The sequence below is a fragment of the Ostrinia nubilalis genome, chromosome 8 (assembly GCF_963855985.1).
Source record: "Ostrinia nubilalis chromosome 8, ilOstNubi1.1, whole genome shotgun sequence".
Taxonomy (NCBI): domain Eukaryota; kingdom Metazoa; phylum Arthropoda; class Insecta; order Lepidoptera; family Crambidae; genus Ostrinia; species Ostrinia nubilalis.
In genome coordinates, this window is record NC_087095.1 from 2,193,559 (window position 1) to 2,481,916 (window position 288,358).

At 36.1% G+C, this 288,358-nt stretch overlaps 5 protein-coding genes and 2 long non-coding RNA genes across 7 annotated transcripts; 4 read left to right on the plus strand and 3 right to left on the minus strand.

The window, feature by feature from the left end:
- Positions 1–3,342: 3,342 nt before the first annotated feature.
- On the minus strand, positions 3,343–61,631 carry LOC135074112 (uncharacterized). Its single transcript, XM_063968418.1, has 6 exons — positions 61,446–61,631; positions 26,276–26,390; positions 20,522–20,641; positions 7,517–7,631; positions 3,857–4,019; positions 3,343–3,475 (listed from the first exon to the last, which is right to left on the minus strand). The coding sequence occupies exons 2-6, from the start codon at positions 26,339–26,341 to the stop codon at positions 3,343–3,345; spliced, it is 597 nt and encodes a 198-aa protein (XP_063824488.1). The 5' UTR covers positions 26,342–26,390; positions 61,446–61,631.
- LOC135074081 (dynein axonemal intermediate chain 3) lies at positions 22,128–25,536 on the plus strand. The gene has a single exon (XM_063968386.1). The coding sequence runs from the start codon at positions 22,210–22,212 to the stop codon at positions 25,483–25,485; it is 3,276 nt and encodes a 1,091-aa protein (XP_063824456.1). The 5' UTR covers positions 22,128–22,209; the 3' UTR covers positions 25,486–25,536.
- An 8,934-nt stretch (positions 61,632–70,565) lies between the features above and the next one.
- LOC135073728 (alkylglycerol monooxygenase-like) lies at positions 70,566–122,017 on the minus strand. The gene is made up of 10 exons (XM_063967888.1): positions 121,754–122,017; positions 101,499–101,670; positions 96,710–96,837; positions 95,332–95,483; positions 90,168–90,271; positions 86,691–86,853; positions 84,428–84,579; positions 75,421–75,555; positions 73,934–74,047; positions 70,566–72,209 (listed from the first exon to the last, which is right to left on the minus strand). The coding sequence occupies exons 2-10, from the start codon at positions 101,655–101,657 to the stop codon at positions 71,946–71,948; spliced, it is 1,371 nt and encodes a 456-aa protein (XP_063823958.1). The 5' UTR covers positions 101,658–101,670; positions 121,754–122,017; the 3' UTR covers positions 70,566–71,945.
- On the plus strand, positions 92,922–93,781 carry LOC135073737 (uncharacterized). The gene is made up of 2 exons (XR_010257700.1): positions 92,922–93,261; positions 93,539–93,781. It is a non-coding gene; the product is annotated as an uncharacterized LOC135073737 (long non-coding RNA).
- Positions 122,018–139,782: 17,765 nt separating the features above from the next.
- On the minus strand, positions 139,783–156,671 carry LOC135073729 (alkylglycerol monooxygenase-like). The gene is made up of 9 exons (XM_063967889.1): positions 156,251–156,671; positions 155,766–155,893; positions 149,393–149,544; positions 148,567–148,670; positions 146,435–146,597; positions 143,866–144,017; positions 143,408–143,539; positions 142,396–142,515; positions 139,783–140,358 (listed from the first exon to the last, which is right to left on the minus strand). The coding sequence occupies exons 1-9, from the start codon at positions 156,392–156,394 to the stop codon at positions 140,098–140,100; spliced, it is 1,356 nt and encodes a 451-aa protein (XP_063823959.1). The 5' UTR covers positions 156,395–156,671; the 3' UTR covers positions 139,783–140,097.
- A 4,096-nt stretch (positions 156,672–160,767) lies between these two features.
- On the plus strand, positions 160,768–213,526 carry LOC135073738 (uncharacterized). The gene is made up of 3 exons (XR_010257701.1): positions 160,768–161,073; positions 166,813–167,095; positions 213,440–213,526. It is a non-coding gene; the product is annotated as an uncharacterized LOC135073738 (long non-coding RNA).
- A 1,424-nt stretch (positions 213,527–214,950) lies between these two features.
- On the plus strand, positions 214,951–234,625 carry LOC135074117 (uncharacterized). The gene is made up of 8 exons (XM_063968425.1): positions 214,951–215,050; positions 225,035–225,178; positions 227,858–227,995; positions 228,675–228,789; positions 229,627–229,723; positions 231,290–231,374; positions 231,889–231,930; positions 233,071–234,625. Exons 1-8 carry the CDS (start codon positions 214,951–214,953, stop codon positions 233,196–233,198), a joined length of 849 nt encoding a protein of 282 aa, XP_063824495.1. The 3' UTR covers positions 233,199–234,625.
- The last annotated feature ends 53,733 nt before the right edge of the window (positions 234,626–288,358 follow it).

The following is a 288,358-nucleotide window of genomic DNA, read 5'->3' on the forward strand; positions in this document are numbered from 1 at the left end:
AATAAGTTGGTATTACTACCACACATATTATTCTTAATTAATTCGAAAGAGAGCCATTTTTTCCTCAACATTTTCAAGTGTTGTTTTTAATTAAAGTCTCTTAAGTCTCAATTGCCTCTTACTATGCTAATTGGAGAGCTTTAAAGCTGCGCTAAATGCAAATTTCGTGCTTTTTCTGTCTCTAGATACTAGCTAATTCCACTTCATAACGAGCTTCAGCTAAGCCTCGGTTAAAGTAAATGCTTGCTGGGAAGTAGTGTAATATGCTTTCAAAAGTTACGGTAACTCAGTCTTTTGAAATAGAGCACTTTTGAAATAAAAGACATTAAAACTTAATCTTCTTAAATAGCAAGAGATTTCTTAATCACAAGAAACTAAGGCGGAGTTGCAACATCTTATTTTAACTTTAACAAACGTCCAAAATCTGTCACGTTCCATACAAAAAAACACCGTTATTGTTATAGTTCCGGTTAAAGTAAGTTGCTGGAACTCAGCCTAAGACGCTATCGCTAACGCGCGATCATACGACACTTTTTAATAAATAATTGAAATGACAAAAGAAAGGGCTGATAAATAACTCTCATTGCGTGATTGTTTTCCCATTTGAGCTTAATTGCCAGTGCAGTACCTATTTAATTAGTAGACACCCGTGAAAGAATGCGTGATAGAAAGTGACACACGGAGGGGAAAAAGCGTGATAAAACCATGCTTCTCTCACGCAACACTTGCAAACTCACGCATGCTCAGTGTGTCAGTGGTAGAGATTTCAAAACGGGCCCGGATTAGAGACGAATGCAACCGGGCCCGGCCGGGTTGAAAAACATACCAGGTTGCAATCTCTAATAGGAATTCCCGGGCCCGGTGGGTAAAAGGGGACCGGGCCTGGTTTGCAATCTTTAGTCACTGATTTAAAACATTGTTTTCCGTAGTAAGGAAGACAGCGACAAAGCAAACACCAGCATCTTAAATAGTCATTCCAACAAAAATATACGTGATGTTGATAAAAGACCGGTAATCCCATTGTACTCCCGGTCACATAAGATGCTTACGGCTAATTAACAAAGCAAACGGAGCTCAAAGGATTGAGCCATAGCGGCTTTGGCCCTTTCAAAATAGAGACGGTTTTTGAATCTACATAATGGTTTTAATTATCTTTGTTTTGAAGTTCTTGGAATAAACTTGAGTTTTACTGGATATAGGTCATAGTACACAACCCGGGAAGGATCAACACCGTATCGTCTTTCACCGCGCTGTTAACTGCGGGGCGAGGCGTTTATGTTACAGTGCGGTACCTCTAGCATGAACAACTTTTGTCTTCGAATCGTTTGCGTATTCGACAAAATTCGATACTCAACCTTCGCATTAAACGATTACGCGACAATTTAGATTATCAAAATAAGTTTCGTGCAACCATTTCTCATACTAAGGCGCTGTTGTAGTTTTCGTACTAAATCTTTTGATGGCGATACGAATACACAAACGATTCGAACTCGAAAGTTTTTCGTGCTAGCCGTACCGATATGCGTGCGTTACAGTACGAAGTTTTATACAAAGAATAAGGACCGCCTCGACTTGATACGGTTACGATCCATTTCCGGTTTGATAAGACAAGTGTGCTTCGTCCTTAATATAAAAGACTTATAAGTATTACAAGACAAATTCTTCAGAATCAAAATTATATCACACCAGGCGTGCCTACAGTACATAATTTTAAATTACGCAAACAAATTGGGCCTAACAGCTATTTTGATCAATACCTCTTAATAAGTATTCTTATTAATAGAATCATAGATTTAATTTTATGAATCAGGATACGTTTAATTGGTGTGTCAATGAAAACAACTTTGTCCGGTTTTAGATATTTAATTTACTGATATTTATCTTTAGAATTTTACAAATCATCTCTAAGAAAAGTATATTTATCTATTTATACAATTAATTTCAAGATATACAGTAAAAATCTTGTACTTACATAGCTAACTCGACTGTTATTCACAAAATAAATTACTCAATATCATTAGACATAATATTTATGTTTATTTACAAAATTATTATAATATAAGATGACAATTCTAATTATGAATATTTACAACAAAATAAATTACCTACTAATTCTTGTGACTTTAGCTCCGAACTTAATTTCTTTGTGATCCTAACTCTTTAGTAGACTAGAATAACGTTAACCAAAATAGTATTTTGAATATAAAAGATGTTTAGATACATGAAACTTGAGTTGACTTGTTTGTTTTTAGTTGAATTTGACATCAAAAGAAGCTAAATAATCAAACTTGGTAGAGTAATGTAATGCTCACAACTAAGGCACTCTACACACTGAAGCCACGTTTTTTACTAAAAGTATTAATAGTATAAAGTATAGGTAGAGTTAAGGTATAAAGTTTGTACGTAAAAAAGACTATTCACACAATTTGAGACAACATTCACAGAGTTGATGCTGACTTCAGCATGTAGAGTTATCTTTTAGAGGTATGTATTATTCTATCGGTTTTTTGCACATATTTAAGTTACAGACTCTAGATTTTACCGAAAATTAGACAGTTCATCCTCATTCAACAAACCACTATTACTGTTTTGATTAAGAGATCACTTTGACGGTTCGACCTTCGCGTCAGTAAGATTAAAGGGTTAAAGGGGTCGTGCTAGAATAGGCGTCTTTCGGAACTATGCTGATGTGTCAGCAAACACTAAGGCGATTATCACACTGCGCCGCACTCCGCCGCGGTACGCGGGACGACAGATTTAATCATTGTATGCAAATACCTTAGTTTGTATAGAAAACACGCGCAGCACAACACACTGACAACGCGTCTGCGCGCGGGATTTTTTTATATGAAATCACGCGGACCGCGGCGGAGCGCGGCGCAGTGTGATAATCGCCTAAGGCCTTGTCCAGGAGGACGAATTCGTCGCGAATCCTACGCGCGTTGGCGTGATACTAGCAGCCAATACATTGCGTCCACAAGACACGCGCGAGGTGAAAATTCGCACGTAAATCGCGTCATACATACGCTCGTGTTCGCGCGAAGATATTCGCGGCGAATTCACCCACCTGGACTAGGCCTAAGGCTCGCCTTTAGCGTAATAGCTGCCATCGACTCAAATTATCGACCGTAAGATTTACTCATAGTTCACTTTTGAATATAAATTGCGTAAAATCACTCACGATCACACAACAGTATTTTATATCAGCCAAGCGACTCTGCCGCCTTTCTCCCTCTCGATAGTGACATTGGAAGGTACTATATTATCGGCGGGAGCGGACGAGGTAGCGTTTGGGGGCACTTCGCTGACGCGGCGGCGTGTCAGCGAGCGCTGCGGCTCGCGTCAAGCGCCGCAGTCGATGCGAGCGCAGACAGCTGCGCTTAGAAGCGTGGCTGCAGCGAGCGCTATTTGCACGCACGCGATGACAACGAGATCTCTGGAGGCGGGCCGCGAGTCGTCGATTGTGGGGCCGTCGCTGTAGACAAAAGATTTTAATAGTAAAACAAATTCTAATCACGTGATTAAGGCTTAAGATTCTGATAAAGTTATAAATCAAAAGGGTCAAGATACAAGCAAATTTTGAAGGGTCAATCATTCTGAAAGGTCTAATTCCTTTTAATTCTTCTGTCTTCCGCTTTGCAATGTAGCAAAATAGGTCATTGCAGGCTTGTAATAGTCGCATCCAACTCCTCGTAAATATTTTGATGAAGATCGTTGCGGGTATCTAGCTATTTCTCGAGAATTTAACTGGTTAGGCTTTGAAGTTGACCAAGTTGTAGATTCTTAATCTATCCAGTAGTGAGAATGAGAGATGGGATTAGTCCAGTATCGAAATAAATAAGCCATATTAGATTACCTGTAATTAAGCCCAGGAGGGTCCAGTATCGTCCTACAGCACTGCACGACCAGCGCCAGCAGTAAGCAAGCCGCGGCCGCCCACAGCACACTAGCAACGCCCGCGCCCGCTCCCGCTCCGCTCGCTACGGCGCTCCAACCCCGCGACGTGTGTATTGATACAGCTGTGCAAATATTATTAGGTACCATAGAATGTTGCAGTCAAAACTCATAATCACTCAAAACCACTTTTGACTGGAAAATCAGTCAAAAGTAGTTTTGACTTATGTCCTCGGTCAATATCACTTTCGACTGATTTGTCCAGTCAAAAGTTGTTTTGACCAAGCGCGTTAGTCAAAACCACTTTTAGCTGCGAAAAGTCAGTCTAAATTCATACAAAGTGTTATTATTAGTGAAGATCATCTTTGTTATAAAACCATTTTAAAGTCTAATTTTGATATGATTTGTGCATACAACGTGATCACACTTTGATGTCTTATCATATTTTTATGAAATCTAGGTATTTGTCAGGCAAAAAATAAGTAAAATCATTACTTTGTATGAAGTTTGGACTGATTGGTAAAATTTTAAATTTGGACTGTTTTTTGCAGTCAAAAGTGGTTTGACTGATTTTTGACCGATTATGAGTTTTGACTGCAACAGATACATAGAACTTCTAGATTAATATGGATGCTAGGCAGAGGTGCCATTTTGTTAGTAAATATTTATATGTAATCTTACGAATGTCTGATCCGATCTGAGAATTTGTTTCCCAATATACTCATTTCGAGACATACCCTACTTTGGTCGGGATTAGACGTCTCCCGTGGGATCTCGACGAGATTTTCATGAACTACCCACGCGATCGTAGATGTAGGTAAAGTATTTTGGGATACTTGAATATTTAATGTGGGATTAAGCTTAATCTACACTAATACTCGTATTATAAAGAGGAAAGATTTGGTTGTTTGTATTGAAAAGGCTTTGAAACTACTGGACTGATTTGAATAATTATTTTACCATTAGAATCTTAGCGAGAAGCCACACGGTGCGGTGCGGCGCCACACCGCAAACATTTTGCCGCATCACTGTACACATGTGGTATGCCGCATAACGGCACCGTCTCGCTCAATCGAAGTGCGGTGTGCCTGCGGTGCGGCGCCGGAACGCACCGTCTGGCATATCATTGATTTTTATATGCAGGACGCCGCAGCGACATCGCTCCGGCGCCGCGCCGCGACCGCACCGAACCGTGTGGCTTCTCCCTTACATTATTTCTGATGTACGAGTGTTCCCCAGTCACTTAGTTTTCTGATAAACAGTAATATTCAGTCCCAGAAGATGATTATCTTGTTAACTATGAACATCTCAGAAGAAAATGGGCGATGTTTTCTGCAGCCATTCGTTGGCTAATCAGAACCATTGATTTTTATTGCTTTGTTCAGTGACTGTAGAGCAGGCGTAATTTAAATCTTAAATCAATTCGTTCACAATCTTTTTCAGTTTGAATCGTTAGAATTTTAAAAGCAAATTCAAATGTGCAGAGTCTGCACTGCAGACAGACATTTTAAGTTATTTATTTAGTTCTCTTAAGAATACACTTTTGCAATTTGAATTTGCTTTGACAAATCTAAAATTACGTAGAAACGTATGAACACGAAAATCACGAGAGATGTTTCAATTTAGTTCCTTTTAAAGCGGTACAGGGTATTTACGTAAAAACACGCCTTTCAAACGATTAAATAACCTAGATTTTTTTTCAAGAAGTTTTTGTAACAAATCACGTCGAATTTATTCAAGGAATTAGGCTCGAGAGAGTAAAGTAGGCCGTGTTTATTTTATATTTTTGGTTAATGGTAGCTTGATAAATTAGTATGACACTAATTACTCTCGTGATGAATCACAGGATATTACTGTCAATATGAATAATTTGTAAACTCAAAAAGTATCGAAAACCTTGAGAAAATATATCGCAGCATAGATGGTTGAAAAAAGATTGAGATCATAATAATTTGGCATTCTTTGGGAGTTTAAATCTAACAGTAAAAAACTGATGATGATAATGATGAGTTTTTCATATACTTAGGACTAGGTACTTAGTCAATTGCGCGTGATATAATACACTTTTTCCCACAGTTACTGTGAGTTTTCTTGAAGCTCTATGTTTTTCTTGGCTACAAGTATGTTAATCAACTACTACGTACCTACGCCCACTTAATCAAAATAAACGCTTTCACACCCATATACAGGGTGACCGGTTTCCCACAGCCGATGTTGAGAACAGCATTTAATGGAAAATGTCCTCTCAAGTTGCAGATTACTAATAAATAAGCTTACACAAAGAAAACTTTGATAATGTGGTACAAAATGTAAATGAAACAAACTATTTTAAGACTGGGTTGTACCATTATAATTTAACTTTGACAAACGATCTGTCAAAGTCCATACAAAAAGCACCGGTTATCGTTATAGTTACCGTTAAAGTTAGGTGATGCAACTCAGCCTTAGAGAGCTAGACCTGGTTTGGTTATAGGTTAAAACTCAGTTCGCACGTCACTTTTTAGTACATAACCAAATTCTGAAAACCAGCGTCGTGGCCTTCCCCACCGTAGGCCACGGCATATGCTGAGTGGAGTCCCATTGCGATGGGCATCGCTGTTGCGACAGGATAACACTGCTCAGTTCACTTTTTATTTCCTTGTAATATTTATGTGCTATTTCTGTCTTTTTTTCTGTATACGTTCTCTGTCATGTATAAGTGATGTTCATCGTAATAAATGTTTCTTTCTTTAATTTTTTTTTAATGTAAACAATAACTTGCAAATGTCAAAAAAAATCGGCAACAAACCCAAACACCCTGTACTGTTTGCGAATGTCTCGAAATCCCAGAATCTCGGTAACGTTGTTAGTTTCCAGTTGTGAGTTAGTCTTGGCTTAATTGGATCTAAACACTCATTAGTCGGCACGCTCTTTGCCTACGATATTAGTGTTGCTAAGCATTTCCTTTGAGGTCTAATTGTTATTTTGATTGAAGTTAAAATGTCGATTTACTTCCTTCTACCGCTAGTTTATAGTCTGTTGAAACTGTGAGTGAAAGATATAATGAATTTATAATATAAATATGTGTTGGTAAGCGCATAACTCAACAACACCTGGACCAATATTACCAATTCTTTTTTTTCAATGTTTGTTGAAGTCCAAGGATGGTTTTTACGGCGAGATTTACAAAAATCAATCCCTAAAGGGGTAAAACGGGGTCCACACGTATGAAGTCGCGGGCGGCCGCTAGTTTATTATAAAAGTAGGTACGAGTATACCTTACTTCTACTGCTCTATTATAATTTGTCCCCCTTAGTAGTCCACTGCTAAATGGTAGTATTTCCTGAAGAATACCATTCTCTTACTTTTTTCATTTAACCTCTGCAAGATTTACTTTTGTAGGCCTAAGATGCGCGTCGTGATAACTTTTATCGACGTCAAAATGTATGGGCATAATCGATAAAATAGCGTGATAACCGCTTATCGAGGCGCGCATCTTAGGCCTATTGGTCGTCGGCGCCGTTTATCAAGCGTCCTACACCACGTTTACTTAAACATGTTGACGATTCGACAACAGGTTTATACCACCTTTCCTCAGTTATTCGATAGATATGGCCAAGCCAATAATATTATATGTATTTACCTGCTGCAACTACACTGATCCCTCCCGCCGGGATGCCGAGCCCCATGTTGAACTTCTGCCTCTCTTCTATGAAAGCCACGCTTCCCATCACCATAGCTGATATGCCGCATACAATCTGCGACAAAAGGATACAATTAGGTCATAGCAGACTTATCAACTTTCGCGAGCTGTCATCGCTATTCGCGCGCTGTCAACCGCAAGGCGAGGCGTTTACGTTACAGTATGGAGTAAGTGAGCGTTGCAGTATGGAGTTTCATTATAGGAAGAATACTGACCGCCTCGAGTTGATACGGTTACGATCCTTTTCCTTTATTAAACGGGATTTTCCTAAAAATTATAGAAGTTTCAGAAGTGAGAAGTGTTTTGTATGTGTAGGTATTATTAATTCAGCTCACGAAGTCTGAGATTAAACCAAATGTGTTTCATATCAGAGCCTATTTACTGTTTTCAAAATGACTTATGAAAAACCATTATTAGGTATTCGTCGTTACCGAAAATATAAATGTAAAGTCCTTTTCCTGTTTTAAATAAACCGTAAGTAATAAAAACGCCTCGCAATAGGCAAATCGAAAAAGTTTTGAACTTTTACCGATATTCTCAAATTGCTACCAAACCACGTAAACAGACTCGAGTCAGTAACTTATGTGTGATGTAAAAATCTACGAATTCCCGGTCATTATCCATACTAAATATCAATTAAATTATTTTTCATCTGAAACTAGCCGTTACCTTAGTTTATCTTGATTTTTATACCTAGACTCAAATTACTCTTAAATCTATTTATAGTAAACAAGCAGTTCAGTTTTCTCTTTTAAATTATTCTAGGTGGATGAGCCTCACTCGCTTACAGTAATTCAGAAATAACTGTATTTTGGTTGGTTAAGCAGCAATATAAAATTGAATGGAAAAAATTTGCTTCCAGTTCTTTGTGAAATTGTTGAGATAGGCAATTTCATCTGCCCTAAAAGAACTTGACAATTTGTGTATGTTCCATAACGTTTAATAAAAAGGTTTTCCTCATAGGTGCGCCTAGGCCACACACATCGCGATAACATTAGGTCGACAGCAGAGCGAAGTCCTTGCGGCTACGGTACTGTTCCCACCTCTTGTTCCCACCACTGTAACTCCTGTGTAGCCAGGATCTACAGCTTGAGCGCCAATAAAAACCCAACAAAGGTCAAGACGTTTGTCCCCGGGGAAAGTTATACTGTAATTAGACCCGTAAGGAAATTAATCAGAAGAACAGGAGGAATTCGATGATAAGGTTAAGAAAAGATATACACCACGGACAATAAGCATCAATTATTGGGACCTATCTTGTGAGCTATTAGTTACCTGCCAATAATATTTTTCACAAAATCGATTAAAAGCAATCTGTATCCCTGCGACTTTGTAAAAAAGTAGTACAGAAGTAGTAGTAAAGAAGTACACGCGAACACTTGGCTACACTACACACATCGCCATAGCGCAAATCTTCGGGTTATCGCGATGTGTGTGGTCTAGGGGTTATGGAAATTCTTTCAGGTTATGAGTCACGTTTTATTGTTGACATACGCCATTCACTCACGCGTTAGCGATCATACATTATGTATGTTCTTTCAGTGTGTATTCTAGCGTTATTATTCATGCTTTGAATGCTTGATACGACGTTGAATGAGAAGAGGGCTGTAATAACAAAATTAATGTGTGAAATATTTCCAACCTCTCGTTTCCATAATTACTACTCCTGTAGAACCATTATAATATACAGGCAATTAATGAAACTCAACAAGTGACAGTTGCGTAGTCCTGGGAGTTAACAAAACTAGCTAGAAAATAGGAATGTAGATATTTAGAGACTTCCCTCTATTGCAAAACGGAAGTCAACGTGAGAATTTCAAGTTCTATTCCAGAATAATGAGGGTATAATGTTTGTAATGTTCTGTGACCAGTGTGTGTTGCCAGTGATGGTATACGGATCTGAGACGTGGTCGCTTACTATGGGCCTCATAAGAAGGCTCAAGGTCACCCAAAGGGCGATGGAGCATGCTATGCTCGGAGTCTCCCTGCGTGATCGAATCAGAAATGAGGAGATCCGTAGGAGAACCAGAGTGACTGACATAGCCCGCAGAATCGCTAAAATTAAGTGGCAGTGGGCGGGGCACATAGCTCGAAGAGCTGATGGCCGCTGGGGCAGGAAAGTTCTTGAGTGGCGACCACAAGCCGGAAGACGTAGCGTGGGCAGGCCTCCCACTAGGTGGACCGACGATCTGGTGAAGGTCGCGGGAGGTGCCTGGATGCGAGCGGCGCAGGACTGGTCTTTATGGAAATCCTTGGGGGAGGCCTTTGTCCAGCAGTGGACGTCTTTCGGCTGAAACAACAACAACAATGTTTGTAGCTAAGCCATTAACGCTTCAAACAAAGATCCCTGTTGAAAATAATGTTACTCGATAGAGGTGTCTTATTTATATTCTCTTTGGTAAGGGCTTGAATTGGTTCTGCTTCTTTTGTGATGATGTTCAGCACTTAGTATATGTACGCAGACAGATTTTTTGTTTGCACCGTATACCAAAACACAACGATCCAATGATTTATTAAAACTTGACTTAATTAATATAAACATTTTAACAATTTAATCAGATTAGCTTCCGGGATAAATTTTAATAAACTTCTTGGGTATTAAGGATTCATTAAACAGTTAATTAATCACTCACTATAAATTGAAATGTCAGACCTTAAAATACGACGTTTATAATAAATTAAGTATCGAGTTAATAGGCTGGTTACAATAGTCAGTTTTGGATTAAGAAAAAGTAAAAAAAAAACAGAAATAATCCATATCCCAACTTAATATTATAAATGCGAAAGTAACTCTGTCTGTCTGTCTGTCTGTTACGCTTTCCCGCTTAAACCTCGCAACCGATTTTGATGAAATTTGGCATAGAGATAGTTTGAGTCCCGGGAAAGAACATAGGATAGTTTTTATCCCGGTTTTTGAAACAGGGACGCGCGCGATAAAGTTTTTCTGTGACAGACAAAATTCCACGCGGGCAAAGCCGCGGGCGGAAAGCTAGTAATATTATAAATGCGAAAGTAACTCTGTCTGTCTGTGTCGCTTTCACGCCTTAAACACTAAACCGATTTTGATGAAATTTGGCATAGAGATAGTTTCAGTCCCGAGAAAGGACATAGGATAGTTTTTATCCCGGTTTTTGAAACAGGGACGCGCGCGATAAAGTATTTCTGTCACAAACAAAATTCGATAAAGTATTTCTGTCACAGACAAAATTCGATAAAGTATTTCTGTCACAGTCAAAATTAAACGCGGGTGGAAAACTAGTGTTTTATATTTCAGAGTAGGTAAGAAGTAACAGTTTGTGTTCTTTAGCTATTATGGTACTAAATTGTGGGTTGGCCGTCACTACCCACGCTGGCCAGACGGTTAAGAAAGGCTTGACGTTTGCACATTAGTCCCCTAGTCGCTTTTTACGACGTCCACGTAAAAAGAGGGAGTGGCCCTATACTATACCGAACTGTACAGTTCACAAAACCAAAAAAAAAATTTGAAGAGGTCATACGTGTTTACAAATGCTCCCGAGTTTTAAATTCAAATATGGTGAAAATATTAGTTCCCTAGTGTTTAAAGTGAAAGATTTCGTTAGTTAAAAACTAAATCTCAGTGACCACCTAAAAAGTTTATAAACAGAAAGCTTAAATACAGTGAAATGATCAACGTAAAACTGCTAATTCACGGTTGCCGGTGTACCATAAACAACTGTCAGTGACAAAATTGACGGAGGAAGATAGTACCAACATAACATTTTGAAGACTCCGTTCGGAAACGCATTAACGCAAAAGCCTAAGACTTTGTAAAGAACGTTTCGTTTCACTGAATAAAAATTTATAAGCAAAATGACATTTACGTGCTCAAGATGCAAAAAAGACATCGTGAAAAGAGATTTTATTACATGTGCAGAATGTCACAAGTTTTATCATATAGATTGCACCAGTATTGGAGATAAGTTATTTTACTTAATGTCATCAGAAAACAGGAAAAAATGTTTATGTGATACATGTAGATTTGGAAAAAATGATGTTCCAGCTCGGATAAATATCCCAACGAGTAATTCTTTTGACTCACTGCTGAACATTGAAAGTACATCTGACACAGAGATAAATCAGGAGCAAAACTTTGTAACGATTCGAAAAAAAGTGCTTTCGATGTCTGATTTGACATCATCTTATTTATCCACAAATGATACTCCACCAAGTACAACAAGTTTTATTAGAAACTCGAATAGTTTACCAGAAGGCGCTGTGTGTAATAACTTGTTTGTTGACGAACTGAAGTCAGAAATCGAGAGATTACGGATGGAATTACAGATTGCAAACAATGAAATTGAAAACCTAAATAATATAAACTACAAATTAATTAATAAAAACCAAGAGCAAGATAAAATAATCAAACTATATAAATCGATAAGTATTGATGACATAAATACTAGTATAAGATTGAATGCCCCATCTATGTCTACTCCGATGAGACATTGCCAGCATATCAGGAAGCAGATATTGAGAAAAGAATCTCAAAAAAAAACCTCAAAAATTACGTATGAGAGTTCCATGGAGCCAAACAAACGTAGCCGTAACAATGTGTCAAAACTCGTCGATGATCAATCTAGTGGACTAAGACAGGACAAACAAAGAATATGCTTAATTAGTAGTATCAACAGGAATAAAATGTCGTCATTAGTGAGAAACCACTTTCCAGCTCAATATGATTGCTGCCATTACCGTATGCCTGGAGGAGGTATAGAACAACTGTCAAGCGGATTGGACAAAAAACTCGAAAACTTTACCTTAAAGGACTATTGTATAATTTTAATTGGTGACACAGACTTTAACGTTTCAAAGGATTATAGGCAAATGATTAATTTGCTAAATCAGAGAATCTTATCTGTACAGCACACAAATGTGATCTTATGTTTGCCTACCTTTAAATATTGTTATAAAGCAAATATTTTTAACAAAAGAATTGAATTGTTTAATGAACTTTTGTATGAGGATAACAGGCTTAGCGAGTATTGTTTTATTTTGGATTCAAACAAAAAATTGGAATATTCTTACAGTATGTTTTCTCATTTTTCTGGTAAAATTAACAAATATGGTGCTCAGACTATATTAAGTGAAATTGATAATTTATTGTTAAATATTGAAAAGTATGATAATGATTGTATATTGTCAATTAGTATGCTGAGTAAACAAAAACCTCATAAAAAAGACTCGTGTACCTTAAGCCCTATAAAACAAAAATACTCTTCCTTTCGAGCCAATAGTGAATAATCATAATATTGAGAAAATTGCTAAAAATACTAGTTTAAATATACTTCATCATAATATACAGGGTATTAGATCAAAATTGAGTCAGATTGAGATATTTTTGAGTAAGGAGGATTTCATGTTTTGTGCTTTAGCGAAACGTTCCTTAGACATCATGATGTAAAAGTTTTGCAGATACCGGGTTATAAAATAGCTTCATCTTATTGTAGACATAAATCAAGAGGAGGGGTTTGTATTTATGTTAAAAGCAATATACATTTTAAAATGTTGGAATGTGTAAATTCACTCAGTATGGATATTAATTTTGAGTCTTGTGGTATTTTGTTGCCAGATTTAAATTACATTATAATTTGTTTGTATAGAACTCCGGACTCTAACTTTGATGTTTTTATTAAGTCACTTGATAGATTGTTACATAAAGTTACAATTCGTCCTCAGCACGCAAAAAAGAAAGTAATAATTGCTGGAGACTTTAATGTAAATATTCTAGAAAACAGTAAAAAATGTCTATTATTTCAAAACACTATATCAAAGTATAACTTGAAATTTACTATACATGAACCGACTAGAATCACTTTGAAATCGGAAACATGCATAGATAACATAATAACAAATGTAAAAAAATATCGTTCTAAAGTCATGCATCTTGGTTTATCAGATCACTCTGGCCAAATGATTGAAGTACCTGGTAATATTAAGCAAACTGAAAAATATTGGTATGTCTACAAAAGAAATTTTAATAAATATAAAGATATTTTCCTAGAGTACTTGTCACAGTTTAGCTTCGCGGAAATCAATTTACATAATGATATCAATACAGCTTACAACACATTTGTTAATTTATTTAAATTGTTGTACGATTTATGTATACCATTGGAAAAAATCAGAGTTTCTCAGAAAGTTCGAGCAAATTGGCAAACAAAGGGTATATATCGAGCAAGCAAGGTAAAAAGAAATTTATACAATAAAATACTACATAAAAAAGATAAGACTTTAATACCATATTATAAAAAGTATTGTAAAGTACTGAAATCGGTAATACGTAAAGCTAAACAGAAATTCAATATCTCTTTTATGACAAAAAGCTCCAATAAAAACAAAGCCACGTGGAATCTAATTAAAAGGCAAACCACTCCACATAATACATTGAAAAAATCAATTAATAAAATAAATGTTAAGGGTGAAGAAATCACCGATGTGAATGTTATTGTTGAATTGTTTAGCAAGCACTTCATTGCGGCCGATGATACCTCCCCTAAGTCAAAGAGTAATTACCGCCCCACAAATCCCCACCCTTACAGCATCTATCTTGCACCTGTTGATGCAAACGAACTTAAAAAAATTGTAATTAACTTTAAGAATAAAAAAAGTTGTGGTTTCGACAACATACCCATTGAAGTCATAAAATATTCTTTGACATTTATAAGTGAACCTCTTGTGTATTTATTGAATTTGATGATAGAAACTGCTGTTTTTCCTGACGAATTAAAGAAAGCCAAAATAAAACCATTGTATAAAAAGGGGAGTAAAGAAAATGTCGAAAACTATAGGCCCATAGCGTTACTGTCTTCTTTCTCAAAAATTTTCGAAAAAGTTATTTACAATAGATTGATACAATATTTAAACAAATTTAGCTTGCTCAGTAAAAATCAATTTGGATTTCAAAAAAATAAATCTCCTATAATGGCTATTTTTAAGGTTTTAAATCAAATATGGAATTCATTGGATAACAAGATCCCATGTGTGGGACTGTTCCTTGACATGTCGAGGGCTTTTGACTGTGTTGCACATGATTTACTTATACGCAAACTAGATAGCATAGGTATCCGTGGTGTGGCGTTAAAGCTCTTTGAAAGTTACTTGAGGGACAGAGAACAGTCGACCGTTGTGGATTCATTTGACAGTGTAAATAAGAACTTCTATGAAGTAAAGTCTACATCTGTCAAGATGACAGTTGGCTTGCCACAGGGAAGTATTCTGGGACCCATTTTGTTCTTAATATATGTAAATGAACTTCCTAACATCATAAACCACTTATGTGTTTTGTTTGCTGACGATGCAACAATATTTATCCCAGATACTCAAAAGAATGGTCATCTCTTTGAAAGTTGTATAAATGATGTTTTAGAGAGGTGTATCGATTGGCTTAACTCATTGAATCTAAATGTTAATCTCACTAAAACAAAGTTCATACAATTCAGAAATTATAAAACAGTTCCTTATAGCTTAAACATTGCTGAACACGAAACAAAAATAAATTCAGTAGACGAAATAAACTTCCTAGGAGTAACACTCGATGCTCATCTAAACTGGAAGGCGCATATTTCTAATATAAATAAAAGAATATCCGCCTCTTGCTATGCTCTTTCTATACTTGCGGAAACAACTTCTACCTATAGAAGTGACTAGGGCTGCATATTACGGACAAGTTTACCCATTGTTAACATATGGAATAATTTTCTGGGGCAACTCTGTTAACGTCCAGTCTACTTTTATTCTTCAAAAAAAGTGCTTACGAATTATATACAACATGTATGTACGCAGACGAAACAGTAAGAAATATTTTTAAGGATAAGGGTTTTTTAACTTTGACTAACATATATATATTGGAAATAGCAATTTTTGTAAAGGTCAATAAAGAATATTCTACAAAAAAGGCTGCCACTCGTACAAATATTCGTGATAGATATAAATATGACATATGTGTACCAAATATAAATAGTAACATTTACCATAAGAGTGCCATAGCTACGGGCATAAAAATTTACAATAATCTGCCTACAGAAATCAAAGCTATGGAATTGCCTAAATTTAAATCAAAGTTGAAGTCTTGGCTGATGAAAAATGTGTTCTATAACCTAAGTGAATATTTTAGTATAAAGCATGTATAATTTATAAAAAGTTATTGTATAATTTATATTCTAAGTTACATACTAAGAAAATTATTATAAGTGCGGTCGGTAGCACATCGGACTATACGTGTTTGTTGCAAAGTCACCAGTACTACGTCGAAATAAGTTTTGTCTCGATGTGGCATCGTCTGTACAATTTAATATTGCATGCTCAATATGAGCAATCTGTTGTAACGAATTTTATGCCTTAACAACTGCAAACTGTACACAGAAAAAGCAATAAATACATTCTATTCTATTCTATTCTATTCTAATCTTTTACTTGCATTGGACTTGAAATCAAATTAATTATACGGCCACTGAAGCAAAGCCAATTGTTTTTGCTAGGCATTGGACCTAGCTGGATCGATTGCGTATCGCCTGAAAAACATTTTGCGCTTGTGGGTTAGCTTTTAAAAAACAATTGAACCCAAAACATAATAAAACGGGTTGAAAAACAGCCTGGCTTTTGTTATAGTTCAATGTTCTTTGTTCATATTTTTACAATTAGCGAAACTAAAGTTTATTTGACTTGCGAATAAGTTGATTGGTGTGGAATTATGACACTGGGGTAATGTAGAAACAACTCCCAGCTTTTAAAAGAACAATCACATTTCATTTACGAATAGAAACTTAAAGGCACATACAGCACATCAAGCTGCATTTTATGTGGCATCTATTTGGTTGTAATAGAGACGAGTTTGGGACAAAAATATATTCTAGTGTGATTGGCATGACAATCAGACTGGATTGCACTGGACTGGTCCTTTCATGTATTATCTTGTATGTCAGATGCATACTAATCTCAGAACTACGAGTACTGTATGGGTTTTGTATGGCTATAAGTTCCAGTAGTTGATAGGGACAGGCTTTATAAAGGTAGAGTATGAAAGACTGTTATTTAAACTACCAGCAAGATGATATGCTGCTTTTAAACCATAATTCAGTAAATAAATTCATACTTTTTACACACATTTTATATAAATTACCGATTATGTAATGTAATATCTAATGTATTTATTTAAATAATATGAGTACAAATACACCATGTAAAAATGTACAGTCGCTAATTTTATCGAAGTGTAATTTCTCTAAAATAACTGCTCTAAGTGCTTATCTATAAAAGTTTGAACTAATTATATTAATTGCGGTCTTTGATCATAAATTATTACACAGTTGACTGTACTTAGTAGGAATGAAAACTAAATTTATCCGCCCGTAAATAAAAGGTCTGAGAATTAATTTAGTTGAAACTAGAGCGTGAATAAGCAGGTAGAAATATTTCACAGTTAAATTAGTAAATGTGAACTGGAACTTTACGTGCGGACATTTTAATTAATTTGGGTTACAAATAAGATTCGTTTTAACTTATTATATTAATAAAGGTTAGTTTACTATATTTAGAACTGTATTTCGTCTGATTGGAAACTAAATATTTTATTTTATTTATTTAGAACAACAAACAAGACAGAAACAAATACAAGCAAAGGGGTTTACATACATTTATTTTGACTAGGTACTGCTATCCTAATTATAGGCTGCCACATAAGTATATTTGATAAATACGTCGGTAAAGCTAGCTGAAATAGGACGAGCGTTTCTATATTTGAAATGGAAGGCTTTTAGGGTTTTAGCATTAATGCGTACGTACACGATGGCCTTAATTTGAAATTGTGTATCTATATTTGAAATAGAGCCTTTTGGGAATTTAATAATAATACGAGCGTACTGATGGGCCATAGCTCAATGTTATTAATAAAGCTAATATTTTATTTTAACCGTTTGCTTTGAACCATTTTTCAGAACTTGACTCAATGTTATTAGTTATATTGTTCTTTAATAATAGCTTAAGCACAAAAAATACCCACAGGAACTTTATAAATATTCAGAAAGCAATATTTTTAATTTAGTAACTTATTTTGATCTAAGAAAATATTTCGCTTTCTTCTTGCTTTATTAGCCTTGTTTCTTGGAAGCGTATTAGATAAATCATTTTTATTTATTATTACGTCCTTCTACCAGAAAACGCTTTAAAAAGCAACGCCAAAAATGTAGTGTAGCATAGCAACATAATATCTATTGGGAACAAATCGTTCCTTTAACTTATACTCTGCACCAATACAATAAGGAAATCTTACTAACCAAACGGGTAGCCTAACATTGACGTTTAACCACAGAATAATAACTCTCAACTTTTCAAACTTTATGTGATTATAGCGAGTAGCTACTCCGATAGCCCGCTACAAAATTGCCTACGTCATGTGATATCATGATAAATTGCATTAGGACACGGTTGGAAAAGTTGTTCTTAGCGTTGATCAGAAAATTAATGCACACATTTCATAAATAAATTCTATCAAAAACATGTTCATATAAAATGTTGCGAAGACGAGTCCATAATGGTTCCAATTGTGAAAAAGTTATCAGATCTCATGTAGAGCCAAGTTTCTAACACGACACACTCTAAGGCTGGGTCAGATGAGATGGTGCACCATCTGACTTTAACTTTGACAAACGTCAAAAATATGCCAAACATAATACTTTTTCATAGTTACTGTCAAAGTTAGGTGGTGCAACTCAGCCTAACTCTACAAGACCTAACTTTAATTTTATACCTAAGTCAAAATACGTGCACGTGTCACGACCGTTTCATTACACATGAAGTAAAATATGACCTTAGCATGTTGACCAGTAGAGAAGGATTTTCGAAGACTTGAAAATTTTATGTGCGATAATCTTCAGATCGTCGCTCAGTAGATTTTGTCGTGACGTCATAAAGTCGTAGGCAATTTTGGAGCGGGCTCACGGACTAAACTGATCGCTTTTGTTCCAACTGTTTACATTCCAATAATGCTGATTCCGTATTCGACCCCTGAAGGGTAACGGTTATTCGCTTAAACAGTTGAGACACACTTGGCTTCTAAGGTTGTAACACACATAAGCGGGCCGGCATTGTAGTTTCGGCAGTATTTGTTGAACAGCAAAGCCGACCCGAAGAAACTACACATTTTCAGATACATTGGCTAATGTATATAACATTGAATAAGTTTTTTTTTTTAATAATTGTGCATTAAAAATCACTAATAGTCCCGTTAACCCCTCGGACTAAGCTAAATGATGCTTATGGTACGAGGGGGTTCACTATAATAGTCCAGCAACGGCAGGGTTTGAAACAGTGGAGCAGCGTTTTTATCTACCTCTCTCGAGTCGGACATCTTCATTGTTTGGTTACTGTCGTTTACAACATAATGTAGATAATGATGAACGCGTACGCACACACTGACAAAATTCGCCGCAACTCCCCGCTAATCCACGCAAAATTTTGTCAGTGTGTGCGTGCGCGCCGCATACGTATTGGCGCGCTCACATACAAACCGCGCTCGGGCGTTTCTATGAAGATGACCTACTCATTTGTATTTACTCTGATGATAGTGTGCATGTGGCAAAGCGCCATTTTCCCGAACATTATACTTTTAATGCTTACTATTAATCATGATTACTGTGTAATTTACAAGTGCCTATATTAAAATGATTTCTGTTATGATTTATGTCATTAATCTACTTATGACTTAAACGCCCGTCTGTGTCGTTTAATGCTGTCCCACTTATGTTGGTACCAACCCTTAGCTTTATTGTGGTAATATTGGGGATCGTAACCGCGGATCTCAGTTCTCAACTTCGCCCTACGGATTAATTTCATGTCGATAGCAACGACATAATTCCGTATTTCGTAGGCGTATAAGCACAGGTATAAGCTTGTACTTTGAAGCTTTGAAGATGTTATATTAAAGTGAATTTAATAATATCAAGTACTATTAATAACAAAGTTATGTGAAGATTTTAATATTGTGTGTTGTGATAGCCTTAGATGTGATTGACTGATTTTTGTTTTATGTTTACATTGAAACTCATGATTTACCTTTTTATTTATGAGTCTGTGATATTAATAAAAGGTCTCGCATTAAGCACACAGGATAAAATAAGGATAGAAATAGGAAAGTAAATCCAAATCAAGATTGTTTTTTTTATATTTAAACCGATATAATGACGGTCATTTTAAATTATTGATTTTACTAGTATTTTGGGACTATGGACTAAAACTATACTTTTTTAAAGTACTTACTCGTATACATTACCCGATAATTTTGTACAAGCAAATTACATTTTATCAACGGGATGAGATAACGTGTTGTCTGTTATACTGTTTCCATTTATGATTATGAACCGGAAAGTTATTTCCAACTTCCACGTTTATGATAATGAGAAAACTTTTTAACTGTTTGTGTATCGTTATTCCTAATAACGCTTCAGGAACGGTTCGTTGCGCATCTTTCCAGTTAAAAGAGTAAAACGTTTTGGGTCAAAGTTGTTACAGCGTTAATAATGTTTTCGGGTTTTGTGTTATTTTATTGCTTGTGGCCAGTTTTTGTTAGGTAAAGAATAACATAATGTTTTTATTTTTTCATTATTGACAAAAACTTCAATTAATAATCATGTAAATCATGGTTTTAAATAATATTACTGGAAAATTTCAGCATTTTCCAATGTAATTTAAATCTTTGCCGTGTATCATATTTTTATTCATTCTTACGCTCATATCACTTATAGAATAAAATAATAATTTATTTTACATAGTTAAGCAATTTGACATACCCTGATTACTTTTAATTGATTTATGAGATTTACTTAAGTAGATACAAGAAGAAGGGAGAATAATTAAGTGGATTGAGGCTAGAGTTGACCGTTTCTATATCCTGTATCATTTATTATACCTAAGCAAGTAAAAAATTCTAACCTGTAAAACCCTTAACCGTAGTACCAGAGCCAGTGGATAAGAAAAAACGTGATGGAAGATGGTTGTCTCTCTCTCTCCCGTCAGCGGCGCTGCCGACTCCTTTCTCCGGGATAGAGCTGCCTGAAAAAGAAATAGTTATGTTAAAAATAACATTCCAGGAATAAACACTTCTAAATTAGGTCTAAATTCACTGTGTAGGTGTTACAGCTAATGTAAATTAACTAATTAATCAGTAATTATTTCGTATTAAACTAACTCCAGTATAAACTAGAAACTGAAGAAAAGTTACTTTCCTTTTTTTATGATTCAGATAAGTATACACTTTAATTTTTGTGTTACTTTAATACTTTAAAAGTTCGATAAGTTAACCGTATCTATAAAAACATTGGTATCAACTCCATTCACAGTACCATGCTGTACCAGGCTCCCATAAGTTAACGCACGCGCGGCTAACAAAAACAGTTGCAAGGCAACGTAATGATTTGTTTTCAAAACATCGACCTTTCGTTACTAACCACATCTAACTCAAAAACTATTCCGACTGTTTATCAAATACTACAGAATTGAAGATAGAAATAGGGCAACTTTATCAACTTTCCAAAAATAATTTCTTTCTTGTTCCAACGATATTGAGCGAGATTAATAAACTTGAAAGCTCTTTTCATTGAGTCTTCGCAACAATGTTGCAGCCCTTAGAAAAGTGGTCTTGTGGAAGTGATGATAGTAGTGATGATGATGATGAAGAAGAAAAACCACCAGAAGAGGTTAAACCGAAATCTGATTCTAGCTCAGATGATGAGGTTGAGGAAATCAAGGAAAAGTCTGAAGAGAAAGATGGTGAAGTTGTCGGTGAGTTTTAATAACAAGTTATTAAAGGTAGAAAGAGGTGAATAGACTTTTCAAAGTTCACGTGTAGATTTTCACCGACTGCGCCAGAAGGAGTGTTATGTTTTTTCTTTGAAATATAGGCTTTATACCCTTGATGTACTTATAAGATAATGTTTTTTACTATTTCAATTACCAAAATCAACTAAGGTCCGTTTATGTTACGAGCTTTCATATAGTATTCATTATTATTTAATCTCTTAAATAACTAACTATTACATACTCGTGTTATATTCAAGTGGATTAATCTATGAATTACACCAACCTATTTATTTTCAATCAAGCTTGTATGTGTGCCCAACTGTACAAAGATAATAATTTACCTAGTTCAATGTTCATGATTGAGTACAAACTTATTTGCATATTTCAAAGGGGAATTGCTCGGAAATTAATGTATTGACAATGATTCCGTAATACGAATATTCCGTTTTCATCGATATGATATTTGCATATAAATACAAGCTCTAAGTATTAATGTTTTAGTATTGGATTATGTTTAAATTACATGTACATTTTGGTCCTACATATTAAGTATAATGGGTGTGTTTTTATGTTGAAACTGCTGAACATATTAGTGGTAGAAGGGTAAGGAGAGTCTTCAGAATTTATTTTATTGAAATAAGTATTTAACAAAACCTTTTTTCCTTCATGCAAGTCACACGTCTTGTCTTTTTAAAAAATAAAACTTTGTTATGACAAACGTCAGTCATCGGCAAAATGTTTTGATGTATTGTTGATGAATTTATTTAATTGGTAAATAAAACAAAGTAAATTGAATTTCAGCTGAAAAAGAACCAGACATCATGGCAGCGCAGCAACCAAAACCTCGTAGGAAGAGGTTCATCCCAAAATATGAAGTGGAAGGGGTATACAAAGTCATATTGGGGGAGGAAACACAAATACAAATAGAAATGGTTATTGGGACCCACGTGAACGCTCAATACCCTTGGAAAAATATCAGCAAGGCCAAAATTATGGAGACCATTGATATTGGTGGTGAGCTATCCGAGTTTTTCCCTTTGAAAGCTCAAATTGAATCCTACACCGGCGATGAGATATTGATGGGATACATGGTAGATGAATCTAAGGACGTAGATGAATTTTACGTCTGTTGCACAACTGAGGCTCGAGACCACTGCAAGCAACAGTCTGATAGATTCATAAAAAGACAAGAAAAGAAACTAGAAAAGGCCGTCCAGAAAAAACCTAGACCTTGGAAGAGTTTGGGCAGTGAAGTTGAGATCACAGAACTGATTCCAGTTAATACAAGACCTCTTATGGAAATGGAGATAAAGGCCAAGTTTCCAACGGTTTATCAGCCGCAGAAGTTCAAAGTGAGAGATAGCAATGCAGCTCGAGATGGTTATATTGAGTTAACCCCATATAGACAGAAGTTCAATAACGTTTTCCGTAGGAGAGTGGATTGCGGATCGCAAATAGCTCCGGCTAAAGTCAGTAGACATGCTCAGACAGTTTTGAAGTATCCACAGAATATGTGGACGCAGTCCATAGCCGATGCTCTTGGTACAGTTGATGATGCTGAAGGCGGCGGTGATACCGGCGCTGGTGGTGGAGGCGATGAAGAAGGAGGAGAAAAGGAGCAAAAGAGCTCTGACGAAGATGAAGAAGAAGTGAAAGAGCCTCCGGATGAAGTCGGCCTTATTGCGTACAGAGCTGCTATGAAAAGAATGAGGCGGCCATCTTACATCAAAATGATAAATGGTTTCATGTCATCTAAAAGAGATGAGATGAGTTCCATCATCGAACTCAACACTGTAATGGATATGTACTGTAACGATTACCCTAACTTAGTAGCAGAAAAAACTGTTGATATCTACGATTCTATGGCTTTTGAAGAGTACGTCTGTTTCACCGATGTGAGGGCAAAAGATAAGTATGTGTCTTGCGCGGAATTTCATCCAATGTGGTCTGGAATAGTCGCTATTTGTTATGCTGATGGTTCACCAACAGTTATGAAGTCACTGAGCACTAGACCTGACCCAATTCAAAGGGCAGTCTATGGATTAAATCCAGTATTGATCTGGAGTCACATTGATAGCTTGATTCCAAAATTATATTTAGAATCTCCTCGAGAAGTAAAAGTTCTATCATTTTGTCCATTTGACGAGAACATATTAATAGGCGGCTGTATAAATGGTCAAATTGTTGTTTGGGATATCACAAATAAGTTAGATAATGTCGAAAAGATTGAAGTTTTGAGTGAGACGAGAGAAAAATATCGTATTGCCATGAATGCTCATATGGGATGGATGAAATCTGTTCAAGATAATGCAGTAGTTCAGTCGACAGCCTTGAGCAGCTTAATGACCAGTCACTATGGTCCTGTAACTGCCATTAGGTGGCTATCTCCGAATTTTCTAGTTACACCAACTGGCAAACCTGAAATGATGCCACCCAAAAAAAAGTCTCTCATGTTTTTCACTGGCTCTGAAGATGGTAACATTTTAATTTGGAATCTGTCTGTGGAAAATGTAACCTTATTTGAAGGTAAAAAAGTGAAAAAATCTAAAAGAGTTCCGAGGAGGCCCTCTGGTTTATTAGTTGATGTTTCTCCTTATAAGATATTAGACCGTAATTTGCTGCCTTCTTATAAAATTATATTAGGCGTGGCGGGGCAGCCGCAAACATTAAACTTGCAAGCTTTTGCTTTAAATCCTCCAACGTTACGGTACGTTTATACACCTAAGAATACTGGTTCCGGGAGAAAATACTTTATTTGTGAAATAATACCGCAAACCGAGGACGATATATCCACGACTTTATATTGCGGCTCTCAGCATGGGGAGTTAAGACGCGTTTCATGGGAAGGTCATAAATTTAACACTGGAGAAGTCGTTAATTCGGAGTATTGCGAGATAAAATTCAGTTGTTCTATCCACGACGGCATTGTATCTTGCACGGAGAGAAACCCCTTCATAAATCATATAACATTGACAGTTGGTGGTAAAATATTCGCAATTTGGTCTGACAAATTGTTGGATCGTCCATTGATTTGGAAAAAGCGGCCGTATCGTTTGACGGCTGGCGCTTGGTCCTTGTATAAGCCAAGTCTGATATTTATATCAACTTCTGAAGGTGATCTTGAAACATGGGACCTATTGTTAAGGAGTGACAAGCCAATATCCGTGCAAACGTTATCTGGCACAATGCTAACAGGTGTCAGTCTGCACACATTGCCTTTGGCTAAAAATATAACTGGCGTGAGTGACGTTAATGGTTCTTTCAGAATGTTCTTGAACCCACTTATTTTTATGATAGAAAATCCTACTTACGTCGGCCGAATGCAGTCAATGGTAGCTAGGGAGTTGAAAGTTATGCAGTCCTTTATATTCTGGCAAGAAGAATGGATGAGAAATAATCCACAGATTTTACTAGAAATGAAACGAAAGGAAGGAGCTCTTTTAGCGGAAAAAGAAGAAGAAAAGCGTAGACTGAGAGAAGAAGAGGAAAAAAGATTGGAAGAAGAAGCAGAAGCTAGAAGATTACAAAAGTTGAAAGTCATAGGTCCAGAAGAACGATGGCAAAAAATAATACAGAAGCTGATTGAAAGAACTATTGCTGTCAAGAAAAGAATTAACAGAGCCGAGTTGATTGAACACGAGAAACCTTTACGAGAGTTGGAAGCTCAGCGTTTGGAGAAAGAAAAGAGAATGCTTGAGATTATGAAGAACCAGAAAACCATATTTAATGATACTGTAGCTATACTATTCCCAGAAGCTATAAAGAAGAAAGCTAAAATTAAGAAGAGTCTTCTATCTGATGATAGACCTGGGTTGAAGAGAGAGTACTTGGAAGACTATCAGTACTTAAAAAGTACTGCAATCAGGACAGTGAAAGACAACCCATATAAGGTTGCGTTTTCTTGGGACGCAACTCTGGCAGAGGGGAAAGAGAGAAGACAGGCCTTGAATCCTTATGACGACTATATAAAGATACATAAGACAAGGATAGATGATGAGTTGGCAGGTCCGACTACAAAGCCATCTGAAAGAATAGTCCCAAAATACTCTCGTTCGGTAGCAATTGAGGAAGAAGAGACTGAGGAGGATGCTGCTTAAATGCTTATTTTAATTAACTTTCCTTTTAATTTAGCTTTAACATTTTTTTAATAAAACAAGTACCAGAAATGGATTTTTTATTTCTCTGACACTTAGTTGATTTTCAAGGTAACCTGCTTCTAAAACAGACTTTGTTTAAGCCTTGTTTTATGATAGATCTTGTAACCGCGATAAACATTATTTGTAATTAAATAAACACGGATTTCTTGGTAGATGATTTAGTTTGAAGTTTCCTAGTCTGTTTAGGACAGTCGCCGTCAGAATAATTTGATATTAATTTCAATGCTCAAATAAGTCTTTAGATCTTAGGTTTTGTTGGCTTAATGAATCCAGGTTGTTAATTGCTATTAACTAATTGGTAGGCAAAACAGAACTCATTGTTTCACAGTTAGGGTTAGGCTAAGAACTCATGGCGCGATTTTCACTCGCTCCCGCGGTGGTTGTCGAATTGCGGTTTTATTTCAAAACTCAAAACCGCGTCGAGAGTTGTGCATTAATTTTTACATAAGTATCTGCATTCTACAGAAGTTGCGGGACCGCAACCGCCGCGGGCGCGGGTGAAAATAGCGCCGTGAGTTCTTAGCCTTAGTATCTAGGTTTTTGTAAGACCATGCACATAATAATTGTATGTTCAAAAGAGTCTAGAAAGAGTTGTAGAGTTGCTCGATATAAACTGATTGAATAGAAGCTTTTATGGTTCATACAAGTGCACACACATTTTTGTTACATTAACCTTTATATTTTGTTTGACGAATACTAAATCTACGTTGTATTTAGGGTAGGTACTTACTACATTCAGCTCCTCCATATCGTCTTCACAGTTGAATGAAGGGGCAACGCATAATTTTCGCTTCATAGGTGCTATTTTCGTCGTCAGGCTATTAGGACTACATTTGACGTGGAATCTGAAACAAAAACAGAAATATGTTAGAACAAGGTGTATTTGTAATAAAAACTTGAATCTTGAATTTACACAATACACATTCTTGAGACCCTTTCCAAAAAGGGTTTTATTTTTAACGTCAGAAGCACGACAATAGCGTGGCAGCGGCGTGGCGTTTTTGTAATGTGATGGCAGGCATCCGCTGTCATATACATGTATAGATGACCTAAACTGAACTGTCCCACCAAACTCATTGACAGAGGGGCGCCACCATCATTCAACTATAATATAGTTTCCAACATGGCAAAAATCGGAATCAGCGATCCGGTATTGACGGTGGCGCCCCGCTGTCAATGTCACGGATAGGACAGTTCAGTAGTTATATTGGATCTATAGCTATAGTATGAAATTGTCAGCAGCGCGCTTGTCGCGTGTTTGTTGCGTTGCTAAAGTCGCTTAAAAATAAAGTCGCCTAATATAGAAAGCGCTCTAACAGTGGCAAAAAGACCAGCATTTTCCCTAAAAAATGCCCAAGCACTCCTTTGAGTTTTATTAAACGCAACGATGCCCTCACGCACACCTCGCTCATCATTTAAACTCTCAAAGCCCTCCCTATAAGTCACTCGGCCGGCAATTTCTCCCTCCAGATACTAAGAGGTCAATTCTGCGCAAAATGGAATAAATATTACAAGCTATCCGTTATCGAGGTTAGAATGGGAAATACGTGTTCTGGTCTTCAATAAGGCCTGGAAAATGTACTGTGATCAGTGGAAAATGAGATAAATGACCATAGGTTTAAGGCTCTTCAAAAAGTAATTGCTATAGATGAGGGTCTTTTTTTGTTTCTTGGCTTTTAGGGTTTATATTTAGTTGTACATATAGGAGATAGAGATAAACAGGGTGTCCCTAAAATAATGTCAAGCCGAAGCCTAGAGGTGGAGCATCACAGGGCTTCGGCTTGACCATATCATAACTTCAAAATAATTGTCGAGTAGGACTTTTACGAGCTTTTTTAACAGCTTACAATTTTTTGTGATTTCAGGGTCAAAATGATGTTATATTTTAGAGAAGTCTTGTTTTAGAATTTTTGATATGAATTACCCAAATGAGAAAAAGAAAAATGTGAACTTAGCCTTACAGAACAATAGCTTTTTCTGGCTGTCGCTCCATTACTGAAGGTTTAGCAACAGTTTTGTAAAACCCCATAAATAGCATTATTAATAATAAAAATACAGCAAGCACTGCAATCTGTATGATAATTTCATGACCACCATAAACTCCATATAAAATACAGACCGTAATTTCAAAATATGGCTGAAAATACTCGAGTATGCAACATTACTTCCAGACTTTCTGCTCTCATTTTTTATTCATGACTCTAGCACGTCGCCAGGGGCAGTGTTTCTAGGTATATCAAAGTCAAGTCCTTTATGTTATCTTTTATTCAAATTAGTATTATATCCCCTAGGAGCCCTTATCGCGTAAAACATGGCCCGAGCATGTAAATTTCTAAACCAATGCCGATACTGCGAAAATAATCTGGATTAAAGGGCTTAGCTGAGCTTATCTTTGGTGGAGGAATTAGGGATCCTTTATGAATTTCCTGAGCTATTTTCAGTTTATTTATTTAGTGTTATTTATCGGTTTAATAATATTAATATTGTGTAGTTACAGTAAAGCTTTTTTTTACATTAAAAAGTCGATAGCGAATGCGTACTTTGACGTAAACTCACACTACATACGCCCCCAACGAGTTACTACGAGTTTACGTTAGGTGTGCTCGCTAGCGACTGCGTAAAAAAAAATCATTAAAATATGCATGACAGATTATACAGCACCCCTAGCGGCTACTTACTTTCAACAAATAAAATCTTCGTAGATTTTTTTGACGAGCACACCCAACGTAAACTCATGGCAAGCACACTGTTGACACAGTATAATGTTTTAAAAGACTAAAATCACAACTACATTCAGGATACATTAGGCTGTAAGCTTTCCTTGATGTGCCGTTGAGCGTACAAACAAATTGTGGATAAACCCGGCTTATCTGGCTAATTGAGATACATAGTTAACCTAAAACGATTAGGCTTATTTCTAGAAACACTATCTACTAAAATTTGAATATCAAAGCGATGAGCGAGTTACGGAACTATGTACCTTAATGATTTGATTTTTCTGCTTCATGATCCATTAATTAAGGTATGAATTTAATTAAAGAGTAGGTACCTCTTTAATTTAGAAACGAACCTTTCTACCATGCGACTTTGTTTAATAAATTAACGGTTATACTTTTTTATGCATTTTATGCTTATTTTAGAAAAAGGCAGGTATTTGACTGCAATCGCACCTGACGTTAAGTAAGATGCAGTCTATGATGATACATTATATGCCCTGTAAGTGCCTAAGTGTACTCTCGCTTTTAAAAGGCCCGGATTATAATTAACATTAGTATGATGCTATAATTTGTTCCAAATTTAATAACTAGGTAAGTTACAAAGTTACGAAATTAATCTCCAAATTCAAGGTCATAATTTTCCCCACTTCGGCTCTTATTAAACCCTGCCCTGTTTCTTATGATTGGCTTTCTAGCCCCAGGCCTTGTTATTAAGATATCCTTTTAGAGCTACTCAATTTTATGGAAATTCTAGCGACGACACTTTTAACGAACGAGTTTTTTAATTAAAAGATATCGATGGCTCTGTTGGAGCAGTCTTTACACCTTTCTTTCCTGTTAAAACAAGCTCTTTTTCTATTAGACTCTTCATTATCGAAGAGAAACTCTGAGAACAGTATCGATTTCAGCGTTAATACCTACATAGTATAGGTTAGTACATATTGGATTCTCAGTGATGTTTGTTAAGCTAATCACGCTCATTCACGGTTCAGTGAGAAGCAGCCTCATATTATTAACACAGTTGGTAGGTATTAGGTTTACTATGTAGAGGTACTTAATGTATAGACGACAGCACATAAAGGTAAACACTGTGAATCTTAATAAGTACGCATCATAGGGGCGATTTTGGGGCAAAATGTAATAGTTTTATGTACTGCCGACGCGTAATGTTACATCTTTTACCACTACAATAGATAAAATGAGTAAAAAAGCCATTTTTTAAGCGTCTACAGTGAATGATTCGATTTAGTTCACTGGAGTAGTGTGGTGAACCCTTTCCTATATCCCTTAACTTAGCTGGAAGGATCAACGGGACTTCTTTAAAATCTCAGCTACATTCTTACAAGAGTTGTTACATAAAATTGAATGCCACTTCACTCCAACAAGAATCAAAATTATTTTCCTACCTGTTGAGTTACGTTTGTGGAATCCGAATCTTGAATGAAAATTCATAAGAAAATCCTTTGATAATCCTTGGAAATAGCGAAAATCTGTCTTTGGGATTTTGATTCATCTTCATAATTAAAACAAGAAGCACTCATCAAAGAATTCATTAAAAATTGCATATCTGATCTTAGTTCGTTTTCCGTAGGGGCTTATTCATCATCATCATTTCAGCCACAGGACGTCCACTGCTGAACATAGGCTTCTGCCAATGATTTTCACTAGTCGGTTGGTAGCGGCCTGCATCCAGCGTCTGCCTTTATGAGGTCATCTGTCCATCTTTAGGGTGGATGTGCCACATTGCGATTGCCGACTTATTACAGAGGTCCTTTTCCATGCATTAAGAATACTAGTTTACGATACAAAAGAAGAATAAGTTTTTGTAGAAAAAAATATAACAATATGTTCTAATGGGGCCTTCACAAAGCTCTTTATTTTTGCATCAACTCCGAAGTAACTTAAAACAATAACTCTGTATTAAGAAGAGCAAAATAAGAACTGGACCTTTTTGCCGCACTAAGAAGCACTATTGTGCGGGCGTCATAATAAGGTATAATAATGAGGTATATACAGTCACAATACAGTAATAGTCCTCATTTGCCGCAAGATAAGTTCTCTTTCCCACAATCCGATTAAGTGGGAATATACTTGCCGTTTTGTAGGCACATTAAGAGAATGAGGCTAGAAAAAACCTTTTGATAAGGATAAATGAATGTTCTAACTGAGCTTCTAAGTAATGAAATGAAAAGAAAATTTTGATATTATTCTGAATCTTTCTAATCAAGAAAGAGGTTTATTTTTAGCTTATTACGGCTAGTAATATCAGAAGAAGCTCCAACAGATTTTAAATTCAAGGTTGCGTTCAAGCCTGCCGGGGCGTTTCATTGAATTAGAATATTCTGATTATTATAATACCTACAAATCACTGCTGACATAGGCCTCCCCCAATGATTTCCACAAGGTAGGTACTTTATTATGCTTGACACTAAAATATTGGCACAGAAAATACGGTTTCCTGTAATGTGTTTGTTAGCAAAATATTTCCGTTTGCGTACCGCTTTAATTCTCAACTTTAACTCGACCCCAGAAGACGGGGAAATGTTTTTTTGTTGCAACAACTCTCGAGATTAAATCTCCGTATACTTTTATTCGCTACCTGTTGAGTCCCATTTATTTTAATGAGCATTCTCTTATAAATCCTTTGAGAAGTCAGCCGGAGGTCGCGATTGCTTTGCAACTTTGCCTTTGAGCTTTACATTGATCGGGATACTAATTAAAATAATCTTCATTAGCAATAAGTAAACCGATGGAAATGAGATTCAAATCAGGTGTAATTATACCTACTTGGTGACTTTGTGTATTGTGTTAACGCTTAAAATAATATGCCTTCATACCTAGATCAAAAATATAAAAATATTATTGAGCTTTGTATTTTTATCCACATTTCTACTTCATTATTCACAAGTTCAGGTGTGTTCTATGTTTGTATTATGTTGCCGGTTTTTTCATATTTTCCGTTGCACAGTGTCAATTACTATGAATTTTGTGCCACATCATTTATGACACTGCAGGTTTAAAAAATATTTCGAGCTTGAGTAATGTTTAAGGCCGAGCTGATTGACGCATATTGAGCATATAGAATTCATATTTCGAATTTGTACTTCTCTTCTATCTATCTATTAGTTTAAAAGAAAACCCCAATCGAAACCCTGTTTTTTCAAACCTGATTCTGAATAAACAATTTTGTATTTGTATTTGTATATGTCTATAACAGCCTTTAGGGGGTCCGCCTTTTTTTTAAACATTATTAATTTGTTATTACACAAATTACTAAAACTCCCGTTAGCCCCTCGTACTAAGCTAAATATGCTTGTATCACGAGTGAGCTCACCATAATAGTCGAGCGGCGGCGGGGACCGAACCCGCGTTCCCCGGATCACGAGTCGGCCAGTCCGACCCCTACACCGTTCGGCTATCGTGCCTTCGAACATAGGCCTCCTCTTCAACCCTCCACCGACTTCTGTCCCTGGCTACTCGCATCCAGTTCATTCCAGCCTGCTGCCGGATGTAGTCTGTCCACCGTTTAGGCGGTCTTCCCCTGCCGCAGTAGGTACTTCTCTTACGAATTACAAGTCGAGAATGTCTGTTTTATGAAGTGTACAATAAACCTTATCTATAGATTCTTGTATACAAGTATCTCTACTTATCAAATAATCTATTGGCTATGTTGGCTTGTGCTTTGCCGAAATTGATAATTGATCATCAAATCCAGCGCAGTCATATTCCACTAAAAACTTGATAAATGCTTTAATAATGACTGGTAGATATGAAACCCAGATAAAGCTCTTAATACTTTGGCAATAGGGATCAAAAAGTTTCGTTAATGGACTCGCCGGGATTATCAACGGTATGAATAGGTATCTGCAGCATTAATAAAAGCTGGGTTATCCAAAGTTTTGAAGAAAGATTTATGAAAAATATTGGTTATTGGACTTTGAAACGTTTTGGAATTACCTACTCGTATCCCACAAGGTGGACCGATGACCTCATAAAGGCGCTGGATGCAGGCTGCCACCAACCGGCCATTGTGGAAATCATTGGGGGAGGCCTATGTTCAGCAGTGGACGTCCTATAGTGGAAGATGATGATGATAATGTGCAAAATTTGCAAAAATATTGGTGGTTTCAAGAGTTGTGTTTTCATTGATTTCAAAGCAGTTTCAGTTAAAATGAATTTTGTATTATTTAATAGAGCGTTTTTATAGCATTTTTAGCACGTCCCAAGAATAACTTGACTCTACCATTTACCTAGTCATTAAATACGCTGTGTTAATGTATTCAGGGCTTGTATATTTAGTTGTATTTTTATTTATTGTTCAAATAAGACACAAAAGAATTCTTTGCATAATATAAATTGATCGAAAATTCAAGCAAAAGTTGAGAATGAAAAATGATGGCGTCTTACGGAAAATTATCCATAGCACAAAATGAAAAGAATACAAATCGCTTTAAGTTTGTTCTCCGTCCATTGTTTAGGATTATGTCGAGGTATTAAGGATTGAAAATTATTCTACAGCTGACATTAAGGCTTGGTATTTCTGCTAAAGTAGGTATTTCGTGCTGTCAAAATCTGCGCGCGCAATACTTCGCCGAAGACAGCGCGCCAAAGAGCTCTCGCGGCTACACAGTATAGAAATACGCAGTTGGTTAGGTTAGGTTGACTTCCTTCCGTTCAAGCGTCACACTCACAGCACTTTCTAATACAAATCATATCCAAGTGATACAAATTAAAACAACTTTCAAAATTTTTGGGAATATATTTTAGAATCGAATAAATATAGAATATAACTGCCAAAGTAAACACGGTTCAAAGAGGCGTGGCGTCACCCGACCTTCCGGAAGTTCCGCGCCGGCTAAAAGAATTTCAAGATTACGTCACCCGACCTATCGGTAGATCCTCGGGAGCTTGAGCGATTGGAAAAACATTTTATGATCAGTTACTCGTAGTAGCGATTATTTAGAGCTTGGATAATAAATTATAGTTGTTGCAATTCACGAAACTTTGCATGAGGTTAATTACATTAATTAGTACACGCATCAATTTTGTTCAGTCTTTTTTTTTATTAATAAATAAAAATATCATACTAAAATTGCATACATATTTGTTTGTATTAGTCTGGGTGTTTTCTTTCCATAATTTATGTATAACGTATGTACGGGGCTCTGTATCGAAAATCACTATGAGCAATGAGCATCACACACGGTTACCTGGAGTGCATTACCGCAGCAAATTTTTTATAAATGTTGTGCTTTAAAGAGTCGAGAGTATAGCAAATAATTAGTCCATCGTAAGCAGAAATTTGTCCACTAATAGCAAAATTCGTTCAAATTATAGTTTTAAAGTTATTAGGAAAAAACAGATTTTGCTGGGGTAACGTTTCAAACATTACCCTGGCAATTTTTTTTTTGAAAGTCGTTCTATCCCGAAACCAAATACATGGATAGATAGCTCTTGTTGCGTAGTAATTTGTCCACGAATAGCAAAATTTGTTCGTGTTCCGGTTCTCAAGTTATTTAGAATTTTACTGGGGTAATGTTTTGTGATGTCCCAGATCTCGTAAATGGCTCAACGCAGAAGTTTGAAAAAAATTCCAATGATAGACCTTGATATGTCCAAATTGGTTCAAACATTAGTCATTGATTTGAATGATACACACCAGTTACAAAAAAGCGACCGTTCCATACATCAACTCCAGTTTTAAATCCGTTGACATCTGCTGCATCTGCCATCTTTTTGGTTAGAAGTTCTTCCATCTTGCAGCGTAGACCTTTAGCTACAGACTTTGGACAGTATTTTTGTGAAAATTCTTACGCATGGTGGAGGAAGGGACGCTCTAGACACTCAAGCCTACAAGGAGTCACATGAACTCCAGTTTTAAATCCGTTGACATCTGCTGCATCTGCCATCTTTTTGGCTAGAAGATTCTTCTATCTTGCAGCTTAGACCTTTAGCTACAGACCTTAGACAGTATTTTTGAAACATTCTTACGCATGGTGGAGGAAGGGACGCTCTAGAGACTCAAGTCGACAGGGAGTCATATGAACTCCAGTTTTAAATCCGTTGACATCTGTTCATCATTTGTTAAGTATCTGCTGCATCTGCCATCTTTTTGGCTAGAAGATTCTTCTATCTTACAGCTTAGACTTTTAGCTACAGACCTTAAACAGTATTTTTTATTATTTATTTGTGTCAGTGTGCTCTTCTAAAGAGTGTAAGACGATTGTATGTAGGTACTATTAAAATGTAATTATGTAATTTTAACTCATTGGTTTTGTCTCATATTTGATGAATGTACTATGTATCATGAGTAGAGTCTTCGTTTAAAAGGATGCGAACGATTTAAGGAAGAACGGTCACGCCCCATACAAAAAAAACCCAGACCCGACAGAAACGAGACATACCTCAGTTTTTTTGTCATGTCTTAATTAGTAAAATTATATATTTTTTATATTCGAAATCTATGTATAACACCAAAATATTACCCTTTGTTTTTGTTCAGGCGTTATACAAAAACTAATACAAAATGCCTATTTATCACCAAAATTGGTAAATGTATGTACATAAATGTCTATTACAGCTGCTATGGAATGTATCTAGGTGACCTGAAGATACAGCCAGATTATACAGGGTGGTTAACTGGTTATACATATGGAACGATAAGTGATCTCACTCGATTATTTCTAAAGTATACAAGATATCGAAAAACTAGTTACTGATTCTGAAAGTGCTTCACGAGCTCTTTCAAATGGTACCAATAATAGGTTACAGATTATGGAAGCTGGTAACATTGAATTTTTGGATTTTGTAACTTCTCGTTTCCACCCTGTATAATCCGGCTGTATCTCCAGGTCACCTAGATACATTCCATAGCAGCTGTAATAAACATTTAGGTACATACATTTACCAATTTTGGTGATAAATAGGCATTTTGTATTAGTTTTTGTATTAAGCCTGAACAAAAACAAAGGGTAATATTTTGGTGTTATACATAATGTTATACATTTAAAAAATATATAATTTTACTAATTAAGACATGACAAAAAAACTGAGGTATGTCTCGTTTCTGTCGGGCCTGGGTCACAGATGACCGTTCTTCTTTCAATAGGTAGACAAAATTGATAATTCTTAATTTTCAAAAATTTAAGCGTTCTCCAGTAACACTGATATTATTATACTGTGACTCATCAAAGTCATCATTGTCAAAAATATTGACAAATCGCGAACTGTCACGGCCAAAAAACTGACACGCGTCCGTCCTCCGTAAGCGCCACCGCGCGACTGATTGAGATTGTCCAAGCCGTCATGGACGATTTTTTCCACATTTTTTAACATAGTAACTAAATAAGACGCAATATAAAAATTTCATCCGTTAAAAGCCCTCAAGTTATTTCTGAACTTTAGTTTAGTAAAAGATTTAGAATCTCAAATCGCTTATTTTAAAAATAAAACCATAAATAGAAAACGAATAGAGGTAACTTTGGGAATTTATTCTATCGAGTCAACTTCATCAAATCGTGTTTCCATCCGTTAATAGCCCTAGAAAATATCCTCAACTATGCCCAATAAAAATCTTAGCCTTTAATTTTACTGTTTAGTGCCTCAAAAATGAAAACTGAAAACCTCATTTTCGCCATTTTCTCTGCTACCCGGCCTTAAAAGGGTTTGGAAATAAGTTTTCTGTAATATCTGGCTGAATAGTCAAGAATTTGTCTACTAGGTCAGGGGTCGGCAATTTGACCCTCGTTTAGTCGAATTTACTTAATAGTTAAAAACTATTTAACACTCTAACATGGTTTTAATCTAATATTAGACTTGAACCGTCTGTTTGTGCTTTGTTTTAATAAAAAAGTTAGGTAGGTAGTTAGGTATATTGAAATATCTTTTAGTGGAGGTCATGAGTATTAATAATCGTGGAACTTACACGAGTAGGTTTAAGTCACAAAATATTCTTTCCCAGTACTTTATTTTTTCTCAATACTATAGTCGGCTGCTACAAAATTGTTATTTTATCCTCAGCTTTTGGATATTGAAATATGATCTAGAAGTTATCAAAAATTGTTATATTCCTAAAATTATCCCTAAAGAGATACTGTAAGGTCCAAAATACTATGCTTCTTTGTATCTCACAAAGAATTTTACTTTTTATTATGTGATAAAGCGGAAAAAGAACATAACAAGGATGGGCGGGTTTGTTTTCCCTCAATTGAATTTTCCCGTTTAAATTAAGACAAAGGCTCGGAATAATAATATGGAGCCAGAAATAAATTGCCGTCTATTTGCACAACTGAAAAAAATGTAGTAAGTCCTCTTAGGGTTAGTTGCACCACGTTATTTTAACCGTAACAATATCAATAACCGATGCTTTTTGTATGGAGTTTGACAGATTTTTGACGTTTGTCAAAGTTAAAAAGATGGTGCAACACAGCCGTAAATTTTGTTCACGACAGATTTTGAAAGATTTAAGTAAGTTTTTCTTGTGAATTCTACTCTACAATGAAACCTTGTTGGTGATCAAATAAATAAATAAAGATCTCTATTTTCTTCTCGGAGAAGTCTTATCGCGATTCTTATAGCCTCACTATCTCTTCAGTGGACGTCCTTGATAAATCGTAATCATTTGACAGTTCATAACGTACGATAAAGTCAGTTGAACAAAGCGTTTGCCAGAATAATCGTACGTTATGAACTGTCAAATGATAACGATTGCTTTACACAATTCCACCTCTGAATTAATTAAAATAATGACGATGAAAGGCAATCTGGAAGGTATTGAATGTTCAAAGAATTAAGATAACCGATCGAAGGTATCAGGCAAAGCTCATAGTGCAAATCCCTTGTCGCAGCACTCGAAGTCCGTGCATACATTTTACCATCTTGGGCTGGTTTTAGTGTCACGCGGACCGTCCGGTGCGGACCCGCTCCGCACGGCCAATCTGTATGAACTTCTAGGGTGCGTTTTTAGAGTAATGCGGTCCGGGGGAACCGCTCTGCTCCCTAGCAGTTCATACAGATTGGCACTGACAGTCCGCGTGACACTTAAACCAGCCTTGCTGCTTTTTCTTGCTACTCTTTCACTAAATATGGATTATCTAACATTACTGAAGCTCTTGGCACCTGGACATTTATGGTATTCTTCACCTAAGTGAGCCTACCGGTTCTACTTCATGGGCCTTCGCTTTGAGGGATTTTGTACGTTAATTTTTTTCGTCAACCATAAAAGAGATGTTTTAATTAAATCTTTTTTCGCAAAAATAATTATCACATTATGTATTTAAGGCTCTTCTTATAATTTCTTATAGCCAGTGTGAAAAATCGAAAATATACCTACTTTAGTTATGGATAGATTAGTTCAGGGTATAAATGTCGTCCTAGATTTTTTTCAAGTAATCATCTAATGGCCTAGGATATTCCTAGTAGTCTAGTAATCCTATATGTGTACTAAGTTCCATCAATCTGCAAATGACAGAGTGAAAATGTCTGAACACTTAGGTACAGCACACCAGACTAAGCATTTTTGTAGTAAAATAGCATCTATTGCGAAGACATAAGATGCTAAGTTTAGCTCGATTGCTGTCGCTGTACTTGCTAATGGATCCAATGAAACGTAACTGAATGTGGTACGAATTATCATTGTTTTATGTGAGTTTTATACTTATCTCTAAAACCATCGTTATTAAACAAATATCTACATTACATTTTGTACTAATTAAAGTGAAAATCTAGCTCTCAAATAAATAGTTTTTCGACTTTTTAGATGTAACAATAATGAGACTGTTAAAGCCCAGTTCATGTTCTACCAAAAATTTGGTACGAATGTAACAAACTAGACTCAAGGCCAAAACTACCAGTAGATATTCTTGCAAACTTGAAAACAAAACAAAAGAAAATTAACTAGCTTTCAGCTGTTTCATGTGAAAACTAATATGTATTGTTACAATGCAGTTAGATGGAATATAAGCTTTCCTAAAGCGTTTGCAGACGAGCGTTTTTTACGCGGTTATTTTTGTCTATGTGACCTACGTGAGTGATTTTTATTGCGCTTGTAATGTAATATTGATCCACATTCCACGCGAGGCTTGTCGTATGACGTACTTTCATGACACAATACAGGGTGTGAGTTGTCTAAATGTCTTGATTTATTATACACAAGAATATAATATAGGTAAGTATACCGAATTTCTACGTAGTTTCAACCGTAGATTGTTACAATGTATAATATGAATGTATTAAAGTATTTAAGTAGTATATCCGTTAAGCTAGCACCCATAACACAAGCATATTAATTGCTTACTTTGGGGCTAGATGGTGCAGTGTAAAATGTCTAAGGATATTTATTTATTATTATTATTTATTTATTTATAGGTTTCAACTGCTGGTCTTGCGTCGCCCGCAACTACTTGCTTCTTGCAACTTTTACTACATAGATAGACGCTTCACGTCCTTTACTAATAATGAATTCTGTGTTAGTACGCGTGATTATTAATTAGTATTGAACAAAATATTTGATTTTCTGAAGCGTGAAAAAAAACGTCGATTCTGTATACGAATCCAGTTATAAAATTTCATAAATGCGAGCGTAGCCTGTAGCTTTTAGTGAACACGCTTGTGTAAAGGCAACAACGTTGGAGAATTATAAAGCAAGCTCATAATAATGCAGTTGTTCTCGTAATTTACTAAAACACAAAATTATTTCACTATTAGGTATGTGATGTTTGAACAAACTTATAATTTATTAGAGCTCTAAAAAATCATAACTATCAAGTCATTTAATTATTTATTTATTTGTCTTATAATTGACTATGGTATGACAAAGTGACATGATCCAGGATTATCTTAACTAATAAAATTAAGTGAATATAAGTAGGTAACTGTTTTTTTCCAAATGCAATGCTTCTTTTTCAAAATAAACAGTGTTTTTTTGTCTATTAGTTCTGAGTAAATACTTATTGATGGATAGCTGATGTTTAAGCAGTAACTTATTGAATCTTTTTTTGTTGCAACAATTTTGGTTGTACGTAAAAAGAAGTGAAATAAATCGAAATCCTGGCGACGGAGTTACGGGCTTAAACTAGTTAATACGTAAAAACATATTTTTATATTAATTTCCATCTCCTCCTGTTAAAGGGTCGGGAAGTAGTATTTGTCAGATGTTTCTTCCCGTTCGAAATAAAATGTGCTATGCCTGACTTCTGAATTAGCTCGTGTCGGCTTTCGCTGGAGACGCCGACAACGCCGACACTGATCTGTCGTCTGATGTCTCATTACTTTGGAAGAGACTACATAACAGCACATCTAATTTCCCTGTGTATCTTATGTAATAGTCGCTCGTATTCACAAACGATGCTTGCTTAAGTGAAGCAGTTCTGTGATTGGTTCGTGTACCCTGTGGGTCCACGCGCACTGTGAGACCTCATAGTAATGTTTGTCAATACGGGCGTGTAATAGGTACGATTTTGCTACAATAAGGCGGAGTTGCACCACCTAACTTTGACGGTAACTATGACGATAACCGGTACTTTTTTTATGGACTTTGACAGATTTTTGACGTTTGTCAAAGTTAAAGAGTACTTATTATTATTCTGTGGTTAAAGTAAGATACAACTCAGCCTAAATGTTTATTCTGATGAAGTAGAGGATGTGTTTAACATGCAACAGGACGGTTTACGTAATGAATAACAAAATAATAAAAAGAGACGTCGAGATACGTATTAAATAAAAAATTACAATATGATTGAGTATTTTGTATTTTATAACAATAATTTACGAAAGTCATCATTGTTATTTGTATCAATCAATTGAAAGTAGGTACGTAATAAAAATCTGTTCGTATGTCTGAGATTCTATGTTTATTTACATATTGTAGTTCATACATTATACATGAAATATAAGTTATTTAATGTAATATGGACCATAACATACAGACACATTATACAAATCACTGTGCATATATCGGAAGTTAAATTCGTAACTAATTAATTCTAATAAATGCTTACTAAGCTTACTAAATTTTAGTCAGTAGTATTTGCGCAGTAATTAAAATTAATTACATACCTAAAAATAAACTATAGTTAAAATCATTGAGGCATTCGTTCAGAGAATAAAATGTCTGTGAAGAAATTAACTTACGTAGATGGTCGTTACATCTACATTTTTCTTTGGGATTACAAAGATTCTACTCCAATGCAATAAAACCATATTAACCCTCGCTGTACGAGGTGGGGTGTGACACACCCCAGTCCTTTAAAAATAGCCACAATTTTAAAAATTTGCAAGTGCTGAATTTGAAATTCTCAGTAGCTGGAATTATGACACTGCTGCTTCGATCACCGTTGCAAAATCAGTCCAGCGGTGACTACCAACTGAGTTACATGCCTTTAAAGTGCGTGTGGGTGTCACACACCCCACCTGGTACGGGACGTTGTTAAAAAGTTTTAAAAAAAATCTAACATTTTTGGTGTAAATTATATATTTTTAGCTTTGTCAATTGAATAAAATTCAATACAAATATTATTTTTCGTGATTTTTACGGTATCTGAAATTTTCAAGCACTTTTAGTCAAATGAGATGACTTTTAGTGCGAATCTGGAAGTTTAGTACTGAGATCCGAAGATGTATGTGAACATACACTTATGGGCTACAATTTATACTTGGTGATACAATTTATAGGCTACTGAAATGGAATAACATATTTTATAAATAAATAAAATTGTTACGCTCCCATTTTATGCATTGAGCATACTCATTTTCTTTCATCAGAATTGTGGTATATTGAAAACCGATGATCAAAACAAATTTATACCCTTCCAGTTTTTAATTTACTTTTAAATTATAAGTAAATACTTGTACTTTGTTAAATAAAAACGGTTGTCATAATTAAAGGCACTAATTATAAATTATACATAGGAAACTGATTCCTAAATTACAAGAACAACGGAAATTGTGTCTTTTTGTTTTTTTATGATAAAAATGTTATAATACATATTTTCAGCTCAGAGCATTTCTTAAACCTAATTAGCATACGTAAATAATCAATATTAAATATTAAATTCCACCTAAAAAAATGTTGAATTAAAATTTTATCACTTTGTATATTGGGGTGTGTCATACCCCACCTGGTACGGGACGTAACTTTTAGTCACCTCGTACACGGAGGGTTAAATTAATGTAGTTGACTTCCTGAAATAGCACATTAAATGACAAAACAAAAGCCATTATTTAGATTTACGAAGGAAGTTGTATAAATTTTTATTTCTCTTTTCACGATTTTCTTCTTATGACTGGGATTGTTGTGAATAAGTTCGTTTAAAGTTGTTTGGAAAATGCTATATCATAATTTAAGATTTTGCGGCTCTACCTGCATGTAATTTAGTCTGGATAAGTATACTAGCCTGACACTGACCCATTTACTGTCCCGAAGCAGTGGTAGAGTAATAGTAATACTTAGAAGTGTAACAGTGCTTTTTAAAAGCCTACTTGCAAAAATTAAATGAGTTTCTATACGAGCGTTTTATAGAAAAAGAGCACGCAAAATCTTTTCAATCCAATCGACCCTTCTAAAATAAGAATTACTTCTAAAATAAGAATTGGACAATGTACGTTACTAAAGTGACTTTTCAATAAACCTGTATATTAAGTTATCAAGAAAAACTTTTAAAATGATATACTGGCTGAGTTGCACCATTTTACATTAACCTTTGACAAACATCAAAAACATGTCAAACTCCATACGAAAAGCACCGGTTATTGTAATTGTTGCGGTTAAAATGAGGTGGTGCAACTCAACCTAATTTAGCTCATTCAAAGGCGTCAAAACAACGAAAAAAGTAAAAAAAAAATTCAACGTCCTACTTTTTTCCTAATAATCTTTCATAGACGGGGATGAATCAAAAATTTAATCAACCGTTAAAAGGTTAACCGTCTGAAGGCCATTACCGAAACTTTGTCCGAAAAAGACCGTGAATTTTTCTTACTAAGCAATTCGAAGCACGTTTTGTGCTTCTTAATGGTCACAGCTTTTAACTACTTCTAACACAGCAACTTAATTTCTACAAAATATATACATTTACGGAAAAACGTGCTTTTTTACTAGTACATAACACTTTTTGCTTGGCTACAGCAATAAAAAAATATTGACGGAGAAAATCGTGTGTGATGTTGAATAAACAAAAGTAATCAAAACCTATAGCTCGAAAGTTTAGCAAGCTGAAATGGCAATGGGCTGGTTAAATTTGTCATGAACTAAGGCTGAGTTGCACCATCATACTTTACCTTTAACAAATGCCAAAAATCGGCCAAACTCCATACAAAAAGCACCGGTTATTGTTACTGTAACGGTTAAAATAAGGTGGTGCAACCCAGCCTAATAGTTATAGGGATCAAAAAATTCGGTAGATCGGTAGTGGTTAGAGGAGAAAATACCCAGAAGATTTAATTTAGTAGAGTGCACGACGTAGGTCCCACTGTAGGACTGAAGTAGCCTTAAGATTAATTGCAATATAAAAATAAATAAAAACAACGTTATTATTAGAAAAGATCTGAAGTCTGCAACAGAATAATGGTTTATCAGTAATATTGAATTTTATACCAAGCCAAATTGAAAAAATCATAATTTCAGTGACTCAATTATATTTTTTCAAAGAATTGGCTTTATTAAGCTAGTGTAACTATTGAAAACCTGACCTTTTGTCATCCACTATAATATTAAAATTACTTTTGTATGCTAAAGAAATATTTTCTTTGGAGCTTGTTTGTTTTTAATTTCATTACTAAAGTAGGTTCAATGAGCTCTTTTGATTCTTTCATTGTTATTGAATAATTTAGAAGTTGATTATTAGAAGATGTTGACTGAAACATTTATAAAACCCCATTTTATCGAATGCATTAAACGACTTTTTTTTTATCTCCGGCTGAAATTGCCGGAGTTCAGTTTTTGAAGGCAAACAATTTCTTGTAATTAAACAACAATGTATTTTTTTTTATAGCAAGTGCAGGAAGTTTCTCGCTAATGTCTACGAGCAAACTTGTAGTCTCCATACTTTATAGACGTTTATTTATGTACAAGGTTTTAAATTTACAAATGAAGTTACTATTTTTTTTTTCACAGAGTACTACTTGCTCTTTATTTTATTCGTAATATGTAGGTAAATCAAATAAATAAAAAAAAAATAATAGGATTTATTAACTTCAAAAGTATTTTAATTTTTATCTTCACAATAATGTTCGCTTTTAAATTACAAAGTATATTTTGTACAAAATCTGGCAACAGAAATAAAAAACGCACATAAATAAAAAAATGTTCTTGCAAACTTTACGTACTTTACCTGTCATCTACGAATACTCGTATATCAGTGACGAGCTTGATCTGGAAAATGTTTTCCCAAAGCGACGTTGGAAATCTCCATAAATTTCCCATTCGTATTTCAGCAGAAATCATATCGCATTTTATTGAAACCACTTTGTGTGACGGTCTTTGACAGGGATATTATTTCAGGTAAGGCGGGAGCTCTATTATTTGTAAACCGTGGAGACTACGGCTAAAATAAATAGGCATATACTCGTGTATACTGTAATCTGAGGTTTGTTTTATTGTTAGCAAGTGAAAAATAAGTTGAGTGTTTCCGATAGTTCCTTTTCCAAAGGGAAGAAATGTTGCGGGTAACAGAAAAAAGCATAAATACTTCTATTGGCCTAAAAATGTCCAGTTGAAACCATTAACTTGTAATAGCAAGGCTCACTATATAGTGTTTGGGGCTTAATAACTACTTGGAAGAATTCGGGTATAAACTGTGACAACTGCTGCTTATGTATTAAAGAAACTTTATGACCTGAAACAGAATTTGTGAGTAGAGGGCTAGTTTTCAAGAGGTCTCCCAATATTTTCCATTCACATCGTACGAGTAGCTATAGAATAAATTCATCCGGTGAAAATACCTCCCTAAAAACTTTTCCAAGCAACGTCAGATTTTAGGATTTTTGAGTGAATATTCTAGTGCATAATGCATTTGCTGAATTAACATCATAAGTGCATAACCATAGTTAAAATTATAGAACGAGAATTTCGTTTGAAATTCCTGTTGAGTCTAAATTCAGACTTCAAAAGTCAAATTCTGAATCAAAGTACATAAAACTGTGCATGGCTGTTGGAAAATTAAACTTATTAGTAAGTAAGTAAACATTTATTTGCTGCACACAAAGTCACATAAATTGTTCAACAAGATTACATAATTCAATATGTAACATGCACATTCAAAATAAAAAAATACTCGTAACAATTAGAAATGAAATAATGTGAGCAGAGTTGCGGCAGCAAAAGGTCTCCGTCTCAGCATGAGTGTCACAAGCTAATGCCTGGACGCTGATTTTCAGACGGCCCCGACGAAAGTGGAGAGCGGCGGTAGTAGACATAAGTAGTACTACATAAGGTACTACAACGAAATAAGTAAGAAGTACTACATAAGGTACCAAAGTGTAAGGGCTAATAAGGGCTTCATGTAGAGACATTCCACTTTTTGCAGGATGTCGTTTAGTACTAAACGTGTTTGCAGAGTCCCGCATAAAACAGATCCATTAGAATCTATACTTCTATACTACTTATACATACTACATACTACTACTATTATTAATATTCTATAATATAAAAATGAATCGCAAAATGTGTTGGTAAGCGCATAACTCAACAACGCCTGGACCAATTTTACCAATTCTTTTTTTTAAATGTTTGTTGAAGTCCAAGGATGGTTTTTACAGCGAGAAAAGTTTGAATAATTTCCGGGTAAACCCTAAAAAACTCGAAACTTCACCCCTAAGGGTAAAACGGGGTCCACGCGTACGAAGTCGCGGCGGCCGGCCGCTAGTTATAAATAAAATTAAAGTAACTTTGTCTGTCTGTCTTGCTTTCACGCCTAAACCACTGAACCGATTTTGATGAAATTTGAGATAGAGGTAGTTTGAGTCCCGAGAAAGGACATATGATAGTTTATATCCCGCTTTTTGAAATAGGAACGCGCGCGATAAAGTTTTTCTGTGACAGACAAAATTCCACGCGGGCGAAGCCGCTGGCGGAAAGCTAGTTTGTAATTAAAATTTGAAACACTTAATTGTGTGTGTTTACATGACATTCCCGTTTTACGGAATCCTGCATTACTGGATCCCGTAAAATTAGATTGCCGTGGGAACGAGTCTAAGCCTAGGCGCAGTGTGCCTACCATGAGTTTACGTTAGGTGTGCTCGCTAGCGAATACGTCAAAAAATTCTATGACGATTTTATTTCTTGAAAGTAGCCGCTAGGGGCGCTGCACAATATGTCATACATTTAAATGTCATTTTTTTACGCAGTCGCTAGCGAGCACACCTAACGTAAACTCATGGTAGGCACACAGACCATCGACTTTTAGTTGGCCGATAGTTGGATCGGGCTGTTGTTCAGTATGAAAATTAAATAACTATGTAAAAAGAGCTGTTTCATCTTAACTGACAGTTAAATATTTGCAACAATATTTCTGTTCGATGTTTAGGGGAGGTAGGTATACCCAACATTGAAGTAACAAACGCTGGCCGTAACATCGTCTTTCACTTGAAAATTTCGACGGGTTCATCCAGTGTCTAAGTAGCTCAGTTGGAAGAGCAGTCGCCCGGCAAGCGGAAGGTCGTGGGTTCAATTCCCGCCTTAGGCAGTTCGATTTTTTCAAGTTATTTATAATTTCCAGTATGGAGATGTATGAAAGTGCGCACACTACACCGATTTGGTATCGGCGAGTTCTTCATACAAATTAGAATCAGGCCCAACTATCGGGCAACTACAAGTCGGTGATCTACGCCTAGGCTAAGAGGTTGGCGTGTCTGTCCGTACATAATGTATAGTTAGTTCAATCGACAGACTAATTTTTGTAGCAAAGTAGCCTGTACTACAACGAAATAAGACGCTACTGTGTCAAGCTTGATGTGCTAGTCCGTACAACTTTGTTCTCACGGCTAGTTCAGAACCAGTTAATAATTCAGGCTGAGTCTGGGAAATCGAATTGTGCCAATTAACTGTCTAATAATAGGTACGTCAGACGAAATTGGACTATGCTACATATAGTTTTGAGCTTTAAATAACCTAGGACCTAGAGTCTAGACTATGATGTTTTCATTTGGGCTAAGACTAGAAGCTGCAAAGTTATTTTATATGCCTCACTGGTTTTATACTTACAGTGACTTAAAGTGGAAAATCTTTATTCCAACTTTTTCTTGGCTTAGGAACGTCTAACAGTGGATTATAATAATAAGATCAACCTGTATTTAAATATTCAAATTTTTTACTAGTCACTCTTGCGCCCGTATTCACAAACGATGCTTGCTTAAGCAGCAAATCGAAGGCACAGCGTTGAATAGACCTCTGTGATTGGTTCGTGTCACCCTGTGTTTAATGCAGTAATGTTTGTGAATATGGGTGTATATTCTCGGACTGGGAAACCACTCGGACATGGCTTTTACTACAATAGTGGTGCATCAGTCGGTACTAAGTAATTTAATACCTCTCCCACACTACAGCACTATGACGGCTAATGCAATTTATCGGTCGTTTTGTCACAACGGCTGGACTCACCTGGACAGCTGGATAATTAAAGTGCGGCTGACTAAGCTTAACACTGTGGCAACAATGTAGTTTTGTAATTGGTTAGACTTTGCAACATAAATATTTAGTCCGATGTGATGTCAAATGTACATTTATTGCCTTGTAGTCCACTCAAAAAGTGACCAAAAAGGAGGTGTAGAGTGAGTGAGTGGTACCTAAATGATTTCTTCAGAAATATAAATCCCTCCCCCCACTCTCCGGCGCCCCCCCATAGGCGGGGACTTTTAATATGTTTAGTCTCTAAGCATCCTGAACCAATTTCTTAAGAAATTGCTTAGGAACCAACTCACGCACTCTACAACTGCTTTTTTGAGTGGACTGTTTGATTTGTAGCGAAGCGTGTAACTAAAGTATCTGCTTCATTTTCAATTTTCGCATTTCGTTACTAAGAGTATCGGTTCGGTATTCAAATACGATATTTATTTACATCTTGACACAATTTTTATTAATCTTAGCCCACTTAGTAGTACTATAAAATTATAGTCAAACGATTCTGAAACGTCTAGTGGCAAAAATTGGAAATAATAACCCAATATTGATACTCGTAGTAGCGCCCTTCTGCTGGGATGGTTCAGTTTTGTACAACTTTGCTTATATAAACTAGGGAAAGACAGGAATTAAAGCTACTTTCAAACTATAGCACATGCACACGTTCGCTGTCCAACAGAGGTTTCAAGTATTTATGTCGATTGAACTAAAAGCTTTTATCGGTTGTTGTGTCCTAATGGCCAGACACGCCCGGGCGACTAGATAATGAGGGTAGATCGATTGCCATATGTGTTTGGCGAGCCTTAAATAGCCCGACATTCGAGCCACTAATAGTATACTCTGATTTGTATGGACAAATGGCTTTAAAAAGATATTGTTTTGCCAAAGAGCAACAGTACCTACATATGCAAATTTTAGGCGATCGGTCATTTAGACACTTTTTAGAACATGAAGCGACCACACATTCCACACCGCACACTTAGGCTGAGTTGCACCATCTTATTTTATCTTTGACAAACGTCAAAACTCTGTCAAACTCCATACAAAAAACACCGTTATCGTCAAAGTTACGATCAAATTTAGGTGGTGCAACTCAGCCATAAAAACGCCCAACGCGGTGATTGAGTCGCTTTTCAGAAGTTCGACGCAGCGATACAGCTACTGTCGCTAAAACGCGCGATTCCGATACCACGTCCGAGCACATGAAGTCACGAAATCGCGATACAGCATCGATACAATTGCAAAATCGCCGATCGCCTATGCTAAAGTAGAATGTTATGTGCTGTGTGGCTTTTAGATAAATCTATACTAATATTATAAAGCTGAAGAGTTTGTTTGTTTGTTTGTTTGTTTACTTGAATGCGCTAATCTCCGGAACTACTGGTCCGATTTGAAAAATTCTTTCAGCGTTAGATAGCCTAATGGGCTATCGAGGAAGGAAACATAATTATATAAAACGGGTTTTCGCGGGCACAGCTAGTTGTATAAATAAATACATTGTTTTATTACCTAGGCTGTCAATTTTTATTTGAAAAGGCTTGTTATAAGGGTTCGCAAACTTAATTTAAAAAGCTATTCAGATTTTTAATTTTGCTGAAAACTTAATACTTACTCAGTTTTCAGAGCTAGAAAGAGATAGTATTTTCAAAGAAGTTGTGTCTTGGAATTATAAACTTTGATTTCTAACTAACCGTTCTCAAGCAGTGGTCGTGGGGGGATACAAATCAGACTTCATAAATATTCCATTCGGGGTTCCTCAGGGATCTCACCTTAGTCCTCTCTTTTATTGTGCTTATATATACGACATCTACAGATGTTTTAAATACTCTAAACATTTGTTATATGCTGACGATAAGAAAATATATATGAAAATTAATTCTACTCTAGACTGTGAACTTATTCAACATGATCTTAACTCTCTTTATACGTATTACAAGATGAATAATATTAAGGTAAACATAAAAAAATGTCAATGTTTAAGCTTTAGTCGTAAAAACACAATAATTAATTATCCGTATAATTTTAACAACACGATCATTGAGAGGACCAAGATAGTGAGAGACCTGGGAGTCTGGTTGGACTCTAAAATGCTCTTGTCCGAACATATTGACCACATCACAAAGCAGGCTTACCGCAACTTAGGCTTTCTAATGAGATCTTGCAAGCCATTTAGAAACATCCATAGTTTGAAAGTGGTTTACTACGCTTACTGTCGAAGTATCCTTGAATACGCAAGTGCCATATGGTCTCCTCAATACAATAAATACATAGACAGAATTGAGAGAATCCAAAAACTTTTTGTAAAGCATCTTAACTACAAGACCCACAGGCATAGCGTATCTTACGAGGACGACTGTCGTCACTACTCACTCATGCCTCTTAAATCTCGGCGTGAGTTACTAGACATGTCTTTACTACATGATATTGTAAATAGTAATATTAATAACCCTATTTTACTTGAACAAATTCAGTTCCGTACCCCCAAGTATCGCACGGCCAAGACTCCTTTGTTCAATGTGCCTTTGCACCGCACTAACTATGCCAAGAACTGTGTTATGTCTCGTTTGCTTAGTACCTATAACAATAATCATAGTGAAATAGATTTATTTAATCTCTCAAAGGGCTCATTAAAACAGCAAATAGTTCAGGCATACATGGATATGGATGAAACCTAATCATTACCATTGTATGAGTTGGATATGACATAATTATGACACAATTGAACAGTTTTTTTTTTCTTTTATCCTTTTATTCTGAAATCCAAACATCACACCTTCGTCTTTGTATTTCCTGTTGTCTAGGAGCTTTCTATCCTCGCCATGCGCCAGCCAGCACACCTTGTTTTATTTTTGCTTTTTTTATCTGCATTATTGTTTATTTTTGTAACCTAAAATAACAAATTACATTATTTATTCTGTTGTTCCTACACACTTAAATTAGCTGTGAGACTCTGTAATTGGCTAGAGTTATATAATGTACTACTCTGTAACATGTAAATTGTCGACCAAGCTGTTGAGTTTCCAAATAAATAAATAAATAGATTAATAAACAATCCAATTAAAAATAACGATTGAGCCGTTGCAATACTGAAAGCCAATTGCTTCGGTTTTTGACAACATCAGTACAATCTCGCGCCTGCCGTTTAACTGATAATTATTACTAAGGGCTAGAGACGCTTACATCTTGATGATGAAGGTAGATCGATTGCCTAATTTGTTTGTTAAAGCATGAATGCCTGAGCCAAAAATGTAGATTCTGATTTATGATGAGCGCTTAGTTACCTTTCAGTCGAATAATTTTATAGTCACTTGAGATAGATTTGCAAAATTAATGTGTTTGGTAGATCTTTGTGAGAATCATAATAAATGTAGGTTTTGATGATTTGTTTTGGTTAGAGGATTGAATTCTAAAGTAGAAGGGGTTAAGTGTGATCCTTGGGGTCCCAAAATTATAGAATATAGAACTCAATTGGTAGGTACAGTCACAGAATGAAAAGGTTCGTCAGTTTTCAAATTGATTCCTTCAACGAGTCGCGAGCACATGTTACCTTTTGAAACTAAGTTACAGAATAATCTCGAGTTAGAGAAAATAATCTTTAACTGTTCGTCAGTAAAGTTCAAAATTATTCAGATAAAAGTTGTTTGACGATTTAACTTGTCAAGAAGATTATTATGATTGATAAACTAAAACCTTTTTGTTGGTTCAACCTGCCATTATCTATTAAATAAAAAAACTACATTTTGTAACATTGCACTGATGGGATAGAAAAATAAACAAGCAAAACCTTATTCGTTAGCAAACGTCATATTTATTTAAATGTTAGCAGCAATGTATCTTGCACGGTTATGTTGGTAGGTTTGACTCTTACAGTACCTAGTGCAAGCGAAAACCGACACTAAGGTGACGAACCTTTTCATTCCGCGACTGTACATAAGGCTTATGATAACCACTTGCCGATTAAGAAAAAATATTAAAATTTCTTCACAGAACACTTCAAGTTATAAGAATATCAGTCCCAGCAAAGTATCTTAAAGTCAAAATGTACTTACGAAAGCAAGTTAAACAGTAAGTAATATCACTTATTGCTAAAAACAAAATATTAAAATGTCCTAGACATCAGAAAAAGAGTAACTATTTTGAATTTTCCGTACCTCGACCTTTTTTCCATCAAGCTACTTATTTTTTATTTTATTTTTCCAATTAGCTGAGTGGAATTATAACGATTCTTTTCCCAGTTAAAAAATTAGGTTAATGTTTTACGGTGTGCTCCAAATGACTGAGACACAATGCAGGTAGTTAAAGTAAGCTCCTTTGCAGGCATTGGTACAGTTTTTTTGTACTTAGGCAGTTGAATGGTAAGTATATAAAAGCTTTATAATTAACGATTCAGTAAAAAAGGTTTTGAAAGATGATACGATGATACGATGCGATGATAGGTAAGTACTAAAATGATTTTTAATGAGGTTCTCATGGAAGCTATCACTATATTTTTGTTATTTTTTAGAACCAGCATTAATTTCAGCAAATCAAGCTTAAGGCCGGGTAGCAGAGAAAATGGCGAAAATGAGGTTTTCATTTTTCATTTTTGAGGTACTAAACAGTAAAATTAAAGGCTAAGATTTTTATTGGGCATAGTTGAGGATATTTTCTAGGGCTATTAACGGATGGAAACACGATTTGATGAAGTTGACTCGATAGAATAAATTCCCAAAGTTACCTCTATTCGTTTTCTATTTATGGTTTTATTTTTAAAATAAGCGATTTGAGATTCTAAATCTTTTACTAAACTAAAGTTCAGAAATAACTTGAGGGCTTTTAACGGATGAAATTTTTATATTGCGTCTTATTTAGTTACTATGTTAAAAAATGTGGAAAAAATCGTCCATGACGGCTTGGACAATCTCAATCAGTCGCGCGGTGGCGCTTACGGAGGACGGACGCGTGTCAGTTTTTTGGCCGTGACAGTTCGCGATTTGTCAATATTTTTGACAATGATGACTTTGATGAGTCACAGTATAATGATATCAGTGTTACTGGAGAAAGCTTAAATTTTTGATAATTAAGAATTATCAATTTTGTCTACCTATTGAAGTTTAAATCGTTCGCATCCTTTTAAACGAAGACTCTACTCATGATACATAGTACATTCCTCAAATATGAGACAAAACCAATGAGTTAAAATTACTTATTACTCTTTAGAAGAGCACACTGACACAAATAAATAATAAAAAATACTGTCTAAGGTCTGTAGCTAAAGGTCTAAGCTGTAAGATAGAAGAATCTTCTAGCCAAAAAGATGGCAGATGCAGCCGATGTCAACGGATTTAAAACTGGAGTTCATATGACTCCTTGTAGACTTGAGTCTCTAGAGCGTCCCTTCCTCCACCATGCGTAAGAATGTTTCAAAAATACTGTCTAAGGTCTGTAGCTAAAGGTCTAAGCTGCAAGATAGAAGAATCTTCTAGCCAAAAAGATGGCAGATGCAGCAGATGTCAACGGATTTAAAACTGGAGTTCATGTGACTCCTTGTAGACTTGAGTGTCTAGAGCGTCCCTTCCTCCACCATGCGTAAGAATGTTTCAAAAATACTGTCTAAGGTCTGTAGCTAAAGGTCTAAGCTGCAAGATGGAAGAGTCTTCTAACCAAAAAGATGGCAGATGCAGCAGATGTCAACGGATTTAAAACTGGAGTTGATGTGACTCCTTGTAGACTTGAGTGTCTAGAGCGTCCCTTCCTCCACCATGCGTAAGAATTTTCACAAAAATACTGTCCAAGGTCTGTAGCTAAAGGTCTACGCTGCAAGATGGAAGAATCTTCTAACCAAAAAGATGGCAGATGCAGCAGATGTCAACGGATTTAAAACTGGAGTTGATGTATGGAACGGTCGCTTTTTTGTAACTGGTGTGTATCATTCAAATCAATGACTAATGTTTGAACTAATTTGGACATATCAAGGTCTATCATTGGTATTTTTTTCAAACTTCTGCGTTGAGCCATTTACGAGATCTGGGACATCACAAAACATTACCCCAGCAAAATTCTAAATAACTTGAGAACCGGAACACGAACAAATTTTGCTATTCGTGGACAAATTACTACGCAACAAGAGCTATCTATCCATGTATTTGGTTCCGGGATAGAACGACTTTCAAAAAAAAAATTGCCAGGGTAATGTTTGAAACGTTACCCCAGCAAAATCTGTTTTTTCCTAATAACTTTAAAACTATAATTTGAACGAATTTTGCTATTAGTGGACAAATTTCTGCTCACGATGGACTAATTATCTGCTATACTCTCGACTCTCTAAAGCACAACATTTATAAAAAATTTGCTGCGGTAATGCACTCCAGGTAACCGTGTGTGATGCTCATTGCTCATAGTGATTTTCGATACAGAGCCCCGTACATACGTTATACATAAATTATGGAAAGAAAACACCCAGACCAATACAAACAAATATGTATGCAATTTTAGTATGATATTTTTATTTATTAATAAACAAAAAGACTGAACAAAATTGATGCGTGTACTGATTAATGTAATTAACCTCATGCAAAGTTTCGTGAATTGCAACAACTATAATTTATTATCCAAGCTCTAAATAATCGCTACTACGAGTAACTGATCATAAAATGTTTTTCCAATCGCTCAAGCTCCCGAGGATCTACCGATAGGTCGGGTGACGTAATCTTGAAATTCTTTTAGCCGGCGAGGAACTTCCGGAAGGTCGGGTGACGCCCCGCCTCTTTGAACCGAGTTTACTTTGGCAGTTATATTCTAAATTTATTCGATTCTAAAATATATTCCCAAAAATTTTGAAAGTTGTTTTAATTTGTATCACTTGGATATTATTATGATTTGTATTAGAAAGTGCTGTGAGTGTGACGCATGAACGGAAGGAAGTCAACCTAACCTAACCAACTGCGTATTTCTAAACTGCGTATTTCTATACTGTGTAGCCGCGAGAGCTCTTTGGCGCGCTGTCTTCGGCGAAGTATTGCGCGCGCAGATTTTGACAGCGCGAAATACCTACTTTAGCAGAAATACCAAGCCTTAAGCAAAGTGTTTTATCTAGTTGTGAGTGATACGTGTTAATTTGCAGCAGAAATCTAAAGTCTTATTATTATCGACTAGGTACTACATTGGCAGTAGGTATGTCTGTAAAAAAAGCCTGTCACTTGAATTTAATCTGCGATTGATAAACTTATATGATTACATAAGAATTAAGGTCATAGCAGACTTATCAACCCAGAAAAGGATCGAAACTGTATCAAATCGAAGCTCCAAACTTTAACGCAGACTTATTCGCACCGTAACGTATAAAGGCCTATTCAAACCTGAGTGATATTCGCTGCCGCTGTGGGTAGAGGTACATACCGCGCGGGTTTCGCTCAGGTATTTAGTATCAAGTACCGCGGCTAGAGCGTTTTCTCTGCCGCAGACGGTAGCGAATACCGCTTAGGTCTGAACAGTATTATTACCGCATACCCACTGGGTTTTCTCTGCCGCAGACGGTAGCGAATACCGCTTAGGTCTGAACAGAATTACTACCGCATACCCACTGGGTTTTCTCTGCCGCAGACGGTAGCGAATACCGCTTAGGTCTGAATAGGCCTTTACACCTCGCCTCGCGGTTGACAGCGCGCTAAAGGCGATGACAGCTCGCGAAAGGCGATGACAGCTCGCGAAAGGCGATGACAGCTCGCGAAAGGCGATATTTTATGGTGTTCATCCCTTTCTGAGTTGATTTACAGTAAAAAAAATCTAAATATTTCGCGAAGTGAACTTACCGTGTCTGATTTAATTGTGCTTTAGAGCAGTTAACATTTTATGTAAAGCTTACACTTCGCTACGTTAAGTGCTCGTTGTGTATCTGCAAGTTTGATGGCAATCGTGATCGTCATAGTTTTATAACTGTGAAAACCATAAAATGATAGTAAAGGAGATATAGACTATACAATTTGTGAAATCGATCTTAATACAACTGTCTAAGATAACTTATAGCTTGATGTACCGTGGTCTGTATCAACAATGTTTCTTAGCAGAAAATTCAATGATTAAGTAATGCATTAATTATTATATTCGATTCGAACTTATGACTCCTCTGTAATTTTTCTTTTCTAATTTTTGTTTTTATTTAACTTTTAAGTTCTCACAAATTGGACCGATGACATCATAAAGGTAGCAGGGAAGAGCTGGACGCAGGCCGCTACCAATCGATCAACATGGAAAGCATTGGGGGTAGGCCTATGTTCAGCAGTGGACGTCCTATGGCTGAAATTATGATGATGATGAACTTTTAAGTTGCAAAAGAGGTGGTGTATTTCGTACATTTCTTTTAGTTTTTAAATAGGTTTACCTAAAGTTCTAACTAGTTTAACAAAGAAATACGTTTATACTCTTAACTTTTAACCCATTTCCATCGTAAATTCTGTCTTATTTCAGCTGTAAAAATACTACTTTTCTTTATCATATTTTTATTATTACGCGGTTTACTACCGAAAGAGGCGAAATCGAACGAAAATAATCGAATTCAATTCTCGCTGTTTGCCGTACGCGGGCTGAGCGAAGATAAATAAACGAGACGGTACAAAAGCTGCTTCTTTTATTGTTATATTATATTGATACCTATAGATAGAGTGCTTCAGTCAGAGTATTGAGATGGATGGATGTTGGTGGAACGTTTTTGTTTCAGCTAACTCAAAATTAACCGCCTCTGTGGTCTAGTGGTAAGACCTAAGAAGAATAATATCTTGTTGGTATAGTTAGCGTCAAATATTTCATGACACACATAGCGGCAAAAGTTGATAACACAACCTTATTCAAATTGTAACAATAACGTGTTGCGAACTTATTGGCTACTTTATGTGCCACGAACTACAGGGTGGCCCAGAAGAAGATTCACTTTTGAAAATTCAAGGAAACGGAAACTGTACATTCTTATAGAACTTTAACTATTGCAATTTAAAGGAAATTTAATGCAATTTATTTTAAACATATTTTATTTTGGACATAGGATAGTTTTATCCCGGTTTTTGAAACAGGAACGCGGGCGAAGCCGCGGGCGGTAAGCTAGTAATTCGTAACGAAACAGGGTTCGAACTACGGACTCTAGGCAAAGCAACAATTGGCAGTCCTATACCGACACCATTCTATTGTCACCTCAATTAAGAACAAAAAACTAGATTTACCAAAACAAAGTATCGGATAAACCTAAGAGGAAAAGTTTTATATTTCTCTAAGCACTTTTTCTTGTAGAAATCTTTTTTCTCATACAAAAAAGAATTAAAAGAAGTTTTTTCATTAAAGTAGCGGTGTCGGATCAAACTTCAGGACCGGACCGTCTGAAAATAAGTTTCAAATTTAAGAAACCTTTCAATTTATAAAACTAACTAAACTCATTTAAACATTTCATAAAACCAGTTTTCTAGATTTTATTGTAACTTGTTTAAGGAATTGAACTAAATACTTTGTAAAGTTATTAAATCCTATTTTAGTTTTACAGTGTGCTATGAAAAACTGAAAAGGAACGAATTGGTTTACTTACTATTTAATATTATCGTTCCAGATACCTCTGCAAGGAGAGAAAACGCATTTGCCGAGATGGGAGATATTTAGGTAAGTTTAAATATTTTAATGTTTGCATACTTTAAAACATAAATAAGTGAATCAAGAAAATACTTATGAATACAAGAATATTTTAAGCTAATTTGGGACGTCCACCCACAAGGTGGACCGACGACATCATAAAGGTAGCAGGAAGACGCTGGACGCAGGCCGCTACTAACCGGTCAACATGGAAATCATTATGGGAGGCCTACTTTTGTTCAGGAGTGGGCGTCCTATGCCTGAAATGATGATGATGAAGCTAATTTTGCATAAGATCCGAAATATATAACAAAATCCTTGTTCTAGTCGGTACAAGGTATATTGCGCTCATTCAATTATAAGCCAAGTGATGCACGTTCCATTAAGCAAATGGGTTGGGAGACAAATGAGAAGTAAAAGCAACGAATAGATACATTACGATGTACTTTATCTAATAAATAAAATACCTAGCATAAGACATTACCCTTAAAGGTAATGGGGCAAAAATCTTCGACACGCTACATGACGTCTTATTGGCTCTAGCTGCTTATTTTTTCTAATTCGAGATGAAATGAGGCGAGACCGCAGGCAAAGGCATAAATTATACTGCCTAGTGTTTTGTGAAAAGGAATCTGTGTCAATCAAGTGCCAAAAATATAATGTATTAAATCCCTCTATATGCATTAAATGTCTAGAAAGTAGGTATTTCGACACTCAAAATAAGAAGCGTACCAATTACGTGGACACGCTCCGTATTACGTTAGGCGGTTATCACACTGCACTGCGCTCCGCCGCGGAGCGCGTGATTTCATATAAAAAATCCCGCGCGCAGACGCGTTGTCAGTGTGTTGTGCCGCGCGTGTTTTCTATACAAACTGAGGTATTTGCATACAATGATTAAATCTGTCGTCCCGCGTACCGCGGCGGAGCGCGGCGTAGTGTGATAACCGCCTTAAGGTACTTTACGTGGAGCTACGTGTACGTTAATCGAACAGCTTATACCTACAGCAGCACTAATCAAATAGATTTGCCTACTTAGATAAAATTATTTATCTGGAACACAAAAAAATTTCAGTAATAGGTACAAGCAATTAAAATATGAGTACACGATCTGATTATCAATGGATGACCTTGGGCTGATCATAATTTGAGACCAATTTTATAATGTAAAAGAGTTAAACGTTTATAAATAGTACCTAGAACCAAAAGAATATCTACTAGACGATAAAATTTATTAGCGATGAATATAATGAAATATCTACATATAAAAAGAAGCCTCCTCTCGTATAGATTTTTTTTAAATTTTTAGTTTGCAGTGCCTACAGGGTCCTTAATGATCTACAAATAAATGTAACACCTAAATGCACTATTAAGGAAGCAATAAACAAATTGAGTATTGAGTATGGTTGTTCAAGCGCCCCTTAATTCGTAAATGTTCCTTGGTGTACATAAATAGCATTTAACTGTAATTGCGCCTGAAATATAAATGATCATAGACGCAAAAGATGTCGCAAGCACAAACTAGTTGTGTAATAAACTACGGTTAAGTTGGATGTGATGTAAGCAAATAAAAAGGATGTGTTTCCCCTTGTCTGGGTAATGGGGCAGAATTGGGCACAGTGACAAGATACATCTGGGGCAGTTATTGTGTCGTTGCGCTGAAGAGCATGACCCTCGTAATCGACCGTTGGGTAGTGATAGGCTATTTTTAAAATATATTGGTATTATTTAGTATTACTTACGTACTTCAGGACTTAGCGATATTATAAATATGACTAACTGTATGTTTCCCAAAAATAAATAAATAAATAAATAAACTCAGTCTGTGGTAGGTTGTGGTAATTAATTAGGTCTTTAATTAATTAATTTATACTTCAGTGCCAAAATATTAACATTATTTTAATTTGTTTTTATTTTATTTACTTTTAAGTACTTAAATAGTTGAAGTAATTTGGTCATAAAGGTAGAAAAGTAGCCTATCGTTATTAGGTCCAACTTAAGAAAATAATCCGTTTTGTATGTGAATTAAAAGTAACTTATAAGTACCTAATATCCGACGTTGACGATGATGATTTGACAATAAACCATTCAGATGTTTCAGGTACCTAGCTAACAATCTCTGTGCTTTGTGCAGCAGTGACTGACAAACAAAATTAAATTAAAAGCACATCGCGTTAATTACCTGTGTGTTAATTCTTAATGCTTTCATCCATCCATCCATTACATCATACAATTTAAAATAATAATGTACGTGATCATTCCACGTGACCAAAACAAGCTACTTGTGATGTTATAAATAAAAAGGTTGTTGGTGAAAGTTGGTGGGTAATGGGGTGGAATGGAGCGGATGACGAGGTACATTTGGGGTAGTTCTTCCATAACATTGTGAAGTTTGCAGAAGCTTTTCAAAGGTGGACACAGTATAAGATGTTTGCTAACCGAGAGAAGGATGCGATGTTTTTTAAGTTTATGATATTCAATTTTCAGAAAATTATGTAAAAAAGTAAGGAAAAATAAATTTAAGAATGTAAGTTAGAAATAAACGATAAAAGATTTTTATTCCTCTTATCTCCAAAATCAGAGTGTACAGACGAGGAAGGTGTTTAAAAGAAAATGTATCGAAAGTGAAAATAAAATTACTTATCTGAAGATTTTTGAAAGAATTGTTTTCGTAGCATTGGCCTGCCTAACATGCCTGAAACCACTTCTTAAGAATAATTTTATTAACACTTTTAGTACGATCCATTTCCTCATATTAAGCCTAGGCGCAGGCTATCGATTTTTAGTTGGCCGATAGTTGTGCCCGATTTTTAATTGTATGAAGAATCGGCCAAATCAAATCTGTGTAATGTGCGCACTTCCATACGTGCCCATACTGATCAACTGCCCGACTAAACTATCCGCCGACGAAAAATCAATGGTCTGCGCCTAGGCTAACTCGTGATAAAAATTAATAATAAAGCAATTTTCACAAAATAAGTCGTTAAAATGTCAATACATTTACAGTTATTAATATTATTAAGAGAATATTCATTTCTCCTTAATTCCATTCGCCTCTGGAACGCTCTTCCCGAGAACATCAGGCAGGCTCCTAGTAAGTTTGTTTTCAAACACTCTGTGCGCAAACATTTTCTTGAACGCATCAAGTCGTCTTAATCTCCCTTATTCTCTCCTTTTCTCCCTTATCCTCTCCTATCCTCCCTTACCTCTCGTCATCCATTTTATATAAATTATATGTATGTATTTATGTATATATATTATAATATTTTATGTATTATATTGTGTACATTTTTGTAGCTTTTTAGCACCGCCTACTCAATATCTCTGTTTTGCTCAAGGTCAGCTGGTAGAGAATGACTTATGGCATTAAGCTCGCCTTTTTGTACTGAACATTGTTGTGTGTGCAATAAAGTCTTTAAATAAATAAATAAATAAAATATCATTTTGACCCTAATATAGAATTGATACTGACGATCTTTTGGACCCTCTATAAAAGGGTCATTTTAATTTAAAATTATGAATGGTGGCAGTGACCCTTAGATCCCTTTGAACAATTGAAACATCATTGTCCCCGAAAGTAATTTAAACAGAGCCGTTATAAATACAGGTTCGGTTCCTTTTGTGACCTCTTAAGTAGGTATTTATTATTCCTGAAGAACTTTGAAGATGACTGTTTAAAGGTATTAAGAGATTCTACTTTGACAGCTTTACTTCTATTATACTAATATTATAAAGAGGAATCCGTATTATTGTATGTTTGAATTTAATAGGCTCCGAAACTGCTAGACCGATTTGAAACATTAATTCACCATTAGAACTCAATATTTTGTAATAAGCAATTTTGTTTGCGTTCCATTTCGACTTAAATAGAAAGACAAGCCGTGAGTATGTACTGCATTATGTAATGCAACTCATTAATAAATGTCGTGTTAAGACCCGTGTGTTTCTATTTAAGCAATTTTTTTATTTATAAGTTTTGTTAACACCTTCGCTGCCAGCCCAAAAATGGCTACCCGTACAAAGCTCGGCGGGCCGCTATATTGTATCTAAGGCTGAGTTGCACCACCTAGCTTTGACCGTAACTATGTGTGTTTTTTGTATGGATTTTGTCAAATTTTTGACGTTTGTTAAAGTCAAAGTAAGATGGTGCAACCCAGCCTAAGTAATAATATTTTACCGTCTCTTTGATCTGAAGGTAAGACCAGCCATCTGAGACCCAGAGGTCTGGGGTTCGATTCTCAGTAGGAGTAAAATATTGTGCTTGGTTTGGTTGGTGATAGAGCTTGTTCTTAGTCCGCCTACCGCCATTTTACCTAAGTATGTAAATAAAGCCAGTTCCTCTGTAGCTGAGGATTTCAAATGAAGTTAGCTTCCACCTTCGGCCTGATCATCACTTTCCATAAGCGCGATACTGACTGAAAGCTTCTCCGTGGTGGATAAAAAAGTATTACACTCTCCGAATAATATTTGAAATTATATTTTTCAATGCCTTTGTAAGGCACCAATTAAAATATGTTATTAATTTTGTACTTTGAATTTGATTAAACTTACTTTCTTCCCAAAAACTTAATAAAGTTATCAAGTTTAAACTAATTGCGCAAAGTGTCAGACTTCCGATTAAATTAGAAATTAATTTAAACAAAGTTTCGCCACTGATAAACTTAAAGCTCTATTTAAGCTTTGAATATTAGGTATATTAAGAGCGTACTAAAATAACTTTTTCCACTGTTGATTTAATTATGACGCAATAAGTATTTACGAATAACTATTTTAATAAAAATTTAGAAATAATAATATTTATATCTTTTTTGTAATGACTTATAATTAAAAAAAAATACTTACCCGGAATTCATTACGACGTTGAAATAAGTCGTTTAGTTTTTTAAAACGTGTTTATGCATCGATCAATTTATTTTTCAATTTTAACCTATTTTAACAAAATAGTTAAATTAATATCAAAGGCAAAAGTATAAAACAAAGTAACTTACCAAAGAGTTCGAAATAGTAGAGCAGTCAAAACACCAAAAGCCACTTTCAATTCCAAATTCAAAAACAAAAAACTTTTTCACAGTTCACTATTCACTTTTTTTCGGAGCAAAGGGATCTACGTCAACTTTTTTCACAAGCGTTTCGATAGTGGGCGCTATGGCAAAGGAATACGTTAGCCCGCCTCCGAGGCTTTTGTCAGACTGAGGCTGTGTGGAGTTCGGGAGTCGCGATTGTGTACTGTGCCTCTACCATGAGTTTACCTACCGAGCATCTCGCTATCGAGGACGTAAAAAAATGTATGGCAAATTGTACAGCGCCTCTAGCGGTTAGTAGCTGAACCACAGCAAAACTAAAAACACTACCATGAGTTCGTCTCAAATCGTTAGGTAAAAAACCTATCTAAATGAATACGATAGCGACTAAAGTTTTTATTAAGTTTCATACAAATAACTTACCATGAGTTGCAATTTTCAAAGATGTCATCGAAAAATACCTTAGCTGTCACAGTAACGTAACTCACTGGCTTATTGACGTGTGAAAAGCAAAATAAAATTGTGGTTTTAGGTCATTTTAGGTGTTTTCTTTATTAAATTATGTCGGAAAGAAGTTTATTACGATGGAACATGTTATCAGCATGTGGGCAGACCTCCCACTAGGTGGACCGACGATCTGGTGAAGGTCGCGGGAAGAACCTGGATGCGGGCACATTGTGGAGATCCTTGGGGGAGGGAGAGGATGCTGCGTTTCCCAGAGATATGCGAGGGAATTGTATCATGCGAAGATGTCTAGCTGTGCTGTGCGGAGAAGATGTGTGCGGGTTTCCACCAAAGCTGTGCGAGGAAAATGTATCGTACGAGGATGTGTAGCAGAGATTTGAAAATGCTCATTAGTGTTGTACAGCCTGAGCCTTTTCTACCAGAGATGTGCTGACCGAGGCGAGGTAAATGAAGCGATTCTATTGGTTCTTTACAAACACATCCTTCGCTACGCATCCTCGCACATCTCTGGTGGAAAAGCAGCCTTACGAGATCATGATAGAAAGCTAATCCGACAATGAATATGTATTTTCATAAGTTGAAATTTACTTTTGTTTTTAATCAGTCTGTGTATTATGTATTAGGTTTTGTGAAATAAATAGTCAATAAAAATTAATCATTTTATTTTCAACTAGCTTTTGCCCGCGGCTTCGTCCGCGTGAAATTTAGTTTGTCACAGATCGTCATAATTATAGCCTATATGTTAATCACTAAAGTTTCATCAAAATCCGTTCAGTAGTTTTTGCGTGAAAGAGTAACAAACATCCAGACATCCAAACTTTCGCATTTTTAATATTAAGTAGGATATTAGTAGGATATGTATTTAGGTTAATTATTATTACTGACGAGATTGCTACCATGTATGTTTAGTGACCATGAAATATTAAAACAATATAATGTATTTAATTAATTATAATATCTTAAGTTTTACAATAATAAGGTAGGTATATCCATCCAGTTACCCTAGGTCTTTATTATGGATTTAATTTACAAGTGTAACGGCCCTCCAAACACTATTGTATTATCTGTGCTCTGACGCTCGGATTCGCATTTGGCGGGCTTGAGTTTCGCGGGTTCGCGCGCTCAACCGGCGCGCTCTTTTCAACGGCCGCCGCGCTTTGTGATCCGCGGAACTCGACCTTATTGACCAGTCGCGCCCATCGCCTCGACGCGTGCGAACGAGCTATCGTTTTAATGGTTATTAATGTAACTCCGCCATTACAATTGCGCCCAACGAGTGGCCTCGCGTTCTAAGTTCGAGAACGTTCGAGAGAAACCACAAGTACCGCGACCCCAGTGAGTCGTGTTGATTGAAAATTGTGTTGAAGTGAGAAAATGCCACCGAAGACACGCCGAGGCACGGCCAAAGATAGCCAAGAAGAGGAGAGATATTATTCCAGCGATGACGAAAACGACGACGCGACTGTGAACGCGGGGCCCGGCGCCGCCATACCCGCCCGCGAAGCTTCGGCGACGACGCCGACTACTACCAGCCGCAACGACATCATCGGCATCACAGAGGACCAGTTGGCGAGACTGATCACCAATGTCATCAGAGGTTTACCGACTCCGACCCCGGCCGGCGACCTACACGGGCCGCCGCCGGCGACTCCGACCCGAGTTACCGACCCCGCGGCAGCGACCGCGACCGCGCCGCAAGGCGGCAACTTCACACGGTGCACCGCACGCTTCGACGGTGCCACCCGGAGCGCCGAAGTACTGGAGGCGTTCATCGAGAACATCGTCGTGTACAAAGAGTGCGCCGCAGTGAGTGACGAACACGCGCTGCGCGGCCTCGCCATGTTGCTGACCGGAGACGCCGCCGTGTGGTGGCAGGGCGTACGGACCACCGTGACGACCTGGGACGACGCGATACGCCGGCTACGCTTCATGTACGGCGCCCCTCGTCCCGCCTACCGCGTGTTCCGGGACATTTTCGCCTCGGAACAAGGCGAAGAAAACGCCGATTCGTTTATATCGCGAGTGCGCGCTAATCTCTCGAGATTACCATACAAACTGGATGACGAAGTGCAAGTTGACATCGTGTACGGCCTACTTAATAATGACATTAAGAAATTAGTGCCGCGTAACAATATTGTTAACCTCGATTGTTTACTCGCGCAGGCGAGGTGTGTTGAAGATATTTCGCGTGAATCCAATACCACGATACATGTTAACCCATCCCGTGCTCAGTCTAGTTATGTTGACAACAATCATAATAGCACGGCCTCTTCTAGTACGAACACAGCGAAACCTATACGTAATCGTCCACGTTGTAATGTCTGTAAGCGTTTTGGGCACGTCACCGATGAATGTAGATCGAAATCTACACCTGCTAAAGCGAATGTTTCACCACCTGTTCCTAATAACCGACCGGCAGGTAAGTTGTATTGTTATGGATGCGGTCAGGAAGGTACAGTGCGCTCTAAATGTACCACTTGTGCGAATAAAAGTGCGAGTGTGAGTAGGGAAAGTAACAAAGTTGACTTTCAGAATGTTATTGTTGACAACACGCGCGCCGCGCGCCCACTGGTTAACATCACGGTGGCCGGCCGCGCGGGTGTCGCGATGCTGGATACCGGCGCTACTCACTCCGTGGCTAGCCCTGGACTGTACGCGATCCTTCTGGAGAATGGTGTTAAGTTTCACGCCGCACGTCACACAGTAGGACTCGCCGATGGAACCTCGCAGGTACGAGATGTTTTGATTTGTAATACCGCCGTTGTGCTGGCTGGACGCAGCATACCTACCACTTTCTACGTGATACTTGGGGCTGAGAATCGTACCCTCCTCGGTCATGATTTTATAGTGCGCGCTGACGTCATGTTAGATATACCACAACGTAGCTGGAGATTTTCCAATTTACCTGAACAGAAGTTTTCTTTTGTAGATACTTACGACCTGCTGACACCAGCGCCCCCGCCGACCGCCGACGCCGCAGAGCTGATGCGCCTCGATGCCGCGGCCCTGACGCTGAGAGATGACGAGGGTTGTAAGCTGTCACCTGTTCAGCGAAGACAATTGAACGAGCTGCTAGCGCGCCGCGCCGACCGCTTCGCCGAGGTTGGCCCACCTACCAGCTACGCTACGCACCGGATCCGGGTCGATGAGAGGCAAGAACCTATCGCCTCACCGCCCTACCGCTTGTCACAAGGCAAGAAGGAGATCCTGGAAGAAGAGCTTCAGAAGATGCTGCAGGCTGATATTATTGAAGAGTGTGAGTCCCCCTGGGCTTCGAACGTGGTTCTTGTCAACAAGAAAGATGGTGGAGTACGCTTGTGCGTAGATTACCGCAAGCTGAACGCCGTGACAGAACCCGACCGGTACCCGCTGCCCAGGATTGAGGACGTTCTTCATGCAGCCAAGACCACCAGCTTCATGACAACGCTAGATCTTCAATCTGGCTATTTTCAAGTGGCCGTCGCTGATGAGAGCCGTGACGTCACCGCCTTCGTTACGCCGTCCGGTACCTACCGTTTCAAGAGGATGCCGATGGGACTTCGCAGCTCTGGCGCCACGTTCCAGCGACTGATCGACAGATTCAAAACGAACCTGTTCGTTAACGGAGATAATGCTGAGCCAAAGGACAGAGGAGGAGGCACCGCTGCTCTGCAGAATAGGAGGCCTGTAAACGTCCTAGCGTATCTCGACGATATAATTATATTATCAGAATCGTTCCTTGGACACCTAGAAGACCTTGAAGCAGTACTCGACAGGTTAGAGAAGTTCAACTTGCGCGTAAACAGGAAGAAAAGCTGCTTCGCCCGAGACTCTGTCAAGTTCCTGGGCCATATCATCGTGCCTGGAGGCCTACGGGCCGACCCGGAGAAGACATCAGCGATCGCAGACATGCCTGCCCCGAAGAATGAGAGACAGCTGAAGGGTTTCCTGGCCACATCCAGCTGGTTCCGGCGGTTTATACCAGGCTACGCTGCTGTTGCTAAGCCGCTGACTGACCTCCTCAAGAAGAACAGCACCTGGGTGTGGAACGAAGAACAGCAAGCTGCATTCAACAAGATCAAGGAGCTCCTCGTCACCGCGCCGATACTGCGCCAGGCGGACGAGACGAAGCCTTTTACCCTGAGGACGGATAGCAGCGGGTACTGCCTCGGAGCCGCTCTGATGCAGGGGGAGGGCCCCGACGAGAGGCCCGTAGAATACGCCAGCCGTCTCCTAGGACCTGCAGAACGAAACTACACGACCACCGAGCGAGAAGCCCTCGCCGTCGTCTGGGCGGTGACCAAATTTAGAGGCTACATCGAGGGATCGGAAGTCGTCGTGAAGACCGACCATCAACCCCTGCGCTGGTTGATGAGCTTAAAATCACCCAGCGGCCGCCTGGCGAGGTGGGCGCTGACGCTCCAGGCGTATAACTTGCAGATCCAGTATACACCCGGGAAGGTTAACGTCATAGCCGACGCACTGAGCCGCCCCGCCTGTTGCGAAGAAAACCCAGGTGGATGCGAAGTATGCTTGGTGACCGTCGACGTACCGCACAGGACACCAGCTGACGTGCGTGAAAACCAGCTGAAGGACCTCGAGCTGAAGAAGATAATCGAAGACCTGGAAGAGATCGACGATCCATTCAGGGGGAGGAACTGGTCGAACCGAGGATACCTGATATCCGACGGTATACTGTATAGATGCTTACCTGAGTCTGACGATGAAGATTGCACGTGTCTCGTAGTTCCACAGCACGAGAGAGAGCAGATACTCGCCGAGTTACACGACGCTCCAACCGCTGGACACTTCGGCGTCGATCGCACTCTGCAACGCATCCGGAGCCGTTACTTCTGGCCAGGCATGAGAGCCTTTGTTACCGAGTACATCAAACGGTGCGTTGCATGTCAGCGTTACAAGGCAGACAACAGGAAGCCGGCCGGACTACTCCAGACCCCTGCTTCAACCCGGAGATTTGAAGTCGTCTCTGTGGACTTATTTGGACCCTTACCGAAGACCGCGAAGGGAAACCGCTGGATTTTAATAATTGAAGACGTTTGCAGCCGTTGGGTTGAGCTCTTTGCCCTCGAGAGCGCCACTAGCGCCGAGTGCGCTGAAGTCCTCGTCGCAGATGTGTTCCTGAGGTACGGAGTTCCCCGACGGATGATCAGCGACAACGGAGTGCAGTTCGTTGGTGAAGTAATGCAGCAGGCTTGTCACGTGATGGGTATCAAACAGTCGCTGACGCCGCTGTACCACCCGGAAGCGAACCCCGTTGAACGCAAGAACCGCGACCTGAAGCCCCAACTGGCGATACTCGTAGGGAAGGACCACGCATCGTGGGATGCCCACCTCGCTGCCATCAGGTTCGCGATGAATTCCGCTGTAACGGCGAGTACTGGACATTCACCAGCTTACCTCACCTTCGGGAGAGAGCTGCGAGCCCCGTCTGACGCGGTGGCTGATATGAAGGCCATCGCGGAGAGCGACAACTTCGTGGCGAGCATCACACCCTACCTGCGGAAGCTGTCCACCGCGCTGCTGGAGGCCCGCGACGTGCACGAGCGCGCGCAGGCCACCCAGAAGGCGTGCGCAGACGAAGGTAGGCGCGCACCCCCGGATTATAAGGTGAGTGACCTTGTTTTGTTAAAGACCCAAGGGCCCAACGATGCCGCACCTGGCCAGACCGCCAAGTTCATACCCCGCAGGGATGGACCCTATCGCATTCGCAAAGTTGTTAGTCCTACGACTTACCTGCTGGAAGGGATTAGGAACAGCGAACTTATAGGTCGCTATCACGCATCCAACCTAAGCCCATTCATCGGTGACGTAGAGGCCCCTGTTAGGGAGAAGCGTAGGCGCGGACGCCCACGCAGGTATAGTCCTAGTCCGAACGCGAGGACGCTGTGTTCGAACTAGAGGGGGAGTATGTAACGGCCCTCCAAACACTATTGTATTATCTGTGCTCTGACGCTCGGATTCGCATTTGGCGGGCTTGAGTTTCGCGGGTTCGCGCGCTCAACCGGCGCGCTCTTTTCAACGGCCGCCGCGCTTTGTGATCCGCGGAACTCGACCTTATTGACCAGTCGCGCCCATCGCCTCGACGCGTGCGAACGAGCTATCGTTTTAATGGTTATTAATGTAACTCCGCCATTACACAAGTAGTTATTTACAAGCACTCTGCTCTAAATCCTTTGGCTTCAGGGAAGAACCTGGACCAGTCCAGTGTTCCCTTGGCAGCTCTGTGTATGCGAGTTGCCTTCTTCTTGCTGTTTAAAGTCACTCCACACCTTAACAAATAAACATTACAAATAATAATGACGAAATAAGATAAAAGCAATCAAAATGAATAAAGTAGTAGGTATTTACCTAGTTTTCGTGTCGCCGGTGGCATCAGCATTTCACGTTCGCGTGTCCGTTGTTCCACCCACCGTTGACTATAGTTGGCTCTTTCTTGGGGCCCTTCAGTGGGCATACTCAGATCGCCATATCTATAGAAAAACAACTTTATTGTATCTAGAAAATATAAATCTAGCACTCATATTACTGAATGTTAGCTAGGCACGTGGAAGTTATGCTGGAAAGGTTGTATTTCTCCAAAAAAACCAGCTCAAAATTATTCGTTTAATTTCGAAATTCCTCCACTACATACCTAGTATGTTTATTTTTACTTAACTTACCTTTCCATAAATTCTACAATCGGTTTAAACGGATAGGCGCAGGTTCTCATTTTCCTATCGTGGTTAAAATCCAATTTTTTGTGGAAAATTATTCATCAATAATCCTTCAACAAAACATGTTTTGTTATCTGTTGTCATGGCAACAGCTGCGTCAAAGTCGCAATGACAAGAAATAAACAATACAAATTTAAAATCATCATGTTAATTCAGCTTTAAGCACTGTTCTAGGACACTTAAATTTAGCAGTGTTATTTTTGACATTTTTGTTATTTCCTACTCTATCTTTTCTATATAGTTAGAAAGGAGCGGCATTCGTTCTTTCATTCATCCATTCATAGAGTGTGAAGTTGGATACGTTAACATGTTCACCAACATGACATCACAAAACCATCGATTTATCGCTGGCGAGTAAAGTATGCGGTAATTGAACTCATGGTATGATTTTAATGCAAACTTCATCGATCCACGTTTAAACTCTATCGACTGTAGTATACGAATACAAGTTTTCGATGGCAACTCATGGTAGAGGCACTGTTCTATTTCTTTGCGCTATTTTTGGAGGGCTGTATAAATTTTATTCCTTTGCGCTTTTAAACTGACAGCTATATTGGCGGGAAAATGTTTTTTTAAACTTTGTTATACCTATTGCCAGTTCCAATACCAACCATTTGTTTTTTTTTTGTTTAAGATTTCATGATAGAGGAGATAATAATTATGGACTTCTTGGCGGGAATCTGAAGCGTCATGTTAGCGGTTTTGTTTTATTTCCTCAAATTCGTATTTGGGCGACTGTTAATGTGTAATAATGGTGGATTATTAACCATTAAGTGTTCGTGAACGTGCATGAGTGTGGGCGAGTGAAGCAGAACAGTGTGCATCGTGATTCTTCTGGTTCTCTCAAGTTGTCCAAAGGAGGTCTCAGTAAAGCACCACAACTTTACTGAGACTCAAAGGGTGGGAAGGGGCATCATCTATCATCCTTCATTACACAAATACTTGAAAATGGCACAAATCAAGTCGACCTCGACGTGTATTGCCAACATCATCAAAAAAGAAGAAGAAGAGGAGATAATATTTTTCTATCTTTACCTTTTCAGATTGTAGTGTGAAACCGAAATTAATACAAACATAATCTAACATAATTTTAAGTAGGTACCATGTAGGTATTTAACCCTAGATGTTTGATGGAAAATTGAATTTAGGCAAGTAAAAACATCGTGAAAAGTCATAAATTGTCCCTGCTGACGCTTATGCCCATCATTTTGCGACGTTTCCCGCCAACCTCAATTTTCGTTACAATTTCACCCTTCGATAACTTTGTTATAGACTTCCTTAGCAAATTTCTGAAAGAGTAACTTTTTCATTTACAGTCTTGTGCCCTTCTTCATGGTTTGCAGCCTTATTACTGTGCATTTGAGTTCAATATTGGGCAGCAGTTAGGGATTTGTTAGTGGACACTAGTTGTTTTGGCAAATATGTCACTTTATCCGGTTTTGCTTAGTTGAGTAAATAAAGCGCGGTAAATCAGAGTCGGAGTGTTTGTATTGTGTTTGAGTTGTATTCAATCGAAGAAAATATTGTTTAGGAGAGCCTTTCTATTTCTAAGTCCTTGACAGAAGTGACAAGCAGGCAGCTTAAGGATTTTTTCAGTTATTTCAGCCACAACAAGAAAGCTTGGGCTGTGTCTCACCTGATAGAAAGTGAAGATCAGCCGAGCTTGGATACGCCATCATGAAACCTTATCGACGATTTTAGACGAAAAATGTATGGGCTTCTCGTGCTGAATCGATAAAATACCTCAATTAAAGTTTATCGTGGCGCGCATCCTAAGACTATAGGCGAAAGGTTGCCAAACATAACATGCTGTTAACATTGTTCATTAACTAGTAAGGGTTGCTATAACTGTTGATTTTTTAAATGTTTAGACAAAAATAAAAAATACCCAAATTCTTACAACATTTTATTGCTAGTTATTTAAATGGTCGGTAATAAATACAAACAGTTTCAACAACTATTAAGTATCTTTGAATGAACTAAATTAATTATGCATAAAACATTCAAAATATATCAAAATGCAAAGCAATCAACTTTTTATTATAACTTTTATTTATAAAAAACATTCAGCTTTCAAAAATTTCTCCTTAAAATGTATTTCATGAATGCAAAAGCTACTTAAATATATTTCTATGTGTTTAAGTTCAATTCATTCATAACTATTTGGTATTTCAATAATTCTATTTTAACATTAAATTATTGCATAAATTACATTAAAGTATTGCTGGCAGAATATAACAATTTAAATTAAGTTGCATACAAATTAAGTTAATACATAATATTAATAAAATATTTATTATTCTACACTACTTTATTTTATACTGGATATACATACATTTACCCTCTTATTCATAAAATAACTTAAAAAAACTTTTTATCTCTTTTCTTTACAATGAAATTAACATTTGAAAGAAAGTGACAAAGCATTTTACCTACTTAATTTATGAATAAGAGGTTATGTATTTAGTTTGAGGTATTCGAATACAAAAATATAAGTACAATACTTGTATTTATATGAATACAATAAGACAATATTTAGGATTATTAACAACTATTATCACTAATATTCTATTGCTTATAATATGGTCAAGTATTTTTATAAATATTATATGTTTTATTACAAAAATATAAAACAGCTACCTAAAGAATCTTAAGGCCCTTTTACATCAGTCGTGTCGTCGGAACTATTCGACTAGTCAATTCCAATCAGTCAACTATAGTTGGGGTCTTAACCTTATTTTGAGCTAAATCATGATTTAAGGCATAGCATCAATAAAAAAATCGATTTAATTGAAAAACTACAACAGCTATTGTTAATATACAGGGTGTTGATTTCAATACTCGCCCTATTTAGGGAGTTGATTAAGTAGCTTATTCTGATCACGAAAAAGTAAAAAAATTGACTTCGAAAAAAATTAAAACGAACTAACTTTTAGTTAATCAAAGAAAAATACCTATTTACACTACCTACTTTACATGGCTTCCTTCAGTAGGCTATCCGACATGATAAGCAAGCAATCCGCGTAGCTCGATGGTGCCGCAGTGTAAACTATTGCAGTATAGCGAGCCCACAGTACAGCTGATTTCACACGGAAAATATTCGCTAAAAATTCCACTTTCGTTTGTACTTTTTTTTGGTGGATAATGCGTTTATACGTATAGGTCATAATAGATCACCTAAATAAATATGGCGAGGATTGAAATCAACACCCTGTATAGGTAAAATTACTTTTCATTTGCAAATATCTATCCCAATTTTAAAATAAGGCGAACCCCGAACCTCTTTGGTCTACTCCACCTTCTGCGCTTTTTTAATCTCCAGCAGCTTCAAGATGTTCAGGCACCAGAACATAGCAGACACCACATAGAACACCTGCAAACTGGTGCCCAAAGGACTGGTGCCTACCACAGACCTGGTGAGGAAGGCTAGAGCTGAACACCTGATGACTTCGAGAACTGCAGCGTACTTGGAGTTGTCGAAGAGCATTCCGATGATGGTGAGCGAGGAGATGATGTAGAATACGAAGATCAGGACCGATATTGGTGTCATGCCCTGGAAAGAAGAAGATATTCTGTAACGTTTTGATTTATTTAAATAGTTACTACTTATACAAAGAAGAAATAAACTATGGACTTGAGGTGGAAAAAATCCAATTGTCTATGTTTTGTACACCTAATATTGTCATACTATGAGTTTTTAGCGCGTGATATACAAAAACAATTTAATAAGTCATACCATCTGCATGAGCAATATTTGATTCCCATATTACCACCCCTTTTTCAAGGATTAAGGAATGGTTTTCAAGATTAAAACTGTCTTAAGTCCATTCCTGAACGTTGCAGCATAATTATCATTACAATCGGTTCAGTGGTTTGAGCGTCATTGCTGCATGATTGGTGGATTTTGACATATCTGTCAATGTCATGTCAAAAATAACCAATCATGCAGCATTTGGACCTCGCGTCTACGTATTGCCTGGCGAATTTTTCAATCGCGAAAACCCTCATTGGTTCGTAAGTATTAGGTATTGGCACCGCGAATGAGAGCAGGAAATATTCTAGCAAGAATATTTAAATGTTCAAAGGAGTTTTATTCTTAGAAATGATCAAAACAATTGAATTGTTGGAAATTACGCGAATAACCTTTGAAAGCGTTGGATCAAATAAACAGCAACTTAAAGCTTATTTTCCGGAAGGTATTCAACAAATACAAAAATCCAAAGGGCTGCCCACGGAAAAAGTTAAAAAGTATAACAAAAACAGGAGTGGGTGTGAGAAATGAAGAGTCGAAAGACAAACATAAACATTGCGTTTTATAAACGAGGATATTTCAGTTTTAGAAAGAGTTCTTGAATGAGAAAACGAAGGGAAAACTCACCATACCTACATACAAACTTTTATTTCCCTTCTTAGAAAACTTGAAACTTTTGTTTTTAGCATATCTCCTTAACACGAAAAGTGTATCAATTATGGACTTTGCAACGTTTATATTGAAAAAAAAAAAGAAAGAAAGATTTTTTTATTTAATCAAAAATCTTTAGACTACAACATCAGTATACATAGTTTGTTTAATTTGAACCAAAATGGCAGCCACTCAGCATGTTATGCAGTTTTTGTATTGCAGTTTTGACACTTTGTAAAATACAAAAGTATCAGTAAAATAGCTTCTATTATAACTACATAAGGCACACAGTGCTATCTCGATGTGCTGTCTTCCTTAAAAAGTGGGAATAAATTACAAAACCGCGGAGAGGCAATTTGTGTAAGCGACAAGGCTTAACGGGGAGCGAAATTGTTTCTTTTAAACATCTTTCAAGCTTTGAGCCAGATAGAATAAATTTCCGAACAAATTCAAGGTTTAAATTGCATGTGTAATGAAAATCGTTTGACTTTTTTATCCAAAATTGTACCATCAAAGAGTTGGAAACCACCTTTCTGGAATTCTTTATTTTTCACCTTTGTGGTAACTGTACAAGTTTTTCTTCAATGATTTACCCTATGTTTATAAAGCCTTTGTTTTAATTGTAAGCGGCGCGGTGGCAAGTAGAGTCAAATAGAGTTTTTGTAAGAAGTTGCGCTACACAAGTACCTACCTAATTACTAGTTAATTATGTCATAGTTGACATAATGACATCTTTATAGTATTAAGGCTCATGCATGCTTTGCGTATGGAACCATAGTCATGGCCACTACCTAGATTTATTTAAATTTTACGGCGACGCCAACTTTGGATTATTTTGTTTCGAAAATAGAGCCTTTAAGTGAATTTTTTCTTACCATGTATCTTCCGGCCAGCTCGAAGAATCCATACAAGACGATGGTATAATGCATGACCAAATAGACGTTGCACCAGGTCGGAAGGTAGATGTCATACTTCTCTCTTGGCAGAATCTGTAGCAAGAGAAAATTGATCTTAGTTTAGATAATAATAATCACAACTAATTACTGATTGATTGTTCTTTGATGTTCGGATCAAGGACTTCAATTAGATAATTAACTTGTTTTCATCATGCCTCTTAATTTGATAATTACTTTATTTCTTAATGATTCTCAGAAAACCAATTTTACTGCCCAGTCCTAGTTTGAACAAAAAATCTTCAAAGAGTTCTTTTCAGTTCAATTTCTTAAAGCAATAGGTAGGTAAGATAGAAATACGAGACTATATTTTTTGAAATTATACACAACATTAGGTATAACATAATCATCATCATCATAGTAACTACTTCACGTCATATCCCATCTTTATTCATTCTCATTACTTGCTTTTTGTGTTCGATTTTACATTTCTTTATCAGCAATAGGACTTCCACTACTGAACATAGGTCTCCCCCAATGATTTCCATAATGATCGGTTGGTAGCGGCCTACATTCAGCGCCTTCCTGCTACCTTTATGAGGTCGTCATATACTAATAACATAATACTAATAAAGCGAAACTGAACTAACGTGTTAAGCGCCAAAAACTATTTTGCCAGTAAAATAGAACAGGTCAAATCCTTCTCAGTATCATAGCGATAAATCGTCGATCGATCGCAGCTGTGGACAGGAATGTGTTAATAACACTAGGCTGGACATGAGGGTCGTTTAGGTCATACGATATCAGTTTTTGCCGGACCTGGTTGACAGGTATTAGACGGGACTTCAGGGTTAAAGGACGTATACGCCAGAAAACTGCTATTGTAGAATGGTCATTACGTCATTAGTGATAGAGATGTATTTGCTATAAGTATGAAATTCCGTTTGGTCTAAAGCTTACGATGTAATTTTGATGTAGGAAGACAATATTACATTGCTACCAAACTTTATTCACCGTTGACCATTAATAGCAAAAGTTATAACATTATTTTCCAGGCAGTCTACCTGAATTTTGGCTAAAAATACCTCAATATTGTATTTTTAAAAGTCTGCGTTTCTTTAGTGAATAGTTTTCTAAACTTTCTGAGATAACTTTTCGGCTAAGCAACTAAAAAGAAAGATGCAAAGTAGCTGTAATATGTGTTTTCATGAACGATTTGATATTGATTATAATTTTTACTTCGGTTTACATCAGTCAGCAGGCCTATTTATTACTTTAGCATGCTATTGTACGAATTACTTTAAATTATGCATAATATTTGTGACTTTTCTTATACTCTATCTTGCTCTATTTAGTCCACTTGCAAGTTTAATCTTTTTTTTTCCTAAATTATCCAAAGTCTTATCAAGTAGAGCCCTATAGGACTTTCGCTGCTATAAAATGAATGAGGCTGCCCAAATAATACATACATCAACCTTCAGGGCCTCTTCTCCGAGTCTAGGAGTGCCGGGTTCCCAGCTTGGCCCGTAGAACACTGCTCGGAACTTGTCCCCGAAGGTGGTGAACTGACGCACCTTCTCGATCACGTAGCCGGTGTAGAAGCCCTGGAAGAAAAAGAAAAGTTAGTCATATCAAAATCAAAATTATCTTTGCCTAAATAAATATAACTCAAAGGTGACTGACTGACTGACTGACTGACATAGTGATCTATCAACGCACAGCCCAAACCACTGGACGGATCGGGCTGAAATTAGGCATGCATCCTGACGTAGGCATCCGTTAAGAAAGGATTTTACGAAACTCCACCCCTAAGAAGGTAAAACGGGATCCACCCATACGAAGCCGCGGGCGGCTGCTAGTATCCTATAGTCAAAATAAATGCTCTAAGGAGCCTTTACATGTCTCCCTCTTTTTTTGCCCTACCAGCGCTTCGAGACAAACATTTGGCGAGTGTTGTGAAGAAGTGCCGCAACAAACTCGGTCACCGCTGTCTGCCGGTTTAGTAGTAGTAGTTATTTTATTTACATGGGTATTAACCTTTAGCTACTGAGGTGGATTTAATTTCACGTAACCACTGACGTGGGGGCCTGAGAGGCCCGTACATATGTGTGCTTATATTTAAAAATATATAATATTTTTAGTAGAGATGAAACGGATAGTTGTTTGGCCGGATACCGGATACCGGATATCCGGCGAGCTGCTAGGCCGGATAGCCGGATATCCGGCGGCCGGATAGTTGGCCCATTGTCACGTTGCATGTCGTGACGAATTTAGCGCCGCACAGGAGCTTCGAACGCGATCAGTGGGTCTAGTAGACTAGACAAGTCACACTTTTCGAAAATCGAATCCGTCCGAATAGAATGTCAGATTTTACCACTTGTCTAGGGGGCAGATAAATTCGGGCGATTTCGGTTGACATCGTGAGTGTGCGATTTAATAGCGAAAATTAAATTAGTTTACTTGCTGCGTAATCTGACTGAACTGGTCATCAGACTGAACTGCATCATGTCATCAGACCATCAGTGAAAAAAAGATCGCTTTTTATTTGACAATATTTCGACATTAACAGATATTTACTATTTATGTATTCGTCATTACAGTGAATAAGAAATAAGTTTTTTGTAAGGCCTTAATATGGCTTTTTGTAACTTTTTGGACTTTAAATAAAAGCCGTTATTGTTATAAGCCATTTTATTGATATTTACCTCAAAAGATTAATGTATTTCATTTTAATATAGGAAATTGTCGTAGTTTTTAAATATCCGGTATCCGGCCGGATAGTGAGTTACTATCCGGTATCCGGCCGGATAGTAAATTTAGGCCGGATATCCGGCCTACCGGATAGTTACCGGATATCCGTTTCATCTCTAATTTTTAGGGTTTTATGTTTAATAATTATTAATAGTGGTTATATTTAAATACAATAAAACGATTTTTATGTAAATTATTTGTTAATAAGTACGTAGTACGTATTATTTCAATATTTAGAAAACATGTAGCATTTTTTGGCAAAAATCTCATGAAATCATGATTCACAAAGTTATCATGAAAAATATTCATAAATTCAACAAATCAACTTAGAATCTTAATTTTCAATAGTCTTTTTAACTAATGATATATCAGTAATCCTAATATGAAAAAGGGGGAAAAAAATTACACACATCAAATAGTGCGAATTAAACACAGTCTGAATCACAGTCTGAATAAACTTGCTTTGTTCAGTGAAGGAAGCCACACATATTTTTAAAATGTACATTTCATTTGAGTCTTCAAAATACATGTATGGGACTTGGTTTCATCGTTTAAATCTTGATAGACAGGTACAGGCTATCATTTCCTAGCATACGTGCCAAAAACTACTGTTTTTCTATTTTTCGTTAAATGCTGGTTATTTTTACTTCCGAGATACCGCTTTCTCTCGGACGACATACTGTGGGCTCCATATTATAGATTTTTTCAAATTATTTCAAGAAAAGACGACAACTTAATGAAAACTATAGACAAAAAAAGTTACGCCAATACTGAGGTGGGGGCCTGAGAGGCCCACAAGAAACTTTAAAATTAATTTACCTACTGAAATTGCGCGTGCAATCACGTGCACAGTTGTTGACAGCCTCGGCGCAATGAAACTTGAAGGTACTAAAAGATTCGCGTGTGTCGTGCACGTGGGAGAGGAGAAATTCAACAATTTGACTTTTGCAAGGCCTGAGAGGCCCCCACGTCAGTAGTTAAAGGTTAAAGGTGCTTGTAGCCTAGTGGCGACTGTGGTTTAATGGTGATAACCAAAGTTATACTTATTTGTCCTTTCGCAAAATCGTGTACGATAGGATTCGAACATGGCACTCATTAATACGACTGTCATTTTTATAAGCTACTAGCTGACCCGGCGAACTTCGTACCGCCTTAGCGTAGAGATTTTCTTAATATTTTTTTCCGTAAGAACCATCCTTGGACTTCCACAAACATTTAAAAAAAAGAATTATCGAAATCGGTTCAGCCGTTCACACGTGATGCCGTGACAACGCGAAACGGGTTTCATTTTTATATATATAGATTAGGCGGCTTTTAATATTAATTAATTAACATTTGTAATTTTTCTTACAACAAATTGGATAGAATTTAGTTGATTAATGCTGATAATAGGGGAGAGTTCGGTATATTGTACCGCCGGGTAAATTGTACCACCCTCATATTTCGTAAAGTATTTATTGAATGTCTGTAATGGCAACACTCAGCGATACACAACTAAAATCAATTAATATCGGCCATGTGGTTTTTGCCGTGACAACAAACACGTGTGTTTTATTTTGAAAAGTATTTTTTCATTGTTTTCAAGTAACTTTTGACAATACATGTTTAGTTTGTAATTTTGTTAAATTTAATCACAGGGTGTTTCTAATATATTATTTAGAAGAGTAAATTAGTGTGGATTACAATTATTTGAAACATTTTTCGGTATTTATAAGCTATATTTTTTACCTATTTTTTAAAAGCACTATCACCTAGTCGGCTAAATTGTACCACATCAAGTTGTATGGAACTTTACCAAAGGATTTTGAAATTTTTTTTTAGTAAATCATATTTTGAAGTTATAATAGCGTAGTTATGTTTGACTAACAATAAATGAAAGCAAAAGACTGGCAAAGTAGATTAGGTACAGGTGTGCGTTACGATAATTGGAATTACAAAACTTGTACTCAAAATCGTGATAACGTTAAAACAATATCGATTGTCTATGTTATTAACTACTGTTCCTTTTCGTTTCCTAATTTGTTAAGAATGTATCGCATAATATTTTGCCATAGTTTTTTTATAGGCTTGAAATTTATTGAAATCCAATTTAGTAACCCTGTGGTACAAATTATCGAACCGGTTGGCTAAATTGGACCGAAGCTCTGAACTCGTACTTTGTTGATTTGTGCTAAATATACAACAATCATGTTAATTAATACTTATGAAATAGTAAGTTGAATAATGTATCTTTTATTATATACCATGGACATCAGCAAAAACAAAAGAAAACTATGTGTAAAATGGGATTGAAAAAAACTGGTCCAAATTAGCGGACTCTCCCTTAAGATTTTTTTTTTCAAATAGTTACCTTAGAACTAAAATGTTACGAGACAAATCAATCTTGATTTCATTTTTATTTGGCACATCTTTCTAACATCTACTGTGATTAATAGATTTGTTACTAATAAACCTTGAAGGTTAACTTTCTTTTACTTCTTCTAATTCTTATTTATTATTATATTATTCGTCTCTGTGTGTGTGAACGCACATTCTCAGAATCTCATACATTGCTCATCACATCTCGTTACTGGGAACATCATTGCATTAGCAACGTAATTACAGCTCGAAGTTTCACTCTGAGAAATGAAATTACAAAACCTTGAAAGACTTTGATTAAAGTATAGAAATTGATAAACGTGCGTTGAAAAATAAAGACCCTGGGTTGCTTGCATCATCTTAATTTAACTGTAACAAACTTTAAAAGTCTGTGAAAACACTGGTTATAGTTATTATTTAGGTTAAAATCAGCCAGTGTATATTTGTAGCAAAAATAGCACTTAGTTACTACAACAAAATAAGGTGTCACAGTGTTTATGTTGATATGACGTCCTCCGTACATGCGAAAAAGGTCTCCATTGTTCTAGAATAGTTGTTTTGTAGTGAAGTTTATGGTTGAAGATGTATTTAGGAAATTCTCACAATTAGAGGTCTGATAAAGTACGGTCGACTACGAACAAAGCTCAGTACTTAAGTAATACTTTATGGTTTAGAATACAATTATTTGTTTTCTATTATTAAATTCTAGAAACACAGCATCTGCCTTTGAGCATTTCTGTGTAAACGGCTTAACTTACATAATCAACGGAACATCCACCTAACTACATTGTGATAAGATTTCTATTTAAACAACAAATTCATGTTCGCTCCCGCCGTTAAAAGCTCTTGATCTTGTTTAACAGTTAATTACCGTCGTTACTCGTGCCTTAAATATTACCCAATTGCTATTAAATAAAGTATGTTCTCTCATTTTCATAGTGCAAAGAAAATACATAATTAACATCGGTTCTCGCTTTTGCAGTGCAAGGCAAATTCTTTAGCATCATTTGTGCGTCGTTAAGTCTTCATTCCACGCAGGATGACACCTCTCTCTATATTTGAGATTTAGACTACACTCTTCATGCTGGTCTGGAGTTTGCATATTTTCTCCATTAGCCGCATTCCTGTGTTTGGTCTCAATATTGTGATTCGGCCAATCAAAAGCCTCAATCTATGCTTGAAACTGAACCGAGTTTGTGAGTTTCATTCTGAAATACTCATCCACATAAAAAACAATACGGTACTATTCCCACTGCGACAATTCCTGTGTAGCCAGTATATGCAGCTAAACCGCCAATCAAAATCCAACCAATAAAAGCCAAGTATGTTCCGCAAATATTTTATTTTTTTAATTTAACGTAACACAAGGTGGAAGAAATATTGCGATCGCTAGAAAGAATGTAGTTAATACCTATGTGCACCTACTGAGTTCTCTTATGGTGTTATTAAAAGACTGTTATTAAAGGAAATTCCTGTGTAGTATTTTCGCGGTTTGAAACAGTTTCAATACATGTTTGTGGAACTGCAAGCGTTTCAGTTTTGTAATTAGTTCAGCTACTGCTATATAAAAGCAGGCGACCAAAACTACTCGTTACTAGTTGTTACGAGAATGTAAAGTTTCGCCCGAAATGTTTTAAAACTAATTTAATTTGGAATGGAAGTGCTAGTGGAATTCCGTTTCAAATAGTGAATTTTGAATTAAATTTTGTCAAATCAAAACAATTTCAATTTATGTGAATAAAGTTAAAGTGGCTTATTATTATGACTTTCTATGAAATTAATTTAAGTAATATTGCAATATGAAAAAACAGGGATAGAGAGAGGAAAGAGTTTAGATTCTATTTATATTAAATCTTCATTAGATGAATCCTTATTTTGCTTTGAATTGGAATAATTATGATTTCTAATACGATGATAATTATTTTACTAGCAACCAGTATTAGTCAGAGAGTGTGCAGAAATAAAATTATGACAGAAACTATGAAATATTTGTTAACTACTCAACCAAGACTTTTTACTTTCATGAATTCTGCTGTAAAATTTTAACGTGAGGTTTTATATAAATATGCTTTAATAATTAATAGTGCAGCGCAAAAAGCGAAAATTCAGCTAAAAGCTTTGAAATGTCGCCCACCAACAGACCGATTCGAATAATTAACGAGGGCTGTGCCGAATCGCTAATTGGAAGCCATTTAGCAGTGGTCGAGGTGTGGATCAAGTTTTATTTGTGTTTGCGTAATTAAATATGCTTTTAAGGGTTGTTAATGACTGGGCAGGGAGTGTGAAATATTTATCGCTCAAAGATTTATGTAACTACAGTCTACTACTAATATTATAAACAAGAGAGTTTGTGAGGACATTTTGTTTTTAAACAAGCAATTATGCCCGCGGTTTCACCCGCGTGGATGTCGGTCTCTCACAGAAAAAAATATCGCGATTGTGATTCTATATCCCCCTTTTAAAAAACTACTCTATGTTTTTCCAGAGGTCTTGATAAATACAATTTTATCTAAATCGGTTCAGTAGTATTACCGTGAAAAAGGTAACGGACAGAAAGAATATCTTTCTCATTTACAATATTAGTATGGTTACCTCGTCTACTTTTTCAGGACTATTCCCACCTCTCGTTCCCACCGCTGCAACTCCTGTGTAGCCAGGATTTACAGCTTGACCGCTAATAAAAATACAACCAGTGACGATCAAGTATGTCTCGGGGGAAACTTAAAAACTGTCATTGGACCCGCGACAAAATTAATCAGAAGAACATAGGAGAAGTGCGAAGGTTACCTCGTCTAGTAGCTAAAAATAAAATATCGATGACTAATATAAAATATAAGTTTCCCGACTCGAACCCGCGACCTCTGTTCCATATCTATTCCAGACGGCCGTCAAATGTGTTTACCTGTTATCCTAACTTGGTGAAAAATGACTTTAGTTTCAAACAAATAAATCAAATTCAAGCAATACTGATCGATTTTGAAATTGCAAAAGTTATACGTCATGTTGGTCACGATAGAGTTGTCGATATAAATTCAAAAGCAAATAAATAAAATCAGAGACTGTCAAAGGAATGTTTGCAGTTTTGGTACAAGTTGAAGTTGATTACAAGTTGATAAAGCACAATATTTAACAAAAATAGATGGATTAAAACTTTATTGTATACCACACAAAACAAGAAATTAATGAAATACAAAAAAAGTGGTACAATTTAGGCGGTGTTCTCTTAAATATTTAAATGTGTAATGTTATTTTTTTTTAATTTAAAAATCATTAACATTATCATCACAGGACGTTCACTGCTGAACATGGCCTCCCCTAAAAATTTCAATATCTTCCCATTGGATAGTAAAATTAATATTCAAACAAGACTTCACGTCATATGCCTGTAAAAATCACATCCAATAGTCTTTATTATACCACAGAAGTTTTTTTTTTTTCGTAAAAACAAAAGTCAACAAAATGATGTCATTAAAATTCACCTTCCTACTTTGTCGGAATTACAGTCAAAATGCCAGAGAGGTACAATGGATGTAGGACAATAAAGAGGTAATTACACTCATTAGTACCTCATTACTTTTAATGATGTGCTTTACCCTTTGTTCTAAGCTTTTTAATGTAGCAGTTAATACCTTAGGTATATGGCAACATAAGAACGTATCTAACAGCTGAATAAATTCGCAAAATAATAGTAGAAGGATTTCATATTATTATTATCTATTATTCAAATATTCTGAAGTTACTCGCATTTCATTCTTCGAAATAAATCTCGTTCCTAGAACACAGACAAAAGCCGCTTGAAGAAAAGCTTGGGAAAATATTTGAAAAGCTCTTGCTCAAAGTCGATTCAAACTTAATTGCAAACTCAATCATAAATGATTTTATGTGTTGTAATTTAGAGAATCATAATGCAGGTCTAAAAGCACGTCAATAGGCCTAATATGCGCGCCGTGATAACTTTTATCGACGTCAAAATGTATGGGCAAAATGGATAAAACGGCGTGATAACCGCTTATCGCGGCGCGCATCTTAGGCCTACAGGTTAAATGTTCCAATAACATAATATTTTGGTATAATAAATAACGTATAAGGCATGATCTGCATTCTCATACATGATTGTGTTTGTCTAATATCTATAGACTTTCCTGTAAAGCTTTTTGTTTTCAATAAATATGTAGTTACCTACTATCTACATAAGTATACCTATCAGTAGTAATGGAGAAACAGCAGATTTTGTTACTTTATTTGTGCATATATTATGTGCAATTGTGCAGGATCTTATTACACATTATGTTTTTCACTTTCAACGCGACATTTTTTACATGAGTAACGCTACATGTAAGTCATATAAAAATGTCGCGTTGAGACCCGTGTTTCTCTATTTTAGTTGAAATGGAACACGAAAGTTTAAAATCCGGTTCTATTTCAAAAGGACACGAGCTCTATCATTAAGCACGGGGAAAACTCACAAACAAAAGGGCAGTCCCAATAATATTAGCTATTGTTTAGAAAACCTTCAAAGGTTAAACAGAACAATGAGGACCAATGCTGCCCCTTCAATAGAACATCAGAGGATCCCTTGAGAGTGATACAAAGAGATCGGTTATAATGCATTGATCGAAACCCGGTTTTGTTTGCGTTCGGAAAATTCAATTTTCAAAACAACAAACGAAAGTGACACTTGTGTGTAACAAAATAAGGTGGATGGGTTTTTCAGTAAGGTCATTTTATTGGAATATGATCATGCTAATTACGGCTTAAAAGGCAACGTGAATTCCATCAGGGATGGGTATTGGTTTTGAATGTCTTTTGCATGGAAATGTGTTGATGTTTCATTTTGAGTGTTTTTTGGCATAGATGAAGAAATAATAAGCGCACATACATCGATGAGGAGAAACGTTTGTTTGCGTTATGGCTTTACAGGTGTAAACTTATTAAGTACCTAGTTTTGTAGGTGGTCATATTATTATGTTTCTTAGTGTATGTAATGTTACTGTTAAAAAAGTAAAATTTACTTTATTCGGCTGTCGTGGACCCGACTTACTGTGGACTGTCGTAGTCCACCCACAAGGTTGACCGACGACATCATAAAGGTAGCAGGAAAGCGCTGGACGCAGGCCGCTACCAACCGGGTAACATGGAAAGCAGAGGCCTATGTTCAGCAGTGGACGTCCTGTGGCTGAGATGATGATGATGATGACTGTCGTGGATCATGTACCGCTTAGCATGCTCAGTTTGACCGAATTTGAACTGAGAACGCTCTGAGTTTGACCATTGTTTGACCATAATTTCACTTGTACATATGTAGTTGAACTCTTGCTCAGTAGGTAAATGCTATTTACTTCTGTAAATATTTGATAAATAGCTTACCTGTAGGTACAGAGGGTTAAACGAAGGCTGGTTATAGATGAGTCCATAAACGATCTCCACTTTGTCTGTCTCCGGTCTGAAGGTACCGAAGATCCGGTCCCAGATGATGAGCACTCCACCGTAGTTCACGTCTAAGCAGTACTTGTTGCTGCCTGTTAAAAAAAACGTTTATTTGATACGATGTTTAATAAAACAAAGGCATGTGCCATCATTAAATATTCGTAAGCTCTAATTAAAACAATTAGGTATCACTTAAAGGAGCTCATCTAAGCGTTATTTAGGGTTTATGTTTACTAATATTCAAACTATTTTTTAATCAATTAATTAGTTTTACTAATATACAGGGTGTTACTTTGCATTCTTGCCATATTTACAGAGGTTACTATATTACTGATACTGAACACAAATCCGTAATAAAATAATGCCCGAAATTTTTTTTTTTTATCTTGAGTATTTTATTTTATCGACAATCTGTTAAACATACCACTAATTATCGTAACGCATGCACATCACTTGTTGGCGATGGCGATGGAGACTTTTTTACTTTTTATTGTATTTTTAAATATCTATTGCAATCTATTGTCTTTAAAATGTCTTTTTGACACTTGTAAAAAACTGAGAAATTCACCAAACACAAATCACGTTATAAATAATACAAAAATGACTGAAGTGTATTCAAACAACGAATAATTTAATCAAAATGGTGCTTGGAGTGTCTGCAAGACGTCTTAGACGAAATGCTTGATGACGTACCCTTAAGTTAGCGTTACACCAAACATTGAGTTATAATGTACTTAATATTACTTCAATGACACCAAATGCTCTACTACCAGCAGGATGGTGCTCCCCCACAATAAGGACGTCAAGTGCGCGAATAATACGTTTGGTGAACAGTGGATTGGACGAGGGGTCCAGTAGCTTGGCCACCACGATCCTCGGACCTGACACCAATGGATTTTTGGAGTGACTTGAAACGACTGGTATGCGCAGAAGAGATAAACAGTGTAAACGCGTTACATGAAAGGATTGTTTTAGTGAAACTGTGATACAAAACGTTTATGTGTTGCGAAAACTAAAGCGAAAAACCGACGCTTCGCCGTGCTAGACTGTGCCTTCATCAGAACGGAACTTATGAATAAATAATTAATTGTGAATAAGGTGATTTCATTTCATACTTAATTTATTAATTTGTAAAAATAGGGTACAATGTTGTAAATTAATTGAAACCCTATTAATTATTACGTATTTTTGACGGTCCTAAGCCCGTAAAGTAGAAAGGAAATCTGAAATCAACTGAAGAGTATTATAAAATAGTTATTAGGTATGACTGGATAAAAAGGCTGGTACCCAAAGCCATAAAATTAAGAACTAGGCCACGCCCACTAGGTTTATTCCACTTGCACCTGTAGAACGTGCGAGACAAAATTGGTTTATTCCAATTTGTACTGAAAAACCAAATTTACTAAAATCTTAGTGTACTTTCTTTATGGGAGTCTCTTGTTTATCTTAAATAATAGGTATTGTTACCTACTTTTATCTCTGTGAATATGGCAAGAATGCAAAGTAACACGGTGTATTTAATCATCATCATCATAATTAATTTTATACATATAATAATCTCAGGCTAAATAAATACAAAGAGCATATTGCTGGTGTCATGTAAATACACGTGTCGAAGTAAATAACTACTTATATTGTATTTTGTGAAATATTTAGACCAATTTTATTGTAACAAAAATTATCAAAAAATAGGCTTAATATGAATAATACGAATTCTATTGACACAAAAAGTTTGATCAAACCAGAGACGCTCCTTAATCTGTCTGGTGTTCCCTTTTTTCCATTATCGGCGTGATTAGATTCGCATTTTTGCCTTAGAATTTAAGAGGCCTGTAATCCGCCGAAAATTGCCTGCTTCAATATTGAAATTTCGTTCGAGCAGATCCTCTTAATCTTTATTTAATTTGATTAAACTTCTTATGGATCAAAATTAAAAGCGTTACGATATTGCGTTAAAACAATCACAACCACCTTCCTTGAGCTTCACAGATGTTAATGTTCTTAAATTAAATATTAGTTAATCTCTAACTCTCTGGGGCAGAAATACAGCTTAGGTGTATTTCAGGAGGCTAGCACAACTAAGAATTTTGAATACTATGAAATCGACTTATAGTTATTATTATTGGAATCTGCATCAGAAACTACAAAAGAAGTATTTTAAGTTGTACTACTCTTTATCTTAGTTTGTGTTGAAATTATTTACCATGATGTACTCTGTGGTGGCTGGGTGTGTTGAGGATGTACTCCAGAGGGCCCAAGCTCTTGATGGCTTCGGTGTGGATCCAGAACATGTAGAGGTAGCTGAACTGGTGGTGCATCACGAACTGGGCAGGAGGGATGGCCAGCGCCAGGGGCAAGTAGAATATCTGAGAACAATGAAAGTAATTTTAGGAATTTCGGTCAGAGAGTTGTTGTGGATGAAATTGGGGCTTTCATGGCTTTATCTTCATATCTATGCATTAACATAATAGCGCGACTATATGAAGGAAAAAGTAGTATCGAAGCTGTAATTTCTTTCTAGCACTGGTAAAGATTACAACAAGCAGACAGGTGCTGGGCTTTATTCCATTTCATATTGCTCGGCAAAATTCTAAATTATCGATACTATTGAGTGCTAAGCACGCATAATTTGATGGCTCCAATATCGCTAATGTATTCGCCGCCATGACCGCGAGCCGGGAGCGATGCGAGCAGTATCGGAAAACGGTCGTAAACAAACCGAAAAGTTAATTTGTGGAGCGATATTCAAAAGTTTTAGAGTGATATACACATATTACACATTATTGGTATCGAATCGCTTTTGATTAGAATTACAGTAGAATCCCGATTATCCGGATCAATTAAAACCAGGGGTGTTCCGGATAATCGAAAATCCGGATAATCGATTTCAAAGTAAAATCAAACAATAATTAACTTTTTACAATAGAAAGGGTTTTCAATACATCATTTTAGAGTCCTAAAATCTAAATTTTAGACCATTGGTCATCCATTTCTTTTAACAATGAACTAAGAAGACGTCCGTACCATGTTACGGTGGCGGCGCCTTCGGTTTTTATGGGTCCAGACCCTGAATCGGTAATTAGAAACCGTGAAGAATGAGTCCGGATAATCGGATATCCGGATAATCGAGGTTCGGATAATCGAGATTCTACTGTACCTAAAATATACAGCTTTGCAAAATAGTACGTATTGCAACTGCTTATGATGTCACAGTATTTACCTTGATGTGCCGTCGTCCGTACAATCCTACTAATATACTCAACATCAAATAAATCGCACCTTCCGCGACGCGAACTTTAAAGATTTTCTTCTGACACAATCATGGTACCCCAACAATATTGGTGTTATTTGAAAGCCCAATAAATATCCTTAAAGAAAAATACATTCAATTTCTTAATAAATGATTAACATATACCATAAATGTGACTTGAAAAAAGACCTCACTTTGGGCTCACCTCTGGGATCAATTAGACCAATTTTTATGGTAATAAAACCAAATAATGATCTCACGTGTCCTCTTTAACCGATGGATAGCGATTAATCCCAACTTAACAGTTTTATAGCCATAAAAGTTGGCTCAAGCGTAACTACCTATTTTTTGAAGAAGGGACTCTGGATCCTTCTAAAGACACATTTTTGGGGTAAAAATCATCCTATAATGAAATCAAGTTTAGAACTAGGCTTTTAAGTAGTGCCAATATTGGTGGGAAGTGGGGATGCATACGTTTAAAAGTGCTTGTCGCGGGAGGTGCGATTTATTTGACGACGAGTGTATTATAAATGCGAAAGTTTCGATGTCTGGATGTCTGGATGTTTGTTACCCTTTCACGCAAAAACTACTGAACGGATTTTGATAAAACTTTACAGTATTATTGTTTATAACCCAGAATAACATATAGGCTATAATTTATGACGATCTGTGACAAACTAAATTTCACGCGGGCGAAACCGCGGGCAAAAGCTAGTCTATGATGAAGCAAATTTGCTCTCTAACATTTATTAGATCTAGATAGATTAGTAAATAAATCATCTCAATAAAGATAACGTAGGACAAACGATCGTTACTTTGTCCTAAGAGGGCTGGCTATCTTCAGCAATTATGATTACGTAATGACCACTTTAGGATAGATCTCACAATAAATCGTCAGTTTTGACATATTTCCCATACTGAAACTGTCAATGTGCCAGTTATTATTATTATTCTGTGGTTATACCAGGAGTTATTCTCGGATAAAAGTTTGGTCGAATCGGGCCTTAGCTTATCTCTAATTGATGAAATTGTGGCATGTTTGTTGATAAATTGCTAAACACCCATTCGGATGCTGAATATTTTCAGTTGTTTTGTAATTGCAATTTCAAGATTTTAAGTTACTTAATTTGTGAATATTTTGCTCATGAAAAATCTTTTTTATTCAGCAAGTTTTACCCCGATATAGCTTTCATAATTCCTATACATCGCTTCCACCTTTCACCCTGATCATAATCCTAATTTAATTTTGGCACGTCATGATAATGCCGCCTGACCCTTCTTTGGAAACAATACCAAGTAACCTGCCTCTATAAAGTTATTGAGCAAACTCATCGTATCGGAGCAATAATAATCTATATAATATAAAAGAAAGTCGTGTTAGTTACTCCACTTATAACTCAAGAACGGCTGAACCGATTTAGCTGAAAATTGTCAGGGAGGTAGTTTAGAGCCAGGAGAAGGACATAGGATACTTTTTATCCCGTTCGAAATAAAAAAAGTCTGCTTATTTATTGCCATTAAGGTGGAACAAAGTTCGCCGGGTCAGCTAGTTGATGATAAAATTTAGCGACCTAGTACAGTCAGCCTCAAATAGTTCGTTACACCCAAAGTAGGCAATAAGCTCGCACTCTAAGGTAATCTTATCTTCCGGAAGTATTATCTGTCTTATCCGCTGGGGCAGAAAAGTTCTCGAGTGGCGACCACGAGCCGGAAAAGGTAGTGTGGGCAGACCTCCCACTAGGTGGACCGACGATCTGGTTAAAGTCGCGGGAGGTGCCTGGATGCGGGCGGCGCAGGATAGGTCTTTGTGGAAATCCTTGGGGGAGGCTTTTGTCCAGCAGTGGACGTCATTCGGCTGAAAAGGACGAATGAACGAAGATAGTCTTATTAATTTTTTGGCCACTTAGGGTGTGTCACGTACTACATATTTTGACACTTTACTGTTCATGGCCTTATGGTGATCATGCAAAACTGAAGCAAGAACAAACTGATATTATATCGGTGTTATTGGCGTGAGCATTGGCTTACAAACGGCCTTATTTACATTATCCAGCTGTTACTGTTCACTGAATATTGGCTAAATTAGTCGAAGAGCAAAGGGTACATCGTTATATTTCAAAGGCCTATATTCAGCAGCAAAGGCCTAAATACTGAAGTAGTAGATATTTTATCCTGTTTTCGATATTTGATACAAATTAAACACGATCCTACTTTATATTATAAAAGCGGATCAGTTATTTAAAAGCAGTTAAAAATTATTTTACTCTATGTAGAGCCTTCCTAAATTGAATAAAAACACTTTGAATAAACACACAAAAATAAAATTATGACCGTTTGTAATAAAGGGGTAAGTATACGCTCATAATAATTACAATAGCATTTAATTTCATCCCCTGCGGCAAGTAGCTACAATAATAATGTAATACTCACAAATCCACACCATCCCTGTAGAACCGACTGCCTGATCCCCACCCCCATGTTGAAGTCTTCTGAGGTATGATGCACTTGATGCTGTGCCCATAGGATGTGTACCTCTGAAAGAATAAAAAAATAATTTACCAAAGACTCGTTTAGCGTTCTATTTACTTGACTGACTTGATTAGTATTTGCGCTCACCAGTGGCCTAATTCCCGTTTTCACCATCAATCCCTTATTTTTAAGTGACCTCTATGGTTACATATAACAGGCATTTTGTTTGCAGAGGTCACTTAAAAATTAGGGATTGATGGCAAAAACGGGCATAATTATTCACGTATTTTGACAGTCAAGATCTCGCTGACGTGCAGAAGTCGTCCCATTGAAAAACAGTTCTAAAACCGTATTCATAAGGGTCATTTCGATAGAACGATTACTCGATAGGATCGCATTCAGCGATTTGTTGTCATTGACGTTCTGTTACGTAAATAAGGTTACAGTTGGCGCCACTGGCTTGTAAGGTCGTAACTAGTGGCTATGACACTGGCTTTGTCCGTTGAGCGGCAAATACGATAAGAATAAATTGTATTTGCACTTGCCAGTAGGTGTCACTACCGAAATGCCAAGTGAGGTCCTGTCATTGGCCAGTAATTATTGAGCGTAAAGGTCGATACGAAAAGACAGCCGTCTCTATTGATTTGGGGCAATTACGCCTGCCAGGTGTCTTGATAAAGCCAGTATTAATAGTCCAGTCATTATAGTAAGTTCACCTCGGAATTAGAGATACCCAGCTGTAAGTCTGTAAATACTTGTATATTGACACCCTAAAAGTTGTCTCAAAACCTACATATGGTAGGGTGTAAGCAACTATTAAATTTCAAGGTCAACGGTCACAAAAATCGGTTTTTTTGCGCTTTTTTTAGAAATATCTCATTTCCTGTGGGTTTTTTGCTATTTGTATTTATTATCAATATTGTAGAATACTAAATTCTCTACAAATTTTGTTTAAAAACTTTTTTTATACGGTGAACCGTTTTCGAGATAGAGGGCGGAGAGCGCGCGGTCACTGTATCACTTCAGGTCTACTTAAGCGGTTTAGATTTTTCATACAAAAGGATTTTCCCGCTAATTCCTGTGGGAATTTCGGGAATTCCTTGTTGTAACTAAGCTTTGAGTTTACTAAGGTACCTACATGCCAAATTTCAAGCGTCTAACTTCCGTTAAGCGTTTAGATTTTTCATACAAAAGGATTTTCCCGCTAATTCCTGTTCCCGTGGGAATTCCTAAGTATACTATAACCTGCCCAGGTGTATGAAGAATAATTGTACCAAGTTTCGTTAAAATCCGTCGAGTAGTTTTTGTTTCTATAAGGAACATACAGACGGACAGAATTCTATACATGAAATATATTTTCAAAATAACTATCAGGGGGTGATTAGTGGTCGATACTGATGCCAAAAATGCAATCAGTAAAATTTTTGTCTGTCTGTCTGTCCGTAAACTTACCGTGACCTTAGTAAACTTAAAGCTTATTTACAACAAGTAATTACCGAAATTCCCACGGGAATTAGCGGGAAAATCCTTTTGTATGAAAAACCTAAACCGCTTAAGTTGACCTGAAGTGATGCAGTGACCGCGCGCTCTCCGCCCTCTATCTCGAAAACGGTTCACCGTATAAAAAAATTTTTTAAACAAAATTTGTAGAGAATTTAGTATTCTACAATATTGATAATAAATACAAATAGCAAAAAACCCATAGGAAATGAGATATTTCCAAAAAAAGCGCAAAAAACCGATTTTTGTGACCTTTGACCTTAAAAGGACATTGTCAGAAACCGCCTTAGATTCCTGGGCACAGCAGTAAAGTATCAAAATTAATCTCTTACTTTTTGAATACTTAAATATTAATTAGATTGTAACGGACACTTGAGGATTAAAAAATGAAATAATAAAAGTATTTTATATGTATTCCATAATACTATGACGACATCCGGACATTTTAGGGCGTGGCCTGCTCCATATCCTATGAAGTTCCATAATTTGTGTCGATAAAATCTATGTAAAATCGGCACAAGGCAATGCCGTACTTCATTGTTAGGACTCCATGTAATAGTGATGTTGACTGCGGTCATCATAGACAATAAGATACCGATCTTGTAAATAAAATAAATCGTCCAAATTGCTACAGTATGACTAGATTTTAATTAAAAGTTAAAAATATATTGCACGATACTACAAGAAGCTATCTAATGTGTCCAACTGGTCGAAGGTCATGAATAAAATAAAAAGAATTGTGATCATAACACTGATATAGACAATGACAACAATATGGGATCATCTTTAATATATCTGTTACAGTTTCAAAATTCGATGAAAAATCCAATGCCGCTTAAAGTGAGAGAAATGTCTAAAGTTCTAATAGAATTGAAAGTTTTATTCGCTCAAAATGCTTATAACAATAATTGGTAATACATTTCAAATATTAAGTACCTTTATAATGTATCGATAGAACCAAAATGATATCCTCTCAGCTTGGAAAGGGAAAACCCAGGATTGGGGGAGCGCTCCAGGCAATTTTTAGAACATTTCATAGGTGGTAGTAAATAATATTTATTTTATTATTAAAATTGAATATTTTGGTATTGATAAAATTGAATACATCTTTCGATTCAAATACCGAATATTTTTCAATCGATAATAATTATCGAGAATTGTTAATAATATTCAATTAAAAGTTGTTCAATCCCTAGTCATGCATAGACTACGTAGATAGAGGATAGAGTATAGATAAGCTACTAATTAAAAAAAAAAATTAGAGTGAGAAAGCTTATATGTCAGATAAATATGGGAGAGCAGGACAAAACATTTTTTTCTGTCTCCGCTTGCGTATCGGTTTTTTATGTTTGCCACCATTTGCTTTGGTGGCAGACAATTGCGTGGTGTTTTGATGTTTTTCATCAATTTATAGTGATTTCATGTCAAATAAAACAATCAGAACATTGTTCTACACAGTATTTTGTGTGATTTCGTTTGCAGTAATGGTGAATTGTTGTATAATTGGTTGTAAAAGCCGTAGTGAACGAAAAGAACCAAACATAACCTTTCATCGGTAAGTAGCATTTTTTCGCTATTATATGGTAACTGAAGGTAATAAACATTAAGAAAACGATTGTTTGATGTTACCGAAATGTAAGTTTTCTCGTAATTATGTTAAAAATTTGATTATTCTAAACCTATAAATTGGGTATTAACCGACTGGAGTGAAAGTCATCATGTGCCAGAAGATTCATTATGATAATACATGTAATCTGTCATTAGTCGGGTTATAAGCCGCTGGGGATACCAGCAGGCCTAGTCAATATTCCCTCATGTATTTTTGTTTTTAGATTCCCGAATGAACCAAGTTTAAGAAATAAATGGACGGAGTGTACGGGCCGAGTACATTGGCATCCAAGTCAACATTCTCGAATATGTTCCAGACATTTTGAATCCAGATGCTAAAGTATCTGAAAGTTCGAATACATCATGCAGCTAAAAAGCTTTCAGAAAAGTCTGATATCGTCAGGAATTTTTAAAACAAATTAATTTTGTTTAAGGGTCAGTGATACTGATTAAAGTATTATATTAAAGTGGTTTTTTATTTAAATCCTCAAAAACTCAGTTTAACCTCTTAAATATAGAAAAAAGCTTGCACGCACACGCCATCAATCAAGTCCATCCAGTTGTTTAAGCGTAAAAAGGTAAACATACATACACACAAACTTTCACTTCACCTTTATAGTAATACTTACTAGATTTTGCGCCTCAGTTTCACCCGCAGCTTACCTATTTACCCCTAAAATCAGGGTAATTTTTAACGTAGCCAATACTAAGTCTATTGTTGTAGCTATAGATATGGTATGTACATATATTGCTATCTCACTCAGGTGTACGCTAATGACCCATCTACCTCTATTCTCTATCTACGATAGACTAAGACGGTAACCATGGAGATAGTTAGTTTGGTAAGTCACGTGTTAAATGTCAAGAGTGGAAAGTAAACATAGGATTCATGTTATTTATTTACGTGCAAAATGTAAGTAAGTAAATCATAAAAGTGGAACGCCGAGCTATTTCCAAAACCCGTCCAATATTATAATACAATTTGGCTGCGACAACTACAATACAGAACATCTCCCAAATCGATGTGCATAAAATAATATAATACAATACTAGTAAGTAAGAGGTTATGATAACAATATTGCTATCAATAAGTTTATAGAATTGGTCCGCCAGGAATAATTGTTCTTACATAAAGATTTGTGTCATTTAGAACCTAGAAAGTATTATTTCGGCACTGTTGATCTAACGGCGAACAATGTATGGAGAACGAACATTGTCCTTTAATAGTTGCTTACACCCTACCATATGTAGGTTTTGAGACAACTTTTAGGGTGTCAATATACAAGTATTTACAGACTTACAGCTGGGTATCTCTAATTCCGAGATTCTTACCTAATTTAAGCTTAAATGACTGGACTATAATTGCCATGTTCAACAAAGACTTTGTCTTACTGAAGTAAATATTGACAAAACCTTGGATTAAATTTTTAAACACTTAATTCCTAATCATCCTTTTAATTTGGTCGACCAATCCGTCTTTCTGTTTTAAAACTTGACAATCCTACGTAGCTTTAACGAGACAATTGAAATATTAATGTAAAATATCACCCGGGACGTACCTTTGTCTACCTTTGACGTTAATTTAAGAATGAACGTTTAGAAATACGACCCATGTCAGTGGTTATGATGATGACAATTTAAGTATTTTAGGGTAAAAATATTTGTTTCATGTGGAAACAAGAGCATCTTTGAAGCTCTTTAACGTTTGGTATTATGTAGAAAGGCGTTTTATAATATAAGGGCTGATTTTTCAATCGCTGGTTAACTTTTGACTGAAGAACACACACATTTACAGTTTCAGTTGTTTCAGTACGGGAAATATATGTCAAAATGTCAATTTTATTCTTCAGTTAAAAGTTATCCGACTATTGAAAAATCTGCCCTTTTGTAAAATTGACTTGGGATATTTTTTGGCAAAGTACCACCAGCACTGAAACTATTATATTCTGCTAAACTGCATCTACACCATAAATACATTAATTTGAATAGTCCTTCTTATCTTTTCTTTGCAACTCACCATGACAAGCTCTATGCATCCAGTAGTAGCAGAAGTCAACCCCGAGGGCCGCCGCGTACCAGGTGAAAGTGTGGTTCCACGGCAGGTCCACCAGTCTGAAGTTGGCGTATATCCACGTGTAAAGGTACGACTCAGCTCCTCTCCATACTAGCCTGTAAGATAACATAAAGTGGAATTAATTTACTGATTGCTGAATTTATTCTTCTGCTGGTTTTAGATTGTAGAAGACGCACACTTGAGGGATGTCCAGCATCCACCCACAAGGTGGACAGATGACCTCATGAAGGTATCAGGAAGGCGCTGCAAGCCGCTACCAACCGGTCTGGAAATCACTGGGGGAGGCCTATGTTCTGCAGTGAACGTCCCAAGGCTGAAACGATGATGATGATGATGATACCATCAACAGTGAATTTCTAGAGGCTGATGGTAATAATGATGATATTGATGATGGTTAGGTATTTATAATACGAGGAGGAGCTTTATCATTATTATCATAAGTTCATTTTGTATCTATTGCAGGAGAAACATCCTTTTGTAATTACCAGAAAATAATACAAAAGTTGGCATACACCCCTATACTGGTGGGCGAATTGCTCAAGCATTTTTTTACATGAGATGCATTATTGCACAATGTGTAAGGCCACTGGATCACAACAATACTGTGGTCCAATGGTTCAATCAATTAGTAAGTGAATTTATCGGCGCTGCCAAGCCTCCAATGGGGCGAGGTATAATCTCAATTGGTTTGAACAGTTCGATATGCCTAATTGACTGTAATATGCGATTAATCAGTTTATACAACGTCATCAAGCCTGGGCCGAAATCATTCTACCAATAGGTCGAGTGTAGAAAATTTCACAATTAATGCTTATACATGACCTGTAATTTTCAACTGCTGACCACAGAAAAGTCATTGTACGCACTTTGCGTAAAACTGCACTCTATGAAGGTGCTCAGATTTCACTTGTATGTTTATTTAGCAAGACTGTTGAACATTGTCTTAATTAATTAGTCGAATAGCAAAATTGGCCAGCAGTTGTCAAGCGGAAACAAAAAGTTGCTGATCCGTTGACACTTTTTTTAAACCCTGACAAACTTTTTGACAAACTTGGTCGTCATTGGTTGGGTTTTATCGGGGAATAAGAAAAAAATAAAATTCATTTAATTTGGCACATTAAAAACTGCAAATTACAAAACTTAGCAGTATTGTATAAATTAATTTAGAAATGATGCCAAAAAGGCTTCCACTCAGCATAATGACGCAGTGCGTAGCACCACGACTCTGATTTTCAGTCAAATTAAGCTATAGCTCCCAGCTATAAAGGAGTTTCAGTAGAGGGAAAAAGAGTTGGCAAATAGTCCCGTGAGATCTACATACCTTCCGCACTCCTGTAGGATCCCGTGGGATATGCTAGTGATGCCGTCGTTCAGTCTGATCCCTTTCATGCCCTTTAGCCGAAGCACGATGTGTTCCAGGATCATGAATAAGAAGAAGTACGGCCATGACTGGAAATAAAAGAAAATACAGGTGTAACGGCTAGTTAGATAGTTTGCAATGTAAAAATCACTAAAATTTCGATAGGTTTGACAATTTAGAGCAGTCACTCGACTAGTTAGGTCGTACGATAATGTCCCAACTAAAGGATATTTTCCTCCTATAAAAATATTTATAACAAAATGTGAGGAGTTTGTGAATTGTGAGGAGTTTGTGAATTGTGAGGAGTTTGTGAATTGTGAGGAGTTAGCGATTATTTAGATAACGTTTATTAATGTAAAAGTAAAATTATGCCTACTTAAATATACTCGTAGATTCTTATGTATGTACGTCATTCACATACCCAATTACCTACGGACTTGAAGATTACAATGAAATGTAAAAAAATAAAATGTGTTCAAGTATTGTTTCGTAACAGTAACAGTAACAATGCCGTGAATAAATTGCAAATAGTGATTTGTATAAGTAGTATAGATACCTACTTAGTGACACAATAAAATATTCAATACAAATGGGAATGAAACATGCCTTGACCTACACGATCGTTTATGCTTGAGATAACTACATAGTTACATTATCTTTATTGATAAGGACAATTTATGTAATTGACACTGTGTAAGATTGTAAATAAATAATTAAATAAGTATTTTTTTCACTAATCACACTAATTTAATTGGCTAGTTCGAAACTATATGGTACGTTTAAAATCGCATTTGAAAATAAAATAATGAACTGAAATTACTTTTTGTCTATTTTTAGAACATCGAACAAGTTAATATTCTCAAATTAATTTTAAAATGCTTTGTAAGGTTTAATAAGCACAAAAAAGTTTCAATTTTAAATTTTCTTTCACCTTTAAAATAATTTTATGAAAAATTCGTGACACTAATCTGACGGGACAAAAACTTTGTTTTTTATTTGTACAAATTAAGAAACGATAGACTTTTCGAAAATAAATGTAAACACAAATAATATTTTCGCCCGTCGTATTTCAGAGAATCGAACCCGACCCTTCGCCCCAAAATAAGGCTTTTACGTAATTGGGTCATTTCTTTATCTATTTTACTACGTTTTTTGGAACAAACTTTGTATCCTTTAGAGTTTTCAAGGAATAGAATTGTATTTACATAAAGACCGGTTCAATACATTAGATTTGGTGGAAGTTGGTTGAAAAAGCGTAGTCGAAGGGATGTATTTTTTAATATTGCAATTGGTTTATGGATTCTTTTCAGGGTCCTTACACATACACAAATATAGCTTGTATATACAATAAATTAAATAATAAATATCCTTGGGTATTTTACACTGCGCATCTAGTCCCAAACTAAGCAAATCTTGTACTATGGGTACTAGACAAGAAATATAAACATACTAAAATACTTTTTTTTGTAAATACATAAATAATATAGATAGAAAACACCCAGACCAATACAAACAAATATGTTAATGAACACCAATGTTTGTACTGTGCGGGAATCGAACCCACGACCCGTGAAATAGTAATCCGGTACGCGAACCACCACACCAAATGGCCGACAATATGGTGTGTCATATGGCTAATAGTGAGATGATATTTTACTCTAATAAACTTATGAGCAGGCGTGAAATTAAGAGTAGTTAAGTACTTCACGCCCGCTAACTACAAGTTTAACTCAAGTTACCGGTTACCACGAAACGCAGTGCCCTATTTAACACAACCTGAAAACGTTCCAAGCTATATGTTGCAGTAATTACGAAATATCGTAACCACGGTAACTTGACTATTAGACGTTCACCGCGTAACACGATGAGGTTAACTGGCTGGCTAGCCTGAGGTTTAACCGACCGGTACTCTTGACAAATCAGTTTGGGTTTCTCAGAGAAGCAAATTGGGTATAGTTAAACTGAAAGGGTATCGATTACATGATTAATTAGGGTAGTTTACGCAAGTGAATTTACACCGAAAATTAATTAATCCCTCTTTTCACACAATATAAAATATTACGTCGCTTATGATATACAGACCACGCTTTTATTTTTATTTACATTAAAAACATATATGTAATTAATTTCCATTTCATTTTAGAAAACGGCAATGAAATTATATTTTCATAAACAAATACACATTCTATTCATATTTCCCAGTACAAAAAATACTTTTCAAACATCCATTTGAAATATAAAAGCTCGGAAGCACCCCTAGGGCGTTTTGTAAAAGCACACTTTACGAATTGAAAAATAAAATTCATTTTTCACAACAGAAAACCATTTTACTTAAATTTTAGGCTAAGTTGCACCATCTTATTTTAACCGCAACATTAACAATAACCGGTGCTTTTTGTATGGAGTTTGATAGATTTTTGATGTTTGTCAAAGTTAAAGTTAGATGGTGCATTCAGCCCAAATGTATCATTTTCTAAAGAACAATCTCAAAGTTTTAAAAGCTTCTGTTTCTTGGTAGAGTCTACTTGCCGTTTCTTGACAGTCACGTGTAAGAAACTTGGTAGTTAAATTTGTTATTATACACCAAAGGGAAATAAGAAAAAGCTCTTTGTGAATTAGATACCTATCGCTGGTGATATTATGTACTACAAATACCCGTATATTTTTTATACCTTTTTTTGTCTTGAATCACAACAAAGGTCTTTTTTAGAAAATATTCATTGAATGTTTTTGTGACCTTTTACAGAGCTAAAATGTCTATTGTTCACATAGCGTTTCTTAGAAAAGCTATAAGTTCTATAAAAACCCATAGAAATAAGGTAAAAAGAAGGAAGAATATTTTTAGAAATTGTACTTCTAAAAACGTGGAACACGTTTGCGCTCATAAAGGTACTTTATAATCGTCTACTGTTGACGAAAAAAATTCTACATAGTAGTCACAGTAAGTACTTAGTATTTACAGTCGTCGTGGTTGCTAACTAAATCACGAACTACTTAATCACGACTCAACGTGCTCTTAAATAAATAAAAGTTGTTAAGGAAGATGTTTATATGAAATCGCATCATTTTATTTTAGTTAATGTCTATTATTCTCTAATATAATATACCCTTTCTAACGGCGCAGTTACATTATGCGGGAAATTGATCGAGACATATAGTGTAAACACACACTTCACTTCGTTTCGCCCATACATCGGTGTGCGTCATGCTCCGTCTCCATTAATTTATCGTATAGTGTAACTGCGCCATTAGTAAGTGATAAAAATCTTGAAAGTTATCAAACTTGTCTATTTAGATCTATACATATACAAGTAATTTAACCGATGTCACAATATTGTATTAAAAGTCAAGGTTTGATTTGTCAACCATACGTGTGACTTTTATTCACTTACTCGTAGGTATCTACTTTTATAACTGAAATTGAGGTCAAGTTGATTTAAAAAGTCATTCCGATAATAGAAAAGAAAAGAATAAATGTAATTAAAAATTAGGCAACGAACTGAAATGATTGACCCCTTTTTAAACCTTTAGGCACATTAAGTTACTTATTATACATTTTAGTTTGAAAGGCAAACGATTTTAGTAGGTTAGTGTTATGCATTTTAAAAATAGCTACCAAGAAAAGCAGTCCAATAAATAAATCTATACTAATATTATAAAGAGGAAAACTTTGTTTGTTTGTTTGTTTGGTTGTAATGAATAGGCTCAAGAACTACTGGACCGTCTTTAAAAATTCTTTCACCATTCGAAAGCTACATTATCCACGAGTAACATAGGCTAAATTTTATTTTGGAAAAAAATAGGGTTCAGGGGTCCACGCGCGTAAAGCCGCGGGCGGAAAGCTAGTATGTAAATATAAAAATAAGTAAGAAAATGTTTAATTTAAATATTTACAGCAATCGTAAGCTTGAATCTACCTAGCTGAGGACTTACTTCAGTTTAAATCGAATTATGAGCTTCCTTTTAGTCTAATAAATGTAATAAAGTCTAAAACATGGTAGTTCGTAAAGGTATTTAGGCTTAATTGACAAAAATAAACTCTAATTTATTTTTTTACAGAAAAACATTGCTTACATTTTTAATTGATTTTCATTAGACAATACCGGCTTCTGAACATTAGTGCTGAATTTCATAATCATGCCATATACATATACAGGGTGTCTCATAAATAGCGTGATTAAGGAGAATCAGATGATAGACTAATGGATGACTAATTATACAAAATAAAAATACTTTAGTAAAAGTATCACTATTTCAGAGGTAATGTCTTTGTTCATATTTTTTTAAAAGCCCAGTTTTGAGTCTATCTTTTGATGTTCTGTGCTGAGCAAATATTTTTTAGATGAATAAGAAGAAAATAAGAAAAATATCTGCTCATTTGTAAAGGCTCTACATTGAGGATTAAAAAAATTAAAAATCTTTTGTATAGAAGATGGCCAATATGGCCATCCATAGTCTATCATCATATGTTTGGCACGCTCCACCTGTACTCATGATTGTTCTGCCTTGAATCCCTGTATTTATGTTAATTCTGGCATATCGCAAAACCTGCAGATTACAATTAGGGTTTTAGCGATTGAAAAATCCGCCAGATGACAATACGTAGACGCGAGGTCCAAATGCTGCGTGATTGTTGGATTTTGACATATCTGTCAATGTCATGTCAAAAATAACTAATCATGCAGCATTTGGACCTCGCGTCTACGTATTGCCGCGGATTTTTCAATCGCGAAAGCCCTCATTAGCTTACCTGTCTGAAGAAGTTGGGCACATCTTCTTTCTTCTCGTACAAAGTTTCTTGAGGGTAGTGGATGTAGAACAGCCTGCCTATGCCCTTAAGGTGCTCGCTGACCACATCAGAATACCCGTTGGAGGTTGACGCGTTGGCGAACGAGTAGTCCATCGCCATGGTGACGTCAGATCTGGGGACAAAATAGTAATAGAAAATCTTTATTGACACATAACAACACAATAAGAACAAAAACAATTACTGAGCCACTACTAGGCTCGATCCCGCTCAGCATTTATCTTGGTATGCTCATAAGGGCATGTCAAGAAGCTGGTCTTCCGCGGACGCCCTTGCTTTTAGCATCGCGCATCCTTTCGACCTGACACTGACTCGAGATATAAAATAATCGAAAGATTAAAATTATTTAAAACATTGAACGCCTTTGGGCTATTATTTCACCGGGACACCATGGCGGCGCAACCAGTCGCCGCTACCAACAAAATGTCATAGAATAATTTTAATACTTGACAAAGACAAAATCTATTGCCTGCGGTGGGAATTGAACCCACGACCTTTCATTTACCTCTAGCGCTGAACTTCGAAAGTTTAAAATTAGTTTGAGAAATAAATTTTGCATTTAAAATACAGGTAGGAATTAAGGCGATTAGAGTCCTCAATGACCTTGGGCGTTTGACCTTCACGCCGCGAGAAACACCCGCGCACCCCGCACGAAAACTCCGATTTGACACCGATCAAAATTACACGGGCATAGGTAGATACAGAATAGAAGCTCTTTTTTTATGACATTACTGCCTATTATTTTAAACTTGAATTGATGAACCTTGATGTCGGTGTCATTTAACTCGGGCGTAAAGGTATTTAATAAAAATAACACAATCCATGAACATTTTGTAAGGGATATTTTTTTTTTTTCGTAAATTTTCTAATGTTTTTGTCGGTTCAGCCATTCTCGAAATTTGAACATGTAATATGTAGGTAACTTCGGTGGAATCTTGCAAGTTGAATTTGTTAGACCAACTTCCTGACGACAACTGTAGGCATTGGAACACATAGTAGTATTGTCTATGGTTTAAAAAAGCAAATGTTTCTTCTTTTGTCTATTGTCATTCTCTTTGTGTCACTTATGAATAATAAACTGAAAATGTGCTTAATCTCGTCTGTTTATTAGAAATCCTTCAACAACTGATTGAGTTAAAATTTTGGATATACATGTAATTCGGATGACAATGCAATAATTGTGATGACATGGAGTCGATCTAATGATAGAGCTGGAATGCCAGTGGCCCCATAGCAACTCCGGGAATAAACGATTCCATCGAGTTTAGGTTCGTTTGATTTGTATTTATTTATTTATATAAATATAAGTAAGTAATATTATGTAAGTAAGCTACTTTAAAAATCACGAGTACCTACCTACTTCAATTCTCAAAGGCAAACAGAGACTAATGATGGAGCTCGAATGTGGCCGTAGGAATAGGCTAGTTTCTTAAAAAAACACTTTTAGTCCGTCAATTACACTATCAAAAAATATTGGACACGGGATATTTTTATTTGTCAACAAACAAGTAATTACGAAGTTATGATGCGATGAAATTCCGCGTGACGTCACAAATCGCAACAATTTTAAGCACGCCTTAACCTCATGGGCCTCTTCTGAACTTTGGCGCGCTTTATCTCTTTAAATTTTCATAAGTTTAAAAAAGTGAAAAATACATTTAAAGTATTTTTTGGTAAGTTGACCGACGGACTAATTCAAACTCTTGCTTTACCCAGGAAACATCCCTATTCTTCGAAATGATTACGAGCTACATAACGAAAAATCTTTCTACTACGCCGCAGAAAATTCCACATCATAATAAATAAAAAAATAAATTTAAATAAAAAACCTTTTTTTTTAAACACGTTTTTGTATGCTAATAATTTTAGTTTCATGACATGCTCCCAAAATTCATCATCTTATAAGAGGATTTCAGTTTTTATCGACGAAACTTTTTAATTATTATAGCCTATAGGTACGTTTCATGGTTAGGTAATTTAGGGAAGTTTATTTGCACTTAACATGAAAAATATGGTATCAATGTCCTGTGTACCTATGCACCTTCAGTGGCAATAACAAGGTCTATTGAGTACCTATAGTCTACTAAAAGCATGAAATAAATTAATTTTCACCAAAAATTAAAACCAACTCCAAAACGAATCACCAAAAGGTAGGCTGTCACCGACTCCGAAAATATCAATCATGATATACGGGCATTTGTAATCAGTATCCACATTTTTTAATAAGCTCTATAGAACAATTAATTATCAATACCACTTTATCTTATTTATTTAACTGTGGTATTTTCGCGAAGAAACATATTGAAAATCTAATTCTAAATGGCCCATTTGCGCCGAGGCTAAGTATGAAAAATATAAATTGTTTTCTTCACGTAAATCGATTAAGTTACTGATTCTGACTCGCTCCTAATTTGGATACTGATTGCAAAGGCCTAGTAAATAAATAACGGAATATATTTTCAACTTTTACTTATCTAGTGCCGTTTTTTTTTTGGAGTCGATTTTTTACACTACCTAATAGATTCTATTTAGGTAGATAATAGCGTCCGAGCATGCCTTAATTCAATCGTATCGTCTGACTGAACGTGCTCTATGAACAACTCTGACATAAAAACTATTGTCAAACAAAGACTAGGTTGCACCATCTTATTTTAAATTTGACAAAAGTCAAAAATCTGTCAAACTCCATACAAAAAAACACCGGTTATCGCCAAAGCTACGGTCAAAGTTAGGTCACGTCAGGTGGTGCAACTCAGCCAAAGAAAAAATTCATTTTGATCGCTAATGTCAGTTTGCAGCGAGTGACACAACCTCCCCGTCTGAAGGCCAGCGGCCGACTGCCGCCCGCACCCCGCGAAGGCCCCCTCAACAGCAAAACGTTCGGAATTTATCAAAAGTAAAATTTATGAATGAAAGTATTGTTCGATTAAAAAATGCAACGTGTCATTTAAAGATTAAAGAATTCCTAATCTATTCGTGCAAAAATCTTTTAAATTAACATAGCCGTTTTGGAGGAGTAGGGAATTTAAGTAAAAAATCGATGTCCCGTATTTATTTTTTTAATTCAAAACAAAGAGACGTAGCGAAAATTCAAACGTCACAAATGTAGTCCTTGAACTGTTGTATAACATATATTTTTTTCAACTATTTCTGTCCAGCAGTAAAAGAGGAGTAGGCTTTACAAAATGCCCATTTGACGCGGATTGAGGACTCTAATCGCCTTAAGAAGAAGAGTCACGCTGCTAAAAATAGCTTCAAGTTATAGTTGTTTGGATCATTTTAAACCATCTCAGCACCTCTTTAGTGTGGGCTGTTCAACTTTAGTAATTACTACCGCTTCTCTCCGATATCTTTCTTCAAGAATTTTCCACGTAAACAACCTATTTAATAAATAAACTTTATGTAGTTTATTTAATTAATAAACTGATAAGTAGTATCCAAGCACTCATTTTTGATATCGATAGAAAATACAAAGTAAGTTGTTTTATAAATAAACAAGATTGTAATTAAAACCGCAGCATTCTAGTAATTAAACCCCGCTAGGTAGAGTAAGAAACTCGAATATTTTAGTCTTTATTTCGAGACTTGAGTCTATTTTCAAGACTAAGACTCGTTACTCACACGAGTCCGAGTGTTTTCGAGTCTTCTGAGTCCTTTCGAGTCTTTTAAGTTCTTTGAACTTTTGTTCTTTGCTGTTTTATTTATTTCAAACTACAGCTATGGATTTAGAGGACTCAGTCATGAGTTCTTTTAAAAGGACTTAGTCTTTGAGTTATTTTTGACAGTAGGTACTCGAGTCTTTTACAAAAGACTCAAGGACTAGAGCTCTAAGTTTTATTTATAAGACTCGAGTTTTCAAAAATAGCTCAAGTTCTATTAAATAAGACTCCAAGACTCGGGTTTCTTACAACACTACCGCTAAGAACCAACTGACGGACAAACAAAGGCTGTCACGATATAAACTTGGAATTGGTAAAGTTGATAATGCTAAATCCATTTTCGGAGTTTGCGAGCAGGCATTTCATTATGGTGCTAATATTGTTTTAGAGGCGGATCGTATTTAACCAATTTTAATTTTGCGTTTACAACGCAATCCGATTTGACATACCTACTTTTATTTATTTCTTTAAAAACGTATAATATGGACGTAAAACGTAGTAATTTAGGGATAACTTAATCCCATTTGTTTGAAATTGTCCTTCAGTTAACCTTAGGAACTTGACACTTATTTCAAGCCTTTGCATCATCCTACATCCATCCAATGCTGGGCTACGCTAATATCCCTTTCTTGACAATGTTTTAATAAAGTAATAGAGGTCGCAATTTCTAAATATAACTAAGATAGTCAATGGAGGCTTGTTTTTGAACTTATCTATAACTGCGTGCGGTGCGATTGCGGTCAAATACCTGCCTTGTTATCCAATAAAAAAAAAACTTTTGACAATTTTACATTCGAATGCCGTGTTCTCTCGCGTCTCGGTCGTACCATCTACAGCTCCTATAAAAGAGTTACAATGGTGACAGTCGTTTCCGAAGTAGCTTCGCCCTAGCGTTATATCTACTTGGTTTGGTTTCTTTGCTAGGTGAATGTCACAAATATTACTTTATCTATGTGAATAGAAGTTGATTTAATTTTAACACTTAAGCCAACATCATGAAAAATTAAGAAACCACATAAGTCTTGTTCTACACTTTCTTCTTCACCGAGGGTTCCGCCGTACAAACGTAGCGGTTTACAATTTATGACGTATTAAATCAAATTACTTACTTGATTCCGTTGCGAGTAGTGGCGAATTTCAAAATATGCGGTATGATTATTTTTTATTTATTTATTTTTCCTATATTTGCATTATAGGTAGGTACCTACCTCAGCGTTTTGAGTTTTTGCGTTGATTTAGAATTTCTCACAGTTTAGAGGCAATTAGATTTAAGAAGTGTTTGATATGAATTTCAACTTTAATATCTCTACGCGTTCATGTGAAAAAGGGTATTCTGATTCTGATTCTGATTCTGATTCTGATTCTGTAGTAAGTTTATAATTATTAAAAAAATATTTTATGTCATGTAAGCAAAAATAATATTTTAAATTTTATATAACTTCAAATTTATCATTTTCGCAATTTTTCCTTTATCTGTACTATATAACGTTGCTTCGTGCCGAATTTCAAGATTCTGAGTTCACAGGAAGTACCTTGTAGGTTTTGATTCCCTAGCGTGTGACGGAAATTCGTCTAAGGTGTCGGTATAAACTGCTGTATCTTTTGATCGCGTTAACTTAGAAGTTTGATTTTTTTACTTCTTAAAGGGATAATAGATCTAGGTATTTGGTATAAATTTCAATTTGATACCTTTATTCGTTCGTGAGAAATAAGGTAGTAAGTTTCATTTTATTAAAATATTTTTATTATATTATATAACTAAAAAAAATGTAATTTTCGCAAAATTTTCCTATATTTGCATTATATGACAATGCTTTATGCCAAATTTCAAGATTCTGAGTTTACGGGAAGTATCCTGTAGGTTTTGATTCCTTTGCGAGTGTCGAAAATTTGTTGAAAATATCGACATAATCGGCTGTATCTTTTGATTGGCTTGGCTTAGAAGTTTGATATTTTCACAGCTTAAAGGGACAATAGACCTGAGTATTTCATGTGAATTTCAGCTTGATACGTTCACGCGTTCTTGAGATAAAGGGTCTTGACAGACGGACGGACGGACAGACGGACAACAAAGTGATCCTATAAGGGTTCCGTTTTTTCCTTTTGAGGTACGGAACCCTAAAAATAGAGCAAGTTGATGATCTACTTCAGTTTTGATGTCTTGCAAATAATTGTTTTCACAAATGATATCAAAACGTTTACGTAATATTGTGAAATGCCTGCGCTTTAAAATAATCTGGACAGGTCAATGTACGGGCGACGGCATATCAAGTACTAAATACGAGTACTTAAGCACATTTTGTTACAAAATCGAACCTATCATAACTACAAATTTTGTTGGGGCTGACAAAGCTTATTTATTGTAGACAAAAATTTGTTAAGTCGTATAATTTTTTGAGGAGAATTTTTATTAAAAACCTTTTCAATTAATTTAAATTAAGCACTTCAGATCATTTTTTGTAAGCAACTCATTTCAATGAGCCTATTTGTAGGAATGTACGTGAATGGCTGTTACAGACAATAACTTTAATACTTCGATTGCGGTTATGTTTCAGTTTATTTGATACGAATGCTTAGTTATGTTATGTAACTCATGTTATATTATACCTACTCATTTATTGATAATGTTAAACATGAAGTTTACACACTATTATTTTAACTAACCGAACCTAACCTAACCTAACCTCTTCTGAGCTTTTTCTAAGTTGTAGAGTCTAAGCTCTATAATGAAGGAATACTTTTATTCTAATTTTAGTGCTATGTGCGCTTTTAATCTATACTAATTATTATTATAAATGCGAAAGTAAGGATAGTTTTTAATCCTGGTTTTTGAAACAGGGACGTGCGCGATAAAGTTTTTCTGTGACAGATAAAATTTTACTCGGGCGAAGCCGCGGGCGGAAAGCTAGTTGTGTATAAAAAATGAGTTATCACTCTAGAGACATATATTATTTAGAATTTGCTAATTCTACATCGCATTTGTTCCAACTCCGTTCCCGGCCTCAGTTTAATCGGCACAATGGGACTAATTGCTGCTCCATTTGGCTTCATTAGTCAGTTTGAATGGCAATCCGAGTTATCGTTAAGGGAACACCACACTAATTTATATCTTCGGATTACAAACCCATTTCAAATTAAGATTTAAAAGATAAACTGATTAAAAATAAATGGTTTTGATGCAGTTGTACACTAGAAAATAAATACTGGTAACTGAGATCATCGTTTTTATTCATTGGCAGTCTACTGCTGAAAATAAGTCTACCCTAAGACATAATCGGCCTTTTGGTGTAGTGGTTCGAAACTACTATGCCGAGAGGTCACGGGTTCGATTCCCGCACAGTACAAACATTTGTGTGCATGAACATATTTTTACGTTATTTTGTTTTAAGTAGGGGATGTCCTAAACTAAGTTTGCCGAGAGGGGGTTTCAAAATTGATCACCCGACTCTTGATTAACAACGTGTTTTTTTATCATTATCAAGTAAGTGCTAGTATTAATAAAGTAGGGTATGTAATATTTGATTTCAGGAGAAACATGTTGGCTATTTAAGTTTTTAAATAATCAGAAGTAACTCGCAAAGTACACAAAATCTCAACTTTGTTATGTGATCACGTCCGCGTTTTATTTTTAAAACTCCAGCCGTTCTTTAATCTATGGGTTATCATTAAGCATGCACAAAAGAGATGTACAAACAATACAGATGACAATTTGATTAATGAAGAAATGTTTCTTACGAAGAATTTCCTTCCAATAAAAGTTTTAATTAATATTTTGTCAGCAGATCAAATTACGCCTTGATTAATTATTGCTAATTGCAAATGTAACTTTATCGATGTAATTTGATATCGTGAAAGCCGTAAACTAATATTGATTTAGAATAGATAAGACATTTTTGATACAACTTTTCGTTTCATTCAGCAGTCTAAAATTGTTATAAATTAATCTATAACTTTTTTGTATCAGTTGATCCCTGCTCTCTAGCTCTCTGGGATTATACAAACTAATCCCAAATAAATAGAAAAAAATATTATAATAATATTGGTAGTAAAAAATTACTGGTTTCAGATACTTACCTATTATGATGCGCAGTTCAGTTATTCTCAGATTTTCAGGTTGAATTTAGCCTGAAAGTTCTAGCCCAACTATTATTAATAAATTAGTTACAACAATTGAGCGGCAAAGTAGATTAGCTCTAAGAACTTTCCTATTTATAGCAAAGGCTGTTTAATATAATACAAGTAGGGTATAATAGAGCAGTTAGTACGAGAGGTTACGTACGACAGTGTACTGTGGCACGATTCTAAGTTTCTATGGTATCTTACCTATTTGTATATGTATTATGTATATGTGCGGAAGGAAGCGGTAACTAGCATAATGAGATTACGACCGGCACTGCGATTGACAAGGCAACTGTATTGTTTACGTTATAGTTATTTGATAAATGTGCACATTTAATAGTAAATTATGATTTTAAAGGCCTTTTTGATACGTAGATATTTGATGAAACATGTTAATTGTTTAGAGATGTTCGTTCATTCGTTCGTTTTAGTCGAATGACGTCCACTGATGGACAAAGACCTCCTCCAAGGTTTTCCACAATGAACGGTCCTGCGCTGCCCGCATCCAGGCTCTTCCCGCGACCTTCACCAGATCGTCGGTCCACCTAGTAGGAGAACTGCCCACGCTTTAGAGATGATAATGTAATAAAATAACCCTTCCTATTAAAGTAAAAGTTTGTAAGGATGGATAGATTATACCTAAATCATGTTTATCATATTGGCGTATTGGCCGTAACACTTGGTGCAAATAAGCCAACATGTTGACGTTAGGTTTTCCATAAAAAAAAGGTAACCGATGAAAAATTACCTACGTAAATAGATACTTAGTTATGTCTAAAACAATTTCAATAATGATAAATAACAACTATTTATTTATTTTTAATTTAGCCTAAACACTTATCTTGAGCAGTTCATTAGGGCATCAAAGCGGTACAAAAACATTAATTGTTTTGTTAAAATCGTGAAGTTGACATATAAATTATATAAGCAAGTAACATCTTTTACTTGTTGTGCAATAGAAAGAAATCGGTATTGTTAAACCACAAATTGTAAATGTCATTAAATGATAGTTTAAATTGCTTCGGGTCAATGGCTTAGGAAGATTTTCATTATTAATGGCTCTATTAAGTTCGCTAATTGGTTGTCGTTAAATTGTATTTTTATTTTATTTTTTCTTTATTAAGGAAACAAACAGCATGAATAAATTGATACATGTGGTTTTTGTGATATTAAGTTGCTCGCGCTCTGCATAACTTTCGATTAACTTGTAAAGTTTATCAATGTAAACGGATTAGGCTACTGTACTGTTTTTATTTTTAAGTTCACCTGTATCAATTATTATGTTAAGTATTTCAGCCACTGTCTGTTAGGTACCATAATTACCTATCAATGTTGATGCATTTTCTATTTTGTATGAATGTATATTTCGTTTCGTTTGAAACTGGGTATTGTTTACATAGTATTAATACTGTGGTATTAATCTATCCAATCTAGCCCGAAGAAACTTTCACCTTTTCAGTTGCAATTATAATTATTATCTACAAGCATGGACATTGGACAATCGTATCTTAAACTAGCTATTAATAAATATGACCTTTCAAATTAGCCTTGCAAGTTTCGTCCCATTTACAATCAACCTTCCTTAATCGGATAGAAAATTGACACAGTATCGATACTACATTGTAGATAAAAATAGATTCGATTTATCGCTAAATCGTGACGTATTTTGTTTACATTAGTGCCGTAGGTGGCAGTAGTAAGTTATGTTGAAACAAGTTTGTAAATATTACCATAGTTTATTGACAACTTGACCTTTGCTTTGCTTGGTCTGTGATATTATGTAAACTGATTTGCATGTCGTGACCCGAAGTAAGGAATATTTTGATTTAATTACTACTCAAAAATTGTAAGTGAGAAGAAATACTGAGGTAATAAATAAGGGACTTTTTATAAGCTGTCAAAATAAGAGTGAATTTTCAGGCAAATTTATACAAGTCGATCTCATAATAGGTTTAGGTTTAAAGAACATTTATTTCTCATTAAAAACATTTCAGTCACTTACATGAGAAATTAACAAATTTTATGTAGGTAGATAATTTACTAGTTGTCCAATAGCCAGAACAAGTAGATGTACTTCTGCGGGAATCGTCCTAACAAACCTGTACTTACGTGAACTTTGTTGTACATACGTTTACACTAAGTACAATAATGTTTGTAAGAGACGTCTATTTTTTCAGATTTTTACGATAAGTAGGTTATTCAACTTTTATTCAAAAGTACAACATCAAGTGATATTGCACCTGGTTATTACATTTTCTGTTTATTTCATCATTGTTACCAGTTTTTTTTTTAAAAACGATTAATGTATAGGCAAATCTACGTAATTATAATATAACTGCCTAATTCTTCGTTTCGATTTTTTCGTTACTCTAACTGATAGTTTTTTGTTAACAACACGTGGCGTAGAGCGTGATTGTTAAATGATATCCTAGTTGTTATCATAATAATTCACTATCATTAAAATTCTAAGTTTTTTCGTGAATGGGTCGAAAAAATACTAAAGATACTATACAATAAGGTTATTAGTGCGCGGTTCAAAGGGCAATGAACCGTCTTCGTTAAATACATATTTTGATGATTGTTGCGATTGCAAAAATTGAGAGATCGAGAAGTCTTTTGTTTTGACGAAATGCTTTTTATTGAAAACTAGCTGACCCGGCGAACTTTGTTCCGCCTTAGTGGCAATAAATAAGCAGACTTTTTTTTAATTTCGAACGGGATAAAAAGTATCCTATGTCCTTCTCCTGGCTCTAAACTACCTCCCTGACAATTTTCAGCTAAATCGGTTCAGCCGTTCTTGAGTTATAAGTGGAGTAACTAACACGACTTTCTTTTATATATATAGATTTAGGTATTTGATTTAATAATTTTGGTTCATTTGGGGTGTTTTTGAGTTCAAAATTTAACAATGGTGTCGGGAATTTAACGCAAATTAAAACAAAAAAATAAAGAGATTAAAAATGTAGAGTTTTTTCAAGAAACCTGCAAACTGACTAGTATTAAAAACATAAAAGTTAGATACTATACAGAAGAAATGTTATCTACCTATTGAAGTATTAAGGATATCGCACAAATGCCTACATTTTAAATGAACTTCGGACTCAATCACACGTTATCCTTTTAGCTTATTAATTTTAGCTTATTAATGCAAATGATCAAACCGCAAACCATAAAAGTATCTTTTTATTGACGAAAAGCAAAAAAAAACCTATTAAATTCAAACACGTGCTACAAAATGAACATTTCCACGAAATACTAAATTTAAAGAGCAGTACCAGTACCAAAGCAGTACCAAAAAAAAGTAGTTTTGTAATTATTTATACAGTTTTTAAACCACACAAAATAGTATGACCTCCAATTAAGGATCTAATTATCGCTTAATGATAGTTAATTATTTTTCCGTCTAAAGTTTGTTTTGAATTGCAAATGTTACATCATAATCATCAATACTTTTTTTTATGTATGACAAGGCAGGTATTTGACCACCGCAATCGCATCTGGTGTTAAGTGAGATGCAGTCTAGGATGGTACATATCTGCCCAGTAAGTGCCTATTCACTTTCGCCTTGAAAGGGCCCGGATTAGTGTTCAGGAAAGACAGCAGCAGGCAGCAAATTCCAATCCTTAGCTGTTCGCATTTTAAAAGAGTTATCAAAACGCTTAGTGCGCTATTGGAATTCCAGATTTTTGACTATTTTTAAGGCCATAGCACCCTCTCGGAGCTCTCTTTGCTCTCCTATATGACTGTGACTTTCAGACGTGTCTGAAGAAGTATTTGTTTGCTGAACATTGGATTATCTTACATCTTATCATTATCATTAGGTGAGATTAAGGTCAATAGCAGACACATAAAATTATTTAGTAGTTCTGTCACGTAGAAGTTGTATTTATATTCTGAAGTGAATGAGGAGATGACTAATTATTTTTTATGAAAAAATAGTATTGAATGAATGAATTGGGCCAATTGTTTGAGCATCATCATGTCACCCACGCGAATTGAACCCGCAAACTCAGCTGGCGCTTTAAGGCAGTAGCACATTAATCAACCAGAAAAGGGATCGTAACCGTATCAACTCGAGGCGGTCAGTATTCTTTGTATGAAACTCCGTACGTAAACGCCTCGCCTCGCGATTGACAACGCGCGAAAGGCGATGATGACAGCTCGCAAAAGACAATACGGTGTTGATCCTTCCCGAGTTGATATATCTGCTATGACCTTTAATCCTACACGCAGTCACTAGGTCAACTGTCAAATCAAGAAAGTCAATGGTTACCTATTTAAAAAGTGATTATTAGCACTTAGCGAAAAACCACGTTGTACATCAGACAATATTTTAATTGAAAAATAACATCTATTACAATTAATTAAGATGTCGCCGTGTATAGTTTGACGTGCTATAGTGTGTAGGTAGGTAGGTACTATGTTATTAAATCCTTTGTAATTGTAGCTCGGTTATTGACATAACTGTTATCATGGCCTTGATAACAGATATTAATATCTATATTGCACTGGGCGTGCAAATGTCATAATTGAATTGTATTTGTATATGTTACGGACAGGTAGTTAAATAATTGATTCCGAAAACAAAAGATTTAGGCTGAGTTGCACCACCTAAGTTTAACCGTAACTATAACGATAACCGGCGTTTTTTGTATGGAGTTTGACAAATTTTTGACGTTTGTCAAAGTTAAAGTAAGATGGTGCAACCCAGCCTTAATGTCTTGTACCTTAAAATAAAACGTAAGAAGGAAATTATTTTTCGTAAAAAACTGGGATAATTGTTAGAAAGTTACCGTCATATAGTCCCAAAAGTAAAGTTTGTTCTATAAATAGCAAAATAAAAATCTTTCTGTACGCTCAAGTCAGTCCAAGTACCTGAACAGGATGGAATTTTGTAATGCCACTTGAAGGGAAAGTACCTACTCTTAATACTGTAGATAGAAAATTTTACTCAAAGAAAATATTCCTTTATTTTTTAAAGAAAGATAACTGCATTCAAAGATGAAAGATTGAAAAATGCATTAACTAGCAAATTATTCCTTAATCCCGTAGCAATTGCAATAATTGATCTTAAATAAACACTTTTATTAACAAAGTGGAATTTCCAACCACGAAGCCTTCTAAAGAACAATACATTTAAATCACTTGCCTTAAAACAATATAGATTGTATGTCAATTAGTCACTATGAAAACAATAGTAAGTGTCAGATATTATAATATTTAGTAGAGTCAGTCGCAAACATATTTTTTATAGGTAACCGTTGTTATCGCAAATTTTAATAAGTTTATTGTTAATGAATATTTTTTTAATTACGCAATAAGGCCTAAAACCTGTGTAGTTAAATAAATGAAAACAAACAAACAAAATATCTTCTAATGATCATTGAATATCCTTACGATTTATAAAAACGATGATTAAGCGTAGGTATTAATGTCATGAATGAGTTTTAAAGGTTATATTCAAAAACAATTTTAATTTAATATATAGCGTACATAGTTACTAAAAACTATTAAGGGTGAGTATATACTAGATAATTTCGATGTAATGTAATGTTCTACTAATGGTAAAATACAGATAAAATTTAGGACGTTTGTTTCGTGAAAGGGTGACATTGACATTGACACTGGAAAATTTCATAGAGCGGCTCGTTGTTATGTTACAAATCCTCTATAGTACCTATATACTCACCTTAATACTGATAACAATTCAACTGATGAATAGATCAAAATGGTGAACATTATCATATTTTTTTGTTTAACACCGTACATCACGTTTGTATTTGATTATGCGAGGCGAAATAGTATCTCAATACTCATTTACATACAACATTGATCGTGGTCACGTGTATCGCAATGAGGATATCATACGAAAACTATGCTACATTTTTTATGCTTATTAAAATATTGTACATACAATATTTATTATTTCAATGTCTGTTACATTAATAGTCTGTTGCACTCCTAAATTAGTCCTTATCAATCATTCAGTCTTATGTACGCTTATGCAGATGCACAGTTAAAGACTTTCCCCAAGGTTGGGTTATGTCCCCCAATTTTATAGGTAAAAGATGGAGTTCCCCAATTTTAAAGTTAAAAGATACGGGACTGTCTATAAAGTATGGAGATTACAAGTTTGCTCGTAGACATTAGCGAGAAACTACCACCACTTGCTATAAAAAATACATTATTGATTTAATATTCAAGAAATTATTTTGTTTGAAACCGAACTCCGGCAATTTCATCCGGAGATTAAAAAAAAAACTTATTCCCACCTCTCATTTTCTCTCTCTCGAAGTAAAGGTTTGACTTCCCTCCATTGCAAAGCGGATGACAGGTGAGAAAGGTGTAATAACCTATAAGAAAAGATATGCACCATGGACAATTAATATCAATAAGAGTAGGCGCACACCGTTGATTTTTCGTCGGCCGATCGTTTAGTCGGGCAGTTGATCAGTATGGGCATGTATGGGAGTGCGCACACTACGCCGATTCGATTTGGCCAATTCTTCATACAATTTAAAATCGGGCACAACTATCGGCCAACTAAAAATCAACGGTGTGCGCGCCTACTTAAAGTTAAAAGATGTTTGATGCACTTTTGACTGATTATTTTACATGACAATATACAAAAAATATTTACGACTTTCTTAGCCGTTTGTCCTAAAATGGGACCGGAGTTACATTAAGTAGGACCTATACCACAAAAATGATAGAACCATCAATTAACGACTACAGCAGGGATGGCGAACCTTTAAGTTTGAACGTGCCACTATTTAAAAAAAAATTTGAAGTAGTCATAGACACGTGCCATTAAATTAACACCTAATGCTATCAAGTGGCACCACTGGTGAGTGACACGACCTTACTCTACAGTGGCACTAACTGATGACGGCAAATACGATAGCTCATAATCAAAACACATTATTTACTATTGAATTACTGAATTTGTGATTGGTGGCGTGCCCAAAATATTATGTCGCGTGCCATCATTGGCACGCGTGCCATTGGTTCGCCAACCCTGGACTACAGTATGTAGCTTAATTTCGATCGCTACCAAAGCGCCGGCGATGGCGCCACTGAGCTTACGTATAAGCACACTAACAAGGCAAGGAGAACGGAAAACGTAAAGCACGGAAATGTAAACAGTTCCTTTATTTAATGCTTAGTTGCATTTATTGCAGTAGCTGCAATTGCAACGATGAAAACCTTCCGTTTTGACATTTAATAATAATTATTAAAAGGATATCAAGTTTTACTGCGTACATGGTTTTAACGACGAGATTAAAATAATAAAAACTTTTGCAATGGTTACTTCTTGATTATAAATAACTTCATCAAAGGATTTTTGTATAAATGCAACTACTACCTATTTGTTAAAACAAATATTTTTATTTTATTGAATTCAATATAATTATTTTTTAAATTAATTTTTATAATGTGTAAATCTCATCAGAGAACAGATTTCAGCCTAAATAAATATTTATGCTCATGCTTATTGTGCATTAATATTTATATTCTATGGGCATCGAACCCGCGACCTCTATCATAGAGTCTGGTACACAAACCGTCGTCTTGTCTGAATGGGCTCAATCAATGAGAGAATGTGTCAAAGTGTGTCAATAAATAAAAAAAAATAAAACCGACTCCAAAAAACCTACACTAAAACGTAGAAAAATAATTACTAATTACCTACTTATTTATTAGGACGAATTATTAATATTTATGTAGGTATACCATGATTGATACTTCTGGAGTCGGTGCCAAGATTATGAAACATGTAAAGTTTGCCTGCACCGACTCCAAAAGTATCAATCATGGTATACCTACATAAATACTAATAATTCGTCCTAATAAATAAGTAGGTAATTAGTAATTATTTTTCTACGTTTTAGTGTAGGTTTTTTGGAGTCGGTTTTATTTTTTTTTATAAAATTTTACTTATTTCTTGCTTTTTAGTTAACTAATTATTACCTTGATGTTACCACTGAAGGTAGGCAGTACACTGAGACCAAAAAAAATTGGTTCATAATCGGCGGAGATATTGCGTATAAAAAAGTTCATCCCCAATTTTCCACCCTTGGGGGTGAAATATTTTCTTCAAATTCGCATGAAACCACCCTTTTGATAATACCTATTCAACAAAAAAATAATCGTTCAAATTGGTTTATAATCGGCGGAGATATTGCGTATAAAAAAGTTCATCCCCAATTTTCCACCCTTGGGGGTTGTTTTTTTTATTATTAAATTTAAATGGGACCACCCTTGAGGTATTACCTATACGCCGAAAAAAGATTTGTTCAAATCGGTTCATAATTGGCGGAGTTATCGCGTAACAAACATAGAAAAAAAAAAAAAAAAAAAAAAAAAAAAAAAAAAAAAAACATACGGGTCGAATTGAGAACCTCCTCCTTTTTTGAAGTCGGTTGAAAATAATTACAATGTATCAATGGATATTTAATGAATCAAACAGCTGTTTGCTAGTTGCTACAAATGAATTAAGTGACTTGTTCTATTATTATACGTTGACATAAATTAAAATCGTGACTTAATGGTCTTAAGGTATACAGGGTGGAAACGATAAGTGATCTCTAAACTATACAAGATACCTATTGAAAAACTGCTTACTAATCCAGAAAGTGATTCACGAGCTCTTAACGGTACCAATAATAGGTTACAGAATAAACTGGAACTATCCGAAAATTCAATGTTTCCAGCTTCCATACTAAATGTATGCCAACCACACAATATTAGTAGTGTAATCAGGCCTGTTTATCTCCGCGAGTTTACATCGAAAACAAAACACGCACGATGGCCCACCTACAGGATACTATTCGACAAGGCCTCACATACGAGCGAACATTGACTCACGCACGCGTATTCTTGTGTATGATGGAAGAAAATAAAGAAAATGGTGTACTAAATACTGTGCAGTATTTAACTGCCTAAATAATAATAAAAACACAGAATGTACTTTTTTAAGTTGCCTCATGACACTGAGAGGTAAATAAGTAGTTAATATTATTCATGATAATTCATGCTAAATCATGTATTTCCTCCGCCATTTTCCGCAGTTTGGCACCTCACGTCACATCATTTTACCGAAGTCAGCCCTATAGTTTCGGCGCAGTGCCGATCACTGACGTTTGTCAACAAAATGGTGCTTGACTCTTGAGACAGGCTAAATTACACCATATTGTTAATGACATTGAGCATACATTTTTTTAAATACCTTCGCGAAGTAAAACTTCTGTACGTAGTACTTATTATTATTCTGTGGTGTAATCACTTATCGTTTCCACCCTGTATAATTCTCTGACATTTTGTTTTGAATATATTTTTAAATTATTCGCAAATAAGTGTTTTTGATTCTAAGGCTGGGTTGCACCATCTTACTTTAACTTTGATAAACGTCAAAAATCTGTCAAACTCCATACAAAAAACACCGGTTATCGTCATAGTTACGGTCAAAGTTAGGTGGTGCAACTCAGCCTAAGAAATAGTGTTGATTCTTTACATGAGTATGTTGATTACGACCTTGACGACCAATTTGCGATGTTTTTAACGTGTTTTATTATGCATGTTACCTACTTATTGACTAAAAAAACGATTAATTAAATAGAACTTTTGTGAATGATTAAATAATATACGTTTGGTAGCAAAGTAATATTTATTTGTTAAAGGTTTAAGCTTTGTTTACTTTGGGACTAGAATGAAGACACCGTGTAAAATACTTACCTATACATATTTTAATAATCTTTTTTATTCTATAGTAATCAAACCTTTTGCTATCCTATTTTCCTTCCTTTCCTGTCCTAAGCAGAATTGTTTTCATTAATTATAGGGAAATGAACATTTCTCAGAATGCGACAAAAATTGACTCTGTTGGTCCATTATAACGTTTTGAATTCTTAAAGGTGTCCGTAATTAATATTATAACAAGTAATAGAAACAGATGAATTGCGATAGTTACGGAAAAGTATAAAATACATAATCATAAAATATTTTGTAGTGATTATAAAGTTAATCTTTACGATGCACTCACATTGACCTAATTTTTAAGTTACCATCATAACATATTTGTCGTCATACTGTAATAATCAAATAGTAAGTATAAATTTTCTTAAATATAAATAATTAACCTAACCTATCTAAATTTTTAAATGCGAAAAGTTTTTAATAACCTATCTAAAGATGAATATTCAAAAAAATGCGTTATAATGGTCTTCTTTTCATACAAAAGACTTGTTAAAGTATCAATGTAGATAATATAACCCTTTACACACGACGATACACGTACGTGAGAGTAACTTTGAAAAAATCTCATGCCCATGTAAACTTGTTTTTGCGGCCGCAATCGGCAGCGATCGCTCGTGAGAGATATTTACTCGCACACAGTGCCGCTCATTTAGTGTTGGGACCTGTCAGTGCTCGTTTACTCGGACTTAAAGTTGACTGCATTTTTTGGGACGAGAGGCGGCCAGTGTAAATATTGATTTTATGTGGTTATTGTTGTTTTCGGATAAGTGTTATAGTTTTATTTTATTACGAAAACAGTGATTATCCGAATGGAATACTTTTATTGTTATTTCATTGCATAAATTAATAATTATTACTACCACAAAATTAAGTCGCACGATCGTAGCTGGTCGGTCAAACCTCCAGTAGTTGATTGAAAACTATTTTATTTGATAGTTGATATTATGGCTTAGTGTTTAGTTGTTTTTCTATTTTAGTGCATCCTAAATAATGAAGGATGTATCGTAGCATTATTTGGAAACGCAACCGACTATGAAATCAAAGATTTTCATGACTAAAAAGACCAGGAAACATAATTTCGGGTTTTTACGGACTTTGAAGAGTAGAATACCAAATATGAAAGCTCAGGAGACGAAGTAGACCCTGAACATGAATCAGCAAGGCTGGTCAGTCATTTTAAAAATACTATGTGGCAAGCAAAAGCTGAAACAAAAGCCACGTCCGCAACAAAATACAGGGTCAATTTGGAAGAAAATTCAAATAAATTGAATTCGTACTCCAACTGAGTATCTCAATGTATTATTTTGATGACACATTTTACAAAGAGATGGCTAGGTGTACAAACTTGCACTACATGCGTTAAATCGATAAAGAATTAAAAACTATTAGAATCGAAATTGCTATAGTGTTCGGTGCACATATTTTCATGAGATGCCTTCCGGACCCATGTTTACATATGTACTGACACACTAGTATAAAAAATGGGGGCTTATTGCTAACAAAATAGTTCATAACCGATTTGTACACACACGACATTCCCTTTATGTATTTTACCATGACCAACTAGCAGAAACAGAACAAGACAACCGCTTTGGAAGGTGCAACCCATGATAAATAAAGGATCAATATACCTGCAAAGAGGTCCATCTTATTATTCAATCGTTGAACGATATGAGTGATATAGATATTCTGGACTAACAAACGGAATGTCACCAAACCTGTATTACAAGATAATAGGGTTTGAAAGTTCTAGTTTAAATTTTGGACCTGGCAGTTGTTAATTCGCGGCGGCTTTAAAAAATTGATTGCACAGCTAATGGTTATTCAAAAAAAGACATTTTAGCATTACTAGATTTTCGTTTCAGCATAGCTGAGGCTTTAAACAGATATCCTAATAAAGAGCATCGTGTCGAAAATTTACTAAACAACTCGACATCCATAAACAATATAATATAGACTTTTAAGGTCAGAAGGCAAATGATAACACAGATGAGAACGATTACCTGGCTAAAAAGCACCGAGGTGTTACATGTTGGAAGGATGTTCTAGCTGGTCAAAAATTAAATGTGCTAAGTGAGATGTTTACCTGTGCCTTTCTCGCAAAAAAGCTGTTTCCAGTCATATCATCTTAAGCCATAAAAATGACATTTATTTCTTTATTATTAATTATAAAGTAATTTTGTTCTATTTTACAATCTCTTAATAATCATCTCGGACCTCATATTGGTACCAACCAAACTAATAAAGGTTTTTACTTTGCAAGTTTATCAAAAGGTGGATATTTTTTAATTAATTCGATTTTTGTAAGACAATTTGCTAAAAGAGGTTTAATTGCTTGTTAAATTATAGCTTACTCTTTATTTTTAGGGGTCTCTTACAAAATGAATACTTATGTGCTCATAAATTAGTAGTTTTCATTAAATAAATTAACTAAATAGTATAACACTCACTATCGTGAGACTAACAAATTATACCGAAGCCTCACTATCGTGAGGGCATACTTTCAGGAAAACTGAAAATTCAAAATTTTTTAAAGTATTTTTCTAATCTTATTTTAACTCTAAAATAACCCCTAAGTAAAGTTTTATTAAAATATTGACACTTTTTTATTCTCGTGTGTAAAGGGATAACATGAGAAAAAGATATAAACAAAACAATACTCACAAAAATTTCGCAACAAAACGATAGCCGGCGTTGAATGTTTACCCACCGAGTACTTATCACATTCTAACGAACACACTGAAAATCACTAATCAGTTTCAGTCTATTACCCTAAGATTCACGAATTAACCCTTGAAATGCGACCGTTAAAAGTTCACGCAAATTCCGAATAAAAGTTTACTTTTTTGCCGCGTATTTTTCGATCGATCCAATCGATTCACGAGTGTCGCGCTCACGCGTAGTGGAATGAATACAAACACTCGCGATGTGGAGGTCGTATTTGTATAAATAGCCGACTGCGCTAAGCCAAGTAATATAACACTTCGAGTGCGTGCATTCGGCTTTATGTTTATCGGAAGATTTTGTTTGGTTTTGTCGGGATTTGTGGTGATAAGTCTCAGGTTGATGGATCGCATGTTTATTAACTTAACAATACTATTTTTAAAGATGTTTTACAACTTTTTGGACGTAATAATAAACACTGAAAGAGATAATACACCTTTATCTCAAAATAAAGAAGAACAAATTTCAAGAAATAATATGAAGTTTGTTTCAGAAGACAGTTGTAGTGATAGTATTTTTTTTTATTGAATCAGGTACAAATCATGACCATTCAAGGAACAAAGTTTGCCTAGTTTATGTGTTCGAATGTTTCGTTAATCAGAAACTAGACTGTCGGTCTTTCATACCCCAATAGACATTGGAGTGTTAGCTCGTAAGTATTAATATCACTGTCGCTAGTGTGTCACACGCGGCGTGTAAATGTGTTGTTTACTTTCTGAATGGTTTGCAAAAATAGCATCACAATGGACATAGTTATCTTTAGTATTACTTTAATCACTTATTGAGGTTAAAGGTAGTTTTTTTATTAATCGTAATTAAATATTTGGCGGGAACGCAACGCTTAGTCGCAAGAGAGTTGTACAGACAACAGCACATCAAGTAAAGCATTTTATGCAGTTGCAAAATTTTAAGAGCTACTTTGTGACAAAACTAATATTTGCTATGCTGTAGCTTAACATCTATAGGAAACTATAAAACTTTGAAATTTTCTGGTAATAGCATACTGAACGGTTTTTTTTAATTATTAACCTCGTTTTTTTATTTCTTTCGTTTTTATTTTTACCAGTAGTTTAGTGTTAGGTGGCGTTATAATGTATTCTTATCATCTGTTGCTACGTGTTTACATTCAGATTGTGATATGGCCGTATTACAATGTTCTCGATAAATCTCATCACTAAACGTCTCAATGATGGACATGTTATGTAAGGTTTGGGTTTCATTGTGTTTGTTTGGCACGACCCCACCGATTTGACCCTTGTCTATGAACGAATTGGGTGGTCGTATTTTTCAGAGATGTTCGTTTTTCTTTTAAGAAAATTGGACATTGGTACAGCAATTAAAAGAATCTCTGAATTGAGATAGAACAAAACTTGCACTACAGGATCACAGTAACGTTTTAATTTTTAATATTACGAAGCCACGATTGCCACATACGAGGTTCGATCTGATATAAATTCACATCGAAATTCAGATTCGGTAGCTAAATTGGAAGAGTACGTAGTTCTGGAAATACACTTCCACAGCATGACTGTATGGACATACGAGTACATATGTTACGATACGTTAGATCATACTATAATAACAATAATAATCATCATAATTTCAGCCACAGAACGTTTACTGCTCAACATCGGCCTCTTCAATGATTTCCATAACGCGCGGTGTGTGGCGGCCTGCATCCAGCGCCTTCCTGCTACCTTTATGAGGTCGTAAAAATACTACTATAATAATATAGGAAAATATTTCATAACACTGATCTCGGTGTATTAACGCGATCTTCGGCATTGAAAGATGTTTTCTATATTATGTAGAGTTTAAACATTCAAAGGCGGTAATCGATCCTGTTATTTGATACCGCTAAGCCATATCGAACGCCTTTGGGGTTTACACACTCTGATACGTACTAAAGTCCTTAAGGAAACCGCAGTAAAGCCATTGATAATGTTGACTTCATGTAAAAAAAAAACAATATAATAACCACTTAGTTTCCAGTAAAAAAAAAAACAAAAAAAAATATTTTTTCCCTTTTTTTAGTCCCCTACCATCTTTTCGGTAATTTCTGGTTGCATACGCAGTCAAAGGGTTAAGCTTTAAGAGACCATCAAAGGTTTTTTTTTTTAAATGCATGTTGTACTTTTTGAAAATATGTGTACTTACTAGGTCTAAAGTCTACTTTGATCCTAAAAGAGTTGTGAGTTTTTATTTTTGGAACCGTTTTTTTTAATTTATTTTTGAGTAAATTAATTTATGAAAATTTTATGATCTTCGATGTTTTATTTTGGTTCCCACAAGTGTTTGTTTTGGCACTAGAGATAATATTTAATATGAATCGCAAATTAATGCCTTAATTAGTGGTAGCCGTTATAAATAAAGTAAATTACCGACGACCGATTTGGCGCGGTGATGCGGGTTGCGGGTTCGAATTTTATTTCGTATAGGTTCCAGTGGTCTGATACCAATCTGTACTAATATTATAAATGCGAAACTAACTCTGTCTGTCTGTCTTGCTTTCACGCCTAAACCACTGAACCGATTTTGTTGAAAGGCATAGAGGTAGTTTGAGTCCCGGGAAAGGACATAGGATAGTTCTTATCCCGGTTTTTGAGACAGGGACGCGCGCGATAAAGTTTTTCTGCGACAGACTAAATTCCACGCGGGTGAAGCCGCTTGCGGAAAGCTAGTAGATAATATTGTATAATAGTTAAGCATACTTTAAGATTCCAACTAAGATTGAACCATACAGAAATTCTAAGAATTTTTAATTTCATTTCATCGTTCAACTGCAGTAAAAATCTGAACGTAATGTCTTCTAACTTACCGTTATTATTAGCACTATGCAGTGAAGTGACAACGAAACCTATTTCGTCAATGGTTACCGCATTACCAATAGAGCAATAGTCAATACAACTTTGACTAGGCTCTGATTTCACTACACACTGTATAAAATTACAGTACAGTCAACAACAAAAATTAGATAAAAAATAAATTGTCAATATTTTTTATTGGATTTCCAGGAAATCAAAATTAGGTCGCTAATATTTTGATATTCCCTTTTACAAGATATTTAATTGTCAATTAAACACAATAGAATTAGAAACTGGTCGCAAATAACGCTTGATTAAAAACAAAAACAGTCATAGCCGTTGTCACTTATCTTGTCAAACTTACTAAATACCTGTGGGTCTAGACAAAGTGCAAATTATAATCGCAAACCAGTCGAAAAGTGGTCGAAAAGCCCCCTTTTTGTATGGAGTTTTGACAGATTCGATTTTCGATTCGATCAAAAAGTGCGTTTTGTCTAAGGGGGCTGCAGAGTATTCTCAGCATTTTAGTGATAAAGCAAAGGATTTGTTAGGTGAACAATGCCATTCAATCTATTTTAACCCTACCCTTTTCAACCTCTAGGATTTTGATTAAGAACTGTCTCAGCAAATGCTTTTTAAAGGAAGTAATTTGCTTGGAGACTTAAAAGTCTAACTAACTTCTATTGCTGTCAAAGATAAGGATTTGTTTTATTTCTATAGTAAAAAAAAGGAGGCGATGCTTTTGAAAAAAAAAAGACGTTAAATAAAGGCATGATATACAGCAATACCAAAGCTAGTTTATGAATAAGACTTTAAAAAAAAAAAATAAGTGCCACTTGTGGTCCAAACTGAATAAATAATTTTATTTTTGATTTTTTTTTATTCATTTCAGTTCCTGATGTTACGAGTATGATTCCCTTTAATACTGTTCTCATTAAGCATTACATTCATGTATCCTTTTGTAGTTCCAGTAATATAATATTTTATAGTTAATATGTACAGACAACAGTATTAGACAGTTTTGTTGCAAAGTCGCCCCTATCACAACTGTATAAGATGTGACAGTGTTTAGTTTGACGTGACGTCGACTGTACGTCAGAAACTCACGACTACGATGCGCACGATTATTTTTCCGAAGTATCTAACAGGAAAAAGATTTCAGAGAAGTTTCGATTCCCATTATTTTATTGTTATCTTTCTAAAACATCTTATGGTCTGGATTAGCAAAAAAAGGTATAATTGGTTACAATATTGGCTAAAATGAAAAATACACACGTTTGAAATATTCGGAAATAGGGTAGTTTTCAATTTACTTAACGAACTTTTGTTTCGCCATACATACTATGATATCCATGATAAATAGCAAAAATTCTTGAAAGTCGTATTTTTGAACTTATCGAAAAGACTGAAAAAAGAAAATACTTTGTTTTAACCCTCAAGTCCCGTAAGGCGATGCGACCGCTTGGGGTTTGATGGGTTAATTAATTATTCGTATTCCATCTGTAACAGAATTATTACTCTGACTGTACTTTACCTAAGCAATACAGCCTTGTTAACAATGTAACAGTGACATGTGACACCACACCAGTGATTACCGGTCTATGCTAGGCTTATATTCAACCATCCGACGGATTAGTGGTTCGATAAGGTATAGTGCAGGTTCGAACCCCGCTAGGGGCAAATTATAATGTTGAGCACCTGCATTTTTTCTCTAAGCGAATACTGAATTTTTATGCGATTTCTAACCTAACTTCAATAAATGGATGAGGTTCCCAATTCAGTTGGTATTTTTTTGTACTTTCTTACTTTTTGTAGGAATATGCTACTGTTTTCTTTAATTTTAGGTATAAATGTGCAAACCAAGGACAAGAGTTAGTACTTATGTGAGAACAAATACACAAAAAGTTTGTTTTCCTATAAGTGTAAAGTAGAAACGTAGTTAATGCACCCACAAAAACTTTTGTTGACATTGATTTAGATCTACGCTTAAATGGCAAAGTGACAAATAAAAATTATTCAATAGACAAAAAACTATTTGTTTGTAACGTACGTGCAACGTATTTCATGTAAAAATAATCTCTGGCCATATGTGTTACAAAAAGTTTAATCATTTGCTCAAAAAATTCGGCAATTTCTTATCTCGTTATGCAATTTGATATTAACAATGTTTATGTTAAGTATATTTTTTGTGATAGTAAAACAGACGTATGAGAGCAAAAAAATGTTTTGTTATTGGGCCGTCAATTAAAGATAAATTGGTCTTATCATGTAAGTACCTACTGCATATCTACCTATTTTATTGACTCTTAGCAAAACAAAGTAGACCGGAAACTGTATAAAGTTGAACGATTCTGAAACGTCAAGTGGCAAAAATCGGAACTAATAACCCAGTAGTGATGTAACTCCTGTCAGCTAGGACGGTTCAGAATCGTTCATTGAAAAATAAAAACAAATCTCAAGCATTCTGTGAGATTTACATAGCAATAACTACACGCTACACGGTTATGGAAAACAGTTTGTAATAGAGTAAGTTAGTGAGTTGTTCATTATTAACTATTAAGTTTAACGTGACAAAAATTAACTAACATAGCCTGGGGCCCCTTGTCGAATGAATGAAACTCGATTTCCGTAACATTTCAATTAGAGGCAAACAGTATCAGATCAATTGTTTTAAAATTATTCTATCAAAAAATATTCCAACGCGCATCCATCAACATTATCTACTCATTTTATTGCAATATTAATAAATAAATTATATTACTGAAACGCACGGAACCTATAAAAAAAACATTAATGCTCTATTTTTATTTAAACGTGACAAATGAATACATTTTATACATTTTTATGTAAACGTCACTTACAAAGGAATAAAGTTTTTTAATAGGGCATGTTGTTATGTAATAGAATGATTGGGCATTTTTAAACAGCTTTCATACGCATTGATTTACCGTGACTGAGTCGTCCACCTTGATCTTGAGATGAACGGAACGAAGCAAAAATAGAAAGATACACAATTAAAATGTCATTGTCACTGTCACATGCACTAGTTGTTCGTTTCGAAATGTGCTATGTCATTCCCAGTGTAAATACGGAAGAAGAAATAGTTTTTTTTTTGTTTGTTTTAACTTAATGTAGGTATCATCAGAAAATCTAAAGGAATGCTGTTTATTTATGTTTTTTTCGTATTTTGCCATATCAAAAGTACACGTTTAGACTTTAATTATTTATACTAAGGACTGGAATTCGCTGCCTGCTGCTGTTTTTCCCGAATACGATTATCCGGGCCTTTTCAAGGCGAGAGTGAATAGGCACTTACAGCGAAGTTATGTACCATCCTAGACTGCATCTCATTTAAGACCAGGTGTGATTGCCTGCCTTGTTATGCATAAAAAAAATTAAGTGTAAAAATTACAAAACCTATGAAAAGATCTCCACTCCACACTTAGTTTTCAAAAGCGACGTCTTCAGGAAACCTGGAAATACCCGTATTATAAATTACTTAGTCCCGATAAATAAAGCAGGATGGCAGAAGAATTTTATTGACTATATTATTGTTGCCAAATAAGGAATAAAATGCCGTTATCATTTATGCAGTTAACAGAATGACTGTGCATTCTCAAACAACTTTTATATAAGCTGAGAGACGGTCTACCTTGATCTTGAGACGACAAAGACGTATCGACTTATTTGCGAAGAAAAACATAGAAAGATCTCGATTCTGGATCCAAAATATCACTTACTATTGAGTGTTGATTAAAAATGTGCAATAATTAGCAACGCAAATGTGTTATTAATACATTAAGTAAATGCGGAAGACAAATCAAGTAAATAAATAAAAATATATCTGTCGATTAATAAGTACCTAGTTCCAAATATCATGCCATTAAACTATTTTCAAATTAAACAGACATTTGTCGGCCGTTTGGTGTAGTGGTTCAGAACGGACTACTATGCCGAGAGGTTCCGGGTTCGATTCCCGGCCGGGCAGAAATTGAAATGATGAATTTTAATTTCTGTGACGGGTCTGGGTGTTACTATGTATATTATGTATGTATTTAAAAAAAAAAGTATATAAGTAGGTAGTATAACCGTTAAGCTAGCACCCATAACACAAGCATTAAATTGCTTACTTTGGGGCTAGCTGGCGCTGTGTGAAATTGGGTCCGTGGCCGAGTCTCCCAGTGTTCGACGCACCCGTGGTCGACGCCCCCGGTCAGTGAAATTTGATTTGGAGCAATTTTTAATTAAATGTACAGTCAGGCACAAAAATGTTTATAAACGAACTAGTTGTGCCGCGACGTCCCTATCTATAAACCCACAAAGTTTGTCTACCCTTCCGCCAAACACTCTGTATAATAACAATTAAATAACCAGTCTTTAAAATAACTCTACTCTCTCTACATTTAACTAACTACAAATAAAAGTTGAAATTATAAAAGATTTATTAAGTAATATTATAACCAAAAAATAAATACAACATTTTAATTTTTGTAATAACATCAAAATTATTATATTTTTCATTACTTTTCGTTGACTGTACTTAGTGCAAAAGTCGAAAAAAATATGATATTAAATTAATTTAAATCGGGGGCGTCGACCACATGTGCGTCAAACACTGGGGGACTCGGCCACGAACCCGTGAAATTGTCCAAAGATTTATTATTATTATTATTATTTTAGGTAATATGGCGGCTAGGAAATGATGCAACACTTGCAGGAGTACGACCCTCTCTAATTTACCAGGGGCAAACAGATGATTTAGCCTTCACTTTCCACTCAGACGTGTTTAAGGACTGATGTCCGCATTATTAACCGATTTTTTCAATGCTGTTTTGACGATTCAATCGATACCCCGTCAAAATGCGCGACTGCTATCTTCTATCTACTCTATTAGAGGCTGGATTTGAATTTGTAGCTGGTTTAATCGCAATAAAAAAGTGTTTCAAAATTCAGTTCCAGTCTCATCTCAGTAAGGAAATGTGGTATTCTGGAACACTTGTCCCACAGTCGACTTTTAAGGTATCTACAGTAGGTCTATTCCACTTTGATTACCTGGGTTTGATTACCCAGAACAGACCCCCCCCCCCCCCCGTTGAGTAAGAATTGGAGTGGTCCATTTCCTCTCTACTGATAATTTATTTTATGACTAGCTATCCGCCCGCGGCTTTGCCCGCGTGGAATTTTGTCTGTCACAGAAAAACTTTACCGCGCGCGTCCCTGTTTCAAAAACCGGGATAAAAACTATTCTATGTCCTATCCCGGGACTCAAACTATCTCTATGCCAAATTTCATCAAAATCGGTTCAGTGGTTTAAGCGTGAAAGCAAGACAGACAGACAGACAGATAGACAGACGGACAAACAGACAGACGGAGTTACTTTCGCATTTGTAATATTAGTATAGAAGTAAAGATGAGTAGGAGTACCTACATTTAATAAACGAAGATAAAAATGCACTGTATAATGTGTATAAATAAATCATGAACCATTTATTGTATGACTCACAAACGACTAATGTATGATTAAATCCTTGCATTGTTATTATAATAACCTTATCAGTTATGTAATAGAATGAGTTGACATTTTTAAACAACTTTCATTGTCGTGAGACAGCCTACCTTGATCTTGAGACGGTAAGTAAACAACCGTATAATCAGCTTGCAAGGGTTAACTGAGGAAACGTAGAAGTATCTCAAATTATTTTCAAACTTCATACCTAAATAACTCTTTACTTTTGAAGTGCTTTGATAATCAAAATAATAGACATACCTATTGTACTCGGGAGCAAAAAGTATGGAATCATTGTAATTACGAGCGATCTCAAGAAGTAAATAAATAACTAAATGAAGAATTATAATGAAGCCACTATTTTAAAGGTTATTTATAAACTAAATTCTCTCAGAATAAAACACAAGAGGCTTGATTTCAAAATTTTGCTCGCAAGTATAGATTTAAAATTTTGCAAGGCAAATAAAATAGGTAGAGATAAACAGGCAAAAGTCGACAGTAATAATTTGACTCTCTGACCTTTTGTTCTGTTTTCTTTTGGTAATGCTAAACAATGCCAGTCTAAGCTTTCTCAATATTAAAGGCCTTGAAACTTGCCAGTCCACACGTGCTATACGTGTAAAAAAATATTCAACACAATCTACTTTACATAACTTGATATTTTTAATATACCTAATGTAAGTTCTAAATAGGAATCTGTGACATATTTTCGAAGGTGAATACGCTCTAGTCGTTACATAATTATACTGTCACAAAATCTTATCACCTAAAATAGAGGATAAAAAATGGAGCATAAATTAAATTAAAACAAAACCTGGCGTGCTGATCGCGTGCTGAGGGTTCCGTATCCTTTATTTATCTTTCTTTATCTCTTTCCTGTAAGAGCCATGTCATCGTTCAAAAAAATATTCCAGTTTTAGATGTCCCTAACGTCAAGATAGGTAAAAATCAAGATTAGATTTGTATGTAAAACAGTTCATGTTATCTTAAATCAATGATTATTATCATATCATTCAGTCATTGACCTAGAGTCATAAAATTGTGCGTAAATCTTCGTTAACATTTCCTTAAACGGCTCTATCTTTTAGTACAGAAAAGCTATATCAATTTTTATCTAAAACGAGGAAACTTAGCCTGTATCTTATTTGATTAACAGTAATGAACAGGCAACTATCTGATAAAGGTCGCGGCAAGAGCCTGGATGCGGGCAGCGCAGGACTTTTCACTGTGGAAAACCTTGGGGGAGGCCTTTGTCCAGCAGTGGACGTCATTTGGCTGAAACGAACGAACAAGCTGCTAGAAGCGAGATTCTAGAACTGCCTTTCTAATCTCTAGGTGCTGAAACACAAATAATGCTGTTAACATTGTTGTTTTTGCGACAGGTTTAGATAAGATGATAGTACGAGTACTAGCCAGGCAGATTTAGAATCAGCCCTACCTCAATCCAAACCAAGCATTTCTTTACTTGGAGTCAATACGGGACCTCACGAGACCACAGAGGTTATTGAGCATGGGAATTGAAACAAAGTTGATGTCAATCTTTATGTTCTTAAGATCTAATTTATTAGCGGTATTCTTACAAAGTACTCGTATCACTATAATAACGAAAAAGACATAAATATCAATCAGATTCAGATCAGGCTAATAACTATTATAATAATAATATTCATAGGTTTATGAAAGTAAAACACATTGTTGCATCATGTGCACCCATTAGCATCTACGATAGATGATAAGGAAACCAGACTTTAATAAACTTATTCGTAATGTCCGTCATTAATTATACCTACACGTGGCAGGTACTTGGATTCCTCATCGCAATGGAATTGCTGCTTTGATGTTATTAATCATGTTATTAATATTTTCGTAAATGCCAATATTATTAAGATCAAATGCCAAATGAGTAAACATGGGTTAAACTGGATTCGAAAATGTTTTCAATGTACACGCGGCCACAATGTTAACTATCCATTTCCGTTTTTGCTCTCGCTCTCATCAAATGGTGATTCTTTGCGATTGAACGAGACGACATGACTGGCAATGGGCAGTTAACACTGTTGCCGATAGTACATTATGGGCTCTCGAAATGAAATGAAACCTTTATGTTGGCAATCGTAGTGTTAGGACTTCTATTCTTGAAACTACGACAATCAAAGGAGATCGTGCTCTGTGGCTCTTCTCAGGGAAGAAGTAATAAGTCAGCTGTAGGCAGCCATCTATATATATAAAAGAAAGTCGTGTTAGTTACTCCACTTATAACTCAAGAACGGCTGAACCGATTTAGCTGAAAATTGTCAGGGAAGTAGTTTAGAGCCAGGAGAAGGACATATAATACTTTTTATCCCTTTCGAAATAAAAAAAGTCTGCTTATTTATTGCCATTAAGGCGGAACAAAGTTCGCCGGGTCAGCTAGTTATGTATAAAAAGCGGTCAGATGACTGCTGCAGGGCTGCTTACGCTCGTCAATTGTTTAACATCATCGTTGTTTTGGCTATTTGAGGTAAGACTTAAGAGCCAAAGCACACGATGTGTTACGGCGGCGAAGCTGTGTCGCTGCGTCATCTAACATAGAATAACGCGTGGCTGGCACACGAGCGGTGGGGCGAAAACTTTGCGGTACGGCGCCGCAACGCATCATGTGTTTTGGCTCTAAGGTGGCCAGTTTCTCTATGGTTGGAGATTCCGGAAAAAGCTCGCTTCCACCTTCATCCTTCATTTTTTTTTTACACAGCGCCAGCTAGCCCCAAAGTAAGCAACTTAATGCTTGTGTTATGGGTGCTAGCTTAACGGATATACTACTTATATACTTTTTGTTTTTAAAATACATAAATATTATACATAGTCACACCCAGACCCGTCACAGAAATTAAAATTCATCATTTCAATTTCTGCCCGGCCGGGAATCGAACCCGGGACCTCTCGGCATAGTAGTCCGTTCTGAATCACTACACCAAACGGCCGACTTGCGTCAAGCTTTTGCAAACATGTTAAGCGACGGCTGTCTGCCCTGGCTCTAAGATATTGTTGTGATATTGACATCCTCGTTCTTTTGGCAATTGGAGGTAAGTAAGGTGGCCAGTTCTATGTGGTTGGGGATCCGAGAAAAGCTCGTATCCACCTTCGTCCTTCGTTGCGTCAAGCTTTTGCAAAGATGTCGTAGGATTGTCTTCCCTGGCTCTAAGATATTGTTGTGCAAGCCTGTCAGTGTACTCCAGATAAGCATAAACTTCATGATAGACAGCTGAATAGACAAGAAATGATTTTTGACTGCGTAATATCTATAATTAGGAGCAATTACAAAAAAGGAAAAGATTAACATGTACATTTTTTCCTTTCAAACTGTTGCCGACAAAAATGTTATCACCGCGGCCTCTGCGTGCAATACCATAAGTTGGAAAAGAGCTTTTTACTGAAACACATTAAATGAACTTGTTTGGGATTAAAGTGTTAAGTATAAGCTAAAAATAAAAATACGGAGTTGAGTTATTGAAATTAAAGGAAGAAGTAATTTACTACCTATTTTCACTCAGTAATCCTTCAAATATCAACGAAATAAAGTTACTTTAATACTTAGAAACCATTATAGCCGAAAAGTGTAAAATAAGCTGAGAAATAAAAATAATAAGTTATTGAAATTAAATGAAGAAGTAATTTACTACCAATTTTCTCGTAGTAATCCTTCAAATAATAAATCAATGAAATAAAGTAATTTAATATTTTGAAAACATTAAAGCCGAAAAATAGAATGGTAGCTATAAATTCAGAAAAATATTTATTTAATTCGTAATGATTTGGGTGAATATCAACAAACTCGTTTTTTGCCTAATTCCGGTGGCGAATTTTAATTTCCACTTTCCAAAACTTTTTTGTGGCAGAAATAATAGTAAATAACTTGTATTATTCAATGATATGGTAGAGATCAAAATATTATTAATACTTCTCGAGATATGTCAATTTGAAATTATCAAGAGCCACCGAAATTGTATTTGAGCCACCGGAATTAAGAACCAATCCACCGAAATTTATTTATACAGCGGACTTCGGAATGTTACGGATGATTGTCTCAAATTACTTATTTATTTGTAATCAATTAAGTATTATTATCCAGTAAAGATGTTTATAATTAAAAACAATATTCAGGCCTGTGTTGTGACCCTAAAAAAGCATCAAATCTTCCCACGTGAGTCGTAATAGCCGACTAAGGAATCAAAATACTGGAGGGTGGGCTGCAGCATCTTTCCGGGTATTATACTACCATACTGGAACTACCAACCAGCCTGCTAAGCATGGTGATAACGGCAAAATCCCTCCATAGAGAACAAATCCAAAACTTTCTGGCTCTAGCCGCCAACAGCCCCGTTATTCTAGAGTCATCACAAAGACATCATACTGTAGCGTTGCAGTTTTGGCTGTTTTTCACAAATTGATTTTCTTTCTCGATATTCTGATTTGGGATACCACTAGCGACATCTATTGGCGTGATTCAGAACTAATTTGCAATAGATGGCGCTTTTTGCTCAGTTAATTGAAATATATTTTGATGAAACATTTCCCAGGGTTTTTATTTTGATTATTCAATTTTTTAATAGAATATTTTCAGTGTTCAGGAGATTGTTTTCATCATGGTTTTTATTAGTGTTTGCTTTTTTTGGGCGGCGAAACGGAACGTCTCGCGACATCTCTATGAATCGCGGCTGTCAGTTGAGCTGTCAAATCACTTTGGAATTTTGGTCGATCTTGCGCAACCGCAATTTTATTGTTTTCTGGGATGTAGTTCCCTGTGTTTCAAATCGTGGAATGCAGAATGCAGCCACGATAATTTCTTAATATATTTTTAAAATGATCACACATGAGGTAAGTTCCCGTCGGAGAATTTATTTATTTTTTCGTGGTTGATAATTTTCGTATTCCGGTGCGTGTTGTTTCATGTGATCGTTTCTTTCAGAAATTCCCTAAATCCTGTTCGGATGAGGGTATTGGGATGCTGAAAACTGCGAGTGAGGTTTAAATTGGCGAGCAGTTTTCGTGAGTATTTGTTTCCCATTGCGGTTTTTTTCATAACCTAATGCCGCGTTCCACTTGTGATTCTGACACTAGTATTTTTCGTTTCAGATGCGGGATTTCATATTTTCAAATTTCATATTTTACAATATTTCATAATTTTACAAATGTTTATAGTTCAAACATTTCATAATTTCATATTTTACGATTTTACATTTCATATTTTAGATATTTCAATATTTCATATTGATTTCTATAATTATTACTCCTTTCTGAACTGCTGATCTCTTCGCATTTCCTCCTTGTCATCAAACCTCTGTCTCTGCAAGAGTTTGAACGCTTACCTGTCAAAGAGATGCAAGAGCTTCATCTGGCACTGCGCGCTTGAGGCCGTGGAGGACGCTGCTTGTAACCTAAAAGTGTGCGAGACCCGTTGGACCCCGGAAGAAGAGAGGAACGTTCAGGGTAACGGCTTATAACCGCATGGCTTCCATGGTACCCACTTTTCCATCCTTCAAGTAGGAGTCTTTCCGACCTGACATCGCGCAGTTATCTTAACTAGTAGAGTCTTTTAATATTTAGGCTGAGTTTTAAGAAATTTGTAGTGGCAATAATATTCACCAAACCGAACCTAATTAACGACCCTGAATCCCTTGAGATTGGCACTATTACAGTAGTTATTATAATATCGTAATTGTTAACTATATAGGAGCATACGAGATAAAAATAAATTGTGTCAATTGAGAGGGAGCTGTTTTATTTACATTTTCTAATTTCACACAAGGAACGGTAACTTATATAAATTTCTGCAAGCCGGACAACCTCTTTTTCACGTGCAGACAACTCACCATCCTCTCCGTCTGCACCGGTGGCGGTTCAATTCCAGTCACCAAGCCGCCAGGAAAAAATCCTTTCTTGCAGTACATGACCCTCAAACCCAGAAACCAACTCTAGTCCCGGGAGGGCGACCAACTGCCCCAGGTTGGTGTTAGGTTTATCTTCCATAAGTAAAAATATTGGTCCAGGCTAGCCAAGTTTTCATTATGGTAACATACCTATCCTATACTCAGAATTACGCAACTAATTATTCGCTAAAGACCATGTGAACTGGAGATTAAGTATGAAGATATTTCTAGATCTATACCAGCTACTGAACTAACACATTACATATTTGTGACAGGGTAATTTAACGGAAAACTATGCAAACCTAGCGACAATGAGCTAGATGAAAGTAGTACAATTAAGAAACGGAGGACTAAATCCAGCCAGCCTCATAGAGAGAGAAGGCCTAGCAAAAGATGCCAGAACTGTAAAAGCGTACTGAGCTGCACCCTAATAGTACTGCAAAAATCAAAATGTAGTAATCATTTTTAGACGAACAGGCAATTTAATCACATTTGCATTCTCCGATCACCACACAGCTTATGACCGCAGTCTATGAAGGAACACTATCTGCGGTTGCGATCCTCATCAGTGAGGGACCGAGGAAGAAGAAGAAGTCATCACCGAAATAGAAGAATGCCGAATAAAAGATGCTCAAAAGCTGTCGACTGATGAAGCCTAAGCCACGACCAGTGCCAATCCAGCTCCAAAGCCCCACGAATTTTCATATCGAGTGGCAGAATAGATTGCAACCTACGAGACTAGGGAAATTTTAGCTGTTTCAGGACTATTCTCATCTGTTTTTAAGATTCTGCTTAGTATCGATGTATAAATAGCTATCCAAGTCCTCACGCTGATACAAAGTGTATTATAGAGACGATTTTTTATAATAAATCGAAAGTATGTATTTGCGAGGACCAAATTGAATATACCAACATGAATAACGAGGATAGCAGAACCATTTTGGTAAATGCCTAAGCTGCTAGGAGAGATTAAGAAGCACTACTAGTAATTAGGCTGAAGATCGAGATTATTCCGACACTTTAGCGAAGATATCCTAGACTTTAGCTTGAGTGAGATTAGAATGCCCTATTAAAAACAACAAGGTATGTACCAGGAGATAATGAAATCACAACTGAGCTTATGAAATCAGATGGAATGCTAGTACTAAAGTTCTCTTAAATACCACCATGTTTATTGGTCGAAAAACCAAAAAATAAGACATGGTGGTGGTGCTAGAGACTGGAATGGAATGGACGTTGGCGATGGTCCAGAGTCAGGTGAGGCAGCTTTTTCCTGAAACATGACACTCTCGCTATCCAACATCCAGTCTCCCAGACAACCTCATTTTCGAAAAGACGTTCGTAATACTACGTACATATTTAATGCTGCGTCAAATTATGCAGAAGACTGAGGACTATAATCAGTCATTTTTATTGGCCTTTTTGTACCTTCTTCGATTCGGTCAAGACCTGGGCTGTGCTACAGTCTCTTTAATGGCGTCAAATTGACTGTCGATACATGCAACTTCTGAAGTATTTGTATGAAAACTTCATCATATCAGCCCTCCCCCAAGATCAGAACTCGAAACTTATCTGATTGCTGCGAGGGTTCAGAGTTGGAGACACCATAATCTCTTAAAGTTTTCACTACCTCCCATTTGGAGTTTTTCAAGCTTCTGAGCTAGACCGAGCTCAGTATCAAGATACGGCGAGTACATCACACAACTTCGATTCACTGACGATATTGTAGTTATGACTGAGACCTTAGTAGACCTAGGTACAATGCTCTAGAGTCAATAAGACCAATTCCGGCAATAGATTCGCCACCGGAGCCACCGAAATTGCGCCACCGGAATTGAAAAACTGTTACAAAATTCAAATTATAAAGAAAACTATAATTCTGATCAATAATTTCTGTATGCAGATACAACAAAACACCAAACTTTAATTATGTTAAAGAATCGTTTAGCATCTAAGTAAGTAGCTTTCACTCATACACTTGCCAGCGAAATTGAAAAATTTTGTATTCCTGTGCCGCTGATACAAATATTTACGGGTCTGCTGGAAAAACAATACCACAAGTCGCAAGTCTTTATAGCCCGATCAGGAGGACACAGTTGAGTGATGCAGGGAAGAAGAACTCTACGTCTCTCAAAGCTTCTTTGGAGAAGTAAGAGAGTGTCGAAATTGAGCCACTGTAATTGCTTTTTTTCGTGGGACAGTTTTGAAAGGCTATTTAAAACACTTAAAATATGAAATATCACATTTCTTTCATATCATTTGGAAGTCTTATTTAATGTATTTTATGGCTATACTATTTTTAAATTACTAGAATCCCCGAGAAAGAAGGAATAACACAATTTATGAGTAGAAATAGAGTTAGGACGCGCCACCGCTATTAGATTTTGGGTCTTTGAAAATTTTTTTAGTACATAAAATAACTACCTATTGTCCTGAAGACTTTGCTATCGTGTAAAACGCTGTATAAACTATATACAGAAAAAAAATCATCGCTCTAGTTACATTTCTCCCATCGATTCTCAGCTCCGCCGCGTAAAAAACGTGTTTGGGATATTCACCCATTTCACAAAACAAAAATATGCGTCAATAATCAGTTACTTAAAAAGACGATTAACTATTTTATTTTAATGATATTAATCATTAGACACATTTTTAAATAAAGTTAAACACGACGTTCTAATCCAATTATTATTTATAAGTTAATCTTGTTTATAAACAAGATTTATAAATAGCCGTAATGGTTTTAACTAAACCGGTTTATTGTTATTATTACCACAAAATAAATGTTTAAAATGCAAGTTTGTTGCTTATATTACTTGACCGTAGGCAACTTATGTTGGTATTGCATCATTTCTATTAATTAATTCATCTCACTCAATCTAATTGATTGTTGCACTAATCGTTTTTTTATTCGTGAATTAGCATTTGTTTTGTCCTTATTTTTCCTACGCAATGATCTTTGTGATTTCTTGAGACACAAGCCCTTTGCATTAATATTCTAAGCCCATTCTATAAAAGGTTACATTTTTAAAAATATTTTTTAATTAATTTTTATTATTTATTATTAAAAAACTATTCTCATCCAAACTCACCCTAATCTTACTCGTATATGAATTCACAATGAAATTGTAAGCTTTCTAAAGAGCTTTTATCACGGGAGTTTGTTTACTTTTCAGTTTATTATAGATATTGTAGGGATAGTTAATTCCACATTAAACTACCACAAAATGGTGTACAGTCACAATGGTACAGTCAGCGTCAAATAGTTTGTGACACCCAAAGTAGCCAAAAAGATGGCGACACGTCTGTTTTACAATTGGAATACCTAAGGTTGTGTTGTCAGCTTTATGGCCGCTTTGGGTGTCATGAACTATTTGACGCTGACTCTATCTTCTCAATGAGGGCTATCGTTTTTATACTTAACAGTTGGCACCCCTGGCGATTGACAGGATCTTACTCTACAGTGGCGCCATCTTGATGAGTGCAAATACGATCATTTGACAGTTCATAACGTACGATAAAATCCGTTGAACAAAGCGTTTGACAGAATAATCGTAACGTTATGAACTGTCAAATGATAACTATTGCTTTACACAATTCCACCTCAGATTAACTTAAAGTTGTTTTAGAGGTGGTAGAACATTTTTTTCAACCCAAAGCAAGACAGGTGTTTAACCGAAATTACTTCTGATGCTAAGTGAGATGCAGTCTAGGATTGTACCTGCCCTGTAAGTTCATAAATAAAACACTGGATAATTAACTCGCATTTGTATTTTCATATTACAAAAAAAGTACAAACTTAAACAGTAGAAAAAATACCAATTTCTTTTTGTCGTGGCGTCATGTCAGTGGGAAGGAAAATCCAGCTGATTTGGTTTCGCGTGGCGTCCAGTAAAAAAAAACAGAAGAAAAATACCAATTTCTTTTTGTCGTGGCGTCGTGTCAGTGGGAAGGAAAATCCAGCTGATTTGGTTTCGCGTGGCGTCCAGTAAAAAAAACTGAAGAAAAATACCAATTTCTTTTTGTCTTTTTTAGCCAAAGCAACTTTAAAAATCAATATACTAAGCTCTATTCTCCTTTCTTTTCAGCCTTAATCTCCACATTCCTACTGACGAACATCAGCCAAAACAATCCAGAGACTACGAACAGCCACTGGATTGGGGCAGCAAGACTCCACGGGCCCAAAGACCTGATCAGTACAACTGACGCTATGCATCGGACCATTTCATATGCTGGCACCTTTGGAGATGCATCCAGGATCATCCCGAAGACGGTTAGAGAGCCGAGGATGTAGAGTACGAGGATGAAGGTGGTAGCAGTTGGCAGAGTCTGTAAGGTAAGATTTTTGTTTTGAATACTTGTTACAAGATTAATATTAATTCACGTATGTTATTTCATCCTGGGTGGGATGAAAAAATTATCATTTAGGTTAGGTCTAGGTGATATTGAATTTCAAGATAGACGAAAAATTGTATAATATAGGCTGTTTAAGGTGACTTTAAATTGCAAGTTAACTGATATTTAGGACCCATGTAAACGTGTGTCTTCTTAGACCCCTTTCCCTAACCATCAAGTGAGATTGTGGTACCTAAATTCAATGTAACATTTTAAACTTTCGCGTTTCATTTCAACTGAAATAGAAAGCCATGGGTCTTAATTCAATGGTTAAAATCTTAATTAATTACAGTTTATTCTATTACCTACTTCAATTTCATAAAATGCAGACACATTTTCGAAATCTAACCTATTGTTACGTTGGTAGAGGATGGCTCTACCACATTTCTAAGCAAACTAAAAATCAATATTATTTTATTTGTCTTCTAAAGAACCTTATCATTTGTATGAACTATTTCCATGAATCTCTAAAATAAAGGGGTTTCTGACCTTGTCAATGAAATATGATCTTATTATACAAATCTACATGGTCTCGAAGGTACGTAGGAAGTTCCAAACTCACCTAAAGGAACTGATTCCACACGCCCCTAGTTACAAGTACTTGAAAGTTTTTCCGTATTGGTAGGCGTCATGAAATAATGTATAAGCTTACACAAGAGGCGGAATCATGGTTTCCCGATGGAGTTTCGCCACACTAATTTACTTGTAATCAATGGCGTTGCTGGTCATAAATAACAAAATGTTTCAGTAAGTGGGTAATAAATGGAAGGCTGAAGCCGATAATGTCCCGCACGAACACAGAGTTATACCACCGGCCAGTAGTCTTAACATAGGTCATAGGTTCGAATCCCATTTGGAGGTAATGTTGTAAAGTACAATGAGTATTTATAATATGTAAAGATATTTAATAGGATTTTTTAAAATAGGAAATTCTTTTAACACTGAAATCATAATATGACACTAATGCCCGTTTTCACCATCAATACCAAATTTTTAAGTGACCCCTTCGTTCGTTCCTTTCAGCCGAAAGACGTCCACTGCTGGACAAAGGCCACCGCCAAGGATTTCCACGAAGACCGGTCCTGCGCCGCTTGCATCCCTGCACCTCCCGCGACCTTCACCAGATCGTCGGTCCACCTAGTGGGAGGCCTGCCCACGCTTCGTCTTCCGGCTCGCCACTCAAGAACTTTCCTATCCTAATTGACCCCTATGAAAACAAAGTTCCGGTTAGGTATGTGTTACCATAGGGGTCACTTAAAAATTAGGGAATGATGGTGAAAACGCGCATTCAGCTTGTATTATCTTGTCACTGGAACCACTAGACACTACCTACTTGATTTTTTCTTCTTATTGTTTGGACATGGCTCAATCGGTCCGACGGCTTTCGAAGCACATAATCGTAATTATTTATATCTGGACAATAAAGTTGATTAATGCTGGCTATGTCCTAATAAAACTGTGATTTTTGTGTCTTATCCAGATTTCGAATCTCGGACTTAGCGGATCCAAATCCAATCTTCGACCACCAGATTACGAAGATACGATCTAATGAGATAGATAGATGAAACACTTAATTCGACGGTACACAAAAAAGAAAGAAATACACAAAAGATACAGCATAACTTAGGCGGTCTAATCGCTATGAAGCGATCTCTTCTAAAGCCCGGTCTGTGAGCACGTAGAAATTTGTCCAATGACCCCAAGCTACCCATCCTTATCGCTCGCGCGTAATTATATTGCTGTCGCGACTGTGCGACGGGCGCCCGCAGTGAGTGTGCGATTGCGACAGCAACATAATTACGCGCGAGCGAAAAGGATGAGTAGCTTGGGGTCATTGGACAAAATTCTACGTGCTTGCAGACCAGACTATAGACAACTTAGAGAAAGGGCAGTTGTATAAAATATGTAAGTAAAAGTAATAGCTAGAAAAAGTGACATGATAGACTTAATAAATCATCCAGGTATACTAACCGTGTGCATCAAAAACAGTTGATGGAACCCGAACAGCACCAGCACGTAATGTATGACGAGGTACGCTGAGCACCAGCTCGGCAAAATGACGTCATATTTCACCCTCGTATAAATCGCGGGCTGGAATAACGGAATATTATATCAGGAACAATGGTATTGTGCGGCTTTTGGTTTGATTTATTATAATCCTCTCACTAGGTTTCGGCGGTTTATTTTGGGGACAGTTGCTAAAAGTACTAAAAGATACTGTAGTATACTGTAAATACTGGCAGATGCCAATAATTATATGAATATAGACAAAAAAAGAATAAGACATGTATAGGCTCCTTAAGAGCATTTGACGATTTGCAAGTACTAATTTAATTAGTCTAAACAAATAAAGAAAATTTTGATTTGATTTGTATAAAATAGTCAGCAATTATATTGCAATACCGCTATTCCTCTAATATACTACATAAGGAAATTTCGTTTTTATTGCTATAACTTATGTGATCCTAGATGGATCGTGAGCATTTATACTTTAATGTGAATGTCAAGTTCAGCCCGTTTAAATGTTCGACTGTCATATGGAATTATGGACCCTTAACTGATTAGATTAGAAAATTATTAGAAATTCGGGATTCTAAGTTCAGACTTCAGACTTTATAATGGTGGTCTATTAATGGACGCAAGTCGTCAAAGAACACCATAAAGCAGCATGGGTTCCCGATTTTTTACCCTACCTGTTTGTATTTACCTTTAGCTAACTGCCTTTTTAATATTGACACGGGACTATTCCTGTCACATAAAAAAAACCTCTCTTTCCCACCACTGCAACTCCTGTGTAGCCAGGATCTACAGCTTGACCGCCAATAAAAACCCAACCAGTGAAGGTCAAGTTTGTCCCGGGGGAAAGTTAAACTGTCATTGGACCGCAACGAAATTAATCAGAAGAACATAGGAGGACTCGACGATAGTTCGACTCATTGACAGACAGATAAATGTACAATATAAGCAAAGTTTCCATACTCACGTCTTCAGGCATGTCCTTGAAGCGGACTGAGTTTTCAGGCTTCCAGCTGGGTCTACTGAATACAGCTCGTAGCTTGTGCACCCAATTATTGTATTCTTGGAATCTGGTTACCACGTATTTTGTGTAAAATGTCTGCAAATAAAACCAGAAATTAACTGACATGCTATACGATTCACAAAACATTTAACAAAAAACTATGATGACCAGATATTTAGGTAGGAGGACTACATAAATGCTATAAAGGCTTAGGCTGAGTTGCATCACCTTAACTTTAACCTTAACCGGTGTTTTTGTATATTGACATACTTTTGACGTTTGTTATAGATAAAGTAAGATGGTCCGATCCAGGGTTAGACTTTGACTCTGAATAGATTTAGTAGCTACTAACCCACATTTTTACTTTTTTTACAGACTATTTTTACAGATAGTTACCACTGTTTCTTATAAAAAATACCAACCTGTAAATGCAACGGATTGAAAGAAGGTTGGTTGTAAATCAACCCGTAGACTATACGGTCGCCCTTCTTCTCTGGTCTAAACGTCCCGAAGAGTTTGTCCCAGATAATCAGAACTCCTCCGTAGTTCACGTCAATGCAGAATGGGTTACTTCCTGATAACAGTAAGTTAATTTTATATTTTTTATTATTTTGGAATAACAATAACAATAATAATTTGAAATACAGAACTAAACTAAATGATACTTTAGCTAACAAAGTCTAGTTCTAGGCCCCGTGTTTTTCCGACGGAGTAGAATAAGACCACTTGCACTTTTTCCGTGGATTAAAATGGGGTTATGCCTCCCCAAACGGTCTGGATAGCGTGTGGAAGGCATGGCAAATCCCCCATTTGCTTTTGGTAATTAAGGAGGTCAAAATGAGCTGATAATGATATTCAGATAAGGAATTATTCTTCCGGGTCCTGATAATAGCGTTTTCTTATACAATTATTTATTATTAAACAAAATTCATTGCTATAGCAATATGAAGCGAATTTATCCTTATCCTATAGGATAAAGAAACGTTTTGCTACAGTTTCACTTCAGTGATCATCGCTACGTCTAGCTTTTAAACTTTCATGGTCACTGACAGAATATTTTCTTATTTACGGGATTGCTACCACATACCTTAATTTCGAGTCTCGGATATGATATTTGGCACTGTTGCAAGCGCCCACGCCATGATCATGGAGTAACTAGTAATTTTGCTTTTTCGTGATGAATGAAAGATTTCATTACACAAAAAAAGTCCATTTAGTTTGTTATACACTCGACATCAAATAAATCGCACCTCCCGCGACAAGCATTTTCAAACGTATGCATTCCCACTTCCCACCAATATTGGCACCATTTAAAAGCCTAGTTCTAACCTTCATTTCATTAAAGAAAAGGTTTTTACCCCAAAAATGTGTCTTTAGAAGGATCCAGAGTCACTTCTTCAAAAAATAGGTAGTTACGCTAGAGCCAACTTTTATGGCTATAAAACTTTTAAGTTGGGATTAATCGCTATCCATCTGTTAAAGAGGACACGTGAGATCATTATTTGGTTTTATAACCATAAAAATTGGTCTAATTTATCCCATAGGTGGGCCCAAAGTGAGGTATTTTTTCAAGTCACATTTATGGTATATGTTAATCATTTATTAAGAAATTAAATGTGTTTTTCTTTAAGGATATTTATTGGGCTTTCAAATAACACCAATATTGTTGGGGCACCATGATTGTGTCAGAAGAAAATCGTTAAAGTTCGCGTCACGGAAGGTGCGGTTTATTTGATGTTGAGTATATTTGCTTGGCATTTCGAAATATTTGATAAACATTACTGATTGAAGTTTGAACGTAGATTACTTAGCTAGAAAGAAACCCAATCACCCTGATGGAAACCTGATACTATCAAATATCTTTAACGAAATTGCTCGCTTCAATGCTTCAGGAGTTTGCTAATTATTGAATTTCTTAGTTCTCTTTCGACTTCGATCGGACAAGAAAAATCAATTATTTATTTTGCAAGTTATTGACACACAATTTTGCAAAGATGTAGGTAGGTAAACAGATTATAAAATAATTAGAGGAACTTAATTGCTAGTGCTAGATGTAAGTAAGATGTTAAAATGTAACTCAAATCAAAAAATAAATTCACTACCACTTTAGTCGAATCATACCTGTAGGTATTTATCACTTAACTAATAAAATAAGAATAGGTAAATTCGTACCATATAGGCACTTGATTTTACATAGTAACTTAACGATATAGGATTTTGAGCACACGTGTATCACGATGTTTTAATAAAACTTCGTTCTGAATCTAACCTGTTTCCTTTCAACTACGGTCTTATCATCAAGAAAATCTTTTATAAAAGGAACATAGAAAATTCTGTAATATTTGAGACACGTGAAATGAAGGCTCTAATTAATGATATTGCCGAAATCTCAGTTTTTCAGCTTTATTTATTTCATGAAATAAGTGAATTTATTTCTATATGTCGGGCGAGTAATAATGTGTTAAGAAATAAGGCTGGAGATACATACAAGTATGTATCTAATTGGGCTGAATGAAAAAGTTAGGGTATAAATCTTTAGAAAATAACACGGTTTGCCTTGTAAGTGAATCAAGGCTGATTTAATTAATGTGTAGGGATGTTGTAGGTTCAGTCAGTCTCAATCAATTTGCTACGATAAATGGCTTGGCCAATGTATTACTAAAGCATCCACGAGTAGGTACGAGTATGTGTTTGAAAAAACTTTTAGTTTCACATATTTGTAAACATAGGTTTTAGAATTTTAATGACTTTAATTTGGAACTCTTACATAATCCCTTCAATTCATTTACCCATTCAGGGATAATAATATCCTTAAATTTATGGTATTACCACAGGCAAACGGAGAATTTGGCTCTCATTTCCGTATCATTGCTGTGTCAAAAATAAGTAACCAAAACGAAACCTAACTTGACAACGACTTGTTTTTACGAGACTCTTGACATTTGGCCGATTTTAAAAGCGAAAATATATCCACACAAAATATTTACTTACCATGGTGAATCCTATGGTGGCTGGGTGTGTTGAGGATGTACTCCAGAGGGCCCAGGGTCTTGATGGCTTCGGTGTGGATCCAGAACATATAGAGGTAGCTGAACTGGTGATTCATTATGAACTGGGCGGGAGGGATGGCCAATGCTAGGGGGAGGTAGCATAGCTGGAATAAATGTGAAGATAAATATGTAACTCCAGATTAGAATTGTTTTTTTTTTATTTAGTGGCAACCAAACCTCTCTGGGAGGTTTATTTCTGCCAATGTCGAGTGAAAAATTGACATAATTATCAATAGAACGTGGGTGTTTCAGTTCTATTGATTTTTCATGGATTCCGTGGGGTTAGAATTGTTATCTACGGGATTTATTTATTTCAAACTTATATTCACATAGATAGAACACTGTACATAAGGCGGACTTAATGCTAAGTTTGCTACCATGTAATATTTTATTTACGAGCCTCCGATATTTCGACACTGTTGCAAACGCCATGAATGATCACGGAATAGCAAACGTAGGTAAGGTACATGGTAGCAATCTCGTATTCCCGTAGATACCTAATAATTCTAATGTTAGTGACCATGAAAGTTTAAAAATATATATTGTAACTGGAAAGTCATAGGCAGGCTTTCTCAGCTGGATGGTCGTTAGATTAGAACAATGTGACAGTGATAGATTGATCCAAAATTAAGTATGTGGCCTTACAGTGTAGCTCTTAGAGACTTAGAGCATGGTTAAGTAGATTTAAACACTCAGAGTCACAAATGCCCATTAAAATACTTCTAAACTTTAGAATAAAAAAAGCTTGTAATATGGTGGGCTGTAGTGTGACTTTCAGTGTTAGTGTAAGGCACGCTAACAAAAATTAAATGACATAGAGACGTGGAAGAAGACTGTATTTGACTTGAAACTAAACACAGTATAGGCTGGGTTGCACCATCTTACTTTAACTTTGACAAACGTCAAAAATCTGTCAAACTCCATACAAAAATCACCGGTTATCGTTACAGTTACGGTCAAAGTTAGGTGGTGCAACTCAGCCTTAGAGTTTTCACCATATTTTATTTAATTTATGATTTTATGCCCAAATTGAAATTCTTAAAACTCTCAAATTGTTTCAGGATTATCAACGCCAAAAATTTAGCTTATTCAAAACAATGTAGCCATTTACTATAGTCGAGAAACACTTGAACTTTTGAAGAGCTTACGATAAAGCTCGGCTAAGTCATGGCTTTAGAAACTTTGCTTAAGTTTCGGATAGCAACAAAGACATTGTTTTGAATTGCAAATAATCGTAATTTATACACGCCATAGTGCGGGTTATGGCTAAAGTTTTAGTTATTATATTTTCTTTCAAAGTTGCTAGGTACGACAAAGTTGTTTTAACTCGCTAGCGTTCCGTTTATTGAATTGGAAAACTTATTTTCTTAATTTTGTGTTTTAAGCCCTCGTGCTGAGCTAAATACCTATATTTTTGTGTTACGAGTGGGTTCACCACAATAGTCCAGCGGTGGCTGAGTTCGAATCAGTGTTTTTCGGATCTCGAGTTGGCCAGTCTGACACTAACATCATTGGGCTATTGTTACCTCTTATAAGGTAATAAGAGTACTCCGCCTGATCAAATTAATTGAGTTCGTTCGTTCGTTCGTTTCAGCCGAAAGACGTCCATAGCTGGACCAAGGCCTCCGCCAAGGATTTCCACGAAGACCGATCCTGCGCCGCTCGCATCCAGGCACCTCCCGCGACCTTCTCCAGATCGTCGGTCCACTTAGTGGGAGGCCTGCCCACGCTACGTCTTCCGGCTCGTGGTCGCCACTCAAGAACTTTCCTGCCCCAGCGGCCATCAGTTCTACGAGCTATGTCCATTGCCACTTGATTTTAGCGATTCTACGGGCTAATGCCAGTCACTCTGGTTCTCCAACAGATCTCCTTATTTCTGATTCGATCACGCAGGGAAACTCCGAGCATAGCACGCTCCATCGCCCTTTAGGTGACCTTGAGCCTTCTTATAAGGCACATAGAAAGCGACTACGTCTCAGCTCCGTATACCATCACCAATTGAGTAGTATGGAAATGTCACTCGCTAATTATTCGCCATTCTATGGTAGGTTGAATTGACTGTATGATACTTACGAAACCACACCACCCTTGCAATGCTGACTGCCTGATGCCCACACCCATATTGAAGTCCTCCGAAGTGTGGTGCACTTGGTGTTGCGCCCATAGAATGTGGATTTCTGAAACGTATACTATACTTTACTTACAGTAATTATGATTTTTACTTGAAAAAGTAACCGCTTGTCTTAGAGACTAACGCTCGTATTCACAAACGATGCTTGCTTAAGTGAAGCAGCAAATCGATCGCACAGCGTTGAATAGAGCTCTGTGATTGGTTCGTGTGTGAACGCGCACTGTGAGACCTCACAGTAATGTTTGTGAATACGGGCGTTATTCCCTTCAAAATCGAACTCTTTTGTTTTAAATCTTGCCAAAGAATTGGCTTCGGCACCTTCTGCACAGCATCAATTAATTTTATAGCCGTTCGTTGAATGTGAGCATCAACTTTAATCCTTTAATTGATACCTATTAACTATTCCAATTAACCTAGTTTACTAATTGCCATTTACCTATAGACTAGAGCTTGTATTTACAACCGATAGCTGATTGATGATAAACATAATACTTTTAAAATAGTAAGACACGGGTCTTAACGCGACGTTTATTAATGATTGCATTTATTATGTACTCACGGCTTGAAGTTTCGGCTGCGATGCTACATAACATAATACTTCATTAGAAAAAATAATGTATGCACGTTATACAATTCAAACATCCTTAAATAAGGGTAACGCTCGTGTGTACACTAAATTGCATCCAGTGGGATTCGATCCCATAACACCGCTATCAGCTCAAAGACGCTATTACAGAAACTAAGCTCATAAACTCCATAAAAACTTACCATGACAAGCTCTATGCATCCAGTAGTAGCAGAAATCAACCCCCAAAGCAGCGAGGAACCAAGTGCTGGTGTAATCCCATGGGAGGTTGATAAGCCTCCAGTTTGTATAGATCCAAGTGTAAAGGTACGATTCTGCTCCACGCCATAATAATCTGCGGAATAAACATTTTAAAATTTTCACGAACTTGAAAGAAGTGGATACTCAAATACCTACTTGATTTAAATTAATTACAGACGATAGCACGTCATAATAAACACATGGGTCTTAGATAGTTGTTATTGGGGCGAATTCATCCTAGACTGCATTTCACTTGACACCAGGTGCGATTGCGGTCAAATACTTGCCTTGTTTTGTTATGCATAAAAAAGTTATTGTCTAGCTATTTATCGTAGGTATCTGGTAGAATAATGCATTATGTGGTATCAAATTATTATGCAAGGAGTAGGTACATAATTCTCGGTTGAATATAATAACTGAAACAAATTACTCTACATGCTGTATAAATACAAAAGACTCAATACCATTTTATTTATTATTTACACACATACGTAAACGTCTTAATATAAATAAAAAAAAAATACAAACAACATCACCATAATATTATTTAGGGGTTACAACCAACAGGGTTTTTTTAGAAGCATTCATTAATTTTCCAAGAAAAATTTTCCATCATAAAGTAATTCGTTGTATTTTTAGGCGAAAAAAAATTATGTTCTCCACTTGTTATAATTAAAAATAATAATTAAAGGGACTTAAGGGTAAGCTTTACCGCGAAATTTTTCAATTTAGGCAATGCAAAAGTACTTATAAGTAGGTATACATTCTAATCCCTCTTTTAATGGACATTTTTAATTCTGTTAAAAGGTTTTTCTCATTTCCAAGGCGTTTCTTTTCTTTTAATTGGGTCAATTTCTAATTACTTTTTTGCGCTTTTTTCTCGATAAGAAAACACAATCTTCTACTTCTGAGTTATAATCACAGAATTTCTTTCATTTGAACTTTTTTGCCAGAAATTGGTAAAGTTTAACATAGTATTACATTAGGTTAACTGAAAAATGGCTTGGTGTTTAAGAGCGTTGTCACATTTTTCATGCAGAAATCGAGAATTTGGCAGATTTCGAAATGATTTTAGTCATATAATTTATTGTTATAGCTTCTTTTGACTTATATCATCGTAATTATCATACATTTTTACGGAATGTCTATTGACAAAATCTCGTTCAAATTGGATTTTTGCCTACGAAAACAGCGAATTTCGAAAGCCCGATTTCCAGGTAACTCGCGAAGGCACAACTTTGAACTAATATTACAACAAATTTATTTCTAAGTAAGAAGATAGAATGTATTCATTAGAATAAGCATACCCTGAAGAAGAAAGTGTATTGAGAAAATTATGATGTTTAATTCATTAAAATGCATTTTTATCATGTCTAAGATAGTCAAAATTCGAGAAAATTACTGCAAGAAAACAGGTCACATCTCATAATCTAAAAGTCATTTGGCAACATAAACTACTTTATACTTAAGAAGAAACATAGTACTATTATTGTGTGAAAAAGAAAAAATATCTATCTTCAATCTTCAAATGAAAAATTAATTTGAAAATACTATAAAATCGGGTGCATCAAATGGCATAAATCAGTCGTGCTTTGGCACTCGTAGACGCCGGGTCTATGTCAGTTGACTGCCCACTGACGTATATGCGTCACGCGTGATTTTTTCGTAAATTGTAGTATGATTGAGTACTTTTGATCCGCAAGTATTTTTAATTTATTTGTTTAGGTAAATCGGACTTGTAATTTCTTTCTTTTCAAACTTTTTATTATTTTACTTACAGAATATGGGTAGAATAGATAAAAGATATTATTATGGTATCTGTTTGGTCAGGAAAAAATAAATGACTAATAAAAATTTTAACAGGGTGTCAAAACATTAGTCTATGCTATTGTTTCTACCAACATAAAATATACTCTTCCTTACTAATAAAAGTTGAATAGCGTCTGTATGGTCACACAACGCTTCGTCATGTTTTTCCGAAAGTTCAATTACTGACGACTGAATGAAAGAAATTGGTGCGTAACTATTCATCTGATATTTAACGTTTAGTAATAAAGGGGTAGGTCAGGTAAATGGCAAATCCACCAGCGGTCGCTCGATGACACTTAGACAAATAGTTTTATAAAACGTCAACTAAGTTGGTTAGGTATTTGTATTGTAGATACTTATACAAGTGAACGTATAAAATGAGTTTATTTTTAAAATTATAGGTACAGGGTGGAAACTATAAGTGATTTCACCTGATTTTTAATTATACAAGATATCGAAAAACTGTTTACTGTTCCTGTAAGTGCTTCATGAGCTCTTTAAAACAATAACAATAAATAGGTCAAAGAATAAACTGGATCTATGCGAAAATTCATTTTTTCCGAATTTCATACTAAATGTATGCCGCCAGCCATACCTACCATATTAGAAGTGTTAATTTTTTAAATTTTTAATTGAGTAATATAATAATCAAACAACAAACTCGTAAATTACATTCTTATTTAAATTATTTACGGAAAACATGATTTTAGGTTTAACTTGCTACAATATCATCAAGAGATACTAATTAATAAATACTAAATAAACAGATAAAGGGGACGGCATTAAGGCACTCAGAATTCTCAGAAACCATTGATTTCGTGTTTGTTTGTAACTGTATTAAATGTATGAAAGCTGGAAATATAGGTTTTTTGAATAGATTCAGTTCGTTCTTAAACATATTATTGATGCCGTTTGCTAGGTCTCATGAAGCACTTTTTCAGTAAGTAACGATTTGTTCGACATATTGTATACCTACTATAAGAAATATTCGAGTGAGATCACTTATCGATTATTTTCGTCATCCTTATTTGTATTAAATTTAATTAAAATACACTAAGGCTGAGATGCACCACCTAACTTTGACCCTAACTGACAATAACCGGTGTTTTATGTTAGACAGATTTTTGACATCCAAAATTTTGATGTCAATGTTAAAGTAAGACGGTGCAACACGGCCTAACAAATGTATCGTAGACAGTACTTTTTATTTTCTTCATAAATCTTTCTTTCCTTTGTAAAGCTATCTACAAGCTTTTATTTTCTTTGACAACTGGAGTTGTAAAATCTTGCAACTTAAAATTTACTTACTTCCCGTTTTCCCATTGAGCTGAAATTTTGCATGTCTACACAGGCATGCAAAATTTCGTTTCATTTCGCACTAAATAATTTAATTTACACGTGTTTTCATGCGATGGCCAAGTCAATATATTTATGTAAAACGTTAATGATTTCCTGGACTGGACTTGGTATTACATGGATCTCACAACTTTTTACCGTAGAACAACTGAGTAGTGAGACTTGGTTTTTTGACAAGTATTGTTTTTGATGGGTTTGTATTGCAGAACGCATGTGTACCTAATGGGATAACTGTTTAAAAACACGATTAGATAAATTTTGTTCTATGGATAAAAATCTTAAAGTTACCTCTAATTTTTTAGCATTATACGACCGTGGTTTATAATAATAAATTCTATAAAATCACAATGAAATCAGTATTTACCTCTTTGATTTCCTGACTTGTTTAGATTTACAAAAACTAAATATTTATTATTAACTTTTAGATAATAATTTGAATGGCGCTTACGATGTTTAGTTACGAGCTCTTTGATGGACACAGATATTATAGATAACGTTTAAAAAATGGCACGCTCATTTTCATACATTTCATTCTATTTATTTAACCTATCCATATTTATGTGCGGAAACGTCACAAAATCAGAATAAATTTTAATTTTTCCATCCCGCATCATAAAAACTAAAAAGTCAAAAGTAAAATTTAAATAGTAAATATTTTTCATAAACAAGCTTTTGATGCTGTAAAAAGAATAAAATAAAACATAAATTCTTTCAAACCCATCAACATATTACTTTACTCAATTTAAAGATTAAAAACTTGTCGCGGGATTTACTAGTGTAAAAAATACATTAATTACGTAACTTGATTTTTCTAAAAGTCTGATCTGAGAAAAAATCAAATAGGTAAATTATACATTATTTCTTTATTATTATGTATGATGTACTGTCTTAGGTACGATACAACTACGTATTAAGATCGTTTAGTCGACGCAGCGTTGAAATTGTACAGATAAATGCAGTTTGCGCACTCACTACGCGACGTCAAGCAATAAAAACCTAAAATTCGAACGCCAACTTTTTGCTACAACGCTCTTAAGAAGAGCCCTCACACAATTCCAAAGCTGGAGAAAAGTATTAACCCTAGAGCGCTCGCGCTATGAGCATTTTGCCGCCCTCGGCAAAAAAATCGAGTTATTTTCTACACGATGCGTTTGTTAAAGTCAAGCGTTTCAGTAGCTGCCTCCCCATACTTCACCTCCATGTATTAGAAATTAGAAGAAATTTAGTCCGCAGGTGACCGCAATAGAGAACGATTGTTGAACGTATGTCACGTTTTGCGGCAAATTGCTCACTGCGCGACTACTGACGTAAGTAAAATTTGTGTGTCTGGTTTTTAGTGTATTTGGAAGATTATTAGTTTTCATCGCGTATAATGTTGTTTTGACATTAATGACGTCATAACATTGATAATTACTATTAGTGCTTAATTTATTTCATGTTGTTTTCGGTAAAATTCACGTAAAATACAAAAAATGAAAAAACAAGGAAGATGTCGGATTTCCAAGAAGCTGGTGCACTAAAATTAGTAGAAAATGTATACTAAAGTTATAAAGAAAGTAAACATAGTCATTACAATACTGTTATAGAACAATCAGCGGCATAATCTGAAGATGATGTGCCAAGGGTGCAATAGTTGTGCAAATTTACTGTGCAACGCACATTAAATGCACATGTGACAGGCCTGTTTTGTTGAATCACATGTCATATATAAGAAAAACCTTTAAGTGTGCTAATAAGTTTAATATTTGATGATGTATGTAGGTAAAAACAATGGTGTTTCTAAGATTTCTATAAATATTTCCTAACATTTCCAAAATATATTTTTTTCTTTAAATTTTAACCACAAATCTTTAATAAACGTTATTTTCTAATAGTGTATGCTTTATTCTATCATTTTTAACTGATTTTCATATTTTTAAACTGTTATTTGACACACAACCGGACTTTAAGTTTGGGCGGCAAAATGCTCATACGCGAGCACTCACGTTTCACGGAAAGGCGCGACTACTCTAGGGTTAATGTATGTATGTCTAGCTTAAATCAGTCAGAGCCTGAGATATGGAAGCGGCACGGGAAGCATACATATTATTATGACGTGACACAGAATACAAAATATGATGCACATTTTGAAGTCACGCTGACGTTTGACATACCAAAAACACCCTCCCGTGCCGATCCCATAGGAGAGACCTAGGAGAGTTGTGACAGAGGTGAATTGTGACAAGGACGATTTCTCCTTACTTAATATACACTCAACATCAAATAAATCGCACCTCCCGCAACAAGCACTTTCAAACGGATGCATCCCCACTTCCCACCAATATTGGCACCATTTAAAAGCCTAGTTCTAAACTTCATCTCATTAAAGGAAAGGTTTTTACCTCAAAAATGTGTCTTTAGAAGGATCCAGAGTCACTTCTTCAAAAAATAGGCTATTACGCTTGAGCCAACTTTTATGGCTGTAAAACTGTTAAGTTGGGATTAATCGGTATGCATCTGTTAAAGAGGACACGTGTGATCATTATTTGGTTTTATAACCATAAAATTTGGTCTAATTGATCCCAGAGGTGAGCCCAAAGTGAGGTCTCTTTTCGAGTCACATTCATGGTATATGATAATCATTTATTTAGAAATTAAATGTGTTTTTCTTTAAGGATATTTATTGGGCTTTCAAATAACACCAATATTGTTGAGGCACCATGATTGTGTCAGAAGAAAATCTTTAAAATTCGCGTCGCGGAAGGTGCGGTTTATTTGATGTTGAGTGTAGTTAGGAAGCTGGTAAAAACGCTTGTTTGTCGCTTTTAAGACGCTCTACTTGACTAAGTACCTGCGGGCGGCGCAAGAGGCACGGTTACGTAAACATGACGTCTGTCTAAGATTTTGGTGATTTTCTTAGAAACCCTTATACTTTAGTTCACTTTGGTGATTGTTTTGAAAACAGAAGGAACGGCGCTACATTAATTTGTATGATTCATAGTTGTGGAATGTTTTTTGAGCGAGATATGGCCCCTAAAGTAAAAATTGTCACAACTCTCCTAGGTCTCCCCTACCTTAGACACTGACTGAGTTAAGTTAGACTTATAATCAACGATTAGAGTCACTTTTTTAATTAAATTTTAAAGCAAAGTAAAATTATAACCCACTTACCTTCCACCTTCTAGGAATATGCCATTGGAAATACTCGTCAGACCATCATTGAGCCTGACTCCTTTCTTTCCCTTTAATTTCAATACAACGTGTTCGATCAACATGAACATAAAGAAATATGGCCATGACTGAAAAAAATAAAGACCATATTACATTATAAAATCTTTACCCACAGATTAAGAAATTTTTGATTAATTTTATTCAAGAAAAATAAAAACTACCAAAGATACAAAACATGACATTGGATGACAAATAAATATCGTTTGCACGAGATTAAAATAAAACAAAAGAAAATCTAAGAAAAATAAAATGAAAATAATTATTACTAGTGGCCAATGCTTCTTTCTACTTTAGAAGAAGTTCTTTACGCATTCCATACTTTTTTAATTTAATTTAACAAACAAGTTTTTATGCCAACATTTGCTAAAGAGGTTTGTACTCAAAAAAAGAAAAAGTTTATGCTTCGAACATAAAAACTACAATACCTGAACGTAAAAGTTGGGCACCTCCTCTTCGTCTTCATACAAATGGTCCTTGGGGTTTATTATGTAGAACATTCGACCTAAGCCCTTCATAAACTCCCGGGAATTATCAACAGTCCCGTTGCCATGGTAACTGTTTATATCCATTGTTATTTGCACGAGTATCCCGTATAATAATAGCTTGAAATTGTTTTATTAAAACACTTGTTTCACTCAAACATTTATGAACATTGATCTCATTTACACTCAGACACACAATATTTAAATAAAAATTTAGAAAAAGCATTTATTTTACTTAAAAATTATCATTTTTGACACAAACTAGTTAACTCAACCAATGTAACTGCCAATTTAATCTTTTCAGTACTTAGTAGTACATGTAATAATAATATTATGTGTAAGTAGGTACCTACATTTCAAGATAAAATTGTATGTTAATTTGAACTGTTAAAAAACCTATCGCTTATTTTTATACCATTTTATATGAGATAATTGGAGCATTAGATTAAATTAATGACTTTAATTGGTCATCTCGTTATTTTATCATCAAGTTTTTTTCCCACGCATGCATGTTGTGAAATAAATTTATTCAGGTACCTATTACGATACATTGCGTAAGGTGAACAAAATAGAAAGAAAGAAAGATACATTTATTATAATGGACATCACACAAATACAGGCAATTACATAGACATGACAGTGGCACATAATAATGGAAGAAGAAAAAATAAAAACAAGAGTAAACTGAGCAGTGCCACCTATTCACCAACAAGATGCCCACTGCAACGGGACCCCACTCAGCATATGCCGTGGCCCACGGTGACGAAGGCCACGGCGCTGGTTTTCAGTGTGCCCCTGTCATGTGAGGGTCACGGACCATTGGTAAAATAAATAAAATAGTAAGCTGTATAAAATTGTCTAGATAAACATACATAAATAGTAATATTAGTGCACAGATAAATACAAAAGGCGGGAAATCGGTAAGGATGATAAGACTACGTTTATTAAGAATACTAATGAAAAGAATACTAATAAAAAGATAAAACTGTTTGTATAGGTGTGTGTGTAGTAAAATCATACTAAAATACCCAAGAATTTTTATGTTTTCTTAGAGGTGGTAAAAGGAAAGTACTGAATTTTTTCCTTTTTCAAGATTAGCGACTTGCTTAGGCCATAAAATTCAAACCCATCTGGAATATTAAGTATTTATTATATGTGCTGATAATCTATATAAATAAAAATGAATTGATGTTCGTTAGTCTGATTAAAACTCGATAACGGCTGGGCCGATTGAGCTGATATTGGTTTTAAAATGTTTTTCGTAGTCCAGGGTAGGTCTAAACGGTGAGCAAATATTGTTTTTCTGTGACAGACAAAATTCCACGCGGGTGAAGCCGCGGGCGGAAAGCTAGTGGACAATAATTTTAAAGGAAAACTAGCCTGCTAAGTGGCGCCGCCCTAGTGGATAACACACAAACCTACCCCTTTTGTAGCGCAGCGAAATACAGTTTTGATAAATAGTTCCTTTTTTAGTCGCATCTACGTCGAGATGTTTAAATTTATATTCTTGGCTTAGAATTAAATATTGAGCGTTGTTTCAGAATACAGACCAATCAAATATTATTATGTAAATTGCTATTTGAAAGTTAGATTAAACAATTATTTCTTACGATTGCGCAAGGAAGCCTATTCTACAAATTAACAGTTTCGCATATTTTGGCGCCATATCGTAATATTGAGTAATTTATTTAATGAAATATTTCTCTCCATTGGGGGTAATTAGTGTCAATCGAAAACCCTCTCAGACCGCTCGCCGCAATGCGGTTTCAATTTAGACTAATCGAGTATGCATGCAGTAGGTTAGGTTTCACTTGATTTTTATTAAATCATCATCATCATCTCAGCCGTAGGACGTCCACTGCTGAACATAGGCCTCCCTCAATGCTTTCCATGTTGCCCGGTTAAGCTGCGTCCTGTAGTTTTTATTAAAACAATGACATTTTAATTGCTTTTATTTCCTGCTTGGTGGAAAGTCTGGCAACTAAGTACCTTTTTCCTAAGGCTGGTTTTAGTGTCACGCGGACTGTCAGTGCGGATCGCTCCGCACAGCCGATCTGTATGAACTGCTAGGGAGCGGAGCGGTTCCTCCGGACCGCATTACTCTAAAACGCTCCCTAGAAGTTCATTCAGATTGGCCGTGCGGAGCGGGTCCCCACCGGACGGTCCGCGTGACACTAAAACCAGCCTATGATGCGGATCTGGTCTCTCTAATCTGTGTCATGCATGTGTATTTTCTTTAATTTATTATTTTCATTCATCAATGAAAAAAGTGAGTTCAAGGCGAGAGTGAATAGGTAAGTAGGTACTTACAGAGCAGAAATGCAGCATCCTAGACTGCATCTTACTTAACACGAGGTGCGATCCCGGTCAAATACCTGTCTTGTTATGCATAAAAAACTATCTATACTAATATTATAAACAGGTAAAGTTTGTGTGTTTGTATATTGTTAAATTGTAAGGGTTAATCTCGGGATCTACTAAACCGATTTTAAAAAATCTTTAACCAATAGAACCTGTTTAAAATTATTGCTGAGTGTTATAGGTTATAATATAATATAAAAAACCGAAAAATTACACGCGGGCGAAGCCGCGGGCGGAAAGCTATTAAATAATAAATAATAGACAGTGAGCTTACTGACTGTTCATTCTATTATGTTCTAATGCAACGATCTAATTAGGGCAATTAATTCTACGTCCATAGGACAAACACTAATGCTTGGTCTATACGGTATAATATCACTATCATTAGTATATGACATAGTTCTGTTGTTGTTAGTTATTTATTACTTCATAAGAATAGAATAGAATAGAATAGAATATTATTTATTTGGCACAATACACAATACATGATATAGGCACAATACAAGATTAAAACATAGAAAAAACAAAAAAGAAAAATAAAATAGATTATAAGTGCCCTGTGCCAAAAAGGTCCCTGACTCAGCATTAGTCGTGACAAAGATGCCACGACACTGATTTTCAGCAAGGACCTTTGGGGCACTGGGGTCGCCGTAAAAATAAAAAAAATAAAAGAACAAAGAAACACACAGATTATACCTAACATAAATACAAACAATAAAATCATAAAACATAATATTTGTAATGTAACTTGGTTGGCGATTGTAACGGGTTGAAAAAGTACTGTTTTTGCGCCAAACGGCGTAAACGCTCATAATATAGGCAATTTCGTCGTCTAAATAGTTAGTTGAGAAAATATTTCAATTAGTATAGTATTTAAGAATTATATCAAGATAAGTCTACACAGGTTTTCAAATTTCCACTTTAGCGTCAGTTTACAAGCTGAATTTTTTATAAAAAATACTGTGAAAACGATTTAACAAACATTTATATCCTATAGTATAGGTCCATCCATATAGTCTCTCTCACGTAATACGACCCGCACGACACCTCAAGGTTATCCACACTACGCATACCATGCAAAATACTTTCGAAAAAATATTCGTATTTTATTAGCAATATAATAAAAAAAAAAATAACTACCTTGTCTTGAAATATATAGTAAAATCTAAGTCTATTGATTATATTTTAATTAAACACGATGTAAAAATATTTTTCATCTAATGTACGCAATGTGTGAAACGGAATAGATTTCATCATCATCATCAACAGCCCTTTACAGTCCACTGCTGGACTATGAGCCTCCTCCACTATAGTGGAGGGTTTTGCCATAATCTCCACGCTTGGCAGGCGGGTTGGAGATCGCAGCTTAAAAGATTGATGTTTTTCAAAAAGCGCTGCTGCCCATTCTCTGTTTGATGTGTAGTCCCTAAGTCGCCTCTTACGACACCCGCGGGAGAGTAGGGGTTGGTGACAAATGTATTCTACTCTGCCGTCACCACACGGCTTATAGATAGAGAATAGATTTAGTGCTGAGGTATTTCTTGTATAATAAAATCGATTATTTTCGCGGTTCATTAATCGATTGCAGTGAATACTTAGTTATTAAAAACATCACAAAAATCAACCATATTTTTCGATTATTGACTTTAATAAACTCATTAAAAATAAATTAGTAGTTTTTAATTTAAAGAAACAGAACCAGCACTTTTTAGGAATCGTTTTTTGAACACAAACCATGAAATTTGAATATTATCAATAAAAAATTGTTACAATAATATTTGTAATTAAAAAAAACATGTTTTTTGTTAAATAACACCCATACAAAATATTTCTCTAAAAGTAGGTTTTACTAACTCTTCAAAAAAAAATCGATAGATAAATCGCTATTGTTTAGTTATGTGACATCTCTAAATCTTTCAAACTCGAAACGTCATACGGACCATCCTAGGCGAAAAAAGACTATAGGCAAATAGTTAGTTGAGAAAATTCTTAGATTTAAGCATTTTTACAATAAGAAGACGACAAGAAGAAGACACACACAATGACAGATCATTACGGACCATTATATCTGTGACAAAAAAAAAAACCAACTCGAAAAAAAAAAAAAAAGAAGACAAAGACAACTGTCACTGTCATTTATTGGACACATTTTCGCATTAAAGTTCTGCGTGCATGGTGCAAATACATTAAGTCGGCCAGGGATTAATCAATTAAAACATGTGCATGCGCAGCCACGTCTAGAATGACCTGGCAGTGGTTCAATTAATGAGGAAAAGTGTTGCAATCTGTTCATGGGGGCTAAGACAGGTGCAGAATAGACCTTTGTCCCTCCGCACCTCAAGGGGCCCACGCGGCGCCGGAACGTAGCGTCATCGCCAATGACACGCGTCGCGTATAACCCAATGGTGAGATACATTTACACTAATATTTAGTTTTTTGCAATGACAAAAGATAAGTCTTATGTAGAGATAAGAGTTATGTATGAAATGCAAAATAAATAAATAAATAATATGCTTGGACATTTTACACTACGCTTCTAGTCCCAAACTAAGCAAAGCTTGTACTATGCGTACTAGACAATGGATATAAACATACTTAAATACTTTTTTTTTGTAATACATACATATTATACATAGTACCTAACAGCCAGGGCCAAAACCCAGACAAAAGTAAACCCGGACAAATATTGAAAAACATCTGATTACTAATAAACTGAATGACTCTACAAATACGACTATTTAGTTCATCATTCATGTTTTGTTTAAATCTAAATTTATTAAATAATATTATTTTTTATGAAAACAAATGTTTAACGAAGCTTTAAGCGCCATCTAGAGCAACAGCTAGCAACTTTCATCGTTTGGTTTACGGTTTGTAGATTCGGTACGAACCTAGAAGTTAAAGATATATGCTCCAGTCAGAGGGCGGTAAATAATATATTTTTACTGACTTGGGATTAAAACTATAGCTTTATTTAATAAAAACCATAACATTAATGTTTTACAAAAAGTAATATTGTATTATTTTAACGATCCATGTTGTTTTTTTACTTTTATACTTTGCTTTTTTGTGCGAAGACTCGTTTAGAAGTATATTTCAGCATAATCAGGTCATCAGTCTCCAATAAATTAAAGAAGAACGACCTTCTCTACTTTATCAGGCCCAAAAGGGAGGATTTGGCTTATACTCCCTCGCTTTTTTTGCGACGGGAAATGCTCATAATATTGTGCAATGTGCATAATAATGAGCACGTAATCCACGTAAACTTTTTAGGTAAAAACTTGCCCCAATGCTGGTGAATTTACTCCATAATAATACATAACTAAAACCCTGCCATATCAGAGTGACATGCACGACAAAGCACGCTCGGCCAGGCGCGTGGGTCACGCTCAGCGTCCTGTTTCTCACCCCTTAACTACATAATTATAACCTATAGCGTTTCACTTGATATTACATAATAAGCTGTTTATAATAATGAAGGGCTTTTATGGGTCAACGCTATCCAGAATTGACTGTAAGAAAAGTTACCGGTACCTACCTAATTAAAGAAGTTGACGCCTAGCGACAATAACTTCTTTGCCTATCTAACGCCCGTATTTACAAACGTTACTATGAGGTCTCACAGTGCGCGTGAACACACAGAACCAATCACAGAGCTCTATTCGCTGTGCGCTCGATTTGCTGCTTCACTTAAGCAAGCATCGTTTGTGAATACGGGCGTTAGATAATTTGTTAAGGAACTGAAGTGAGTCTGTTGACAATACTTATTGCATAACATTGCAACGATAATTATGACACCAATCTTCCTGCGATATTGTAGCTATTATAGGAAAATTGAATTTGCTAAAAAACTCGCAATTGTAAATTTTACACGAAAATTTCAGGCAGTTTTTACCAAAACCTTTTAGGTCGCAGATACCGAGTTACAGTATTATAGGTACTATAATATAATAATACAGTTCTCTGTAATCTGAAATAGGCAAGACGGCAATAATCACTGGTACCGCATGCAATAAAAACCGTACAGTATTACATGCAGGGTTCCGGGAACACCACTTGTGCGTTCCCATAGGCAATGAATGAATTATTACTGATAGATAAGTGATAGGCGAAAGAATTGCTGTCTATGGTGATAGTTCATTTTCTAAACACGATGTGTTGTAGTGAAACAACCTGATGTAAAAGTAACAGGGTTTCTGTTTCAAATAATGGTAATCTATTTACATCTGTATAGATCGTTTCATATACGAAGACGCGCCCCACCAATTTTTGGTCAAAAAGCGCGGGGTGCGGAGAGTTTGATCCGAGCAATCCGAGCGTCATTATTGTAGAGTGCGTGTGCGTGAATGGATAATTAAGCGTGTACCGATAACACTCAAACATTAGCGGAAGAATGGTGGGGCGCGTCTTCGTGGATGAAACGATCTATAACACCATAAGAATCCTAAATCTCGTTACAAAAAGCATGTAAAGATCTACTATACTAACAATTTTATATAAATGGTAGAGTTAGTTACTATGAAAAGAAACTATTTTTTATTCGAGTAAAGCTAACTTTGATTGCAAGGTCTTTTGAGTTGATTTTTGTCACAATTTTTTTAAAAGATTGGTTGGATACATAATATTCAAGTATTCAAATGTTAGTAGTAATGGAAATTAATACAGCCTATAATGTAGAAGCCAAGTTCTCAACTGCCTTGCAAATAGATTTATTATCTACATTATAACTTAAATACAGGTTTATTAGACTCTGCAGTACTTCAAGTTGCATAGGCGCCATACCACCGTATATTGAGACAGTTTTCCCTCAGGAAAAATAACACGTTTTACTGTCATTTATGATTTATATTAAAAGTTAATAGCTGCAATAAAATGTCTGATATTTATTGTTATATGAAAATTTCTAAGGACTGGTTAGTGTTTACATTGCCTTCACATTGTTATTTAAATCATGCAATGTTTTAACGGAATTGGGAAGAATCACATAAAGAGATTTTCAATTTGTGTGTCCAACCTGTGCATTGCACATAATACATGTGAACTGTGCTCTGAAACCAATAGATCTACTAGGCGTTAAACTATTTACTTATTAGAAGATCTTACTACAAGATGATATCTGTAAATGCCTTTTTCGTGTTATGCAGATTTCGGGATGCGTCCGGATTTGGATCACGTGCGTCTAAAACCACGCTTCTGGTTGATCACAGGATTATGATTTCGTATTGTGTGCCTGCAGTTAATCCACGTTCCGTGAGGCCAAGCACTTTTAACAACAGAAAAAACAAAAGAAGATCGATGAAGATACTAAGACGGTTATCACACTGCGCCGCGCTCCGCCGCGGTACGCGGGACGACAGATTTAATCATTGTATGCAAGTACCTACCTCAGTTTGTATAGAAAACACGCGCGGCACTTCACACTGACAACGCGTCTGCGCGCGGGATTTTTTATATGAAATCACGCGCCCCGCGACGGAGCGCGGCGCAGTATGATAACCGCCTAAGTTCTGATAAGTTCAAAACCAAAACAACGCAGTAGCATGTTATTTAACTTTATCATCCACGTTCATTATAGTCTCTTCAAGCCACGTAAACAATATCTTCTCTCCCCCCACTTTGTATTCCCGCAGCCTCCGAGGCGGGAGCGCGAGATATTTCCAATATAGCCTACATCAAATATGAATGGAACATAAAATAAAGCTGTCGCTTGCTGCTAATGTACTCTTACACAACTCCATTATGGTTTCACTTGGTAATAACGGGGTGAAATAATAACTACAGCCTACCTACCTACTAGGTATAATTACAAAGGTAGGTACAGAAAGCGTCAAATAGTTCATGACACTTAGGCTGAGTTGCACCACCCAACTTTGACCGTAACTATAACGATAACCGGTGCTTTTTATATGGAGTTTGACAGATTTTTGACCTTTGTCAAAGTTAAAGTAAGATGGTGCAACCCAGCCTTAAAGTGGCTAAAAGTTGACAACACACATACATATCAAATTGTAACAAAGACGTGTTGCGAACGTTTTTGGCTACTTTGGGTGTCATGAATTATTTGACGCTGACTGTACTATAGGCGATTGACCCTTCGTTTTGCGCATATTTCATTCTGTATTATTTTGTATTTAAAAAAACAATTAAGCACGTAATAAATTAGTATCAATTCAACTGTACTTATATTAACGACCCATTGTGGTACCAGTAAGTATTGTGATTATCAGGTTTGGTAAGCCGTCTTTATACTACTTACTTAAAACCGTTTAATATCGGGTCAAGTTCATGTATAAATACCATACACACCCTTATTACTCTTTACTTATTCAAACAAATTGGATTTTGCTGAAACTTTACAATGCTGTAACATAATACATATATCGTATCCAATAATAGTTATAATAAGACGACGATCCTAGTTGAAGTACTTATTATAAGTGTGTGACCTAGAGGGCAATATTGCCAATTTCTTATCAAGATATGAAATAAACTTTAAACTCCAGTATTGAATTCTTGGCCCATTATCTACATAAAATAACTCCATACTTATTTCTTCGCCACCACAGAAATTGTCTTACACTTTAAATCCAATTTGAACTTAAATACGATTATGTTAAAGCCCATTTCGTTTTGGCTATAGTACTATCGTTATTTGACTTGACACCCAGCCAAAAGTAAGTACAATCGATAGCTTTTGTCGGCGACTCTACTTTAATTGTCGTTAAAAGAGAAATATCGAAAAGCCTGTTACACTAAATTTTAAAGTAGGTTGATGTTTAATGTTTATACTAAAATGGCGAATGGAGAGATTAATGAATTATTTTGAGATTAATTGATTACTAACTAAAGTTTTTAAGTGAAAATAAGTATAATAAGCTTTGAATAAAATTTCAGTTATCGGCGATTAGAAGTATATGACCATATACATATTTAAAAACTTGGAATAAAATACAGTCATCATTACGAATATCATTAAACGTAAGTTATTTCTGAAACCCAATAAATGCGTCATAAAACAACAAGATAATCAAGCAAAAAATTCACACCTAAATAATGGTATTAATTAAAATGGTATTAATGCGCTACTTTGCTAGTAAAATCACATCAGGCTATAAAAAGAATCGGATGTGCTTGTTCATTGTATTCCTACGTGAATGTATTAAAACGTTTAGTTGTCCATAAGATATGTTACAAATACGCGAATTTAACATCATAAAGCATTCAATAAAACAAAAGTAAGGAAGTGCGCTAACACAGTTATTAATTTAACAATCAGCGGAGTTTGTTTATTAAAAGCGTACAAACCGACCGTGTACTGAAACAAAAAAACAACTTTTGCGTACAAAAAAGCGACACACTCCGCTCCAGTACACACTAAAGTTTAGAAAACAACGCCATCTATTGAATGGGCACAAAACCACAAAGCTGGGGTGTCATTTTCTACGGCGAGTAATTTCACTGCCCGTAGCCGTTTCACGCATGCGCTTGTAACGGCTAGGGTTGGGACCGTGGAGACGTGGTCGATATCGATTTAAATTGCTTTTAAAAGTCGATAGTTAGATATTTAATAAATAGGTACACACTTCTAAGGTAAAGAAATCAAGATGATGAATGACAGTAATTAATGAATTGAACGTATTGATTCTAATAAATTGTCAAATTGTAGGTTTAATCTTACACCCTCTTCTTCTTCTTATTCGTTTTGCTATTGGCAGAGCCGCAGAAGCCACGTTGAAGCGTACACTCGTACATTTCCTGAAAAAGAAAAGCAATTTGTTTTTCAACGAATCAAAACCAACAACATTTTTATTAGCACCTACTTGTTATTATTCAAATTCAAATTATTTATTTGCAATAAATAGGGTTTACAAAAAGGTGTTTCAAAGAGATAAATGTTGCTTTCACCTATTTAACTATGATAACACAGCATGCAAATTTTCGTCTTAAAACGACTTTTTATAAATTACAATAAGTTTTCAATTAGATAGTACAATATTATTAATTTAACGGTTACCACTCATATATAATTGTATTCCGTATTAATTATTTATCATGTCAATTTAAAATTAATTTGGATCACACTTCAGAACTTCATCTAATTTAACTCAATTCGTGTAACCCAATCAAAAACTTCTTTGTTCAAGATTTCGCAACTTCCAGAACATTTTCACCACCCCCTATTTCCCTCGATACCCTTTCGTCCCATCCCTACCCGTTTCTACCGTAGTCTGCGGCAGGATTCCCAAGCCGCGCCCGTCAGGCCAGCCCTACGCAGTACTTCGCAAATCTGAACTATGCCCTACGGACTAAAGTGAAGTGCGACCGAGTGACTACAGGACCACATGTGGCTGAAGGGATACGGGTTCGACATCGCTTGGCACAAGCCCGGCTAGATACAGAAAACTCTTTGTGCTCCGGAATGAAACGGTGAGTGCTAAATGCTAATTTACATTTAAGCGGTTCTTTGAACTTAATGCGAAGCTTTTAGTGGGGAAAATGACGCATTAAAACAAGCCTTTTACTACTTCATAATAATAACTTTCGTAAAATTATAGCGTTATTAACTACTTTTGAGTTAGTTAAATAACACTCTCACAGAAAGAATTGCTGTGTGAAAGAAAAAGTTTGGTGCAAGTATTTTTCTCGTTTTATGTGTAAAAATGATATGTTTTGGTGCAAAACTATGTTACTAATTATCTAAAGTACGCTCTATTTTGGTAGCAAAGTATGACTAAACTATTACGCGTCGTGCTTTTTAAGTATTCCAAACTGTCTGCCACTATTATTAACATACTGTTATCAAAATGGTTGTCTAAATAGGTAAATACCTAGTTTCTGACATTAAATTATTTTAATGAACCTACTGTAAATTGCTGGATCTAGAAACAATAAATCCTTTCTTGTTTTTCTTTGACTGATTCTAAGGAAATGGTATGAAATCCTAAGAAAAAAATAATTATGGTAAATAGAGTAGGTGTTCGAGACTTACAAAGCCAGGAGTTAGCTTTTAACTTAATAGGTACGAGTACCTATGTGTGCATAAAACTGCGGAAAGCTCTTATCACAACTATTCCAACGTTCGTTTCTAGATGCCGTAAGCTCCAAAAGCTCGACGACAAGTTATTTTTCTCAAGGCTTTTCCTCGATGTTATCATAAATGCTTAATCTAGATAAAAGTTCACGGTATAGCTCTAACGCTAACACGGTTTATGTAAAGAATATTTTATGTGCGTATTTTACACGCGAGTTTATAGTGCCATAAAATTTTCTCAAACAAATACTATTATTATTTTGGAAGCTTATTGTATAGTTTTCACGAAAACTGGTCGTGTTGAGTTGATGTTAATTTAATAAAAAAAAAACGTATTTATAATACTTAAGTAGCGCATAGTTCGTATAAATCTAGTCAATTTTATTTAAACAAAGAGCACCCAGCATTACTTCTGACGTGACAAATCCTGCAGTGTATTCTAAAAACACACGGGCTTGTATTGTTACCGTAATCGCCGGGATCAGCGGCTGTCACCGACGCGATCTTGATAAGCCGTCATTAGCATCTGGGCAGCGAGCGTTCGTGATTTGATTTGGGTACGCTTAATGTTTGCCATCAATTTGGCTACATTATTTGGGTTTATTCTTTTTTGTTTGTTTAACATATTTTACAGCATCCTTCTGAATTTGCGTAGCTGAATTGATGAACCGTGTTTTAACATGTTGTTGATTGCTTCTACGTAATTTAAAATGCAAACTTTCAAAATCATTTACCTATTGTGTAGTGACTTGGTGTAATGTAAATAAATTAAAGTTATAATCTTCGCCGAACCTGTCTACTCTTGTACTTTAATCCTTTTCATTTGAATTGCATAGTTTCAATAACATCCATCATTATTTTAGAAACTCATCTCTCATCAACTCATTATTTTAAAACGTGAAGTAAGTCATTAAACAAAATGTACAGTGAGCTCGTCAAGCTAAATACCGTAGCATCTCATGGAATCGTAATACCGGCAGTTAGAGGTAAAATAGCCAGTTCCTCTGTGGTTGAGGATTCCGGGTGAAGCTCGCTTCCACCTCCGGTCTGATCATCACTTACCATCAGGTGAGATACAGGCCATGAGCTTCCTCGTTGTGGATAAAAAAAAAATAGGGGCGAGATATTGCACCAAAAATTAATAGTCTGATGTGCTGCCCTCTGTACTTACATCAATTTTATTTATATTTTTGCTTTGCGTTTTATGGACGGGCGCGCCCCAAATATCCTCCCGTATGTCCTCGCAGTGTTCATGCGTTTTTCACTGGCGTCTTGCCAACATACAGCAAGCAAGTTGTAAAGTAACGCCGCAACGTTCACAGTTTAAGATTAAGCCCACATTTAGGTCAAACAAAGCGTTTTAAATTCTTAAAAGGGCGCGGTCCTGGTAATTGTAGACATTTTGAGGGGTATTTATTTTAGTCAAGGTGAAATTTCTTTTTTGCAGCTTTTATAAACAAAACACTCTACCTTAATTTTCTAAAACTATGTTACTTAAAATAAGCAATGTAACTTTGTCTGTCTTACTTTGTGTAGGTACTACTCTGTCGTGTTCGTTTTGCTATTGGCCATTAATAAAATCATAAAAAAAAGTTCATAGGACAAATTGTCACTTACTATGATAATCGTGGGCTAAATAACTAAAATATAAAAAAGTTCTAGACTTTTTCAATAAATTTTAACCATTTTCTATTTGGAATGAGTATCTATTGAATCGACCTCTAGATTACTTTGTATTTTCAATCCCGACAAATCTCGTTTCGAATAAAGAGTTCAAAGAAAAAACTGGTCAAGTGTGAGTCTATCTGGCGTACTGAGAGTTCTGTATACCTCCCATTCTACATCCAAGTAATTCTATTCTCCTTTTACTTATTGGCTTTCATATAGGTTTTTAGATTAGGAAATCATTGATTGACTACTTAGTTTGCTTGTAGATATAGCCTAAAGTATACTCAGGAATATTACTGGCGAATGTATTCAAAATGATTTCAGTTGTTCTAGAGATTACTTCCTACAAACTGTGTGTTCCTTAAACCATGACTGACAGACGAACAAAAAGTTATTGTTAGGTACCTATAATGGCTCCTTTTTCTATAAGAGTGTGGCACCCTAAAAACAAAGCAAAGCACGAAACGAAGTAACGTTTTAGTTCTAGCTGATTAGCAGGCTGAACACGTAGAGAAACTTTCCCAGGGAAAGATTTCAGTGATACTGTTTCAGTAAATGCTATGATAATTCTATTTACCTAGTTCCTTTGTTACATAACAACTTTCTTTTGCTATAACGATTTACAAAATTTCGGAAGTGAAAACAATTGATGCTTGGTTTAATCTTATCTCTTATGTAGGTACTTTTTTTCTATTTTACAAATGCTTATCCTCGTTGGATTTACTATTTGAATATCATGCCCCGTATTTACAAACGATGCTCGCTTAAGTGAAGCAGCAAATCGAACGCACAGCGTTGAATAGAGCTCTGTGATTGGTTCATGTGTCACCCTGTGGGTTCACGGCCACGCGCACTGTGAGACCTCAAACGTTTGTGAATACGGGCGTTAGTCTGCATTGATGGAGAACGACTCTCTCTTATTTACCAGAGGCAAAATTAAAAAGTTTGGGCCTACACTATAGATATAAAGTCTATAGATTTTTTTACAAATAAATAAATAAATAATAAATAAATATCCTTGGACATTTTACACTGCGCTTCTAGTCCCAAACTAAGCAATGCTTGTACTATGGGTACTAGACAACGGTTAAATGTAATGTAACCCTGTATATCTAAGAGACATTCTTAGCGAGTCTATAGATTTTTTTACAAATAAATGTATGTAACCCTGTATATCTAAGAGACATTCTAAATGCAGGTCACGGAGACAAGTCTTGCGTTGAGCGCGCAATGCTAAAAGGTGAGAAACTCAAAATAAATAATAAATAAATAAATATCCTTGGACATTTTTACACTTCGCCTCTAGTCCCAAACTAAGCAAAGCTTGTACTATGGGTACTAGACGACGGGATAAACATACTTAAATACTTTTTTTTTTGTAAATACATACATATTATACATAGAAAACACCCAGACCCGTCACAGAAATTAAAATTCATCATTTCAATTTCTGCCCGACCGGGAATCGAACCCGGGACCTCTCGGCATAGTAGTCCGTTCTGAACCACTACACCAAACGGCCAAAACAGATGTGTCCCTAGCTCTATGTCCCTAAAGTCGCTAGAATAAATTTAAGAACGCTAAGAAACTAAGTTTAGATACTGAATTTTGTAACGAAAGTAATAAAATGTGTTGAGTACTTAAATTCTTCAAGATGCGACCGACGGCGTCATTAGAATAATGAGACATGAAGGGCTTTTCAAGAAGTTCTTTACATTTTTTTATCTTGAAATAGACTTCTTTCCTTTGAATCTTTTTAATTAATAAAATAACGAGGTACCCTTCGACATGTACTTAGGCAGGTAAGGGCGACATATACTTTTTTTAAAGTACATGTAGGTATTCTGAGCCAGTCAAAACCGTAAATATTGTAAATGTATTGTGTTGTTTCAGTATTCTTAGGCTGAGTAATTATATATTTAAGACCTAATGTACACTGTGAAATGCAATAAAGATTTGAGTATTGAGTATTGAGTTGCAAAATCATCGGTTATTGTTAAAGTTACGGTCAAAGTAAGTTGGTGCAACTCAGCCTAAATATGTATTACTCCACTTTGAAATCAAGATAGGCATGTCATTATGATTACCAAAATTTCCTGTTGCTTTTGAGGCGGATTATTATAATTTATTGTTGTTTACAAGAGAAAGACACCATCCAATCGATTTTACTAAGAATATTTTTTCCTTATTTTTGGGACAAAGCTTCTAACTTAACAGAAGTTTACAAGAAGCCAGGCAAAGGAAATGAGATACGAAGCCTTGGAACCGAAAATTCATCAAAATATATTTTACATTTGTTATCTAGCAGATGAACATGTATTGTCTACAAACAACTGAAATAAGGCTTATTCACTGAACAAGCTAAGGGTGATCTAAGTGAGATGTAATTATCGATTGTGTTTTGTAATAAGTACCTATAACAATATCCTTTTGTAGGCTGACAAAGGTGACTGAGTTTCTTCCGCCACTTCTTCTCAGCACCAGCCCATATGTTGTCCCGAAAAAGTGGTAGGGCAAGCTATTTGACACGTGTATAAGCTACCTGGAAAGGGCCTAAGTACTTTGACATAAGTACCTAATATCAAACGTATATTATCTTTTCATTTATCTTGGATGAGAAAAGAAAATTAAAGTGAATAAAACGTCCCACAAATGGGCCCTGTTTGGAACTCGTTTCAACGATGTCCACTCCTGTATAGCGAGAATCTAGACTAGAGTTTAACTGTCTTTGAACCCGCGATGTTTTCTAGGACTTTTCTCGTCTTCTATTGTTGATGGAACATCCTGGAAGTCTGGAATTAGCCTATTTGATTCCTTGATAGCATTTCATTATTGTGTTTTTTTAAACACTTGCAAAAAATAGTATCAAAACATCTTGAACAGTTGGGCGTCTGCTTGTTTATGATGTTGCAATGTATTAGTAGTTGTCAAAGTCGTAAAATTGTGCTGCATTAAGCAATATGCATTGCGTGTGAAGCTAGTGAACCGTAAAATAAGTTGCAGTTCAGTGATTTATTTTTTATTTATTTAAAGACTTTATTGCACACATAACAATGTTCCGTACAAAAAGGCGAGCTTAATGCCATAAGTCATTCTCTACCAACTGACCTTGACAATATTTTTAAAATTCTCAAATTGCATTGTAATTGCAAAAGCATACTTATGAAGCTTTTTAATCTCGATTTGCACATTAATTTTGACTGCAAAGCTTGGTACCTACAAAAAGTATAACATTTCTTGAAGCATTTGCAAATTGCTAAAATGTAATAAATGTTCTAATAAAATTATAATTATTTTTTCCGGCCTTACAAGCTGGGGTTTTGTACCTCAGTTAAGATTAAATATGTCTGCTTACAGTTCACGTTCAGTGCACACAAACGACGAACTGATAAGACAATGCTCGAACCTAAGGCTTCTAAGTTCTGCTGACTAGGAAGGCTTTTCCGGCAACATTGCTTTCATTAGCCCTAAGCTTGGGCGTAGCGATCTCACTTAGAACACGACGAGAATAGTAATGAGATAATTAAAACGAATCGATTGCGACTCGATTAGTTCAAGGGTGAAATCACAATTTGGCTAGTGAACTTTTAATCGAGATAAAGTTCTTTGCTCGGTCAACCCTTTGGCATTTAAGTCAGATGGCCTAGTTTATTAGAGTTTTTATTTCAAAACGGTGGAAGATCAATTTTATTTAGAAGAAAATGCTTCATGAGAATCTGCAAAAAAGTTTCTTATAACAAATACATAAATTAACTGTCCTAAGCAAGATAGATGTTTGTTGATGTTGGAATATTCAAAAGTATACTAAGGCTGGGTTGCACCATCTTACTTTAACTTTGACAAATTATGTCAAAAATCTGTCAAACTCCATACAAAAACTTATTGTTATTAGTTACGGTCAAAGTTAGGTGGTGTAACTCAGCCTTATATTTTTCTTTGCTTTCTTCCAAATGTGATTGCACCTTTGGATTCCTTCAGCCTTTCAACAAAAATAGGCTGAGTTAATTCCAATAAAGCTCCTAAGGTAAAAGTACACCCATCTAAGTACTTAAGCTGATATACGCATTGTTGTTCAGAGCCCGAAGGCCCAATATGGCGTAACAGACACATTGTACCCAGGATCAGAGTACAAAGGCTGGGCAGATATTTTCCTAAGCTGGGTCCTTTCGAACAAAATGTCGGCCTTGTGAAACTCACCCCAACTACAAGGAAAACCCTCGACCAATTTTAATAATACTGAGTATTTTGGGGCTCTTCCACTTGTATTTAGAGAGTATTTAGTGATACTTATGGAGTGTTTTACAAGGTCTACAAATGTTTCTAAAGTTTCGTTTTATTAAGTGTTTTTCTCAGATATACTTTAGATAAAGGTTGACCCAGAGAAAAGGGTTTTTGAAACATACGTGCTGTATCGTTTTTTTTGGAGTGTACCTACATTCGTTTCAGCCGAGTAAAGTTGCGGAAAAAGCTGGTTTCTTTTATTCATGTTAACTCCTTCAGATTGTACACAATAGGAGTGGAATAATCAACGAATAAAAAGGATTATTTAAAGTAATTACTATGCGAGAATCAACTCCATCTAATTACTATTCACATTATGCAACATAATAATACACCACGGTATTATGATTCCAGTTCGTGTTATTTGCTTCATTACTCATTGCATGCTTTATGTTGATTCATACTTAGCAAGAAATGTACCAAGTATTTGCAATAATTATTTTTACATGAATCATTTCTTGCAAATACTAGCGAACTTTCTTGTGAATGATTCATGTAAGTTTAGTGTTTAGAGCGAAATTATAGTAGACTAGTTTTTTTATTACGACAGCACACGACATGTCATTTATACCTAATATTAAAATGCGAAAGAAACTGTCGGTTTGTTTGTACTCGTAACATGATGAACTAATTTTGATGATGTTTGTAGTTGTACCTACTTTGAATAATCTTGAATGGGTAAATAAGAAATAAACGTTTGTATGCGCTTGGATGGTTTTAAGTCAACATTTCTATGTTTACACGTACAAAAAAATTAATATGAGCTTTTGATATATTATATAACTAGCGGCCGCCCGCGACTTCGTACGCGTGAATCCCGTTTTTCCCGCTAATTCCCGTTCCCGTGGGAATTTCGGGAATTCCTTTCTTAGTGCACCTCTACGGTACCTAAGCTACGTCCCTTCCAAATTTCAAGTGCCTACGTTTACCCGTTTAGGCTGTGCGTTGATCTGTCAGTCAGTCAGTCAGTTTCTCCTTTTATACAGTGTGTCCGGGCATGTAGTGATCAAACTTTAAGAGCGTAATCTATGGACAATTTTATCGGTAAAAATACTTTAAAATACTTTAATAACCCATTTCTCGCATATTTACAAGGATTTAAGTTTTTAATTTTAAGTTTTCACCTCTTCTTTCAAAAACAAGTGATAGCGTGGGTAACTTAACATTAATAAGCAAATATTTTATATCATGCGATAGCCAGTAAAATTATCTTTTAGTAGAAGTAGAAAACAGACACAAGTTTCATACATTTTAAGGGAGTAAGAATGGATTTAATTAGAAATAAACATGATTTTTTTCACACCTTTTTCAGTTATTTCCCAACATAAGAAAAACCAGGTCGTTAAGGTATGTTTTATTTGCATTGTATTATTAGTATTTGAGCCATTCTACAAAACGAATGTAAATTTATTAGTCTACGTCTATTAGTTTCGACGTAATTGTTGAACAGAGATACCCATTCCCAGCGGTTTCCATAGTAATCGGAATAGGTTGTGTAATTCTTTCAGGCAGTGCATTTTCGCATGTCGCGTGCGCTATGGAAACCGCTGGGAAGGGGTATCTTTGTTCAACAATTACGTCGAAACTAATAGACGTAGACTAATAAATTTACATTCGTTTTGTAGAATAGCTCAAATACTAATAATAACATGCAAATAAAACATACCTTACCGACCTGGTTTTTCTTGTGTTGGGAAATAACTGAAAAAGATGTGAAAAAAAATCGTGTTTATTTCTAATTAAATCCATTCTTACACCCTTAAAATGTATGAAACTTGTATCTGTTTTCTACTTCTACTAATAGATAATTTTATTGGCTATCGCATGATATAAAATTTTTGCTTATTAATGTTAAACTACCCACGCTATCACTTGTTTTTGAAGGAAGAGGTGAAAACTTAAAATTAAAAAATTAAATCCTTGTAAATATGCGAGAAATGGGTCAAGCCCCAAATTTAAAGTATTTTCACCGATAAAATTGTCCATAGATTACGCCCTTAAAGTTTGATCACTACATGCCCGGACACACTGTATATTTAGATAGTAATTAAAACTACGTTTGTATTTTTGTCATGTTATTTTTTGACTTATAGAAATCTACGCGAGCAAAACCGTGGACAACAGATAGTACAGCATTATGTCATAAATCGTTCCTCAGGTGACACACTCTAATGTAGCTTTATATTCACCTCAGGTGAATAGAACGAGGTACAAGATTTATTTCTTAGATAAAAAATAAAGTAAGTTTTCTTGAGAATATCAAAACACGGTTTTCTACCTTAAAAATGTATGCATGCATGCATTGGTAAGTTTACAGTAGGTGTGTCACGTGGTTCAAATATAGCAGGGACAGACCGAGTGAGTCTTTGAGAGAATGCTCAAAATATCTTGAACAACATTGAACTCTTATTGAGACATGTGCAAAAGATGAAAAACGCAATACGATTAGGAAGTTTAATATAAGGTAAACGTGAAAGATACCTACCAATCCGTGCTTTGTACAACACAGTGAAGAGTAAGTATTGGAGTATTCGTAATAAATAAACATTAATTATTTGTTTCTGTTCGAGTTACAAACGTAGGTATTTAATAAATAGATTATTCTATATCTACAAAAGCGAAAAGTCACTGACTGATTGACTGACTGACTCACTCATCACGAAATCCCAGAAACTACAAGTGCTAAGAGTCTCAAATTGTGAATGGGGTTCCTTTTAGAACGTAGGTGCTCACTAAGACGGGATTTTGCAAAATTCAACCCCTAAGGGGGTAAAACGGGGTCCACGCGTAGGAAGTCGCGGGCGGCCGCTAGTATTCCATAGAACAATGTAATCAATAACAGTGCAGTGTAATGTACCATCGTACAGGGAACGGAACCCTTCGAATGGCTCGCACTTAGCCAGTTTTTTAACTTTTAGTGTTTTGATACTTTTCCTCCAATTTCGCTTCATCTTTCGTAAATCTTAATTCAATTTCTCACCGGCGGGATTGCTTTAATATTGAAGTTTCAGCCGTCAATATATTTTTTTAATTTCCTTTCTTACAACCTTTTTTCATTCGAGGTAAAAGATCATTGAAATATTCTGCTGAAATGTCTCAATTTTATTTTCGGACCATTAACTATTTACGGAGGCCGTGTTTGCTCTGTACCCAATTCGGGGTAAAAACGTTTACTTTAGCCCTAAATATACACTGCTACCTGCAAAATGATCCCTTGGGAGGTATCAGTGGTTTTTTCAATCTACCTTACTTAAATGTAACGTAAATGAAAATGGGTTAGTCGCTTGTAAATCAATCACTATTATCTTTATCATTTACTTACGCTTGCTACTTGATTTGAATACAGCAAATATTTTTATACTAGCGGCCGCCCGCGACTTCGTACGCGTGGCTTCGTACGCGCAAAATCCCGTCATAGTGAGCACCTGCGTTCTAAAAGGAACCCCCGTGCAAAATTAAGACTCCTAGCACTTGTAGTTTCTGAGATTTCGTGATGAGTGAGTGAGTCAGTCAATCAAAACTTTATTACCATATTCTTATTATGTCCAATGTAAATATTACCCACGTAAATAATACATTTAACATATTTTATACTGAAAATCTCACTTCGTAAGCACTCGAGTGGACGTAGAAAACAATTTGATTTTAAGATAAACTGAACTTTTAAAGAAATAGTAGAGACTATCCATTTGCCAACAACTTAAATTACATCTTCCTGATTGAGACGTTTTGCTTTGCTCTTACATGCATATTTTCTTATACGCAGTCTATTTTTTGTTATTTATTTTCCTAGTACGCAGTCCTACTGAGACATACGAGCCAAAGCCCCGCGCCGCGCTGTCTGGGCCGTTATGTCTCGTGGCTATGACCTCATTTGTTTTGAACCATTTGAACCTCAGCCTAGTAGGTTACGAGGAAAGCCTACCTACAGCAGAGGTTCGTGCGGGAAGTTTATGGCTGAGTTAATAAAGAACGTGCCTGGAGCTTTGAGTAAGCTTCCACAGTACTGACGCGTAAAAAGTGAAGTTTATTACTATAATAATATGCTGCTATTGTGCTCGTACTATATCAATTTGGATTGAAACATTATCTACTCTCCACGCACTCTCTTTAAAAAAATACGCACTTAGATTTTAAATGACGTCAGAAAAGAAGGAGGTTCTTTCTCAATTCAACTGTATGTTTTTTTTTAGTCTTGAAATTCTGTCAATGTATGTCTGTAATTATTTAATGGCTTTTCTATTATTTTTTCTCTCTTAAATGGAGTTTTATCTTCAGTAGAAGATATGAAGTCATTTATCACTTTAGGGTGCTTACTTTTCTTCTGTTTTCTATTAGATGACACATATGTTTCTGTAAATTAATGTCGTTTATTTGTTACAGCTCTTTGTAATATCTTAGTAACATGCAAAAGTGGGTAGTTACTTTAATAAGCAAGTTTTTCATACCTAACTAATTTAAAAATAATGTCTTACAAAATTCATCGACAAACTATGACAACAAAAATCTCCAGTTTCTTTAATAAGTGGCTTCTTCAAACTAAATAGAGCTTACTTGAGTACGACCCTCAAGTCTCCTTTGCCAGTTATGAAAGGTCTTCAGATAATAGCCTCTTTAAGTTCCCAAGTCGGTCAAGAGCGACTTGTGATTTATTACTATTTAGTTGAGAGAAATCAGCTTAAGTGTTCTGAATAGTTTTGCTGTAGAGTTAAATTGGAATTTAAGGTCGAAACTGGGGTTTATTAACGTTAAACAATAAGTTTAGATTGTTACAGATATTTAGAAGAATCTAAGGCAATAATCTAAGTAAAGAATATTTAAATCAGCGTCTGCCCTTGCTTCACGAGGAATCTTGAACTTTTTTATTATTGGTCTAATACAAAAAATAAATTGGGTTTCTCGTGATCAAAAATACCTACCTTAATTTGCTTTTAAAAATGATGGACACTCCTTTAACTGAATTATAAGTCAATTATTTTTATCCACCGAATAAAATAGAGTGTTTAATGTAATCCTTACTACATTTACAATAATTTGCTTATCAAGAACCTTTACAGGCACAAAGGTTGTAGTTTAAAACTTAATTAACTTTTAATTATTCGTAATGACTTCACATTACACATTTATGATGAGGTAATACAGAGGTCTGTTTATAGGCTGTAATTTACACTACTTTTATTGACCAACTTCATTTCGGCATGTAAACCTATGGCTTAGGTTTTAATAACAGTCAAAATGGCCTCATCATCATCATCATTTCAGTCATAGGACGTCCACTGCTAAATATAGGCCTCCCCCAATGATTTCCATGTTTCCCGGTTGGTAGCGGCCTGCGTCCAGCGCCTTCCTGCTACCTTTAAGGTGTCGTCTTTGTCGATGGACGTCCCACTCTGTGTTTTTTGGTACCTACGCGGCCTCCACTCCAGAACCTTGCTGTCCCTTGCTTGCTTGCAAAACCTTGCTGCCTGTTTGCTGCTAAAATTGCCTATAGTGGCGTCAAAACAAATTAACATCCTGTAGGTCCACACCGAGGTTTGTCAAACCACGGTTTTAAAGAATTTAACCTCCTGAAAGTTCACACCGAGGTCTGTTAAACCGCGGCTGTGTGTAATTAGTTAATGTAGCTATTCCCGCAGGAATGACGGGTATTCTGACCTTTTCCCGGCCATTTGCAGATGCGGGGTACATTAACGAAACATTCACTGGTTAGGGCTGGACGTAACATGGACTTGCCTGTGTGGTCGATAAGTTTAGCGTTAAGCCGTGGTCATACTTCATCTCAAATATCGAGTACAATTTATTAATCAACGTTCGATCGACGATCAACGATCTTCATTTAATTTTTTTAAATCCCGTTAACCCCTCGTACCAAGCTAAATTATGCTCACCACAATTATAGTCGAGCGGCGGCGGGATTCGAATCCATGTTCCTCGGATGTCGAATCAGACATGGTTCATTATTTTTTCTTGTTTTCTATCGTATTAGTCGAAAAAAAATTACTTGAGTTCATAACTCTAGTAAGACTTAATAGACTGGTCTGTAAGCATCACGGCTCACTCGGACTAATTTAACAGTCAGTATCAATATAACTTTAGCTAATATCTCGAGTCGAATCACGTAATATCATGGCAAAACTTGTTAAGCCCGTTTTCCACTGCCTCGGTTTAACTCGCACAATACAAAATTGCATCATCTGTTTCCACCAACCTCAAGCGAAAATGACAAAAAATAAGCTCACTCGTCATATCAATATTCCCGATTCTCTTTTATTTTTAGTACTACTTTTAGGTAGGTACACACAGACCACCTTTGATATCCCTTGTCATACCTCTTTGGCGGTGGAAAACGGGCTTTAGAGATCAAGCTAGAAAAGTTCATTAAACTTTGTTATTCTAGTATACCTAACTTTACAGCCTAGGTAGTCTAATCCAGACGTTAGATGATTATTAAATGATCCTACCTCCCTTAATATTCCAGGTAAACTGTACATGGTCTGGCAGCTTGCCTAGGCTAATCAATTATGATATGACGCTTGTTAGCTGTTTGCAAAGATATTACAACGTTAGACCTTTAATAATGATGTTTTTGGAAGGATGATACATTAATAAAGTGTGAAAGAGTTACGTGGATGGATAGATTTACTTTTTTTACGTCACAAAAACCAAATATATGTTGGTACGACACACCAGTGGGGGCATAGTAGAGGGCAAAGATGTCTTTAAAATACGAGAAAATTTCTATTTATTTAATACCTTCGTGTATTTTATAAATCTTTAGACCTCATCATCATTTACCATTACGATGATTTAGGTCAAGCGCAGACGCAGCCTTTCATAATAAACATTTTAATAATCATGGATGACGATTTTTTTTTAACAAAAGTAATGATTTTTATATTTATTTGCATTCATAGTGTATATTTATTCCAGTGCCCATTTATTTTAATTAAAACGGTTCATAACAATGACAAACTAATGAAGCAAATGATCTAATTTAAAATTCAAAATACAGTAATTGCTTCAATAATTCATGCTCGTTTGAATGATGATGCATACTGGTGTGGTGTATAGTCCATAATGTACCGCTGTGGACTACGGACTCCACAGTCCTTTTGACATGAGCAATTTATCAATTCATCACAAGTGCGATGGCTATTGAGCTATGAGCAAGGATCAACACTTGAACCAGACAGTTTTGGCTTAAAATATCTTTGGATTTCTTAGAGTGAGATATTAGTAATTCCTACCGTTTATCTACATTGATCGGGTGAGTTATTATTGAAATTTTTTTTTGTTCACTTTACAAGCCGTAAGACCGAAGAGTAAATTTTGTCGACTTCTAAGTATCGCCGAATGTGCTTTCAGAAGAACGAATAATTTGAAGTAGTAAACGCCGAGCACTTCGAGTAAAAAAATTTCTAGGTTAGAGATTTTCTTTTGCGTTCATATTTTCAGGGGCCCTATATAATAGTGTATAGAGCTTATTTTAGGTGAAAAATAATAAAAAAATGTTTTATCTTAAAAGAACATTCGGTATTACAGACTTTAAAAAAGAATGTAAATAAATTGTATTTTATGCTTTAAAGTAAAACATAAATGTAACCTTCTTAATAAATTAATACTACATAAAGATACAATAATGATATTAATAAATGTAACTGAAAAGGTACAACGGTTCTTATTTTATTTAATGTTTCATAATTAGTACTTTTAAAAGTACTATCGGTTTTATAACATACACTAATGATAGGTTAGAATGTATAAGAAGTAAAGTGAAAATTCATGTTAATTATAATATTTACTAAACTAAAAATCAGAACGTTCTCATGGTAAATTTTCTCAATGATATCATAATTTTAAAAGTCCAATACTCAATTCCATCTCAATAGAAAAAATATACAAAAATAAAACTTTCACCATCAAGACCGAATGTTCCTTGCAAAGAACTATTATTTTCAAACGAAAAAAAATCTTACAAATCTACTTCAAATTGGGAAAAATAATTTTTTTGCTTGTTTAGCAGTATTTTAACTTAAATTATACTGATCAGTTTTGCAATTAAACAACGTTAACGCGAAGAAAAAAAATTAATCGCACATCACGTCTTCTCGGACGAAGTGACGAACCACCTTGTCAAAGGAAAATGATAATTTGACAGTGACGTTTTGTTTTTTTTATAGTAGTTAGTTTGGATACCTGATTTTGAATACTTTAAGCCATAGACTATCACTCTTTTTTTTCGATAGGCGCGAATTTTTGAACTTAAATTTATCGCTGAAGTTTTAGTTCCTCTGAAGGCACATCCGGCGATACTTCGAAATCACCTCCGAAAATGTCTCGGCGTTACTGACTACAAAGTTTTAGTTCCTTCTGATGCACATCCGGGCTTACGAGGTTAGGTGTTATTAACCTGGATGGATGGATAGTCTAACAGTCTTCTGTTTTCATACAAGCGCCAAAGTGAGACATAAATCATATGTCATCCAACATACCTTTTCACTAGTGTTTTATTTCGTCAACTAACTGTATGGGACAAACTTGACCTTCATTAGTTGGGTTTTTACGGCAGCTGTAGATCATGGGTACACAGGAGTTGCAGTGGTGGGAACGAGAGGTGGAAATAGTCCCGTAACTGTATGGGAAAAACGAATTCAGTAGTCTAGTTTGAAGCGACTCACTTTTCTTGCGTTCGCTTGGTAACTCTAAAAAGATTTATCTATCCAATAACTGATTATTGCCTACCACTATTTGAAATGTGCTTGGGATGTTATTTAGTACTATTTAGCAACAACTGTACTTAAAATTTAACTAGCTGTGCCCCGCGGTGTTACCCGCGGTAAAACGTAGCCTATGTGTTAATCCAAAATCTAACAAACTACACTCACAAACTTTCGCCTTTATAATATTAGTGTGATAGTGTGATGTTCCACCAACTGTACGAATCTTCAATTAATACAAGATGAGATGTTTATCGCAAGATTGATTAACTACTGCGACCTTTAATATTTAGCAGTTAATTAAGAACTCATTTACAAACTCCTAACTGGCTAAATGTGCTTGCTCAGATATTGCGAAGTTTTGTGTAACCCAACTCGAGGGCACCATCTTCATAAATCGAGCCTTATTATTAAAACTTTTGGTGGTAAAATTTTTGAGGCTTTTAAACACAAAAGTTTTTACATAAAAATATGGATAAGTAAGTTTAAAGATTCTACATAATTATATCAAAGTGTTTTCAGTAACGTTTATTTAAGATATTGACATTGAGTTTATAAAATAAATGGTAGGTATTGGCACACCAAACTGTCTGATTAGGTAGCGTGGTGAGAGTAGGCTAAATCCCATAATTGCCTATGGTAAATTAGAAAGGCCTGTGTTCCTGCAGTGGAGACTGAATGACCTCAAGATGATGTTGATTGGCACATAATTTTTATTAAAGACTTATTGATAAAAGTTAGGTTTATTACGCTCGTATTCAAAAACATTGCTATGAGGTCTCACAGTGCGCGTGAACGCATAGGATGACATACGAACCAATTACAGAGCTCTATTCAACGCTGTGCGTTCGATTTGTTGCTTCACTTAAGCAAGCATCGTTTGTGAAGCGTTAGTAACTTTCATAAAACAGAAATATTGAATAGAAGAAAGTTTGAATTAACACTCGTATTTTTGTGTATTTTATTTAATATATCCTTTTTAGCTTATTGAAGAAAACACATTTAGAATGTAACAAAATAAAAGCAGGAAATGTCCATTTAACAGCTCTTCCATCAGAACAAGACGATTGCACCATAAAATATTTTAGCGCTGCAGACCGAATCTCAGCTTGTGCCACTAAGTAGCCATTTGTCAAGTATACAGGACAAACGGCTGCTCGAAACTGAAATGTGTGAACGTAAAATTGACACAGTTGAAGTACTATCAGAAGGCCACAAACTTTTACACATAAAACACATAAACAGTCACAACCACAGATGTAGCAATACTGAAAAGTTTCAACCAAGGGTTCTCAAGGGTTTACAGTCTTTAAAATATGCCCGCATTCAGGTGCTTCCCGCATTACCAGATCGTTGGTCCACTTATAGGAATGCTTGCCCTCACTGTCTTCCGGCGTATGGTCGCTACTTAAGCATAAATAGTTAGGTATGTGCTACTTTATAACGATAACAACTAAATTGTGTCGTGTTTGTGTATATCTTTCTTTTTCTTTTCTTGTCTTGTGTCGGTCAATCGGTTGTCAGGAAGTGGGTGAATTGGTTGTCAAGATTTGAGCCAAACAAACATACATACCTACTCGTACATTGCAACATTGCAAGTCAAATAAAAGTTTGTAGAAAAGCTTTATTTGGAAGTACGGAATTCACCTCCACTGCGGTTTTCAGCAATTTCAGTTTGATAGGTCACTCGAATTTTACGACCTAGGTATTAACTGTTAGAGCTTTTACCGTGACCGTACAAAGTTAGTTGACAAAATATGTTGTAAAAGAAATTGATGGTTCTAGGCTTTCTAACATACTTTGGCGGAGTAAATACATATTTTTATCCCCTATTTTACCCCTTAAATATTTATTTTCCGTACAAAAAGTAGCCTACTTCTCTAGGGTAAAATGTATCCTTAAACCATAATGTAACGGAAAAGGTCTGTCTGCTACATTTTACGACAGATAGAGTTACTTTTGTTTTTATAACTTTAACATGGATTGTGCATTTTATATCAAGCGAGGTAGACAGTATATTACATCTCTTTATACTATAGAATCTATAGTCTCTGTGCATCATAAATCACTCACTCTAACGATTCACAAACACAAATTCACAAACGATGCCTGCAAATCAAACGCACAGCATTGAATAAAGCTGTGTGATTGGTTCGTGTGTCACCCAGTGCGTCCACGCCACAGTCCACGCGCCCTGTGAGACCTCATACTCGTAGTAATGTTTGTGAATACGGGCGTAATTCTATTATGACTATGCAATTCATATGAAATCCAAAATTTTTGTCACTTACGACGTTATGACTGTATCAAACCGAAATTTCAAATCAATAAACCGAAATAGCTTATCGAAATCAAATTCGAAAGCCACATCATTACAGCTCTCTGTTTCCACGAATCGACAATTCGAGCAATGACTGCACCAATATCGTGGTAGGGGGCACCGTAAATATTTTATATGAAGTGCCAGACCGAGGATGGCACAGCATGGGACGGGGATACCATGCTGTTAATGATACTGAGACTTTAATATCAGAAGTTAGTAATTAAAAGTATTTGTGGAATTATAGTAATTTTCTGAAATTTTTTGCAAATCGATTTGTCAAAACTTTTTAATTACATTTACGTGTAGCACGGATATAATTTGAAGTAAATTAATAGATTACAAACCACACTAAGTCAAGGTTGTTAAAATGATATAATTTAAAATACTAATGCTGTACACACGGCCACATGACAGTGTTAACTATCCATTTCCGTTTTTGCTCTGGCTGTCATCAAATGGTGATTTTTTGCGATAGGACGAGACGACACATGACCTGCAATGGGCAGTTAACACTGTTGCCGATAGTACATACTTTAAATGCAACATCAGGTACAAGTAAGTTAGATTTGATTTGATTTTGTCATTTAAGCTATAATAACTACTGATAATAACGCAACATTGAATAATTACATAACGTATTTACTTTTGCTGAAAGTTGAGTAAAGTTATGCTGAAACGTTTAGAAACTTAGTAAATACATTTAATTTACGTTCAGCATTTCTAACGTAAGATTAATACTTAGTTAAGTATTTACAAACCGAGTTGAACTACACTTAAACATAAACTCCGCTTCAAACGTTCATTCATTTCGTACTCGTTTGAATATTAAGTAATGGTTTCTGTTATAGACGTGATATTACTTTGAACTTAATACGGTATACAGAATAATTATAAACTTGTTATAACATGTCATTGAAGTAGAAATGGGGTATAGATTTGAATTTGAGAATAATTATAGGCAAAGTCTGATCCGTATTTATAAACGACGCTCCAAATTTGATTATAACTCAAGCAACTTTGTCCTATGATAAGTTGGTTTCCAATATTTGAACAAATGACAGACTAGAATCAATACTGTTTGAATATATTTCATAAGTGATTCGGTCCTCAGACACCTTGCCAAATCTGAAAATACCTGAGTTTATTTTGCGAATAACTTACACGGTTTATTCACCTGGCATTTATGAACTTCTATAGTTCAAATCTAGAAGATAGTAAATTTTATATTCCTTGAATTTTCTTATCATTTCCATCCTTGCCATATAGAGTTTCTTTTTCTATTAATATCTACATCAATACTAAAAAGAAGGAAATTTTGGCATCAAACGCGGTATCTTTAACAAAAAGTAAAACCTTTCTTTAATGCTTATTTTAAAGATATCGCGTTTTTTAATGTAACCTAGGTAATTCCTGAAAAAATATTAAACAAACCCAATATTATATTTCCAAGACCTTGAAAAATGATATTAGTTACTCAGAAAAATATAGAAGAACATTTTCATAAAATAAGAGCCGAAGCTAATTTCAAGTGTTTCCATTTTTATAGCATCAAAATAACCAAACGACAAAGTTATAACAGTCTACCAGTGTTATTTAATTTGAAATGCCAGCTTTTATTAAACTAACTGACGGGAAAATTCCCTAGAAAAAGTTAGTTTAACTTGAGATAGACCTCGAGGGTGTTTGTCTCATCGCCTGTAAAATTTCCTCTAGAGAAATATTAACTTGTATTTTTGCTCGGTGTAAAGCAATTGCGGGATGAAAGACATAAAATGTTGTGTTTATGTTGAATGTTACTGATGTTATTATTTGAATTGTGCGGGTAGAGTTTTGAATATTGTATTTAGAATATTATACACAGAAATTCTGCGGAAGATCAGTTGTTCTAAAAAGTCAGAACTATTAGAATAGAAATCCTGAGTCAAAATCTCAGGAGCTAAATACACACATACTTACGTTTAAGTAACCCGTACTTTTGCTTTGAGGGTAAAGAAGGTATATATACATCTGAGAGTTGGATATTGACACTTGTCACCTTATATTAGATAACAATCGAGAACACCTGAACCAAGTCGTGAATTTTTCCCAAATATTCTCTGAATTCCGGGGATGGTTTTTATAAAGAGAAAAATTGCCTTCCATTTTTTTTCCCATCCAAATTGTTCCTATTCGCCATTTCAATCAAATATCGACGTCACATTAATCAACCTTTTGCGCTTGATTTGTCAAAAGTTATTGAATTATTTGACAGAACGCCGGTTTTCGAGTCAGTTACTTGTTAATGGAGGAAGCCTTTGTCCAGCTGTGGACGTTATTTGGCTGAAACGAACGAACTTGTTAATGTGAAAGAAAAAATGACAAACAACAATATAACATTTGTGGGCCTGGGTTCGTTTCAGCCAATTGACGTCCACTGCTGGAAAAAGGCCTCTCCTAATGAAAGGATCTGGGTGCGTAGTACTTTTGTCTGTATATCTATGATCTATGTACTGGACATATAATTTGCAACATACTTTTTCCTACTTCTCATTAGATTATAGGTATGACTTTTTCCTTATCCTGCTTCAAAGCTTCATTTTTTATATACCCATCAGTTTATTGATCAGAACGTCCGCCCAATCTTCGTTCTGCCAATAACTGGAGGCTATAATTGGGCAGGTAGCGGACACTTCCGGTCCGAGATAACGCAATATCCGCCCGCTGCCGACGACGTCCGCTCGATGGTATATAACGTTGTAACGTAGTCGTAGATTTATACTTAAGCTGGAGTAATCCGATTAAGATTGGAATAGATAATAATCGATTGCCTTAATATTGTTTTAGGAGAGGATCAGGTTTAAGCTATAGCTAAGACAGCTCTCCTACACTATGCTAATACAAACATTTGGAAAGCGAGGAAGTTTCGTGGTTGGTTTCTTTTTAATATAATGTCTTCTACGAGTATCAATATTCATATCCCTAACCTGAGAATATTAATTTAGCCCCAATATGTATTCGATTGGATTTACTTACGTAATACCTACCCTTTTCGCTCATGCATGGTTTTTAGCAACGCTTTTTTGACTATCAATATTCAATTATCATTGATCCGATCGTTTAGTAAGACGAAGTTTTATTTTTTCTATACGGTAGCTGCAGTAATAAGCCCAATATAAAGGAAGAAGCGAAGTTACAAATAATATAAACGTATACCGTGAAGAAAGTAGCACGTATCTTTGCCGAACGAAAGGCTATATATTACTTGTGTGATGGGTAGGTGTTATTTTCAACCTTACGACATTAGCATAACGATCAGACGCAGGTACATCTGTTTCTCATGCTACAACACGTTTCGCAGACATCAATGTTTTACGGTCACGTCTGGAGCAGACACTCGCGAATGTCTCGCGGACGGAACACGCGAGTTTGCTAAATATCAGTCAATTTTGCAAAGGAACGACTCGAAAACGTGCCGTGGGTGGGGTGGATAAGTTTACTTCTTTTAAGCAAAAAATTCACTTGCGCTGATGTGGATTCAACATTATTTCAAACAATTTGAAAAAAGACAAATACTGTTTGAAAAAAAAATATACAGGATGAGTAGATCTATATCTTAGCTGAAAACCTATGTACTGTATTAACTACTTATGCGTTTTACTTTTCCGTCGTTAAATACATATTCATACTATACTGGGAGAAAATTCAATTATAGGCAAAATTCATAGTCCAGAAATAGATCATCGTGAAACTTTTAATCCCCTGAAGTCATAAAAAATATTAGCAATGGTTACGATTACAAATACGCGACTGGGTGACCTCATGCTATCTTTTATTAATTTCCAACTAATTTGGGTAGATACCTAGTCATAGTCATATTAAATATAACCCCAAATTAAGGGACCCGGGTGTAATAGCCCCTAGCGCATTTAGGGTTAATGAAGTTGCTAGAGCTCTCTTGCGCCTTTTAAAAGTCATTAACCACTTGTTCCGGTAGTTGGGTTAAGCTTCAGAGAAAATGAGAGGTTTTAAATTCAAATTCAAAATTATTTATTGTGAAACATAGGTTTACAGATTCGGTTACGGTTTTCCGATGAAATTCTTACGTACTGCCAGGCTATAAAGAAAAAAACTCGAGATTTAAAAATAAATAGAGAAAAAAAACTAGATTCAATCATTGCATTTGTTTTTTAGCGTTTCTTTTGTTTGTTCATTGTTAAATTGGTGACAATATAAACTTTTTTGTAAAATTCAAATTTATTTTTTTATATCCGTGACGTAGATAAACAGATAAATGAAAAAATCTATACGCGTCGACTTGGCAACCTTCTCCAGTTATTGTCGGTTAAAATAATGATAAAGATTGGTAGACCTTACTTAATGGCGATATTCTGTATAATGTACGAGTTGCGTGAGATATCATTAATATCCATTACAGTGTAATGTATAATGGAATTTATTTCTATTGAATAGGGCCAAGGTTATATCAGACATTGAACGTGTGAAAACGATACTGGTAAATTGAAAACTTGAAATAAAATGATACTACTTGTTGACGATAGTCCCATTTTGAATAATCGCTAGTCAATAAAGGTTAGAATTAAACATAGTTTTTTATCATACTTAACAATTGGCATATTCGCTGGTAAGCGACAGAACTTTACTCTACAATGAAGTCAGCAGGTGAGGGCAAATACTTGAGTTACTTGACTTAAGGTCCTATGTCCCCTAGATGGGGCAGAGGGCGTCCACCACAGTCCTCCGTCGCGTTCGGTCTTGAGCTTCGCGTTTGATCTCGCTCCAAGTCTTGCCGATCTTCTTCGCCTCGTCTGCCATACGATAGCACGGACAACGAGTACAAATACGATAACCCTCATTTCTTCATTTCTCATGATTTTGTAGTTTTGTAATTATACGGTAGAAATTCTAGGTTATCTTAAACGGTATGTTAGGTATATTAGCTAAATAATATTTCGCTAACAACATTATTTTGTTGCGAAACGGAAGCAAAGTACTGAGTGAAGGGGAATGAATGAGTGAAAGAGACAGAGGTTTTTGAATAACGGAAGAACCCTCGTCTTTTGTGTGGGCGAAGACGATAATGTCCATTCCTTGCGGTTGTTCCGGGAAATATAAATAAGGCATAAAAATACCGAAGTCTTTATATTTCTGCAGTTGAATTGCTTATTTTTTCAACACTTTTTTAGATGTTTCACGTTTAAAAGCAAGTTAAGAACTGTTTTTATGTATTTAACCAAAAATTATCAAACATGTAGTTTGTTCCACAAACAGTAACATTATTTATTCTACCTACCTATTACCAATAGAAATATTACCATTGGTAATTTCTCAAAAATATATATCGTTAAATCGTTTGACATATTCAACAAATATCGCACTACTTATTGTGCTACTAGCTTCTGTTATTTGAAAAGTTCTCCCAAATTCCTCTCTCAATTGGATGTTTCAATTTAAACATTTTATTTAAATAAACATCGCAAAACATATCGGCCGGCGAGCTTAACCCGTCGCTATCAAAGTTATTTATGGCTTTGAGATAAAACGAGCGGGTTAAAACTTTATTTTTGCATTTTCAGCTCAATATTATGGAGGATATGGCTTCTGTTTTTATGAAGTCATTCGGTACAAAAAGTAAAATATTATTTTGATAGCATATATTATTATCATGAACATAATAATATAATGTCTAAAGATTTGATTTTATTTATTGAAACAATTTTACCTTTCATGTTACTTTGATTATTTAATAACTAAATTAGGGCGCTACAATAGCTCAACTCGAGATCCAAGAAAATCTGGTTCGAACCATCTGCCGCTGGACTATTTGGTGAACCCACTTCCACATGTAACACAAAAATATAAATTTAGTTTACCACGAGGGGTTAACGAATTGAATCTGAGTAAAAAAACACGAATACTAGTTTTTTTAAAAGCTGATTACTATAGCAAATTAAACAAGCCATGTACCAAACTATAACGTAATAAAAATATGTGAAATTCCAATAAATTCTAATACGTTGCCGCTATTCTCATTACGGGTCGCATAAAAATGCCTACACGAAGTTAACTCCCAAATACCTGCCCGATTTTATTAACGTAACCTGAAAACATGATTATAACTAGCTACCACTTCAATACTAGGTGAACCAATGACCTGGTGAAGGTCGCAAGAGCCTGAATGTCGTTCAGGATCGGTTGTTATGGAAATTCTTGAAGGCATTTGTCCAGAGTAGATGTCTTTCTGCTGAGAAGGAAGAAAAAGACTACTACAATAGTAATTATGTTCGTTTCATATCTTTATGCTGACTGCCTAGTTTGAATCAATATTTATAACGATGTATATTTTAAAGACTGTTAAACCCTTGAAAAAGAGGTTGATTTTCTTGCGCTGCTTCTTCTCAGCACTGACCCATTTATTGTCCCGAAGCAGTGGTAGGGTTAATACTGGGACGTGTAATAGTGAATTTTAAAAGCCTACTTGCAAATAATAAAATGAGTTTTATGAATTTTACAGTAGTAAGCAGGTATAACTGTAGATATTGGGTAAATTATTACCTCGTACTCGCAATTATTCATCTTGATTTTCATCATTCTCGAGGCCAAGATTAATCTTAGTTTTTGTGGATCAAAGGTGGTAATTTAGCTATCAATTCATCAATGGTGTAGGTAAGTTAATTGGATATCAAGAAAAAGTTTTTTGTCGAAGGTGTTCTCACAAAGAATGACTTTGTGGAGTCAAACTCATTCATCATTTTTTGTTGAACACAAGTGGTGCGTGACTAGACATGATAAAACTTTAAAATATTTCGGCCATAATAAACTAGGCCGTTTTTATAAAAATCTACTTGAAAAGATCGAAATCGCGGCAAAAGCTAGCTTTTTATACTCTACAATTATTTCGTTTATTCCCTCCACAAGGTTCCTGCTCTTCACTTTAATTTGTCGATTGTTTTTTCATAAAGATATATTATCTGACTTTATTTAGGTTTCGCTCTTAAATTAAAAGAGACAAGAAAACCACCTCTGATTCTGTCTCACAAATAATAATATCTAGAATAATAACTCTCGCAATAACACGCCGCGCGAAAATTTATTCATTAGATTTATATTTTGTTCTTTATATTCTGTATTTATTATGTTTCGTCAGCAACAAAGTGCGGTCTTACGAATTTGACTTTGAGTAATACTAGGATCATGGTTAGATAAATGGTGTTCACGCGAAATAAACCATCAAATAAAGTAGAAACTCTTTAGTACGGAGTTCCATAAAACAAGTCGAAACGAAGACACACGAAACATAGTATACGAAGTTTGTATAGTACAATAGTAGGTGGGTAATCATGAGTCGGATTTTGTTACACAATTTTTACCCATTATGAAACGTAGTAACTCAGAAAATCATGATACGTTCAACTAACCCGTCTGGCCAGCGTGAGGAGTGTAAGCCAAATTTTCTATTTCGTTCGTTTCAGCACTTTCAGCCACTGACGTCCACTGCAGGACAAAGGCCTCCCCCAAGGTTTTCCATAATGAACGGTCCTGTGCTGCCCGCATCCAGGCTCTTCCCGCGACCTTTACCAGATCGTCGGTCCACCTAGTAGGAGGCCTGCCTACGCTAAGTCTTCCAGCCCGTGGTCACCACTCGAGAATTTTACTATTTGCTTCTTGTAAATTAAAGCGGTTGAGCTAATAGTGGAGACCAAAATGACCTTAAGATGACATATTTTTTTTAAATTCGATTTTAAAAGAATACATGACATTATTGGAGTTTAAACTGAACCCAAACACGAAAAATGGTTTCTTATCGGTTTAAAGGCAACGCCGGGAATTCCCTAAAGCCACAATCGCTTAATCTTGTCTTAGCGGAATCTCGCCGAGTGCGACGATGTAAATCTTCTTTCTACTTGCTGCCTTTTTGCAGTCGAGTGGAGTTGAGAAATATATCGTTTCAGTCACACGGTGTTAGGTTTTGGAAAGGAGGCTGTTTGGTAGATCTTATGTGCAGTACACAATACTGACAAATGGAAACACAAAAGTAGGGATCTATTCCAAATACATTAGGGTCTATTGCGACAGTTTGTCACTTTATCATCTTGTCAATTTAATTTTTTCAGTCAAAGTATCATACTCGTAATTGTCTGGAAACTCGTTATTAGATACAAACTATAATATTTGTCACCTCTGGTAGGTAAATTAGAGTGGGCCGTCCTCCTGTAGGTATAGGTCGTTTTATCCAGGAAGACGCGCCCCACAATTTTTGATCGAGGGAAACGCGGGGTGCGGGGAGTTTGATCCGAGCAATCCGAGCGTCATTATTGTAGTGTGCGTGTGCACTCATGGATGATTTAGCGTGTACCGATAACACTCACAAACATTAGCAGAAGAATGGTGGGGCGCGTCTTCGTGGGTGAAATGATCTATAGCAGCTGCAGTAAGACTTAATGACGACAATGATGATGAAATTGGTAAAACAAAATAAAGCATCAACCACGCTCACAGTAAACTGGCGGGAATTTTGGATCCCGAATATTTTTACGTAATCATAAAACCAATGTTTCGTAGTAAGAAAGAATGTCAGAAAGTACCGGCCCAGTATAAATATGACATCGTGCTTGGTAATGTCTGTAGCTCGTAGCAATATTTACTACGGCGCTACGTGACTACGGCGTAGCATACTTGCGGACGATCCGAGAATGCGGATAATAAATACTTTTGATTAATTTCTACGGAAACATTGAGTTTTTTACAAACAACATTTTGTAATTTATGTTAATAATAGTTGATAATATTTGTCTATTATTAATAACAAAGATATTAATAACTGTATTGAAAATTAGACATGTAATGATTAATATGAATAAAAGACAATGCCGGAAATTGGCGTCTTTTTTTTTTCGCGCGGCCATCGACCAAACTTTGTTTTTTGATTACAAAATAGTGTAATAAACCAAACGTACTATGACATGTATACCTCTAAACTCAGTCTGAACTGAGTTACGAGCATTAGAAGTTTGATGATTTTCATACTAGATTTGCTTTTTGCGCGCACAGTTTTGTAAGAAATTGCAACAAAATAGTGAGATTGTATGTGTAAACAAACAATATCATCCATTAAAGGCTCCAGACATCAGTATGGAGCAGAATCAGCGCAATAAAAAAATAGCGCAATATTTTGTTGCAATTTCTTACAAAACTTGCGCACAAAAAGCAAATCTAGTATGAAAATCATCAAACTTCTAATGCTCGTAACTCAGTTCAGACTGAGTTTAGAGGTATACATGCCATAGTAAGTTTGGTTTATTACACTATTTTGTAATCAAAAATCAAAGTTTGGTCGATGGCCGCGCGAAAAAAAAAAGACGCCACTTTCCATACAAAATCTGGCATTGTCATTTCTTATTCTTATTCTCAATATTTTATGTATGCTCTTGATAAAAATCTTACCCAGAAGTTGAAGATGCGATCTCTGATGAGTCGAGCTTGGCCAGAAAATGTCTACATACTCATAAATAATACTTACGATATATTTTGATTTTTATAGTCATCTTGGTATAACCTCAACCCACGATTGTTGGAAATTTCTGAGAAACTCAGCCTTAGTTGTGCTTTCCATTAAAACTAAGCAGCCATTTTTTCTATGTTCATTAAGACCGACTTATTGTATAGCATGGTTAGTTACTCGGTTACCTTCATCATCCTTTTTAACTCTACCGATTTTCGCAAGCTTATTCTAAGTTTTCCAACAATTTTAAGTCAGTCACTGACACCGTTTACCATGAACACCGATTTCGTTCCAAACTGCACAAACGACAGTAGAACAAAGCTTTCGGGATTTATGTCCGACTAATTTTATGCAGCGCGAGTCTCTAACCGCCCCAGTTTTAGTTTTAGTCAATTTGGCTAAAATTAAATGCCGTAGCCTGAATTGGATTAGATCAATAACGTTAGAGCCAATTAATTTGAGTTTTAGTATTCGAACTTTTCGATGAGGTTAGAGGCATTTTCTCGATTTCATGAAGAAGTGATATCAATTTCGTGAGTCAGAAATTTTATCAATTTTATTGTAATACCTATGTTCCTACCATTCTAGACTGCATCTTAATATCACGTGTGATATTGCAATTAAATACCTGCTTTGTTCTGCATAAAAAATATATTTATGCTTTGGTGTAAACACCTACTTTTATTACAGTCAGAAATATTAGAGACACATCAAGCTATACGTTTTTATTTCAAAATTAATATGGGCGCTATATCAAGTACATAAGATGCCCCAGTCTTAATTTATATTATTGTACGATTTGTAGGTACGTGCCTAGTATCGACGGCACAAAAAAAGTTTAAGTGCTCTGAACTATATTTCAACGTACTCGTATTCACAAACGATGCTTGCCTAAGTAAAGCAGCAAATTGAACGCACAGCGTTGCATAGAACTCTGTGATTCGTGTGTCACCCTGTGCGTGCACGCTTACTGTGAGACCTCATAGTAATGTTTGTGAATACGGGCGTAAGTGCCCCAGTCTTGATATATAGTTGTACGTGCCTACTGACGACAGCATACAAATGTTTCTTCTGTTTATAATTTTCCCACATATTTTTTGGTTTAAGTGCTCTCAACTATTATTTCAACCATACAGCGTAGTAATGTCACTTTCTTGTATAATAACTTGGGGACTTTATAAATTCCCTCAATCTTTATTATTAGGTGAAGTGACCGTCAGCACACAAATCTGTTCATTATATTCTCACATTTTTTTATAAATGTTAACAATATTATTTCAACCATACAGCGTAGAAATGTCACTTTATTGTATAATAACTTGGCGACTTTACAAATTCCTTCAATATCTATTAGGCAGTGACCGTGACCTTGCCGGACGAAAGCCAAACAGTCCAATTGATTGGCCCACCCTAAAGTACGTTTTCGATTTCTGCTCCGTTTCAATTAGTTTGGAGACCCAAACGGTCGGAAGGAAAAAATAAGATTGATAGAGTCTTATGTGAAAGCAATTAGTGTAAATTGTAATCGGTGTATTCGGAATCAGTGTACATAATATTATTGCTACAAACTACTGCCAATCTACTTCTTAACTGAAAAAGCTCGTAAGTTCACAATCAGTTGTCAAACGCTAGATTTTTTTAGAACATCATCATTAATATTTCTTAGGGTCTGATTGTGGATGATTCAATTAAAACATCATAATTTTTTACCGACCTCAACAAAAGGAGGTTCTCAATTCGGTTGGTGTTTTTTATGTATGTAATGTACACCGATTACGCCGAGATTTCTGATCCGATTTAGGAAATTATTTTTTTAAATCATGCATTTAGTTACAAAAAATATCTAAAATTATCACAATGTAATGTTATTCCTGTCGTTTTTGCAATACTTGGTGTTTGAACCTACACAGTCTAAGGTTGGGTTGCACCATCTTACTTTAACTTTGACAAACGTCAAAAATCTGTCAAACTCCATACAAAAAGCACCGGTTCTCGTTATAGTTACGGTCAAAGTTAGGTGGTGCAACTCAGCCTATGTCTCCATGTTTTAGCCGTATCATTATAACCTTCCAGCCTTCAACCTAATGCCAATTACTGTCATTATGCGTTGTCAGACATCGATTCAATGCAGACCCCATGAAAACGCCATTGCACTATTAGCGAATCGATTTCGCCACAAAGTACTTGATGTCAACGACCTGATATTATGGAAGTTTAACGACGTTAATCAGTGGAACTAAGCTCATAAACAGAGTTTAAACCTCAAGGGTTAAATCGTCTGTGAATTTGTTAAGATTTTAATGAAACGACAATGCATTCCTAACGGATTTCTAGATTGTTTGTGGGGATTTTGGTTCAGCAACCAATCTTGCGGTGAACCCACTCGTAACACAAACCTATTCAGCTAACCACGAGGGGTTAGGGGGGGGGGGTGGATTATTAGTAATTAATATTTTCGAATTGCTTATATTCTTAAAAAAAAAAGCCCTAAGGTTATTTTGCAAGTGTTTTGGTCAAATTCTCTTTGTGATTTCTTTCAGCAAGATCCTACAATCTTTATCAGGTCGTTGAACTACCGTTTGTCCGTTTCACGCTTCACTTATGTCACTTGGAACTATCTGCCCCAAGGGTCAGTTACGTCTAGATTTATGTATCCTGCAATCCTGTTCACTGCTACTTGAAAAACTGTTATTTACTTATTTAATATTATGTTTTGAATTGTAGCAATGATTTCAGATTTTATTATTAGTGGGCTAATTCTTGTTCAAAAATGGTATTTCTACATGACACCGAAATGTCGAGGGTTTTTCAGACGATAGCACATCAAACGATTTCGTTAGTTCATTCGTTTCAGCCGAAAGACGTCCACTGCTGGAAGAAGGCCTCCTCCAAGGATTTCCACGAAGGCCGGTCCTGCGCCGCTCGCATCCAGATATATTTTATTGCTAAGTATCCCCTACTACAACTTACATAAGGTGCCACAGTGTTAACTTAATATGTTATCGTCTGATTAAAACGCATCAAAGCGGGAAACGCTAATTGCATCAACAATCATAATTAAAATAACCATTTGCTAAAATTAAATTACCTAAAACGTGGTGGGAATTAACATGTGCGTATTACAAATTATGTTTTGTTACTTTGCACATAAAGATAAAATTAAACAACGCATCGTTAGGCAGAACGAGATGAGAGCACGCGGTGCTTGTTTATTCAGATAAAAACAAAGTGGTGTAGGGAAAAGCCGTAAAATGTTGCAGGTTTTTTATTGTGAGGAACGTTCTTATACTGTGTAGGGACAATTCGATCTACCAAAAGCACTAATGAGGGTTTTGTTGTATTTTACTTTGAAAGAAATACCGAAGTAACTTTTACAAGTGAGTTTGTACATTCTTTTAGTTGTTAAGTACGTTTTAGTCCTAATTGATCTTCTTTGCTCTTTGAAGTAATATTTTTTTATTATTTCTTATATCCAAATGTTTAATACTTTTTTATTATTTTGTACTTTGTTCGATAATTGGTTCAAAGAGCCATAACGCTACCCAAAAACTCAATGTGCTCACTCAGAAGTAATTCGGACAGAACTTTTTGACACAAAACATTTTTGTTTTTTAACAATTGATTGGTATTATTGTGAATAAGTTCGAGATTTTCAGATATTTTTTCATTCGATAAAACTTACAATACGTGTAACTTTACAGTACAAATAAAACGGAACTGTACGCCCCGATTCAGAAAGTTATAAATTCATAGCGTACTGCATGTACCGGCGAAATTACGGATTCATCCCCGAAATCAAATAGAGGGCGAAATCACTCGTAGGTTCCGCGTTCATGGATACGTGAACAGCGAGGTAGGGATGAATTGCTAACGATGCATTTTCGGACGTATCGACTGTTCCAGGAACAGAAAATGAATTCATAGTATTTATAATGGTAGCTGAAATAGTTTCTTTGTTCCTAAAATAATTTAAGACTAAGAGGAAACTTTTGTGAAAAATTTTAAAACTTTTTAAAGTCTACCATATTATAAAGATTTTTTACTTGGTGATACCTAATTCGCTTGTTAATTTCAAGCGTGAACAGTTACTTAAAGGCACCAAGTATGGACCCAATATTTTACGTGACTTTTTAAACGCGTTTTAATACGAAATTATACACGTAACTTTTCCAGAACACGAATAAAAAAGTAACAAGAAAATACGAGCTATTTATTACCTCAACCATAGTTATATTTGTGCCGCATTGTAATAGCTACAATATCATTACCGTCACTAGGTACAGGTATGAATTTATATGCCCATATTACAGCCAGTCACACATGAAAGGCAATGGAAGAAACGTATCGTGCTGGTTGGTATGCCGATGGTTTGTTATCAGCACAAAATAGATTTAAAAAAAATACGGGTCATTTATAGTTGGCGTGCATCGCATGCAGCCAACGTTCGCCTCGAAATCCAGAACACTGCAGCTATGTTCCCTATGGCGCGATGGCGCAGTCTTGGCTCCAATGTTTGTCCTATAAGTCACGGGTAACAATTTTATTTTTTGTTTGTAATGGGGAAACCGCACGCTTCCCTCGTCTTGTAGGCGCCGCGCACTGCGGTATCAATACCACGCATGCGTGGATGATGACAAGCCAAATTCAGCTTTGCATTCATATGTTTTAGGTGCATTATGTGACAGGGGAGTTTGAGAGATACCTGTCACAGAAAGCAATTCTGTCCAAAGAATGGGAGTTCATTGAAAGAAATGCAGTCTCATGTTTAATTCAAGGGGAGACCATCACAAAAGCGAGGCCTTTGAGGTCCCCACACACCTCACAGTTCTCACAGTTTTTGAATTAGCTTTGCATAAATAGAGGCTTAGTAGTGGAATGGTTACATTTCTATGAACGTAGAGCTCAGGATTTCTAAGTAGGGAATGATAGGAATTTGAAGTTATTGTCCGAAGTAAACATTTGAAAATAGTAGGTAGGTCATTGCGTCCTACTGTTTACAAATTCATATTCGAGGAAATCAGAGTTTGTTAATCTGCAAAGACAGTAAGTTTTTGCAGATTAGCAAACTTCACCATCCGGTACCTAATAACTTTAACTAAACTTTTCTTATAACAATAGAACTTGGAAATATGTATTAAACAAATATAGAGTCTTAACTAAGGCTAGGTGGCACCATCTTACTTTAACTTAAACAAATGTAAAAAAAACAAAAATCTGTCAAACTTCATACAAAAAACACCACTTATCGTTAAAGTTACGGTCAAAGTTAATGGTGCAACTCAACCTAATTGATGAATATTTACGTGTGCCAGCTGCTGGAAACTTTGAACACTTCTTCTTCTGCAGTAGATCTCACTCCTGTACCTGAAATGATGTGGTGATAAATTAATATCCACACGAATTCATCATCATCATCATCATCATTTCAGCCATAGGACGTCCACTGCTGAACATAGGCCTCCCCCAATGCTTTCCATGTTGATCGATTGGTAGCGGCCTGCGTCCAGCGCTTCCCTGCTACCTTTACGATGTCGTCGGTCCACCTTGTAGGTGGACGTCCCACGCTTCGTTTTCCGGTACGCGGCCTCCATTCCAGAACCTTTCTGCCCCATCGGCCGTCAGTTCTGCGTACTATGTGCCCTGCCCATTGCCACTGTAGCTTGCTAATCCGTCGGGCTATGTCAGCGACTTTGGTTCGTTTACGGATCTCCTCATTTCTGATTCGATCTCGCAAAGAAACACCAAGCATAGCCCTCTCCATAGCACGCTGTGCAACTTTGAGCTTCTGTATAAGTTTACGAATTACCACACGAATTAAGTTCAGTTTATCCATGACCATTACAAAATACATTGTAGAAATCTTGTTATTTACTAATATTGTGTGTTTATAACCATGTAAGTTAAAAAATACATACCAGACGAATTAGGGACCTCCTCCATTTTTGAAATCGTTAAACAATAAATGCACTTTACTTCTTTTATAATACTTAGTTAATAACAGTAATCAGCCCTTGAATAAACATAGTTTATGTGATAAAACTATGGTAAGTAAAGATAGTAACAATATTGACACCATAACCGACTGCTCTACTCTGTAAATATAGGTTACACTACTTATAACACACAAATGATGTCCAATACATGTTTTAGTTGTACGATTAAGAGTAGTGAGCAGTCATTATAGAGCATATTGATGGGATTATCATGTACCACTAATGGAAATGACGCAGTAAACCTTGGCTGGAAACATTACCAAGTAAAATTTGAAACATGTTGAGAAAATACAGTGTTTTGTAATGAAAATTTTCCACGCAGAGACATTTATCTTTAACTAGCTTTTGCCTGCGGCTTCACCCGCGGGAAATTTAGTTTGTCACAGATCATCTTAAATTATAGCCTATTACGTTATTCTGGGTATTAAACAATAATACTGTAAAGTTTCATCAAAATCCGTTCAGTAATTTTTGCGTAAAAGAGTAAAAAACATCCAGACATCCATACAAACTTTCGCATTTTTAATATTAGTAGGATTTAAGTTAAAATGGTGAAACTACACAAAGTAAAGTAGAAGACAGTTAATATTTGTCTTATTAAAAAATCTAATCAGATTTTTGACTGACTTTATTAATTAAAACAAACTCTGCCAATTACTTTAGATTATTAGTTTTCTAACTAAAAATGAAAAGAGTTTTCTCTGTGTAATTCTTATTGTTATTTAAAAAAAAAATTAAATATAAATTAATTAACTTTGTAGCATAATTAAGCATCAATTAGGTACTCCTTGAGCAATCTTGACACTTCACTCAAAGTAATTGCTAGAAATGAATAATGAATTAAAACAATACATAATTAAGTGGTTTCACGACGTAAGTTATTTCCCTTTGTTGGATTCCACGCGAGTGAAAATTTTGTGGCAAAGAATGCTAATTATTACTACTTTTTTATTAAATAACCGGTCACTGGTGCACAGTAATATAATTTCACTTTTATATTTTTTATAAATTGTGATATGATTGCTAGAAGTAAAATGTAATAACTAAGATAGAAACTAACTCGGTAGTTTTACCTACCATGCGGACTCTTTTTCAAGTCTCTACAATAATACTGATGATTTTATATGATTGAATGATGATTCATAGATTTTGTGCTATACTGTCATGACTATGAATAATGTATTCTATTCTATCGTGATTGTGGCGAGACGTGTAAGCAATATTTTAGCCAGACATGATTATGCCAAAGCTATTTTTGGTTGCCTTTAGTCGCACTTCGGAACTTATTTTCGTAAGCCTAGGCGCATACCATCGATTTTTCGTCGGCCGATAGTTTAGTCGGGCAGTTGATCAGTATGGGCATGTAATATGGAAGTGCGCACATTACACCGATTTAATTTGGCCGATTCTTCATACAATTTAAAATCGGGCACAACTATCGGCCAACTAAAAATCGGTGGTCTGCGCCTAGAATGTGACGTTTGTAGTTTGTAACTTATAACTCGTATTTTCAGAACTTATTTTCTTATAACGCGAGGATCTGTAATATGTTACTTATAATATTATAATAAAACCTGATACAAGTAATAACGAAGGAAGTTTTTAGAGCGTGCGGACGTTTCACGGCTCAGATGGTCGGGCGTTTTATAGGACAGGACCAAGGTTATACAAGTCTGGGGTAAGCAATTTTAAACTAAGACGAAAGTTTTGATGTAATATAATTCAGGCAAAAAGTTAGGCTACACGCACGCAAAATTTTATAATTGATTTAATATTGGCCAAATAATTATACGAACTATACGACTTCAACTTGGAGGCACGATATCGAAAGATATTTTTACTAGGTATTAGGCCCGCCATACACGGACAGCTCGAGCAGTTAGTCAGTGATCAACATACACGGACCACTCTTGTAGTCAAGAGTCAACAGCTTGAAGCTGCCAGTGATAACTGTCGAGCAGTTGGTTCAACAGATCGAGCGGTGGGCAATTTAAAATCAGTAGCATCATGGATTTTGAAGAGGAAGCGCTGACGACAACTCTAGCAGTCAGTGTATGGCTGGTGAATGCTTGACCGCACGATGAAAATTCACCGTGCTGTCGACCGCCGGAATTAGTTGCAACTGCTCGAGCGGTTCGTGTATGTGCGTCTATAGAACTCTGCAGTTCACTGTGCAGTCGCAGCTTGAAGCTGTCGTCCCTGACTGCTTCAAGCGGTCCGTGTATTGCCGGCCTTACGAAAACGCTAAAAAGGACATCATCCACGTTTCATATATTTTTGGTCCAAAATCAAAAGTGCCGGCCAACAAAAAAAAGTGCTGTATTCTGACAGAATACGTCTGCCTTAGCATTTGTTACTATGGCACCAAAGCCGTAGCTCCACTGTGCGTCGAGTATTTGAGATCTAAAAGTCATCGACTATTCATACATTTTTTGTTCAAAATCAAAAGTGTCGGCCAATAAAAAAAAAGTGTTGTATTCTGACAGAATACGTCCGCCTTAGCATTTGTTACTATGGCACCAAAGCTGTAGCACCACTGTGCGTCGAGTATTTGAGATCTAAAATTCATCGACGATTCATACATTTTTTGTTCAAAATCAAAAATGTCGACCAATAAAAAAAAGTGCTGTATTCTGACAGAATACGTCCGCCTAAGCATTTGTTACTATGACACCAAAGCTGTAGCACCACTGTGCGTCGTAGTATTTGAGATCAAAGTCAGTCGTTTCATATATTTTTAGAACTCAAATACCACGATGCACAGTGGTGCTACAGCTTTGGTGCCATACTAATAAATGCTAAGGCGGACGTATTCTATTAGAATACAGCACTTTTATTTTTTGGCCGGCACTTTTGATTTTGGACCAAAATGGATGATGTCCTTTAGCGTTGTAAAAATTGTCAGTGTTCTTAACAAAAGTCATCTGAAACGGCTTGACTGGTTCTCATGTTGTGTGTTTAAACAGTAGGTAGATAATAGGACGTAAACTATTTTTCATTCACCTAGGCGATAAGGGTTTTCCCGTGTAGGAAGTCGCGGGCAAAGCCACATGCACAAATTAAATAAAATTATTGTTAGGCGCTTGTGAATAAATAGAAACAAACAAGAGGAGTTACTTCTATCATAGAAGTAACTATACTATGTTTACAATAGCCAAACATAATATTTCTTTTGTTCAATGTTTTTCTACCATCTAACCTAACCGAGACAAGTCCAAATCCCTTTTCCATTACTACTTTCATAACCGAGAGACAAATATCAGCCAGACATCTACAAAACTATTACGAAACACGAGTTTTCCTTATTGTTGTTGTAACGGGATTCCCGGAACTTTTGCGATGACAAACAATATTACATTATATTTTATTTCCCCTTGAGGCAAATGCGTTTTTTCTCACAATTATTGCTTTTATTGCCGCATTATATCGATTATAATGCCATCGATATCGATTGTACATATACCTACACACGTAATTATTTTTACAAAGCCTTCGTTAAGTAGCGTACACACACGTAAGTGCGTAGCAAGCTAAGCATACATACATCTTATGTACCTAGCTTTCTAATAAAAATTTTGGTCCGACACCAAGAAATAATGTTTCAGCCAAATGACGTCCACTGCTGGACAAAGGATACTATCTGTAATTAGTTAAAACAATATAAAATCAAAAAGTTAAAATAAATATATGTTGCAAACAATTATGATTACTTATAATTAAACTAAATACCAGTTGACCCAAATTAATTACACAAAGTCGATTGCAGTCTGCACTAACTTTCGTGGGGCCCACCCTGCGTGTCGCACGCACGTCATACTTAATTGTTGCTTATTAGACCCCAAATGTTCCTATGGCTACATTGCGGTGGAAGCACGGCTTTATCGCGGTCTGATTTTAATCCGCATTTAAAAAGGTTACTTCCGAAAGAAAGCGTTTTCACCGTATTAAGGTTATATGGTTTTCCGATGTGAAAATTTTATTGTATTGTAGACTTGAATCAAATATTGTTATGGTAAAAAAATATTGTAATGAGCAAAATATGCAGAGAAAGCTGTGGAAGAAAAATAATGATACGACAAGGTTAGTGTTCTCATAGAATATGTGTGTACCTTATCTGAAAATAAACCATTTATAACGTTTATAGGCCATGCCCGAAATAAATAAGGATTGTTACCGAATGATTCAAAAAACAAAAGCTAAAAATTTTACCTTTATGAAAGAGACTGGTCTTGATCTGTCTCAGTTCAAATTTGGTAAGACTGTAAGACTTGTCAGGAAACGAGAAAACTTAAAACAACCCACTAAAAGAATATTTTACATCTCACTGCAAATTGGGGAAGACACTAATTTGTAATAGCTCGTAGAGCTGATGGCCATCAGGGGCAGGAAAGTTCTTGAGTGGCGACCACGAGCCGGAAGACGTAGCGTGGGCAGCCCTCCCACTAGGTGGACCGACGATCTGGTGAGGGTCGCGGGAGGTGCCTGGATGCGAGCGGCGCAGGTCCGGTCTTTGTGGAAATCCTTGGGGAAGGCCTTTGTACTACAGTGGACGTCTTTCGGATGAAATGAACGAACGAACGAATTTGTTCAGAACAACAGAACTTACAACACCCAACTAAAATTGTACATCTCAGGCCATCCAATAACTTTTTATTGATGAAAAAAGTCTGTAAACAAAGTATAGTACACAAGGAGATCAGGTCACCTAGACCTTCGAGATACGACCCTGGTCATAAGTATACCGATTTCAGCGGTCATGTAGATCCCGCACAGCATAATCTCACGTTAATGCCTTGAAAGAACTACGCACTGTTGTCTTGATCCATTTTCGATGTACAAAGTATCAAATTTATTAACCTACGACTCAAATTCTGCATTATGGTAAACAATATTTATGTAGCTTAGTGGTTAGAGCAGTTACTAAACATAAAATCGAGGACGTTCGTGGAAAAATGCTTAAGTATAAAGTGAAAAGTAAGTACGTGCTAGAGGAATGATGTTTATGCTCTTTTAATGATCGTTGAAAACCATTAGATTCAGGTTTATCTCAATATTACCGTAACTAAATATATCATCGAAAAATCATTTGTATTGATTTAATACCACCACTTTGAGAAATCCCCATTATGCTACTAAAGGCTTTTGGCCTTATAACACAAGTTAATGCTTGAGCATTTACTAAACACACCCAGCAGCTCTATAAGTCATGAAATTGTATACCCCACCGTACCATTAGAAACACACTTTCCGATGGAATAAATTTGCTGTAAGTATTTTTATTACTTACTAAACCTCGTTGGAAAATTAATTATGCGTGTAGGTTTGATTTCCGACTCAATGCTGGTGACCTTTCGGAAATAATTTGGGTAACTATAGTGTATTATACTAGGTGAATGTACTGTTTCTATAAGCCTATTCAGAGTGGTACCAAAGTATGTCAAATAGTACTTTCTGAGTACCTACTTTTCTCTTTCAAAAGCCGTACTCTAAAATAAGGCCAAAGAATTTTCCGAATTGAAACTCTACCTCTATACAGAACGTGGGATAATTAAATTCAATACAACATTCAAAGGAACTTGAAATTAATGAAAAGCGTCGACGACAGTCAACGTGATTGCTTTAGGCAGTACGCCAACAAGAACTTTAGATTTGCCGGTAACACGGTGACAATTGGGTTGGCAAGTAATTAATTTGTAATTAAACATTATAGAAGACATTTTCTAGAAAGACACTTTTTAAGGCCCTCATCGCTCATAGCTCTCTATTATGTTTTTACAAATAGTCCAGTCAATAAAGCATTATAGATGGAAAACTGTAGAACACAATTTCTGACTTCAGGACTTTATTGAGACTAGTTAGGAGGTGAACATAGCAAAAGTCCCCGCCCTTAGCCCTTGAGCCGGCGGGGAGAGGGGGGTTTAAAGGTGCCACTTTTCGGTTTTTCGCTTAATCTTCGGAAACTATGCGTCCTAGCGACATGACTACTTTGAACCAAAAAAAGCTTATTCAATTTGCTACAGGTGAGACCGTCAAGTTTTTCTATATCTTGTATAGTTTTTGCGGCATCTGCTCTAGAAGGTCTGTAAAATTGGAAATTTTATTGTTGTCTTACATGTTCCTTTCAGGAGAAAATCGACTAAATCAACATTGAGCAAACCCTATAGACATGCGGGAGCATGTTAAGCCTAGTTCCAGCGAGGGGACTACACCGTGCGTATATTTAGATGAATCACTTTGAACCACTTTTGACTCCTCATCACTCAAAAACTACTGTGCATTAACACTTCAAATTTGGCTCATGTGTTGAGACTTGCAAGATATACATCAGTTTCAAATTTCATAAATATGCCTCAAACGGTTCTTTAGATATTGACGTCCAAAAATCTACATGTCTGACCTATAGACCAAATTCTAACCACTTCCAGATGACCTCGAAGGTTCAAACTTGGCATCCAGAAAGGTAGTTATGTAAATACAAAGGAACAAATAAAAAACCAGTAAATTTTAACATTTCACATGTGATAGATAGATAGTAGTGCTCTAAATATCGATTTTTGAACGTCAATACCTAAATAACCGTTTGAGGTATATTTATGAAATTTGAAGCTGATGTATATCTTGCAAGTCTCAATACATGAGCCAAATTTGAAGTGTTAATGCACAGTAGTTTTTGAATGATGAGGAGTCAAAAGTGGCGCTAATTGGTTCGTCTAAATATACGCACGGTGCAGTCCCCTCCATGGAACTAGGCTTAACATGCTCCCGCATGTCTATAGTGTTTGCTCAATGTTGATTTAGTCGATTTTCTCCTGAAAGGAACATGTAAGACAACAATAAAATTTCCAATTTTACAGACCTTCTAGAGCAGATGCCGCAAAAACTATACAAGATATAGAAAAACTTGACGGTCTCACCTGTAGCAAATTGAATAAGCTTTTTTTGGTTCATAGTAGTCATGTCACTAGGATGCATAGTTTCCGAGGATTAAGCGAAAAACCGAAAAGTGATACCTTTAAACCCCCCTCTCCCTGCCGGCTCAAGGGCTAAGGGCGGGGACTTTTGCTATGTTCACCACCTAACTAGGCTAAATAAAGTCCCGAGGTCAGAAACTGTGTTCCACGGATTTCTCTCTACACCGCCGTTAAGGCATTCATTGACTGGACTAAAAGGCGTGTAATATGTACACACGGCCACACTGTTAACTATCCATTTCCGTTTTTGCTCTCGCTCTCATCAAATGGTGATTCTTTGCGATAGAACGAGACGACATGACAGGCAATGGATATTAACACTGCACTGTTGCCAATAATGGTACGTATCTTCGTTAGCAATTTATAATAAAAATTACGTACCTACATAATTTTGTGTTTAGATGTCTTGTTTGTTTTCTTTAAGAAACGAAATTGGGTAAAATTTTCCATTAACATTCCAATAACTTGTCAATACGAAAACAAGATCTCATTATGTTTCGTTTACGCTTTCGAAAGCAAATATTTAGCAATTGCGAGGTTTCAATAAAGATTTGTTTGTCCCAGATATTCAGAGAGCCGAGTGATTAATGGTTAGGAATACTACGAAATGTTTCGTATCAGACTTTACATTTATGTTGAAAAATAGCCTCTGTTACAACGGCATAAGATGCCACAATGTTTAGCTGGATGTGCTTGTCTGTACCAAATTTTGCCCCGAGGATGGCATTAAAAATCGCTCAGCGACTTATTACCGGATCCATTTCTTGGAATGTTCGCGAATTTGAACAAGAAACGTTGAAGGGCAAGTATTGGACGACTTTTTGAACTTGAAGGAATGTTCACAAACAAGCCTGTGTGTTATTTTGTAAAGGACCTTTTCTATTGAATCGTTACGTAGGTAATAGTCGTTGGATAATGCCAAAGTTTACCAATTAACGATAAAATTCAAACACTCAATTCGCCATTTAACAGATTTTTATGTTCAATCAAAAGCGTTATAAATGTTTAAATCTCACTGGTATGTGTTTATTGCTTTATCGCTTATTTATTTCAATGCTCAGTATTGACCAATTTTTCATTCCTACTTGTTTTATTATGTCGAATGAACTGACAGAACCATCAAAAGGCAAAAGGCCTTCAGGTTGTTTGAAATTAATATTACTGATGTCGGCTGGAAATACTCTTTTGAACAAATTAAGGTTATCTTCTAAAATATTATGAATGTTCGCCATTTTTGTGAAAAAAAATAATTCCAATGCTACTTTAATGATGCCATTAAAATATTTCAATGCTCACAACGCATTTTTCCTTCGCAGTTAGCGCAAGTGGAAAGATTTAGGACCAAAGTCACGAACTAAATTTGGGTTTCGGGACACTAAATTCAAGATCTTTCCAATGGAACCGTTCCCTTATTGCTTTCTTTGTATTAAAAGAGGCTGCGCTGTCTAGTGTTGGCTTACGTACTTGAAGACGAAAGTTGTTTGAGTTTCCTTCTTTATTTGATACTAGCTGACCCGGCGAACTTTGTTCCGCCTTAATGGCAATAAATAAGCAGACTTTTCTTTCTTTTATATAAGATAGGAAATGCAACGTATTTCTGAAGTTTACTATCCAACCAAATTGGTATTTTCGAGAACCTTGAATCTTCTTCAAATCTCTTCCTTTTTTGCTAAAACTTCTTCACAATAAAATAAATAAATAAATAAAAAACTGCATGGATGAGTAACATTTTACCTTTTTAGTTCATTTCATTCATTTTTTTCTCTTTTATTCGTGGTCCCAGCGGCAATCTGTAGGGAACTACAATAATCCACTCCTGTGTCCGTTTGCTCAGTTCTTTGTCATATGCAGGGTGGAGTCCAGTGACTCAATTGCCCTCAATGGTCAAGGTTTCTCAACTATTTCATTCATGGCATTTATTTCATTATTTACATTTGGGATTTGATTTTGATATGGTTTTTGACAAAACGTAATTTACAGTTTTTTTTATTTCATGTCTAAATCACCAAAAACCCATCACAAAAAAACTAGTTCATTGGAGTATTTAAGGGATTTATCATAGCGCGTTGGATCTGCTCTGTAAGCTTGTGTTTTGTAAATAAATTCCATGATGTTTTGTAAAAAAATAACTAAAACAAAAAGTAATACAACTGCGACTTTTATTATGGCGTCATCGTGTATAGCACAATCATAAAACCGAGTGAAGGGTTAAACTGAACGGTTAGCTTCAGCAAAAGTGATTTGCTGATGATTAATTATTCGGTTTGTTCGTGCGCCGCGGGGGTTAAATTGTGTTTTTTCTTTGTTGTCTTACTCATAGCTGCTTGAAATTCTCTTTTTCCATTGAAGCCTTTTTTGAATTGAAACTTGTATGTATTGTGTATTAAAAGAGTATGTTGTAGTCGCCGTAATACGAGCATAAAGTGTTATGGCTAGAATAACATGGAAAGGAGACATTAAAATAATATGTCAGCCTTAAAAGTAAGTGAGTTACATAATAAAACAACTTGTATTCTAATAAGGAAAACGTCCGTGTCACAAAAAAACTGATACGTAAATTCCATCTGGGATGAGTAACGTAACATTTGGAATGGAATTGAAAAAAGAAAGGTATTGTAGTCAGTGTGACTTTCCTATTCTTATTGCCGTACAGCAGTGGGTACATAGGTAGATAAAATTTTTCAAGATTATTATCAACGTAAACGTAATTTCTTCAAACTCTTCGTTCTAGTTTCTGTTTCATCTTAGTTATTATTCATCTCCAGAGCAAATTAATCTAAAACAAGATTAAATATTTACATTAAACGCAAGTACTCTATGTAGCTCTCTAAATAATCCTCTTAAGTCTTGTCTTCAACGTTTGACGTCACTTTAACAGGATTATGCTTAAAATCTGATGGAAATTTAAAGCGTTTAAACTAAGTAATTAAAAAATGGTTGTAAAAATTAAAAATGTATTTCCTTGATGAAAATTGTTTCTTAATCCTACCTCTAAAATACGAATTTTAAGTGTGACGATTTTTGGGAATTAAATCTTGGGTAAAAGTAAAATAATGTCACGTAATTTGTATTTAAAAATATATCAGGCACAGCTTATGATCTGAAAAACTTTTGATCTCGACATTTGCCTAATGCCATCCTGTTGGTAAACAAAATTCTGGATGTAAAACGTGATCATTATTCCGAGCAGCCTTTAAAACTTGTTATACAGAAAGATAACACTGAAAGTCAATTTAACAAATGGCAAAAAGTGTAAACAAACTTAAGCCATGACCTTCAAACACGATTCAACTTTAAATTCAAATAATTGAATTTTTCTTTGCCAACTGATTGTTACAAGTACACAACTTCATTCGACTTTCATACGATATAGCTCTCAAAACTTAGTCACCTTTCAAGGTGAAAAAAGACTAAAACATTTTAATTTGTAACAGGCCAACGAGCCACTTTATGAAAATTAGATGTTCTAGTGTTCATCCTTTCTCCTGTATTGTAAGATTCTTAAGAACGTTACATTAAATAGAAATGCTCTAGTCCAGTGTTTTTTAACCTTTTGCATGACACGACCCCCTAGTATGAAAAAATATTTGGCGGCCCCCCGACCGTTCGTTTTTTTTTCATGCATTTTATTATGTTACAAAGACGTTTTAGGGACCGAATACATCAAAAATTTAACGCATTTGCATAATTCGATTTAGGATAAATCTGTATTTATAAGTAATGTTTTTTTACTAAGGTAGTTTTTACGGCCTCTCGCGACCCACAGGTTGAAAAACACTGCTCTAGTCTATATACTCACTTATAAACTTTCACTTTCTGTCACTTATTTGATTATACCTTTATAATACAGGCTGAAACTTTTTGATTATAATACAGGCTAACATGAATATTAAATAACATTATTCCGATATCCCAAGCGAGTTGGCTTGACCGGTGTCCGTTGCCAGCGCAATCAAGGTCGGAACATCCCCACGGGACAAGTACTGATCAGAACGGTAACTACCCTCGGTTGAATTGGCAGAGGATTGTCTAGTATTAGAGGCCGGTAGACCTATTTTCATAAATAAAACACTGGATATTTAACTTGCACATTATTATATTGCTTCATATATAATACAATTAATCACTTAACATAAAAGTGCGCGTAGTTCTCCACGCGCGTCCCTCTATTCTGATTTTTCTAGTGTGACATTGACATTACGTTAATGTCACTATGACAGAAGCTCATTGGCTATAACGATACCGTTATTTTAACGTTTTAGATTTTTCACAATTAACACTAGGTAGTTATATTGATTGTCAATATAGGCTTTGATAAATTAACAATCTAGGTTTGGACAGGTTACGGTATAATTTTGATTAATCCTACAGAACTGTATACCGTATTACTACACACTGTAACCCGGCGGTTGAATTGGCATGGGATTAATTGGATAAGTGTTCATTGTCAAAGTGGTATAGGCTTTGTTTGATTAATCAACAATTAAGATTGTAACCACAAGCACTGATTGATTTGACAAAGGATTATTTGGATAGTATTGATTGTTAAAGTGATATAGGCTTTGTTAGATCAACAATAGCTAGCTTTAGATATATGATAGGTCTAGTCTTGATGGATCCTACAGAACTGTACTTAACTACCCGGCGCTGGGTGTATTGGTAGAGGATTATTTAGATTGGTATTTGATCGTTAAGGTGATATAAGCTTTGGTAAATCAACAATAACTAGCTTTATACAGATTAGTCTAATTTTGATAAATCCTACTAATACATATTATAAATGCAAGAGTTTTTGAGGATGGATAGATGTTCGTTCCTCTTTCAGGCAAAGATTACTGAACGAATTTTGAAACTTTACAGTATGCACCTATTAAAAATCTTTTTTGGTACGTATCAGATTACATTGAACCTGAAAATCGAAAAGTTTATTTTTCCCACGATAAAATTAGAAGTCGTAAGTTTAACATGTGTTTCAATTTCTTCTGATTCAAATTAGAGATAGAAGGTAGGCAAAGTCACGGGTAGAAGGTAGTGTTATAATGAAAGCTTGTTACCAAGAGCTTTCATTCCTTGATAGGATTATCAAGTATCGACAATAATAACGGCTGAAATCCATATTGTAGCAATAAAACGGATTTGGGTTTACGACGTAATAAGATTACGTTTTAGTGGTTGGAGCTTCAAGCATTATTCGATGGGTTTTATTTACATTAATATCATGGTTTTGTTGCGGAATTACTAATTTAGTCCATGTTTATACTAGGTAAGTAGGTACCTACATTCTTTTCTTTTCTTCTAATTTAGTTAATGGAAAACATACTTACTACAATAATGTTTCCCGTGGGAACCGTATTCAAAGAGTGGAAATCTTTAAGTACTAAATAGTTCTATTATAAAAGGTTTTCAATATCTGCTCTTCTCATTCGATCAAAATATACTAAATGAGTTCTTGATATTTTTTAACTATTAACAATTTAATGTATATCAGTTCAATTAACATCTCGCCACGTTAAGCTAAAAGCCAGTGATTTTATCTGAATTCTCACATACACAAATCATACATGACCATAAATACTAGAATGTTTTGACGCGGAATAGTCACAAGAGTAACTAATCACAGCTCGCAGCGTATCGCGTGGAGGCAGTGATGGACACTACATCTTGCTCGATTTATTGATGTTGAAGCTTCAACAATTTATTGCTTTTACACTGTTATTGTGCTTTTTGGTACTTCTTTTTTTTACGAATAGTCTATCAGCCAGTACATGTAACTAATTGTCACCCCTAAAATTAAATGTATCTGTTGTATAGTCAATCGTAAGAACTAATCTAGTCATCTTAGAGACATTTGTCTACTTTATTACATAAATATGGATAACTTTTAAAATATGAAAATAATTCTGAAAGTCTGAATAATTCAAGTGCCTTGAGATTAGACTAAAGAGCTCATTGCCTAACTTGAAACAAGACATTATGACTAATGCGTAAAGTTGCTACAGCATAAATTTTTGTAAGGTAACTTACTCTAAAGTGAATCGTTTATGCTGTTAGGTTATGTAAAATTGTACATATTAAGATACTCTTCTTCTTCTTTTCGTGTCGACAACAAACCTACACAGTGTACACAGTGTCAGCCCAAAACTCCGCCACAAGAATGGCGTAGTCAGTAGCACTCATCAAATCCTCCTGAGTGCAGTTGCTTGGGCACTCAGGGCACGACATCAGGTGCTTCATTGACTGATTAAGATACTGTATAATCTTTCCTGATGAAGTTTTTTATTGTTCCAGGCGGTTCATTGGAATGTGACGGGCGAGCAGTGAGCGGCATGCGAGGCGAGCGCTCTAGGCGGGCCGCGGCCTCGCTCGCCGCGCTCGCGACGCTCTTCGCGCTCGGCTTGCCACCGCTCTGCTTAGCCGACAACGACCGTAAGTATAGCGCCATAAAGCTCAAATCACAGGCTTATTGACATTTGGCTGAGTTGTGTGCGCCCTGTGAGACGAGCGCTCTAAGCAGGCTGTGTCTACACTCGCTTCGCTCGTGATGAGCGCGTACGGCTTGCCACCGCTCTGCTTAGCCGACAACGACCGTAAGTATAGTACCTTAAAGCTCAAAGTGCAAGCTAACTAGAGTGATAGGAGTGGCATGCAAGCCAATAACCGTAAATACAGCGCCATAAACCTCAGAGTACAGGTGACAGGAGCGGCATGCGAGGCGAGCGCTCTAGGCGGGCCGCGGCCTCGCTCGCCGCGCTCGCGACGCTCTTCGCGCTCGGCTTGCCACCGCTCTGCTTAGCCGACAACGACCGTAAGTATAGCACCTTAAAGCTCAAAGTGCAAGCTAACTAGAGTGAAAGGAGTGGCATGCAAGCCAATAACTGTAAATACAGCGCCATAAACCTCAGAGTACAGGTGACAGGAGCGGCATGCGAGGCGAGTGCTCTAGGCGGACCGCGGCTTCGCTAGCCGCGCTCACGACGCTCTTCACGCTTGGCTTGCCACCGCTCTGCTTAGCCGACAACGACCGTAAGTGTAACGCTATAAGGCTCAAAGTACAAGCTAACTAGAGTGACAGGAGCGGCATTCGAGGCGAGCGCTCTAGGCGGGCCGCGGCCTCGCTCGCCGCGCTCGCGACGCTCTTCGCGCTCGGCTTGCCACCGCTCTGCTTAGCCGACAACGACCGTAAGTATAGCATCATAAGGCTCAGAGTACAGGTGACAGGAGCGGCATGCGAGGCGAGCGCTTTAGGTGAGCCGCAGCTTCGCTCGCCGCGCTCGCGACGCTCTTCGCGCTCGCTTTGCCACCGCTCTGTTTAGCCGACAACGACCGTAAGTATAGTTCCATAAAGCTCATAGTACAAGTGACAGGAGCGGCATGCGAGGCGAGCGCTCTAGGTGAGCCGCGGCCTCGCTCGCCGCGCTCGCGATGCTCTTCGTGCTCGCCTTGACACCGCCCTGCTTAGCCGACAACGACCGTAAGTATAGTATCATAAGGCTCAGAGTACAGGTTACAGGAGTGACATGCGAGGCGAGCGCTCTAGGCAGGCCGCGGCCTCGCTCGCCGCGCTCGCGACGCTCTTCGCGCTCGGCTTGCCACCGCTCTGCTTAGCCGACAACGACCGTAAGTATAGCGCCATAAAGCTCAGAGTACAGGTGACAGGAGCGGCATGCGAGGCGAGCGCTCTAGACGGCCGCAGCCTCGCTTGCGACGCTCTTCGCGCTCGGCTTGCCAACGCTCTGCTTAGCCGACAACGACCGTAAGTATAGCATCATAAAGCTCAGAGTACAGGTGACAGGAGCGGCATGCGAGGCGAGCGCTCGAGGCGGGCCGCGGCCTCCCTCGCCGCGCTCACGACGCTCTTCGCGTTTGGCTTGCCACCGCTCTGCTTAGCCGACAACGACCGTAAGTATAGCGCCATAGAGCTCAGAGTACAGGTGACAGGAGCGACATGCGAGGCGAGCGCTCACGTTCTTCGCGCTCGGATTGCCACTAGGTACTCTGCTTAGCCGACAACGACCGTAAGTGTAACGCTATAAGGCTCAAAGTACAAGCTAACTAGAGTGACAGGAGCGGCATGCGAGGCGAGCGCTTTAGGCGGGCCGCGGCCTCGCTCGCCACGCTCGCGACGCTCCTCGCGCCGGCTTGCTGCCGCTCTGGTTAACCGACAACGACCGACTTTAACCGACCGATATAGTTCCATAAAGCTCAAAGCAAAACCTAAAGTGTCAGTAAAGTAATTGTAATTGTGAAGTAGCGAGCGATATGCGTATCAAAAGAACCTCTTTCGCCGCTCTCTCGAACTTTTCACACTCGCTTTGCTGTCGCTCTACTAAGCCGGCAATGCCTGTAGTTAAAGTGCCACATTAAGGTCAAGTTAACAGGTAGCTGTGGGGTACGGAACTATTCGCAACCCTTTTTCCCTCTGCTGCAATTCCTGTGTCAGATTTAGAGGCTGAATGCCAATTAAAACCAACTAGCGAAGTTCAAGAAGTAGGTGGTTTAACTACTCCAATGTAACGGGAGAATAGTAAGCAACAAACGAAATGATCGCTCGCTAAGTAAGAGCTAACTAGTGAATGTTTAGTTATTCCGGCGCGGCAGTGGGAAATATTCCTACTTGAATAAAAAAAGATTTGAATGTAACGGGAAAATAATAAATTACAAGCGAAATGATCGCGATTGTGATCTCTTTTTTTCCTTATGTTCCCAGTAATAACGTGTAATAAAGCCAAAATTATAGAGCTGGTTGAGGTAGCATTAGAATCACAATATTAGTATGCGGAACGACAAACGAGCGCAATTTGTGTAAACAAATATGATAAATATAATTTACTACCACGAGTACTGGTAGATAAGAGGTCCGTATGTACTGGTATGTATCATTTGTACATAATATCAGCCTCTCGCCGTATTTAAATAGGCTTGAATTTAGCGTAATCTGTGAAAGTAGAGCCGTTGTCGTCGTCATTTCAGCCAAATGACGTCCACTGCTGGACAAAGGCCTCCCCCAAGGTTTTCCATAATGAACGGTCCTGCGCTGCCCGCATTCAGGCTCTTCCCGCTACCTTTACCAGATCGTCGGTCCACCTAGTAGGAGAAAAGTAGAGCAATGTGAAGCTTTTCCCGACATATTTTCTACTATCTCTGCGATAATTCTTTTGTGGAGTTTCTAAAGTCCTAAGAAGTAAGGTGCCATAAGTGATGATATCATAAAAGATTTAAATAAATTAAGGTGCACCTTGTCAACTCGCTGCATAAAATGAAGTTTAGTCATAACGTTTATAAAAAATAAAAAATAAAAAAAGTACCTACAACGAGTTTTCAAGAAACTGATTTAAGCGGTATTTTGGTACCTAACTAAGCAAAATGTCTGTGCATTTCATGTAGGAATAAATACCAAAGATCAATCGAAAAACGATCTAGAATAAGGCAGAAAAATCGAGTAGCTGCAGTTGGTAGACCACACTAATTAGGTAAATATGCAACTAGAAATCGAAAAGTAAATTAACAAGCAACTCAAAAAATGCAGTTTACTGGTAGTAGCAAACGCTCTGTGTGTGTTACCAGTTTACGTCCAAGTTTGGTCTATTAGAAAGGACAATGTTCGTTCTCCATACATTGTTCGCCTAAGAACCAACAATTTTGACATATTACTACCCGAAAGCGAAATAATACGATTCTGTGTGTAAGAACAATGATTCCTGATGGACACTTGCCATAAAATTAATGATTAAGAATATTAAATCACAGCGATTTTACAATATGTCGTTTATGACAACATGGCGTCTAATGTATTGTGTGAATGTATGAACACCGATTCGCGAAAAATGTTTTGTATTGTCGTCACGCCGAGTCGCAGCCAAATAGTATAAAATAATAGAACAAGTTTTAGAAATACAACTCGGCATTCCACTTTTATAATATGCCCACATATTGCACGTAAATAAACAACATGAATCGTAGGTTGTTTCCACCCTTGTCATCTGACACATGAAATAAACTCCTATTGTATTATAGATATCGAAGCCTAATCGTATATAATAATAGAATGGGTTTTGGAGATCACTCGGGGTTCCACTTTTATAAAATACCTACATATTACATAAAAATATCACGAATCATGAGTTTTCTTTTCACCATTTACATCTGACACGAGATAACAAACTCCTATCTCCATGACTACCATCGTAGTCTATGCCAAAGACTACAATATTTTAAGCAAGAAGTTTCAAACCTTAGCGGCTACGGTAACCCCTGGGCCACATACATCATGATAACATTCGGTCGACACCGGAACGAAGTCTTGCGATTATGCAAAAAAGCATCGTATTCTAGTGCGGCTATATCACGTTCAACCGGGGTTTTAATTCGACTAAAGTCCTGACTAAAGACTGGAAGAAAATACGCCGCATTGTATGAGCACTTCGTGTTCGTTAAAGCGGCTTCAGATCTAGAGCCGACATAGTTTTCTTTCCAATAATATCCGCAAGTAGCGCTGCATGATCTTTACAACAAAAACGGCAATAGTTATTAAGGTGCCAAAATTATATGATTACTTTGGCACGGTATTATACACGTTCGAAGATTTGTCATTTTCATTCATTTCTTCATCATCATCATCATTTCAGCCACAGGACGTCCACTACTGAACATAGGCCTCCCCCAATGACTTCCACATCGCACGGTTGGTAGCGGCCTGCATCCAGCGCCTTCCCGCTACCTTTATCAGGTCGTCGGTCCACCTTGTGGTGGGTTGACATTGCAGAATATGACTTTTGATAGGTTCATCATAGAATTCGGCGGGGATATCCTCACGGAGGAAGTTCGTAACAGGGCGGAACAAGATCTTATAATAATGCAAGGCCGAAGCTGTTACGCGCGTGCTCCTACGTGTAATCCGGCGAGTATGCAATAAATAGTAATGTCTGGTAAATAGTGGTAATACGTATCGTTCGTTCGTTCGTTTCAGCCGAAAAGACGTCCACTGCTGGACAAAGGCCTCCCCCAAGGATTTCCACGAAGACCGATCCTGCACCGCTCGCATACAGGCACCTCCCGCGACCTTCACCAGATCGTCGGTCCACCTAGTGGGAGGCCTGCCCACGCTACGTCTTTCGGCTCGTGGTCGCCACTCAAGAACTTTCCTGCCCCAGCGGCCATCAGCTCTACGAGCTATGTGCCCCGCCCCGTCTATGTCTGTATGCGCTACGATTACAGGGTATCATTTTGCATAGTCGCAAGACTTCACTCCGCTGCTGTCAAATCAATGTCGCATAATGTTATCGCAATGTGTGTGGCCCTTGGCCAAATCACAGAAGCCTATGCGAAGAAAGAGCACTTGAATGACAATAAAAATCAGGGTTACCATTTTATAAGATCTCCTCACTATTGAGGGTAACAAAGTAACATTAATAATCTAGCCATTAATTACATTTATTACCTATACGAGAAAGTAAAGCAACATGCGGTTTTATTTTAATTTGTAAAATATTTGTAACAGTTTGTTCCAAGTTTAGTTTTACAACAGTATTGCTGTTTCAGCTGTCACTGTGAAGCTTTGGGAAAATAAATAAATAGAAAAAATATTAACATACATATTTATTTAAGTTTTTATGTTCATTATCATAATATGCCAATTTAAGTTACACTGTGTGACAGTCATTGACACTAAACAAACTCTTCAGCTTAATAATACCTACCTACAGGGCGTTTTTATAGTTACTCTTGCTGATGAAACAAGAAGGGTTGATTCTACTACTGAAATACAACTACTTTTCTTACAGGACCAATATCAAATTCTCAAAAAAATTCACATCCTCGTGATGGTGATAATTTCTATGGAGAGGTTTTTTTTATATTCGGTCTCTTGGGATAAGTTATTCCATTTGAGCAGTAGAATTAATCCTTTTTATTCGATCACATATAAAAACAACACAAGTGTTTAGGAAAACTTCTTCTTTGGTATGGTATCACTACGGAGTTATAATGTCGGCAACTCTGTATCACTGACTTGTAACTTTCAAACAGCATGAATAATAAGGGCACCACATTGGTTTTATTTCTGAAAAAAGGCTTTCAGTTTTAGTACTAACCCTTTAGCACTATTTCATTGAAATAAAAATACAATAAACGCACAGAAGACTGAAATTGAGTCAACTGACGTGACATTTATAATTTGTTGACATTATGACAGTTTGACAAGACTAGGGATTGAAAAAGTTTTAATTGAAAAAGTAAAATGACAATTTATTAAAACGATTCACAAGGATATAATCGATTAAAAATATTTATAAAATGTTCTGATACTTGCCTGTAGCGATTATCCAATCCTGGTTTCTACTGAAAAACTACCTCGTGGCAAGATTTTAATAAAATAATAAAATCTTTATCTTCTCTTTCACAATCTATAAAAGTTCATTTGGTCTATTATTATACACTAGCTGTGCCCGCGACTTCGTCCGCGTGGAATAATGACTTTGGGTAGGCACTTTTAATAATTTAGTCTAATTATTTTACAAATAGCTTTTGCCCGCGACTTCGTCCGTGGAGAAGTCGAAAACGTTCTCATACGATTATTTTTAAATGTTTTAACGTTATTATCTAAATGTTTGAATACTTTTAAAATATAAAAATCAGGTTAAATAAACATGAAAATATTTTTTTCTTATATTTTATGAATATGCAGCTCGGCCTTTGATCCGGTGAAAGTTACTCGGTGGTATTATTTTTTTACAACGAAATCGAAAACTATTATTGGTAAACTTTTTTTTATATTTTCCTACGGGTGCTAGAATCACCAAGCTTCCAGCATGCCACTGGCCGTGGGAGAAGGAGCTTTTCCTCAAGATCTCCCACTACCTCAAGGGCCTCCGCCAAAACTCTCGCGCGAAAATGAGTTTATGTATACAGCGCAAGCAGGTGCCCGCGGCATGACTTTCATGCATTACTATGCATTGTTGGGCGAGCGCACGCAGCGGGCACCCACTCCGAGGTTAAGTGGAGGCCCCTAGAGTATGGTAGTCGTTAACATGACGTCATGATTGTAAAAAAATGCACTAATGAGTAATTAATATCAACTTTGAAGCAAATCACCACTAAAATAACTTTCTACCCCTTTTTAACATAGTTAGGGGGTTTGCCCCTCCTTTTTACCTCCTTAGGGGTAGAATTTTGGAAAATCCTTTCTTATCAGATGCTTACGTCATACAAAGAACACACCGTCCAAGTTTCAGGTCTTTACGATCAGCGGTTTAGGCTGTGCATTGATCCATCAGTAGCGCGCGTAGTACTTGATCATTATTTTGCTGCGATGTGATTTTAAAACTGCGATATCTCCTAAGATATTTATTGAAATCGAATGGTGTAAAGGGCAAGAATGTTTAAAATTAAATACTTGTGGTGAATAATTTATTTATTTGGATACGGATTAATATCATGTTTATAAAAACACCTTCGCAAATAATGCATTATTTTAAAACAGATTTTTTTTGCATAAAAATGGTTACTATGAGCCAACCTTAAAAGATAGACATATGCTACCGCGGACTTTTTTAAAGAACTTTTAAAGGGGAACAATCCTGTCATACATGATTTTTGCGAAACTTTAACCGTTTACGCAGCGTCAGCTCTCAAAAGGAAAAAATTCACTGATTTGAAATATTCTTGATTGGTGCTCCGCTCCTATTGGTCTTAGCGTGATGATAAATAGCCTAAAGCCTTCAGGAACTAACGGGCTATCCAACACAAAAAAAAATTTTCAAATCGGTCCAGTAGTTCCTGAGATTAGCGCGTTCAACCAAACAAACAAACAAACAAACAAACAAACAAACAAACTCTTCAGCTTTATAATATTAGTATAGATGTGCTATGAATGATGGTTTTCGCGATTGAAAAATCCGCGAGATGGCAATACGTAGACGCGAGATCCAAATGCTGCATGATTGGTGGATATCTGTCAATGTCATGTCAAAAATAACCAATCATGCAGCATTTGGACCTCACGTCTACGTATTGCCATCTGGCGGATTTTTCAATCGCGAAAACCCTCATTGGCATAGATTATGAGAGACTGGCAACTATACTAGGTTGATATCAGGTGATCCGTCTGCTCGTTTGCTTCCTGTCACATAAAAAAAAAATATATATGTTTCTCACACTTCAACTGGCATTGGATTCAACATCGGATTCTGACACTTTTACAGTTATGATACCATGAATATCAGTTTATGGTCCTAATTATTTTTATTTTATTTACGACCTTCGACCAGTTGGACACTTTAGATAGCTTCTTGTAATAGCGCCAATATCTTTTTAGCTTTTAACGCAAATCTAGTCTTCAAAGCAGTTTAATCGATTTATTTTATTTTCAAAATCGATATTTTATTGTCTATGATGGCCGCAGGAACATCACTATACATGGACTCCCAGCAATAAAGTACGGTAATGCCTCGTACAGATTTTATCGGCAAAAATTATGGAACTTGATAGGTTTTAGACCATGCCACGCACCAAAACGTCCGGAAGTTGTAATAGTATTATAGAATAAACGTTAAAAGACTTATTTATTTAATTTTTCAATGCTTAAGTGTCCATTAGAATGAAAGGGTGCTTAATGTATTTAAAAAAATAGAAAATAATTATGATGGGTTAATGTTTTTGGGCGGTTTTTTAGGCGGTTTCTGACAATGTCCTTTAGCACACAAAATTGTTGATAGACCGGCTAGCGTCAGCTAAAATCACATTGGAAATTCTCAACTACGGTCAGTTTATTTAGTGACTAGCGAGCGCAGTTTAAACATGATGCAGTCTTGTTTAACGATTTTGTGCCGTTTAGTGTAGCATGGTGAGCTCACAAAACAATGTGTGAGTTGTGAGTAAAGGACGTATCACACTTTTCAACCCGGAAAGGGATCGTAACCGTATCAACTCGAGGCGGTCAGTATTCTTTGTATGAAACTCCATGCCGCAACGCACACTTATCCGCACCGTAACGTAAACGTCTTGCTTCGCAGTTGACAGTGCGCGAAAGGCGATGACAGTTCGAGAAAAGCGATGTTGATTGATCTTTCCGAGTTGATAAGTCTGCTATGACCTTTTAATCGACAAATTAGCATTTGAAATAAATGTATCTACTGGGAGATGGTGTATTGGTATTTGGTGTTGTAATGAAAGATCATATTAAAAAGTTTTGACCTGCTGTAAAGGAAAATTAAGATAATGATAGTAAATTAAATACCTCCCATTATTACAGTCTTATTAGTGCCTGTAGCGTCGCTTGGCTAGTAATTAGGGAAGTACTTTTAAAACATTCGAATTCCCATTTTCATACTAAGTAGACAAGTGTCGATAGTCATATTATCGATTTTACTGGCGATTTACGAACTCAAATTAAAACTCGGATAGGTAAGTAAAAAGCGATAGAAACTTGATATTGCTGCCAGCATGTGGTGCTAAAAGCCGTATTTTGAAAGTCGATTCAGAATGAAATAAGACGAAAGTAATTTCAGAATATGGTTCTAAGCGAAAACGAGCTAAAGTGTTAACTGTAGTTGGTATTTTCCTAGAGTTTCAGCCCGTAATTGGTCTGAATATTGAAATGCAATCTATATCAGACTTTAATGTAATAATATGCTTGAGTTTGAATGGAGCTACGAGTAAGCGTCCTAGACTACGATCTTATAACTCCCTAAATATTGAAATAATAACTTGAAAAATCGAATTATCTAATATGAGAATCGAACCTATTCACTTGCCACCGACTGCTCTTCCATCTGAGCTACTTAGACATTGGGTGAACCAGTCGAAATTTTTAAGTGTGCTGTTACGGCCAGCGTTGTTTCAGCATGGGTTCGATTTCCACCTCAGGCACTTTAATTCTATTAATACAGTTTCAAATCTATACTTAAGTTCGAATACTCAGTCTCTACTTACGTATGAATTTGATTTCAAAAATTTATCTTTAAAAGTTAATATCAAAAGCTTAATAATTCAAAAACTGCCATAGAGTTTTAAACGGCAGAAAACAGGCCTAAAACTGACTAAGCCTATCTTTACCACGTGACCCTCCGACCCCGTTCCCTAGTCCCTCCTCTTTCATATTTCATGAGGCACGCGTCTGCGAGCCCCGCTATCTTTAGAGAGGTAAACTGAAGCATTTACATGGCGCGATGTATGAACCTGGCTTGGTGATGTAACGTAGTTGATTGATTATTTACGAATTGCGAGCTTTTTTGAGTGTTATTGAAAACATTACGTTAACACGTATGTTTGCAATCAGTTTCTTGATATCTGTAAGTATCTTCTGAGCATTGGCATGTTAAGACTATTTTAGTTTGTAATTAACTAACTGTCCCGGCGAATTTCGTACCGCCATGTAATGTTGCTTTCTATTGTTAAAAAATATTTTCAAAATTCAGAGATAATATACTAATTAATCTACTCTATCGCATTGGTATATCTGTAATGTTAGAGAGATTGTTAGTGAAATAAATAAATAAATAATTCGGAAATGAAGTTAAGTTGTTCTTAGGTCCATGTAAAGACAACATTACTCTAAGTCAATATTATTTTATTACATCATACGATTTGCTCACGTAAGCAATTAACCAAATAATGTTATCAATACGTTACGTAACCAGATCGCACTGTTAAGTGGCGTTATCCGCAATGCATCTAAGTATATGCGGGTCGACCATTAACATATTCCGTTCATTGAAGGCGAATGTTGAATGAATTAAGCTGCGGTATTACGCTTTTTGGCTAAAGACTACTGATGAAAATAGACAAGCTGTTCATAAAAAGTCAGTCATTTTTGCAAATAGGCTTTTAAAAAGCACTTTTACACGTCCCAGTTAACCCTACCACTGCTTCAGGATAAATAATGGGCTAGTGCTGAGAAGAAGCAGCGAAAGAAAATCAGTCACTATTGTCACCCTCTTTCTCAAGGGTTTACAGTCTTTAAAATATACATAGTCATAAATATTGATGCGAGGTAGGCAGTTAAACATTCCAAACATTTTTATCTTTCATTTTTATTTGACTGTTCAGAAAAATAAAATTAGGCAACATCACACTCTGACCACATAATAATAACTTCAAATGAAGAAAGCAAAATACGCAGTTCTTTATTTATACAATAACAACATTTATTGCGGTCGCACATGACCGCCTCCTTGGCCGCGTGACACTGGCCATCAAGAAACTTATTTTTCTTTTTCCTTTTCTTTTTTCTCGACGAACAATTTCGCTAGTCTTTTGTTTTTTTTCTGACTCCAGACCCTCGAATTGTTTGTTCCCAACAGATTATTGAGAGGTTGTAACAAACGAGTAATAATAGCAATCATCAGTGAGCGATATCTCAATTATTTAGGACAACAATAACATAATTATTATAGTGGTAAGTATCTTTATAGTCATTGATTTGGCGTCTATTTATGATACAAAAATGGCAGAACAATATTTTCAGCACGGGGCGTTCGGCCCTTAATTCAAAATGATACATGATCGCCATATTGCGCTGCAATGCATCTTGTGGTCACGCCATAATGTTGTTATGTGGTAATAATCTAACGTTATGGTGCTAATATGAGAATAACGTATTTTTAGTGCGTAGGTAACCATAGTCTTGTACCACGCGACTTTTGTATGAAATAAGGAGCAAGTTCGTAGCCGAGCACTACAGAGCCCATAATGATAAGTAACTTGAAAAAATCGAATTGTCTGAGGTGGGAATCGCACCCATGACCTTTCGGTTGCCGGACGACTGACCATCTGAGCCACTTAAGCACTTAAGAAATTTTCTAGTGTTATAATGTTCTAATAAAGTTCATAATGGAAGCAATAAACGATTATTAAGGTATTGAACCTAATTGTTCTTTTTTCTTCCAGAACCAGACCGGGGGGCGATCGGAGACGCGTGCACCTTGGACTCTGACTGCACGTTCCCGGACGCCGTGTGCGACAGCGGGCAGAAGACGTGCCAGTGCCACCCGGACGTGCCAGTCAGCAACCACGTCGATAAGTGTGGGAAAGGTCAGTTTGATATGTTGTCTATTTAAAATATGTGGCACAGTCAGAATCAAATAGTTCATGACACCCAAAGTAGCCGAAAAGTTTACTACAATTGGATTAAGGTTGTGTTTCTAACTTATTGGCCACTTTAGATGTCACGAATTATTTGACGCTGACTGTATATGATAGTGGTATGAAGACGCATGCACCTGGCCACTGATTGCACGTTCCCGGACGCCGTGTGTGACAGCGGGCAGAAGACGTGCCAGTGCCACCCGGACGTGCCAGTCAGGAACCACGTCGATAAGTGTGGGAAAGGTGGGTTTAATACAACGTGAGTGAGGCAATAATAGCTAGTGGTGCCAGTATCTATGGCCGTGGCCATCAGATATGTCAGTGCCAGTCAGCAACCACATAGATAAGTGTGGGAAATATGGGTTTGATACACTTTCTTCAAGATACGAACTAATAATATGATAAGGTTTAACGCAAATAAAACAAAAGTTACGTAAACACGTACAAAGTAAAGTTAACACGTCGATAAGTGTGGGAAAGGTCAGTTTGATATGTTGTCTATTTAAAATATGTGGCACAATCAGAATCAAATAGTTCCCAAAGTAGCCAAAAAGTTCGCAACACATTTTTGTTGCAATTGGCTTAAAGGTTGTGTTGTCAAGTTATTGACCACTTTGGATATCACGAACTCTAGACAGATAGTGGTCAGAAGACGTGCCAGTCAGCAACCACGTCGATAAGTGAGGGAAAAGTGGACTTAATTCAATGAGTGAGTAGCCCAATGGTATCGGTGTCTATAACCGTGGACATCAGATCAGACATCACTTATTTGTGGTATGAATAGTAGGCAGAAGGTATGCCCATTGCTTTGATGTATCTAGGAGGGCCTAAAAAATCTTAACCTGCTTTTAAACCTAGTAGTTGTAGCTGATGATGGTAGAAGCTTTTTCATTATTAAAGTTCAGAAACTAATAACTGTATCAGTTTTTGAACTAAGTAAAGTTAAAATATCCCAACTAATATTATAAATGCGAAAGTAACTCTGTCTGTCTGTCTGTCTGTCTGTCTGTCTGTTACGCTTTCCCGCTTAAACCTCGCAACCGATTTTGATGAAATTTGGCATAGAGATAGTTTGAGTCCCGGGAAAGAACATAGGATAGTTTTTATCCCGGTTTTTGAAACAGGGACGCGCGCGATAAAGTTTTTCTGTGACAGACAAAATTCCACGCGGGCAAAGCCGCGGGCGGAAAGCTAGTTATAAATAAACAGGTTAAAATAAATTGTGAAACCAAATTATATGTATGCTAATATCCAATTACCTCTTTAAAATTTATGTGTTCGTGTACGTAATAATCTCATGAATCAAAGTTATTATTTCGAAGAAATTCAAATCACAAATCCATCAACTCCAAGTAAAAGAACGTTTTCAATGTCTTAATAATCCCAACAATTTACATCAAAATCGCTCATTAAGTTAATGCTAAGGTAATTCATATTTTTCGTGGCACGATGTAATAGCTTCGTTCCACTTTGCTCTTTTGAATGGATCCGATCTCAACTGAACGGACGTGGCTGACGTGTTCTTTGTGTTTCGTGTATCTTTGTTGCTTTCGCTGGGATCTCATCGATTTTTAAATCAGGCCGGGGCGAAGCAGGTTCGAAGGTACACTAAGTATTCCCCGGGGAACGAAATTTGAGCAGACATTACGTTTTCAGTAACCTTGAGATGTTTTCCTTGTCTGCGCTTTTTCAGGCGTCCTTGTTTGATGTTTCGGCTGAAAGGCTGTATTTAGTCTATTATACTCTTCGTTTTGATGTTCTTTGAAGTGTTTTCTCTCATTCAATTCCATTTTGGGGTAATAAAACATCCTACTAATATTATAAATGTCTGTAACTGTTTCACGCAAAAAGTACTAAACAAATTTTGATCAAACTGAAACCATTGTTGATGTTTTTGTAGGATGTTTTCCCATTTGATTCCATTTCTAACTTTGCTATAGCAAAAAGGGAACTCGTTATACAATATAAATCAATTTACACGCAGTGAAAATTACCGTGGGGTTGAAATGAGGGTTAAAAGGAAAAACCCGAGCGATCAATGCGGAGCTTAAAGTTGCATGTCGCGTGATCAGGATGTTTATGTCAAACAATATTATGCATGCGCGGCCTTGGCGATTAGTTATTGTATAATTTTTGGATTATTATTTATTCTGACACTTTGGGACTGTAGAGTTAGGTTATCGCCTTGTCGCATTTTGTGTGGGACTTCCAAGTAAGTCGTTGCTCCTGATGTATGATTTTTTCGTATACCTACTAGAATAGTTGTGAGTTTGAATCCCACTGGGCACTTTTATTGTATTGGGCACGAACATTATTATTAAATTATATTATGGCCGTATAAATAAGCCGTATTAGTAGTTACTAGTAGTTTTATAGTATTTTTGTAGCGCTCATCGCGTTCATGCTATCCTAGCATCACAACTCTTGTTAAGGCAGCATCATACAGTTTGGCCGCTTGGTTAGTCCACTCGATGTTAATTCACCCCAACCATGCCCAAAGCAATGAAGCTGTCCTGGAACTTGCATAGAATTTAATCGCTAGAATAAAGCTAAAGGTCGTTGTATATTTAGACATTGTGTGGCACTTGAACCAAATTATCAACGATTTATATTTCCATTTTCCAGCTGCTGGAATAAACCAAACATGCGGCTTCAACGAGCAATGCGAGGAGGCGGACTTCAAGACCGAGTGCCGCAACGACCGATGCGTGTGCAAGTTCGAAATGGTGCCCACAGAGACGGTCGACGGGATTGTGTGTACAGGTAATCTACATTCTATACTATAATGCGAATGTAACTCTGTCTGTCTGTCTCGCTTTCACGCCTAAACCACTGAACCGATTTTGATGAAATTTGGCATAGAGATAGTTTGAGTCTCGGGAAAGAACATAGGATAGTTTTTATCCCGGTTTTTGAAACAAGGGCGCGCGCGGTATAGTTTTTCTGTGACAGAAACAATTTTCAAAGTAATCACATATTTTACCCGAGCGAAGTGATTTCGTAATTATTGAAACTATCAGGATCGTTAATAGGTAGGTATTATCTCAAGGGTGGCTGTATCAAAACGGCAATGTAGTCTATTCACTCCATTAATCTGTTTTCATATCTGTCTCTGTCTTCCATAATTATGAACATCACCGTGAGTGAAATGGAAAATGTATTCTTTACTTGCAAGTTTTGAAAATAATTCGCTTCTTATTTTGACAATGGTAAAAACTAACGAAGCTAGGTGGCATAAACCATTTTAAAGTAAAATGCTTTCTAGCTATTATGGGACTAATATTTGAAAGTATGCCCTGGTAGGGCCTAAAAGTTAGGAGACATCCAAGTGCTAAGGGATACCTTTCATTTTTTACTGTTTTTTGACGTTCATAAGTGCCACTAGTGGTCAAAATTGAATAAAATATTTTTGATTTTGATTAAATATGATAATAATTTGTAGCGGAGAAGAGAATAGAGGAGTCGACCAAGACCCTGGACCCGGCTATGATCGGCATCCTGGTGGCCATGGCGCTGATGTTCGTCATCATCTGCGTCGTGCTCCGCCTGTTTAGTCGGTAAGTTTCTTAAGTGAGATAACAATAAGGTTCAAATATTTTTTTTGGGAACTTTTCTGCCCCAACGGCCATCGTCTCTACGAGCTATGTGCCCCGCCCACTGCCACTTGATTTTAACAATTCTGCGAGCTATGTCGGTCACTTTGGTTCTCCTGCGGATCTCCTCATTTCTGATTCGATCACGCAGGGCAACTCCAAGCATGGCCCGCTCCATCGCCCTTTGGGTGACCTTGAGCCTTCTTATGAGGCCCATAGTAAGCGACCACGTTTCGGATCCATATATCAGGGCAGAAAAGTTCTCGAGTGGCGACCACGGGCTGGAAGACGTAGCGTGGGCAGGCCTCCTACTAGGTGGACCGACGACCTGATAAAGGTAGCAGGAAGGCGCTGGATGCAGGCCGCTACCAACCGTGCGATGTGGAAGTCATTGGGGGAGGCCTGTGTTCAGCTGTGGACGTCCTGTGGCTGAAATGATGATGATGATGATGATAACTGCCAGAATACAGAGCATAGAGTTTGCCTTTGCTTATTTATGTGGCATTCAAAAGTTAGTATTTTATAACTACCATTTTCAATTCAGAGTAGGCAGAAAATGATCTGGGTGAATATGTAAATACTTAACTTTCACAAGCGTGTCTAATTCACTAAGTAGCCAGCTTTCCTTTACTAATTACTCTATTTATATTATGTATTTGATCAAATAATATTAGGGTAAGTATCTATTATTTGTTTTACAGTACCGTAAAAAAATAATCATCAACTTAAGGTAAAATTAAATAAAAGTTGTAAGAATCTATCTCTGCCTCTGTGATAAGAATATCTTGTTTTATATTCCAGGGCGCGATGGAGGGAAAACCGCACCATCTTCAACACACCAAACCCTCGGCTGATGAACGTATCGCTCTTGAGAGACTCCAAGTTGTTGCATTCGCAGGTAACATTGTAACTACATTGAAGAACCAATTTACGCAAAAAACATTTAGCTCTTTCATACTCATTTGGAATTATCCAAGAGTGAAAGTGACAAATACAGGTTACAGCGTGAACACACAGAGTTGGACTTTAGAAGACAAAGTTTTTCTGACTCGCGAAAATGTTCATTCCTATACCATTTCTGATGCATCAAAAGTAAGGCTTTTTCGCATCTTCTGAGCTATCTATTTCTCTCATGCAAATAAAACAAAAAACATTACTTTATGTAGAGATGCGTAATTATTATTTAATCCCTGATTGGCAAAGTTGAAAAAATGGGCCACAAAACCAAGAAATTTTAAACTTCAGTCCATTATTTAGAATTTAAATAGCCATCAAGCAAAATAACTATGAAAATCGCAGGCCTTAAAGGCAGCCATTTTCCATGTTTTATTGTAGAATTTTGCGTTTCGTTCTACGTGACCATGACTCTTCCCGCTGGCTCGAAGCCAACTGTGGAATACTTAGAGGTCAACTTAGTGAGATATGCAAGTCACCTCCTTACAGAAGCTTAAAATAGGGTGACATCTATTTCTATTACAAAATACTGACTAAGAATATTTGGGTAAAATAACTTTATTAAAGGTTAGCAAAGATGTAAAGAATAAGTTCAGATCACGTTTTTTACATAAAAACTTAAGAAGTTGTTTATGTCGGCGAACCATACACCGTTAGACTAATCAGGTGCCACCCATAGGTACTAATAAAGGAAGATGCTATCATAAGCAAAATTCTTGCTCCATTTTGGAAAGAATTAAAATTGAAGTTTGCTGCAGCTGCTGCAATAGTTCTGACGTCTAACCAAACTCAAAACTTTGCTTATACATGAATGCCAAAGTTGCACTAAAGTAAGGTGTATGGATTGCAGTACAGTTCAGTTGAACAGAGCGAGTATTCGGATCGCGTACATTATATCAAGGGCGCCACACACAAACACTGTAATAAAAATCTAGTTTTAAACAGGATTGAATTTGGTTTCACCACTATAACTCTACCTGACCTTACTCACTGATCTACAGCTTGTCCCTCAAAATGACTCAACTAATGAAGCTAATGAGTTAGGATTAGTAAAATGCTGGACTGTCATTGAAACTTCAACGAAATTAAGCTTCAGCCAAACCAACGCGTGCAGATCGCGTCGGCAATAGGGATGTTTCCTGGGTCAAAAAGCAAGAGTTTTAATTAATCCGTCAGTTAACTTATCAAAAAATACTCTACACGTATTTTTCACTTTTTCAAACTAATGAAAATTTAAAGAGATAAAGCGCGCCAGAGTTTATAAGAAGAGGCCCGTGACGTCAGTGCTTGCATAAAAGTGCCGCACGTTGTGACGTCGTGCGGAACTTCAACGCACCATAACTATGTAATTATTTGTTAGATTGACAAATAAAAATATAATGTGTCCGATATATTTTGATATTAAACATGACGGACTAAAAAAAATTTTTTAGGAAACTAGCCTATTCGCGAAAAAGAAGAATAACTAACCCTTACGGTAGCGGTCTCCCAATATTAATATTAATTTTAGGATCGCCGAGGTTCCCGCATAAGTATGCGACCGCCATCGCGGCAAGCCAGCCAGCAAGAGCTGAGACCGCACTCGCCTGGCCCAGGTACATAAATAACGAAACAAGAAGAGTGGTGTTGCATCAAATTACCAAGGCCCTACTACGATAAGCGTATGATATATTTTTAACGCAGTCTAGTTCCGATTGGTGATAAAATATTGCATAATATTTGGTTCTCTTTAAAAATTAACATGATTATTATGGTGTATTATAGTAAAAGGGATTTAAGTTAAGGGGAGGTGTTGTAAAGTTTTTTTTTTGTTTTTACTTTAAACGGTAATTTGATGCAATTTCTAATCACCAAACGAAGTTGATGTTAATTAACCCCATGTGTGTGTAGGCGTACCTTTTTCTTTATATTTCTTATTTTATTTTCTAGTAATCTACTTCTGCTAACTACTCTTTGTCACAATTTTATTTTGATTCAGCTTATTTTCTATTTACTGTCTTTCTTAATGTTTTTTCTTGAAGCTAATGTTATTTTACTTTACTACTACTGTTTCTTTTTACTACACAAGTAATCATTGTCCAACACTCATAATGGTTTCGTTATCGACAGCACGACCACACCAAAGCCATCAGCTTCACCGAAAACCCTCAGGTTACATACAATTTTAATTTTGCTTCATCTGCTAACCCACAATCAAACGGCTCAACCAAATTTGGGATAGATGCTGACATCGCAGATTTTCAAAGCTTTGATTCAGATGATAATAATTCTAAAATGTTCTTTAAAGCTAATGAAATAGAGACGCAAATTGGCTTGGCATTGGTAGCTAATGAGAATGAAAAACAAGTAAATGCATCAAAATAATCAGAAAATTCATTATCATGCTTTAAATTGGAATTTGAATTTAAGCTTTAATATTCAAATGCACGTGTTCATCAATAAATTTTAATACATCTACAGAAATAAAAAAAAGCCTAGCATTACCTACTTAATAAAAAAGTCGTGTAAAGAAATTGCTTAGCCAAACAACTTTGAATAAATAAATAATTACTTATTAATAATCATTATTTAATTTTTGTCTTACTTAAAGCTAATCAACATGGATCCAAATTGAATGAACGCTTTCTAGGAATAGCTAAGAGCATGGTTTTCAAAATTATAGATGCATCTAACTCATGTTTGATTTAGTCTAAAGCACATAATATTTCATAATTATAGAAAATAAACCTACTATTAGTACCTATCTACTTATTCATTGCAAAACTAAACCAGTCCAATGTAAATTGTATTACACAACAATAGAGTCTTGAACAAATCTACACTTTTAGCATTAGACGATAGAACATCAAGTGCATGGGTTTCAAAAGTTAAAGTATCAGAAAAATCCACAATTGCTTCAAAATTTGTAACTACCTGCATATATTTAGAAACTGTTTAAAAATTTTCTCTTACGCTTAATAAAAATCTATCTTCTCTTAAACTTGCGTGGCTATTGATGATTTACATTTTTGAATAGATTCAACTAAGTTTTTCACCAACATTTATTTGGGCTCGGAGTGAACAAAATACTGCAAAAACATTTTGTATTTGGTCAAAAATGTGAAATCGCAATACCCATGTTCCGCCAACTTAACTCAAAGCATGGATAGGTTAATCCGAAATTGCATTGAAGATTCTAAAACCCAGTCACTCCCACTGATGTTTTCATTACCAGTGTGGTATTCTGCAAAATGTTGACATCAGTGTAGGCACTTGCCTTAAGCGATTAGCCTGCTGGTTCGAATCTTACAGGCTCTCGTCGTGGTTCCAGAGCAAGCAGCGCACATTCTGCTACATCCCTGAGGTCGGCCACACTGCGGTCACCCACCACTCCGGGACCCACTTCGGTCACCGTAGAGATACGAGCCCCAGACGCATAACCTAGTTCACCTAGAAGACAATTGACGATTCGATCTATAAAGCAATCAATAAAAAATATCGATAAAGGTCTAGCCAATATAACCAACTTAAGTAACGCAAAGTCTGTGACATGAAGAGTAAAACGTACCTTATTATAAAATCATTCAGTCCAGTTTTTACCCTAATTGTGATAATAATTAGCATTGACATCCATATTAGGCTTACGTTCATTGAACTTATATTGTATAGCAATAATAGCACAAGATGTATCCTCGTAAATTCAGCCACTTAAAAAGTGCCTCTAAAATTTGTCTCATAAAATCTATTGTAAGCTAAATTTAAAACACAAATAGAAGTAATGCAGTTGAATATTTAAAATAGTTATCCACACTCACGTTTCAAATATTAAGTCACGTTTTTAACAAAATAGACGTAGAGCACAAATTCAACGATATTTTTAGCGATTAAGTGGAATAGAAATAGAAAATTTAGCTTTTTTAGCGTTAGATCGACAGCTTTTTGGCAATTTTTATAGATTGTTAGTTTAAATAAAGTTTTAATAAGTCGATTATAAAATAGTTCATTGTTTCGGATATTCTTTTCTCTTGTTCCCTTGTAAGTGAAAGCTAGATTTGGTGATTCGACTATCGAGTAAGCGTTGTAGAAGTGAATTATTTACAATGGTTCTTTTAGCACTATTGGAGAAATTACTGCATTAATTTCAGAGGGAAATAACTTACAGCATACAGTTCCTTCAAAAGTTCTGCTAAAGGGAGTACTGAAAACAATTCGTAGAACTAAATTTATTTACGGGGACCATCTCCTTCCATAGGAGTGATCTGAATTTTGAATTAGAATCGATCGTAGGAGGAGGGATGCTTCGAAGCCGCTTCTATAAAACTTTAAAATAAGACTTTCTAATACTAGCTTTAATTTTGATGTGAAAGCTTTCCTTTTCGATGAGAGAGAGAGTTGTGAGTTTCCGATTAAGTTTTCGTGTAACTAGATTTAGGTATCTATAATCTTGTAATGTGTAAAACGGGGAATTTACACACGTTGTCTAAGTCCATTGCACATAACGCTTCGACCAAGTATGCAATGCGCACAATCGCATCGTAAACGAGTTAGAATTTGTGAGGTAATTTATATCCACTATGCGTATTGGTGCAAATATTGATAATAACTCATCTCCCATCAACCCTTTCATCTTCTCCACGGGATGTACTTCAGTTAAGGGGAAGAACTGGAGTTCAGCCGGTGTACCCTCACCCCCCACTTTCGATTAAAGCAAACTAAATTTGTACTGGATTAAGCTATGTATCTTAAATGAAAAACAATGCTCACATCATAAATGTATTTCGAACACTGTGCTAGTTATATACCAACTGAAAATTTATGCTATAATTTAATTATATGAACTTTTATTATAACTTATACTTCCGGAGAATGTTGTTTTATTTATATAAAATCCTATTATAAAGAAAGACAAAATTAGAGTGGAAAAATATGGTGTGATTGATTCAAAGGACGTTCAAGGCTCTAACGCCCAAAAAACTAATCCCAGATCCTATTTTTATAACAATCCACACTGATGAAGAAAACACAGAGGCAAGTCAATAGCTTCTGAAGTAAAGACTCCTACATTTAATAAATTATACTACCGATGACGATGATGCAAAATTTAAAACAGAGCCATCTACCATAATTTTCACGAAACAGACAGATACTAGCGACATCTGTGTAAAATCATGGAAATTTGGTAATGAGACTTGAAGATCCTGTATGACTCAACCTATTTTACATGTAAATTGAGTAAGTGTCGTGTGAGGCCGCTTTTTCCAAAACCTACGTTTTCCTCACTAAAAAAGAGGAAGATGCAATAAAATCCACAATCTGAAAGTAGTGTTTTTGACAAAGTTGAAAATAATAAAAATACAAGTTTCTGTACTTTTCACTTTCACATACGCAAGATTTTCATGAATTCAATATTATTAAGGCTTTACTTCAGTGGCAGAAAACTATAAAGCACATCTTAGATAACTTTGAATTTTTCAGGTAAAAAATGCACTGTTAAGTATTAATGTATTATATTTTATTTACTGATCAAAGTTATCCTAAATCTTGAGATATTCGTTTTTTGTTAATATTTAGTTGTACCTATATGTTTAATTTTTCACAATAAATTGGAAAAAATGTAAAACTTAAAAAAGAGTCATCTCTTTTTCTGTAAATTCAGGTAATTTTTTAAAATCAAAACACTAATGCATTAATATACATTGTCTTTATTTCTGAAAATTAATGCTTAGCTTTGATGATATTATTTAAACTAACAATGCAATACTTACCTACTTAAAGTTTAATTATTTTACCTATCCCATCATTTGATCGTCGCCAGATAATAACAAAATTAACATCCATATTGAAACTACCCTATTTTGTACATTATGCAATCACATCATGAATGTTTCATGAGATCCTACTACAAATTATCACGTCAAATCATAGTTAACAAGATAGCAGCATAAGCCATGTTTAAATTATAGCCGATAATCTAGATTAGGCTAATACGATAGCAGATGTTGACGGATAAAATTAATTAACTAATGCAATTGAAATGAACTGATGGACATTGGTTAGAAGAGATAGGTACATCTACAGTTTTTGAAATTTTTATTTCTGGTCTCTATGCTGCAGAAATTTTAATATCCTTAACGATAACACAATTTAAATTTGGACAGTTAAATTTGGATTTAATAAAGTATTTCACAACAGACTGTAGATTTTTTTTTTGCTAAATAGTACCAATTAAGGCTGGGTTGCACCTTCTTACTTTAACTTTTAAAAAACGTCAGAAATCTGTCAAACTCCATAGAAAAAACACTGGTTATGGTTAAAGTTACGGTCAAAGTTAGGTAGTGCAACTCAGTCTAAAACTACTTATGACACTGCATTATTTAGCTTGATATACCATCTGTAAAGTCCTTGTCACGATACCAATGTCAAGAAACGAAACCAATCACACAATCGCAAATCAGAACCTTCAAACGATTCTGGTTAAAAGTCGCTAAAAACAGTTACAAGCTCTCGAAAACCATTACCAACCTCTCTGAAGTAAGGTAAAAAGTATCTCGTTCGCTCGAACGCTCACAATCGTTGCTCATAAGTAGTAAATCTGCGTAAACGACCGCCCTATAACCTCACGACACTGTAATGTACGAGGCGATAACTGTTGCCACAGTGTAGTTAAAGACAGATAGCCCACTTCAGTGTTAATAGATTTGTTGATACCTAAGACTAAGTGCTTGTTCACGTAGGCACGCGCGGGCGCGGGCGCGGGCGCGGGCGCGGGTAACGTCGCGAGCTCGTGTTCATATTGACGACCAGGCGTTCGCGCGATTGTGACGTATTGTCAGAGGTCGAATTATGGACGACGATCTTTTATTTTTAACCGAAAATTCATACCTAAAGTGGGAGATGCTAAAAATTAGAATTGGTGTGCACGAGATTAATAAAGAAAGAGAACGGTATGGTGAATTTCATACTTTATATCGTAATTTGAGAGAACATCCTTCAAGGTTTTTTGGATATACCAGGATATCCAGAATCCAGTATGTAATCAAAACAGTTGACACTCGTCAACTGTTTTGATTACATACTGGATTCAATAAGGAGTGATATTTCAAAAGTAGACACAAATTTTCATAAAAGTATAAAGCCCGAAGAAAGACTATTTGTAACTATAAAGGTGAGTTTAAAAAAAAGATTTTCTTAGTAAGTAATTTATAATTTTCAATCAAAATCAAATTCAAACAAGGTTCCTCTTTATTATTTAATTTAATTAATATTATCGTTATCAACTAAACAACATTTCTGTTCATATGATGACTGTGTTTACTTTGCCAAATAGGAGTTCTAGCCTGAATAGCACTAATAAACTCTTCTGTATTGAACGACATGATAAAAACGTGCTGTCGTTTCTAGCGACAAGATCAAACTGGTTGAACTTACCTGACGTCGTAAATGAAACGCGCGCGCCGCCGCTAGTTTGACATGAACACACACAAACATCTTCACGCGTTGAAATTACCGCGAGCGCTCCGCGCGCGCCAGTCGCTAGCTTGCCCGCTAGTTAGACCGCACGTGCGTTTCGTACGTGAACACTTGGAATCACTACATATGTTTGATATTTCGTCACCGCGCCCGCGCCCGCGCCCGCGAGTCAACGTGTGCAAGCACTAACAAACGCGATAGTGCAGGCACAGTGCAGGCACAAAAAAGAAAATGAAAAAACAAAGAGGCAGCAAAAAGCTGCTAAACGGTTTACACTCATCTCAATTTTTCACATAAACCACTAAGAATCATTTTGACATTAATAATGTACGCTTAACTAAATGTAAATGATATTTACTGTAAAAATATGAAACACTGTAATAGAAAAGGTAATAATGCGCAGAATAAATAACAACGCTCTACAAAACACGGAGGTAAACGTTATTAAGAGTAATATTAAGACAATTAATTATCCCATCAATTATTTTTACTGGAACTCTAAACGCCTGTCAATGTAGGTACAATTAAGTATAGTTCACAGCTCTTTCTTATTGCCAAATTGCCTGAAAATAATATCAGAAACTTGAATCAATGGTAAAAATTTCCGCTAGTCGTAATTTAAATCAAGTGGATCTTCTGGCCCTACCTACTCTATGTCATGACTCCGCGACTCTGACGCATAATGTACGATGCGATAACTGCCGCCGTAATGTGAGCGCTAAACGCAGGTATTGTTTTTATTATTAGCTTTGTTTTATGTAATTATCGGTTTCCTCGCATGTGCTGTACGAGTAAAACACTTAATAACTGACTCGTTCGTTAATTTCAGCCAAACGATGTCCACTGCTCGATAAAGTAATTCCACAATGACCGGTCCTACGCTGCCTGAATTCAGCTATTTCTGCGACCTTCACCAGATCGTCGGTTCATCATGTGGGGTGCCCACATAATGATTAATAACTGACTCAGAATCCTGCAATTGGCTTACTATTAGTTCACCATTTCATGAGACAGATCAAGAAAGTCATGTTCTCCATTTGCCTTAGGTAAAATTAGAGACGGTTGTGCTCCTACTTACAATGGAGATTAGGTACATGATGAGGATCACACATGAAAGTTAAACTTAAGACTTCTAGCTCACTCGTCAGCATCAAAATTATTAACATTTTGCTAACAGGGATTTAAAATTGTCATAATCTCATAAGTCCCAAATACAATTTGGACCATACCACTAGGTAGATAATAATAGCAAAAAGGTAAAGGTGACACAGTATTTTTTCACAAAACATCAACCGGTCAGAGTGCAATGGAAAAGGCAGAATACATTTTAAAAGAACTCTGCTCTGCAGGGAAAGGTGTTAGGTCCGGGATAATAAAAGAAATACACACCTGTACAATTGTAGATGTCCGGTAATGGACACCCTTTTATCGATGGTCCTATAAGTATATTTACATATGTCCATTGTTGTTTATTGCTCCGGCAATAGGAAATGACAGAATATTTTTGGATACCATTACTCAATAGGATACCTACGCGATAAATGGAAAACTGAAGAAAAACTTGTATTAGTAATACCTACAATCCTAGATTATTTAGGACCTAAGTATCTGGGTTACTTCTACAATAGTGAAGGTTAATCAACAACTAATAGTATAAAATTGCCATAGAAAAAAGGCAAATAGCTTGTAATAATATCTTCCGAGCGACTCTATCACTTTACAGCGGTGTATGGGTGTACATACATAGAGTATTCAAAATATTATGTTACTCTAAAAATACTTAATGCCTCGAAACACCCCAAACCCATGGTTGAAACATACATTTTTCATATAGGCAGCGATCATTTTGCCTGAGTAATATTTTGACAATGATCTTTTTATCGCCTCACGCAAATAATATCTACAGGATAACTGATAATGGGTATTTCCGAGTAAAGATTCGTAGGTGAAAAATATTTAAACGAAATATTCGCTGACAAATAAGTTGTGCTGGCGAATAGTTCGAAAATAGTCCTAGACTCTTTTTTGAGAAACATAATGTAATGACACCCAAACAGCTAAAACCGTTAATTAGCGTGCAAGGCGCAGGCATCCCAATTTGTGAATCAACTATCTTATAAAGGTCGCGGGAAGCGCCTAGATACGGACAGTACAGGAACGGTCGTTGAGGAAATCCTTGGCCATTGTCCAGAAAACTTGTTTTGGTTCAAACGACTAACATTCACGTATTTTATTTACCATTTTAATAATGCTTACACTGTACACTCACTGCTCAACACGGCACATGTCTGAGCGCACACACGGACATAATTCCCGTGCACGCTCAGCTATGTCGAACATTCTTTACTGGGAACGTTTTTTATTTGTTCCGACATCCGTTGTTTGGGTTCGCTCCGATCGCATTGAATAATGTTAGAGGATTGTTGGTTTTCTGGATAACAGACAGACAGAGCGAGTGTTATTTTACCACCAAATATGTGCGGGGAATTGTGGCGTTGTTGTGGAAAGTTTATACCAGCTTAAAGCTTGGAAGCTCTGAAACTGAAGCGGATATGCACTTTAACAGCCTTTTCAGCTTGCTGTATTGCTTCATAAGTAAGAACCTTCACTGACTTTAGCTAGCTTGTTACTATTCCCACCACTCGTTCCCACCGCTGCAACTCCTGTGTAGCCAAGATCTACAGCTTGACCGCCAATATAAACCCAACCAATGAAGGTCAAGTTGGTCCCAGGGTAATCATCAAGTCATACACAGGTTGCTATGTAACCAAGTCGTAATTATAGCAAGCTATTTTCAGTGTTATACTTACCTAGCAATGAAAAAATATCTGTATTTTTATTTTTCATCTACTGTCAAAGCTTTATTAAAAATTTACAGCCATCTTTTTTGTAGCTGAAGATTTTTCCATTAATATTTTATTTGTAACTTTTGCTTTGCTTTTTAGCCTTAATTGGAACAAAGACTCGACTTTCAATATTCACCTATTAATATTTATAATAATTTTACACACCCAATTTTCTTCTTTTGTTTAATTTCTTTTTACTGACAAAGTTTTTTAATTCTGTCACTGGCAGTCCATAAAAAGTTTTAATAAAATAAAAAAGAAAATCTAACGAACAAAAATGAAACTGCGTCAGCAAAAAACCTGAACGTTTTGCACTGCATTGAAAATCCCGCAATCACTAAGGCCTATTACAGCCCTCGGTTACCTAAAGGGATTTTCTTTGCAACTTTCTTCGCTGACCGTACAGACCCGGTCCACACAAATCTAGTTGGGTCGCAATCTCATGTTCCCAAATAAATTTATGTTAATGGAACCAATCACAATGAGAAATCTCGCGAAATATTACACGTCCATACCTTTGTGGGTCGTTCGTGGTTTTAGTGAACTTTGTTTTATGATTTCTATTTCGATTGATATAGAGCTGGGTGGACCATTAAGTAGATATATTGAAGGAGATATTTCTTTTTGATTAGTAGGTTTTGAACCGACGACATCGTAAAGGTAAAAAGAAGGAAGGCGCTGGACACAGGCCGCTACCAACCGGGCAACATGGAAAGCATTGGGGAGGCCTATGTTCAGCAGTGGACGTCCTATGGCTGAGATGATGATGACGATGAGTAGGTTTTGACACATTGTACTCGTACCCTTATGTAAGAGAATGTTGAGAAGCTTAATTAAAAAACAGGAGGTGACTTATGATTTCAAAACGAATGTCGTTTGTTTGCAACTATTTGAAGGTAGATATACTTAGTAAGGAAATCCTCTCATCTCATCATCCAAATAATTTCAATATATTATTTTCTCTGGTTAGCCAATACCTATTAATATTTATTATTAAATAACCCCTAGTTCATCATAATTTGTTGGATTTTCGGTATTAACGTATCTTACATATTTTTCTGGGATAAAAATAAGCTTAAAGTGTCCAAAAATTCAGTTCTAACGAGGACTTTCCGTCCGCTACCGTCTCCGTAGCAGCCTCTTACAGTAAGCTGATTCCGCGCTGCGTCCAAAGGCTTGTTTACAATGTTTGGGGTATTCGCCAAGCTTCTACAGTTGTTTACTACATCCCTAGTACATAATTTAAGAAGGATTTGCTAAAGTGAATAGGCACTTACAGGGCAGATAATATGTACCTACCATCCTAGACCGCATCTCACTTAACATCAGGTGCGATTGCGGTCAAATACCTGAAATGTTCTGCATAAAAAAATCTCGAATTTTAGTTTTTAAACTACACGATACCACAAAGCAGGTGGGTGCAATGACTTTCAAGTGTCAAATAGTTCTTTACACCCAAAGTAGCCAATATCACATCTTTGTTACAATTTGAAAAAGGTTGTTTTATGAACTTTTTGCTCACTTTGGGTATAACGAACTATTTGACGCTGACTGTACTCGTATAAGTATGTACAGTTCGTAACAGACATCTATAAAAATGTAAAACTACGTCATAAAGTTAATTGAAACTCAAATTCAAAGATAGGTTTGCAACGGGGCGTCTTAGCTAGCTCAGTCTGACACCCCGTTGTTTAGTACTAAGCTTGTATAATTGGTTTTATTTCGATAATTGGCCTATGAGTCATTTTGGGGCAAGAAGAGTTTTTACGAAGCTAGCCTGGGGAGATTTGGAGGCCGGTTTTTGGTTTCAGGTTCGAATCTCTCTGGTATCAAGAAAATGTTTGTATGTTAATTACAATGTATACGTTATGGATGTTTACGTGCCTAATGATGTAAGGGTGATAAGGATGTAAAATATTTTATATCTATATCTAATCGTATATTTAGTAAAAAATATCTAAAATATTTATAACCATGAAAATTTTTCTTGGTCAGGAACATTCTTTGCTCTCTTAATTCATTTTGTATGTTGGCTGTAGACGGCCTATAATAGAGAATTAAAGATACTAAAAACGACAAAATTAGCTGAGATGTCAAAGTTTCTTAAAACTTACTTTCATTTTCAATCTTCCTTAATTGAGGATTATAATGTCTAATTAAATAATTAATGAGTAATTAGTTAATGTGAGTGGGTGTCATTAATCTGTACCTACCTACTCGTACTAACTTTTGACAAAGGCATTCGCTTTATCAACGATTGCAGTAGTAATAATTCAACATCGAGACATTCACTGTCAAAACATTCGATGTGTCATACCATCGGTTTTATATGACCGTTCGACGCAGCGATTTCGCTGTCATGACATTCGATATAGCAAGTTTCGGTGTCCCTTTTTTATCGTCATCATTTTTATTTGATTGTCTCAAGACAATTTTCAAGCTTGTAGATTTTACTTAGCCTATTCATAGGCTAAGCAAAATCTACAAGCTTCACTGGTTGTGTTTTTATTGGCGGTCAAGCTGTAGATCCTGGGTACACAAGAGTTGCAGCGGTGGGAACAAGAGGTGGGAATAATCCTGAAATTCTACAAGCTACTGACATTGTTCGCAATAGCACAGAATAATAATAAGTACTACCACAGAATAATAATAAGTACTACGTACAGAAGTTTTACTTCGCGAAGGTATTTAAAAAAATGTATGCTCAATGCCATTAACAATATGGTGTAATTTAGCCTGTCTCAAGAGTCAAGCACCATTTTGTTGACAAACGTCAGTGATCGGCACTGCGCCGAAGCTATAGGGCTGACTTCGGTAAAATGATGTGACGTGAGGTGCATCATGCATGCGAGGTGGTCCATCGTGCGTGTTTTGTTTTCGATGTAAACTCGCGGAGATGAACAGGCCTGGCAATAGTCTAAAATCTTGGCCGCCCTTTCCACTTTTGTCTCGCAGCCCTTTCCAGTCCTTCAGTTCTTTGTTTGCGTGTAGGCACCCTCTGAGCACTCAGTGGGCTAGCACGCAGTACGTCACGCGAGCACGCCATCGCTTTGATCGCTTGATCGTTAAAAGGGCTAAGGGGAAATTCATCAGACAGACAATTACTGGCCCACGAACGCTCGGCACGCGTCACTAGATAACCGACTGATATCTTAGTTTTGGAATCGGCTTCTTAGGTTGCAGTACCGATGTTGTCTCAAAGCAAAATAAATTACCTAGACTTTTTTTTTCTAACTGTGACCAATAAATTTCGCAAAATTAGATTTTCTTTATTTCATACTAGCTTTTGCCCGCGGCTTCACCCGCGTGAAATTTAGTGTCACAGATCGGCATAAATTATAACGTATAGGTATGTTAATCTGGGTTACAAACAATAATACTGTAAAGATTCAACAAATCCGTTTAGTAGTTTTTGCGTGAAAGAGTAACAAACATCCAGACATCCAGAACTCCAAACTTTCGCATTTATAATATTAGTAGGATAGTAGGAAGTAGGATTGGTAGGAAAAATACGGTTTACGGTTTAAAAACTTTAATACTTACTTGTTTTACGTAATTAGCTTAAAAAATACTTATAATGTCTTCGTTTTCAAGATAAACTTTTTAAAGTTGAATGAAAACATTAACATGTTGAGATTATGAAATAAAATTAGCAAAATCAAAATTGTAACATAAAAAATATTGTTTTCCTCGTCACAAGGCAGCGAAGTGCTAATGGATGAAAAACAACGAATCCATTAGTGTTTTACTAATTTACCAATCTGAAAATGTTCAGTTAAAAATATTTATTTGCTACAAACTTTTGGAATACCTTTTGCTTTCTAATAAAAATAACGTTTTTTAATATAAAAGTGCATCAGAGTAAGTATTTAGGTAATTACTTATCCAATTTTCCTGAACCAATTTTCCTTTTGAACCAAAAGATAGAAAGAACATTACGGTAAGACTAACGATTACACGTCCCTCAGATCTATGGAAAGATCGATTCTTGGGATCTCGATAGAAACTATACGGCCAGAGCAGAATCGTTCTTTGTGGAAATCTATGGGGGCTTTTGTCAAGCAGTTGCTGTGGACGTCTTTACAGGGGAATATTCTATTCCTCTATGTATATTCTCCACCCACAAGGTGGAATCAGGAAAGCGAAATCACTGAGGCTTGAGGTAGGCCTATGTTCAGCAATGAACGTCCTATGGCCGAAATGATGATGATGATGATGTATATTCGATAGATTAAATTAAAAGGAACAGTACTGAAGAAAGGTAGAGTCACATCGTAGTGTAGTAGGTAAGTCCTTTAGGTCCATTCTAATTATCATCGTCATCAAGGAGCTGGCTGCATAAGAAAGGCTAACGTTCAGCAGTACAGTGATTGGCTAAAACGACGATCGATTACACTTTTTTACTACTACAGAAATGTGTTTTAATAGGTATTTTTATCTGCCTATTTTTCTGACAATCCAAATGTAGAAAAATAACAAGGAAATATTTTGAAATAAAGTTCCAGGAATCGATGCGAAGTATATTTTTAAAGCATCGTGAAATGTGACGCATATCGCACCTGACACACATCGTTAACAAAAACTGTCGAGTTGGTTTCCTTCCCGCTTTGGCTTATTCCATTAAGGTGCGGTTTTGGTAACGAAAAAGGTGGAAAGTTTTGGTATAATCTTCTCATTTAAAGTTATACCTACTTCTCTTTACCTGTTCTTATTTTATGTAGGACTCACTTTTCTTTCAAAATGCAACGAAGTTGTTATCCAACTAAAGAACATCACCATTTCAGCCACAGGACATCCACTGCTGAACATAGGCCTCTCCCAGTGACTTCCACATCGCATGATAGGTACCGGCCTGCATCCAGCGCCTTTCTGCTACCTTTCATTACACCTCAGGTCGTGGGTCCACTTTGTAGGGTGGACGTCACACGCTGCGTTTTCCGGTATGTGACCTCCACTCCTGAACCTTGCTGCCCCATCGGCCGTCAGTTCTGCGTACTATGTGCCCTGACAATTTTGACAACTACGGATGGAGACATTGTGTTTAACTTTGTCTCAATACTAACTAGCAGCCGCCCGCAACTTCGTACGCGTGGATCCCGTTTTACCCCCTTAGAGCTGGAATTTCGTAAAATCCTTTTTTAGCGGATGCCTACGTCATAACATCTATCTGCACGCCAAATTTCAGCCCAATCCATCGAGTGGTTTGGGCTGTGCGTTGATAGATCACTATGTCAGTCAGTCAGTCAGTTAATATTTAGGTTTCCGCTGCAGTGCATCAACAAGCCAGCAGCCGAACAGCACAACCGGTCCCAACTTTCCTCGTTAGCCGCCGGTGGCTCAAAATTCAGTCACACTGTTGATTTCAGTCCCGTGCCCGCTAATTTGTGAACACGCAGTTGTTATCCTTACTACAATAGTGCTAGTTAGGGGTACTTCGTGATGGTGGACTGTTATGATGAATACGGATGCAAACAGATATGGAATGGTTTAAAAATTTGAACTGTTTGAATTCAAAAACAATTTGGGATGAGTGACATGTAGCACGTAATATGAAGGACGTCTTTGCTAAACTACTTTATAAGCCTTAGCATTATTGGAATTGGATTAAAATACCTATTATATTTTCCTGAAGCTGTGATTTTATTCTCTTTTTTTTTTCAAAATAAAATAATGTTAAGTACTGCGTCATTATTTTCATAACAGCCTTGATGCATACTTTTTTTGTGGGAATCGAACCCATGACTCAAAATGCTCTTAATGTGTTTCATACACTTCTAAAACTGGGTTAAATGTACAAAACAATTTTATTGAATATCTATAAAGACTTAATAATAAATTATGTTACAGTTCCAAAACCCATCTTGCATTAAATTCTGCTTGTCTCATTACGAGTCCATCCATTTCGCTCAGGCCCGATGATTGATTAGAATACGCTTCTCCAAATAATGGTAACATTGTTATTTGGCATAATGGATTTGCCATTGTGTGTATTTCACTGAATGTAAGGAATTTAAGTAGGTACAATATATTTTTTTAGTTCCACAGTACATTTTTATTCTGTGGTTCCACTTAGGTCCTATTCATGAACATGATGAAACTTAACCGTGGTTTAACCGCTTCTGTCACCTCTGTGATCTAGTGGTAAGACCACCTGCTCGACCACCTAGATGTGCCGGAATCGAGTCCTAGTAAGGACAAAATTTTCTGCTCGATTTGGTTGGTGGTAGGGCCTATTTTAAGTCCGCCTGGCTAGGTACACCACCTTATCTTACTTAAGTATCTACCTAGCTTCCTCGCTGTGGATGAAAAAATGTTTTGAACATTGAATCTAAAACATAAATTAAGATTTGACTTTAAAAATAGTCTGTTTGCACATTCAAAATCACCTCTATTACAACTCCATAAGATGAAACAGTTTTTTAGCTTTATTAATGCCTGTTTTCACAATCAGTCCCTAATTTTTAGGTGACCCTTATGAAAATTCCTGTTTATATGTTACCATAGGGGTTACTTAAAAATTTCGGATTGATGGTGAAAACGAGCATAAGTAGGTATCTCTGTATGAAGCTATCATCCTCAGTATTTTTCCCGAAGGCCTCTAAGATTGAAGCAAGTCAAAATCCGATAAAATGCCACCATAGAGAAATATTAACATAGATTGTGTACTTACATAATTCCGCCATTCATCTCCTTTGAATCTCACCAGAGATGCATATTAAGATGGCTTATCGGGAATCGAGATTCAAGATAATACGATGTAATATTGCTAACATCCGCGATATGCAATCTAATTAGCGGTTGAACTAAGATGAGATACGAACGTTATCGTTTACAGTGCAAATCATGTCTAAAAAGAACTACTTATAGAAATAGAAAATATTAGAAGATTTGAATCAATATTAGTTGCGTTACATTTAAGTTGAATTTTAAGATTAGTGCTTTTACGGTTGATTCAAAAACTAATATTTTATTAGGAATGAAAATAGTGTATTACACTCTGAATAAAAGTGACCACTATCAAGAAGTAATCATTATTTTACTTTTCTACGTTACTGGGCTACTCAATCGGCAAATTACACCCCTCTACTGGATCTAAGTACTTTTCTCAAGAAATGCCAAGAAACTTACTGCCGCTTTTTCCCTCTAAAACCTTGATATCCACCATAAGATAATTAATAATGTGATCACTTGGGATTTTATTCTAAAAGTACATTCAAAAGTCAAGGTTTAGACATGTTACTTAGTCAAAGTCAAAGTCAAAGTCAAAATTTCTTTATTTGTTTGGACTAATAAATAGTTCTTACAAATCGTCATTTTGCTCTTAAGGAGCCTCTACATGTCTCATAATCTTTTTACCCTACCAGCGCTTCGAGACCAACATTTGGCAAGTGCTGAGAAGAAGCGCCGCAACAAACTCAGTCACCACTGTCTGCCGGTTAATATAAATAAATAGAAATAGTAGTAGTAGGTACATTCGATTCAGGAGCAGTTCACTGAATTTACCATGCATTCTTGTATGGTGTATCTTATAAGAATGGGTATACAAGATTGCGTGGTATATTAAACAAGGTAGTGACGTGCTAATATCTAGACTTACATATTAAGATACTAGTAGAAATGACTCGCATACATAAATTTGAATAACTTGGATTGACCAGTCCCCGAAAGCAGCGCCTGTTCACAGACATGACGAGTGAACCAGCCATCGCTTCACTCGACCATATTAGAGGGAATGTAACGACCCGCCTCACTACGCCACCACCCCAGAGACATTTTAGTGAGAATGACAATTCCAAGTTATCTCTTTAAAAAAAACTAATAATAAAGCTAAGTAACAGTCCAGATTGAGAAGCATGACACTATAACATTTGAGAAATTATTATTAGTTTATACATTAGGTACTTTTCATTTTAATTCTTTTTAGTGCGAGCATGAGAGGACCATAATCCTACTCCCAGGATGACTTATCATTAAGAAAATCTCGAGTTGTATAATAGGCTTTTTTAAGCATGTGATCTTTAACTATATCTTAGTTTAATTTAAATAATTTAGACAAATCACTGGCTATTTCATGAATATAGATTCAATTTGAACCGTTCAGAATACAGCCTGCCTCTTTAGATAACCATCTCAATCCAACAGCTTAATTACATAACACGGTGTAGATATGCGCCGATCTGATAAACGCCAAGATAGCCTTTCAATTATTCAGGAACCTCTCAGCTACGTCGATGGCGGGCCAGATTGCTTGCTATTGATTCATATCATAATTACACGCTCAATTGTAGCACTGACATTAACGTTATCTGGTTTAATGTAATTATCTGATAGTCAAAGGACTGATACACCCGTATTCACAAACATTACTATGAGTTCTCACAGTGCGCGTGGACGCACAGGGTGACACACGAACCAATCAAAGAGCTCTATTCAAAGAAAGAAGAAAGAAATAAAGATACATTTATTACAATGGACATCACACAAATACAGGCAATTACATAGACATGACAGTGGCACATAATAATGGAACAAGAAAAAAAAAAAGTATTAACAAGAGTAAACTGAGCAGTGCCACCCACTCACCAACAAGATGCCCACTGCAACGGGACCCCACTCAGCATATGCCGTGGCCCACGGTGACGAAGGCCATGGCGCTGGTTTTCAGTGTGCCCCATGCCGAGTGAGGGTCACGGACCATTGGTAAAATAAATAAAATAGTAAGCAAAGCTGTGCGTTTGATTTGCTGCTTCACTTAAGCAAGCATCGTTTGTGAATACGGGCGATAGTCTGTTAGCGTATCTCAGTTGGACGAGATGTACCTACTTATATAACCTCGAATACTTAACAAAAAGTAAGATCTAAGTAGTAAGTAGCTTTTTATCCGACTACGCCAAAAAAGGAGGGTCATTTAAGTAGCTTTGCCCGTGTCAATTAAATTGTAATAATATAGTGAGGTATTCTGTAGGTTATTTGTTCAAAAAACACCAACATGTATCTCATTACATTTAGCAGCACACGCGAACAATAACCCAGTAAATAAGTGTGCATGAACGGAGTGTAATTTGGACTGCTGGCTTTCTATTAGTGTTCCTTCCGCGCGGAGTGGTTGCGTCGTTTGTCAACGCGCCGATCCATCTTGTCGTCCGACTGTGACGTAACGACGCACACTGGGGACGTTGAAATTGAGGCTCAAAAACTATGCGTGTTAAGCCTTAAATTCTTGCGTTATCAAGATGTAAGCAGACTGTGAAATTGAGTCTAAAAACTACTGAGGATTTAAGCCTGGTCTAAAGAAGACATACTTAATCATCATCATCATCATCTCAGCCATAGGACGTTCATTGCTGAACATAGGCCTTCCCAATGCTTTCCATGTTGCCCGGTTGGTAGCGGCCTGGTTCCAGCGCCTTCATACTTAATGCTGCTAAGAAATTCTTGGGTCATCTGGTGCAGACTGTGAGCCGATTTAGTCTGCTGTTCATTTACTGTAGTATGCTGGTTTTATCATCATCAGCTAGTTGCAGATGGCTGCTGTATTGCAGGGGTGATAAGGAGCGATAAGTTTTTTTTTATCTACCTACAGACAGACTTACCTTCCTGAAAGGTTGCACATTAAGGTGTCACTTAATAGCCCATTTATATGAGTTCCAGTTTCATAATTCTGTACTAGAGATAGGTTGTATTTTAGGTACGAACAAGAGCGAAACTCCTTCACTATACGTGACCCTAAAAATACAGTAACCTGTTAACATGATTAGTTTGGTCACCTGCCAGAAGACCGAACGCCGAAATGTGCCAAAAAAATTAAAACCTAGCTTAGTATACGTCACACCTTTCATGTAAACATCAAATCTATTGGCACATTGGCGTTTCTTAGAGCGTATTGGGGACGTGTGCCCCGCATGCCAGATGCCCTTCAAGACATGCCCCGTACATTTTTTATGTGCCTGTCAGAGTACTTTACGCCCCATATTGGCAAGTAAGGAATATTCCAAATTGTTGATAGTTCCCGGTTCGCGGCAATAAAGTGGAGTAATAGCTTGTAAGTTTCGCTTGATGGGCGCTGGGGCGTGCGATTGAATTCTACGTTTATGGACTACGTACAACTCGTCCGGATTTTTTCGTTCGTTTTGCGTTGTTGCTGCAGTCGCCATAGTTTTATGGGCTTTGAAATGACATATGGAGATTGGTTTTATGCATCCTATTGAAATGTTTAGATTTTTAATACGCTGAACTGACGGTGGACATTTGACCTTGGGCATTTGACACTGCGCCTCTAGTCAAATAAGCAAAGCTTGAGCTAGACCACGGATGTAAACATTCTTTTTTTTTTGTAAATACATACAAAGATAGAGTGATTAGTTTGTGCCAAGCTGTTTTTGCCAGGGTTTGGAAATTATGAAAAATGGTAAAAACGACTGAAGTTGATTTCTATTTACTCCCACTGCCGTTATAAAGCGGATCTGGGAGACCCTTTTTTCCCTTTTTATACCATTAAATTGTAATACAATCGAGCTCAACAGTACCTTTTCGTATCCATCAAATTCCTGCCGAACCTCTTATCAATGCTATTATTGTGTACGAATTCAGTCATAAGCAAGTTCCGTATCACATTTTCGTGAAAACATCGGGCTGAATCCCAAATAACTTCACAATCCAAAGGAAACAATCCAACCCGAACAATTCCTTGAAGGTACCTGCTAACAAAGCCTTCGCAAAATTGTGTCAAGCGCATTGCTTGTGCGGATTGAGTGACTGAGCAACATATCAAGCCGTTATTTGGCCCAAAGTGTGTGTTGAGGGTTACGCAGCCTTGGGCTGTACACATGGGCGGGTAAAAAGCCGCTGATGTCAAATACCTTACAGTTTCAGATTTTGATATACTTGTAAGGTATTCTTCTTAGTTTTTTTAGCTTTTATACTTGTCCATAATTTAGGATTTATGGATTTAGGTTCGATTTATGGAGGTATCCCATCACTGAAATGATATATTTAAGCTGATTTTGTTTATTCTGGTCTTATTTCTGAGTAGAATAATCGATGAAGTAACTTGTCTTGGTCATTATGCAATGTAAAGCGCGCGATGTCTGGAGCCCCCGCTATAAAAGGAGCGAACGTCAGATCAACGGCCTAAGTATCGCGCGCGATCTTTTTTTCTTTCGGCGCTGCAGGAAAAAAACGTGCGTTCTAACGCCCGTCTACTCTATCCCAGTCAAGACCTGTTTGCGGGCTGTAAGACAAACAGCCGAGATCGATGTTTATTCGGGACACTCGGTGCCCACTTGCCCATTGTTACTCTGAATGCCTCATTGACAGAGTAACGAAAGTTGAAAGCAAATATTACATTGGCTCTTTGTATTCCGCTGTTTAATTTGCTTTTGAAATAATTTGAGTTGATTCGTTCTTTAGAATGGGGCTTGGAAACAGATTTGCAAATAAATTAGAAAGTGCTTTTGTGAGTGAATTTTTGTAGGGTAAAAGAAATGATGAAAAAGTTATTTTTAAAATAATGTATAGGGCACACTGGGGATTCTCCGAAATCGCACTGATAGAGATTTCAGGTAACTCGCAAGTTTCAGTACCTGAATCTGCGAGCACCACCCTGGTCCTCTTTTAACTAAGTATTTTTCGCCAATTTCCCATGACTAAAACAATAATTATTCTCTATGTGAAATTATTTTGTACCACTAATTAAAACTGACCAAGAAACATTCCCCTTCATAAAGTTACCTCTCCTTTCTTTGCATGTCCAGCTTTAACAGCTTAATATGAACAGGTCTCGTATACCACCGCTGGGCTTAAATATATCATGTCTAGACCAGTTTATACTTGTTTAAACCGGTTCCATCCTGATATTAATAGCCGTGCGTGGTCGTGATTTGAATAGTTCCGTATTAGACACGACATTATACTGTGAGCTAGAAAGGGGTGGATGAGCTAAATCCTCATTATAATTTTCTGTTAAAAGCACATAGCAGAAAGAACGTCAGTCTACCTCTGAGAATTGGCAAGGATATGCATAGTTTTTTGACTTTCTATTTCATCGTCAGAATATAACCTACTAGCTTTCCGACCGCGGCTTCGCCCGCGTAGAATTTTGTCTTTCACAGAAAAACTTTATCGCGCGCGTCCCTGTTTCAAAAACCGGGATAAAAACTATCCTATGTCCTTTTCCGGGACTCAAACTATTTCTATGCCAAATTTCATCAAAATCGGTTCTGTGGTTTAGGCGTGAAAGCAAGACAGACAGACAGACAGACCGAGTTACTTTCGCATTTATAATATTAAGTGCGTTTACGCCGTTTGGCGCAAAAACAGTACTTTTTCAACTCGTTACAATCATTAACCAGTAATACTACAAATATGTTATAGGCATAAATAGTTAGGCAATTTCGTCGTCTAAATAGTTAATTGAGAAAATATTCCGATTAGTTTATTATTTAAAAATTCTATCAAGATCACACAGGTTTTGTAAATTTCCACTTTAGCGTCAGTTTACAAGCTGAAATTTTTATAAGAATACTGTGAAAACGATTTAAAAAACATTTATATCCTATAGCTTAGATCCTTGGGCAAATAGTTATCTGAGAAAATTTTTAGATTTAAGCATTTTACGATAAGAAATCACAAATTAAAAGAACGTGAAATACCCAAAAATCAAAGTGATTTTTTCACCAATTTTCTTCCTTTATTCAACATAAAAATAGCTTAATATAATAAAACAACATCTTCTTTAAAATATTTACTTTGAAACGATATTTAATTCATTGTTATTGTTTTGCTATAAACATTTGAAAACTATTAAAAAACGCCGCGCGCGAATCATTTCCAATGATGCCCATTGAAACGCCGCGCTTCGCGTAAACGCTCTTAAGTATAGACTAGTATAGATTGTAGATCTAGCGCTTAACTGGTCAATGCCTGAGGCATGAGAGCAGCACGGAAAATGTGACATATTATGATGTGATAGAGCATGGAAAATTTTGAAGACTCGCTAACGTTTGACGTCACAAAAACACCCTCCCGTACCGTTTTCTTTTCTCAGGAACTGGCTCAGTTATGCGCTTACCTATTTGACATTTTTGACATTTAATATTATCTGGTCATTGAGTCCCTACTTCAGGAGCACGACCCTCTCGATTATAGAGCCAAACAGGAGCAACACCCTCTCTAATTTACCAGAGGCAAATGGAAGAATTGGCTTCACTCCCCACACTGCACTGGTCAGACGGGTTGGCGAGGCTTGATTAGATAATTATATCATAGAGATTATTTTTATTAAAATATGCGAGATAAATATTTAAAAGCTTAGGAATGTCCATAATATTTTATGCTCTCGGGTGATCTAATATATCGGAGTATGTGCATAGTTACCTATGTTTGTGTGGTCTACGTGCCGTTAGATTTCAAGATATACTAATATATAGCTTATGACATAACACATTTCAGGAGAAAAAGCGGTCAAGCGTGTTCCGGGCCGTGATATGTTATGGGGAAGGGAAGTACGTAGGCTAAGTAGTATGTTGTAAATTAGTATAGTCGACTAATTTACTTGCTAATTTACCGTATTGATGGTACCGCAACTACCTAGTTAAATAAAAAAATATGCTGACTATAATATTTAGATTTTGAAGCACGAGTTGAGCTTATGCTAGATTCAATGTATTGGTATTTAGTAGATTTAATTGTCTTATTCATAAATCAGTTCGTTTAAACAACTACAGTCACGAACCTGATCAATGGTGGTCTTGAGATTTCTCTTGAGATTTGTTCATATTCCTATTAAGTCAAGACAATTTATTTATACCTGTCTGTAATGCCTTTACTAAACCAGGAAACATTAAACAAAGTGATATTGTAATTTGGGTGTCTCATCTAGAAATCGAACCTCCGGATTGAGACCGTTAGAAATAAACTGTCTTTTTAACCTTTTTCAAAACATCAAAATGTGATACAGAAAAATCGTGAATGTTTCAAAATTGAATATCATTTTTCCATGAAAGCATAACAAATAAGCAGGTAGGTACGAGTACGTACTACTAATCTTGTAAGATTAAAACTGCATTTAAAATAAAAATTCATAAAATATTACTATCTCAACCTGCATAAAAATAAACCAAGCAATAATTCTAATGGCTCTCTACTTAATATTGAATTGCAGCACTTTTTCCCAGTTGCAGACCAAGGATGTTATAGATATCCGTAACCATAACCGAAACTATCGGATATCCGAAATAAAAAACATCCCTAACCGTAATCAAAACCGATTCAAAAGTTTCGGATATAGGCGGAGTTTATATCTATATTTTTAATATTTGTTACTTATCTGGCATCCCCTAGCACCATTTTGTTATACCCGCCTGTTTTACCTTTATCATAGGTACCGTCATTACATAAAGTGGCTATGTGGGTTGCGCAGCATTTTGCTATTTCAATTTACCTTTTAAAATTCTAATATCCGTAACCGAAATTATCCGAAACTTTCGGATAATCCGAAATGATTTATTATTAGTAACCGTAACCAAAAAACCGGTATAATATTATTCTAATATCCGTAACCGTATCCGTAACCGAAACTTCATATCCATAACATCCCTAGGTTGCAGACTAAAGTTAGCTTTAATTAGACATGGACAAGACAGTGTTTGTTTTTTAGTTCTTTCGCGGTTGCGATGTAAAAGGAAAGACTCCGAATGAGTTTAAGCCTCTTATAGTCAGTAAAAAGTGGAGTCGTTAATGGCGGCCATTTAAAATTAACAAATAAACGTCTTTGTAGCTAAGTGCTACGGTAACTATTGAGAGATTTTAAATAAAATAGTTTCATTTAAACTAAAAAACTGCCTCAGGGAGGGATTTAACTGATAAAAAATTACAGATCAAAGTTTAAAATCCGATTCAATTTGAAGCATAAATATTGACGTTTTTGATTTGTTCAATATTGACACCAATCTTTAATTTAGTAACACGGATCTAAAGTATCGCAGGACTTTTTGAACTCCCATTTTACAAGGGAACTTCAATAACTAGGTCGTCTTCAAGATTATTTGAATTGATCCAAAATTCTGCCAATATCCAAAGAATATTTACAAATCATAGCAAACTACGGTTAGTTAACTCACCGTGGTACGGTTAGCAGAACTCATTTACATTTAGAGTCGAATTCCCGAATATTTTAAGCCGTTCGCGTTCGTGTCCACCGAGTATCTTTCAGAAAGAATCCACGAAAGCTACTAAAATAACTCGAGTCTTTTATGAAAGTAAATACCTGAAAGTCTAAGAGCTTTTACCTAATTTAATTCTTACCCAAAATAAAAGTTATTTTATCTAAATACACAGGTTAAAAGTTAGTAATAAGAATATTTTTTGTGAATGAATGATAACTTTGATTGAAAGTTTTCAGTCACTTAATAGCTTAAAGTTATAAGTTTCAAATAATAAACGACGACCATTAACCTTATCGGTGTATCTGTACATCTTATGGTCGTACTAATTTGCAACAAAATAATAGTCTCATATGCCGATTCTACATAGAAATTTAGACAAAGTCGGCTCCATTATCATAGCTTGACTTTTTTAAAATAATCAACAGGCTATAGTTATTGCAAATCTAAACGTAATCATCCATCGAACAAAACTTTTTTAAAGAACTTCAACTAACTACCAAATTCAAACCTTTTAAATATCCACGGCCAAACAGCATCGTTCCAAATTCAGTCGTCAGCTTTGAAAAATGAAGACAGTGACAAAAGTGTCCCGAATATGTGCCTGTCACGACACGACTCATTATCATACAAATTGCAATTTGTTGACTTTCCTTTGCCCCATTTCAAAACACGGACTTATGCTGGCTTAGTGATGTGCTGTAAACGTTTTACACTATTTCGATACTTACTTGTGCAGTTCATTTTATAGTGTAATTACGTTTGTACATTTTGCTTTTTTGCTGATTTTACTGTTTTAGGAAGGTCAACTGTATTCTGATATTGCCTTTTGCCTGCGGAGGCCAACGTAAATTTCCAAAACCCGGGATGAAACTATCCTATGTTTTTTTCATGAGTCTCAAACTATACAGGTTGTCTCATCACGGCACGTCATACTAAATAGGTATTATATTATGTTATTATGTTGCAATGAGAATGAATTTACATCAAAAATGTAGATAATTATTTAGCTTTTGGCTAAGACATGTTGACCTATCTGCATAATCATCTACATTTCAAACGAGTGATTTTTTCGGATTTTAAAAATGTTACGCATTAATTGGTAAACCGATTAAATGCAGCATTTTTGTGAATACCCAACAAATTCGGCAGAAAGTGAATTATATTCATTGCGAGATTGCGTCGAATTGTTATTTTGCATATTCCATTTGCGTGGAATATTGGATAGCGTGGCAATCACTGTTTCATTCGATTTTGATGTTCACCTAAAACAAATTTGTGTTAGTTTGTGTAAAAATTTTTGGTAATAACGATTTGCTATTTGTTTTCACTACGAATACTTAGATTCTTTCGTGAGGTTTATTCCGTAGCTATGACATTCGCCATCATATCAATAGGAACAGTGAATCAGCTGACGCCTAGTTTTACAACTCTTAAAGCGATATTGACTGCTAAAAAGCTTCCAAGATTTTTGAAGATTAAGAAGAGGACACTATTTCGTTACGCCACTGAAGCTATCTGACTAGTTTCGTAGGAACAAAATTTTATTATTTTGTATGTACCTATAGAAATGACTCTGAGTAATTAGTAATTGCAATGTTCATTTAAAAGGTCAGAAGAAGAATCGAGCTATCGACTGAAAACAATCGATATCATAAACATCACTATCGTAGTGAGGAGTGTATCTCGGAATGTGGGTGGATTCGGCAGTTTACATTTTTGGAGCCGAAACTCCAATAGAGACGGATTCCGTAGGGTCTTACTTATAAAATAAGCATTGAAAGAGTCACGAATTCAAGTGATCACGATAACACCATACCGTCATGCAAGATGATTCAAAGGAATTGTAAGAGGTTATGATTGGTACCTCGGTCTGAACCTTAAACTTTTATCATCAGGTCATCTAGCCTTTATTTGTGTGGACTAATTGAACTAGTAGAGACTTACAAATCGTTATGTTCTGGGGTCCTACTCTAGCTAGAGCATGACATGCTGAGTGGCCATTTTGATTTAAAATTATACTAACCGAATTGAGAACCTGCTTTTTTTGTTGAAGTCGGTTAAAAGAATCATGTACACACACTATATTATTATGTATCTCTACTATCTGTATCTGTACTATCATCCGATTTTAGAAATGTTGAACTAAATAAGCAATTTTTCTTTCTTTCTTTCAATTTTGCTGTTAAGAAAACTATAAAAATTATGTGTCTTGATTAAAAGCTCTATCTACAAAAATCAATGACAGAAAGAATTCCACTTTGGAAATAAGTTACATACTACACAGACGAAAAGGTGTTAATACTGGTATTTTGTCCACTATACAACAGTTCTGTAGGTGTTACTGTGGTGTTACGTTACGCAATTAGGCTTCCATTGTACAGTGTTTTATAATTCATTCCAAAAACCCTTTAGCTTAAAAGCTTTTGAGACAAAACCTACTCCAGAGTTATTCACAGAAGCTAATTAGTGTTGTTTACTTCACACGTGATGATTGTATTTTTAACTTAATTACATTTAGCTACATAATTCAGTAATTCCCACAAGGTGGACCGTAGACATCATAAAGGTAGCAGGAAGGCGCTGGACGCAGGCCGCTACCAACCGGGCAGCATGGAAAGCACTGGGGGAGGCCTATGTTCAGCAGTCGACGTCCTATGGCTGAGATGATGATGATGACATAATTCAGTATCTATTTTTAATTATGATTTTATTAATACTTAAGACTTATTTACAGCAGGAAACTTATAAGGACCTGTTTGACCACTTATTGTCGGCCTTTTGGTGTGATGGTTCAAAACGGACTACTATGCCGAATAGACCAGGGTTCTCAAATTGAAATGATGAATTTTAATTTCTGTGACGGGTCTGGGTGTTACTATGTATAATAATATGTATGTATTTACAAAAAAAAAAGTATTTAAGTATGTTTTTATCCGTTGTCTAGTACCCATAGTACAAGCTTTCCTTAGTTTGGCACTAGAGGCGTAGTGTAAAATGTCCAAGGATATTATTTATTTATTTACAATTTAGTCAAAATATAAACTGTTGGCTATATGACGTCATCGATTTATCTATTAAGAATCTAAAGCTTTATCAAGATCCGGTGAAGCTGTTCCTTATAATTTATTTTGTTAATTAAAACTGCGGATCAAAGCTCAGAATTCGTTGGCTTGTACGAGTAGCAAAAAACCTAAAACGTTAGATCGGAATCATACCTTTCTTTGATGCGGGGATGCAGCTCCTGTAAAAAAGAAAACTTTGTTTACAAACTGAAATTCAGGCAAACGGAACTGCTCAAAGGAAGCTCTTATTAGCAGAATATACGTAATAAATATCTATATTGACATACGAGTATTTTTCGATCTTACAGAATTTTGGTCAGTGGCATTTTCTGCTGGTGTGATGTAAAATGCTTACAGCGCCATCTATTATCATAATGCTAATGCAAGCTTCGAAGCTAGTCAGTAATAAACCCGAATTACTGCCGAAGCATCAATCTATCAAACTGCTGCCGTCTACGTGGGTTGCTCGTATAAACTGAACGTAATTTTCACTTGCCGTAAACCGTACAGGAAAGAACACATGAAGTGTGACATCTTACGTATTTGAAATAAGGGTGATTTTGCAGCAAAGATGTACAGTCAGGTGCTGTTATCTGTACATGATAGGCACTTGACCACGCGTCAGTTTTTATTATTACACCAGCTTAATGCCCGGAGGGATACCGGTGGAACGCTCGATTTTTAATTTTCACATCACTTAGTTTAATGGCTTCGGAATTCATAGCAGTATAATTAACACGCTTTATCCAGGGATATGAGTACATCAAGGAAAATTGCCGGGATGTGAACCAGTTAAAAGCAATTTAGGTAGTGCAGCTTTTAACTATAAATCAAACGGGCAGTGAAGCTTCTCTTAGGCTGGGTTACACCATCTTATTTTAACTTTAACAAACGTCAAAAATCTGTCAAACTCCATACAAAAAACACCCGTTATTGTTATAGTTACCGATAAAGTCAGCTGGTGCAACTCAGCCTAAAAGTTTTAGTTGGTTTTGCATATCGTCATCATCAGCATACAACACAACACATACGAGTACCTAATACATCATAGTGATTTTCAGCCTGCAATCGTACAATTTGGGAATTACCCCCCAAAATTGATGCTTTACATGCTACGTTTCTAACATAACCTACCACTTTATTGGTGTATTGATACATAAAACGGCTAAAATAAAAATATAGCTTCCTGTTGAGTGCTTTTGGCGATAAAAATAAAATTATTCCCAGCACCGATCCATGAATGCATGAATTGCAAGCGTTTCAATATCGAGCACTGTGTAATTTAACTGTTTCGAAATATCACACAAATAGAATCAATGTTGCAAATACTCGTAAAGCTAAATTTTATTTTCTTGTTATTCCAATTTTAGTTTAAAATAAATCGCCTCATTCAGTACTCGAAACGATCACTTTTCAGGCGACCACTCTGCTCTTATTCTAATAAAAAAAAATCAAGGTGTTTGCCGGTGGATTTATATGAAAAACGTTAAAAAATAATTTTGTGCCTATTAGAGCTTCGAAATTAACAATTCACATAAAATGGTATTTTAGAATTTTCTTCTAAAATCAACTTTAGAGACTAAACTAGCTGACCCGGCGAACGTCGTACCACCTATGTTCATAATGCTAATGCCACGCTTAATCACAAATACTATGTAGGATGTAATGCAATGGATGTAAGTAAGATTTTTTTCAAATCGGTCCAATTGTTCCAGAGCTTTTTCAATAGAAACAAACAATTAATTCTTTCCTGTTTATAATAATATTATTATTAGTGTAGATGGCCATAATTCTTGAGGAGATTTTCCATCTTTACCAGGTTTAGTAGTGAGTGAGTAGGGGAGACCGAGGAGAGCTGTAATAGAGGAGAGTTGTGTCATTGGAACATACACATACTAGGGAGCTAGTAACAGAGCGCGTTTTTAATTCTCAAGCTAGCAAATACGCGCTGTTGCGATTGCGATCTCCCTAATGGTAAATAAGTTTAAAAAAAATCGACAATGTCACAACTCTCCTCGGTCTCCCCTACAAAAAGTACTTTTTCTCTCCATATAACTTCTGTTTCTCTCTTTATGTTTTACCAGTGGAATAATGTTAAAAACAGTCGGTTCATTGCAGCAATCCTTCAAAGCCTGACCGCAGCCAAACGTCGGTGCAACATGCGCGGTATTATTACTGTTCATTTTGATTGATCTTTCCGCGTTCATATTCATGCGCTAAACAAACACGTGCAATCAACCAACTGGGTGGGACACACTGTCGATAAGACAGAAGAGCAAGATTAATTTAAACATTTAAAATGTTGAGAAAGATTCTTACTGCAAGGATTAATTTAATTTAATCTAGGCCTATCCCTGCGTCCACCTTGTGGGTGGACCGTACCGTACTTTTGCTGCATCAAGGCATCAACACTTAACATCACTTTGTGAATGTTGCTTATCAAATAGGTAAGCATTGAAATGCAACAAAGTAATTCGTAGGTTGATGTTATAACATCAACCTACGAATTACTTTGTTGAATTACATTAGTGAACTCACACGATTGAACTATAATATCAATCGTGTGAGTTGCAACAATTGATGTCCAACCTTAATGTAAGACTACGAGCCGCTACATGCAATAAATTAATTTTAAGTAATTTTTCAATAGGTATGTTTCGTTTTATAATAATAATAGACTTATGATAAATCTCAGTTCACGCAAGCAAAGTTGCAGGCGCAAAAAAGTTGTAAGCTTTCCAATCAAATTTTACACGACTGTAAAGATACTTACATTTTTTTATGTTCGACATTCTTCCAGTCTCTATGCCTTCAGATATAGCCAATTTCTAAATGGAAAGTAGAGGTTTCCAGCCGTGTGCTCGATTAATATCGCATTGTGTTGTAAGTGCACGACTTCAATAGTTAATAGTTAGTTGCAATATCGAAATTAGCTGCTAATGAGCACGAAGCGTGTTCAATAGCCGGCTGTGATTGCAATTGGAATGTTTTCATCGGAATTTATTTTATACATTTCTTTTTGTTTTTGCAAATGGTGCATAATGCAGATATTTTTTTTTTATATTTTCATTTATAAAATAGGGTTCTTTATGCCTTTTAAGCTTGGAACAAATAGTTATTAATGATAAGATAAATGAATATAAACGTGCAATCAAGTGTAAATTAATTGCCAATACACATAGTTTACCTATCTTATAAAGTGGAAAAAAACAAAGTACATAGGTGTCAAAATAGTATTAAATAAAACTAGGTAGTTTTTAGATACATCCTTAAGTAAAGTTATGCATTCAACTTGCGAAATCTAAATACTACGTAGGAAATCGTGTACGATGTTCAGTTTCGAAAAGGTCTCGACGGCGAACCAACCGGTCCTATTCAGCGCACACAAGATTTTAGGGATTGACAACCCTATTCCAGAGTGTACAGTCGGATACAAAATGTTTGTGAAGTATTTTTTACGCACTTTATTTTTTGTTGTAACTGGTTAGGGAGTATCACATTCTATAGGCTTTATACGGCTCTATTCGTAGAAATCAAATGATGAATTGGACAATTGGGTGTTATTAAATAATTTAATCATTAGTATAATTATTTTGTATTTCATAAAGTATATTTTGTGAATGATCATCAGTTCTGAGATTTTAATTAGTTACAAAATTGGCGACAATGCGTATTAAATGGAACGTGTTATGGAAAATATTGGTAATAAAATAAAATAAAACAATATTTAAATAAGTGAGTGTTATTTTTCGAATTTACTGATTTTTATTTGCAAGCTATACAATTAGTAGTAAATTAACCCCTTTGCCATTCCTGTTTTACGCTTATAAAAACCTAAAAAAAAAACACATTCTAACTTTATTTATCAGACAGAGAGTTGGGGTGACAACATTCCCCATAACCCTTCCACTGCCGAGTGTACCGCGTGTGCCAACACCGATCGGAAGTCGTCACAAGCCGTGAGCCAGCCAATATCCGCCCGAGGCGCGCTTTGACGCCGGAACGTTCCAACGGCATTGACGGGTTCAACCCATGTTCCATTTTGAAATATTTTTTTTATTTGCGAACTAACGGTCGGGATAGGTTTAGGGTTGTGTAGTGATGAAGGGACTGTTAGAAAAACAATTAGAAAATGTCATAGGATATTAATGTAAAGTCATAACGTGGGTTAAATTGCAAATATTATAATGACGTGAGGGTGTGAATACACTTAAAAAACAGTTGATCTAACCTACTCAACATAGTATGTGTATAACAATTTCTAGAATTGGCATGCCTTACATTTCGTGCGAAATCCTTCATAACCTACGCATCAAAGTATTTTCAATCTTGATTTATGTGGTCCGTGGTAACTTTTTCCAATGTTCTCTTTTAATACTGTATTAGAGACAGAACCCTATTCCTCCCTCTAACTTTTTATTCGTGGCATGTTTGCTTCAATCTGCGCTATGATTTTTGCCGCACAGGTGTATATTACATTAATATTCATGAAGATCGATAGACAAACATGCAAACTTGTAACATAAATGCGTTTTTTGTAACCACAATACCAACGTTTTTAGAGGAGACAGAATAAATAAAAATTAAGAAATCAGTTACTTTTAACACCACTGACAAATCAACAAAGGTCATAAGATAACTTTCTATGAAGTGCTTTTTTGGTCGTGACGCGCTCTCTGCCGTCAAGGCTTATACTGAGCAGATGCCATTATAGTGCATGTACCTTATTGTTTGGTTTTATTATATTCTAATTGTTATTTTATTTTGTACTTGCATCGAATAAATACTTTTCTTTTTTCTTTTCTAAAGCCAATTTGCAGAAAATAAGTAAATGACTTGGATATGTGACTAGGTGCCTTTATTTGGGCAGGTTGGAACCACTTGTAGCTGCATTTAGTGTTTGCGACTACGACTGCGACAAGTCGTAGTGGGTGAGAGCACTAATATCCATACTTATTTTTCAACAACTTTTACGCTTCTCGTTGAGGATTGTAGAAATCCATACTACTTAGTGTGGATTCGACCAAACAAGAGTAAATATTATTCTCAGAATAAATCGTCAGTTTAGACATATTTCCCATACTGAAACTGTCAATGTGCCAGTAGCCAGGAGTTATTCTCGGATAAAAGTTTGGTCGAATCGGGCCTTAGTATCGGGTATTAGTGTTATCGAAAAAAAATGGTGATAATGAATTTAAATTTAAGTATAGAGAAATTTTTGACCTTGGTTTTTTGCAAAAAATAATATCTACTTGAAGGGAGTGAAACAGAGAATGAGACAGAAACAGAGATAATTCATTAATTTCTCATGTTACCTAATATTCGATAAAAATTTTGGTGACAGACGAAATCCACACGAGTAAAGTCGCGAGCATAAGCGATCATGAAATAAATATGAGAGGTAATCTTCTCGCTGGTACCGGAAAGCGGAATCGATTTTTTATACTCGTAAAGCTTGTCACGTATTAACTAGATCTCGATTCCAGATCGGTTACTGTCTCACTAAATATTCATCGGTTATACGCCCGGTATTTTACGGACTACCAATTTTATGGGATTACTGCTACTCTTTTAAAAAAAGTTTTTATTGCATTTTAGGGGACTACGGCCCAGAGGAATGCGAGGGATGTAAAGGTATGTAGGTACTAACCTATGTTAGTGTGAGTAGGTACTAAAACGATCAGTTCTAGAAACAATATTGTCTTATTATGGGTTGTTGTGTTTTATGGAAAATATGAAGTTAGGTAGGTACTTTATAAGACGGTTTTAATTGACACAAAATTTGTTATTCCCGATCATAGGTTGTTTCATATCTTGAAACTGCGAATAGCTAGAAATTTCTCTACTTTTTCCTGTATGTAAAAAAAATAGAATTCGGCTTTGTTTTGATTTGTCACAAAACATTGCATAAAAAAAAGCATTGGAGTGTGTGACCTAATAGCGCTATAAAATCCAAGTGCAAAAAGACTATAACTCCTACAGATCAAAAGCTTGCAACACCAGAAACAGAAAGGCGTCACCTCAACTCGGTGCAGGCGCTCTCAGCGCGAGGGCTCCGCAATGGACCCTTGACTCCGCTCTTGCTGTCGCTAAAAGCCGCAAAACTTAGAGGGAGAGGGACACACTGGTTAAGGACGTTGCATTTGAACCAAGTCATTTAGCAGAATAATAGTTCGTGGTGGCTCCGATGCGTGACGCATGGATGAGCTCCGTCATTTGTTTCTTCTTCGTCGATTTATGGATGATCGTGATAAAAACGCTTTTTTGACCTAGGAAAATGGCCAGGCAGGTTTTGTGGAGCTCGAGCTTTATGCCTAAAAACCAACGTTAATGCCATAAAATTCCCGCATTGATAAAAAAAAAGGAGAAAAAATGATAATATTTCCATTTCCATTTTAAGTCAATTGAAATGAGTGTTCAAAGCGCGATTAAGTTTTTGTAAACGGTCCCTGAGGTTTAGGAGAGGAGACTTAAGATGGATCTAGATAGATGTAACGCGTAATAGAATGTATCGTGTAATGTAATGGAAATATTATGGGCAGCACGTTACATGTAATGGTCGTAGTGCCGTCCACACGTAGAATTCGTGTTAAATTACACATTACACCCGTCTGGACCTGGTTTTAGAGGAGGCGTATCTAAAACAGTGTCCATAATACAAGTGCTCACTTGTTTGTATATTGTTCATAACGCTTGTCCGTGTGGCTGCAAACACGAGCAACGAAAGTTGTCGTTTGTTAGTGCCCGGCAACTTGTCATTGCTTCTTGATTGTTCAAGACGGAGCGCTTATTAATCACTGTTGCAAGTCCAGCCACTGGTTTAAGGATACTTTGAATAACATAAACTTAACTAATACTTTACTATATTTTACTTTTTAATAAAATTCTTATAAATATGCATGCAATATGTACTGGAAAGTTCAGTATAATGTTTATGGATTCCCAAAATACAGATTTCTAGTTTGGGAATTAATGTACTCATCTTATAATGTCCTTTTTACCTACCTACCACTTCTTTACTGTAGTTACATAGAATAAGACCTAACACGAGAAAATCCTCATGATGCCTACCACCACTCGAGATACAGGTCAATTCCTATTTCGATGGTGGATGGATGATTGCTGATGTAGGTACTATACTACCTTTGTATACTATATTACCAATATTGTAATTTAGTGGAACAATAAACGTTTATTTATTTATTTAATAATATAGATATAGGGGTGACAATATGCAAACAGAAGGTAGTAGACTGAACGACTCGAGATCCGAGGAACGCTCGAAACACAAGCATAATAATTAGACAAAAGCCGACGTACCACGTGCTGCACAAAGGACAACGTTCAAAGAGGACAATTCAGAAAGACAACACTAACTTTTAACCGACTAGAATTCAGGGGTTTCCAAACTTATTTTGTCTACTTTTGGATACTTAATGAGTGGTATTTCTATAATAAATAATTAATTACTAACATAGTTGTATAAGGCACCCATTTACTAACCATGTGGATCATTGTTATCTTTAAATAAATAAATTGAATTGAATTGAATTTAGAATAAACTAGTGCCCACCCGCGACTTCGTACGCGTGGACCTCATTTAATTACTAATGATGTTGATAGATGGCGCTTCACGGCTTCCCCTGCATGAATATTTACGAATGTCAAAAATTCTTGTCCAGCGCCGTAGATTTATTTTATTTTATTTTATTTATTAGGACAACCAACAAGACAAACACGCATACATGAAATTACTATAACTAAAAGTGCTTAAAACTAAGTGCTGTCTTAATTAAAGGCTGCCACGGCATGCAATGTGGACAGTTGCAAATATAAGAACTAAGAGATAGTAGGTAACACAGTGAAAAATTGAAATGTAATGAACATTATGAATAAATTTCTTTTACATTATTTGCTGTGGCTGTAAGGGACCTCAGCACATAATAATAGTAGATTTTTAACCAATGACGATAGATGGCGCTTTTTACCCACGTCTTACTTATTTATTGAAATTTAGTTTGTCACATTCGTCATAAATTATAGCCTATATGTTAATCTGGGTTATAAACAATAATACTGTAAAGTTTCAACAAAATCCGTTCAGTAGTTTTTGCGTGAAAGAGTAACAAACATCCAGACATCTACACAAACTTTCGCATTTATAATATTAGTAGGAATAGTAGGAATATTAGTAGGATAATAATATAATATTAGTAGGAAGTAGGATTACAATATTATTAGTAGGATTATTTTTAGCGCCCCCATTTTTTTACCTACTTAAAAACCAAGCCTCTAAACAACGCTTCGATTTTTTCTGGGTCTCTTATCGCCCCACTTTAATCCTGCAGCGCCCACAAGTGGGCATTATCGCCCACTTTGGGAAAGGCTGGACTAAAGCATGTGTAGAGTTACAAAGTGCACCGGTACCACTTGTTCACGATGAGAGCTCATGACGTCGCAAACTGTTCCATTTGTATTGAGTTTCTTGTGAAAACAATATCGTAATAACCTAAGATAGTTCGTGGTACCGGCAGTAGACTCTAGAGTGTTACAAACTGGTATATGCCAATGTCAGTAACATGTATTTTGGTAAAATTTGCCAATGTAAAGCTGTCTTTGCAATGTTATCAACTTTGTGATAAAAGGAATGTAATATTAGTTACTTTTTCCTTGACTATTTTGTACTATAAATAGAACTCCTTTTTATCTCTCGTGTCTTCGAACCTCGACCTTTCAATGTTAGCTTTACCTTATTTTGACCTACACTTTATATTGTTCCAACTTCAAACTACATACTGGTGTTTCCAGGCTTTTTGCAAATAAAAATATCTGTCTAGGAACGCTGGGTCTACCTTTTTCTTCTAGTTTGGCATTGTTGCAAACTTTAGTCTCTAATCCAAGTTGTGATTAAATAATCCAGTGCCAACTTTTAGTTTTTACAAATGTGTTTACGAACACGAAATCATTAATTTTGCTAATAAAGGACCGCGAACAAAGGCGTTAGAAGTTAGCCGTAAATTATTAGGTAAGCAAAGTTACAGACAAAAGCAAATCCGACTCTATTCAACGGTAAAAAATACCCTTTTCGTGTTACTGGCAGATGCTTTTGACATAACAAATGATAAATACAGTGAGATCAGTGCTACATGCAGAGTGTAAAAGACATTTTATCACAAACTTCAACATGGGATTACTGTCTCTAACTTAAATTTAGTCATCATTATCATTAGCTAATAATATTCCACTACTGAAAAAAAATATTATGCTTTTTCCATACCCAGATTTATCTTCATGAGGTCGGTCATCAGTCTATTATGTAACCTCTTCAATTGTTTAAAAATATTAAACTGTAAAAGACCACCGTTTGGATATCTCTATAATGCCATTTAGGGAGCAAAGTGCCGATATAATTATACGCACTCATTCGTGATGACGTATAATGTAAAATCACAATATAGCTACTGAGCTGAACATTATCTTTAAATTATTTTATTTTTACAAAAAGGTGCAGTTACAGTACATGGAAGACCACTTTTTTAGGAAAAATACAACTTGGCAACTAAGTCTACTGATTCCCTTTCATTTGTACACATAAACTTCGGATGTGTGCATTCAAAATGTATCTTTGTTTAACGAAAGGTTTGTTTCACAAAAAGTCCAAAAGATGAATAGAAGGCCGGTATGAATTCGCGAAATTTAAGTGCTTTTGTATAGTCATATCGTGAATGGACAGAGTAAATGTTGCCATTGTTTGAACATACACATTTTGATAAAACATTTTCATGGAAAGTTATGAGAAATTACTGGGAGCTTTTTTGCTCTTATAAAAGCTTTTATTTGACCTATAATGTTTGCACTACTTAATTTGTTATTCTGGGTCAGACTTTCATTGGATGGAGTTTTTTTTAAAGTGGGTTTATTCATTTATCGAAATAAGCCTTTTTTCATTTCATGTTTTATAAACAAATAGCGTCTTTAAAAACTGATCGTCGTGAAAATTCGTGGAGGAGTTTGTCCAGCAGTGGACGGAATTCGATTGAAACCAAACAAATAGTTAAGACACCATTTTCGATGGCGTACGCCTGTATTCACAAACCTTACTATGAGGTCTCACAGTGCGCGTGGATACACAGGGTGATACACGAACTAATCACAGAGCTCTATTTAACGCTGTGCGTTCGATTTGCTGCTTCACTTAAGCAAGCATAGTTTGTAAATATGGGCGTGAGTCTTTTTTATAGGTAAGTAAGACTTTTAGTAACAATAATATCATAGAAAACACGAGAGTTTTAAACAAACTTGAATTTTAGTAAATTCTTGTGTTACTCTTCTTTTAGTTGTTCATTAAAATTAGTTATTAATCAGGTGGCAGTATCAAAAGCTGGACAGCATTAATTTATTCAAAATTGTCTTTTGTTTAATTTAATCCTTTTGCTCCCACATTTCAGTATCCAAGATTGAATCCCAAACGTACCACGCAAAATAAGGGCGAGTATACATCAAGGGCAGGATATCGAATTCACCCCACCAAGCCAGGGAAAGGATATATAAATTGAACCCTACCCGACATAGATTACCCCCCGCCGACCATAAATTTGGGGTAAATAATCTTAGTTATTAGTGTGCCTACGGACTGGACGCTTTCGAGATAATTTTAATGGAATTCCTTTTGATATTAGAATTAGGATTAAAGACTGAATGCATTTAATCAAACAAATGGCTGATTTTTTGTTTTATAATATGAACATTAAAATTCAAGCACAATTTTTTAAAGATTTTTGATTGAATATCGTAAGTTTTACAGCAATGTTTTGAAATTGATTTGAAATAATTATAGAAATTACGTATACACATAAACCGTTGAACGCAGTATTTTAAAATGACATTGACAAACAAGTGTTTTTAACAAACGTGTAACTTTTATTAATAAGGAGGGCACTGTGTAAACTCGATAAAGTAGCATACTTGCTAAGGGCTTTATGTTTTTCACCAGGTCACCATGGTGGCGCTATCAAAATGGTAAGGGTATTTCGAGAGACGTTGGGACAAAAATTTCGTCTATGGGATTGCAACGGTTGACCTCATTCTCACCTAATGGTAACAAATGACACCATGAGCCACGAAGACCAAAATGGACCATGGAGCTTTCTAAATAAAGTATTTATTCACTTTTTAATGACACCCAAGTTGCAGATTAAAAATGATGGCATTGAAAATGGATTCCACTCTTCTGAAGTAGGTACTGCAATTAGTTTTACTGAACATTTCCACGTTTTCTTATTAGGTGTCTGATTGCTTACACTAGGCAGAGCAAAACGAAGCTTTAATTTATTACTACAGAATGCTGATAAAAAAGGAAAGATATGCCGATTGGCAACGTCCGATGTAAATTACACTCAGCGCCACAAAAATCGGAACTCTGTGATGTTCATTGATATAATATGGTTACATCACTTTCACATACCATGTATTTGAGGTGTTCATGTTGATTTATCAATTGTATGTCGTTGTTGTAGATTTTTTTGGAGTTAAGAAGACTGGTTAACGAAAGGGTTAACGAGACTGGTTAACCCCTCGTGGGAAGCTAAAATAAATGCGTGTTACGAGTGGGTTAACCACAATACTCCGGGGTTTGAACCCGCCTTCCTCGGAATTCGATTTGGCCAGTCCGACACTGATACCACTAGGCTATAATCGATTCTTTTAAATCAAGACTATTTCTAACTCAAAAAAAGAGTAATTATTTGGCAGATCTACACTAATATTATAAAGAGGAAAACTTTGTTTGTTTGTTTAGTTGTAATGGATAGGCTCAAAAACTACTGGACCGATTTTAAAAATTCTTTCACCATTCGAAAGCTACATAACTCACGAGTAACATAGGCTAAATTTTATTTTGGAAAAAAATAGGGTCCCGTAAAATATTTGGGATTTTCATAAGACGTGGAAAAGCGCCATCTATCGTCATTGGTTAAAATCTTCTTGCGCCTGACAAAAATTTTTGAGGTACGTAAATATTCATGAAGGCAAAGCTGTCAAACGCCATCTATCGACATCATTAGTAAATTAGTAACTAAATATTACATGTACTATGAATAACGCTGTTCGTAATAATATTGAAAATTTAATAAATAAAGATATTTTATGTAATTGAACCATTCACTGTATGTACCTATTTGAATCATTCACTGTGTTTAAACGAGCAAATCAAAGTGTTAATTAGTGACTTTTTACAAACTTCCTTGCAAATTCTTATTAAGTGCCGCCATCTACCGAGATGAATATTAGGGTACGGTTCAGCGGCGGACAAATGGGATGGGCGCGTGGGCGATTGTAGTTAAATAGGATAAGAATTACTTCGTTTTTGTTTTCTGTATGTAATTTGTTATTTTTTTGGTAGGGTCTTTATTTTAATTACTTAGGTTGGCAGGTACTTACTTATTTGATTTTAATGATAATTACTATAGATACGTATAAGTAGAAAGAAAGGTCATTGAATGACTAAGTGACTCACTCACTCATCACGAAGTCTCAGAAACTACAAGTCTCAAAAGAGTTCTCATAGGGGTTAATGGTCTATTCCACCTGGCTTTGATCACCAAGATGATCAAAGTGGACTCCAGTTAAATTATTTTTTTTAGTGTTCTTTGATCACCTATAAATAAATCATACCTCTGAATTGTCACATACATGTCCAATTTGTTTATTGCGGTTTTTAGAAAATATCAAAAATGTTACAAAACAAAATATGTAGTACAACAATTGGACATGTGACTATTCAGAGGAGGTGTGATTTGTTTGTAGACATCAAAGGACACTAAAATAATAATTTAACTAGAGTCCACTTGGCTCACCCAGGACATCGTATCCGTGGGTGATCAAAGGCACAGAATAAATTCAAAGGACACTAAATTGTCGCTGTTAGTCCACTTTGATCACCTGGCTTTGATCAGACACCTCCTTTTAGAACGTAGGTAGTCACTAAGACGAAATTTTGCAAAATTCAACCCTTATGGGAGTTAAAAAGGGGGTTAGAAGTTTGTATTGCAGTCCTCGGTTTTTAAAGTAAGAGACTTGAAAGTTAAAATGTATGCTCACTATGATCTCTAGATATTGTGGAGGTATACATATACTGTTCGGTACACTGTGGTACTGTGTACAGATCGGTTTGCCGACGATATTGTGGTCATGGCAGAATCGTTGGAAGATCTTGGCACAATGCTCGAAGACCTTAATCGATTTTCCCAACAGGTAAGCCTGAGGATGAACATGGACAAAACGAAGCTTATGTCGAATGTCCATGTTGCGCCCTACCCAGTTTCAGTTGGGAGCTCAATTATCGAGATTGTCCACAAGTAGGTATGTCTACCTCGGACAAACGATCCAGCTAGGTAGGTCCAATTTCGAGAAGGAGGTCAATCGTCGAATCCAACTCGGCTGGGCAGCGTTCGGGAAACTACGCAACATCTTTTCGTCCAAAATACCTCAATGCCTGAAGACTAGAGTGTATAACCAATGTGTGTTACCAGTGAAAACTTATGGCTCGGAAACGTGGCCTCTCACTATAGGCCTTATACAGAAGCTCAGTTGCACAGCGTGCTATGAAGAGGGCTATGCTTGGTGTTTCTTTGCGAGATCGAATCAGAAATAAGGAGATCCGTAAACGAACCAAAGTCGCTGACATAGCCCGACGGATTAGCAAGCTGAAGTGGCAATGGGCAGGGCACATAGTACGCAGAACTGATGGCCGATGGGGCAGAATGGTTCTGGAATGGAGGCCGGGTACCGGAAAACGTAGCGTGGGACTTCCACCTACAAGGTGGACCGACGACATCGTAAAGGTAGCAGGGAAGCGCTGGACGCAGGCCGCTTCCAATCGATCAACATGGAAAGCATTGGGGGAGGCCTATGTTCAGCAGTGGACGTCCTATGGCTGAAATGGTGGTGGTGGTGGTGGTACATATACTGAAAATGTATCATTAGAAATCAACTACGGGGGCTAAGGAGATAAAAGGAGGGTTGGAAGTTTATATTATGAAAGTCCTATGTGTTGAAAGTAAGAGAGTTGAAATTTAAAATGCTATAGATGCTAAGAGCGGATTTTATGAAACTCCACCCCTAATGGAGTAAAACGAGGTCCACGCGTACGAAGTCGCGGGCGGCCGCTAGTAAATAATAATTTGACTTATACATCAGCACCGGCATCAATGCTACTACATTTTTTTTTATTTATTTCTTTCACGAGATAGCATCTTCTTCTTCTTCTTTTCAGCCAAATGACGTCCACTGCTGGACAAAGGCCTCCCCCAAGGTTTTCCACAATGCATGCTTTTAAAAATATCAACGTGTCCCGATTTTTGTGCATCAGAGTGTATTTATTTAATCTTATTAATGAAGATATTGACAGTGTTGTCAGGCTATCTGAATTTTTAATGTTTTCGCAATAATTGCGAGATATGACTTATTTAAATATTCCCTGTATAATTCCGCTGGCAATAAGTCAATGTTTCCATTTCAGGTTGATTCAGAAGGTTTATTAAACTTCAACCTGAACAAAGCCTGCACATTTTAGATGCAAAATCGCACCTATTATAATCACTTAAGATGCTACATTGTATAGCTTGATGGACAGATGACAGGTCTGTACTTTTCTAGATGGCGCTTATTCTGCCAGAATGTGCCATTGAATTGACCATAGCCAAAGGATATCCAGGCTGTCTCAATACAAGGACAAGAACTCTAGTTCTATACTAACGGCCTGCATCCAACGCCTTCCTGCTGCCTTTATCAGATCGTCGGTCCACCTCGTGGGTGCGTTTTCCGGTGCGTAAAAAATATTATAATTATGTATACCTACAATATATTTCCCTCCTGCTGAACATACTGCTTGCTTCTGAAGTAGAATGTTACTCGTAAAGCTGATTTTATATGAGAGGCGACAGTATTTTCAGGATGCTTTTCACAGAATGGCCAAATTTAATTAATGGAAATATGAATTTTATTGTAAACTACTCTCACTACAATATTAATTACAACTTCCTCGTAGTAGTAAACAATGGCCATGCTCTTTTTGCACATTATGTCTACTCAATATGAATGGGGTTTTATACAAGTTTGATCCTTTTCCCAGTTAACATTTTCAAAAGCTTTTTTTAAATAAATGTGAAATAGTTAATGCGAGTGCGTTCCTGTTATCAAGTTTAAAAAATATATTAATCAACATTTTTAAACATTTGAATATTTTATGATGTAGTTTCAACTTGTGAAAGTATATTTATTGAAATAATAGTTTTCAATACCTACTTAAAGACAACGCAATGTTATTTCACCACACATTGGAAAAGTGCCTGAGTACAGACAATTTAGGACCGGTCGTTATGGAAATCATTGGTATTCTTCATTTGAAACAATTCCAAAACTATTTTTTCCAGGTATTCTAAACATTTCCAAACCTAAACGCAATTATTAATCAAACGGCTGGCATTAACACGGCTGCAATAAAGTTGGGCGCGCGCCGTGAAATTAATAAATCCATTATTACAGTGTTCGCGCGCGGCTTTTTCTGTCTGCGACAACAGCGGATTTATTGCTAGTGTGGGTGTGCCGACCCTGAAGGTAAGTAGTTGCAAGATAGTTGTTGCTTTGTATTTCCTATTGTTTAGGGTTCCGTAAGTTTTTGATCACCTCGATCACACACACATACAACTGTTTATGCCACATATTCTAGATCTAGTAGACAATGCGAAAGTCACTGTGTCTCGTTCCGACAGTGCTTAGGCATACGCTATATTTCAAGGAACCCCTTATCAAGCTATTCCAAGCTACTCCAAAATAAGTTCACATATTTTCACATTACATCATCATCATCATCTCAGCCATAGGATGTCCACTGCTGAACATAGGCCTCCCCCAATGCTTTCCATGACCCGGTTGGTAGCGGCCAGCGTCCAGTCCAGTTTCACATTACAAGCCATGAGAAAATATAAACAACTTGATATTGTAGTCGCATAAAATATTGAGACTCTATTCCCGTGATATTTGCAGTACAAAATAATCGTGGAAAGGACAATGGGCAAAATGGTACCCGGCTCCAATAGATATGTGTCTAGTATCGTTTGAAAGGTCTTACCAAGATGAACAACTTTTACTATGACCACCAGCCTCAGATCTGGTTGTGTACGAAGATATACATACTTTTTTGCAGAATGGTACCCGGCTCCAATAGTTATGTTTGTAGTGTCATTTGAAAGGTCTTACCAAGACGAACAACATTTACTATGGCCACCAGCCTCAGATCTGGTTGCGTTCGAAGATAAAGATACTTTTTGTGTAACCTAAGTATCATACAGTATGAAGGGGGACGCGCTCGGGGCAGGGCACCGACGAGATGGTCGGACGCGGTGAGGAAGACGGTGGGCGGGAGTTTGCATCGTGCGGTCCACACAGCTTATGACCGCAGTCTGTGGAAGAACACTATCTGTGGTCGCGATCCTCATCATTGAGGGACCGAGGAAGAAGAAGAAGAAGAAGTATCATACGTGTCCATCGTATGGTACTTAGGTTATGCGAGGCAGGAAGGGTTTACTGCTCCAGCATCCTTCCTTAACTCTATTGTTATTGATGGGGATAATTATGAAATAAATATTTTTATTTAAAGAAGTACTACCCCCTTATTAATAAAAAGTTACACCTAGGAAGAACCTTGGATTAAAATGACATTTCCATACCAAGTGACAATTTAAGCCAGAGTTCATAAAGGGGTTGGAGTTTTATTACTTCTTAAGGGTTTTATTATGGGTTGCTAAAGCGAATAAACCCACAAGACCCAATAAGTCCACCCACAAGATGGACTGGCGACCTCATAAAGGTAGCGGGAAGGCGCTGGATGCAGGCCGCCACCAACCGGCCATTGTGGAAATCATTAGGGGAGGCCTATGTTCAAATGGACGTCCTATGGCTAAAATGATCATGATGATGACGATGAAAGCGAATAAAGGGCTAATAGCTTGGATAGTTCATCGTAGGTATAATCCTTTCCTTTTCAATGCTTCTTTTAGTTATATTAATAGATTGTAGTCATAGTAATACTCGTATACATGGATGATTGTGTTATACTTTCATTATAATACTTAGTGGAATTACTGCTTTCAAAACGTGAATTAGAACTGGCCCCATAGCAGACATTTTCCTACATCTAAAGGCCTTTTAAAATATATATTGGTTATGGCTATTGGAGCGGGTACCACTTTCCATACATTTGTGCCCATCATCCTTTGAATCACAATATCGCGAGTCAACACTGAATAACGCCATCTCTGATTCTAAATTTGAACTAATCTTGCAACATGCAAGGTGCGGCGCGGCACATTTTATCTTCTAATTAAACGTCTATTTGAAACTACTTAGAGCATGCTCTTTGAAGTCGGTAAGTGATCAAGAAGCCTTCGCGCAAGTCTTTCTACTTTCTATGCATCAACAATACAAAGTTTGTAAGCAGCTAACTTCTAGGCAATCTGACGTGCTGAAACTGAGGCGGTTTCAGTAACAAGGTATGTAGCCGCTCTTTTTATACTTACTTTGTTTTGAATTATGAGATGTGGGAATAGTCCTGTTTTGCCTTTCTAAATTTTGGCACCTAAGTTATGTAGGTATATTGTCTTATAATAGATGTAAAACGAAAGTTTACATAACCAGCACAAAAAGGAGACGAAAAGAAATTTGATTGCCATTGTGAAATTAAATCATAGATTTTATTATTATAATCTGTATCTATAAAAGCGAAAGGTCACTCATTGACTGACTCACTCATCACGACATCTCAGAAACTTGTACAAGTGCTAGGAGTCTCAAATTTTGCATGGAGGTTCCTTTTAGAACGTAGGTGCTCACTAAGACGGGATTTTGCAAAATTCAACGCCTAAGGGGGGCCCACGTGTACGAAGTTGCGGGCGGCCGCTAGTAAACATTATAATTCTGAAATACTTAGAAGCTGTTTCAGGAGGCCTAAAAACATAACATTCGTTATTGTTTTAATTTCGAATTATATTGTTATATAACAACTACGTACAGTGAGGCGACCGCGGAAGGGGATAATGTAGCGGGGCTGACGGCCGCGCAATATGGGAGAGGCTCGTATAAGTAATAGCCCGCGCTGACATTGGTGGCTTTGTTTGAATTAATGTGACGACGGGTTGACGATCTATGACCCCGCTGTGGGACTATTCCGCCCTTTCTAACTTTCTCCTCTAACTTATTCTTTCACCTTTCCCCAAATACAGGATGTGAGCTTTGGAAATATTATGTCTTCTACAAAAGTGTTTTTAACTAATGTCTCAAGACACAACGGAACGATTCTTTATGCTCTACTTAGCTATTTTGTAAAAGAAGCTAAGTAATACTACATACTAAAAGTCCTATTATTATTTATTATATTCCATTACTATAGTAAGACAAAATCCTAATACCTAATATTGACATCTAATATCAATAATTGAATGATATACCTACTCGTAAATTTTTCATAGAACTGAGTTTGCATTGTGACCCTAATCTCACCTTGATGTAAATGAATTAACTTTTAAAAAAAATAAAACCGACTTCAAATGCGTGAACACAAAAAAAAAACTAAAAATTAAAAATATTGCGTATAAAAAAGTTCATCCCCAATTTTCCACCCTTGGGGGTGAAATATTTTCTTCAAATTCGCATGAAACCACCCTTTTGATAATACCTATTCAACAAAAAAATAATCGTTCAAATTGATTTATAATCGGCGGAGATATTGCGTATAAAAAAGTTCATCCCCAATTTTCCACCCTTGGGGGTTGTTTTTTCTATTATTAAATTTAAATGGGACCACCCTTGAGGTATTACCTATACGCCGAAAAAAGATTTGTTCAAATCGGTTCATAATTGGCGGAGTTATCGCGTAACAAACATAGAAAAAAAAAAAAAAAAAAAACATACGGGTCGAATTGAGAACCTCCTCCTTTTTTGAAGTCGGTTGAAAATATAAACGAAGTCTTACTCCGCAAATGGGAAATAAGCACATTTGCTGCAACGCACAATCACGCATTCAATTTCAAATCAAAACCGGCATCAACCAACCAATCTCGTCGCTAACTTCATAAGATGACACCAGCTAATTGCCTTACCATCAAATATCCAATCTGTTTCGATGCTATTCTACCGAATGAGATACAAAATTGGATTTGTACTGCAATACCAATCGAGAGTCCATTATTAGATAGTAACTTAATTTGGGATGTCGCTCCCATTGTTTTCCAGATGAAAAATGAAGCGAGAATTCGTGAGCTTTTCCAGAATTGAGACCGAGTAACTGTTGTCAACTAAAATTGGGAATTTAAGATGCTTTAGGTTTTTGGAACTGTTTTTTATCCTACTATCCTACTAATATTATAAATGCGAAAACTACCGAACGGATTTTAACGAAACTTTACAGCATTATTGTTTATAACCCAGAATAACATATTATAGGCTATAATTTATGACGATCTGTGACAAACGAAATTTCGCGCGGGTGAAGCCGCGGGAAAAAGCTAGTGAAATTATAAAAGGCTTAGGAATCTTCTGTATCGATGTTTATTTCAAATTATTTATTAATTATATTGTAATTTTACTGTCGAAAATAAAATCGTATTGGTATTTAATGCTTGCATTTTTAATTTCATAATAGGATTGTTTACTCTGAATTTAATTATTTCAATACAATCGTTTCCAAAATGTAAGTCGCTAATGCCTCTATTTAATTCATATTAGAAAGTATCGTTAATACTTATTATGACGTATTTCATTGTCTGTCTGTAAATCTACATTAATATTCACGATACTAACCTACATCACAAATGGACATTGTGCCTCAATGGTAGGATCAATAGTTATCCAGAGATTAAGTATCGCTGCCGCGTTCAGGCATGAAATGTGAAACCTTAATCTTGGTGGGGCTTATAACTTAATTGTTCGACCCTTAGGGTCACACACGACCCCTAAAATTATATCACGTGGGTATCTATTACTTTACTCCTGAAAACATGTTCCTTGATGGGTATTTAATTTTCCCTAGAATTTTATTATTCGTGTTTGCAATTAAGGGATAATTATTTTGACCTGGAGGATTAAATAGAGTCATTATTTTAGAAAGATTTCTCTATAAAGGCTTAGGGAAAACAATTTTCGTGTCTAGACTAACAGAGTGTCAATTAGAATAATTTTCAGACTTTGTATCTTTCTTTTTTTTAGTCGAAGACATCCAAAGACAAGAAGAAGAAGTCGCGGGAAGAGCCTGGATGCGGGCAGCGCAGGACCGTTCATTGTGGAAAACCTTGGGGGAGGCCTTTGTCCAGCAGTGGACGTCATTTGGCTGAAACGACGACGACGACGACGATCCAAAGACAAAAACAAAAAAAGAAAGAAAAAAGACGAAAGCCTCGTCCAAGAATTTCTAGAACGATCGACCCTGATGTTTTGTCAGCATTCAGGCGTTTCCCGCCCTTCACCAAGTCTTTCAACGTCAACGACTTTTTACCGAGTTCCCACAGGAACTCACTAGACTGCGGACTGTTCGTTGTCGAAATCCTTTAGGGATGCCTTTACCCAGCAATGTAAAGCCAGCATCTTAGCTAAAAAGAGATTCTCGCAGAGGAGACTTAAGGATTTTCACACGGAATGTAATGCTTATGCTGCCCGCATGATGTATGATTACTTTGACCTGCGTAGTTCGCATCCAGCGTGGCAAATTACTTAATGACGAACTGACCCAGAGTGACCCTACTAACGGGACTATCCCCACCTCTCGTTCCCACCACTGCAACTCCTGTGTGGCCAGGATCTACAGCTTGGCCGCGAATAAAAAACCCAACTTTCACTGGTTCAAGTTTGTCCCGGGGAAAGTTATCGGACGGCTCCAATAACAGTTTAACTTTAGGCTGGTTTTAGTGTCACGCGGACCATCCGGTGCGGACCCGCTCCGCACGGCCAATCTGTATGAACTTCTAGGGAGCGTTTTAGAGTAATGCGGTCCGGAGGAACCGCTCCGATCCCTAGCAGTTCATACAGATCGGCTGTGCGGAGCGATCCGCACTGACAGTCCGCGTGACACTAAAACCAGCCTTAGGTCCATGTTTAAAGCAATTTAATCAGAATCCTGAGTGACCCTACTGCCTTAAGCTTGAGTACGGAGCAGTTGTTTGTATCTGAACGAGATGCATTGTTTGCTCGCGCTCGCGCTCGCGCTAATCAACAATCAGCGAGAGTTCGCGCTCGTTACGATTTAGTTCGCAAATTCGATTCGAACTCGCTTTAATCTTGTCTGACGTGCGTCTGACGATAGTGTAGATGGGTGAAGTAGCATCTCCTTAGTATTGAAATTATTAGCTTGATGCTTAATAATTTTATTTGTACTTAGGTATATCATTACTTAGATACTTCGAACCGCCATCTTTGACTGAACGCCTAATCAAAGTCAAACAACATGGATTTTATTCTTTCGACTCAGAAGTTCTGAGTTCAATATTTAGGTTGGTCATAAATAACGTGAATCTTTGTATTATTGCAAGTTTAAATTAACCTGATAGTCTGAAAAAAATCCATGATTCGACACGCTCAGGCGATGTCCTGAATTACCTACCCATCAAACATCTATGACAAGTTATGAAGTCTGACACTGTGGTAGAATAAGCTGCTTGTAACCCACACGATAGAATAAGAAAAATAACAAAATTTAATCCAGGACCTCAGAATGGAGAGAATAACTTTCTTTCTACAAGACCATAAAATATTAAGTATGCCAAGATCCAGTTTTGCCAAAGTTGAGTATTAAAATCATACTCACAATAAATAGAGTACCTAATTAATGATTACACAAATTTTAACCTTAATAAAACTCAGTAAAACTCATTTATTTCTGTAAGTAGGCTTTAAAAAAGCACTTTTACATGTCCCAGTATTAACCCTACCACTGCTTCAGGACAATAAATGGGCCAGTGCTGAGAAGAAGCAGCGCAAGAAACTCAGACACTAATGCTACTGCATTAACGTACATTATGCTCTAATCTTGTCATACCCGCGCATCCAACTGTTGAGCATTCGGAACTTAACGTCATTCGTCCCTCGAAATTATCATGACGTGTATTAGTTCTGAACGTTGAAGTTAACGGATGGCTGCTTAGTAATCAGTACATGATTTTGATTACAAATATTACAATATGTTGTAACTATGTTATTGTATACCAACAGGGTAACATGGAAAGCATTGGGGGAGGCCTATGTTCAGCAGTGGACGTCCTATGGCTGAGATGATGATGATGTTATTGTATGTGATTGTCGACGATTCAGCCGAAAGACGTCCACTGCTGGACAAAGGCCTCCCCCAAGGATTTCCACAAAGACCGGTCCTGCGCCGCTTGCATCCAGGTACTTCCCGCGACCTTCACCAGATCGTCGGTCCACCTAGTGGGAGGCCTGCCCACGCTACGTCTTCCAGCAATGTGATTGTATGTAGTACCTAATATGGAGTGTGTGAGACGCAACTATTAGGATTCTAAAGATAAAATAAAATAATGCCATTCGTTGGTTTATAATCAAAGCTATTAAAAAAGACAATGCCGGAAATTGGCGTCTTTTTTTTTTCGCGCGGCCATCGACCAAACTTTGTTTTTTGATTACAAAATAGTGTAATAAACCAAACTTACTATGACATGTATACCTCTAAACTCAGTCTGAACTGAGTTACAAGCATTAGAAGTTTGATGATTTTCATACTAGATTTGCTTTTTGCGCGCAAAGTTTTGTAAGAAATTGCAACAAAATAGTGAGATTGTATGTGTAAACAAACAATACCATCCATTAAAGGCTCCAGACATCAATATGGAGCAGAATCAGCGCAATAAAAAAATAGCGCAATATTTTGTTGCTATTTCTTACAAAACTTGCGCACAAAAAGCAAATCTAGTATGAAAATCATCAAACTTCTAATGCTCGTAACTCAGTTCAGACTGAGTTTAGAGGTATACATGCCATATTAAGTTTGGTTTATTACACTATTTTGTAATCAAAAAACAAAGTTTGGTCGATGGCCGCGCGAAAAAAAAAAGACGCCACTTTCCATACTAAATCTGGCATTGCCATTTCATCATCATCATAATCATCAGGTCCATTTAGTCTCCACTGAAGGAGCACGACCCTCTCCAATTTACCAGAGGCAAATGGAGGATTTGGTCTACACTCCCACGCTGGACAGACGGGTTGGGAAGTCTTGAGGAAGGTCGGAGGAGAGGTCTTGCTGGAAATTAAAAAACTTACACGTCCCAATAACGACGACTGCTCTGCGCCATTGATAATAAAATCCAGTGCTTTAAGAAAGCAGCGTAAAAAACTTAAAAAAGATTTAAACAAAAGTGAATTGATTATTATTTGATTTAATCTTTTATTTGCAATAAAAAAAAAAGAAATACCTGCTTCCAAATCAAAACAGGAACGAGTATTATTGTTGTTAAAACTTGTCATAGAAACATTAATCCTATTCGCTCAGATTTCAGCGGCGAATATTACAAAAAGCCGCTTATTCATTCAACCGATACCGATATGTGAAACATAAATTGTGTCGCCAAAACAAACTCTGTTAATAATAAATAAAGGTAAAAACCGTAATGATTTATCATTCCGCTCGGAAGTGCGTTCGGTTATCACGAATCTAGATGAAAATGTATCAGAATGTATCTTTTTTAAGTCCATGTTTCACTGCAAGGCTATAAATACCTCGGTTATGTCTAAAAATTGTATTTATTGTATTTGGAATCGGTAGAAAAAAAGAAACAAAAGTTTAGATATTGTGGAAAGTGTCTTTTGTTATGTGTGTGTAGTAAGGACGTTTATAAATCACAACACAGTCTCAGGGAAACACCAAACAGTTTATTGACGGCACACACAGAATACAGAGTTTGCCATAGCCCGCAGAATCGCTAAAATCAAGTGGCAGTGGGCGGGGCACATAGCTCGTAGAGCTGATGGCCGCTGGAGCAGGAAAGTTCTTGAGTGGCGACCACGAGCCGGAAGAGTAGCGTGGGCAGGCCTCCCACTAGGTGGACCGACGATCTGGTGAGAGGTCGCAGGAGGTGTCTGGATGCGAGCGGCGCAGGACCGGTCTTTGTGGAAATCCTTGGGGGAGGCCTTTGTCGAGCAGTGGACCTGGACGTCTTTCGGTGGAAACAAACGAATACAGAGTTTACGGTTTTCTTTTACAGTAAAAAACGCTTAAATATAAGTACAATAAAAGGCTTTGAATTTACGTTCCTTTTTCGGCTTCGTTATTGGCAGTCTTTTAGTGTGACGTAATCTTTACTCGTTCAGAAATCACATTTTTTCGAACAATAAGCGATTAGGTAATAGCTGCCATTATTTATTTAACTTTGGGTCTGATCTGCCGCAAAAAGAACTGAAAATGTATTTTTTGTGAATCACGTGTTACAGAAATTGCCAAATCATTTCTGGTGGTCACATTTTGTTGGGTCAGGATATTGTACAAAATGTTAAGTGTTCTAAATCATATTCATTTATGAAACTTTTGTATGTGTACGTGTGGCAAAATAATGTACAAAAATTACCCATGTAATATTTTCTTATCTGTATGATGTAAAACTACGAAAATTATTTAATAATGTTTTGAAGTTATACAGTGTGAGTCACGTTAAAGTCATCAACAGCCCTTTACAGTCCACTGCTGGACTATGAGCCTCCTCCACTATAGTGGAGGGTTTTGCCATAATCTCCACGCTTGGCAGGCGGGTTGGAGATCGCAGTTTAAAAGATTGATGTTTTTCAGAGAGCGCTGCTGCCCATTCTCTGTTTGATGTGTAGTCCCTAAGTCGCCTCTTACGACACCCGCGGGAAGAGTAGGGGTTGGTGACAAATGTATTCTACTCTGCCGTCACCACACGGCTTACCACGAGCCACGTTGCCACGCTTGCCACGTTAAAGTGTACATATGAAAATAGACGAAACTAGACCTATTTTTATCGACAAAAAAGAGGTCAAAAAGTTTTTGAGATTATTTTTATTTTTTATAGAATTTTTTTCTCCCAATTAGTTATTGTAAAGAAAACGTAATAACTTTTAAACTAAGCGGTATATCCTGATAAAATAAAAACATTAATAATGCTAAATAACAGGCGATACTAAAAAATACATAAAATACACAAAAATGGCCAACAAATAATAAAAAATGACACTTTTTGAAAAAAATCTGCTTTTAAATTCGTGTTTTTTTGGTTATTTGAGAAATTACTCCAAAAAATGCCCCTATAACCGGTAGTTTTTATTACTTTGTATTATTCTCTATCGTATTACCTTCGTAAAACCAAAAATCGCATGTCTCTATCCCTATCACAACGTTTGCAATGATCGTTTGAACTAAGCCTCTCCGGGCGCGCCATTCAACGCTTCGTTAACAACGAAACTGAAAATGGCTCTACATTTGTAATTTTGATAAAGACAAGTTAGATTTCAAATAAAAACAAAAAATTTCGAAGTAAAATAAGCATGTAAGTTAAAATTAAAATTGTCTCTACCTGTAGCGGAGAATAATGTTGTGGCAGGCCTTTGTTCAAACGATCATAGCAAATGTTGTGATAGGGATAGAGACATGTGATTTTTGGTTTTACGAAGATAATACGATAGAGAATAATATAAAGTAATAAAAACCACCTGTTATAGGGGCATTTTTTGGAGAAATTTATCAAATAACCAAAAAAACACGAATTTAAAAGCAGATTTTTTTCAAGAAGTATCATTTTTTATTATTTGTTGGCATTTTTTGTGTATTTTATGTATTTTTTTAGTATCGTCTGTTATTTAGCATTATTGCTGTTTTTATTTTATCAAGATATACCGCTTAGTTTAAAAGTTATTACGTTTTCTTTACAAGAAGTAATTGGAAGAAAAAAAATTCTATAAAAAATTTAAAAAAAAATCTCAAAAAATTTTTGACCTCTTTTTTGTCGATAAAAATAGGTCTAGTTTCATCTATTTTCATATGTACACTTTAACGTGACTCACACTGTATTTAAACTCGAATTTCAAGTATTTGCACTTCCAAAAAAATTTACCATCATTTTCAATTTCGTGAAAACGTCCCAACGAAGAACAAAAAAGAAACTTTAAATCCATGTCACACTGCTGCACTGTTACCTACATTTTGTTTTGTAACGGAACGTAAAATTTTAACCCCCTTACTAATATACCTAACTTACACACACGTTGAACAGTGTTTTAAAGTGACGTTCAGTATGGAAATGCCATTTTAAAACAGTGTTCAACAACTGTGTAACTTTTTATTAGTAAGTAGGTAATTAAATGAAAAACGTCGAACCTACATTTATTTTTAATATCCGTTAACAGCCGATATGATATTAGCGGCCAGTGTCTCAGTAAAAAGGGCCATTATTACTTTTTGAGTGTGAAAACGGTAAAATCTGTTTGGCGTTTGCCTTTTAAGTTATTTTTTTATTTAGCAAGGGTCGTAACGATCGTAATAAAAAACGAATTAGCGACCCCTGGCGCCAGGTTTTGTTGGGGCAGAGCTTAATGGTATTATATTACTGAACGAGTGCTATATTTGATATTAAAAAGGAAAATCGATTTGGAACAGCCAGTTTTTAAGGTAACGTAATGCCTTTTTTATTTTACGCCAGCTAAAAAATAAGAAAATAAGCGAAGATCACAATGATGTTGATTTGAATAGCCATTTTTACGCATATAACTACAGACATGTAATTATTTTTGTAATAATAACTTTTTTCATGGGACAGGAGGCAAACGAGGAATATGGTTATTCTTATCATGTTCATGGTCATTGTCCCCAACTTTTTTATTTAAACTGTATTAAAGTACGTAATTACCAACAGGTATAATTAAAATACTTACTTTTCCGTGATATAACATAAGGTATTTGAAGAAGCACAAAATTAAATGTTAATTAGGATATATTATCTGTTTTCGTTTTCATATGATACCTAATATGGTGAAGTGAACAGTTCTCACTTATGAAACTTCCTGTCCCGCACAACCGAACTGTGGAACGGACTGTCGTCTGCGGTATTTGCGGACCGATACGATCTACAAACTTTCAAGAAGAGAGCGTATACACCTTAAAGGCCGGCAACGCACCTATAACGCCTCCGAGACTACGGCTGTCTATGAGCGACGGTAATCACTTACCATCAGGTCCGATCTTGATCCGTCTGCTCTTTCGCCTCCTGTCCAATAAAAAAAAGTGTAATCAGAAACTACAGTTTCACAAAATGACACCCAGATTTTTGAATGCACGATAGTAACTAACTTATGTCCAAAGGGTACTACAAGGTTCGAGACTATATTGATGACAAGGATGCGTGGTCAGTTCAGTCTGCACATATTTGATGTACTTAAATTTGGCTATTCTTACCGTTAGATAATTCCTGGCAATAAGTGGTGACTGAGTTTGTTCCGGCGTTTCTTCTCAGCACTTGCCATATGTTTGTCTCGAAGCGCTGGTAGGTCCCAAAAGCATAAGGAGACATGTAAAGTGCCCCATAAGGGTTACCTTTTCTTTTTTATTATTTACATTTTGACGTTCATAAGTGCCACTTGTGGTCTAAACTGAATAAATATTTTTGATTTTGATTTATTTTTATTGTTGTATGCGTCCTCCCCAAAAAAAAAAAAAAAAAACGTTTCCGCGATTATATTTACCACACGAAGATGTAGTTTCCAGTTAAGGTAACGATGTAGGTCCGCAAGCACTTCACGGGCGCAGAATACAAATTGAGGTCGGTTGGCCACGCGTACGAGTAATATGACCCTCATAAATATCACTCCGAGTATAATATTTATTAGCTTTGGCCTTACATCATTGTTTGGGACATGCTCTTTGCGTTTGATCGGCTATTTTGTTTGTTTATGAAACGGTATCGGTAAACTGTCATGGGAATTAGCCGAAATGTTCCAAGGGATATCTCGCTGCCCGTTTTAAACGTGTGTTGATCTATGCGGACATTTGTGAATCATGAATGGAATTTATTTTGTCTTTTGCTTATGTTTTTATTTTTCTTCTATGCGGCATCATAATTTTAGTTATTTGAATTAGGTAACGTATGTTTGGGGATGTTTTGCGCTTCTTTCAGGTAGGTATATGTATTTTGGACTGAACGGAATGAAAAACAAATTTTAGAATAAAAGGAATTTTTATTTCTCTTTTCGAATGTTTGAGTGTTCAAATAATACTTTTATTTACGTTAAATGAATTGGTAATTTTTAACGAATTCAAAGTTGCCAAGTTGAAGCAAATTATTTGCAATTTAAATCTAAAGTGTATTTTTTCAAGCTCCAGAATCAAAACAAAACAAAAAACCAAATCACCAATTTTCTATTTGAATGAAGACTAAAATCAACAGCTACGAAACCCCATCGCATTGGTTCCGACCGTTTTGGGAATTTAATTCACATTCTAGTAAATCCTTGATTAATATGTGGGTATTAATCATCTGTAGCCCAACTATTCGCTCTCAGGGGAATTTCCGATGTTAGTTCCAAATTTTGAAATTAGAACGGCATTAACAATATGGCGTGTGCGTTGATTTGTATTCAGATTGTGTTGGTGTCTCTGAGGGATCCATTTTGGGGCCGTCTCTTTAAAATATATTCAACTTTGCTTATATTTTGACGCCGAGAAACCCAAACTTTGATTAAGGTTAATCTAGCGGACAGGACGTAATGCTTTTTAATCTATAGTATTTTGGGTATTCTGATTAAGAAAGCTGAAGAGCTTTTTTGTTTGGTTGAACGCGCTAATCTCAGGAAATCTATTTGTGTCGGATAGCCCATTTATCGAAAAAGGCTATTATCACGTTACGACCAAAAGGAGAAAAGCTTCAATGAAAAATGTTGCGAAAACTAGAAAAAAATATTCTAACGCTTTTCATGCATACAAAGTTGCAAGCACAACTAGTGCTTGATAAAAGAAAGATATAGGCGTCTGTCTAGATACGTAAATTTCTACAAACAAAAATATCTGTCGCCTAGATAATTTTAAATCAAGCTCCATTTTTATGCAAAGAAAAAGCTATAACACTTAGGTGCCGTGGTTTTCAAATGGTCACATTAAAAACTAGAGCGTACAATCCCATCAGTGGCGACACTGACCGTTCAACTTTACTCATCTAATCTCCACTTTGACCGCATCGTAGTTAGAAGAAAACCACCAGTTCATAACTGTGTCCAAATCTAAACTACCTACAGATTCACTTAATTTTGAAAAATAAGGATCAAATTAAAACATTTCATAATCAAAGCTCTATGTTTCTTTAATAAAGATAAATAAAATAAAAATAAAACAGCGGCTTTAATCCTTCAAGGCCCGCGAATCTAGACACAATAGATAATCAATTGTTATGACATTAATTAATGCCGTCTGGGACTCAAGCGGTTAAATGTCATTTTTTTTGTTTTGTCACAAGTCGCAATATTTTAAGAACTAAAAGGTTTAAATGTAAAAAAAAACAGGATATTATGTGACAACGGAACATTATTACGAAGATAACAAAAAATTACACACTTATTACTTAATGTAAATAAATACAAATTATTTGCATATAAACTAACGTGTGCCGGCTGTACCCGTTGATTGTTACTCCGACGTATTATAGTTTAAAACTTCCGGCAGTTGAACTTTTAGCGGGTTTTAAGCCGTGCGGTGCTTTATTGCAGTTGGGAGATCGTTCCTAAATAGTATTAGGACTAATTTACCTAATATAGCTAATGCCCGTGGCTTCGTCGATTAATACTTCGTCATCATCATTATCATTTCATCCACAGGACGTCGACTGCTGAACATAGGCCTCTCCAATGATTTTCAGATTGACCGGTTGGTAGCGGCTTGCATCCATCCTGCTACCTTTATGAGGTCGTACCTACACCTTGTAGGCGGACGTCTCACGCTGTGCTTTCCGAATTCCGCATTATAGAATTAGGTTCAGAACTCAATTCAGTTTGAAGCATAAAGTGTTAA

What these genes read in the sequence shown, in the direction of transcription:
- LOC135073728 (XM_063967888.1), bottom strand. Translation starts at nt 101,657, where the DNA reads ATGGCGATGGACTACTCGTTCGCCAACGCGTCAACCTCCAACGGGTAT. An exon ending in TGCCCAACTTCTTCAGACAG is followed by an intron (nt 96,838 to 101,498) that starts GTAAGCTAATGA and finishes TTTTATTTCCAG; the next exon opens with TCATGGCCGTACTTCTTCTT. An exon ending in AAGAGGCCCTGAAGGTTGAT is followed by an intron (nt 74,048 to 75,420) that starts GTATGTATTATT and finishes CTCTTGCTACAG; the next exon opens with ATTCTGCCAAGAGAGAAGTA.
- LOC135074117 (XM_063968425.1), top strand. Translation starts at nt 214,951, where the DNA reads ATGCGAGGCGAGCGCTCGAGGCGGGCCGCGGCCTCCCTCGCCGCGCTC. An exon ending in CGACGGGATTGTGTGTACAG is followed by an intron (nt 227,996 to 228,674) that starts GTAATCTACATT and finishes AATAATTTGTAG; the next exon opens with CGGAGAAGAGAATAGAGGAG. An exon ending in ACCGCACTCGCCTGGCCCAG is followed by an intron (nt 231,375 to 231,888) that starts GTACATAAATAA and finishes CGTTATCGACAG; the next exon opens with CACGACCACACCAAAGCCAT.
- LOC135073729 (XM_063967889.1), bottom strand. Translation starts at nt 156,394, where the DNA reads ATGGATATAAACAGTTACCATGGCAACGGGACTGTTGATAATTCCCGG. An exon ending in CCACCATAGGATTCACCATG is followed by an intron (nt 144,018 to 146,434) that starts GTAAGTAAATAT and finishes TACTGTTATCAG; the next exon opens with GAAGTAACCCATTCTGCATT. An exon ending in TCAATCCGTTGCATTTACAG is followed by an intron (nt 143,540 to 143,865) that starts GTTGGTATTTTT and finishes TTTTATTTGCAG; the next exon opens with ACATTTTACACAAAATACGT.
- LOC135074112 (XM_063968418.1), bottom strand. Translation starts at nt 26,341, where the DNA reads ATGAAGCGAAAATTATGCGTTGCCCCTTCATTCAACTGTGAAGACGAT. An exon ending in ATATGGAGGAGCTGAATGTA is followed by an intron (nt 20,642 to 26,275) that starts GTAAGTACCTAC and finishes TTTCTTTTTCAG; the next exon opens with GCAGCTCTATCCCGGAGAAA. An exon ending in CCTCCTGGGCTTAATTACAG is followed by an intron (nt 3,476 to 3,856) that starts GTAATCTAATAT and finishes TTTTGTCTACAG; the next exon opens with CGACGGCCCCACAATCGACG.
- LOC135074081 (XM_063968386.1), top strand. Translation starts at nt 22,210, where the DNA reads ATGGCAGCGCAGCAACCAAAACCTCGTAGGAAGAGGTTCATCCCAAAA.